At 37.0% G+C, this 213,564-nt stretch overlaps 4 protein-coding genes and 2 long non-coding RNA genes across 18 annotated transcripts; 2 read left to right on the top strand and 4 right to left on the bottom strand.

Annotated features, from left to right (window-relative positions):
• The first annotated feature begins 290 nt into the window (after positions 1-290).
• On the top strand, positions 291-69,311 carry WDR17 (WD repeat domain 17). The gene is made up of 29 exons (XM_025165100.2): positions 291-381; positions 13,017-13,145; positions 13,979-14,162; positions 15,148-15,378; positions 18,199-18,450; positions 19,044-19,166; positions 25,311-25,498; positions 26,666-26,834; positions 28,076-28,167; positions 36,206-36,288; positions 37,520-37,606; positions 40,639-40,803; positions 42,586-42,788; positions 42,881-43,030; positions 44,068-44,198; positions 44,977-45,102; positions 48,937-49,092; positions 50,097-50,161; positions 51,529-51,661; positions 52,292-52,383; positions 52,946-53,045; positions 56,271-56,410; positions 61,627-61,738; positions 62,985-63,126; positions 63,236-63,338; positions 63,960-64,061; positions 64,647-64,745; positions 64,886-65,069; positions 66,584-69,311. Exons 1-29 carry the CDS (start codon positions 364-366, stop codon positions 66,701-66,703), a joined length of 3,879 nt encoding a protein of 1,292 aa, XP_025020868.2. The 5' UTR covers positions 291-363; the 3' UTR covers positions 66,704-69,311.
• LOC148216843 (uncharacterized) lies at positions 18,309-40,617 on the bottom strand. Of its 3 annotated transcripts, XR_015794403.1 has the most exons (4): positions 35,362-40,617; positions 31,856-31,924; positions 19,916-20,249; positions 18,309-18,444 (listed from the first exon to the last, which is right to left on the bottom strand). It is a non-coding gene; the product is annotated as an uncharacterized LOC148216843 (long non-coding RNA). The 3 variants fall into 3 exon arrangements; XR_015794402.1 differs by lacking the exon at positions 31,856-31,924; XR_015794404.1 differs by lacking the exons at positions 31,856-31,924; positions 35,362-40,617 and adding an exon at positions 21,206-23,514.
• Positions 40,864-78,261, bottom strand: SPATA4 (spermatogenesis associated 4). 7 transcript variants are annotated; one of them, XR_456005.4, is made up of 9 exons: positions 77,979-78,261; positions 76,442-76,571; positions 75,947-76,065; positions 73,001-73,221; positions 72,247-72,363; positions 69,296-69,504; positions 57,491-57,510; positions 51,149-51,200; positions 45,172-45,237 (listed from the first exon to the last, which is right to left on the bottom strand). XR_456005.4 is itself a non-coding variant. In XM_088132067.1 (8 exons), the coding sequence occupies exons 1-7, from the start codon at positions 78,077-78,079 to the stop codon at positions 51,180-51,182; spliced, it is 729 nt and encodes a 242-aa protein (XP_087988193.1). In that variant the 5' UTR covers positions 78,080-78,261; the 3' UTR covers positions 40,864-41,025; positions 51,149-51,179. The 7 variants fall into 7 exon arrangements, 4 of the variants coding, with proteins under 4 accessions (XP_087988193.1, XP_087988183.1, XP_087988186.1 ...); XM_088132067.1 differs by lacking the exons at positions 45,172-45,237; positions 69,296-69,504 and adding an exon at positions 40,864-41,025; XM_088132057.1 differs by lacking the exon at positions 69,296-69,504 and having other exon boundaries at positions 45,098-45,237; positions 51,149-51,261.
• Positions 78,262-78,790: 529 nt separating this feature from the next.
• On the bottom strand, positions 78,791-122,114 carry ASB5 (ankyrin repeat and SOCS box containing 5). Of its 3 annotated transcripts, none has more exons than XM_007425722.4 (7): positions 121,789-122,114; positions 100,451-100,530; positions 97,095-97,202; positions 95,550-95,700; positions 94,263-94,397; positions 89,755-89,946; positions 78,791-79,855 (listed from the first exon to the last, which is right to left on the bottom strand). In XM_007425722.4, the coding sequence occupies exons 1-7, from the start codon at positions 121,982-121,984 to the stop codon at positions 79,635-79,637; spliced, it is 1,083 nt and encodes a 360-aa protein (XP_007425784.1). In that variant the 5' UTR covers positions 121,985-122,114; the 3' UTR covers positions 78,791-79,634. The 3 variants fall into 3 exon arrangements, with proteins under 3 accessions (XP_007425784.1, XP_007425785.1, XP_007425786.1); XM_007425723.4 differs by lacking the exon at positions 121,789-122,114 and adding an exon at positions 109,094-109,378; XM_007425724.3 differs by lacking the exon at positions 78,791-79,855 and adding an exon at positions 87,821-89,269 and having other exon boundaries at positions 121,789-122,113.
• Positions 122,115-126,843: 4,729 nt separating this feature from the next.
• SPCS3 (signal peptidase complex subunit 3) lies at positions 126,844-137,099 on the top strand. Of its 2 annotated transcripts, none has more exons than XM_088132035.1 (5): positions 126,844-127,292; positions 130,162-130,237; positions 131,550-131,624; positions 134,210-134,325; positions 136,043-136,677. In XM_088132035.1, the coding sequence occupies exons 1-5, from the start codon at positions 127,150-127,152 to the stop codon at positions 136,068-136,070; spliced, it is 438 nt and encodes a 145-aa protein (XP_087988161.1). In that variant the 5' UTR covers positions 126,844-127,149; the 3' UTR covers positions 136,071-136,677. The 2 variants fall into 2 exon arrangements, with proteins under 2 accessions (XP_087988161.1, XP_087988157.1); XM_088132031.1 differs by lacking the exon at positions 136,043-136,677 and adding an exon at positions 136,684-137,099 and having other exon boundaries at positions 126,853-127,292.
• A 27,336-nt stretch (positions 137,100-164,435) lies between these two features.
• On the bottom strand, positions 164,436-205,861 carry LOC148216842 (uncharacterized). Of its 2 annotated transcripts, none has more exons than XR_015794385.1 (6): positions 205,727-205,861; positions 204,530-204,636; positions 204,159-204,224; positions 195,768-197,058; positions 183,083-183,252; positions 164,436-165,455 (listed from the first exon to the last, which is right to left on the bottom strand). It is a non-coding gene; the product is annotated as an uncharacterized LOC148216842 (long non-coding RNA). The 2 variants fall into 2 exon arrangements; XR_015794386.1 differs by having other exon boundaries at positions 183,083-183,249.
• Between the last annotated feature and the right edge of the window lie 7,703 nt (positions 205,862-213,564).

Raw genomic sequence — 213,564 nt, 5'->3', positions numbered from 1 at the left:
GGAAAGGCAGTGTTAATTAGAACCGCGCAAACCCAAGAACCCAGAGTGCTCCTCGGCGCCCAAACATTAAAATCCAGAACCCACAACGCGGATTGCGCTACCCCTAAGACCATCTTCCCTTCCTTTACTTCTGCAATTCATCCCCGCGCCTCGCCACGCCTCCGACGTCCATCAATATGACGTCACCAGCCGTGGGTCTTTCCTCCTCCCGGTGAGAAGAAGCCTGCGAGCAACGAGGTAGAGGCGGGCTCAGCCTGTTGCCGGGGAAACGAGGTTAGTTCTGCGCGACAGCTGCCTCCCCTTCGCAGGGCCGTCTTTCTTCTTCGGGTGCGGGTTGAATCGGGGGCGCCGGAGCGGCCGCCAATGCCTCACTTCGGGCAGGTAGGACGGGCCGGGAATGGAATCAGAGCCGCGGCGAGAGCGGGGAGGCTACAGGTGCAGGAGCGAAGCGGGGCGCTCAGCAACGCTGGGGAGGGGAGAGCGCGTTTGGCGGCTCTCCCGCCGGTTCCTCCGGCTACAACCCAACTTGGGGGGTGAAATCTTACTGTCAATCAAATTGGAGCTGGGGAGTCCTTCATACATCCCAGAATAAAAAAAAAAAAAAAAGGGGACAAGGAAGAGTGGAACCTGCCGGGACGTTGATGCAACTGTGGGCTTGCCTGACTGAAGGGTAGCACTTCAGTCCTGATTCGTTTTGCATTTTGTTGATAGAGTTGCTTACTTACGGCTTTCCAAGCCTCACTTTCCCCAGGGTTCATCTGGCACGCTTTTGCTTCTTTGGTCTGTGGTTACGATGCAGTGAAAGCGGCATTCCTGGCAATTAATCGACAAGTCGGTTATAACTTTTGCTGGGGTAGAGAGATTAAAATGTGGTATCATGTAATGGTGTTTCTTCGCTTATTTTGGAGCTCATGGGAAATGGTTATGGCAAGTATATGTAATTGGCAAAAGGATAAAAGGTTGAGTTGTGCAAAGATTTCTGTATGAATATTGTCTGGTAGCGTGCCGTTCCTTACTATTCTTGGAGTATGCCAAGTTTGAAGAGAAATGAGTATGCATCTAAGATTTTTGTTGCCTTAGTAGAAAGAGAAGTACAGTATAGTGCTGAAAGGCTCTGGGTATTTTGCATATATGAAACTGTTAGGATATTATGACAAGAATACAATAGTCTCAAAACTAATGAATTTATTGTAGAATACATGTTTGTAGTCTGTCAGATGTAGGCTTTAAGTTTAATCTATGAAATATTATACCACAGTACAACTTTTTTATCTTTAAGATTTCTTAAAATTACTTGTATCCTCTCTTTCTACTCTAGTGAGTACTTGGCTGACAAAACAAGGTGGCTGACAAAACAAGACTATAAAAAGTTAAATCATGGGTTAAAGTTAATAGTAATACTAAATGGATGCTAAGATTACTTAGATGCCACAACTAAAAGGAAATAAGCTAATACTATACAACATTATAAGTTTGTGTACATGTGTGTTTGTGCCTTTGAGTCAGTGTTGATTCCTGGCAACTGCCTGGACTAGTCCCTGCAGTTTTCTTGGCAAGATTTTCGGAAGTGGGTTGCCGTTGCCTTCTTCCTAGGACAGAATGACTGACCCAAGGTCACCCAGATGGCTTCATGCCTAAGGCAGGACTAGATTCACAATCTCTAGCCTGGTGCCTTAACCTCTACACCCAACTGGGTCTCAACGTTATAATTAGATACACTTAAAAATATGTTAAAGGAAATGTACAGAGTACGCCATGTTATAAACCCCCAGCATGTCCAAGAACTTTATTTTTTATTGTTACTACATGATGAAACTCGCTGTGTATCAAACGCAAGGCCTCATTTTGAAATCAAAATTCAAATTCTTGCATCCTTTTTTCTTGCCAATGAAAAGTAATGGACTAGAAGTGCTTTCTTTTGGGAGCGAGTGATGATTTCCACCTGTCTTTTGCTTTGCCTGTGCTGGTCAAGTATCAAGCTGCTTGCTTGTGACATTATGGGAATTTACTGACAAAAGTGTCTGGTTGCACTTCATCTGCAAGCTATAGATAATGTAGAATGTGACAGCCAAATTGCTAAGTGGGATGTCTGACTGGGTGCATATTACATCTGTGTTGAAGCAACTGCACTAACTACCAGTTGTCCACTGAGGCAGGCTCAGTTTTGCTTATGATGTGTAAGGTCTAAACAACTTGGGACCAGTATATATGATGACTGAGATAATTGGATGAATTTGTACTGTATGTGTCAAGAATTGCAGAGCGCCATTTTGCAGTTGCTCATGGTAGGATTTTTGGTGGCTTCTATAATCTGGAATCATAGGCATCTGCAGGCAGAGTGGGGAGGAAGTGGGACATATATGTCACAACATCATGTTGCAAACTCCACCACTGAAGACTTTGTATGAGATATTGCAACTCAAATCTGAAAGGGCAGAACTTACATTACAATATGTATTTCAGCATTTTGGTGTCATTGTGCTCAAAACCAGGCATATATCTAGAATAGTCTGTCCCCTAAAGTTTGTGACGTGCCTACTGATACGTATTTTAGGCACTGTTGTAGACCTATGTCTTCACCCATAGTAATGCCCTGTGTAGCAAAGGTGCCAGAATTATAGTTGTCCATCTTTCTGTATGCTAATCTTAATTGTCATGCTAAATAATATTAGCTTAATTCCAATCTTACAGAATATAAAACATAACTACTTGATGAAGGAAAAGCTACCCAAAATTAGGCTACAGATTATGCTGCCTCATTGTAAAAAAAAAACAAAAAGCCAAACCTTGAGGATAGAAAACTTGGTATGTAAGCAAAATTCACACAAAATACACTAGTCAATTTTGTCAGTTACAGAGGATAAAGAATCATTGGTATTATCTACCCAAAATATCAAATCCCAATCATATCCATTTGTTCTTCATTGCTAGCTTAGTTTCATTCAAGTAAGCTCTGACAGGAATATTTTATAAGGTAGTGCTGCTTTACAGTGGCTTTTGAAGCATTGTCCTTTCTGCATTTTTGGGTTCATTGTTTATGAAAAATTTCCTTAATGTTTACTTACATAAAGTTCTGCATTGAAATAATGTAAATATTCTGAATTAGAGAAATTACATGATTGAAGATACTGATTAATTTAGGAACTTGATTCTGTTGAAAGTGCAAGCCTGTGGATTCCTAAGATTTAATTCAACAAATTTGGGGGGCACTGGTTGGAAAACAAATTACCAGCAATGTACATATTCTGAATTAGAGAAATTACATGATTGAAGATACTGATTAATTTAGGAACTTGATTCTGTTGAAAGTGCAAGCCTGTGGATTCCTAAGATTTAATTCAACAAATTTGGGGGGCACTGGTTGGAAAACAAATTACCAGCATATATCATCTGTTAGTTTTACATGGAGCTAATAGTCTTTAACTTCCTTGTACAGACTGCTAAAATTGTCATGGTGTTAGTAGTTGCTTGGTCTTTATGTTCAAAAGCTGATTACATGTGATTAAGCTCTAAGATAACTTTCCACAGCCTGTCTGCGGAGATGCTGAACTTCAGTTTAAAAAATGAAGGCATAACCTATACACAGATTTGATGGAAATTGGAAATTTAGAAATCTAAAACAAAATTTTATCTGATTGGAAAGTGCTTGTGGTTTGAAGGCTTAATTTTGATATATATGATTCAGCACAAACAAATCAGTTTTTACTACATGTACAAGTTTGATCTGGGAGAATACTTTCCTTTCACATTGCCTATTGGAATCATTGGGAACTTGGCCATGTAGAGCAGAGAGGCAAAACATGGAGTTCTGAATTACAGTGGTACCTCGGGCTACGAACACCTCTGTTAACGAACTTTTCAGGTTACGACCAGTTGCGGCCGCAAAAATTTACCTCGGTTTGTGAACTCCGACTCGGGGTACGAGCAGGATACGCGGCCATTTTCCCTCCCGTGACACGGTCCATGGCCATTTTTCCGCCCCTGAGATGTGGTCCGCGGCCATTTTCTGCCCCTGACACGTGGTCCGCGGCCATTTTTCCGCCCCTGACACGTGGTCCGTGGCCATTTTCCGCCCCTGACACGTGGTCCGCAGCCATTTTCTGCCCCTGACACGTGGTCCGTGGCCATTTTCCGCCCCTGACACGTGGTCCGCAGCCATTTTCCACCCCTGACACGTGGTCCGCGGCCATTTTCCGCCCCTGACACGTGGTCGTAGGGAGGGGGACTCTCCCTCCAAGCAATAGCTGCCTCCCTGTCCTCCACGCCAGAACGGATTAACGGTAATTACATTGAACCTTATGGGGAAATTTGCTTCGGGTTGCGACCAATTCGGGTTGTGGCCAGAGTTACGGAACGAATTAAGTTCGTAAACTGAAGTTCCACTGTATATGTTTGATCTCAGATTCTATCACTATGTTGATACTAGTTACAGAACTAAGCAGCTAGCATTAACAATGGATTGGATTTGTTATGTGTGCCTTACCTGAAGACAATTAGGATTACATTCAGTAATCTACACTATACATACACTATATTGTACTAGGAACAAATAATCCGTTTTTCCATTTATTTGCCCTATGAGTTTGAGCTGTTTGGTCTGATTTTATATATGGGTAAAAAGTTACATTTGCTAAGAGTATGTAGTGACTCTTTAAAAAGAATTAAGCTATTTAGAGCAAGCTAAACAGAAGATGTGGTAGAGTATTATATACATAAAATATCAATACATGTACAGTGTAATTTGCTGACAACTTCAGTTGTTTATGCTCAGGTCCTATGTTTTTTTAGCAAGTAATTTCAAAGTGAGAAGACTAATGCTTTTTCAATGCAGTCTTGTATATAACTACAGGTAGTCTACAGTTTAAGAATGAGTTCCATTCCCAAGGTCTGTCCTTAAGTCAAATTTGTATGTAAGCTGGAACAGTATTGTTGTATAATACTGTATAAGTAGTATTATGTAATGAACTTCAACCACTGTGTATTTAACTCGAATCATTGTGTATTTAACTCAAATAGTTAGGTTCCGTTCTTAACTATGGGTTGTCTGTAACCCAGGTGTTCTTAACCCTGGGACTAGTACTCAAAAGTAAGTTCCATTGATAGGATGACAGTTACCCAGTCCAGTCCTAAGTAGCAGAAAAACTGAGGCTAACTGTCACAACAATAAACTGGCTGCAGCTGTGTTGTATCCTATCAGTAGTCATTTCAGAGTCCTGAGATACAAGGATTAAGAAAATTGGAAGTAGCTTTCATTCAATACAAGTAGTGGAAATTATTTAAGACTGCTCTCAACCTGGTTTAACTCCAAACAGGCACTTTTTCCAGAACACAGATATGCTCAAAGTTTGAATGTGATGTAACGTGACTCTCTTCCCTTTTATCCAGGCCTTATCCAGTTTTGGAGTCTGGCTGGAGGAAATTATGTGGAATATTAGCAGGTGGGGGAAGGACTGAGCATTTTCCTTTTTCAATAGAGGGGAACATGGAATCTGGAAGGCTCAACTTTTTTTTTTTTTTAGAGTATTCAGTATTTAACTGTTTACTTGTATTACTAATGTTTGTAAAATTAAATCTGAGATTTAATCAAGCATAGTATGCACCATTCACATACATGGCAGCAGGCTTCAAATGTCTTGGAGTTCTAGCGTATATTGAGTTGCCTCTTGGCCTAGATAAATTGGCCTATGAGAACTCAATCTGATGTACGGTACAATTTCATTTCTAAATTGACAAACCTGTTCACGTTAAAGAACAGGCAAGCAAATTGTTTAATGACCAACCCCTTATCTATCCTTTTGAGGAATTATATTTTTATTGAGTTAGAATTTCATTCCTGATGCATTCCTAACAGTTATACTCTTTTTCTGACTGCTTTTATGTTTCTTCCATAATGTAAGGAAATTAATGCTATACTAAATCCATTGTTCCATTTTTCTTAGATAATGAAATGACACCTATTTTAACTTAAGTATCTTAATTTACCCGCCAACTTTATCATCTGAGGAATGGTACAAGTCTAATTAAACTAAAATGTTGAATATTCAGTACCTTGTAGATTCTTGATAGAAGATTTTTCACTTTTTTTAACATGAAGTAAAAGACAGTATAAATACATTAAAAGTAAAGGTTGAGCTTGACTCCTGGTTGACTCCACTGACATTTCCATGGAATTTTCTTAGCAAAAATATGGAAGTGGTTTGTTTTCACCTTCTTCTGTGATTATATTGACTTTCTGGTCTAGCCTACAGCAGTTGGATTTATGTGTGAGAGATAGAAAATGGAAGGGGCATAGTAGTTTTGAAAGTGGAAAGAACCACTCCTGTATTTTAAAACCAATTTGCTCAGGAAATGCAGCACAATTAACCATGTTCCACTCTGGAATCTATTTCCTGAATCAGTACAGTTCTGGTTTGGAAATTTCTCACATCTGTAGTTTTGCCTTACTCTACCTATTCTCCTCTGACTGGGAAAGAATCTTTCATGCCATGAGTAGGAAACTGGTGCCAGCTTCCTGTAGTGGGCTTAACTTCACAAAGCCTGATATTATGAAATAGTTTCATGGAATAAGCTAAGCATTTCTGCTGTGTTCTAGGTAACCTCTTATTTGGCTTTAAAGCTTATTGTAGTTGCCAAGAAATTGAGCCCTTGAGGAAATCTTTCTTGTTGTTTGCAGTTCTAATTTTGCAAGCATAATGGAAAAATAGTATTTCAAAGGCCAATTTAAGTGGGAAATTGGAGTTCCTTAGCATTTGTAGTATATTTCCTAAGCTATCATTTTAATAAATTTTATGACTAAAATGTTTTACAAGTAATTCAGGTTTCTGAGTCCTATGGCATTGATTGTACCTTATTGCAAGTAAATAAGCTTTTAGTATAGGGATGTCAGTACAGTAGACACTGTAAACATTAGATAAAAGACCTGCTGCTATTGCAGCTATGGTATTGGCCAATTTTAAATCCAGCTAGCCAGATTCATTGGGAATTGACTGGAATGCACATTCACATTTACTTGGAAGTAGATCCATTGGGGTCATTGGGACAGACTTGGGTGGTATTTTATACAATCCGAAACATGCCTGAAAGTACAATAATAATGTTATTTATAATTTGGTTCTTATATACTCATTTGAATGCAATACCTTGATATTTATTTTATTCACATTTCTTAAAGACTTAGCTTAAGGCTTGCTGTTATAAAGCAGTTGCTTTCACAGAACAGAAGAGTTATTTCGGTGTGGTCTCGCTAAATTTTCACACAGGATCCATATTGCATTAGCGTTACTCAAGAGCTTGGTAACCAAGTCATCACTTTTATTTTGATTATGGCTTGGATGACTTGTATTTCCCATTGGTTTGATGAAGAAGATTGGTATGAAGAACAACAAAGAGTGAGGTGTTTTCTCCTTTTTTTCCCAATTGCTTTGCCTTTTGTCTCACTGCAGCTTTTTTGTTCTACTGTGTGTTTCTGGGCACAATCTGCATTTTGCAATGCAGTCCTGTGATTGGATCAGGAATGTTTATTTGAGAACTGAAACCAGATTGTTGTTTTGTTTTATTTCTCGTTGCAGTGTAGTATACAGAGCTGGGGAAATGGTTCTCTTTTCTGTGGGTGGGTGTTCTTAAGAACGCTGTGTATTTTTAAAATGCCTGTTTTGTGGATGAAATGACGTGCAATCGCTATGAAGCACATAAGAGCAGTTTGGAGCTTAATGGATATTCAGCCGGTTTCAGTAAGCCTTTATGGAATTTTACTCATGGTATTTTGAAGGCTAGGCTAGGCTTTAACAGTATTTTGCTATAAGAAATAACGTTGCTATGGCAATCTTTGTACAGATGAAAAAACATGAAAAGATAATGCACAGCCTTGCATTTTATTAAGTGATATTATTTTTATAACTTTAAAATAAGGTAGATGCTTCCTGATAGTAAAGAGAAATCTGCATTGTGGTGCACTGGAGCATATGTGATCGTGAGTTGCATATAATACTGCACGCATTGCTGGAAAGTGTGTACGGAGATCCTTCTGTTGGTATGATCTACCTCATACCTGTGTGTGTATTTTCAACAAAATAGAAGAAGAAGTAGGAAATAATTTATTAAATAATTGCATTTTGGGAAAAGTACTGAAATTCTGCTCATGTAATATTTTTATCAGTTCTCTTCCCAGTCTTTTCTTTGCAGAGTTGATGGCAGCATACTCAAGATGCTCTTGCTATCTTTCATTTGGATAGCAGTGAGAGAGTTGGTTAGCCACAACAAGGTTGTATCATTACGTGACCTCGGATCACAGTCTGTGCAGCTGAATGAACCAGATCTGATTGGCATGAACAGGCAGAAAATATTCAGATACTTTATCATTATAAACAATGTATATACTGTAATCACCTGCTTCTACATGCCATATTTAGATGGGCTCACCAGGCATTACTCACTAATGAATGCAAGTATAAACATTTTTTATAATAGGCACATAACTAAATACCACAATGCTTTTTAAATTTTGTTTGTCATCTGCTGCTCTTATGTTTAAAAATGTCATTTTAGAAGAGCTATTTATTTTGTGAGAGCATGCAGAAATCTCTGTATGGCAATATTTTTCATATGCCATGTCTTTAGTTACTGAATTAAAATTACTTTTAAATGTGTTATTGACTACAGCTTTTTAGATCAATTCTCTCTCTTCCCTCCTCTCCCCTGTCAGCTCTTTGAGGTAGTCCAGACAGGAAACCAAAACCATGAGTACTAACACTACCTTTATTGTAAGGTTACAGTAACAGAATTTTGTAACTCTGAAGGCACTTCTCTCCTCCTTTGCCTTTACTTTCCAGAGAACTAGGGAGGGTCCCTTCTGAGACACTTTCTCCACCCCCATTCCTTTTGTGGGCTGAGATACCTCTAGTCAGACCATTTTCTAGGCTGCGGCTCTTCCTCCTGATTCCCACGGTTATTCTCACAGCCCATTACACCCCCCCCACCCCAAGTTGTCCCTTTCTGGGCAACTGGGATGATTCCTAGAACCAGCTTGAAGAATATCTACAATTAAGTCTAGTTCACCTTTGTATATAACAGTATTTATCAAATGATGTTAGACATTGATTCACAGTGTTAATAGGGATTGATTGACATCTCCACTGTATCCTTCTGCAGGGGTCTCTACTTACTCACATTGTCTGATCATCACTTTCTGTCCTTGTTGTCTCAATGCCAACTTTTAAGTCTGAAATAAATTTATAGATTTAGAAGGATATGAAGGGGGACATTTTGTTCATCCTTTTTCTAAAAATCTGCAGCAACTATTTGCTTGTTGGTAGGTCTGGATTTGTTTCAGTTTCAGTTTCACTTCTATAAAATAAAATGTTGTTTGGGGGTACAATTCAAGGTGCTGATTATTACTAATAAAATTTAATAGAATGTAAATGGCTTGGATCTTGGATAATTTTCAGAACATCTCCCCCCATATAGAATTTGCCTGTCTATTATGAACCAGGAGAGAAATCATGCTGTAAGTGCCTATTCTTTGGGAGATGAATAGACTGGGTCTGGAAACAAGGTGTCTCTGTGATGGCTCCCACTAACAAATATTCACATAAGAAGTTACAGTAAATATTGGTCTTGCTTCAAATGGCCTGTCCTGGATTTTCCTGCTTGTCTGTTACTGGAACATGCGGCAGATAGAAAGAAAATGGAAAGGATTGGCATGATGAACTGGATTTTGTGACAGTCATTGTAGAGGAAAGGGGGGAAAACAGGGTCCTATGCCACATCACACCCAAAGTAAGAGGATGGCTTATCCACTAGCTGGGTAATTTGTGAACTTCTCCCAAGTGAAGAAGTATAAAGAAGACCAACAGTGCTTGAATTGTTGGAATGAAGCACTGCTTCATTGCTAGGATGCAACATTTTCAGTTTAATTAATCCTAGTTTTCAGGTGGAGGAGTTTGCTATAGTTCTCTTTAAGTTACTTTTGTTTTAATCCTTGTTCAGGGCAAATGTGGTATACTCTGGTCTTAAGACATTTTTCAGTCTTTCATTATGATCATTTTAACAGTAATAGGTTGGCTGCCTTTTACGTTAAAATTATGTCAAAGCTGATAGCTTCAGCCATCTGTTCCATACCACATGTTCAGTTGTTAATCCGTTGTCAAGAATTATGCATGCACTCTTGAGATTATCTTGTCTTATTAAATGCATGGTTCCTATTTCTGGGAAGGTATATACATATAGAAGCCTCTGATATAGTGGGGTGAATTAAACTATAGCAGAGTGAATGTTTTATATGTAAAATGTCCTGTGTTTCATCTTGACATGAGAAATTGAAGAGTCAAAAAAGATCTTCGCCTAAAACCTCCAGAAGCCAGTGCTTGTCAGAGTAAATAATACATTGTTCTGTAGCCTGGTTCGGTATAAAGCAGACATGTGTATATGTTAGTATATGCAATACAGAAATAGTAATTATATTTTGGAAGATTATTCATATTCCAGAAAAAAATTCCAGAGCAGTTCCCTTAATGAACTAACAGCAGTTTTTTAATAGCAAATAAACAGCTAATATGAGACATTGTTCTCTTTGAGATAAAGCTAAATTCTTGGAGAATTCAATAAAAATATTACCTTCATATATTTGTGTACTTCACTGAAAACATGGTAGAACTGTACTGTAAAAGCCAATATTATAAATTATGTGTAACTTTATGATTAGGCATATTCTAACAACCAGTTATAGTTTGCAATGAGGTAGTGCCTATGTTGAATGTTAATGAAGACATAATACTTCTCTAGCCCAGCAGGCATTCTTACTAATGATAATGCAGTGATGGTATTATGAAATTAAAGTGTATCTTGGAAATAAAAAAAAATAAAGCAAAAATTGTTATTTTAAAAAGGCACACTTGTCCATTGAAATGTGTCTTAAAGAACTTGTAGTTGTCAGGCTACTGATATTGCTGTTTTGTATGTACTTTACAATAGTTGGGCTTTTTTTCAGCATCTTCTTTAGTAAGTCAGTATTATTACAATTTACACCAGAATTTAATATCTTCAACCAACAAGTAAAGTGTTTTCACTTTATAGCCAAACTGAGACTGCATATTTGGAATCTGCAGGGTTTGGGAAAGGATGTGGAAATCCTTAAATGGCTTATAGAAAACAACATCTATATTAAGGTAGGAGTGACTTAGCCAATTAGCAATAAAATTTTATCACTCTAATTCATTTTATAAAAACTTAATATCTACATAGGAGATTTGAAATAACCATGTTGCAGCTTTATCACTTTATTTAGAAAGCAAGGAGGGCTTAACATACTCCTACTACTGATGCTAGCTACCCAATTTTTTCTCTTTCCTCTTTCCTCTTTTCCATTTCCATTTTCTTGGTATCAAGATGTCCTTTTATCAGTTTCGTATTTATGTGGTGTATGTGAGTGTAGAAAAATGCTTCCTTATTAGTATATGCAACACTCTAGGTGCACAAATTATTGGCATATAATATTTATCTTGAATTGCTGAGGTCCATTTGACAAGACTGATTCTGGTTGTTTCAAAATGTATGCCTGTTTTATGGTGAGTTATGCTATATTGTGACTGTGACCATAAATAAAACCTAGTTTGAAGTTATAATGTTGAATAGTAATTCTAGTCTTGTGGTCTGTTTGATTTAAATAATGAGCTAGAACCTACTTTTAAAAGAACCACGTGGTAAGTTTGCAAATATTTACAGATCTCTGAAATTTGGTAATAGCAGTATGAGTTTTATTATGTATTTAGTACTTAGCACCAACCACATAGAAAAAAACAACAGTCAATTCAAGAACACATTTATAATAAATTATAATATCAGATTTAGTTCACTTTATCATGATATTCTTCCTAAGCATTGTATTATGCTGGAAAAATAATGAATTGTGTTCTGATGTGTTTGTTTAAATATGTATTTCTCCTGGTTTCCTGTTTAAAAAAACTCCAGTCTTTGTATGAAAAGATCCAGCATATACTATAAACAACAAATAAATATAGTTTGTCTCGTTGCTTTATTCTCCATATTGAGGAGAGGTCAAGATAGCCGAAGAATGGAACAATGGTTCTGACCTTAAATCAAACTTTTTAGTTTTCATGTTGTGGACTGATAAAACTTAATTGGACTCTTTTGTATTTCTTTTTTTAAGAATGTTCTGTCATTAACAAAGAGTTGGCTACTCTGGCATAGGGAATATTTTAATTGCTCAGGATCAGGGGCCATAATGCAGTGCCTCTAAGCTTCTTTCTGTAGTAGAGTATCACAGTCAACTAAGGACCTGTTGTTAATTATCCATACATTCTTCACTTTGAACTTCCTTTCCTTCTGTGAATTGCAAGCATGGGATGTTCTCTATGCTTTATTTTTATCTTTTATCTAGTAATTTTTTTCTTCCAGTGCATCTAGGACAGGATGGATACTTCTCATAGTATTTATATATTTGTTGGTTGTGTGTGTCTGTGTCTATGTCTCTCTCTCTATATGCGTGCGCGCACACACACACACACACACATGGTTTAGGCATTTCAAAAATGGAAAGATTTATAGTATTTCAATCAACCAAATCTGGTCTTAGCATTTTCATTTATTATATTATAATAAAAAAGCTTCATTTTAATGAAATAATTTAAAAAAATTAGACCATGTTTGTCAAAATCAAGAAGTAATGCAGCTTATGTATGAGGTGTTCTTGGTAGAATGCATCTGTACAGTGATTATCAACATTTTTAATTCAAAAGTTGAGCCTTTAATTTGCCATTTCTACATTCTCTTGATCTGAAGGCCTAATAATCATGAGGATATATAGAACTTAATATGATATTGTCTACAAATACAACTTCCTTAGCTCTTAAAACTGATTTATAGAAAATGGATGACTGAATTATTTGTCTTGAATCCATTTACTGAACAGCCTTGTTCAACGCTTTTCAAATGTAAATCCTACGGATATCAGCAGGACTTACTCCAAACTTGCTTATTAGATTTCTGTCTTTAATTTTTAGGCAAAAATGGCACAGGTTAAGCAAGTGGGTCTGTTAGCTGCTGGCTGTCAACCATGGAATAAAGATGTGTGCGCTGCTAGTGGGGATAGATTTGCCTATTGTGCAACACTTGCTATTTATATATATCAGGTGAGAAACATTTTAGATTTTATTTTTCTCTTCTTGCTTGTATATGAGTGCTTACTATGCTGTTTTATATTTTTTTAAAAAGAACTATTACTAGTTTAACTGCCTAGTGCTGTGAAAAAAATGCTTGTATTATTTGCATAGATATAGATGTTCATTTGCTTTGTGCATACTGTAGGTGTGCCTATTGTAGCTGTTGGCAACTCGTTAAATTGTGCCTGTGTACAGATATTGTATCTGTTGGCACCTCCTTAAATAGACTTAAGGATGTGGCGAGAGTTCAGATCTCTCAGACTGCTTTTTAAGCTCCCTTCCTTTGCAATTAGGCACAGAAGCAATTTTAAAATAATAACTATGGATGCAATATTCTCTCCCCCGCCCCCCATGGAAATAGTCAGGTTTTGTTTTAAGCAGTTCTTTTGCATTCTCCTTTGTATCTGATGCATTATTTCAAAATGATCCTTGATAGTTTTAGACATTATTTTTTCAATCCACACTATTTCTGTAGAAAATTTAATAATAACCATCTTATTGCCAGTTTAAGATGCATCAGATTTTAGTAAGGAGACCGTCCTGAACCACGTGAGATGGAGCTGCAGAAGGACCAGAAACCCAGAATAGGTGAACTAAATGGGAGATGTCCCTTTCTGTCTCTCATATCTATATGGTTCAGTGTTAAGGTGCAGGACACTGCAGAGAAAGTAGAGGAAGGAATATTTCCCCAGTGAAATGATATTATACTATTTCATTTTAATAACTAATATAGCAAGATAAACATTTGATTTAAAAGAATTTATTAAAATACATTTTTGGATTTGTACTTTTTAAAATTTTAGTTGGATCATCGATACAATGAATTCAAGTTATGGGCAATTATGTCTGAGCACAAGAAGACAATCACAGCTATTTCTTGGTGTCCCCATAACCATGACCTGTTTGCAAGTGCAAGTGCAGAAAACTTAGTAGTAATTTGGAATGTGGCCGAACAAAAAGTTGCTGCAAAATTTGACAATACAAAAGGTATGATATACATCTAACTCTAACATTTATTTGCAGCAAAAGCAGCCACGTGTAATATACCATGGCTTTAATCCAAAGGTACTTTTCTGTTTTAAAGAAATTTTATCCAGCAAAAGGAAGTAAATGAAGGAGTTTGACTGATTTCTTCTTTTTTTTCCAGTGGGTCGGTGAACAAGAGATATGGAGGGCAGTTAGAAGTCAAGTAACTTTTATCTTTCAGCAAAAGCTGGTATTGATCAGTTTGCATACATGAAAAAAGCCATTCTATAAACAGAATGCATCACTGCATGCAACTTCTATTCTAAATGATATATTCAAGAAACTACCACTGCTCTATTTTTGTATAATAAAGGGAAAGAGTCTCCTTTTTTCCCTGTGATGATAAATTGTCATGATTATTTTTGCCAGGGTGATGCCAAATAAAACAATTACGACCTGTTTTCCATTATATGGTACAATAGAATGTTACTCTGATGTAGACTTATTCAGCTATAATTGATTCCTGACTCTTTTGATGTATTTTCTTCTAATATGATTTGGCAGTAAAGTATAGATCTTTCCTCTGCCAGTTTCCTCACAGCATCTGTTTTGGATCCGGCTCCTATAGAATGGTTACTTGAAGTTTAACAGTCATGAAAACCTCTGTTTTTTTAATCTCTTCAAAATTTATTTTGCTCGGAAAGCTATATCTCAGAATTCATAGCAAAGCAGAAATCACTGTGAACTGGTATTTATTTAAAATCAACCTGATTTTCTCTGGGTTTTGTTTAATGAAACTGGCACGTTTGGACATTATTTCTAAAAGATTCTGTTTCTCAATCTTTAACTTCCTAAGACAGAAGTTACAAACTCTCTTTAGCAGTGTGAAAAAAGAAGGCAGTTGGCTCTGGGAAGGGAATGTATTAAATTGCACTTTTAGTTAAGTTCAGTGGAGATATGGAAGTGTATGTTTTTCTCATTTATTGGATATCTTTTTATATTTCAGGTATTCCTGCGTCTCTTAGTTGGTGCTGGAATGCAGGCGACGCTGTTGCATTTGCTTCCCATAGAGGTCCATTGTATATTTGGACATTTTCAGGGCCAGACAGTGGTGTAACAGTACATAAAGAAGCTCACAGTTTTATGTCAGACATTTGTCTGTTTAGATGGCATCCCAAGCGAAAGGGAAAAGTAGTGTTTGGTCATACTGATGGAAGTCTGTCTCTGTTTCAGCCAGGTAAGATATATTATGGCCAAGGGAGGAGTCAATGCATCTCCTGATTAGGGCAAGGAAAGCTCTTATTCTGAGAGAGCTTAGTACTTGTTATTACGTGTTTTTCCCAAATTCTACTCCCCTCACTCAAAATCCCAATGTTATACAGCCCTGCAGTCATTTTAGATTAAGAAGGTACCAGATTTCAGGAATCTAATAGATTTCACAAAATGTAGAATGTCAGCACTGTATATGCTTACTGTCAACAGTTAAATAAAAAAATGTAATTATGTGGCTGTTGGCATTGACAGTGAAGCAAGAGAACCACTTTAATTAAGGCATCAGGCTAAAAATGGGGAGACCATGAATGCTAGTCTTGCCTTAGGCACAAAGCCAGCTGGGTGAACTTGGGCCAGTCACTTTCTCTCAGCCATAGGAAGGCAGCAGTGGTCAATCACTTCTGAAAATCTTGCTAAAAATATTTCAGGGACTAGTCTAGGAAGTTGCCAGGAGCCAACACTGACTTGAAAGCACACACACACATACACACAAAACCCACTTGACAATGAAACATACCATTCACCTTATATGATCACCTGAGTTGTGTGTTTTCTTACTATGTATTAGAATGATTTAGAAATAATGGATATGATAACCTATATTCCTTAACAATTTAATTTTAGCCAACTATTTTCTGAGGCAACATTTCTTCCTTACTTATTCCCATCCTTCAATACTCTGAAATAGAGTGCTTGCTAAAATAAGCTGAACCTATTAGTTCTTGTTCAGTACAAAATGGGTGCATTTCTATATTTGAGTCCTTACATGTAACCATTTTCTTACAACATGATAGAGATGTGTGATCACATTTTTCTTTATGATTGAAGCTAATCTGCTGATGTCTTTCTAGATACAAACATATGGGAGGAATGACTAGATCTGGTAGAAAAGGTCAGATATCCAGAGTCATGCATAATTTGGAAAACATGTTATGTTAAAGATAGACTTATAACAGATATAAATGTAAATTGCTTTGATATTACTACAGATAGTCCTCACTTAATGACCATTTAATGATGATTCAAAGTTACAACAGCCTTGGAAAAAGTGATTTACGACCTGTACTCACACTTATGACCATCGTAAACCGTTGCACCCCCCTACGGTCACATGGTTGCAATTTGCGACCTTTTTTTTTTTTACTATGACAGTTAAGTGAATCACATGGTTGTTAAGCAAATTCCAGCAAAAAATGTCCATTTGGGAAGCTGAATTCACTTAATGACCTCAATGATTCGCTTAACAGCTGTTGTAAAAATGGTTGTAAAATCGGGCCTGGTCATGTGGTGACTCACTTAATGTCTGCCCTGCTTAGCGACTAATTTTCCAGTCCCTATTGTCATTAAGCGAAGATTACCTGTATTTCAGGGTTCACTTTCTAAATTGCCTATAATCTAGACCACAGAATAGATTTGTAGATAATAAAGCACTTGCTTAAGCATGTTTCTCTATTTAGTTTTCCTAGAGAGACAGTTCCTAGAATAGGAGAGCATTACATATGAAAGTACCTGCTTCTTCCATTAATATACATATGCACATTGTATCGAGGATTAGGAATTCCACACATTCAGCAGGAAGGATACATTGCAGTAATGGATTTGAAAAGTTCAGGGAAATATACAACAAAATTAAATAAATAAATAGGAAAAAAATCATGCAAATGTAACATGCTGCTGCAGAATTGTATCTGTTAATATGAATCTAATTTAAACTCTTAAGTAAGGCATTAGTTGCAAATTAAGTGAATGCACTTTCTCATCATGAACCCAGCATTACCAAGTACTGTTTTGTCTATTCAAAATAAAAAAAGCAAACAAACCCCCCCCCCAAGCCCTTTCAGTGCTGTAATTTAAGACTGAGTCATTACTAAATAACTAACAGATGCAATGATGTCTTTTAATTATTAGTATTTAGCATTTTCTTCAGCATGTTTACTTTATTTTCAACTAATTAGATCTCTATGGCAACTAACAACACAATGGAGACATCCAAGAAAGGAATAAAAGGGCAATAAGATATTTTTGAAATACTATGATTTCTACATTTTCAGCATAGAAGCCCATAATATTGATTTGACTGTTATTCTGTCAGGACATGATTTGGGGGACAAACCAGTTCAATATATAATTCAATATCAGTTTAAATATTTATTTATATATTTATTTATATATCAAATTTGTCACCGCCATCTTGTTGAAATGCGACTCCGGGCAGTTTACAGAAGAGTTAAAATCAAGTAAAATACAATATAAAAACAATCTTAAATAATAAATAAATTCCAAGGAATGCTAAAATTGGCAAATAACTCAGGGAGTGTCATCAGGGCGCCAGCTACCCCCAGGATTGATTACAGCTCTTATCACCCCATGCAAGCTGACAGAGCCAGGTCTTAAGCCCCTTCCAGAAAACTGGGAGGGTAGGAGCCCACCGCACCTCTGGGGGGAGAATATTCTGAAGGGCAGAGGCAACGGCAGAGAAGGCTCTTCTCCTAGGCCCTGCCAGTTGACATTCTCTCCCTGACGGGATCTGCAACGTGCCCTCTCTGCCTGATCGGGTGAGATGGGTTGATGTGATGGGGTCCCTCAGGTAACCTGGACCCATGTCATGTAGGGCTTTAAAGATGATAACCAACACCTTGAATTGGACCTGGAAGCAAACTGGCACCCAATGCAGCTCCCGCAGCAATACTTCAAATGTACGCAAGTATAGAAATTTAGACACAGTTATTCTGTATTGAGAATACTTCTCTGCAAATGAATAAATTATGTATTTTTATTTTTCAAGGTTCTAAATGTCAGAAACATGTTCTGAGGCCAGAATCACTTGAAGGAACAGATGAGGAAGATCCTATTACCGCTCTGGAATGGGACCCTCTGTCAACTGATTATCTTCTTGTTGCAAATTTGCATAATGGAATCCGTCTTGTTGATTCAGAATCTTTCTCCTGTATCACAGCCTTTAATCTTCCTAGTGCAGCAGCATCTGTGCAGTGCTTAGCTTGGGTTCCCAGTGCACCTGGAATATTTATCACTGGAGGTAAAGAAAAAATATGTTTCATTTATATATTATGTGGTAACGTAGACAGTATGCAAGGCACAAGCCAGACTTGTAAATGTCAGTAGGCTAAGTTTGTTATCAAATTATCAAGCTAATTGTATATTTAGTTATGTAAAGGCAAGGATGAATCTAATATTTTAAAATGGTAATGATAGTTTTCTGGCATTATCATCACTTCCTTCAAAATGAAAACTTTGCTGTCTCTTTATCTTATCTTGAAGCCAGTTCTAGAAAAAGCAATCAGATGGGGGGGGGACTTTGGTTCAGGATGCTGGGGGAGAAATTGGCATTAAGTGGACAATATGTATGTTGGGAGAGAAATTGGCATTAACTGGATAATACTAATGACATTGAGAGCAGAATTTTCCTACCCTATTCCAGCCCCTACTCCTGGAATCATGTTAAATGCTACTTAAAAATCCAGTTAGTTTTTGGTTTTTATAATGCGAAATGTTGATAGCTTATATATATATAACTGTGTACTTAATAGATTTGTTTTTAATTACTGCATTATGTATTTTTAAATATTGCATTATGTATAAATAAATGAAGTTAATCTTTTTTTAATATAGATTCTCAAGTTGGTGTGTTGCGTGTCTGGAATGTATCACGAACAACACCAATAGATAATTTTAAGTTAAAGAAAACAGGTTTCCATGGCCTACATGTGCTTAGTACTCCTCCAAAGAAGAAAAGTAAGTATATGTATTTGTTTTCAATTTGGACTCATTCATGGAAAGCTGTGTGCCAGATCAATGAACCTTTGCTCATAAGTGGTTCAGTACCACAATAAAATGTGGACCAATTAACGTCTAACAGTTCTTTTAAGATAGCCAGTACTTGCACGTAAAGCAGTTCCTAGATTCATTTGAAGGCATTAAACATCTTCCTCTTACAAAGTAAAATAAAATATGCATCAATAAGAAGACCATTAAAATCAAATTATTTAATATAATTAATATAAGTCAGCGACCCAGACTAAATAAAACATAATCTAACTTACACAATACAGCTACAAAATAGAATGTGCAAAATAAAATAAGTCATACAAGATAAAAAATGTGCAATCATACTTGTACTATTAGAAATATGTGAGTTTTACAAATTGCAATGGTGAGAGTTACCTTGGGATCCTTATCCGTCAGTAAAAAATTGAACATAAAATTCTTCAGTCTGTCCTGGAAATGGGGTTAGAAGATGTGCCCTTTAGGTGTGTCTCAATGGAAATTGTAATAAAACAGAATATGAGTTTGTGTTTCAGTACTGTATTACCGTCTTAACAATTGCAGAGGCTTTCTGCATATGGAATTTTATGAAATGTTCCATCCAGCTGTGCTGCTCATATAACATTGAACCATAATAATGTTAGAAGGCTACTGAACTTAACATACCAAGATGCCTTAAGATAGTAACAAAATTCCCTGATCTGTGTATGGCGTCGTACCTGTTGTTCCATCTTCTCTCTGAAAGCTGTACCAGACAAAAGAAGAAAAAAAGAAGCAGTGTTGCTTTGTTGTGCTTGTATTGCTGTTTGCAGTCAGATGACAGCTTGTTATAGGGAGCTCTGCAGTTTCCAGAAACAAGTGTGTTTTCCTGCTCCACACCTTTGCAAATGCAGATCTGTATCCTTTTATTTAATGACTGGAGATCCAAAGTATCTGCCATGTTCTTGACTTCCAGCTAGGCTTTTCCCCATGGAGTTACATACATTGCAGCCACAGCATAAGGTCATTATGATTTTTTGCATCCTGGATTGGTTTAAGGACTCTTTGGGACAGCTGGGAAATCAAACAGATAATCACGTAATAGCATTCTGTCCCTCTCATCATTCTCTTTAGTCTTTTCCTTTTATTTTAGCTATTCCAGTAGCCTTTCCAAAGCTCTATCCTGCCAGTTTTAATTAAAGCTGAGAGTATAGATAGTGCAGAGATGACCTTTGAGAAACTATGCAGAAATGGTTATAGACACAAAGGCATGCTTTAACTCTGGGAAATAGAGAGTACTAGAAAGAAGCTCAGGTTGGTGTAATTCACTGGGGTAAGAAGGGAAAAGGAACATGTAGTCAGGCTTTCTGTTACTATAGCCTATCTCAATAAAGTATAGTTCCAGCCAAACTTGTGAATCTTGTTTCCTGACCTGACCTACCTGGAAGGCTTGACATAGAGGTCACTATCATGAGTGACACTTCTAGCTGAATCATTTGTACCTTTCTACAAGCAGCAGCCCTACCTTCTGTTTCTCTTAAGCTAAATTAGCTAGGAGAGGCCTTTACAGTATCAACAAAAAATACCTATAAGAAACTCCCAAGTGTACTTGCAGAAATCGTATTCCTTGTAATCCAGAATAGTAAATTCCCCAGGCACATTCTTTGCTGAACTGTGCTGCTACTTTAGTTTATTGTTGATATCCTCAAATGTACTAATGAGTTTTCCTCTCCTAATTATTCCCAGTGGCCAGACCTTGCATCATTCTTCATATTTCTTTACGTTGTTGGTGTTGCTTTGTCAACATTGTTTAGTAATCTTTGTATTCACAGTTTTGATACGTATCTGACATAATGCAAACATGAGAGCAATGAAAGGACCATTTAGTTCTTTCATTATTGCTAAAAGCAGCCAACCATATGCCAACAAGAATCTTTCAATAGCCTCTTTCTGTGCGTGTTTCTAGCATAAGATGTAGAGTGATTTATTGATAACATAATAACATGATAAAAAAAAAACCCATGGATTACCTTATCAGAATGGCATTAGTTATCTCATGGTTCTCTTCTCTATGTGGTAATTAAGTAGTTTCAATTTTTAATAATGTGTAGGACTTTATCTCTTGTCAATGTTTGCCCTAGTACTTCAGATTCCCTTTCTGAAAATATCAACAGGTGTTTGTTGTACGTCTTCTGAAAGACAGACACATTTGTTTGGTCTTTTTGAAGTGTGTATGATTCTTTAATTTCTGCGTTACTTAATAACCTGGCTTCTTAGATCACAAACCCTAGCTGGTGTTCTGTTTCTGATGTAGCTATGTTATTTGTTGTTAATCCTCGGTGTTGATAGTTCTACATTCATTAAATTCCTTTTCCCCCCTGCAACACTATATTTTCTCACATCTTTTCTCTATGAAAAGTGTGCATTCTTTTTTATTCTTATTTTTATTCTATTTTCTTCATTTGTGCAAGACTTCCATTTTTTTGAAAGCAGCCTTTTTAAAATAGTTTATTTGAGATCACTCATTAACCAGAACGTGGTTGTGGTTTCCTGCACTTACAAACCTTTTCTGACCTACAAAATTTGAGCTAAGCTTCTATTGCTGTGCTTCTAAGTAACCTATTTTGGAAAGATTTGACTCTCTTGACTTACCCTTTTAACAAACCTCTTAATTTTTAAAAGAATCTTCCTAAAATCAAATGTGACTATGCTGAGTTTCTTTGAGTTTCCCACTTACATTTAAATAAAGTTGATGGCACTGTGATTACAGTTACTAATTAATGAAGCAATACTCCCATCTTGCACAGTCTTGCTTATCACTTGTGCTCCTTTACTTGGATTAGTTCTGTGATGGTGAAGTGTTTCAGTGTATAAGAATAATCAAAATCACTTAACATTATATGTAGTCTTTTGGAAATGATTCTCTGTTTCAGGCGTTCACTTTTGTACTTTGGTCAGGGATTGAAAACAGTTTACATGCCATCTTAGAGTCATAATTTTATATTTAACAATTGTATTACCCAGTATGAAGGGACTCTTAGAGATGAAGGCTTGGTGCAGAAGGATAGTTTTTTTCCCCAGTAGTGCTTCAAAGAGATTATTCTCCTTCTTCAGAGTGATGCCATAGTCCCCTGTTATATTTACTCTCTACTACATCTAAGGAACTATCAACATAGAAGGGCATTGTTTTTGGGCTTCTGGATGTTTCATTTAACAACCTCTCTGCCTGTCTTACTTTTTCTAGGTTAACCGTCTTGGAACCCTTCAACACAGTGGCTATTTTTATCCCTGCACACCCTCATAATCACTTGCACTACTGCCTGAGTGTCCTAACTTTGCTGCTGAGTAAACTCCCTGAGTAGGCAGCACTCCCTCCAGCTGATTAATGGCAGAGAACAAAAACCAGTACTCCAGCCAGCGCTCCTTGCCCTCATCTCTTTCTTATGCTTATTTTATAAGCATAATAAGAGATAATTTTAATTAATTAATTAATTAAATCAATTAATTAATAAGAGATAATTTTATCTCTTTCTTATGCTTATTTTAACAGTAATGGGGAAAAATAAAACAGCTTTTTTGTGGCTCATGTCAATTAGGAAGGACTTGGGATGGTGGCAAACACAGCGACACCTTAACTTTAGGAGGGAGAGGGAAGAACTCAGAAGAGCTGGAGAGTGGAACAAGACAGGAGTTCCTGCCAGTGGTAACTGCCTCATAGCACCAAAGAGGTCACTGCAAAATTATATATTTGCAGCATTTCTTTTGGAGAAGCATCTGAGTTATGTCATGTTCATGTTTCTTACATTCCATGTTCCCACTGCAATACCGAATTTGCAGCTTCAGATTTTTTTTTCCTGCATGGCAAGATCAACACCTAGGCATCCCAAAAGCTAGGGATGAAAAGCTTTCAATCTAGCTGAGTCACAAACACCATTAGTATTCTGAAAGATTCTCTGCTTTTTTTCAGTAGCATCTTGAGTGCCATCCAGCCTTTCATCTGGCATTATATCAATATCCATTGTCTATCCATGTGGTTTTCTTGGTAAAATATAGGAAAGGTTTACCATTATCTTCTCCCACTCAATATAAAACGATTGCTTTGCCATTGTAAGTAAAGTGGTAATCCACCTCCGTTATCTATGTTACTGTTGCTTTATATAGGTGCCTACTTGCTTTAGTTGGGCAACTGGGATAACCTTCATGCCTTAGCAAAACTTGCTTGGCATGCAGTCTTCTCCTACTGTCAGGAACACACACACACACACCACATAGAGGCAGTATAGCAGGACTCAATGGGAATTCTATCAAATACACAATTTTCATGCAATAATTAGACTTGTTTATACTTGATACAGCTAGTATGTAACCATCCCTGCCCTGTGTTTATAGTCTTATGGAAGGGAAGAATTATTGACTGCTTTGAACTCTTTCCCTAACTGTATCAGTGTGTGTAATTTATTTTTTAAGCCCACCCCTTTCTTTTATATTCTCTTGCTACACTCTACTCATACTAACACTCTGTATTTGATTTTCTGGATTGTAAGGTCTCCATGACTAACTACTTACAGAAATGGGTAATTGCTAGCCCTATCAGCACTGGTTATGTTAATGAGTCACTGCTAGAATTTAATATCTTGATTATTGTTCCTTTGAAATTGATATAACTTTTGTTACCTTTCCTGCTATTGTTAATATCTTTCAGTAATATGTCATTTTACTCACAAAGCTTTCATCATTACAACATAAATTACAACACTTCTTTTTAATTATATGCAAAAAATTATAAAATTATGCTGGACACCCACAGAATAATTGCTTCCTCTTAATCTGTGCACTGTGTTTTGATAGATCAAGTGTTAATGAGGTGTGAGCTATCTTACGGACTTTAACATTTTAGTAGATTTTACCCATTCCTGCAAAACCTTCTCTAAGCTTCTGATGTATCAGCTGGAAGAATAGAAAATAATTTGTTCTTATTTCAGAGCCCAGTATCTAACTTTAGCAACTGCTGGGGATTTCTGATTTCTGTACTGAGCTAAACCTTATTTTCTGATTGAATGATGATTCATATCCCAGTTCTGATATGTACTCATGGCGTTTGGCAAACTGATATTCAGTTTTCTTTTCTGGCTGAAGTATAGAGATGATTAATAGTGCTATCCTGTTCTTCAAGGTGGTCATAAGAATTAATATGTTGAAAGTGCCTTGATCACTTGGAAAAAGGTTATATAAATACCAAGGGATATTGTTAAAGAAATCTCATACATGGCTTTATCCTTGTATGAATAAGAATCCTTTGGAAGTAAAACACTGAAAAGCAAACATCTTTGAGTATGGAATTTGATGAAATGCTCATCCCAAAATAATATATACCTGTGATATTATACTAATTAGTTTTGTAGAGTTGTTCATGTGTTAGCGTGAACAAAGCAGTTCGCTTCAAAGCATTTAAGCAGCTGTGTCTTCAAAAGATGCCCCAGGTTGTCTGCATGTGTACGCATAGACAGCATTTCCACTGGGACTGCCAGTGAAACAAAATGTGCATGAACACACGTGTGCAGGTACCTGGAGATAGCTTTGATGCACCAGTGAACACCTTTCAAAGAATGTGGCTAAAATTTGAGAAGGGGTGCTTTGCTCATGTGTATATGTTTTGAAAGCTTTTAAAAACCTAATGTTTATATACTTTTGTGTCTAGAAACAGTAAATATAATTTGGAAAATTTATGAAAGTTAATTTTATGTTTTTATTTTTAAATTACTGAAATTATTTTTAAATTACTAAGTATCTTAGGCATAAAATCAAGTTGATTATAATTAGAAGTGTTTAAATGCCAAGTCGATATGCTTAGTAATGCTCTGGATGTCAGAATACCTACACAAATTTTGATCTCTTTAGTAGTTGTTGTTAAATAGCTATTATTTTCTCAGATTCATTAAAGCAGTCAAATACATATTCTGGGACTTATTTTTTTCTGTCTCAGATTTAGCAGTTCTCTCCAATGTAATAAGGTTTTAGTGCAAGTATTGTAATACATTATGAAAGAAGATTTTTATCTATAGTAGGCAAGCAGTCTTTTAATACAATTGGAGAAGGATAGAAGTTATGCTAATAATATTTTACCTTTTGATTCAGCATTTTTTTCCCAGTCTCCTACCAAAAACCATCATACGTCATCTACAAGTGAGGCTGTTCCACCTCCAAGTCTGACCCAGAACCAAGCATTTTCACTTCCCCCTGGACATGCTGTCTGCTGTTTTATGGATGGTGGAGTGGGGCTTTATAACATGGGAGCCAAGAAATGGGAGTTTCTTAGAGATTTGGTATGTTGGATCTCCTTTCTAAACAATAGATTAAGATCAGTTCAGCTATATTTTATATAGTGATGTAACCTAGAGATTATTGTCATGGAGAACATTGTGTGTTGTATGAGTCATGCTTGGATACAGATGCCATCATCAAGGTTCCATTACCACGTTTGCATCTACTACAATCATGTGTATGGGAATGATTCATAGGCAATTCTTGCTAGGTCCCTGCTATAACCATGACATGTTCCCACAGCATCCATTCTTGAAGATATGGATTATCTAATAGAAAATATTTTTGTATATGTGAAATACTTACAAGTTAATTACTATCGCAAATAAAGGGGAAAAAAATGGGAGAAATAAACTCTCAAATATTTTCCCATTCAGATGAATGTAATAAATGGCATCCTAGAAGAATAGTGTCCAATGTGGTATAAAACAATAAGCTATCATAGGTGGATAAAATGATATATAGAAATCTATAAGGATACTGAAAGATCCTGTGTGGTTGCTGTGATGAATTGATAATACTGTAAAACTTAACAGAGCTCCATTTAGACAATGGACCAAATTTCTATCTGGACATCCCCCTGAAATAATGCATGCTTACTGAATCTGCAGTAGACTGGACAAGATAATTTAACTATGTGTCAATTTTATCTTAATTTTACATTTAAATTATTTTTTGTCATTTATGTAATGATAGAAACTGCTGACATAACATTTCCATATTTAATGGATGTTCAGAAGTAACAAAAGTCCTCATCCCCCAAATGGCCCATTATTGCATTGTATGCAATCAAAAAGCATAAAATGCTGTCAGTCAGGATATCTCAGTGCAAATAATAGTCAATATTTATGGAGATTAACAAAACTCTAGGTATCTGCATATTTGCATTTCACAGGAAGATTTGTAGACGACCCAAATGACACAATCCTGGTTCCAAAAGAAGGTCCACAACACCATATTATCGGATCTGACAAAGTACTGCATTTGTGCACACAATTTTATCTGTGTGGAATACTCAATTTTGGATGAAGGACAACCTAGAAATATGAGAATAAATTAATAGATTTTTGCTTTGATGTGTATTTATTAAAAAAAAAACTAGGAGAAACAAAAACAAATATGATACAATGTGTACAAGAGCTGTTTTAATGAGTTTATTTCTGTTTTAGGGTCATGTTGAAACCATCTTTGATTGTAAATTCAAACCTGATAACCCTGACCTTTTAGCTACAGCATCATTTGATGGAACAATAAAAATATGGGATATAACTACTTTATCAGCTATTTATACCTCCCCTGGTAATGAGGGAGTCATATATTCCCTCTCATGGGCTCCAGGTGAGAATATTGCACCTTAAAAATGTTGGTACACAATTGAAAAGAGAATTCTCATTGGTTGTGGGAGTTATATATATATATTTAAGAGGATAGTTAATATTTTGCAGAAAAACAATGCTTGCATGGAGCACTAATTGCTAATTTGGCAATATTGCCCATATTCCCCAGCTGCAGACCTTCAAGAGTATTAGTGGATGGTGTGAGGAAGTTGATATTTAGCAACCGTTGAATCTATGTATGTTATGGGGAGTATATTCCTTGCAATATGTTAGGGTCCCTTTTGTTTCAGTTCAGAATTGAATTCAGGATCTTAAATACAGCTAGTTCAGCTCTTATGTCATTGCTTCCTAATAAATGAACAGAGCTATAATAATAAACTATACATAGTAACACTTTTGGCAGAGCATGCTACAACATAAGAGAAATTACAGTCAACAAGTTTAATTCATAAAGAATGTAGAACTCAGTTTAGCATAGTGTAGAATTTCAGTGTTCTTGTAAGTGTAGGATTTTTTTAATGTAAGAATTTACCATTAAGCATATTTGGAATGTATTATGGGCATTATCCAAAAATAGCTGTTCTTGGGTAATCTGGGTAGTCACAAAATATTCTGGGGATGTGGTAAATTATTCAACTTGATTGCAAAAAAATATCAGTTTTGTAAAATTTTAATAGACAGGTATCTTGAGTAAGAACACAAGTGGGGTCTCTTTTGAACTCTTACAAGTTATTGTTCTAACTAAACACTAAAAGGCAAAACAATACTCCTCCCCTTTCCTGCTTACCAGATGGACTTTTTTGACCTCATCCTTTTAATAGTGTTAAGTGTGCATTTGAAACTGAACATAGTACAACTTCCTAAATCTTGTGACAGCATAATGAGAAATTGAAGACTGATTGATGCGCCATCAAGTCAGTGTCGACTCTTAGCGACCACATGGATAGATTTTCTCCAGGAGGAACTGTCCCTAAACCTGGTCGTTCAGGTATTCTAATGGTGTGCCCGCCACTTCTGTAACTGAGTACATTCAACTTGCTAACAAGCAATTAGAGGAAGCTTTTCATCAGGTAGAAGTTTATGCATGAGTTTGTAAGGTTAGAAGTGCCCTTTAACACTGGACTTTCACTTCAAGAAAGTCTACTTTTCATGGTGTTACTGTTTGAGCCACTGGAATAGGGAAGGAAGGATAGACGTGTGCGCGATTAATCTTCTGTATTTTTATTACTTTTTTCCCTAAAGGAGACTTGAATTGTATAGCTGGTGCAACTTCAAGAAATGGTGGTTTCATCTGGGATGTATCACGAGGCAAAATGATAACTCGTTTCAGTGAGGTAAGATCTTTATTTTGTTTGTTTTTACTAAAACTCATTCAAAGAAATGTTACATCAATTTGTGTATTAATGTACACAGTGTATTAAAAATCTGTTCCATAAGTGTTTATGGGTGTGTTTGTATTTCCCCAAATAAACCTAAATAGTTCATTAGTTTTTTGTGAAAAGCTTTTCCTGCCATGAAATTTAAAGAAATGGAGCTGAAATTGCTTGTAGAGGTGGACAGTGTTTTTGTGATTGAGTCTCTACATTTTTGGAGAACCTGGAACCACAGTTGATGGGTCAGTGATGCAAAGTAGGCCAAACCATATTATCTATGTGGATTTTGCTGAGATTTTTAGAATATTTTTCCTAAGTATTAGGGTTAGAATGGGGTGTGATGTTGTTTAAACTATGTTAAGTCTGTTTTGAGGGATTAGACTGCTGCTTTTTAGTATAGTAAACCTCAAATAGATATGAGGCAGCAATAGCCCACAAAAAGGGTTTGGTACAGAAAAGGAAAGGCAATGGAAGAAGTTAAAGTAGAGTTTTTCATCGTGCAAATGTAAAAAGATACTTTTTTTCCTGAGGACAAGGGAGGTTTCCATAAAAATGGTGCTTTTGAGCTAGAATTGTTGATGTTATGTGCAGCTTCAAATAAGTATAGAGTGAAGACCCTACCCAGTAAAAACATACTAGGAAATTTCTAATATTGAACAAGAAACTTTAACAAGTTCTGTTAAACAAGAACTTTAACAAACAAGATATGGCAGGCTAGGAGTCAATTGAGGAGATATAATATCTATATAGATCTAATAACGTTGGGAGAAGCACTTTTCATTATGGGGATAATGAACAAAATAAAGAGATAAGTGAGGAAGAGAGAGCAGAAGTGGATGAAATAAGTGTCAATTATCATTCTTTACAACATAGGGATATAGAAGGCATGGAGAAAATAGATCTTCTAGAATTTAATAGTTGGAGCAATCCTCATGGAGATAACAGACATAGCCATGACTCCAAAATATTTTAGACAGAGATAATACTGTAAGAGAGAGAGATAAAAAAGATGAACACAATTCTCAGCAGATGACAAGGGAAATAGGTACCAGAAGGTATATGAACTTAATTGAGGATTTGCAGCCAGAAAACACACTTACGGAAGAACAAGAATTTCTACAGGATTGCACAAAACTTCCTTTAATAACCCAGGATAATTGTAATAACCATTTAGATAAATTAAAATGGCAAATGATAAATATAGTGGATAAAGCTATAGCCAATCTTGATGATTTAGTTGAATCACCATTAGAAAAAATTAGAAAGGAAAAAATGGCAGCACAGACAGAGATTGGTTCAAGTTTCTGATTTTACATGAATCTGAACAGGGAAGTCAGTCTGAGAAAACTGTTAATAATAATCACGATGCAGTATGTTCCGCAAAAAATATCAAAGGAAATCTTCAAAAACATTTTACATCTCAAGTGGAAAAATCTGAGATAATTCCAACTTCAGAAGATCAGACATCTCAATCAATAAGAAATTTACAACCTTCTCCTAGCATTTTTTAAAAGAACAGAAAAACAGAGATATTTCGATAATATTGTGACATGGGACACAGTAGAAGGAACATTGATCGAAAACATTTAATGTGGACAAGATTGACAGTACAATAACATCAAAAATAGCTACACTGAGATGTTTAACATGGAATGTGAGAGGACTGGGAAACTCCATTAAACATAAGGGAATATTATGAGAGTTAGAAAAAGTAAAACCAAATGTTTTGTTTTTACAAGAAACTCATCAAGGCCCAGACCAGAAATTTTCCTTAAAAAGTAATTAATATAATCAAATATTTTTCTCAGCTGCATCTAGAAAATCAAAAGGAGTAGCAGTGTTAATCAGCAAGGATACCCCTTTTATAAGTAAAGAAATAAATAAATAGAGATAAAGAAGGACGTTATGTCTTCCTAAAATGTAGATTACATAATACAGAAATCTCCCTAGCATCTATTTATGGCCCTAATACTAAGCAGCTAAGATTCATCCAGTATAGTTCTCTGAGAGCTCTCTGTGACACCGTTCTGTTGAAGTCTTAGGCCAAATATTGGTGCCAAATGAGATTGCTCTTGAAATGTAAATGAAAGCTTTGAACGGTGTTTTTTGTTAGGACAGTGACAAGAAAAGAATTAATCATCCTTTCTGCTCTCCCAGTGCCGAGGCTGTTCAAATTTTTCCATGCCTGCTAATAAAAATATGCATGTGTAGAGAGTAAGGAGGATGACCTTGATGGAAATATGCAGGAACTGTTCCCAGGCATAAGGGGCTGAAGCATTTTTGAAGTCAGGCTTTCATGATTGATGTCAGCCCCACTAGGTAGACCAGACCAGGAAATCAACTCCACAGGAAGGCTAAAACTACTTTTATTGTGATTGCCTATCACAATAGAATCTTGCCCTAAATGTCTCATTTTTCATGACGCCCCTAGGCCAAAACTGTGAACTTCCTTGAGCTAGTGGTTTGCATGGTGTCTGACAGATGTTCAGTATCACGGTGTTTCGCTCAAAAATTTAAAATGTCCCATGGCACCTCTATGAGTTCTCTGTGGTGCTCCAGGGCACTGCAGTGCATGTTTGGGGAACTGTGGCCTTACCTATTACCTGTACTGGTACTTTTAAGATTCCTTTTAAGGAGCTTTAAAGTGTTGGCCTAATTTAATTATTTGCTAGTATTACAGAAAGTTGTTTTGTAGGGAGTAAAGTCAGTTCCTTCAGAAATTCATTACAAAGATCTATTTTATTTTGGCACATCTTTAGGGCTAGTTAAAAGATTCCAGAATAGCTACACTGGATATTATTTGCTATTTAGTTCTACATTACTGTTCTATTTTGTTTTTAGATTGCTGAATGTGAATGGAATATATTTTGATTGGCAGTTTCTCCAAGGGCTCCCTGGTAGGGTAATATAAGGGTTGGTTATTAACATAATTGTTAAAGTGAAATTAAAAGAATTCCACATGGCATCAATGGTATTTTTTCTGTATAAAACTGCTGTCTGGTCTGATTTTCAAATTGCTACAGTATTTGGTAGCTAGAAAACGCTGAGAAGCAGCTTGTAAGTTCAAAGAGGGGAGGGTATCTTCTGAAAGGAAAGATTTGCTGACTCTTTCAGGTCACTGAGCGACCAAACAGGGAGTGCAGTTTGGAAGGGGAATTCAACTAAGTAGAGGGCAAAGAAAATAGTGTAACTCACAAGGATATGGAAAAATGGCTGATTAATTGCTACTGCTGGCTGTTTCCTAAATGCTGCTCATTGCATGTGATTGGAACATGGTTTGTTGTGGATTAGTTCAGTCAGCTTCAGGGAGTATATAAGGAAGCCAATGAGATCACTGAGCAAGCCAAGAGGAGCTTGGTAGGGGAGGCCAAAAAAAAAAAGAGAGGGAGGGGGAGGGGGACGGGGGTGGTGTTTGTTGGTCAGATAAAGTTAATTTCCATTCTGAAAGAGAAAGTAAAGGAGCCAGAAGCAAAACTCTCCATATGTCAGCTTATTAGGGAAGATGGGGCATTCTTAAACAAGGCACAGGGAATGTTTATAGAGAGACAATGGTTCCAAGTCTTACTGAAGATGGAAGAAAGCCATGCAGAAAAAATGGAAGCATGTAACCCAAAGGCCCGTCTGTCAAGAATAGCTTTTAACTCTGTACCTGCAATAGATTTTGGGGTCTCTTTGTTGATGTTTCTAGACCTCAGATGAAAAGAAACTGTCACAGAGACTAAGAAAGATCCATGATGGTCCAGTCAAGAGCATTTGAGTAGAAGTACACAGAAAGGGAGAGAACAAGAATATTATTGTAGAGGAGTGATAGAGGTTAATAAGCTAGGCATACATTCTAAATAATGATCCCTGTCTATCACCCCCCAGACCAGTCATTATAGAATTTTCAAGTAAGAAAGTCAGTACATCTTGGGACACTTCAACTACCTTGTTGGAAAGTCAGCTGAGCCAAGTTTTCAGTGCCCCCCAAATTCCCCAGGGACTATGCTGACCCTTTCATTTTCTAAAAAGGTTGTAGGCAAGACAAAGGGATAAGTCTCATAGTTTGATCCTAATCAGTAGGGGAAACTAAACTAAGACTCTCAGCAGTAAGAAATTTGGGAAGAAGGGACAATATTATCTTGGAATTCAGGCTACTATAGGTTGTGAAATTGGAGTATAGTATACTTGTACCTGTACACTAGATTTCAGGACAGTCAATGTCTTGCTGCAGCTCATGGGCTTTTTGGTGTGCCGCAGCCACCCTAAGAAGCCCCAGCTGCCCCAGCACAGCACAAAGCCCCAGCCCGGCACAGCGGCCCTCACCACCCTACCCTCTGAGGCCCCTGCTGCCCTGTGCTCTGCTGCCCCAGCTAACCTTTGCCATCTTCCTGGTCCTGCTGCTGCTGAAGCATGCCTGGCCTGGCCCGGCCCGGCCCAGCCCTTCTCAAGGCAGCTGCTGGCCATGTGGGGCCTTCTTCCCCAGGTCTCACGAGGAAACTGCCATGTGCAACCTTGGGAAGAAAGCCTTGTGTGGCCAACAGCTGCCTCGTGAAGGGCCAGACCAGGTGTGTTTGGTCAACAGCAAACAAGCAGTAGCAAGAAGATGGAAAAAGTCAGCTGGGGATGGCGGAGTGCAGGGTGGCAGGGGCCACAGAGTGCAGGGGGCCAAAAGGCCACAGATGAGGGGGGGATAGGCAGGTGGGGGGAATTGAAGTGCCTTTGCAGTCGTAAGTGTGGACAGGCTGCCAAGTGCCCGAATTTTGATCACGTCACTCTGAGGGCGCTGCAATAGCTGTAACTTCAGGGACCAGGCATAAGTACCATTTGTTCAGTGCCACCATAACTTCAGTCGCTGAACAAATGGTTGTAACTCGAGGACTACCTGTATTGGCAGAAGATTGGAGAGGCAAATATTGTTCCTGAAGATAGGACAAGAAATAATTACTTTAAACTACAAGGAAACAAATTCCTGTTGAATATCAGGAAAAAAATCTAATAATAAGGCTATTTCTTCCAACCCTTACATTTTATGGATCTATGATACAAAGAAAGCAAAACACCTTCTACAAAGAAAACTAAAAGTAAATAATCAAAGACCATTCTTTAACATATAATTTATCAAAGTAACTTCCTGTAGTCTTACTCTATTACAAACAACAACTTCATATTACAGGTGACTTTCATTATCTGCAATTTTCCATACCCATGGTTTATAAATACACCAGGCTTTGGTTATTTGCAGTATAGGTGTTATGGAAGCTGAAAAGAAGAAACTAGGAGGCTCTCAGCCTGAAGCTGTAGAATCAGCAGGCTGTCAACACCAACACCTGAGAATAATTACTTAGACCCCAGCACAAGTGACTGCTGATTCAGAGAAGAAAGAGTTAGATCCTGAACTTGGGAGAGTGCCAAGCCCTAAAACATACCATCAGCTAAGAAGAGCTGACATCTCCTTGAAATGGCATCAACTGCTCTAAATAGGCAAGATCTCAAACTCCAGTTGTTTGAGCTGGGCTCCTTCCCATTCTTAAAATCAACTTTCCATTACTGAACCTGTATTCTTCTAGCCTTTCTTTCCTGGTCCTCCTGATTCCTCGCTGTGCAAATAAATCTTGGGCTCATGACTGAACATCAGGGACTGGATATCAGGGATGTCTCTGGCTCTAGAATATCACACTGACACATAATTGCCATTCTTTCATGTATTTAAGGCAGAGCAATGAATTATAGGCAAGAGCAGAACTTTTATCCCTTATTTACAGCCTGTAGCTGTTAACTTATTTATGACCAAGCTAATAAAACATGTATCCGTAGTCTGTGTTATGTGATTCTCTTTGGAAGAAGACTTTTGGAATGTTTTGTGCATTTTATATATGTGCAATATGGTGGATGGGCTTTTGTGTATGCATGAAGTATGCTTTTTTTCCAAAGTCCACAATTTTGTTATCTGCAGTTGTTAAACTGGCATGGAACCCCCACAAATAACAAAGGCTGCCTGTAGTTGTATGAATTACAATATTTTTTTGCAAGTAGATGATGATTACTACTGCATACTAGTGATGGTTGGAAAATCCACGTACAGATTTTGTACACATACATGTCTAGTTAAAAGACATGTTGCATCCTTATTCTCATATCAGAATAAAACGTCTACACATGTTATAAAGACATATGTATGTCATTAGTTGCTGCTTGCCCCAATTATCTGCAAAAAGCACTATTAAGCATGCATATTTATATTTAGAATTTTTAAAATTATAGACAGAAGAAAGTAGGCATTTGAATTGTTCACATGTTTACATGTATGCACTTTATACTATGTTAGTAGGAGCATAAAACTTTTATAAGAGGTTACCTCAGTTCAAGCTATCTGAACTGTCATATTAGTATGAATTGCAGAATTCTTCAGCGATGAGCATCTAGTGTGTAATTCTATTTGTAACAACAGTTTATATACCCCAGATTTGATTAGACTCATAGCGTCGGAGAGAGAGAAAATGTAACAGTATAAATTAAATATAATTTAATTCTGTGAATTTCACACCTCCTGTCAGAATCTTGCACCTCTTAAAATACCAGCATATTCCTAAACACCAAGGTCTGCAATTTATATGTAGCTTCATTCAGTATATAGTAAAGTGTCAAATCTTTGCAGTTTAAGCTAGCCACGCTGATTTCTGTGGTCCTAAATGGGTAAAACCTGGATATCTATTCTAAAGCCCACCACTGCAGCACAGAATAAAGTACTAGCATATTTAATGAGAAATTATATTTTAGATATTAATTTAAGAATGTGATAGTATTATATATTAAGTGTTACCTGACACAGAAATGCAGAGTTTTGGTAGGTAATTATATGCTTTAAAAACTATTTTTATTAAGAAATTGGATGCAAAATGAACATATAAGAATATCCCATATTTATAACAGCTCAGGGTTAGGGTTATATTTAAATTTATTCTAATGTAATTTATAAGACTGTGTACATCCTTCAAAAGAGGTGCTTTAGAACAGTGTTCCTCAACCTTGGCAGCTTGAAGATGTGTGGACTTCAACTCCCAAAATTCCCCATGGCTGGCTGGGGAATTCTGGGAATTGAAGTCCACACATCTTCAAGCTGCCAAGGTTGAGGAACACTGTTTTAGAATATATGGGAACACATATGAAGCATACCATTGAAGTAGTTAAAGAAGATAGTTGTTTTTTCCAAGACTGTATGGAAGCTTCAAAAGTTGCTTGTAGCTGTCTTCTCATGCATGCTTATACACAACTGATAGGCTTTATTATTTTTTCCTCCACAAAGTAAAGCAGCTACTCATGTGTTTGCATGCCTGTATAGCTGGAAAGAGCTTCCAAACCAGTTGTGCTTCCCTGGAAAAAGATGCAGCTGCTCCCACATTTTAAATGCTTTGTACATGCTCCTGCATGTTCAGAAATGCTCTTTTTAAGGATTTTCACTCCCCTAGTCAGTCAGTCAATCCTTTATTACACTCAACAATTAGTATTCCGTTTAGAAACATAAAAGTTAAAACATACCTGATAAAAGAAGATACAATATTTTAAAATAAATTTGTTAATAAAATAATAAACAGCAATGTTTAAGTGAGCAATGTAATTGATTTTACAGACAAACAACATTTGGCCACATTCAAAGAAACTGAATCATACTAGTCAGCTAACAATTGTACATCAAATAAATCTGTACAACCTGACTTTTAGATAATAAGGGGGTTACAAAACGTAACTACGCCTCTTTATAGAATGAACAATAAAATAATACATATGTCATTTCTTCCATCACCCCTTCATCCCAAGAATAAAATCTAGATAGGGGACTTTCCTAAGTTTTCCATCAAGCACAGCTTTTGAGAAATGAGAAAGATATATCAGCATATCAAAGTCAGTATGGTAATAAAGATCTTTCTAGGACAAGGGGGGGAGATCATAGACACATTGATAAATAAGAGAAAAAGGGGTGAATTATTTCTTATTGATAGGCATTTTACATTTTTTGAAGCATGGAAAGAATGGAATCTTCTGCATTGCATGGAGTCATAAAGATTCCAAAAGAATAGCAACTTGCAGTGGTGACGGATTCTGGTAAGTCTCATTTAAAACCAGTTTAATTATTTGCCACATAATTCTTGATTATATATTAATTGTATGGCAATTTAGGAAATGATACATTGACAAGGCGTTTCATGTTCCAGAAGTGTCAAGTGATTTTTCTTCCAAAAATGCAGATGATGTTAAAGAGTTTATTTGTTTGCTTGTATGTTTGTTTTATTTATTATACCTGCTGCAATCTTGGTAGTTTACAATGTCAATACAAATACAATAACATCTCTAAAATAATTAGGTTTCTACCTTATGGAAAGGCAGCAGGGAGGGGGCTGATCAAATTTCTGGGGAAAGACTTTTCCAAAAGCAACTGTACCAACAGGAGAAAAGCGCCTGCCTCACCTCGTGGAAGTAGGGTATCACAAGCTCTTTTTTGCACAAGTCAGGTGTGTCAAAACTGTTTGGAGAAGGTAATCCTACAAGTACTGTGGTGCCAAGCTGCATAGGGCTTTAAAGGTCAAAACTAGCACTTTGAAGTGCACTGAGAAACCAAGAAGAGACCAGGCCTAGAGGTCAGGTGTAATGGTCTTATATGAATGTAATTCTGAATTTCAGTTCTAAAAGTCTGAAAAATCATGATATTTTCTCATTTGACAGGCGTGTATTGTGGGGAAAAAAGTGAGGCCCAGAACTCCAGCACTTGCATGCTTTTAGATAGCTTGAGTTGAAAGAAAATGAGTGGCCCAAATTTACCCAGTCACCAGTGAACTTCCTTGGCTGAAGATGAACTTGGGACTCTCTGATTCTAGACCAACATTTTAAATCCTCTGCATATCTTGGTTTATTGTATATATAATTTCATAATCTGGTGCTCACTTATGTCTAATCTAGAGCCCCATTTCTAAAGCTCCTTATCACTCAACAGTCTTAAAGAAGCTAGGCTACATTTTCTGGTGAAATGCAAACTAATAAAAGATCATGATGTTGAATTGTATGTTACTTTGAAAAAGGCAGTGATACAAATTTATCAGTAAATTAAATAATACTCCAGAGGAATTGTTTGTATGTATTCACATAAATAATGCATAATGGGATCGTTCAGTTTGCTTCATGCGATTGATAGTATAGTCATCTTTTGTTCTTATATATTTCTAAGAACTGTTATAATTGAATCATTATTATGGTAATTTAAATGCAGTAACTTCACTTAAATATTCTGATGGAAAACCCCCACTGAATGTGTGATGTATATTTTCATATTGCAATTCAGCATTATTCGGACAATTGATGGCAAAATTCTCCACAAGTACAAACATCCAGCTGCAGTTTTTGGCTGTGATTGGAGTCAAAACAACAAGTGAGTTACTATTACATACAGATCCTTATATATTTATCTCACAGCACCAAAAAGATTTATTACTAAAACCACTGTCACTTATGTAATATATTTGTTGGTTTAGGCTATTTTTTTTTTCTATTAACGTGATAGGATAAGATGAAAATAAAGCTTGCTTTGTATTGCCTTTTTTTCCCAGTGTCACAATTGTTCATTATTGTTTCATTAAGCATGTCAGGTTCCAGTTACTGTATTTAAGAATTATGAAAAGGCATTCCCTACCTTTTAATCCTATTCACACACAGCATCAAGAGTTAGTTACTATTGATGGCTGAATTATGCATAACATAACTATTTCAGTTAATTAAGATGGTGTTTGCTGACCCCCTTAACTAAATTTTATCTTTGCCTCATGATACTGGCAGTTATATAGCTTGCTTAGCATCTCAGATTAAAATAGAAACTTTGGGAACGTTTAGTATAATATTTTTTTTAAAAAAATCCAAGGTAAAAGAAATGGATGCCATGTGCTGTGACACTTGAAATTTGAAACTATGCTTTGTATTCACCACAAGAAAGCAAATTTACGAGCAAATAAAATCAGCTATGCTTACAAAATTGTTCAGATTTCTTTATGTTTAGACTTGGTTCTGCCAGCCTCATCCTTTTTTTGTTTTTGTTTTTGGCATTATTTGATAGTTTCACAGTTTCACAGAGGGTAAAGATGTGAGTAAATTTTCCTCTGACTTTATTTTATTTATAAACATTTCTTACATCTTGCTCTTCATCTGAGGCCAATTATAATATACACAAATCATTATAAACATGCTAAGTGTACACACAGATAGGTACTGCAACAAAATTTTTCCCTAAACTGTTATTTTCAGATGTATAGGACAGAAAGGAGTTGATTTCAACTATTGTTGAAAATTATGGTGGCCAAAGTTTGTGCTAGACTGGCCTACAGAAGAAGGGTATTCCACAATTTGGATAAGTTGTGTTAAACATTTAGAAATGTTAGACTTAATGTGGTTCTAATATAACCAAAAAGCTTTCCAAGGAGATATTGGGATATGTAAGAAAAAACGTAAAAGTGCTTCTTTATGTAACTCGTTTAGGGCTTTATACATCAGAGGTACCAAACTTAATTGGATTTGGTAACAAATAGTGCAGCCTTTTAAGGATCAGTTTTCTTCACATTTCCAACATTATTTTAGAGAAAGAATTCTTCATTTTAGCAATCAAGACAGGAATGATATGCCAATGGTAAAACATTTTGTAACAATTCTTGGATCCTTCTTTCATACATGCTGGCAACGTTGTAAAGCCCAACAATACTGGAAAATGATTTATTATTTGTATCTCATAGTTTATGTATTTGAATACTATTTTTATTGAAAGCAAATAATATTTCATGTGAATCTATATTAAATTCTTTCATTTTTTTTATGAATAGTTATAGTAATTTTTCTTAAAACAATTTAATAGCCTCAAGTGTCTATAGTGTGCTGGGAGCTCAAATCACTGTAAGCAAAATATTTACTAAAAGGTTTATTGGAAATAGTAGGACTTTGCATGCTTCCAAAATGTTTTTGATGAGGTGCTTTGGAATATACAGTTCAGCATCTCTTTAAAATAGGGTTAGGGTTATTTTTCAGGCTTCTCTGCATGCCTAAAAAGAGACAGCTCCTATAATGAATCAATTAATTAAAACCGCTGTGTCTTTACAGGTAGTCCTTGACGTATGACCACAATCGGGACTGGAATTTCAGTCGCTAAGTGATGCAGTTGTAAATCAAGGTGTCATGTGACTGCATCACTTAGTGACCACAATCCCAGCAATCCCTGTTGCCATCATTAAGCAAATTTTACCTTTGGTTAGCCAAGTATCCACCTCAATTGAAGCCATTCTGGGCTTGGTCCCTCCCAGCCCCGAGCTTCAGTAAGGTAAGGGACTGCCTCCAACTCCCCCCACTCGCCTATCTCCTTCCCATCTCTGCGTTTTTGGCCACTCTGCCTCGTGGGGCAACAAGCAATCCCAGAACCACACAGCTCTGGGGTTGCTCGCCATGCCCCTGGAAGCCGCAGCCACCCCAGCCCAGTCCCAGTTGCCCTTGCTACCCTGCACTCCAAGACCCCTGCCACCCTGCGCTCCACTGCTCCAGCTGACCTTCACTGCTGTCTTCTTGCTCCTGCTGCTGATGAAGCGGGCCCGGTCTGGCTGCTGGGCCATATGGAGCTGGCTTTGTGCTGTGAAAAAGCAGGGGGGAGGCTGCTTTTTGATCACGGGGGTGCTGCAATAGCTATAACTTTGGGCATGGGTCAGAAGTGCAATCAGTGCTGTTGTAACTTCGAATGGTCACTGAACGAATAAGTTGAGGACTACCTGTAATGCACTCATTAAAATGGTTCATCTTTTTTCAGTGTTGCATGGAAACCTGAAAGAAGATGTGGCAGCTTTAATTAGATGCTGCAGTTGTGCTCCCATGCATTCCAAAGTATCTCTTCTAAAACATTTTAAAGTACTTACAGCCCCAGAAAATAGTTATTACAAAGGCAATGGGACAAAGGCCACTTAAAATTATTTCTACACCGGTATACCATTCTAGGAAAGATTATCAAAATGTCATAAAATGATTATTATGAAATAAATGCAGTTCCTGTTTGATTTTTGTTATCTTTCTCATCTTTTTTTCTTTTCTTTTTAAAAAGTTTTTACTTGTGAGCCACCCAGAGTCATTGGGTGTCGGATAGCATGCAAATATAATAAAATGAATAAATAAAAAATAAAGTTGAAATTCTGAATTATTATTATTTTATCCCACTTGATATAGGCTATTTTGGTTTTAAGCAGCCATATAATGGGTTGTAACAGCACATGCTGTGAATAAGCAAAATTTATCCCCTTTCCATTTCTTATAGTAAACTTGGATAATTCTATACCCCACATCTCCTTGCATATCTGTTGCTAATACTTAGTAATCTTGATCTTAGCAATTTTAGAAAGTAGGGTTCCAGTGACAGTAATTGATGGCTGTGATTTTTCTTAACAGAGATATGATAGCGACTGGATGTGAAGATAAAAATGTCCGTGTTTATTATCTAGCAACTAGTTCTGATCAGCCACTGAAAGTATTTAGTGGGCATACAGCAAAAGTGTTTCATGTAAGATGGTCTCCCCTTAGGGAAGGAATACTTTGCAGTGGTTCTGATGATGGGTGAGTATGTTTGCTTTAAAATTAAGTCTTAATGTTATAAAAACTATATTTTATTAATAACTATTGAAGTTAGTGGAATAGTTGCCTTGGATTTTGTAAAGGATGGATTATACAGAGTATTCATAAAATGCTAAGTTATTCTGAAAGACCATTGCTCATATTTTAGCTTCTTCGTGTTCCTCAAGGAAACTGATGTCTTTTCTATAGTCTCCACCATGAGGCCTGTGAGAGAATAAAATGTATGATGTAATCCATTAATATTTGTGTTACACAACTTATTAGTAGGATTCTGCTATCTTAATCATTTATTTCACTAACAGAATGGTGAAATACAGTGCATACACACACACACACACACACACACTCAAACGTTTGGCTAACATTCAAACATCAGGATAAATTATGTGGAATGCAAACCCAAACTGTAACCAAATTACTTTGATTGATAAAAGTTGGGATTAGTGATTGGGTGCCTGTTCTTTAGAATCATATTCAAAGAAACATATTAATATTTGCAGTAATGTTTTAATTATTATCTGAAGCCTACACTACACAATATTTATTTGATGGCTAACATAACTGAGCTATGTTATGATAATTCTGATATCTATGATCTATACGTAGCAGAGGCAAACTAGTTTCTGAAGAGGTTGCAAGGAAGCAAATGGCATTGTGATTTTGGCTTTTTTTTTTTTTAATGCAGCCACCATGATTTCAAAGCATGATTCATTTATTTACATGCCATCTGTTCTAGAGACTTAACATGCTGTGCTAACCCAGCCAACTGCTGTTTGGTGCAGTATGACAGAAATCAGTGTGAGGATAGATGTCATGACATGGATGCTTTCATTCAGCATCTTTCAAGGCTACAGGAAACTTGGCAGTGTGCCTCTAATTATGACAAGATAAAGGCTGGGAAAATGTTGGAAGGGTATTGCATTATTTTATGTCAGTTGTGGACTGCCAAGAAGAAGAGTAGACAAATCAAATAGGGCAGATAAGGATCGCATGTAGCCCATCTGCATTAATGATATTTAATGGTTACTTGTCATAGCTTGAACGATGCAGCTGTTATCAATAGTCCTATATCACTTTCATCTGCCAAGTCAGACCTCTCTTCTTATGCAATCATTTGTGCTTTTATCACAGAGAATACCCCAGTCTTCATTGTCTTTCTTTTGAGTTCTAAATATGGTATCTGTTCCATAACCTTAAGGCAGGCTACAGAAGATTTCAGCTGCATTTCTACATACATCTACTAGACAGTAGGTCTCATTTAAAATAAGTAGAGTTTATTTCTGAATAAGCATGTATAGGATTACATGGCAGAAAGAAAAGGCAGAGGAGAAAAACATGTTTGTTTCTCCCCTCGCCCAGTAGGGAAAAGTAAAGGGGGGGGGTGGAGAACATTATAAAGTGGAGGAAGGCTTCACATATAGTTGTGAAATTGAGATTCATATATGTGGGAGTGGGAGTGGGAGTGACTAAACATAAACATTGTGACAGAATGAACGCTATCACAAGTTCCTATTAAAATAAACATTAAATGAGTGTGGATATGGCAATTGCTGTGACTATGAAAAATCACTACTTTGGAACATCAGGTCATAGTTTTTCACTACATTAGAACATGTCCCCTTAATTTTATAGTAAGATAAAGTGCAGGAAACAGAATGCTATGACAAATTCTCATCAAGGTTCTTCCATGTGCAGTAACTAGGTGTGTGGTTTTATCTGGAGATGATCAAAATATTGCAATAAAATGCCATGCTTTTCTTACAGCACTGTTCGGGTATGGGATTACACACAAGATGCTTGTATCAATGTTCTTAATGGGCATACTGCACCAGTACGAGGATTGTTGTGGAATACAGAAATTCCTTATCTATTGATATCAGGCAGTTGGGATTATACAATCAAAGTGTGGGACACAAGAGATGGCGCATGTCTGGACACTGTATATGATCATGGTGCAGATGTTTATGGTAACATGTTTGATTTTGTGTTCTTGTACATTTTATATTCCTGTAAAAATCTCATTATTTTAAAGTAATTTATTGAAATTCTTTTTCTTTAGGATTAACTTGTCATCCTAGCTGCCCCTTCACTATGGCCTCTTGTTCTCGAGATTCCACTGTGAGACTGTGGTCTTTAACACCTCTGATAAATCCTCTCCAAATACGTATCTTGGCAGACAGATCATGGGATGAGATAATTGGAAACATTGGTGGGTAAATGATGACACATGAGCAGATTATATTTAATTGGTCATATTCCCACTTATTTGCTTGTGGCTTTCATGAAAGGCTATGGAATATCTTTAATACATTTATTTTCTTCTGGTCACACATGAGTTATAATATCTCTCACTCTGAACATTACACACAATTCCTATGGAGATTGTGTTTTCCTCATCCCTCTAGTCTTGCAGGTTGCTGCAAGTATGTTGATAATTAAATATGTTGATGGATGCGCTATACATTTTATATCCATATTTGGCCCACAATTTAGAGCCTTCTACCATCTTGCTCCCACTGTTTGAAATTGATTTTGAACTATTTTTAGAGTCAGATTTCCTGAAGTTTAAGGAGTATTCTTATTGGTTGCAGTATCTGATACCTGTAAAAGGTATGGTAGTACTGGGATAAGATAATGCTGTGAAATAATTAAATGAATGTTTGTTTATACATTTATTTATATACAAAATTATATATGTTGTAATTTCTATTGTTTTATTGTTTGTGCTTAAGTATATACATATACCAAATAAAAATACTACTTCTAATACTCCTTAACTTTAATGTACAAATAAATAAGAACAAATAAATTTGACAAATTCCACCTGCAGACAGCTGTTCATATTTCATCTGACATAGTTCATTATGTTCATGAATATATACAACTTTATCACAAATGTACAATCTCATTGAATAACAAACTATACTCAGGTACTCATTCTGATACCCATTAAGAATCCTATTTTCTTGCTTTTTATTTGACTTAAACAAGATGTGCAACATGCAAATCGTAATACTGGAGAGCACACTTAATAGAAGCAGACATAAGTGTTCAGGATAATTGCCCACACCAACAAACAATATAGGTGGCAAATCTCTTGATGTGTTGCTATGGAAACCCTAGACGAAGTTGGAAGGGTCAACAAACCAAGTTTGGCATGCATAGTTATCTTGATCTATGAGATAAAATACATATTGATGGTATATTCAATTCTCTTTTCAAAAATTTATGATTATTGGTTAATAGATCGTGCAGTTGAAGTAGGTGCCCCTCCTTTGTTATGTGGCAAAGCATCCAGGGATATTAAACAAGAAATAGAGAAGCTAAACTGTAATCTTCGAGGGAGAAAGCTAAGGTGGTTTTCAGAATGTTTATCAGTAAGTATTAATTTTTAAAAAATGTATATATGCAATATAGTATTTGCAATAATAGTCTTAATTCATTGTATGTAGATTAATATAATTGAATTTAGATTCCACTGAAATTAATTGGGTTAGTCAAAACATAGGCTTATTGATTTAAATGGGAATTAAATGCAACAGTCTTGAATCTTTCTAAACATTTAAACTCTTTGTATGCAACTTAATATAAGCCCTGATCTAAATCAGGCAAATAATCTACAGTTTTCTTTGTTGTTTGCAACCAAATACATATCTGTTGAAATGTTTTATTATGAAGTTTAGATATATCTAAACATTACAGAAGAAAATTTAAACTAAGCATAGACTTTATTATGGTCTTAGACCAGAAAAACTAAACATGAATAATTCAAAGGCTATATTAAGCAAGGGTCATAAATCAAGGTACAATACCAGGGGATACCTTGCAATTATATTATTTATTTATTGAATTCATATCTTCAATATAAGATTTTTACTGACAGAATCATTAACTAGTCTTTATATTACCAGCTAAAATTAAGCATTCCCAGAAAAATTAGCTCCAACCTAAAATAATAAAATTTTAGTGACAGAAATAGCAAAAGATCACAGACGCTTAGAAATAAAGAGAAATCTATGGAGCCTCTCTAAATTCCATGAACAAGGCAGTACAAATGTTTTCCAAGAGCACCTTGAAAAAGATGGTCATGCTAATTTTAGGCTTTATTCCAATATAGCATAAACAATATTTTCCTTTTGTTTTTAATAATTCCAGCCCCCAGGAGGCAGTAAAAACTTATGGGATCTGGTTGCAGTAATAAAGGGTCAAGATGATAGTTTGCTTCCGCAGAATTATTGCAAAGGAATTATGCACATGAAACACCTGATTAGATTTAGAATGGTAAGTTCAGTATTCAGACTTCGCATCATGTTGGGCTTTGCAGTGCATTTCTATACAACCATGGTTTATCCCATTCAGACTCTCAAAAATGCATTTGCCCTGGCATGTGAGTATCCTCCCCTCTGTTCCTCGGGGCTGGGGAGAGAGAGAAAGGGAAAGGTTATGAACGGCATCCCGCTGAGCAGAAAAAATGGTATTTTAGCCAGTGACCTATTGTTTGTTCTGGTTATTTCCCCTCATTATTTGCTTTTGCAGCAAAGGAGAATAAAACAGCGGCCGTGCAGCACAAATGGCAAAGCTCTTCCTTTGATCACTCCTTACGGATTACGGTGATGCACTCTGGGGACTAGAGTGCTTTGGCTTCAGTTGGGAGTAATCCGAGGAGCTGGGAGCTCTTGCTAATTGGGCATTGTCTGCCCCCACAGCTCTGGAGAAAATGTTGAAAACTGTCTTCTCAATTAAAATGGAGCAGCAGTTTAATTGACAGCTTAATTGGCACTGCCGGGACCCAGAATGGAACACCAATTATAGACTGGTGTAGCTTTGGTGGGAGAAGCCCTCACAGTTACTAAGAATGTCATACTTATCAGATAAGGTGCGATTGCAAAAAATATTTGTAACCAAGTTCCCCAAAACAGCATGAATGGAGGAAACATTTGAAACCCACTCTTGAATATTAATTTGTCTCTGGGTGTTAAACATTTCTTTTTAAAAAAATCTCTTCTTCCACTTACTGAGCCAGTGAATTATTTTTAGGCAGGGATTATAGAGTTAAATGTTTGTTTAGTTTATATTTGGTTTAGCTTACATTTTTCCTCATAAGATTAAGCATGGCAGTTAGAAATGTTAATTGAACCCTTAGCTGTACCAAATGTACAAATGGAAAGTAGAACATCAAAATATACAACAACTCTGTTCTGAATTATTCTGCACATTTTGCTCATTTAGTTATACAGGAATAGAAATAACATGTTTATTTTCCTTTTTCAGAAGGAGTTTTCATTGTAATGAAACTTGTTTTATTACAAAAACTACAGTATTGGGTTGTATTAATGTACAGTTTTGTAAGAAATAGTTTAAAACAGATCAAGGAACACCTTTTGTAATATTACAGGTGAAACTCGAAAAATTAGAATATCGTGCAAATGTTCATTTATGTCAGTATGGCAACTCAAAATGTGAAACCGATATATGAGATAGACGCATTACATGCAAAGCGAGATATGTCAAGCCTTACTTTGGTATAACTGTGATGATTATGGCATACAGCTTATGAAAACCCCAAATTCACAATTTCAGAAAATTAGAATAGTGCGAAAAGGTTCAATATTTTAGGCTCAAAGTGTCCCACTCTAATCAGCCAATGAATCCATAACACCTGCAAAGGGTTCCTGAGCCTTTAAATGGTCGCTCAGGCTGGTTCAGTAGGAATCACAAGCATGGGAAAGACTGCTGACCTGACAGTTGTGCAGAAAACCATCATTGACACCCTCCATAAGGAGGGAAAGTCCCAAAAGGTAATTGCAAAAGAAGTTGGATGTTCCCAAAGTGCTGTATCAAAGCACATCAATAGAAGGTTATGTGGAAGGGAAAAGTGTGGTAGAAAAAGGTGCACAAGCAGCAGGGATGGCCGCAGCCTGGAGAGGATTGTCAGGAAAAGGCCATTCAAAAGTGTTGGGGACTTTCACAAGGAGTGGACTGAGGCTGGAGTTAGTGCATCAAGAGCCACCACACACAGACGGATCCTGGACATGGGCTTCAAATGTCGTATTCCTCTTGTCAAGCCGCTCCTGAACAACAAACAACGTCAGAAGCGTCTTACTGGGCTACAGAAAAAAAGAACTGGTCTGTTGCCCAGTGGTCCAAAGTCCTCTTTTCTGATGAGAGCAACTTTTGCATCTCATTTGGGAACCAAGGACCCAGAGTCTGGAGGAAGAATGAAGAGGCACACAATGCACGATGCTTGAAGTCCAGTGTGACGTTTCCACAGTCTCTGTTGATTTGGGGAGCCATGTCATCTGCTGGTGTTGGTCCACTGTGCTTCATTAAGTCCAGGGTCAACGCAGCCGTCTACCAGGAGATTTTGGAGCACTTCATGCTTCCTTCCGCAGACGAGCTTTATGGGGATGCTGACTTCATTTTCCAGCAGGACTTGGCACCTACCCACACTGCCAAAAGTACCAAAACCTGGTTCAGTGACCATGGGATTACTGTGCTTGATTGGCCAGCAAACTCGCCTGACCTGAACCCCATAGAGAATCTATGGGGCATTGCCAAGAGAAAGATGAGGGACATGAGACCGGACAATGCAGCGGAGCTGAAGGCCACTATTGAAACATCCTGGTCTTCCATAACACCTCAGCAGTGCCACAGGCTGATAGCATCCATGCCACGCCGCATTGCGGCAGTCATTGGTGCAAAAGGGGCCCAAATCAAGTACTGAGTACATATGCATGCTTATACTTTGCAGAGGTCCGATATTGTTCTATTTCCAATCCTTGTATTATTGATGTCATGTAATATTCTAATTTTCTGAGATTGTGAATTTGGGGTTTTCATAAGCTGTACGCCATAATCATCACAATTATACCAAAGTAAGGCTTGACATATCTCGCTTTGCATGTCATGCGTCTATCTCATATATTGGTTTCACCTTTTGAGTTGCCTTCCTGACATAAATGAACATTTGCACGATATTCTAATTTTTCGAGTTTCACCTGTATATATGCCACAGTAATGACAGAAACCTTGTGTTTTTGCAATTAATATTGGATGCCCTTTTTGTACTTCTTAAAGTATCTACTGCTGAAACATTTGGGAAATTTTCCTGTGCAAACTGAGCTGAAAGAAAGAGAGGTACTTTTTTTCAGCATGACTTGTTTCCAATTAATTCCAGTTAGGGTTTGCTGTAAATGTCTACTGGGAAAACATTAAAAGAAGACAGTTCCTGCAAATCAGAAATGTACTGCCTGGAATATACAATAGGAGCTACTGGTCCTAAGGCACAAGTATTATCTTTTGCCAGTTAGCTGCTTTAGTCTAACTAGGTGATCTGTCAGAAAGAATTTTGCTTAGAGGATTTTCAGGAACAAAAATAAGATTTCCCTGAGTCCCAAATAGAAGCAGATTTGTTGGGTATCACCTTATATCAGGCATTCATTCTCTCTTTTCCATCTTTCACATTATCATAGCAGTATTATCTACTATATGTGATGAGAACAATTCTGCTAAATATGAACAGTTCTAGAGATTGGGACAACCTAACTGTCCAACTTTGACAATTGGCCATATTTTTACAAAGCAGGGCTGTGCATGAAATGGAAAACACATTTTCTTTCTAACCTAGGGAAAAAATAAATAATCTTGGAGTTCTACCAAACTGTTTCTTTGACAGAAACAATACTAGAAATGTTTTGGTTGTCTCGAGGATGAGATGAAGCAAAATCTAGAAGGATTCTGGAGTGACTTTACAGGACAGATAGGGCAAGAGCGATGTCTCTGTCCTCTTCGCTTGTCTCCTCTCCTCTCCTCTCCCAGTACCTACCCCCCCTAATCTTCCCAGCTCCTTTTCTTCCCTGTCTGCTCTCATCCACCAACACTGCTGATGTCCTACTTTCTCCTACTTTTTGTCCCCCAAACTACTTCTACACAGAACAGCCATATTTCTATCTGTTCTCAGAGCAAAACAGCTTCCTTTTGTGCTGTATACAGATCAAAGCACATGTGTTTCATTTACGCGTAGACCTCCCAAATATATGGATGTTTAGAACAGTTCATGTGTGAAACATTTTGTACATGCCCTGAAAACAGTTTACTGTGGTTTTTCCCTTTTAGTCCAAAGCACAAGAGCTTACAACAGTAAAGATGTCTAAATTTGGAGGAGGCATTGGTGCACCTAGCAAGGAGAAAAGGCTAAAAGAGGCAGCAGAGATACATCTGAGACTAGGCCAAATTCAGAGATACTGTGAACTTATGGTTGAGCTTGGAGAGGTAAACACCTGAACAATCTTGCATTACATAAATGTATTATATTCAATACTAATCTGGTAAAAATCACTTTAAAGGCAAATATGGGGGAAAGGAGGGAAAAAGATATTGTAACTGTTCTAAGGAGTAAGAGTGATTTTTAAATAAGTGATTGGTGGGCAATCCATTTTTTTTTTATACAAATCTTCTCTTTCTATTTTTGCATTATTCTTAACCAGAAAACATATTGGGGTAAAATCCATCTCTGACAAGGTACTGTGTAGTTATCTTTAATAATCCCTGCAAAAAGGTCAGGTCAGGTCAGGTCAGTTCAATTATACTTTAAGCATATAACTCTTTGATGCTTCCAGAAAAAGCCTTTATTGTTTATTTGGCTTGTCTCAAATACTGTCAGTTTGGTGTAGTGATTAAGGCATCAGGTTAGAAACCAGAAAACCATGAGTTCTAGTCCCACTTTAGGCACAAAGCCATCTGGGTGACCTTGGGCCAGTCACTCTCTCTCCACCCTAGGAAGGAGGCAATGGCAAACCACTTCTGAAATCTTGCCAAGAAAACTGTAGGGACTTAGCCAGGCAGTCGCAGGAGGCACCAAATACTGTATGGACATTCCTAGAGAGTCCAGATATTGGCATCTTTCATTTGAACTACTCTTTCTATTTTTTTTCATTATTAAAAAAGCAAAATTAAATAATTAAACAATGGCATTAATTATTAGAACTAAGAATTATCCAGCAGGAAGTACTCTTTGAAGGAAACAGTATTTTTCCAATTCTGTTTTGGACAGTGACAAATGACATACTGATTTCTTGACTGATTTTTGTTTTCCTATAGTTCCCTTCTAAATAGAAATGGAAAGATTTAATTTTATATCTTATCTGTCCTGTTAGAAATGGAAAACAAAATTAAAAGTAAATGCTATTAAAAAATGTTTAAAAACCCACAATCTGCTGAATGGCTCATATTTCCTGTGGTGGAAATAATATTAGGCATAATTTATTCTGTTTCAGTGGGACAGAGCACTGTCAGTTGCACCAGGAGTATCTATGAAATATTGGAAGAAATTAATGCAAAGGTAAGATTTTTTTTAAAGCATATTGTGTGGTTATATTGATTGTCAATTTTTGCAGCTGGCAGTGAGACTACCTGAAGGTAGTTTCTGGCACAGTGAAATGTATACTTTTTTGTGCATAATAAAACATCTCAGTTTTAACCAGTATATAGAAATTACTTCTTGTCTCTCACTCTTCCCAAGTCCCTCTCTGTAAGTACGTAAGTACGTAAATATATATATATATATATATATATATATATATATATATATATATTAATTACTGTTCATCTTAACTTGATCATAATTAAGAGTTAGATATGAACAAAAACATGAACCCCTAAAACAAAATATATGTTAAAAGGAGCTTTGAAAGAATTTCTTCAGACAAGGATGAAGAAGCTATGAAATCCCAAATGCAACTAAGTGCAATGATGCATTCTGGGATAAAACATCCTAGATTCATATATATGCTATTGGAGTCTGTGCTAGAGATGACTGATCAGAAAAGAAATCTGAAGATGTGGATAAAGTAAATGCTAAGTCTCTATCAGGAAGTGTGAAAAAGCAAATTCCATGCTAGCAATTATTGGGAAAAGGACTGAAAGTGAAAGTACAGATATTATAATGTATATAAAAATGTTTGTGTGATTATACTAGGAATTTTTTACTGTTAAAAAAATATTATACAGCTAGAAAAAGAATAGCAAGGGTAACAAATGATAAAATGATAAAGAGCTTGCAGGAGCTCTCTATGAAGAAATGTTCAAGTTTGGAGCTTTTTAATTTAAAGAAAAGAATTAACCAGGTATAATAAAAGTTTATTTTTTTTAAAGAATGCATGATTTGGAGAAAGTGAGAAACAAGAAATATTCCTTTAATTCAGCTGCTAGTTAAAATATAGAATTCAGTTTCTCAATACTGTATATGTTGTTCACTACCAACTTTTAAATGCCTTCAAAAGAGAAGTAGACAAATCCATGAAGGAGAAAAGGATGAAAGACACCTTACCTCTTAGTACCAATGATTTGTGGATTTCCTTCTATTTATGTTGGGCTTGCCACTGGAAGAATAAAATGCAACAGGAGATAAGTGATGATCTGATCTTGGGAAAACACTGTGATCTGTCATTAAAAAGCAACTTCTAGTAGTCACATAAAATATGTCTCACAAGCATATGTTCTTTAAAACAATATTAGTGAAGATAATTTTTAATTAGAATGTCTGTGTTTTTTCAAATCATGTTTTGAGGAAGAATAGGACACGTTTGAGAAGACAGGAACCTTATACCAATCTGTATACTATCTTCCGACTTCCACAAATGAATAGATCTAATACTAAATGTAACTGAAATGAAAATAAATACGCCATTTACTTTCCATTTTGAATAGGAGAGCTGACCAATTAATTCAGGAAGAAAATGATGATGTTATTCCATACTGCATAGCTACTGGTGATGTGAAGAAGCTTGTTACATTTTTCATTTCAAGAGGTCAACTTAAAGAGGCTCTGTTAATTGCACAGGTACTATATTGCATGTGCTTATCATAATCTGATAAATATTATGCATCTTACCATAAGATAAAACTTCAATTGATATACTATTTACTTATAGTTTCTGGCACTTTTCCTCTAGGAAAGCTCTAGCATACTGTATAAGAAAATATTTGTATACCAATTGTCTAAATAAACTTGTTGAAAAATAAACTGAGCACATAGCACAATTAGAATAAAAAAAAAATTACTTGATCCAGAATGTATTTGGTAATGAAACTAATAATAAAACTGGTTTCTATGATACCAGCTAACCTGGGTTGCAAAAGTTAATTATAGTTATAATTTTCCTGTATTAATCTTAGAAATTGTCAATGTGGAATGGTGCAAGTTTTAGCTATTTTTGTAGAAGCATGGCAAGAGAAGTAATACTGATAAGGTTGGAACAAGTTCTCAAAATGCCAGATATTCAAATTCAGCATGTATTTGAGCTTCTATGTAGGCTATAAACCAAAACTTAGGAATTTGAGTTGACAATATCATTGTATTGTAGCTAATACATCAATGGTACTATTCTTTGACTGGCACTAATCATAAGTTAATTAAGAGTGATATTGACTAATTTTTTAGTTTCAACTCATATTATTTTACTGATTCCAGGCAGCATGTGAAGGTAATATGAAAACATTTCAGAGTTCTGCATCAGATGAATCAGAACGTTTTGAAGGGAATAACATAGAAAATTACAATGAGTAAGTTCATACAGAAGAATGCATTTTTCATATATTTTTTATCCCTAGTCATAGGTTGGGAAACATTGTAGGATAATGGATCAATTAAAGAATAAAATAAATTATTGCTTTCCACAGTCTGAATAGAATGATTATAAAACAATATTTCCAGTGTTAATTCCATGCTAATGGGTCCTTATGTTTCTCTAGTTGAAGTTAAAAAAAAAGGTAAAACTAGCTCATTTTTTAAAATTCTGTAGATTGACAAATGAAGACTTTATTGTCAATTAATCAATCCAAGAATAAAATGAAATCCCTCCAAGCTGGAGCTGGAAAAGGCTTCAGTAGACCATTTCTTTATAAAGATGAGTTGATTTAATCTTTCACAGTTAGCACATTGAAGATACTTTCTGTGACATTCTTTGTCACCAGATCAGTCCTGTTGATTTGGCTAAAAGAGTTGGAGATACATGTCAGAACAATCAGAGAGAGATAAAGAAACCAGGGGATCTAGAAAATTTTAAAGTGGACAAACTTTTTTGGCTATTTTTAGGTTTAATTATTGACATTTTTTTTCTTATAGACTTCTATATAAAGTCAGTGAAGAACTGGCTGAGTGGTATTTTCAGGATGGCTATGCGGTGCTGGCTGCTTGTTGCCATCTAGCTGTTGAGAATATTGAGGTAAATGATTTTCTTTTTGTTCAGAAATAGAAACAGTAGCAAATTGCTTGCTTTTCCCAACATTTGTACACATTCTGCTAAATAAGGCAGTGTTGTTGCTTTTAAATTGGTTTTTACATCCCAGGGGTATTCAGGATGTTGTCCCATGGGCAATATAAAAGTACATATGAAAGATTAAACCCAGTTTGGTAGATACTATTTATTTCCATGTCACCTTTTGTAGGCATAAACACACAGTTATTGTTACTGGAATTAGTGCTTTAAAGGCAGACATCTCTCCTGGATCAGCTGTACATATCATGAAGGACTTTTAAGTGTTGCATATCACTGTACTTCGTGGATCATACTATTTTCAGACAAACATGTCTATGTAGTACAAGAGTATGAAGAACCACAGGCAGAAGCAAGGGGAGCAGAAGCTGAAGTATGGGGCATTTTTTAGGAAAGGTGTGCTCCCACTTTTCAGTGTTGTTAGTTAATTAATTATGCTTGACATACACTTTGAAGATGAAAGTTCCACATTCATTTTTTAAAAAAATTAAAAATACAACCATTCCCTAATGGAAATTGATTGGCTCCTCATTAAAAACAGTTCAGAAATTTAGGTTTTGGGTGAGGCTGATCACCAGTATTATCAGAAGGGGGTAGGATTTATTGTTTTGGACTGTTCTGCATCAAAACATCCTAGATTCAATCCTTGGTCTCTTGAGATAGCATTGGGACAGACTCTAATCTGAAAACCTGAGGATCTACTATGACTTTGCATAGACGACACTGTCCTAAATGGATCTATGGTCAGACTACAGTTTCTCATGATCTTGGTTTAAAATATGGGGTCCTTTTCTTTACATGTGAATCTATTGGCATTGCTAATATGATGGAATAACCAAAACTAGCTAAAGGTCAGGATGGGGGTGAGAGACCCAGAGATGATAAATGTCAGTGATCAACACAGTAACAACTCATACTTCTATCTGGGCCATTATATAAAAATGTTGGAAATACCTACATGTACTCTTTGTCTTGTACCTACTTTAAGGGGAAATAAAGTATTTCCGATTTATACTCAAAACGTTAGTACATTTCAAATCTAATTTGAGCATTCCATGGATTATTAATGTGTAAGTAACAAGTAGGTATTAACCCTTAAAATAGTTAAGACATTCCAGAGCTATACTTCTGCCAAAAATCATGATAACAGAACCTTCCACTTCTATTAAATATTCTTACTTTTTAAAAATTTTCCAGATTGATTCATTATGTTAGAAACTTCAAGAATTTTCTTGAAAGCCTAATGCATCCTGTGTGGAAATCTTTGGTGTTGAAAATTACATTCAGGGGATTATCCATGATTTCACTGTATATCCAGTTAATCTGAAATGAGTGCTCCTGTCTATCATGCCAATAAATCATTTATCACAGTGCTTTCTGGATTGGAAGGCTTGCTAGACTAGAGATTTCTGTACTCCTGAAAGTCAATGTATGTTCAGTATAATGGGTTTATGAAGTGTTGGCTGACATCTAAAGAAAGGAAACTGCTAGTAAAATGAATTGTCTCTCCCCTAGCACTCCCCATATCTTAAGAGCCCTTCTCTAGCAGGAGACTAGATTCCACTTCCATGAAATCTACTCACATACCAATGAATATAGTCCAATATAATGATTCTGTATGTGAAAACTCCCAGTTTGATCACTGTTCTGTCTCTAGTAAACATTGAAGGATTAAAGTTTAGTTGAGGAAAGTGAAAAGCAGGGAGTGTATGGCAGGAAATATACATTCTGTACCATATATAATTATTGTGGTAGCTGTTTATTTATGAGAGCATCTGAAGTTATAAAGTTGTGATTAATATTATTACTGCTGCCAGCAGTAGCCAATGAAGTCACTGGAATAGCAGTTCTTAGAGCCCAGTAATGCCAGTAAAATGTAGTAACCCCATTTTGTGGTATGGAGATACATTTTTATACTTCAGCTCTCTTGAGTTTAAGTCTGACACAGAGGTGCCATAAATGTATGCTGACGTTTCAGGAAATGACAGTGCCCAGAAAATCCATATATACAGACTTTACTGAAATTTCCAGACACACAGATAAAATGTTTAATTATCAGTAGTTTGGGAATATTTATTGCTGTTTAGTGGCAATGTCCAGTCTGCCATCCTTAGTGGTGAACAGGAAGATTTGTTAAGGCCCCTGTGGTGAAGACCCATATTTGGAACTGTCACTAATATTTGTCCTGAACCTCTCCTGGACAAGAAATACAAAGTATAGGTCCTTCCCTTGAGATATCTTTTGTGATTTCACTCTCTTTGGTCACCTTCCTCCCTCCTGAAGAAATATTAATTATATTTGCTGTATAGATGGAGGATATGACTATTAAGGCTAAACATTTGCTAAAACCTTTGACTTCTTTATCCAAACCTTACACTTTCTTGATAAGGTTTGGATACACTTATTATTTATGATAATAAAATAATATTTTGTTAAATGCTCTAGCTTACAATATACAGTTCTGCAAGCCTAGCTCCTTTTGAAAACAAGTTCCTGGTCTGAAAAGGAACTGGTCTGAAAAGATGACACCCATAAAGTAATAATCTAATTACTGTAATAGATCATATGGAACACTTCTTAGCAGACCCTCAAAAAGGGGCATTGAGTGGAGAGACTGCTATTTAGTGGACCAATAGCTACTATTTATCTCAGCTGATAATCTCAAAGTCCTGAGTCAAAACTGAAATTCCTGAATGAAAATTGAGATGTTCAGATCTTCACCACTAATGGACTCATGGGATACATTTTGCAGCAAATCATGCTATATAGATATGTTACCTGCTCTTTATAATGTGCATTTCTTGTCTTGGCTTATGAGAAACCTAACTTAAGGGAAAAGGAGCCAGAATTTTTTTCCCTACTACTGCTGGTCTGGTCTTTCTGGCTGCTTTTCATCTTATAAAGGTCAGATGAATAAAAGAACTTCCTCATTCACTCTAGAATGTCCAGATAATGGCAGTAACTTGGCTCTAGCTATCTCTCCCATTGAAATGGTTTATTCATGGTTTGTTTAGGTTGCTAGGCTATAAAGAAAAGATTTAGTCAAAATGTGTGGATCAGAATCAGTGATGCATGTTTTGTCACCCTGGAATGTAGCCTTGAAAATGAATGCTAATATGATAGTCACAATGAATCCTTGTGAGGCTTAATGATTTTTTTTTTTAATTGAGCAAGCTTGCCATGGCAAACCTGATTCGAGGAAATGAACTGGAGTTGGCGGTCAGTGTGGGCACTGTCTTAGGAGAATGTGCAGCACAGGCAACTCATTATGCACTAGAATTACTGGCAAGAAAATGTATGGCTATCCCAACATGGTAAGAACTGTTTAGTCGAAATAATTTTTTTCTTTAGAAATCGTGGACATTTTACAGAATACAGAAGCCTCATATATTCAGAATTAGCTTTTAAGAAATCTCTGGCATTTTTTTTTTCAAATCCTAGGATTTAAGTTCCAGTATCCTTAGAACAGAGAAACATTCTATAAGGCTAGCGAGGGCGCTGTTAAGAGATTGTCATTCAGCTATTTTCAAGCTCATTGTGTTGTTGAATTAGTAACTAACATATCTGTAGGCCAAGGTAGATTTTACTGGAATTCTAGGACTGTGCTCTGCTTGCATACTTGAAATATATCATAACCACATCTGTGTACTAAGTTTCCTTCCCTGTACTGCCTAGAACTCCTTCATATAAGCATATTTTGAGCTTATTATTCCTGTGGTGCAATCTTACAACACGAACATGATTTTCATGGGGACAGAGACTGCCTGTTCATAAATTGCTCATGCAATTCATTTGCAGTAAGGTCTTTCTATGTTCATTAGGAATATATGAGAAAAATGAAGTCTGCACAAATCTAAATAATCCACAAAAGCGGCCCACAATGAATCTTTTACTTCCCAGAGGATAGAAATATTCACTATTAATCACTTTTTCTTCTAGTGCAAATATAATAAGCATTTTTAATTTCCTTCCTGCACCCCCCCCACCCCTGGTCTTTCACCTTCATCTTATTCTACCAGGGATTGTCATGGGGTAGCTGAGGGCAACAGTTTGGGAAGTGGAGACTGAAAGGGAGGATAAGAAGTTGTAGAAAATAGCCTCCTTCCCATTCTGTTGGATCAAAGAATCTCCTTTTTTTAAAAAATGATGCTTAAAATCATCTGCATCTGGTCCATAATCCTATACATTCAGTAGAACTTTATGAGAAGACCACGTTTGCCTGCTTCACAACTCAGTTTCCTTTCCTGGAGATATAATCTTTTCAGTATTTTGGCTTCGAAGTCGAGAGCTCTGTTAATTTTTCTGCTTATACAAGAGCCATAGAAAGTTAAGGCTGAATTGAAGCCTTAACTGAGTGGATGCTGATTATAATCATTATAATAATGTACACTTACCATTCTTCCTCCTGAAGGATCTGTGTATGAACAGAACAATAAAAACAGTCAACAGTAAAACCGCATATAATAAACAAGGCTGCAAAAGTGCAACAATTAAAGCAAAATTAAAATTGAAAAAGTAACTGGAAGGGAGACTGGTTCTAGAGCAGTGTGTTACTTTGCAAATGCCTGGTGGTTAGGCATATTTTCAGTTCTTTACACAAGTAGAAAGATTCTTGGTTGAGTTCCCGAAATAAGAGAAAATGAAATACAGAGTAGCAGAATGTATGAATGATTAAGATTCCATTATTTAATTCAGGTTTATATTTAGTAGCATTATCAAAAGTAGGATTTCTGATATGAAAATTCAAGGAGTACTTATTATGAAACTTCTGTAAATGGTACAGAAATACAATAAGAAGATACTATGTATGGAAGAGATTTTTGTTACCTTCAAGCAAAGAAGGAAAAAAATAAACCATGTCTGAAGAAAAGAATAAGAGAGGAATGGAAGAAGAACACAGTACAGGTAGTCCTCACTTACTGACTGCTCATTCAGTGAAGTTCAGAGTTATGTTGGCAGTGAAAAAGTAGGCTTACGACCGGTCCTCAAACTTGCAACCATCACAAGCATCCCTATGGTCACATGATCGCAATTCGAGCACTTGGCAACCAGCGTACATTTACAAAAGTTGCAGCATCCTGCAGTCACATGATCACCATTTGCAACCTTTATAGCCAGCTTCCAACAAGCAAAATCAATGGGAAGCCAGCAGAAAGTTAGAAATCAATGTCACAATGTGACATTGTGCTTAATGACCATGGGTGATTTGCTTAACTACTGCAGCCAGAATTGACATCATAAGTCAGGCACGGTCATGTGATGTTTCACTTTATGATCACATTGCTTAGCGGTGAAATTGCCGGTCCCAATTCTGGTCAGTAAGTGAGGACTATCTGTACAAATAACAGGATTGAAAGAAAACCTTCAAGAATCTTAACAGAAGGTAATGATAGGATGGAAGAAATTAAAGCAGATTTAAAGTCAGATATGGAAAATATGAGATCTGATTTAAAAACACAGATTACAAATATTTGAAGAGTGTCCAACCCAATATACAACAAATCCAGAGTTAAAAGAAAAACAAGACATGAAGTGGCTTTGTGTCTCTTTCTGTTTACATTTATCACAGCTTCTTCCCCCTTTGCAATTTGCCCTGTATGTTAATATTTAAGTGCTATTTTGTGTATTACAACTTGATTATCTTTATTATAGCTTTCCATCACCTGGATACAGGTACCTTTTTGTTTCTAGAGATAAATATTCTAATATCTTTTGATTACATTAAAAAATAACATTAAATCCATTAGAAAGACATTGATTATTCAATTAGAATAAAATGTTATTGGTATGAAATGTACAATAAATAGGTTGGGGAAATTTTAGAAGACATCATATAGATTACCAATGAGAGCTTTAATTGTGAGAACAAGACTAAGGACAAACCCCTAAAACATACCATTCCTCATACAGAACATGATTTGTACCCATACAGTTTAATCATTAAAATTATTGTAGGATAAAAATACTGCAACTTTTAAAAATATTCTTGCACTATAAACATGTTAAACCTAGAACTGAAGACTGACATAGTAGAATCTGTTTGGATGTGTGTGCGTATAAATATAGATATTAGTTTCAAACAACTTTTGGGCTTCCAAATTCTCAGTGTTTGTTTCCAGTCAATTGCGTATTTAACACACACATTATAGTGTCACTTTATTTGTACACAATGTAAACAATATAGTATCAAGTACCTCAGAAGACAGACTCAAGGTTCAAAAGAATCATGATAGACTTGAACACTGGGACCTATCTCACAAAATATAGTTCAGTAGTAGTTGCAAAAAGGATCTGGGTGTCCTAGTAGATCACAGATTAAGCATAAGCCAGCAGTACGGAGCTACCAAAAGAGCCAATGCCGTTTTGGGCTGCATCAACAGAGATATAGTGTCAGGATCATGGGAAGTGATAGTACGTCTCTATGCTCCAATGGTCAGACTGCACCTAGAATACCGTGTCCAGTTGTAGTCACCACAGTACAAAAAGTATGCTGAGGAACTGGAAAGAGTGCAGAGAAGAGCCACAAAGATGACAAGGGGCTTTTAGGCTAAATGATATGAAGAATGATCAAAGGAACTTAGTACTGTATGTTTAGCCTAAAGCAGAAGGCTAAGGGGAGACATTATAGCAGTCTTCCAAAATACGAAGGGATATCACAGGGTAGATGCAGTCGATATATTCTCCATAATATTGGGGGGTAAGACAAGAACCAAAGGGTGGAAGCTTTACAGATGGAGATCTAAACTTGAAAGAAGGGGGAATTTCCTGACTGTCAGAGTTTTTAAAGAGTGGAACAGCTTGCTTCCTGAAGTCATGGGTGCTTGATTAAAATCACTGGAGATTTTAAAGAAAGATTGGACATCCATTTGTCCAGGATGGTATGAAGATTCTTGCCCTGGCAAAGCTTAGACTAGAAGACCTTCAACATCCCTTCCAACCCTATGATTCTAGATTGTAGGTTATTTATTTGTGCACAGTACTTACAGTATTTACCAACTATTCCTAGGAACACAGAGAATGGCTTTGTATGCATATATAACAAAAACACTTGCTAGTAACCTTTTTACATTTCTATCTGTATCCCGTCCTGTTTTAGGTTTGTATTGGTTTTTATGTAATTATTTGTGAACTGCTCAGAATCAGTTGGAGTTGGGGAGGTGTCTAAATTGAAATAAATAAATAAGTAAATAATACAGTTCAACAAACTGTCTTTTGTTGAACAAGCCATAATAGGTTGGTTTGTGCCTATTACTATGTTATGATGGGTGGGTTTACATTAAGCCAAAAACATGGCATAATGTTATATGCAAAAGAGGCCATTGGAAATAATTGTTGATAATTCTGATTGGGTTGTAAGGTCTTTTATGGTAACAGTCTGACTGGCTCATGTTTTATTGGTTATATAATGCACAACCATGTATAGCAGATTGCTGGCAACAAAATTTTTGCAGTCATAAAATAAATGGTTCAAAACCATGAATTTATTTTCCAAGAGGTCACAAGAATCTTCATATGTAGGTGTAAAATAATAAAATAATTAGTCTGTTTTCTAACTTTGAATAGAAACCTAATTGAGCTAGATTTTATTATTTATATACTCTATATTGAGGTTTAAGTAAAGCATTCCCAGATGGAAGAATATTCTAACTTAGGATCTGAAAAAGGCATTATGAAAATAGCTCAGTTACAGACATTACCAGAACAAAGATTAAAGTTCATTTTGAATAAACTATAGTTATTCTTGGGCTTGCTTTTCAGTCTCTTCTGTGCAAAAGAGGGAAAACATCTGCTTTCATATTGGAAAACATTTGGGTAAAATGTTTTAGAACATAATTCGATCAAATTATTCCAGGATTGCTGTGGTTTTACATTTTGAACAAATCACAGTTACCTAAGTTTACACGCAAAGTTGTGATTTGCTGTAAATAGAAGCTTCCCCTTTCCGAACTATAGAGAAAATGGAGAGTGCATGATCATAAGTCAATTTGAAGTTAATTCCTGATCTCCTAAATAATTATTTAGATCAGTATTTCTCAACCTTGGCAACTTTAAGATGGGTGGACTTCAACTCCCAGAATTCCCCAGCCAGCCATGCTGGCTGGGGAATTCTGGGAGTTGAAGCCCACCCATCTTAAAGTTGCCAAGATTGAGAAACACTGGTTTAGATGATCATTTGAAGAGCCTGCATGTGTCTTCAGCATGTTACAGCTTAGTTTCATTACCTTCTAAATCAGTGTTTTTCAAACTTGGCAACTTTAAGAGGTTTGGACTTCAACTCCCAGAATTCCCCAGCCCATGCTGGCTGGGAAATTCTGGGAGTTGAGGTCCATACCTCTTAAAGTTGCCAAATTTGAAAAACACTGTTCTAAATTAACTGTGCTCTCTCAGAGCTCTTTAATTCAGAAATGTTCATTCACTTCTAGTTACACTGATAGAGAAACAGAAGGAAAAGAAGTAGTCTTATCTATTTATCTTGCTTCTTCACCTCTGCACGTTATAAAATGACTGACTTGTGCATATTGTTTCATAGGGATTTAGCAGGAGATCTTCTCATGATGATCCCCGATAATGAGCTACAATTAGTAAAACTGTGTGCTTTCTATCCTGGATGCACAGCAGAGATAAATGACCTACATGAAAAGGTACACTTGAGAGGCCAACTGTCTCTTAGCCATTTATGTGAGTAGCAGAAGAGGTTTTATGCTCATTAACTCCTAGTTATGTTTATTATTAGAAGATTCCTTCTGTTACAGAGAACTGTAGTTTCACTTCCACATTATTTATATATCTTACTTCCATTCTTTACATTCGGTATCAGAACTGTTGGAGAATCAGATTAAGAATGTTGGGAAAGAGAATACCTCCATTTAAATTACAGAAACAGTGGGGAAGAATCACACATTATTTGTACATTTGCAGTATATGCCAATGGTATTTTACCTTAGAGATTGATTCTCCACAAATACCAGTATGTGCAGGGACAAATAGTTATTGCCCACTGAATTGGTCAATATTTTTTTCTTGTGGAAGGCAATGGAAAATGTCTATGCAATTGAACTTGATGTGCATATTTATGCTATTGAACTGTGACCTTTAGAGTTTTATATTAGTGTGAAAAGTAGATATACAAGTTTATATCTGTCATTAAACAGATTATTTCTCCGGATACGTAGTATGATATATATTGGGTACATAATAGATTCAGTTAAGCACAGGAATATAAGGACTACCTGAAAAAGAGTGCCTGCGTGTAATAAAACTGTTTTCTAATTCTTCTTCCAAAACAAATACACAAGCAGAGATGCAGTGTAAGGGGGTATTATAGAAAATAAGAAGGTCATTAGGATTGTGCACTGGCCTGAATTCCGAGGATAAAAGGTGATTAAGGGTGCATGTGCACACTGTATTCATCAGTAACCCCTTAAAGAAACTACATCCTTTCCTGGGCTTGAAGAATGATCCTGGGAAAAGATTTGATTTAAGGTGGCACCAGCAGGTATGGAGTGCACGCATGCACACACATACACATACCCACACATCTTTGTATCTGGCCTGCTGCACAGCTCTGAGGGTTATGTTCCCAAGGCCCGATGATTTTTTTTGTTATCATGCAAGTTACACAAGCACAGAGATAGTGGCCAAAGATATGGGAAGTGCAGTCCCATATTGCTTCTCTGCATGGCCCACCCACATGCTCTTGTGCCTCTGTGCTACAGGTTGGAGGAGGAAAGTGGAGTTGCCAGGAAGAACTGAACTACGTTTCAACTGCATCAGGCTCACTTTGTGAACAAGAACCATTTTGCACCCTTCTCTATTGATAATTGCATTAATTTAGTTTGTTTGTATCCACTTCCATTTTGTTTTGTTTTGTTTCTGTCCACTTCATAGTGCAGATTACCAGATGTAGAAGAATGTATGCAATTAGCAGAGAAAGCTCAGACAGATGGAAATATATTTGGGTCAATAAAGTATTATTTGTTAACTGCAGAACCAGAAAAAGCACTTCCTATAGGGATTCAATATGTCAAAGGTAAGCCTTGAAATAATTCTGAACAATCTTTAAAAAAACATAAGAATGTGTTTTGTTCCTCTGACCTTCAACTTTTTCTCAATTTTTCTTTTCTACCTATATTTAACAGAACAAATTAGTAGTTCAGATTGGACGCTGGATGCAGTCTACCCATTTTTGGATCTTCTCAGCTATATACGCACAGAAAAATTGCTGCTGCATAAATGTAGTGAGTAAGTATTTTAATACCAAAATTGTGAAAATAAATCTGAACTGTTCTTATTGATGATTGATTTTGTTTGATAGGATTGACAAACATACATACCATTCTACATCATTTGTGATCTTTATCCAACCATTTTTATTTGTCTCCCAGCCCTTAAAGTGATTATGCCTATTCTCATCACTCCCTTTCTTCCTTCTCCTCCTCTGCGTTAGTCTCCCATAAGAATCTGTTTCATTAATCTGACAAGGTAGACAGAAATTGGGAAACTGATATTATTCCAGAATAACTTCAACAAAATATACTTTTACACATGGAAATATCAAAAGTTCACCCAAAGCTATATTTATGAAGATGCCCTTAAGATAGCATAAAAAGATGTTTGTTTTCATTTGAAGAAAATATATTCTAGATACCTAAGTGGATTGGTTTCTATGTGCTTAACTTTTTCATAGTAGCTTCCTTTTTTATGGCATACTGTATTTGCATTTGTTCATTTTTTATTTTTTTTTTTGCTTTTAAAAGATTTTCTTTTAATGTTTTGTACATCTCTTAAATTTCTAATGTGAATGAGACATATATGTGCATGCAATATTAATTAGGAAAAATAATGAAAATATTTTTTTTCCAGATTTAGAAATGAATTGTTAATATTATGTGGTTACATTGGGGCTTTACTGGCTATTAGAAGACAATATACTAGCATTGTACCAGCTCTTTATGAATATACAAGGTAATGCTTCTGTAATAGCTTCATTGAAAATTCTGTTAGGAATTATGAGAGAGTTATGCATATTTTTCTTTTTTTTTCCCCCCCTCAGGTCTGTCATTTTAAAAATCCTAATTTATTAGGTCTGTATGGACAGTTTGTGATGGTCATTAGTATTTGATCAATGTCTAAATTCCCTTTGAAATAGATCTAGTGTTCTTAATGGAGATGTTCTGTTTAACTCCCAGAATGAGATTTGTTCCAAACCCTCACTTTCACGTTATGGAGAAATTGAAGCAAGAGCACCTTCTCCAACTCTGCACTTTCCAGATATGTTGTATCTGAATTTCTTTATCCCAGCAGCAGCCTGAGGGAACTAGGTTGAGAAAAGTTGGCAAAAATAATCATAGTTTAGGTTCTAAACAGTTCTTCATTTAAACTGAGGTATGTGGACTGAGGTATAGGGATTGATCCATATAGACTGGATGCTGCTGTCCATGGATCAATATCCATATAGAATAGATATCCATATGGAATGGAGTATGATCCATATAGAACTAGCATATGTCATATGCTTTCAATCTTGTGTTACTCTGTATTCTTTTCCAGCCAGCTTTTAAAAAGAAGGGAAGTGTGTGTACCCCTGAAAATTGAGCAACTCTCTGAGGAGCTAGATGCTTGGAGAGCTTGTAGCCAAATACTAAACAAGTAGGTGTATGGTACTTTGACATGGTTTAAATTTATGACATTTTGCTTTGTGTGGAAAAATTGCATGGCATTTTTAGAATATTATTTTTCAGTTGTGAAACTGGGTCTCTTACAAATAACAGTATGCCTACGTTTTATAGGTCTTCTGATGAATTACTACAGATACCGCCATCTGAATTGCAACAACAGATTTATACAACAATGATATCACGAATTAAAGAAGAACCTCTTCAAGTAACAATAGGACCAAATTGTGTTTCTGGATCTAACCTTCCTAGTCACTCTGATGTTCATATCTCTTGTTTGACAGGATTAAGGATACAGGTATTGGCTAATAGAAACGGACTATAGTCTATAAGAACTTGCAAGTATCACGTAATGTGGTTGTATCCAACAGTTAGCACAAATGGCAAGTTTCTTACGCACTGGGGCTTTCCCAGCTTATTCTTCCAGTGGAAGTTTCTTGAATCCCCTGAAAATATAGTATCCAGGTAATATCTTAGTGCCTGGAGGCTGTTGGGATCTGGATAAGGAAGAACAGGCTGAAACTCAACTCTAGCAAAACCTAGTGGCTGTACACGGATGGATCATTCAATTTCAGGGATTTAGCAGCTTGATGGGAGTTATATTTCCTCAGATAGATCTGGTGTGCAATTTGGATTTTTTGAGCAGGTGGCAGCTGTGACCTGGAAACCCGTTGCTCATATTTGTACCTTTTCCTGGGAAGTTGTATTCACACCTTAGTCACCTTGCATATGGACCACTACAATGTGCTGTTCATGGAGGTGCCCTTGGAGACCACTCAGGAGCTATAGCTGGTCCAGAATATGATGGGGTGACCAGTGCAATGTATGCCTTATTACGCCCATGTAACATCTCTGCTGTGTGAGCTGCACTGGTTGCCAGTTGACTTCTGGTTGAAATTCAAGGTGCTGCTGGTTATCATTTATTAAGCTTTACCTGTTTTTTTGCAGGAGTGCTTGTCTCCAATTGTGCCCGCCCCTCTGATAATTTCTGAAGTATAGCATGCTTTAGGTCCCATCTGTTAAAATATGTGGAATCCAAGAAATGTATCTTCTCTGTCATTGCAATTGCCCCCTGGAACAATATTCCCCCTTAAATCTGTATCAGTCCTGTCAATTGCCTACCCACTTCAAACATTAAGAATAGCTGCTGTAAAATTTTCTTGAAAAGATGAAGAATTATCCGAGAAGGAGAATCACATATATGTGAATGTGACTGCTCTTAGGAGAATAAGATATAGCAGTATCTCTTAAATATTTACTTGAGTTCAGGGAACAAATATCTTGTCCCCTTGTTTCACTCCAACAGAATGATGATGAAAATGTTTCATTATGATGATTTTTTTTTAAAAAACAAGTAGCTAAATTGGTACTGCTGAGAAAGGGAAGTGGGATATTCTTGCTTTCTGAATGGTTTGTTTACTTTGTCTTTTGTAATAAATGATTGGTAGGTAATAAGGATATGGGAGCCCACAGATTTTTAATTCCATGAACAAAGGTTCATGAAATGGAATTTGCTCGTCTTTCCTTCCTTCTTCCCTCTTCCTTGTTCACTCTAAAGATCTGCTCATAGGAGCAAGACTCTGAAGAATGGTAAATACAAAAGGAAGCTATAGATGTTAACATAAAATATCATGCCTCCTGGCATAAACAATAAGTAACTTAAAATCTAAACTATTTATTTTTTGCTATCATTATTTTTTCTAAACTTGTAATTCTTTTCACTTACAAAGTTAGACGTGCATATATTTATACCCATTTTAATGCATTTTATTTATTACCAAAGGCGTAATTTGTTTATGTCTTATTGCATAGGGTCCTGTATTTTTCCTTGAGGATGGAAAGTCAACAATTTCTCTCAACGACGCACTGATGTGGGCAAAAGTGAATCCATTCTCTCCACTGGGGACAGGAATACGGCTCAACCCATTCTGATAAAAGAAGTCTTTCCATTAATAACGAGAGTTGCTTTTATTTTATTAGTGGAAAGATTTGAGTTGCCTCTTCCTTGAAGGACAGTTTGATGAACTTTGCGAATTGTAAATTTAATTTTTATATTAAAATTGATAACCCAAAGAGAATTGCATATATCATTGGCAGCCATGGGATTTTAAAAATAGATTGAAATTAGGTATCTGTGAACATTCTTGTGAAGCACATTGCTTGGGTCACAAGGACAGCACAAGTTGTGAAACTTATCTTCAAGCACTTTCATGTGGTAGTAATTTATGCCTTGAATAGTTGCTTTTAAAATTATAAACCTATCATGGAGGATACAGGCATCATATTTTAAATAAAGTTTGTGTATTTGTCTCCTCCTGGTGGAAATTAAGGGCATAGCCTAACAAATGCTGTCTTGGAAAAAGATCCTTTGAAACAAGTGGATTTTTTGCAGCTGTGATGCATGATGGATTGTGTTCTGATATATATAATAAATTATTAATGTGTGTAGATTTAATAGTTGTATAATAAATTGGTTAGCAAGTATTTTGAAATACTTAGCTGAACACTGTCATAAGAATGTTTTTAGAATATATTTTGAATATCTGGATTTGCATTTGACATCCTTCTTTATTTTAAATGATTAAGCATATTTCTAAAATTTATTTTCCAACAGATCTCTTATAAGTAAATTATTGATTGTACCAAAATACATTATGTAAATTTATAAGCAATTAATTCCTTTCATTTCAGTGTTTGTAAACATATGGCATTTAAAGTTCTAGCACCTAAATAAATTAGGTTTGTTTTAAGTAAAGATCTGACTTTTTTTCCCCCCTAAACCAAGTTTCAGGTTATAACCACTACTTCTTCTTTATGTTATAACCACTACATCTCTTGTATGGTCAGGATATTGGGAGGGAGGTCAAACTGCGATCTATGTGTCAAAGCCAATTACATTTCCATAGTGGATGTGTGTGAAGTTCCTTCCTGAAACTGAATACAGCTGCTCACTGGATGTGTTTCTTTTCAGCCTCTGTGCTGAATACACAGGAAGCTTTGACTTTTACATATTGAACAATCTGTAGAAGTCAAAGCTTCCTGTGCGTTCAGCATAGAAGCCGAGAAGGCTGGTTCAAGAAGCAGCAATAACACATTCTAGATGGCAAAATGTTCTATAGTTCTAGTTTTTATTTAGCAAGGCTGGCAGAAGAGATTTGTCATACAAACTTCACCTTCTTTTGTAAGTAAAAAGGATGCCGGTAAGGCAGCCACAAAGATGGCATACTATGTGGTTATGCAACTACTAATGGCTGCATCCTTTGATCTGAATATGGAAGTTAAAGCCTTTAACACCAGTAAACGTAACTTGCACCACCAAAAAACCTCGGATGTGGCCCTTTATACTCTGCAATCATCTTCAACATAATGTAAGGTGAAAAATACTAAATTCTTGGGAACTGACCTTTGATTGTATTAAGCATACATTTTTGATCTTAGCTTTGGCAATTTTTCAAGTGCAACTCTTAGCCTGAAAAAGTATAAATACCTCTGCTTTTTATCAGCATCCTCTAGAAAGATGGATTACGGTAATATCATCTTGATGCTATAGTATATCTGCCCACCAAATTCTGCCACTTTGTATGCAAGGGTTATTTTGCTGTGGTATGTTTTCAGATCATTAAACTTTTCATCCAGCCACATAGGGTTCTCGCTGTCTACATCTTTTTTTCTACTTTTGATTTGTTTGTCCTTGTGTTTCTATAACCTCCTTTTTAAACTTTCTAAACTTAAGTTGCTTTTTCCATTAGATTTTTCTGCCATGGAATCCTACTTAACATTCCTCTGAGTTTACTGAAATCTTTTTTGAAGTCTAAGGTATGTATGCATTTGACTACATCTCACTTTAAATTTTCATAAAATCAAGAACTCCAAAATGATCATTTTCCCCAATGTTTCTGCTAACTTTCAATCATTAAACCTTCCTTATTGGTAAGTATTGAGTAAAAGGTAACTGATTCTCTTACGTCTTCCTCTATCCTCTGAACAGCAGATGAGCATTTTGAAATTAGTGTTAATCAAAGGTTTAGTAAGTGTTATGTTAACATCCAAACCAATATGAAAGTATATTTCCAAGATTATAGACATTAACAGTATCAAGCCACTGAAGTCACACTGGGATCTTCTATTTTATCTACTTAAGACTAAGAGAAAGGGAGCATTTTAAAACAAAAACAATCATATTTTTTAAAAAAATACCTCGTTTGTAATTTCTATCAATTTATAAGTGTACTCAGAAGTATATTTTTAGCTAAATGGAACAATTTACATTGTTTTTAAATTGTTAAAAAACACTTGACAATGAGACTCAAGCTGATCCATTTTATTAAAATTACATTGTCTAAGAGTTCAGGGCTGTGCATTGCTAGTATAATAAAATATCTGCATTACAGCATGACAAAGATGTAAAGTTCCAGTAACAAAATGGATAAAATGATCTGGTTTTAATGCAGTTTCTTATGCCCGAACAAATACCAAGTTAGTAACATGTCTTTGATATCAGAATTAATTCTTTACTGGCTTTACCTATAAGGTTCGTATTCCTCAATGTAGTATTCAAATGTGATTATAAATCTTCTTTTGTGTTCCTGAATTTCTTCTCTATAGTCCTTTAAAATGTGTGCCTGAGGCTTCAGTAGTTATGTTCACATCAAATGGGAATCTCTCAGCTTGTTTCACTTGAATAGTTTTGAAATGCACACCCATTTTGCCTCTGATTTCTGTGGATGCTACATCTAAGAGGAAAAAAAACATCTTTTCAAACAGACAATTGCACTTATAACATACAAATATTGTTTTAGCTTCTGGTAAAAATTTGCAGTGAAGCAATTTTTTTAGAAATGTGAGTTATTGTTAAGATTCCTCTACCTGTGAATACTTGAGAAAATTAAATACTTAGGCACAAATTGTATAAATACAACAGTTGCCAACAGTTACCAACTCAATCCAAGGAAACTCAGTTTTGTCTTACTAAAACAGTGCTGCATATGTGATTGCCCTTAAGACTGTTGTAGAAGCAGCATTTGGTACAAAATGCCATAGTTCTGTTGCTGAAGATGGCTGATGATTTGCTATCAAGTAAAATTCAGGTTCTTCTTATGATATATAAAGTCCTGTACAGCTTAGCAGCTAGGTGTCTGGCAGAATGCTTGCTCCATTTCTACATTTAGATAGGGAATTTCTTTCCTGTATAGTTATCCTTGGTGCTGAGCCACATAATGCTCCAGCATCTACTTAAGATGTATCTGTTATACATATCTTTGGGTAATAGATACTACATCACATTTCTTTCTAAAATTATGGGAAATATAGTAGACTTTTTTACATGGTTTATTATTTTAAATATGTTTTCAATACTTCATTGAATTATTCATTTATAAGCTATAACGATCTTTTTATTTTAATTCAAAAATCCTACTTTGGGACTTAAGAAAATGAAAGTGTAGGATATAATTTTAATAAATAATACATTCAAGTGCGGTTTAAGTACATTAGTAGGAGATAATACAAAATGCAGCAAAATATTAATAAAAAAACTTTCAGCAAACTAAGCTTCCATTATAACCAAGGATTGTTAGTGGTTACTAATCAGTCCTAACAATTAAATGGTTGATAAGACTGGGTAAAACAGTCTGTTCTAAGAAGAAAAAATGGCAGGAGATTGGAGAAATACTGCAACCTAGCTACACATAATGATAAACATGTATTAAGCATTGATTAGGAAGGGATCAGAGAACAAGCAAGTAGGAGTTCTATTTCCCTTGACTTGCAGTAAAGGACACAAGGGAATGATTACTTAGTCAGAGATTCCCTAGGAATCTCTTCTCCAAGGCATCTCCCATGGTGCCATTTCCTATCAATTGCTGGTGTCCAAGAGAAAATAAATCTACAGGCAAGAATAAGCACCGGCTGCTCTTGCCTCTCCATCATCTGAAAACTGGCATAGAGCACTCGCTCCTCGTTGCCTAGTCAGAGTGAACACAAGACCTGCCTGCTAATTTGTAGCCATGCAGAGAAGTCTCATGACGAAGCAATCATCTCATACTCTCACTTGCCTGAAACTACCCTTCAAGGGATATGACCTGACTAACCCTTTTTATGTTCTATAAGAGTCCCCAAGTGGCAACATGAAGGAGAAAGCAGTGACTGCTTCATCTCCTGCTTATATATCTCCTGGCATGAAATAAATAGGCTGAGCCTGTGGTGCTGCCTACAATGATGGTCAGCAGACAATTCTGACATGTCATCCTGCCTCCCTTTCCTTTTCTCCTGGTAATACAAAAGTGTTGTCATGGAAGGTGCAGCTATATTTTTCTCTTTCTTGTGCTACCCAGAGAAGTAAGGGATGAGTGAAAAGAGGTCGCAGGTGCTTCTAGTGGTAACATCCATTGTCTCCGAATAATTGTTGAACTTTTTTCTCAAAAGCAAAATTTGAAAAGTAACTATTACTTTTGCCTCTTCTTGTCCATCTGCCTTCGTAGTCTATGACACTGTAGATATGTCCACATCTTGTCATATGCAACAAGGACTGTACTCGATAAGGCCAGAGGGAAAAAGCGAGCAAGCAAAAAGAGGGCTTATCACTTGTTTCCAGTTGCTTACTTTTACTCTTTCACTGAATGGTTTGAATGTCACTCAGATGAGACCCTGAGAGAATAAAGAATGCTGCTTTTTAAAGGAGTAATTCTTACTAATGGGCCTACTCATCCTGGGTAAGTTGAGACCCATATCTGCCTCCAGACAAATCAGAGACAGCCCTAAGGTACTTTAATGACAGTACTCTATTATGCTCTACCTAAAGTGTATGCATTGATTACAAGTGTGTATGGGCAGTTAAGAAGGCTCACACTTCAGGCAGCATTATGGGCCCAATATCCCCTACTTTGGTGCCTACAGAGGGTGAATAACATAAAGGCAGTAGTAGAACTCACTCCTTTCCTTGGCCTTCAATTTTCTGTCTGTTCCAAGAAGCAGAAAAAGACTCAGAAGAGGCAGTATAGGGAAAGTAAAGGCCTAGACACTTCCTGAATGGCTATCAGAGAAAGGAAAGATGAAAGAAAAGTGACTAATTGAAAATTGAATAAAAATATGAAAGAAGAAATACGGCACAGTTGGTAGGAAAATAAACATTCTAGGAAGAAGAAAAGGGTATGAGTAAGTATAGAATGAAAAAATGTGGATAAATCAGAGACTTGTACAGAGAGAAAGACAGAATTAAGAAATGGGGAGAGATTATACCAGAAAAACCAAATGGAGTATATTCTGCTCAAAGTTTTGTTATATTTTTAATAGAAGTTACAGTTTGGTTATACACTTAAAAAGAAAAAGACACATGACTGATTCAAGCCATGCTTATTCAGTCACAACTATTTCAGTAGAACTTATTCCTAAGCAAGTATTCTTTAAGTTTACCTCCATGCAGCCCATTTGATTAGAATTGTAACCTTTGACTTTCAAATCAGAAAAAGAATGCTTACTATTTGGCACAGGAACAGATTTTTCCTTGTGAAGATTAGTTGTACTCAACGAATAGGCCAAAACAGAAGGGCGACGAATGGCAAGTTCTCCCAGCGTTGGTTTAATACCAAACCGTGCTATAAATCAACAGAGTTGTTTATCTTAAGCAACAAGTATACTATTACACATGCCAACTACATTGTTTCATTAAAGACAAAATTAAAGAGGATACCACTGAAGATTATACAGATGTCGGTATCTTGAGAGCTTTGATCATAATCTAATCAAAGTTAAAGTTAAAGAAAGTCTAGATACATGGTGACAATATTTTTAGTTAAGATTTATATCTGTTCTTTCTACTGTATGGTGTTTAAGACAGAGCACAACATTAATTGCAAAACAATCAAACGGTTAAACATTAAAAAAGAGACAAGAAAAAGCAATCTAACAATGCAGATAAATATTCAACTAATCAGTATTAAATACGTTCCATTACAAAAACGGGCCTTTTTAAAACAATAGCAACAAAATGAAAAGGAAACTGGATCTCCCGCAGCAGTAGCCTTGTAACTCTCTTTGTGAGTTCTTACCAGACAGACTCCGAGTAAAGTGCAAGGTATCGAAAGCCCCTTCCAGATGAGCTTTGGTTTAACTAAAAGTCCAGCTAAGCTTATTGAGATTCTCATTTTTTAAAATATCTATTCCTACTAAGTTATAACAGACTTGTAAGAACTCTGATGTTCTTCAAAAAGATGTTCTGAGAAAGATACTTACCTGGATTTTGTTCCCTCTCCATTAATCTTCGCTGCATATGTATATCAATGATGGCATTTATTTTCTGTTTGTTTTTGTAAATATTAGGCTCTACCATTAATTCTGTCAAATTGAGATTGTTTTTAATAGCCTTTGAAGCAGTTGATCTAGCAACCAGTGGTAACTTATCCTGGTAAATACGATCTGTAAAATCAATCTCTTCATCTTGAATTTGTTTTATACTATAAGAGAAAAGTTGCACTTATTGAATAAATGTGCCTGAATTTTTAAACATAAGGAATTAATCAGAAATTATTAAAATAAAATATGAAAAATTTGATTGTCCCACATAAGGAAACATGTTAAGTAATTACGATCTAACAGGGTCTTTAGATGCAATATTCATAATAATGTAATATATTGCTGACTTCAGCTGATAGTTGACATAGCCTAAGCAGTACAGTTGGCCATTCCAGCTTTACAAAAAGGAAAAAAAAAAAAAGGCAGGAAATACAATAGTCAACCAGTATGTGAAATTGTGCTAAATTAATCAAACATGTTTTTAAAAAGACACTATTTCGATCCCATTTTTTTTCTATTCTCCCTGCAGATCTTTCCAACTTCTGTGTCCACAGAACTGAGCAGGAAGAATTTGTATTGATAACTTTTTGCTGTACAAGTTTAGCTCTTGTTTTCAGTGCCTTAAGAATGAGACGAATATACTGGGAGTCTATTGCTAGCTCCTATAAACTGCTATATTCAATCAGTATCATAAGATTAGATTTGATTGGGGAATTTATAGCTGATCTATCACTTCCATCACTTTTTTTTTTCAAATAATTTTATTAATAATTATAAATGAAAAAAATAAAAGCCAATAAAGGCTACAAAGAATACAAACAGAAAAATACAAAAGAAAAGAAAAAAGTGTGAAAAAGAAAAAAATAGAAAAAAAGAAAAAAGAAAGAAGTAACTTTCCCCTTCATCCCAACAAGTAAAGGCAATCTTAATAGCTTATCACCATCTCTAAATACAACATAATCTCACTTCACCCCATATCTCATCTATTGAATTAAAAAAACAAACAAAATCCAAATGCTTTGTCAGTCGTTCTTTATCAGCAAAAGTCCAGTAAGGGCAACCAGACATAACTATTTTTCTCCTTTAGCCCTGGCCAAATAAGCCAAACTTGTATTCTTTCCCTGAGTTTTTAAAAATATCCTTTAATCCCTTCAAAAAGAATCTTAGAGTTAGTTTTCTGTTCATCTGTTTCAAGCCAAACATCTTTCAGAATTTTAGCAGATTTCTTTTCTATATCCAATAACTAAAGGTCATCCTTTTGTTTGTCTTTTAATAACTTCTAATGAAGTCCTTCAAAATCTTAACAAAGCTCTTTTGTATACCCAGTAAAAAAAATTATCCAAGTCAATTTCTTGATTCAATATTTGTATATCTCCTTTTGGGAATAAGTCATCCATCGGTACCATTAGTGTGCCCATATCTTTCTCATTATTTGTTACATTTAAGGCCCCCCTCAAAGTAATTTCAAAACAATCCATTGCAACTTGTTCTTGTTCTGTAATTTCATTACAACATGCTCTATCAATCTTGTCAAGAAATTCATCTATTTTATCAAGAAGCTTGGCAGACAAATATTCCCAAATTTGTATTATAGATTTCTGTTCCATTTTCTTTATCCTCTGGCTCTCTCTGGTGTCCAACCTTCAAAATCCCCTTATCATGAAAAACATGAAAAAAACTCAAAACAATCGCCATTTGTCCCACAAGAAAATTTCTTCTAGTTAATTCTAAGCTCTTTGTGGGCATTTAAAATTCCAAGTCCATCTGAGCCCTTAATCTGTTGTTAGTCTCTGAAGTCCATATCCTGATCACCCTTTTGCTGTTTAATCCAAAAAGTAATATTTTTCAAAAGGCTACAAAAATCATATATAAAAGTTCTTCCTCTAAGGAGAAGGTGACTCACCTAGCAAATACAATATAACTTGCCTTTAAAAAGGATCTTAATCCCTTTAACACAGAAAAACAAACAAACAAATCCAAACTGATTAAGAAGTGAGTTAACGTCCTTTTAAAAAGCTGTGTTAATGACTGTGAGCAAAGATAGTTCTTCCCTTGACTTCCAGCCGCTTAATCCATAGGTAAACTGCGAAATGACTATTCCTGCGGCTACTCACAAGGAGTGGCTGTGCAAAGTCATGTGGGCTATCTCAGAGATATCAGATAGCATTTAATACAGATAGCATTTCAGTGGCCAGGATCCTGCATTCCGTGCCAGTCTCCATTGCCGTCCCACTGCAAAAAGGGACATTTAGCTCGTCATGGTTCTTAACTGGAAGTCTCACTTCCGTCAGTCTTAATTAGTAAGGCTAATGGTGAGGAATGCTGAGAGTTAGAGTTCAGCAACATACAGAGGGCCACAAGTCACCACTCCTGTTGTAAAGTGTAAGCCAATATGAGAATATACAGTAGGTATAACCATCACAGAGGTTAAGGAAACGTTCTATAATCTATTACTAACATCTGACTTGTAAAAACTGCTTTCTATTATGAAGCCATGAATAATTAGGCATTTCACTGGAATTACTGCTGGTTTGTTTGCCTTTGAAGTTGGTGTTTTGAACACTTGGCATTTGCAGTAAAGAAAGCATAATCCAGTTTCTTTCACTGGCCAAAGGATAAAGAAATGCTGAGCTGCATGTGTGCTTGTATATTTACTTAAGCACACTGAAGCTCATCTCCCCAAATTAACTTGAAGTTCTACAGATTCACAAATCAATGCTTCCATTTGTTTGTTTTCTTCCTCCCATTTAATTTATTTTTTCCTTGGAAAAATTATAGTACTGGATTGTGAGCCTACAGGCAGGAATTGTCTTCTGTGTTACTTAATCCTAACATTTAGGTATTACATACAGCTTTCAAATATAGCACTGAACAAATAAAACATACCGTCTGTTTGTCAGCATTGTGTAAATATCTTGGAGAAATATTTCTGCAGCTCCTGGTTTACAATGAATTGTCCCATCAATTAGCTCTCGTGTAGGCTTCAAGTTTCTTTTTGTAAAAAACTTAAACAAAGAGGAAATGTAACGTATTTCAGATAAGAATTCATTTTCTTGACCTCAGTTCTTTATCAGAAAGAGATGAACAGCTTACTTTACATAATGTAAGAACTGCCATCAACATAGACTATAATATCTGAGTAACACAACTGGAAAGACACGGCGATTAAAAATATAAATGTGTAGTGTTTCCCTCTAGCCACTATAAATACTATTTTTATAGCACAGATAAACAATAGTATAAATTATTTTTCTATGACTATTGATTGCATTTTGATTAACTGCCAATAGTTTAAAGAAGAAATAAGAAGCCTCCATTTTATTGTATATGTTAAAATATATTAAAATTTATATGAGATTCACAATTGCATTTATTATTCACCTTTCCGAGCAGTGACCAGTTACTGAGTTTGACACTTAGGGAGGTTCCATTTACAAAGGAATGCATTTGAATGTCTTCTGGGTAGTACCAAGAGAATATTTCAGCAATAAGGTAACCATTTGAAAAATCCCTATTCAAAATAAAATATAAAATTAAAAAATTGAATGAAAGACTAGCTTCTTTAGGATCTGTCTTAATGTAATTATGTCATTCCCTAAATATAGATCCTTACTTATGAGAGGTCGAGTTTTTGGGGGGTGGCTTATTTTTTAAGCTTAGTTATACTTCCTTTTGGAAAAGGGCTTAATAAAAATTCTTCTCCATTTTTACCCTCATATCTCTGATAAATAAAACAACAGTAAATTCAAATTTCCCCTGCCAGAAAAAGGATTAAAAAGTAAGAATTGAACAATAGTAATCATATGATATAACCAATTCCCTTTTCTATGTCTCCCCAAAGTTTACCCTTTATCTTTAGAGTTTAGGCCTGTATTCATCTGGAATCAATTCTATAAAGCTACAGGTTTAATTTCATGGAAAGAAAATCTACTGTAAGAAAATGGGAAAATGTTTAAACCTACAGATAAAATTGATAAGTACATTCAAGAACATCAACTGGACTTGGCTTGACCTTCCCAGCAGTGATGACTCCAATGAGAACATAAAAAGCAAAAATAGTTACATTGTTCTATAAGGAAAAACAATCTCAAATCAATACTTGGTCAATATCTTTATTGATGATCAACCAAAAATGTTTAAAACAGTGCAAATGTTCAATAACTCCAGGATTCAACATCAGGCAAGGTGATACAAAAAAACAAAAGATGTAGAAAAGCTAAAAAATTAGGCCAAGTATTGTAATAGTTAACCTTATCATTAAGAGTCAATATCAAGATAAAGACTGCCGACTGAATGCATTCACCACTAATAAATATTGGCCAACTTCATCTTTTAGCCTTACTCTTTCAGTATAGTTATATTTAATATATATAGCAATTTTTTCCCCTCTTATAACTGCCACGCCTTAGCTGCCTGAAAACTCATTCTGGAGTCAGTTTTTCAATAAATGTATAATGATTTAGATAAACTGTCTTCTTCAAACACAACAAGCCTCAAATCTTAAGTCACACATTTTAAATAAAACCTGCTTTTTTAATAGGAAGAAAGCCAAATTTCCAAATAAACTAACAACAACTCACTATGGTTCACTCAAAAACACAGTGACATTGAATGCAAGCTATAAGGCAGGTGGGTTTTTTTGTAGAAAAGAGAAAGTGTTTTGGGGTCAAGGCACAATTGGGGGGGCATATGTGTATTTTGGTGAGATTCTCTGGAGATAGATAAACAATTTCTAATAAGCAACCCTGTTAGCCTTTTTGAAATTTAAAAAAAAAAACGCTGGCATTTTAATATATTCTCTTGTTTCTACTGAGCCTGTCAAGTACCAATCAGATTCTTGGCCATCTGATCAAAAACAGGGAAACTCATCAAGAAGGAAGAAGAACAATGCCAATCCTCTTGAATTTATTTGCCTTACCTACGGAAGTGCATTGGTGAGAAAGTGAGGTCAAGGCTCTGCAGCCATCGCAATACAGTCCGGGGCAATCCAGTACGCCTTGAACTTGTGTAGTATGACATGAATACAAGAGAATTCTTCTAAGTTGAGGACTGCTTAAGTTCTTATTTTTTCCACTTTTTCACCTGTCGAATTTTATATTAAAGCAACACAAGAATTAAGATACTATTACTGCCATCTACTGGCTCCGTCATACAATTTTGTCACAGTAGTTTAAAAACTCTTGTAAGCCATAAACTCTCCATACATTGGCCAGCATTATTTCCCAAGGACTTTTATTTAAAAATTGTCCAGTATATGAAACTATTTCTTTCTCAGCAAATTTGTAAAGAAAATACTATCTCTCTACCTGGCATCCTCCACTCACCATAGTTATTCTGCAATTCCAATATAGAGTCGCTCCCTAATGAGATGGGCGGTGATCAAATTTGAAATATAAATAAATAAATATAAAACTGCAATTCCAGTATAGCTGATGATTACTACTTTGGATAGGACCAGGCAGTCATTCCTGGTGTGACTAGAAGCACTTCTTGGTACCCACTAGGCTTCTTTATCCCACTTAATTAGTTTTTTAGAAAATCATAAGAAAACTTGACATGCTGCAAAAACAAGACAAGACAAAACTAGACTTGGGTATCATCTTTCTTCTTTCTTTCTTATACAGATATTTATCTATAGAGTTTGTAATCATTCTCAGAAAATAAAAATGGTGAGTGGCTGCAGCCTAATACTTTGTTTGGATATGTGTCCATTTGCTTAGAGAATGAATGAATGAATGAATGAATGAATGAATGAATGAATGAATGAATGAATGAATGAATGAATGCAAAATGGGATAGTAGAGAATGTTCTGGAGGTTAAAAGGAGATGGGAATAACCTCACAACTTTCCATATGATTAAAGGAGAAAAATGGATAAAAAATAATAGAGGTAACAATGCTTTGAGATGGGAACGGAAGTGGGAAAGAATAAATGTGTATGAGAAACATTATTTACTTAGCAATTATGGATTCATTAATTCTGCCTAACATGGAGAGCTGAGACATTCTATTCCCTAAACCAATGTCTCTATTTAATTTGGGGAACAGTAAGTTATGGATCCCTCCACCACGTGGAAATAGCTGTAGCAATGAATTCAGCAATTTCCAAACGTGGATTAGATCACAATAGAAAAATACCAGGAGCTGCCAGCCAATTCTGCCGAACCCTTCCTTTAACAGCTGCCCTCCCCAGCACCCAGCACCCACCACCCCGATTCGGCCCCTCCTTCCTTTCGGGTTTTTCTTTCTTTCCTTTTCTGAACTACCTGGCTCTCAATCCTAAACTCTCCTTTCCGTCCACTCGCGCGATTCCCGATCTTACTTGAGAAGCGCCTCAGGGCCCACTAAAGCGTCTTCGGTAGCCATAACAACCATCACCAGGGCAACCTCTAGAGCGACAGACCCGCCTAATGCGGAAAAAAAAGCCAGCGCCCCAAATGCGCATGCGTTTCGGCGGCCGGGCCAACGTATACACGCCTTGAACAGTAGAGACTTTTAATCGCTGGCGCCTTGAACGGTAGAGCTTTTAATTACTGGTCTTTTTCGCGGTGGTGGGTTAATTTTCGGTAGCATCCTAAATCAGGAGGTCGATTACCAGAGTGCATAAATTAAACCCAACCAACCACCCATGCCGGTTGACACAAACTTCCCTGTCAGTTGTCTCCCGCTTATCTTCTCTCCGTGCTGCGTGTTTCTTTTCGCCTCCAAATCTCAAAAGCGGGTTTTTGAACTCGGAGTCGGTGGTCGCCTGACTCGCCCCCTTTCCTTGATCTGCTGGTGTTCTTTTCGCCCCTCCTTTTGAATATATAAGAATAAGCTGTTTCCAGTCATTTTGAAAAAGGAGAAATAGCTGTACTGCGTGATCAAACTCCGTGTCTACTTTGTCTTATAGCGTAAAGAGCGAAATAGATACTTCCGATGAAAAGGAAGGACAAAATTGGCTCTGGGATTCCTTTTATAACATTAATTTCAGGAAAGTTGAAAGCAGAATTGTTTTTGTGATGCTTTGCTTTTGTTCAAGTTGGAGGATAAATGCAAGAGAACTAGTTTGATAAGGTACAGTAATGTGGCACAAAAAGATTTATTGCATATTTTTAAATGGTAAAGACTGAAGCCGTTATCTACGAGTTTTACTGCCGTCCCCCCCCCAAACTTTTGCACATTCACGGTCATTCAACCACATATTTGGTCTTGAAAATACCTTCCTAAATCTCATGCTTGTAGAAAGTGATTCTTTCGTTTTCTAGGGGTGTGCATGCATCTGTCTTGGGTGAGGGTGAAAAAGCCTTTCCTTTCCTTCACAACACAAAGGATACAGATTTCTGCCTACTGTTGGAATTTCTTTGCCAGACCATTGCAAAAAAAGAAGCTGCACATTTTCTGTTTTAATTGATGAGATCAAAAAATGTCAAGTTTGAAACCAATCTAAGATGCCTTAAAAACTGCAGGTGGAAAAGTATTGAGAAAATATTACTGGAGTTGGAATAGGTGGTATAAATCACCTGTCCAAAGGTACTGATGTCTTTTGTTCAAACTTGGCCACATTTTGCTTGCACAATGAAAGTTTTAACCAGCTGAGCAGAGGTTACTGAAATATTCCTGTCCTATGGCAGAAGCTGTTGGCAAATTATATCGTGCATGTTATGTTTCATTCTGAAATTAGAGTGCTGCCCTGATGTGGCTAATTTCTGGATTGGAGAGAAAATTATTAGATTTTGTTTGCACTGTTTGTTTCTTCAGTCATGGGATATGATTTCATAGGCATGGGGGTGGGGTGGGTGGGGTGGAGGGCATTAAACTATCAAACCATAGAGCATGATTGAAGCACAACCCTTTTTGGCCTTGAGAAATTCAGAGGAGCAGTTTGAGAATGGGGAAAAACCACAGGCATAGTAAATAAAAAGAGAAAATTGCGGGGGGGGGGGAATTGCAGCCAGATAACTTCCATCATTAATCTAACAATAGCTGTGAGGCTAGAGGGTGGAATTTGAGGTCTACTGCTTCATTCTTCCCTAGGGTTTTATACTGCACATAAGCCTGGGTTGAGAGACATTGAGCTATTATTTGAGATGGAGCCTGAATATCATGTAAATTGTATTTTGTTTTAATGGGATTTATTATCCAATAAGTCAGAGCAGAACTAGAGCCCTGATTTGCAACTCATATCTTACAGTATTAACTGTGGCACTGCTCAAAACCTCATCTTTTTTAAAATGATAATTTGGTACAAAGAAGCCTTCTGGATAGCTGGAAAGCTGATTTTTCAAGATTATGATTATTGGTTCTTCAAAACAAAAATATTTTCCTGCTAATATTCTTTGGATTCATTCTAATCAGAGGGCATATATAGTTGTATTTATTCCTTGTTTGGGGTATACCATTCAAAATTAAGAAAAAAAAAATCATGGCTGCAATTTATTTATTCAGCAAATAGATTGACTTGCAAGCAACATACCCAAATACATTGTGATGAGGGTGAGATTGCCACTGCTACAAGTATGTTTCATTTTTCAAAGGATAAAATGTGTTAAAATTGTTTTTAAAATTTGCTATGGTAATAATATATGCCCAGATGATATGAGATAATGCTTTAATTTCTATCATGTCTCCAATAGCAGGGCCACCAAACTTTATTAAACATACTTTGAGATTGTGTTGATGCCTGTAGTGGCATGGCTGAGCCTTTTGGGACAATAGCTTGGTAGGTATTGCTACTACCAGCTCTCCCAATGGACAGGTCACCTGTCATCCTCCCCCAACCCCAGTGTGTGGGAGAGGTAGGGCCTCCACAGCCTGCACTATTTTACTGATGATTCAAAAGATAAAAAAGGAAACAAGGAAACAATTGTTATAATGAAGGTGGAAGTCATTTCTTTGTATATTTTTCTTTTTCTTAACTATATTCTTATTTTTTCTTTCTTTTCTATTTTTCTTTCTATTTTTTCTTTCTATTTTTTAGTTTGTATTAGTGTTTATTGTTCTAATTGTAATTTTTAATAAAATTACTACAAAAAGGAAATTAAAATGCAAACTATCTCTGTTGAATAGGAGAAATAAAATTCTGTCTTATAAAAATAGCTGCTTACACATGTGATGGAATGGACTTATGAAGGCCATGCTCAGGGAGATAAGCACGTTCTTAGCCCCCAGGAGCGTGGGAAGTTCAACAAGATGAAGCTGGCACCTCCCTAAAGAATTCACGGTGTTGTGGCTGACTGGCTTGGGAACTTGGGTTCAGTCTGGTGAGATTCTGTCATGAGGTGGAAGCTAATAAACGCAACAGAACTGTATTTGCATTGTCTCGTGGAGTTCTTTGGGCTGAGCCTGACACACATGAATTTAAAAAATATTTAATATAAATATTGAACCTGGTCCCTGAAAAACAAGGACCCCAATGCTTGCCAGGATTTAATGCAGTCATATGAAAGCTTTTAAGCTGAGTTCACAGTGGGGCTGAATTCTGAAGCTCCATAGCTAAAGCTAAAGCAAAAGCAAAGTGATACATTTGAAAGTGTGGAACATTAAATCTACCTTTTCCTAAAGATCATTGTTTTTTACACAGTGAAAATATTGAGGAATGCCACTGTCAGAGAAAGTTACCTAAATTCACAAAAATAGTATATAGATGTAATTTATATTAGATTACTGCAACTCGCGGTACGCAGGGCTGCCCTTGAAGACCACCCAAAAACTTCAGCTGGTGCAGAATGCAGTGCCACGCACGCTCAGTAGTCATTTGGAATACTGCCATGTTACACCTATGTTGCAGGAGCCGCACTGGTTATCAGTAGATTTCCGAATGCAATTCAGGATGCTGGTCATTACCTCTAAAGCCCTGTATGGGTCAGGACCTGGGTTTCCTAGGGACTGCCTTTCCCCAGTAGTTACTGCCTGTCCTACCCAAACAACTAGGGAACACTTAGTAAGGATCCCAGGAGAAATGGTGGGAAGGAGCCTGGTGGTGGGCATTCTCTGTAGCATCTCCCCTACATTGGAATAGCTTGCCCCTTGAGGCAAGGATGGTCCTGACCTTCATGGCCTTCTGAAAAGAAGTCTTCTGGAAAGTCTTTGAAGAGTAATTAAAACCTGTAGAGTGGCACAGATAATGGTGAAGGAGACATTAACTAATAAAGAGACTGTACATAAAATCTCTGCCCTGGGAAAGATGTATGTGTTTAGAAAGAGATTGACCCACCTTGATTCTGCATGGTATAAGGAAGGACAGAGGGAAACTCCAGCAGACTTTCAAGATTCTGTTATTATACTCTACAGCAGTGTTTCTCAACCGTGGGAACTTTAAGATGTGAGGACTTCCACTCCCAGAATTCCCCAGCTAGCATGCATTCCCTACAGCAATAATACAGAATTCCAGTAGCCCTTGTGGAGTCTGTTTCCTCACCTAATTTACCTTGAAGGGCTGACATAATCGGCAGCACCATACTCAATACATTTTAGCATATTGCTCTTAATTAGATTTTTATTTACTATTTTAATTATATTAATTTGGTATTGTGTTTTATCTAACTTTTGTAAGCTGCTAGAGTCTCCCTAGGCAATAGATAAATGCCATAAATAAATAGGAATAAAAATATTAGTATCATTTACATATCAAACTTGAACTAAATTCCTCTTGATCATATTAATCTTAAATACTCAAAGGAGAATCTGTTCATATGCTTTAGCTAAGTGCTGTTTCCATAATTATCTGAAAGTATTAATCTCTTACAGAAACTAGTACATCTCTATATAACAAATAAAACAACAAAAAATAATGGTTTACAAGAAGAGCCTTGCATATTGTGTTTTGTCTGGTTGACCCCCCCCCTCACAAAACTTTTAAAGAGGCATGAATTTGTAATAGTAGGACACTTTAATTTTCTTGAAATCTCTTGAGAAACAAATCCGTCAAGTGTGGTCTGCCCAGGAAATTCCTGATTTGTCTCGTTGACAGCTTCTTTAAAAGGTGGAAAAAGGCACAGGAGGATCATATATCCTTGATTTGATATTAATTAGTAGGGAAGACTTAGTTGAAGAACTGAAAGTAAAAGGTACATTGGGACAAAGTATCATGTAATGCTAAAGTTCTTAATTTTAAAAGAAACCTGCATCAATTGAAGTATAATTTCTAAATCATGGAAAGTAACTTTTCCATTCTGTTTTGCATTGGTCAGACCCCATCCTGAATACTGTATCCAGTTCTGGCACTACACTTCAAGAAGAATTCAGAAAAAAACGGAACAAATTTAGAGGTGGATAAATAGAAACTTAAATCTATGAAGAGATATCAATTCAGTTGTATAAAGCTGAGACAGTGACTAGCAACAACACTAATATAAAGTCCCTTGAACATCTCCTTGCCATCAAAAAAACAGTATAAGCATCTGGTGGCTGATAAGAAGCAGCAAGATATGAAAACCACTTGGAAACAACATTGATGCCACAGAATTGAAGAACTCCGCCCTTTTCTGGCAACTACTGTCCTATCAGATGGCTAGATCCTTTGCTAGCTTAGACTCTCACATATCGCCCGAGGTTTGGGAATACCACTTTCAGGAGATGTACAAGGATCCTAATAATGAGATGTCGACACAAATGAACAAAGGCTTAACGGAGTGGCGTCCAGTATCAGCATCTGAAATCAAGTCTCTTATTGGACAACTCAGAAAAGGGAAGGCTCCGGGGATGGACTTTATTCCAGCGGAAGTATTAAAGAATAATGTAGAATGGTGGACCCCAGTTTTAGCATTGCTTTTTACCTATCTTGATAATATGGGGTGAATCCCAGAGGACTGGGGCTTGGCTATTATAGTCCTGATTTTTAAAAAAGGGAAGATAGATGACCCTGCAAATTACAGGCCTGTTAGTCTACTAAACATAATTAGCAAGCTTTACGCTAGACATCTTCACGGAAAACTCAAGGATTGGTTGGATCAGGGAAATTTGATAGCAGATGAGCAGGCTGGCTTCAGAGAGGGTAGGGGAACAATTGAACAATGTTTGGTTCTCCAGCATCTGATTAAAAAATATTGTACCAACAAGATAACTTCATTGTACACTGTCTTTATAGACCTAAAGGCAGCTTTCGACTCTGTATCTAGGACTAAGTTGTGGGAAAAGCTGGAAGTTGCTTCAGTAGACAGTAGGCTCCTCCATTTAATTTGTGCTCTATATTCCAATACGGTCCTTAAAGTCAGATGTAACAGGCACAGATTCCTTTCAAAGCCGATTAAAGTACAAAAGGGGGTGAAACAGGGTTGTATTTTGGCTCCTCTACTTTTCAACTTTTATATTAATGATATGGTGTCTAAATCACCTGGATTTTCACCCCCCCCCCAAATTAGGGGACTGAAGTATTGCCTTACTGCTTTATGCAGACGATGCGGTTATACTCTCCAGGACACCTATAGGCTTTAATAGAGCTTTGAGAACTCTGGCCTGATATTGTATCAACAATCAGCTGGAAATAAATTATCAGAAAACCAAGATCATGGCCTTCACTAAAAGGGCGAAATTCCATCCCTGGGATATAAACGGACAAAGAATAGAGCAAGTGACTAGCTTCAAGTATTTCGGTGTAGTTATGCACGCTATGGGGTTGAGGAAAGCCCACTGTGATTATGCTGCCGATTCTGGACAAAGATCAGCGAATGCTATCCTAAAATTCTTCCGGCACAAAGGAGGGTACTATGTACCAGCAGCTCTTAAACTCTTCCAGGCTAAGCCGTTAGCCCAGCTCCTTTACGGGTCCTTCATTGGCTCTCCCAACTTCAAGTATGACATCCCTGGAAAGAGTCCAATCAAAATTTATCAGAGCAGCACTCCAAATGCCCAGATGTGTGCCAAATGCTTATCTTTGACTGGAAGCAGGTATGATAAAAGTTGAGGCCAGAGTTTGCCTAGCTTCCCTGAACCTTTGGCTAAAGCTCAAGTATTACCCTCAAGGTTTAGTGCTACTTATCTTTCAAGATAATTTCCAATCTTCCTGGAAAAAGGACACTGATCTTAGTCTCTCAAAGCTAGGATTTTCCATGACTCTGATTCTGAGGATGGAATATGAACAGGAAAAATTGGCCTTGAAGCAAAGGACAAAAGATATAGAGCGCCAGGCGGATTTAGGGAAGGCTCCTTACTTCCTATCTCCAGTGTATAGTAGATTTATCATCACTGCTGCTAACTACCTTACTCATCTTGAAATTCCTAGTCATCGGAAAGGTTTTCCTTAGCCCAAAGCCATCCTCTCCCCTCTGCAGTGCTGGATGGCAGATATAAAAAAATTCCATTAGTGGCAAGGCGGTGCTCTTGTGACATTGGAGAGGTAGAAACTACAGACCGTGTTCTTCTTCATTGTCCTCTTTATAAAGAGCTCCGGAGTAAATTAATTTTACCCTTGATCAACAAATATCCTGGGCGTAAAGATACAGACTATATGCAAATGGTACTTATAAATGAACAGCCAATTGCTACAGCGCAGGTAGCCAGGTTCTGCGCAGCTGCAATGAAGATCCATCAGATTGTGATTGGAAAATTGCAGTAATGTGCCCTTTGTAACAACTTTTGCTGTATATACAGTATATCATTATATTTACCTTTGCTCTTATATATGTTTATATCCAACAAAATACTAGTTATTATAATATAAATTAATAAGATTGTATTTAAGTTTGATTAAGGAGCTCATTCAAATTGTGATATAAATGTATTTTAATACTAACTGGAACTTGTAACTTTAAATCTATTCGATTTTAGTTGGTTTATCACTTTTTAGCCTCAAAGTGTATTCTTTTATAGAATTGCCGCTTGTACTGGTTGGTGACCGTAATAAAATGTATTGACTGATATTCCAAGAAAAAAAAATCTATGAAGAGAGACTGAAAGGGCTGTGAACATTTAGTCTTGGAAAAAGATGACTGGGGGGATATGATAGCGCTCTTCAAACACCTGGAAGGATGTCACATTGAAGAAAGTCAAGATCGATTCTCTCTTGTTCCAGAGCACAGAATGATGAGTTTAAGTTACAGGAAGGCAGGTTCCAATTGAATGTTACAAAAGTCAGTAAAAATTGACAGTGGAAGAACTGCTCATAAAAGTGGTGGGGCCCCCTTCACTGGATGTGTTCAAATTGAGGTTAGATAGTCTTCCATTGGCGGTGCTTTAATTTGAATTCCTGCTCTAAGCAAGGGGTGGACTTGACAGTCTAAATGTCCTGTTTCAACTCTATAATTATACCAATTGACAAAGCTTCCTTGGAATTTTCATACAAAGAGAAACAAAGGAGTCATAATACAACTAAAGCCCAAGTCCCAATATATATGAGAATTACTATTACTATTGAGGTCTAGTGCCATCAAATCTGGTTTGTGCTTTTTATTTATTTAATCTTTTATTCATATAAGTGCCCTTTGTAATTTATGTGTATTTTGAAGAAAAATAATCACATATACAAACATTTACGGTACCATTATGTAGGCTAAAGCAGGAGTGGTTAAGTCCCTATTTTGTCCTGAAATTTCTTGGGTGATACCAGGACAGTTAGAGGGTAGGTAAATTCACAATAGTACAGTAGGTCTTCCTAAAGTATATAAGCAGGAGAGGTCTGAAAAAAAAATGACACCTATTTGTTTAACCATCTTTCAAGTTTTATATATGTATATCTATTTTAGAGATAAAGAGAGAGAAAGAATATGTATTTAACATCTTGTGTATTCACACACACACGCACATTCATTCATCTTTACTCAGAATATAACAATCAAACAATAATTAAACTAAACGATGGATTTTATGGAAAACTTAGAAGATCTAGATTTTCAAAACATTCTCCCCTATTCCCACTACCTACATAGTTACTTACATAGCATTTCATAAAATTTTTGAAGACAGAAATACACTGTGGGATCATTCAATTCTAGCTCTTAAAAGACCAATAATACACTAAAAGGCAGTTAATCTCCCATTCTTTCAACTGCAGTAGGAACATATAAGAAAGTAGCTTCTGTGGGAGCACCAGTATTTAAATAGACAAACCTACTACTAAGGGTTATATATTCTTGCCTTACAAATGCAAATGAGCTGAATCTTCTCCAGTTAAGCTAATTCTTGCAGAATAGGAATAATAATCTTTTTTTAGGCCAAATATCATACTGGGGGGGGGCACGTAGCAGAAAATGGGCACTCCTAGGACAAAAACTGAATTAGATTTTATTTAAATTTAAATTTAATTGCAATTAAATTATTAAATGAAATTAGTATGATCATTTCCCAGTCCTATTGTGCTTGATAGCCTCTCTTTTCAGTTGCATTTTGGAAAAAAACTTGGTCTGGAACTGCATCCAAACCTTGGGAAGCTCCTTGTGATCCTGGGATCACAGTTCAGGGAATTTTATACAGAGAACAAATATGGAAAGGATTGGAAGCATTAATTTATGTGAAATCTCAGTTCTCTTTCTCCCCACTACCACCCTAGTAGTTTTAAGAAAATACTGCGCTGGAGAAAAAGAAATCAGAATTCCTGCAAGAATTTACCATTTGCAGCGCAAAGTACAGTCTCCTGGAAAGACTGAACAACAGTAAAATGTAAATGGAGTGATTAATCAGTAGACACTACATTGTCAAATATAACACACTTTCAAAATATTAGGGCTGTATAAGTCCTTCAAAAGACATGCTTTGGAACATGTGGAGGAGTGTACAAAACCTGTCTCTCTTTTTTTAATTGCTAACGTAGCTGCATGAAAAGTTTCTCCTGGCTCTGTCTGCATACATGTGCATGTACAGCCACCTCATAAGCGGACATAGCTGGAAGCAGCTTTTTATTAAATATCTGGTTGCTTTAATAATTCAAAAAGAGGGTCTTTGTACATATTCCCTTGCATTCCACACCTTTTTCAAAGGATTTGTACCGCTCTATAAAATATGAATACATTTTATATTTAATTATAGTAGTGCTTCAAGGAATCCCAAATTGTGTTGCAGCATGATTTTAATGTACAGATGTGTTTTAGGCTGTCCCCTATCCTATCAATTTTTCATGTGAAGCATATTGTAAAATACTTCTTCAAGTTCTGAGAAACTAATCACTATTTTATCGGTACTGTAAGAAGTTTTTCAAGATTTTTGGCAGCTGAAGTTGTGGCACAAGATGCAATCTAGACTTTCCTATATAATTTCGGATTCTTAGTCGGCACAGCTGGCAAAGAGAACACGGAGTAACTGCAAGTGAATAAAAAATGAAATTAGGTGGCAGTTCAGTATCCTCAAGAACTTACATTTTGTTTTTATTATATTATATATATTTTATGATATATCCAAACAGACATTTCAGTTGAATATATTTGATTTCTTGTATGTGTCTGCCGTTTTTACTGATATACATATAATAAATATGTAGTACATATACGTGTTTTCTGTAAGAAAAATTAAGAAATATTTGCAAAGTTCAAAAAGACTTCTTGAAATGACTTGGGGAAGAAAATATAAATTTAGGGTAGAGAAAATAACAGTTTCCCCAGGAGAAACTGAAGTTTGCAACCTACTCTAATCAGACAGGAGGAGGATGGAAAATTCCTCTCCCCTTATTCTAAATATAATCTATGTGCTTCCTCAGCACTGAGAAAGAGGGGGGGAAAAGAAGCTTGATCTTCGTGCAGCCATCCAAAACCCAATAGCAACAGAGAAAGAGGAAATATGAACCTTACCTTCATGTAGTAGCAATATCTTTTCCACCAAGCTGCTTGAAACAGCAACATCTACTGGTCGTTCAAACTCTGTATTTTTGGCATTTATGTCTGCTCCAAACTCAAGAAGCATGTTTATTATTTCTGTATTAGATAGCCTTGCAGCTGCATGCAATGGAGTTTCCAAAAACTTTCCTTTCTGCACATTTGCACCTATAGATTTATAATATGATGCATTTTATATTAACCTAAGGATATTTTAATAAAGGGTCATAGTCAAATCACAGTATCTAATTTTTGTTTCTTAGAAATAAAGATTTGTTAGCAATTTGTTTTACTTATATTCTACCTTTCCACACCAGTGAGTACTAAAGGCAGCTAATATAACTTTGTATATAATAGTAAAACTAATTAAAAAGTAAAAGCCCAGTAAAATAGATGTGTCTTGGATTTTTTTCTCTAAAGCAGAAAGCGTGGACAGCTTTACACAACTCAGGTAGTACATTAAACATCTTGGGAACAGTGCAGGAGAAAACCCTCTCCTGTATGTCGGAGAAATGAGCCTTGGATAGCGAAGGCATCTTTAGTAGTGCCTCTCCTATAGATATTAACAGTCATACAGTTTCATAACAGGAGAAGTAGTCCCTTCAAGGGTGAAGATCAGATCAGATCAGACTAGACTAGACTAATTTAATATATCTAGCATTTTAATATATAAATGTTGTAAATGCTGACTTTCCAAATGATGAGTGTACAGAATGTGTGCATGTGCAGTAGTGAGAGAAGGTTGGAGAAATCTGGTAACTGTTTGGGGGTGAATTCCATATTGATGGAGGTGAGGAACCAATCACAGTAGGCAGGGGACACAGGTTGGTGGCAGCCCCCTCTTCTGGCCCTGTGGTCTTGATGATCCGATCACTGATAACCTTAGCTTCTTGCTGCTGATAGTAACTAACAGGTCTGACTTATTTATCCATGATTTGGTGGATAAAGAAAGTACCTGGTGTGTATTTCCAAAAGCTGGTTGGGTGGAGGTAGCAATGTCACCTCTTGGAGATATGTCCATACCTTGCCTGTGATCAGGGCCTCTGCCCCCTGAGATTTTGGGGTGTGAATGCTTGTGTGGTAAGCTGGATAATAGTAACAAGATCGGGATCCTGCTTGTGTATGAGCTCAGGGTGGGTGGTTTTAGTGTTAAGGGATGTTATCCTCCATGCCATGGGGGCTAGGGCTGGAACAACTTGGATTTTCATGCCAACCGTGGGCTTTCCCAGATAATCTTGGGCCTGTGTGAGCTGAATATGGAGGGCATTTGACTCAGCGCTTTGCTGTAGTTAGATTATGTTGTCCAAATAAGATTGTCAATCTGGACTCCTATGTAGTGAATGGATTGGTTATGATGGTACAAACAAATGCCTTATGGATCCAGATGGATTCCAAGAGATGCTTGGGAAATGTCCCAGAAATCTTATAGGCAGGAAACAATGTTTATGGTTATGGCAGCAACACGGTGGAACGGATCCCTTTTAGATATTAAGGTAGCCCCCACTATGATGGCCTTCCAGAAAGCAGTGAGCTTTTCCAGAAGGCCTTTGATAGTTAAATGCTATTTTGTATATTATTGTGAGACTGCTGCTGTGTTTAATTTTACTGTGGGATTGTTTACAATTGTTTACATCCTTACTGGGCACATTTTATTGTTTTACATTGTTATTGTTATACTACGGACATTTTAATTATTCTATAAGCCATCAGGATTCTAACTAGATTTGGTGTCATATAAATTTACTCAAAATGTTAATATAAGAAATCAGTTTAATTTCTATTGTTATACATGCATACAAGCACACAGACAAACACACATGTGCCTTCAAGTCAGCCACCTTGACTCTTGGCAACTACATGGACAAGTCCATGCAATTTCTTGAGAATGTTTTTGGGAAGTGGTTTACCATCGCCTTCTTTCTATGGCTGAGAGAGTAACTGGCCCAAAGTCACCTAGGTGGTTTCACGCCTAAGGCAGGACTAGAAATAATGTTCTCCCAGTTTATAACCCATTGCCTTTAACCACTACACCAAACTGGCTCTCACTGTTAGCCACTAGGTTTCTTAAAATTTGTCTTTTATTGGATCCATGGTATTTAGCTTCAGGTAATCCAGAATGCAGTGGTGTGGGTAGTTATGGGCACAGCTTGTTATGCCCAGGTACCACTGCTACTCCGTAAACTGCACTTGCTCCCAATAGGCTTCCAGGTGCAATTCGGGATGCTGGTTATCACCTTTAAAGCTCTACATGGTATAGGACTGGGATACTTGGAGGACCACATTCTCTGAAGAACATTTACCTACCCCACATAATTCCATAGAGAGGTTCCCTCTTTTAAACTTTGGCACCTTATGGGACTTAGGAAGCATGCCTTTTCAGTGACTGCCCCTGTGGTGTGGAACAATCTCCTCCCAAAATATGACAGGCCCCAACTCTGCTTGAAAATCAGTTAAGACCTGGCGTTTTCCCCAGACATTTGGGTCCACCTGAACAGAATCCCCTTTTGGTTGCTTTTATTATTGTGTTTGGTCATCATTTGATACTTTGCATTTTACGCTTACATATTGTGTATATTTTAGGTAATTTGGTTCTTTTGGTTTATTGTTTATTTTTCTGTTGTATGCTGCCCAGAGTCACATTGTTTGAGTTGGGTGGCCTTATAAAGATTACTGCAACTGAAAAAACAATACAACAAAGATTGTTCAAAACGTAACAATGAATGATAAATGTATTCTAAATTGGTCATAATTAATTGTTAACAATGCTTTTTCTGATAGATTAGCTTTGTATAAATAATGTTCTGGATCAAAATATTGAATATGGCTGTTTGTATTTCTTCTTAAGATCACATACAGTATGTATTCATATCAGTATGCATGTATGCTTTTCTTTTTCTTTGTTTCTGTCAGGGCCTAGCAGGACCCATAATCTTCCTCAAAAGAGGACCAAGCTGATGAATTTGGTAACTCAGATATTAAGGAACCAAGGCCTAGTATCAACACTGAAACATAAGGTATTCTGGCCTGAAACTGAAGGCAAGGCCCTCCAGTCCCCAAGAACATATGGAGACCCTGAAACCAGAAAGGTGAAGAAATGGCCATTTGCAAGAGGAAACTCTTGATGGGAGTGAAGCGTTGTAGTATCTCACCCTAATAAATCAAGATTGCCTAGCTTCAGCTGCTTCTGGATGGGGGACATAGAGCCCTGAATTTTTAAGGCCCCTCAATAGGGAGATTTCTTGGTAATAATCCTACTTTGAAAATACACAGGCAATTCCTGACTATGTGGATTCTTTGGTTATGAGACTGGATTTGATAACTGGTTATCTTGAACCTAGACTTCTGGATAGATTGACTTAGGTACCGCTGCTGCTGCCTGACTCCTTGCAACTCAAATGCTGGAACCTAATTTTCAGCTTTACAAGCAAATGCAATTGTAAGTGGACTTGATTTATGCCTGTTCTGTTAACCTTTGGTTGGAGCTTTCTTAAGCTATGAAAGCTTCTGCCCCTGATTTATTTTTAACTCTTATGTTTGTTTTGGGTTTTGCCTTGATATTTTATTTATCACAGCACGTGGCAGCATTTATACAACTTGGTTAATCTTGGGGAAAAAAAAAAAACTAACAGGATCAGACCTAATATTTAGATAGGAGATCACCATGAATTCCCAGGAGTGTATACTAAACTGGGAAGTCAAGAAAACATCCTGAAAAAAATCTAATGACAAATCACTTCTAAATTGTTGGTAAGAAAGTTATTGGGCATGTGTTTGAAATCACCAGGAACTGAATTTAAGGAAGTATTTGCTTTTTTGTTGTAGTAATAAAATATAAAGGTAATCAGTCAGTCAACATATAGCCTTAGTTGATCTTTCAGAGATATAACAGTCCCATCCAGAATGAGCAGAACAATCATGCATATTTATTTATTACTTTTGAATATGCCAGAGTTAAAAAGACACTAAGTTAACATGGATTGAGTTATAAAAGAAAGTATGGGTCTTTAAAACAAGGGATGTCACGAACTTTATTTTTTTTAGCTATAATGTGCATAGTGATCTGAGGATTGTTGAGTTTCATATATAAATAAATTGAAAAGTGACATAATTTGAAGTATTGTTGATATAATATGGATTAATTATGATAAATATCATTTGAAACCTATTAAAATAATACTTTCCTGTGTGTTTATTATTAATGGGTTCCAGAATATACATCATCTTCTGATGATGATGGTGATGATGATAATGAGAAGAAGTAAATAATTTATTGTTCAGAAATAAATTACACTTAAAGGTAATGTTCTTGGTTGATCTGAAATCCATGCAGAGCTACTAAAGTGGGCCTAATTAGATGTATTTGTTGGCTTTATTTATAGCAAATATAAAACAGTGTGTGTGTGTGTGTGTATTTCTGTATACTGAAAGACCAGTTCAGTTCAAGGAGAAAGCAGAATAAAAATACATTAAACGATATATATTACCTGAATGCAAAAGTTTGTGAACACACTGTTTCTGCTGTGAAAAGCAAGCCACATATAGAGGTGTTCCTAGGTGAGGAACATCTTGATCAACTTCTATGCCCCAAGAAATCAGCAATTCTAGACAATCACTGTGACCTAAAGAAAACATAATGTAATTATTTCCTAAAATAAGACCTTACATTTTAAAATGGCTGGTTCATTTTGTAATCTTCTTATTCTAAGGCAGTGCTTCCCAAACATTTTCCTTCATTACCCAAAACACAGTGGGGAAGAAGGGCGCTGGTGGGTGCATGCATGTGAGCGAAGGGGGAAGGAGGGCACAGTGTGCACTAGCGAGCAAAGGTGGGAAGGAGGGCGCAGTGCATGTGTGCGAGCGAGTGAAGGGGAATGGAGGGCATGGTGCACATGAGTGAGGGAAGGAGGGTGCAGTGCATGTGTATGTGCAAAGGGGGGAAAGAGGGTGTGATACATGTGAGTGGAGAAAGGCAAGGGTGGGTGGGGGAAGACTTACCCAAGCAACTTGCAACGTCCCCTGCCAGCTTCCCTATTGACTTTGCTTGTGGGAAGCTGGCAGGGAAGGTTTCAAATGGTGATCACATGACCGTGGGATGCTGCAACTGGTCGTAAGTGCAAGCTGGTTGCCAAGCACCCGAATTTTGTTCACATGACTGCAGGGGTGCTTCGAAGACCAGTCATAAGCCCCTTCCTTCAGCACCGTCGTAACTTCGAACGGTTGCTGAATGAATGGTCATAACTCGAGGACTACCTGTATTACAAAAATAATATCATTGAATTATCTTTATGTCATTTCTACAAATTACCATCGGTAATGTATTGTCGAAGGCTTTCACGGCCAGAATACGATGGCTGGTGTGGGTCTTCTGGGCTGTGTGGCCGTGTTCTGGAAGTTTTGTTTCCTAACGTTTCACCAGCACCTGTGACTGGCATCTTCAGAGCACAGAGAGAACTGCTCCTGTCTGTGCTCCTGCACTCTGAAGATGCTGGTCACAGGTGCTGGCGAAACGTTAGGAAACAAAACTTCCAGAACAAGGCCACACAGCCCGGAAGACCCACACCAGCCATACCATCGGTAATTTCATAGATTTTCATCTTAATAGGAATACTTTGGGAGATTTTCGAATCTATTTTAGGACACGTGGCAATCTTTAAGTCAATTTAAATGTGCCTGTTGTGAATGGGTTCATGTGCCGTTACCCAAAGAAAAACCACTTTTACCCAGTTTGGGGTAATTTACCCAGGTTTGGAAAGCACTGTTCTAAGCCTTACCTCTGCTGGCTGCTTCATGAGTTGGCGAAGGGAGACATGTCTCCCATTTAATTTTTGCACCATATTCCAACAAAACTTGTACACAAGATGCACTTCCTCTTGAGCAGGCATTGAATAAAGGTGTTATCCCATCAATTGTTGTGGCATTCACCTAAAATATTGGTTAGATTTATCAGTGGAGATAAAATACATGTTGACAAATCATACTTTATATTTATTGCCTTCTCTTTGTCATTTTTAAGTTAGTGAAAACACTGAATATAGCAAGGGAATCTCTCTACCGGCATGGCTTACAGAGGGAGCAACTAGAGCTATTCTCTTCGGAAATGTATAGTACATGTTACAAACAATGGTGGAAATCTGCCAGATTTGAAGGATAAAAGGATTGAGTATGCATAGAAAATGACAACTGAGGGAAATAAGAAGAGTAAGTGCATGTATATTATTTTGACGTAGTATTAATGAAAGATAAATAGGGAGGTCTCTGTCCATTGTTTTGTTGGTTCATCTTCAGAGACCCTTGTTGTTTTTTTCATTCTTTGCTAATATTGGTTTTTGTTATTTTAATATGTTGTTAGCCTCCCAGAATCATATTTGCAAGATCAGTGGCCATATAAATCTATTTACCGTAAATCAATAAATAAATGCCCTTCACTGAAAATGGAAATTGTGTAGCTATAAGCATCAGGGTCAGTAGGTAAGGGAGGCAAATTATGAAATGTGTATCACTAGCTTATGATGCAAACCACACAACTTACATACTTGTATCCAATGTGGTTTGGAGGTACAAAAGGCCTGGGTTTGCAGCATGACGTTTTGACACACATTGCATAATTGTCTCATCTCATGTGTGTACCAGATACCTATGCACACCTTTTCCCATGCTTAAACCACTCAGAGAATACAGTTAAGTGAGGATTGTTTTGTTGTTTTAATCTGCGCTCAGTCGTTACCGACTCTGCAGTGACTGCTTGGACGAGTCCTTGCAGTTTTCAAGGCAAGGTGTTTCGGAAGTGGTTTGCCAGAGCCTCCTTCCTAGAGCAGAGCCCAGCTGGCGAGCGCAGGAGGCGGAGTTTCCGTTGCTTTGCGCCCTTTTCGGGCGAGCGCGGTTTCGCGCTTACCGGCAACTGCTCCTGACTCCTTTTGCAAGGCGCTGCCAGCATTTTTCCTCCCACCGGAGTGAGAGTACCCATTTATCTACTCACGTGAGTTTTCGAACTGTTGGGTTGACAGGAACTGGGGAGGAAACAGGAGCTCACCCTGTTAACGTGAAGGCTGGACTCGAACCGCTGAAGCGTCGACCATTTCTGGCCGGCAACTGTCAGCGTCATTAAGCCGCTGCGCCACCACATCCCCCAAGTGAGGATTACATACACTGAATTACATACTGCAGGGAAATGTCATTTTGGTAAAAAAAAAAAAAAAAAAAAAGCTAGCCTTCCAATAAAATAGATAATGATACACATTATCTCAATCCTTTGAAGAAGAACTAACTTTTTATATCTTCTAACCACAGTTCAAATTGACATCAGTCTGATCACTTACATTTGCTCCTGCTTCAAGAAGTATCCTAGCACATCCTACGTGATCTCCAAGGCATGCCTCATGCAATGGGGTCACTTGATCAATGGTTAAAGCATCCACATTGTATCCCTAAAAGAAGAAACTAACAATCACAACCAGTCTCCTAACTATTCAGTTTCTTAATGAAAGATAAACTATATAACAAGAAGTCTTTATAGAATATTTGTGTAACATACACTTTTAACATTATTCAAAAGGAATGCGATTATGAAAAAGAATGCTATAGTTCAGAATATTTTTTGGTTTGATTAAGTATTGTAAACCGCAGTATGAAACCATGCTTGTTGTTCACCAACTAATTGCAATCACTGCTTTTTGCAGTTAGCTGGCCCACTCTTGTTTGTTTTTTTGTCCCATCCTAATTTTTAATCCACAGAAGCTCAAGGCAACTCTGTCTTTCAGTATGTGGAAACAAATCAAGAATCAGCCACATAGAGCATGATCGCTTTGCTTGTCAAAAAAAAATCTAGGTTGTGCTACATCCTGGTTTGTTTAACCACAGATTGTTGGAGAAGCCAGTGATTCAGTTCAGGGTTCTCAACCTTTTTTTGCTCATGGCCCTCTTCTGAGCTTCATTTACCTGTGATCCCCCTCATTGTCGCTGTTAGCTGGACACAAGGAACTTTACCACTGCACTGTTTATTCATTTAAACTGTATCATATAAAGACTATGGTCTCCTAGAAATGCCCTCCTGGCCCACATTGAGAACCACTTCTAGTTTCTAGAAATTCTAGAAACGAATTCTAGTTCATATATAACTAGAATCAGGTATGAATCTTACAGGTGAAACTCGAAAAATTAGAATATCGTGCAAATGTTCAGTTATGTCAGGAAGGCAACTCAAAAGGTGAAACCAATATATGAGATACTGTAGATGCATTACATGCAAAGCGAGATATGTCAAGCCTTACTGTGGTATAATTGTGATGATTATGGCGTATAGCTTATGAAAACCCCAAATTCACAATCTCAGAAAATCAGAATATTACATGACATCAATAACACAAGGATTGGAAATAGAACAATATCGGACCTCTGCAAAGTATAAGCATGCATATATACTCAGTACTTGGTCTGGGCCCCTTTTGCAGCAATGACTGCCGCAATGCGGTGTGGCATGGATACTATCAGCCTGTGGCACTGCTGAGGCGTTATGGAAGACCAGGATGCTTCAATAGCGGCCTTCAGCTCCGCTGCATTGTTTGGTCTTATGTCCCTCATCTTTCTCTTGGCAATGCCCCATAGATTCTCTATGGGGTTCAGGTCAGGCGAGTTTGCTGGCCAATCAAGCACAGTAATCCCATGGTCACTGAACCAGGTTTTGGTACTTTTGGCAGTGTGGGCAGGTGCCAAGTCCTGCTGGAAAATGAAGTCAGCATCCCCATAAAGCTCGTCTGCGGAAGGAAGCATGAAGTGCTCCAAAATCTCCTGGTAGACGGCTGCGTTGACCCTGGACTTAATGAAGCACAGTGGGCCAACACCAGCAGATGACATGGCTCCCCAAATCAACACAGACTGTGGAAACTTCACACGACTTCAAGCATCGTGTATTGTGTGCCTCTCCATTCTTCCTCCAGACTCTGGGTCCTTGGTTCCCAAATGAGATGCAAAAGTTGCTCTCATCAGAAAAGAGGACTTTGGACCACTGGGCAACAGACCAGTTCTTTTTTTCTGTAGCCCAGTAAGACGCTTCTGACGTTGTTTGTTGTTCAGGAGCGGCTTGACAAGAGGAATACGACATTTGAAGCCCATGTCCAGGATCCGTCTGTGTGTGGTGGCTCTTGATGCACTAACTCCAGCCTCAGTCCACTCCTTGTGAAAGTCCCCAACACTTTTGAATGGCCTTTTCCTGACAATCCTCTCCAGGCTGCGGTCATCCCTGCTGCTTGTGCACCTTTTTCTACCACACGTTTCCCTTCCACATAACCTTCTATTGATGTGCTTTGATACAGCACTTTGGGAACATCCAACTTCTTTTGCAATTATCTTTTGGGGTTTTCCCTCCTTATGGAGGGTGTCAATGATGGTTTTCTGCACAACTGTCAGGTCAGCAGTCTTTCCCATGCTTGTGATTCCTACTGAACCAGCCTGAGCGACCATTTAAAGGCTCAGGAACCCTTTGCAGGTGTTATGGATTCATTGGCTGATTAGAGTGGGACACTTTGAGCCTAGAATATTGAACCTTTTCGCACTATTCTAATTTTCTGAAATTGTGAATTTGGGGTTTTCATAAGCTGTACGCCATAATCATCACAGTTATACCAAAGTAAGGCTTGACATATCTCGCTTTGCATGTAATGCGTCTATCTCATATATCGGTTTCACCTTTTGAGTTGCCATACTGACATAAATGAACATTTGCACGATATTCTAATTTTTCGAGTTTCACCTGTATGTCTAACTTCCTACTCTGCAACCAAATAATAATTGATCTGATATGACAAGTTAGTATAAAAATGTATTACTCTTGTAGTCTTTTATAAACTTTAGTATTATTTTATACCATTTTATAGTTATTTGTTTTAGTCAATTACAGTATTTAGATTATTTGTTGTAAAATTAACTGTAACTACAAAGGATTTTCTTTGTTTATAATATCTTCACACTGCAATTTTACCTCAATAATTCTATCCACATCCTATTTTATGCTATCAACATGATTTTTGTTTTTATGCTTACTATAGCGTAAGAGCTATGTCATTGGTTATATGCTGGTCTATGACCGAAATAAAATTGATTGATTGATTGATTGATTGATTGATTGATTAGCTTTCTTTTCACTACAGCCTTGTGCTTTTTTTTTTCTTTTGTGTGGAGTTGTTGTTTAGTTGCTAAAAATCATGTTGGATGGCCATGCTCTGCAAATGTAGCTGGCATACTGGTTGCAGCAGAAATGTCCACACAAATCTCTACCACAAACCACAGCTCATATTGCCCAGTTAACACTAGACATTTTAACAGATAATGTGAATTAGGTGAATTTATCATCCGAGCCTGGATAGCAGTTATTTGGTTTGTTTTTTGTATTGTACAATTGCTAGTGTTCAGAACCCTATAACACTATATCTGGATATTTATTACTTCATTGAGAGCTGGAGTTTGGAGGGGATGTATCTAATCCTGATCTGTATGTCACCATCACTGTGATATATACTGTAGTGAAATTCTTTGACCTGTATAAACTGTTGAAGAAACCACAGAAACCCAAACTAGCAATTAATGAACAGTAATGTAATGCCCTTTTCATATTTAACAAAGCAGTAAAAACTATGGCAGAAATGAACCATGATTTCAGTTAAGTTTTTAATATTTTTACCTGTGCAATTAATGTTTTGAGAGAAAGAAGGCGCCCTTGGCTTGCTGCTTCATGCAGTGGTGAGCGATCTGCCCAAGAGCCTATGGAACAATAATGTGGCACAGTTTAAATTTTTCATTAATATAAAAGAACTGATACAAACAGCATACTTAACTATCACTGACTCTGTATTATCCTTACTAAATCTAAATCTAAATCTCATCCCTTAGTATATGTCCAGTGAATCATTCTGGGAATGGAAAAAGACGGTAATGGTAGCATTTTGTTTTTCAATTTATCCAGATGGAAGTGCTTTCTAGTTGTAAACCTAAATATGAATGAAATATTAGAACTGAGCTGCAAGTTCCATTAGCTGCAAGTCAATTAATGGAATTCACTTAATATAGTGCTGTGGCCAGAGGGAACTGGCCCCTGTTTCTTTTTCCATATCAAAATACTGGTGTGCCTTTCATATTGCACAGACTAAGCAATTCTGTGCATCGGTTAAAAACATATTGCTCTATAGCTAAAGAAAGATCTAGAAATAAATATGAAATTTCCAGCAATCATTCACTGCATTAAATAAGACTCTTCTGATGTAAATTAGATGTAGATGGTATACATAATACTTGATTTTAACGCTGCACAAAAATCTGCCACATGTTATGGTAAAAGGAACAGCATGTTATTTATACCAGAAAATGAAATATAAGACAAATATCTTGCAAATTATTGTATGAGCAACAGACCCCAAGATGTATGCTTGCTATTTACAACCTCCTTCATCCATCCTCTGCAGAGAATTCAATACACTTTTGTGCCAATTTGTTCTGCTGCCAAATGAGCTTTAAGAGCTGCAGCATTGGGGAAAGTGTACCAAGCATATAAAGTCCCTGATTAATATCCCTGAGGCATTCTGAGCTTGTACTGGTACTACCAATTTTGTTAAAAACAGAATACTGCAGACAGGATCTTTCTTACCGTTGGTTTTGGTTTTGTCCCTTGCAAAACATATTGATCCATATCCTGCTAACTTTTCTGCTTCCTCCCATCCCCCTTTTAGATCTACATGCTGTGCTTCTTAGAAAAATGTGGCATATGTTATTACTGCAATGCCATGACATTTAATTTCTCTCACAATGTCAGGATAGAGTCCAAAGCTCTGCACTGAACTTAGCCTCCATGTCCAGGGTCCCTATTATAGATGGAATAAGAGCACACACATACTAGCTAACGTCTCAGTTCAAAAGTACTCCCTGTGTGCCTCCTTTCCCTGTTTCTTAGAGCTAAAGGCTCTTCCCCATCTTTTACATTAATATACTTAGCTCTGTTCACGGTTGCATTTGCAAAGAAAAAGTAAAGTAAAAAGCAGTAAGTTGCTGCTGAGAGAAATGGTCCATCCTGCATCCACTCCCCCTCTCCCCCCCCCCCATTTAATTTTTACAGGTTAATGGAAGGAACAAGAATCTAAGGCATTCTTCTGTACTCTAACATTTTTAAAACCCATACAGAAAACTTTAAAACAATCATGATTTCTAAATTTCTAAGCCAAAGTCCAATAACAGACTGAGATTCTTGTCAATTATGTAAATGAATTATTGTAGCTGACATGATTGGTAGCAGAACTATAGGTATCCTAGAAGTAACATTACTGTGATTTTACATACAAAAGCCTTTCAATACTATACTTGTATTGAAGACTTTATCAAGCATTCACAGCATGGCATTCGCTGTATTGTAAAGGAGAGAGAATCAGGTTAAATTTAAGGAGAAAAATATTAAAGGTTAGTTTAGGAAAAAAATGATTTCTAATATTTTTTAGTCTAACTTTTCCTTATGATTCGTTTCTCACTGACTGAAATGTGAAGTACCACTGGCTATATTTAGATTCTGCAATCCAAGTCATATGGTACTGTATCTAATTTACCAGGAACAGGAGCTACAGTTCTGTAAATACTGCAGAGATCAAAGTTAAATGCTACAATAAACAGACAAGAATAACGAAAGTTGTAAACATTGCATACAATACCTAAATCTCCATCTCCCCATGGCATTTCCAGCCAATTGTGAGTATAAATCCTGCTCATTTTAAATAAATAAAAAAAAACCCTGTCCCTTTAGCTGATTCTTGTTAATAACACTTCAGCCATTTTTGGAAAGAGTTCCTTGCACTCAGTATATGAACTTTCGCCTATAAAGACACTGCAGAAAACAAATATCCAAAGACCTGAGTTTAAGAGTAATGCATCTTTCAATGCTCAGTAAAAATGCTATCTGCAATACTGCATACTTTAAAAGATATACAGTATTTCATTTTATAATCAACTATGTGATCTAGACCATGGTGATTTGGACTTGGCTCTGGGTTCAATAACTGCTGTGAATTTTTTATATAGGTTTGCACAAAATAATCTCTTAACCTTATTTACAGTCTTTAAAAGAGGAAGACCAGTAATTTATTTTATAGAACTGTTGTGAAAAGAAATGTAATAAAAACAGCTAGTCATTACAGAAGCTAAATATGTAATTAAAGTTAAACTTTATAATATCATGTTATGAAGTCATAGACTAGATCTTTAAAATATACTATGAAAATGGTCACATGACATTGGACAATAAACTCAGTTAATTTCCCAAAATTCTGTGTTTGTATAAAAGTATTTCTGAAAAATACCTTACCCTTCTATCATTACACAAAACAATCATTTGCAGTGTTATCTTCCAATATTTATGTAAGAAATTAATCAGAGCTAATTTCTGAATATAAGTAATAATGTTTAATGGTTCAGAGACTAATTTATGGCTACGTAGTAACTTACATTATAATATATGCTCAGCAAAGTATATATGAACTATTACTTGTTTAAATAGTCCTTTTTGAGTAAAATATCTGAATCATGGTGTATAACCACTCTAAGACAGCAGAGAGGAAGGCATTTCCCCCTGCCCTGGTCCCTAAAAAAGGGAAGTTTATCTGGAGTTTTAAGTCAACTTAAAATTTAAGGGATGGTAGAGCTCCTCATTTCTTTTGTTATTTTTAAAGTGACCTGACACTTCAGTTGAACAGAGATAACTTCGTTTGCAATAACAAAATAGGCAAACTGCTTACAATCCTTAGTCTGTTTTTTTGCAGTAAAACCTCACTTCTCAACTAACTCTTGCTCCTGTTCCTCAGGTTCTCCTTGGAAAATATTAAAATATTTTAAAATATTAAAAGGAATATTAAAGGCTATTCAGTGATTAGGTGGGTGTACACCTACCTACAGACCTGCAAAATAATAGCCTTGATGTCAGGAACTTTCAACCCCAATAAAATGAAACCTTCTCTGGAACTCAGCAAGTCCAAAAGAAAATCAGTTTATTGAGAGTTAACATACAGTCCATAGTAGAGATTGCTGGAACTGAAAAGCCCATACGCCCCAATGCTTTCTTAACCCCTCATTCCTTGCCCCCCTTCTCCCCTTCAGTCCTTCTGGTGCCTTCTCCTGCTCTCACACCAGCACGACCTTGGCATTCTTGAACACTAGATAACAGGCCATCTGCTCTAACTGCTATTCACCTAGCCCCCCCCCCCCACTACTACTATGGCAGAACTGAGCAAGCTAGCTAGTTGCTCAGAGCAAGCAGAACTGAGCAAGCTAGCTAGTTGCTAAGTTGCTCAATTAACCAAGATGCTGGTTAATTGATTGCGAGGTTCTGACACCTGACTTCTTCGTGTTGCAACAGCATAAAGAAAACATTATGGACGTGATAGAGCTATTGTTTTCCGATGCCCTTTCAGAATGTTAATATGTAATCATCCAATCTCTTTTTTTTATTTTATTGCTTGAATATATGAGAAAAGAGGAAAACGTTACAAAAATACTCAGAAAAAGATCCCCACCCCTACCCAGGTAACATTTTAAACATATAGGAAATCATTCACACTAATGTTTACATACAACTTGACTACATGAAATAATACTGATAAATCTTTCTATTATGCTGTCTGAGGGCCGGGTGAGAATACATATATGTGATTCAAGCTTATACATTTTGGATTGCACTGTGTTTCCAACATTGAAGGATAATCTTTTTTTTTTTTTAATTGCTCCCCATGCTTGATAAATTTGCAATTTTTCATAGCATATTAGGATAGGATGGAGAAAAGTCATTTGCAGAGAAAGTAACAAAGGAACATAGTGTCTACAGGATTCAACTGAACCATCCTCATGAGAACATATAAGTTGGCATAGGGGAGTATTTTTGGATCATCGCAGCAGAACAGCAGAAACCAATGCATCCAGCCTGGCCAAAGTGAAGGCCTGATGAAACTGCAGCTTTCTACCTCTCCACCATCACAGTTCTGCAGTTTCACCAGGCCTTCACTTTGGCCAGGTTGCAGACTAAGACTGGTTTGAAAATCAGTGTGCCAGATATTTTGCTTAAGAACACTTCTGGCATTTTTGAAGCCTAATGGGCAGAGGCTGTCTACCAAGAGTCCTAGTGAGTGAAGCTTAGCAATAACTTTTTAAAACCAGGTTACTTTAAAGTGCTTTCTAAGAACCAGTGGAGCCAGAAGTTAACTTTAGCTAAGGTTAGGAAAGTAGTATAGTATCAAGCTCTAGCTTCCATGGATCCCAAGCCCATCTCTAAACATAGAGCAGTGCTCTTAATATGTCTTGGAATTGTAAGGATAGCTCTAACAGACTTAGGCCAGACAATTTTCAGGATGTCAAGCTTTATAAAACTGCAGACTTGGACACTATAGAGAAACTAAAAAATGACTTAACTGGACCATAACAGTAACATTAAAAAAAAAAAAAAACATGACGGGCTCCATAACACCTTAACCCCAGGTCTGGGAGCAGAGCCAGGCTTTAAGGAACTTTCAGAACACTTGGAGAGTTGAGGCCATACAGAAGATGCTATTCCAGAGGTCAGGGGCTGTGATAGACAAGGCATGCTTCTTTGGTCTCACAAGATGATAACAATTAATTGAGGGGTCCTAGAGTGCAGTCACTCTGCTTGAATGTACTGGGCAGACAGAAACAACTAGAGATAGGCAGTCCCTCAATAACCAAGTCTTTTGCCACAGAGGACTTTATAAGTGACAACCGGCACCTTGAACTGCACCTGGAAGCTGACGGCAACCAATGCAGCTTGCATAGCAGTCATGACACATGGGCATAGCAACAAGTGCCTGTTACTGATCATGCTGCTGCATTTTGAACCAGTATAGCTTCCAGGTGGTCTTTAAGGGAAGCCCCACATAGAGTGCATTGCAGTAATCCAACTGTGAGGTGATCAGGGTGTGAGTAACTGTCTGCAGGGCCTCCCAGTCAAGGAAAGGTTGCAAATGGCACACAAGATGAATCTTTGCAAAGGGCCTTCTGGGCACAGCTGCCACCTACCCTTTGAGCAGTAGCTGCAAGTCCATGAAGACTCCCAAGTTGCATACCAGTCTTGAATGGGGAAGTGTCATCTCATCCAAGACCAATGGTAAAAATGTCCCCAACCAGGGAGGGGCAGAAGGAAAAAGCCATAGCCACTCAGTCTTGTCAGGATTGAGCCAACCCTGAATGGCTTTATCAGGATTGATCCAAACCTGAACAGCCTTGAGACATCAGGTCAGTACTTTGACAACTTCACCGGCACAGTCCAGGGTTGAGATGTACATTTGGGTGTCATCCACGTTCTGATGGATGACCTCATCCGGCAATTTCATATAGAAGTTAAACAGGAGGGGTGAATGTTGAAGCCTAAGTCACCCCACAAGTGAGTGGCTGCAGGTGTGATCTCTCCCTTCTTTCAACACTGACTGGGAGCAACATAGTGACCCCACCCTCGCTCCCAACTCCTGCAGTGGTCCAGATAATCCATTTCATTGAAGGTCCTCTGCAACTGTTACCTGACCACCTTCTTTACAACCTTCCCTACAAAGGGAAGGTTGGATACTGGACAACTGCTCTAGATAAGGGTCCAGTGATGGCCTCTTGAGAAGGGGGTGCACCTTTACCTTCTTCAAAGCCAGAAAAACCATCCTCTCCCTCAAGGTGATACCATCACATGTACCAACCCACTGGTCACCTCCCGGGCCACTTAACCCAGGAGGGGCCAGGATCTAACAAACAGATGACTGAACTTACAGTTGGAAGGACCTTATCCACTTCATCACAAGTCACGGAATCAAACTGAGTCCAGATAACATCACAAGATTGTGCCCAAGGCAACTCATTTAGTTCTGCCTAGTCCAAGTCCAAGTCCAAGTGAATTCAAATGACCTCACCTGCCAAACAGTGTGAATGTTCCTCACCACAGCCCTGTAGAAGGTACTGAGGCCCATCTTCCCCCAGCAGGGAATGGATCACCTTAAACAGGGCCCCTGGGCAGTTATTGAAGGATGCAATAAGGGTGGAGAAATAAAGGCATTTTGCTGCCCTTTTCCCCATGTTGTAGGCCCAAATATGGGCTCTTACTTGTGTTTGGTTGGATTCACTCTGTGTAATGATGCTCCAGGCATCGCTTCCGGTGCTTCATCTCTTGGAGCTCCTCAGAAAACAAGGTGTCCCCCAAGATTGGCATAAAAACAAATACACCCTTAAACAATAATAAACAATATCTCCATATTGACACAGATCTTGCTCAAGCTCCTACAAAAGCCTTCCAGAAAAGCCATCCCTTAGCCATTCTCTGGAAGGCCATACTGTAAGACTGGGGACTATTCTCACTTCAGGATTAGACTATCCCAAAGGAGGAGATAGCCACTAAGAACGCAGCCTCCATGCGCCCTCTTCTGCTGGACTAGGGCAGACCATCTTAGTTATTGCAGCCTCCCAAGGAAGTCCTGGAAGATGACAAATGTAAACTCAGGTTGGAAGTGATCTGATCATGGCAAAGGTCTCAGAATAATGTCCTCCATCTTCAGATCACACATCAACTGCTCTGAGATAATGATGAGGTTTACCATGCATCCATCTGTGTGCATTGGACCAGTGATTACTTTGGACATGCTCATGGTTGCCATGAAAACAATTAACTCCTAAGCTTTCCCAGGTGCTACCCTTGGGGCATGGAGGTTAAAAGCCCCCAACACTAGTAGTAATGGGGACTCCAACATCAGCCCAGAGACAAGATCAGGGAGCTCAGGAAGGGATTCTGCTGGACAGCAGGTTGGACAGTACTGTACATGACCAAGATCCCCAGCTGGGAAACTATGGTTTGAGTAATCCCTCCAAAACAAAGATTGCAGATTGGGATCAAATTGTATTTTGCAATCATGGTTTAATATTGGAAGGAATGGAGGAAGAATCTGTGCATTCAGCTTCTCCCCAACCTTTAAACTCTGGCTGAAGGAAAATTCAGTGTCTTTTTATTACCTTATTATTCAGTTTATTCAACTCCAAATCTCATGATATTCTTGAACAATAGCTTTTATTTCCTCCATCAACTTACTGAAGTGAATAAATAGTTTTAAAATGAAAACATGTTTTTCTACATCCTCTTAATCATGAATACAGTGATAATGTAAAGTATTAAAAACATTTCTTTTATCTAAGACATGAATAAATTACAATGCAATTCTATAAATATCAAGACGTAATACCATTTGAGTTCAGTGAGATTCCAGGTGAATTTGTGCAATTCTAACCTTTGGATGCAAAGAAATATCCATATTAATGCCATTAAGTACAAAATAAATGTGATCTCTAAATTAAATATATTTCTATTCTGGATGGTGAATGGAGTGTTTCTTAGAAATAGTCTTTGCTTTATTGAGAAAAAAGTAGTGCCTTAAATAGCAGATTGATGATTGTAAGGAAGATTTCTATTAAGAAAATGTCATAAGGGAAAGAGTTAAAGCTGTCTCCCTTTGCAGAATAATACTTCTCTGAATCAAAAGCTGCTCTTAAAATAAAATCATTCAGATATGTGGTTAACATCATATCTGGTTTGAATCCAAAATGAAACAAAGTCTATAATAAATGAATCTTTATATCTGGATAATGATTATAGAATTTCAGAATACCACTTGAATCCAATCAGTTGGATTGTCAGATAGAAGCAGGTGGAGCTTATTGATTTATTGCTGTTGGTAAACATATAAGCAATAGGAATGCAAGATGTATTATTTATAAGAGGTTTCAAAGCTCCTTCGTGTTGTAAGAATATTTTACACGTTTTTGAAGACAAATATGTACATTATATATTAACTCACTTCTGCAATTATATTTACCTGTAGTTCTTGTTCATTTGCACATGAATATGTATCTTTATATTATTCACATATAAACATTCTCTACCCTTCCTCCCTGTAAATAATCGTTGATATTTAGCAACATTGGCTTTTGCTTAGCTATATTTATATTTATATTTATTATATTATATTATATTATATTATATTATATTATATTATATTATATTATATTATATTAATACACACACATACATTCATAAACTCACACACATGCATACATACACATTTTGCATATTGCAAAAACATCATACAAAATGTACATAGCTTGTTTTTCAATACTGTCTATTAAAAATACACACACAATATAAATTCATATTTACACTGAGATTTTAGTTTAAGAAACTGTGCCAGTTGAGTCTTACCAAAAAAGTGGGCATGTCAGCAAATGCCAGTGCCCTATGAGCTGCTGAAATAATGAGTTTACTAACCTTGACTGGTGAGAATACCCCAGTTAGCTTTCCGTTTCACAGGACGCTCCTCTGTGCATTCTAGGTTTCTCTTTGAGAGACTCTGTTTAATGCTGCTCCTCTCAACCACAGCATCTGTGGACATTTTTTTAAACTCCTGCCAAGGCCTCTATGTCATCAACGCTTTTCCCTGCAGAACATTCATAATCTGCTAACTAATTTCCTTCTTCCTTGACATTCTGGCTGTTCTTGTTACAGAATAGCTTCCTGTAGAACAGTCACTACAGTTAAACCCATTCAGCAACATTTACTAGCAGAACAGGCAGCTAGAGGGAGGGAAAGAAAAGATTGCATTGGCATGTTCTATTTATAAAGTAAGAAAGAATCAGCTTAGCTATGACTTGGGTCTGTTTACATTATTTCAATGGAAGATACTCTTGGATGTTTATTCAAAGCTGTGCTAGAAACACTGTCCCATGATGACACTAATAAGACCTATCTCATCCCAAATATCCTTTGAAAAAATGGGATTACATCCCCATCTAAGTACATGTTTGTAGAAAGTGTATAGAAGATAGTATGTATATGTACACATTTGCAAGCTGAGAAGGATGGATCCATTATCCTTTCTCCTGAAGTTGTTGCTGCTATTCCTTTAAGTTGCCACTAGAACAGTTGCCAACTAGCTGAAAACTACTGGCATGTAGATTTTCTCGCCATTGTCTGGTTTTCTGCCCATCTCAAATATTACATGTATTTAAAATACATTTTAAAGTACATGTTTATCCAGGATGGCCAGAGGGACTTGAAGGATATATGTATATTTGCAATGCTAACTTTAGAAGAGACTAATTCAAATTAACGGCAATGATTTCTACGCCACAATTCCAAATTCTCCCATTTCTCAATGGAGTACTGGTGAATGGTAAAGTCACTGTCATTGACTCCAGATGAGGGTGAAGGAAGGAATGATCAGCAGGGAAAGCTTCAGAAACTGGGCTGCTTGACAGACATGCCCTACTTGCCCGAGCCAGCCAATCACCAGAGCTATTTGCCTGCTCTCCACCTTGTATGGCTTAGCAATCCACTTCTGTCCTACTTAGCAGAGCCATATGTGTGTTACAAAATACTCTTTGTAAAGGAATTGCTGTTTTGAAAGTAAGTCTAAAAACCCATTTTTCACCATATTGAAAATGAATAAATGTTTTTTAGAATAGGTAGACAGACTTCAAGGTGTTAAATTCAATTTTTTTCTACAATCCATCAGCCAGAGCTGAGGTCAGGATAGTGTTTTAGAAAGAAAAGCTTAAAATTAAGGAATATGGCACCTCTGAAGTGCATCATAGCCTAGGAATTTTCTATATCAGAATATGTCTGTAGCTGTTTCGTATAAACACTCCCTTCTAGTTTTCCTGCACGTACTTTTCATTACAGCATACAGGGTGAAGTTTATTTGCTATATTTAGAACAACCAGGAATCAGTAATAATGGGTAATCTAGTTCAAATAACTCAGAAATCTACTAGTAGATTCCAATCTTCCTTCTGCCCTCCATTCTTCTCAAATATACACTTAATGCTTAGTGTGAATATGTGGCATACAATTGCATTGTTCATAGGGCTTGAGGCGAATTGCTTGTTTATTTAAAGCATTTATACTGTACACTTAGTTCTAAAGCAGTTACAAATTAATAGACAAATATAAGGATTTCATTTACCACCAGGCTAGTCCCATGCAACCAGGACAGCCTGAGGTAATACAGGTAATATTGTTTTCACAAGTTTTTACTGCACCACCTTCTCTGCCTCCACTCAAGCCAGGGAGGTAGCAGGAAGAATAAAATATGGAAAATGCCTTCTGTTATATAAAAAAGGAAAGAAAGAAAAAACTAAATGGCAGTTTAAACTCAGCAACCCAGTTAATCTGGGGAGGCGTACAACATTTGATAGATGTGGCCAGATGATACCCTCCTGGGCACGACCTGGCATAACAATTGTCTGTTTAAAAGTCTTAGCTGTCCTAATCATCTTACCACATTATAAACTCCAAGACACAAACTGGGACCAAAATGGTGCTTTTAAAATAGTATTTGCTTTATTAGAAAACATACAGCAGCAGAGAAAAATACAGATGGGAGCTGGATTTACAGAAAAGGGTTTGGAATTCAACAGCAGGGTAAATAAAGGACTATGGGTAGCTCCCTCAAGAATGGAGACTGAGCTTCTGGAAAAATAGCTGTGAAATGAATCAGAGAAGGCTTTGTGTGTATCCAAAATTACCTAACATGAATTAACACACTTTCTGACTGGTTACTTACTACATATGGAAGCCTGAATAGATTGAATGTATTCAACCACTCCATCTTGGAGTGGCCCCTGTTTTTCTTCCCACTACCTCGTTGCTCCCAGAAAGACTCAAGAGAAGTATCTAGCAAGCTCCTCTTTCCTGACTGTACCTTGGGGTGGGGGGAGGAGGAGCAGGGAGTTGTGTTTTCGCGAGCTATACAACCAACTGTATCTCTTGGGCTTCCTTCCTAGAGGTAGAACATACTAGGATACAGTCATTTGTGCCCATGTTCTGATCTAATAGGAACCTCTAGGGACTTGCCTAGGTAGAGATCGCTATTACAAACAGATTTAAAATCTTAAGAGAGATAACAACAAAAAGGAAAACAGAACTAGGGAGAAAAAAACAAAAACACTCCTGTATGAATTCTCAATGTTGTGGTAAAATTTACAACAGCTGGCTATAATTCTAATGCTGTAATTCCAGTGCTTTCAGTGGTTGGTCTTACCATGATGAGAAAGGAAATAGCTAAGATGGAAGAGGACCTCAAAACTGCAGGTTCCTAGTAGTGCCAATAGAGTGGCGCTCACTTCCTTTTCCTATGTCTGCCTAATGCAGTGTTTCTCAGCCTTGGCAAATTTAAGATGTGTGAACTTCAACTTTCAGAATTCCCTAGCCAGCATGTCCACATATCTTACAGCTGAGAAACACTGGGCTAATGGATTTGTTCTGGGATGAATAATGGGTATCAGTAATGCCTGACAAAGCTGGTTTCCTATCAGATTTAAATATAACCCTCCTATGACATGCATGTTATGTGGATTTCATGCAGTAATTTACTTTGAATTTTTGTTTTATACTTCAGTCTGGATTTTTGAAGAATGATTTGTGTGTCCTAATATTTTGGAAGAATATATTACTTAGTGAAAGGAAAAGACTTGTAAACATATGGAATAGTTCTATGCTGATGAACATACAATCTAAAACAGTTCTGCTTTGCCCTGAGTCGAAGGCTCTACTCCCAAGCGCTGAATGCTACTTTTAATGTTATCAGGCTTCATGAGGGCTTTCTCAGCTTCTAGAACACTGTTTCCCAATCTTAGCAATTTCCAGGTGTGTGGACTTCAAATCCCAGAATTCCACAGCCAGCATGGCCATTGATGAGAATTCTGGGAGATGTAGTCCACACATCTAGAGGTTGCCAAGGTTGGAAAACACTGTTCTAGAATGTCCTTCAGAGGCTGACAGCCCTACACACTGCAGTGTTCAAAGGCCTTGTCTCTGCATGCAATACATGCAGTGGAAGTTGAGCTTACATGAGTAGCAGCAAAGGAAAGACAAGGGCACTCGTATATAACTATTGCAGCTGAGGGAGTATGTATGAAGCCTTTGAAGGTAAAAGGTATTTAATTACTTTGTCCATGGGTTTGAGCTCTTGATATAAAAGAGCATAGTGTAATGTGATAGTTGTACTGGCTTCAAATAAAGTTCACTGGATAATTTGAGCCAATCTGTATCTTGCAACCTAATCCATTTCACAGGATAAAACTGTGAAATGAGGATAAAACTGGAGGGATAGTACAGTATGCACATTTTGGACTTCTTGGGGGAAAGGTGGCATGTAAATGCAACAAATAAATGATACAATAATAAAATCAAGAAAACAAGCCAACAACCAAAGAAAGAGGTGATAATCAAGATATTATAGCAAAACACATTTCTTAGGCACTTGGTTCACATACATCATTTAGCATACCTATAATTTAGTGGCTCAACAGTTCATCACAGTTTGAGAAAAAATAATATGTTGAATCCTTAGTATTACATGTATTGAGTTGAATAGTCTATGTTGCATTCCTTTCAAGCAACCAAGGTTATTGTACCTAGAAAGCTAGGGTGAGTCTCTATTGTTTTTATTAATAGAACCCTGATCCTTCTGGAATGTGAATTGAGAAAACATGTTGTACTATTTTCCTTCTCCAAACAGCTGTTGTTGAGTGACATTATCAGTTGCAATTATTAAACAGTGTACTATGAAAACATTTATTACCCATAACTGTATGAATGCAGCCAAGTTCTTCAGATAACATACCTAAAAATATGGACTGCTACATATTTCTAGAGCTGAAGGGTCAGATAATTGGGAATGACCATAAAGGGGAAAAATGGTAGGGAGGGCAAACCTAATTCTTTAAAAGAACACTTCAATATTTTAATACTTCTAAGCCCCTGTGACAAAAAATCTAGATTTGAGAAAGACTTTTAAGTTTCCTTTCCTCTAAGACATTCACTTTTTTAAAAAATAAAGGAAGAAAGGTAAACATTTTTCCTTCCACATCAGATTCAACAATTAGTCTGAATTTCCCAGTCTTTCTTGGCATATCTCTGTTCATTTACTTTTCCTGATATGAAATTACCATGTTGGGAAAAGCTTGGCCAGAGTTTAGAGCTTACTTTTCCTCCCTGCTGCGTTCCAAAACAATACATGAACAAAAAACGGTAAATAAATTTAAAAAAGGAACAGGAAAAAAATCACACTATAACAATGTTAGGGAAAAATAAAGCTTGTGAATATAGAAGTACATGTGTAATTTTAAAAAATATAGAACACTGTAAACTTCCATATTCAATATTTATGTGTAGAAAGACTAGTATCATGCAATTTAAAGAACTTCTTATAAATTATTGTTATAATCAATTCCTGATAATTTGTTAAAATAGATTTGAGGGAAGTGTTATACCACAAGGAGTTCCATAAGCCCATATCTTCTTCCCATAATTTTTAAATATGTTCAAGAAAGCATGTTGTATGTATGTGTGTGTGTATATATATGAGTTTTGTGTAGATTCATTTTAAATGGCGGAATATTCACCGTTCTTTGATATTTGCTAATGTTCTTGATTGTTAAGAACTCATGATATTATCAATATATTTAAGAGCTTGTGACCAGTTTGTGTATGTGCTATATTAAATTTTCCATCAATAATCAAGTTGGCAAGTCTGTTGTTCACTTTTATTTTTCATATTGTTGTTCAGCCACAACTTTTCACTAGCTAACACAGTAAACTTGGACATGACCGGAATGTCAGACTGCACAAGTGCTGTTGGAACTGCATGTTCTTACACCTGCCATTTTTGAAATAATAAGCAGGATCTGACAATATCAGAGAATTAGCCTATTATTTTTTGTAATCCTGATTCTTGTGCAGCAGGAATACAAGATAGACTTACCTCCAAGAAACTGCTCTAGTTCTATCCTACTTTTTTAGAAGATCACTCTAGGATCCAGACAATATTTTCCCACCCATAACAAAAATCCTCAGGTGTTAAATCCAAGTAAATTCAAGTCCTATAACAGTGCTTGTTATCTGGAGAAAGGAAAACAAACTTATGCTAAAATAAACAGAAGGGTTTGAAAAGCAGGTGATGGCCAGTCATGCACAGGAGAAGAAAGAACATTCTAGCACTGCAGATGTTACCTAGCTGGGTAACGAAATGTTTGCAAGAAAACAACCAAGCTCAGAGAACCCCAAGGACTCCGAAGAAAGAACTTCAACATGACCGGCCTTGCTCTGCTCATCCATACAATCAGTTTGAGATCCCTTTGGATTGTGTTTTGGCTGGAACTAGAGCAACCAGAATGTTTGAAGTTTTGTCTACCAAACTGAAGATAATTTAAAATTATTTGGAAGGGTTCTATGGGGAATGATGAAAATAGTGTTGCAAGCTCCACCCCTTTTTTACATGTGTTGTGATGTCACACACACATATGAAAGCAGAAAAGCTTGCATCATAACACTTTGTTATGATAAATTACATAACACTTGTAATTTTGATGAAATTACTGGGATCTGAGGGCCCCCCTGACAATATATTTTGTTATGTTCAGTCCCATAATTAAGAGATTAGTCAAAGTAATGCAAGTTTAGGATTTTCTTATAGGTCACCAAAGATCTTAGACCTCTTATTTCGATAGAGAAGTCACAGAAGCTCAAACAGCAGCTATAAGCAGATCTCCCTCAAAGGCCTTAATGAGTGGTGGTGATTGTATAGAAGAAGGTACTCTCTGAGGTGATTTGGATGGAGACCTCTAAGGGCTTTCAAGGTAATTATTTATATTTTGCCTCAAAGCAAACTGGCAACCAGTCTAATCATTTTAATAGTGGAGTAATCAGTCTCTCTTTGTCACCCTAGAGATCAACCAGCTCAATTTTTCAGCCTAGCGTTATCACCAGACTAGAATTATTACCAGACTCATTGTAAAAATTGTTGCGAGAAGTACCTCAGCTGAACCGAAATAAATGTAAACCTTATGTAACAGGAATATACTTTTTCAAGATACAAAGAATTCACAGTAAAGTGTGACATTGTTGTGCAAAAGTAGTGATGGTGGACAAGCATTTGTACATTTTTTTTAGCAGATGAGTACATCACAGTGGTATCATAAGGCATTCAGCTGTTTTTAAAATGGCGGGGCGGGGGAGGGAATGGGAGAATTATACCACTAATCACTTGAGATATCACAGGTACTATTCATTATGCTGTTAACACTTATCCAAACTCCTTACGTGTAATTATCATAATTGCACTGAGTATGAAGGGCTACCAGATCTGGGCTGCAAAAATCCAGATGACCACTAGATGGTACCAAAGAATGTGGTTTTTTAGTCTGGATATTTGCCACCTAATTCTGGTAGCTCTACTAGATGGGAGGAAATACCAGGATCATAAACCACAGATTTGAAAGGAGGCCATCTAATCCAACCTACTGCTCAGTACAGATCCACTAAGCATTTCAGACAGATGGTTAACCAACCTCTTTTCAAAGTTCTCAAGTGATGGGGACTATAGCACTTCATGAAGCAACATATTTGATTAACATATTTGATTAAGAGTTAACAACTCTTAACATCAGAAAGTTCTCTAATATCAACCTGAATTTATTTCCCTTTAGTTCTAACATATTGGTTCTGCTCCTTAAGGGCAACACTCCCTCCATATGACAGTCCTTTAGATACCAGAAGACTAAAATGTTTCCTCTGAGTCTTTTGCAGGCTAAACATATCCAGTTTCTCTAACCTTTCCTCATACTACTTAGTTTCCAGCCTCTTCCCATCTTGGTAGACATCCTTTACATTTTGCTACACTGTTCATGTCCTTTTTAGACTGTGTTGCCCAGAATTGGACACAGCATTCCAAGTGGAGCCTAACCAAGGCAGAATAGAGTGGGGCAATTATCTCCTGTGAGATGGAGTCTACGCTGCTGTTAATACATCCCAAAATAGTGTTTACCCTTTTAGCAGCTACATCACTTTGGTGGCTCACATTCAGCTGATAACTACTAGAGTATCCAGATACTTTCCACATGTATTACTGCCAAACCAGGTCTCCCCCATCCTATATTTATTCATTTCTTTTCTCCCCAGGTGCAGAACTTTACATTTCTCCCTGTTAAATTTCATGCTGTTTATTTTGGTGCGCTGTTCAAATTTGCCTAGATATTTTTAAAAATCTTTTATTTCTCTTCTGGAGTGTTAGCTACTCCTTTGAGTTTTATATCTTTTCCAAATTTGATAGTCATCTTCTAAATTCCTTCATTCGGTCATTAATGTTGAAATAAATGTTGAACAGCACAGAGCACAGGATAGAGCCTCGCAGCACTCCACTGAGTACTACTCTCCAAGCTGATGTTGATCCATTTATGAGTACTCTCTGGTTCCAGTCATTCAATCAATTATGAATCCATCTAACACTGGTATGATTTAGGCCATTATTTTTATCATTTTATTAATGAGGATGTGAGAGACTTTGTTGAATGTTTTACTGAGGTCACAATAGAGTATGTTCACAATCTATTAAGCTAGTAACTATCAAAAAAGGAGATAAAGGTAGTCTGGCATGTCCTGTTTGTGACACACATAGTTCTTGTTAACTATTGCATTCCTAACCTAGTGTTCGCAAATGTTTAATGATCTGCTGGAGGATTTTTCTCAGTACAGACATCAAACTGACAAGTCTGTAATTTCCCAAGTCCTCCTTCTTCCCTTTTTTTTTTTTTTTAAAGATAGGGACATTATTTGCTTTCCTCTACTCCTCTAGAGTCATCAAATTTCCAAGAGTTCTTAAAGATTACAGCTAGCAGTTTTGTGATCATCTCTGCTGGTATCCTAGGATATAACTCGCCCTGGAAATTTGAATGAATTTAAATTATCTAAGTGTTCTTTTATCCTTTTCTTGCTTATCCTAAGTTGCAGTTCCCTTCTTCCATTAGTGGCACAACCATGGCCAGCTAAAGCTTCATTTCCCTTCTGAGAGAAAACAGGCACCAAATCTAAGACTTTTTGCATTCTTGTCACCACCTGTCCTCAATTCATCCCTTTCTCCTTGTAGAAAACCTACACCTTGACTTTCCATTTGTTTCTGACATACTCAAAAACCTTGCTGCTGTTGTTATCATTTCTCACAAGCCACAGCTCTTTCTGACACAATCCCTGCCATGTTTAATAACTACCCTATACAATTTCTTGGTTATTCTCCCCTCCTCCTATTTCTTGTATGTTTGTCTTTTTTTTGGGGGGGGGGGTATTTTAGGAAGTTCTGTGTGTATTCACACTGGTCTGTTCAGATGTCTCCCATTTTTCTTTTCTAGTAGAAATTGTCTGTGACTGCAATTTCAGTATCTCATCTCACAGGAGTTCCCATTCTTCCTGGATACTTTTCTCTTTCAGGATTTCAAGTCACTGGATCTCACATACCTTTCCTCTATCAAAATCTCCTCTTCTGAAATCCAGTTTACAATTCTGATTTTTCTCTCTTCCTCTTCCCTTGATATCATAAATTGAAGGATAACATGGTCACTTTCTCTCAAGGTTCCAATCACCTTCACTTTGTCAACCAAAAAATAGCAGACCCTCTTGTTTCTTCTTCTATCTTCTGACAAATTAAGTTGTCGGTAAGGAAGGATAGGAATTATTGAACCTCTGAGTCTTGTAGAGTTAATTTCCAGCAGGAAATTTGAAACCTTCCATTGTCACAATCATATGCCTCTTTGAAAGTTTGATGATCTAACAGATAAAGGCCTCATCCATATTTTCTGCCTGTCCAAGCAGCCTACAATAAACTCATTTAAAAAATTAACTTCTGTTTCTCTAGGGGTATCTAGATTGACTCGGATATAAGTAAGATTTATTCTGTTCAGTTTGATCTAGTTCAAATCTTTTACGGAAGCTGAACCAACTTGATTCAAGGCTTTAGTTTGATAATTTAGTGTGACATTCTGTTTTGCTTCAGAAGTAACATTAAATCAATGCAGTTTCAAACCAAATCTCTGAATCATCATTTTCCATAGCCTTATAAATATTATTTCCTGGTCCATAAATAGTATTTTTGCATGCTATAAATCTGTATTTTTAAACTAGGAGTGTTGATTATAAAATAGACATACAGATTCATTCTTGCAACATTGAGGACAACTATACATCTATTGTATACAAAACAATATTCTGAGAATTAAACGAAGGATTCATTCTATGATGATGTATTACCAGTGGGAGATACAAAGCTTCAGAGTAATCAGTGAGTTAAATCTGGGATGGGTGATATAGAATTTCTCCCTGATTTGATATTGCTATTGGGAATCTTTTCATAAAGATTAAGCGTTCATAAATTCATTATATTCTACCAAAAGAAAATGTTCTCAGCATTTCAGCATTCGCCCACCTCATATAATGTTGCTAATTATTGCTGTATTTTGTATTATCTCTTCCACTATGTTATTACAGTGGTACCTCTACTTACGAACTTAATCCGTTCCGTGACTCTGATCACAAGTCGAGTTGGCCGCAAGTCGAAGTAAATTTTCCCATAAGGTTCAATGTAATTACTGTTAATCCATTCCGGCGTCCGCGGACCACGCGTCAGGGGCGGAAAAACGGCCACTGACCACGCGTCAGGGCAGAAAAATGGCCGCGGACCACGTGTCAGGGGCGGAAAAACGGCCGCGGACCATGTGGAACAGGCAGAAAAATGGCCGCGGACCACGTGGAACGGGCGGAAAATGGCCGCGGACCACGTGGAACGGGCGGAAAATGGCCGCGGACCACGTGGAACGGACGGAAAAATGGCCGTGGACCACGTGGAACGGGCAGAAAATGGCCGTGGACCACGTGGAATGGGCGTAAAAATGGCCGTGGACCACGTGGAATGGGTGGAAAATGGCCGCGGACCATGTGGCACGGGTGGAAAAATGGCTGTGGACCACGTGGCACAGGCGGAAAATGGCTCGTAAGTCGAGGCGAGTTTGTAAGTAGAGGTAAATTTTGGGGGCCAAAGCTGATCATATCTTTCGTAAGTAGGGGCATTCATAAGTAGAGGTACCACTGTATATAGTAACAGGTAGAATTTTTTAGAATTATTCCTATAGAGACAGAGGTTTAAAAATGTTATTTAGAACTGGTAAATTTTAATGACTTGTCTTTGGGCATTCCCATGAACTGACACTAGAAAGACCTTTTCCGGTTCTCATGCAACATTGTTCATAAGAACCTTCAATATGTTTCATTTCAAAGCAGCGCCTTGAAGACAAATATATGGAGAAGAAGTTCACTGTCACACAAATATTAAATAAAATCTTATATATTCCACTCATTTTTAAAACTAATTAGGCTATTTATATATTTATGTTTTGGACTGCTGAGTATTTGGTTTTTTTAGAAATTAGAATCTTGCTACTTTAATCATTATGCTGTACACTTGCCAGATCTGATTTGAACACATAGATTATTAATACATTTGAAACATTATTTCTAATTTCTGTTATATAATTAAATCATAAGAGAATTTTAACACAACAGACAAAAATATATTTATATTTACATTGGTTTATCTAGTAGGCTTGACTCCTCATTTCAAACACGCATCCAGGTAGTTGATAAGGAAGTGGTTTGCCATGGCAGTTTTTCAAGATCTTTAGCTTACAGTCTAGCCTATAGCCCTAAAATTTCCTAGTGGTGCCCCATCCAAATACCTATCAGCTCCAACCTGCTTAGCTTTTCAGGTTCGGGCAAATTGGCTGAATTATTTGACTTGCATTACACATGGCCTTAGTCTTATAAACTGTATGTATGTATGTATGTATGTATGTGTGTGTGTGTGTATGTGTGTGTATATATATATATATATATATATATATATATATATATATATATATACACAATTCATAGTATATATAATCTTTAGACAATAAGTCATAGTGAAATGGATAATATTTCTTTCTGAGGATAAAGTTTTGCATCTCCAAAACCCAACAACCTGTGGCTTGGGTATTCAGGATTCCCACTTGTTATTAAAAAATAACATGTATAGTTTGGAATGGTGGATTGTTGTGATAATTGTGATTTTGAATGGCTCCCACATCAAATTATTTTTAGGGCAGAGATAATCCATAGCTCCATAAACACTACTAGATCCTACTTTGTCATAGAAAAAACTGAAATCTTTAAGCTTCTCTTCAGTGATGATAACATAAAATCAACCTTAACTTAGAATGCTTTCAGAGCAGTTTATGTAGAAACAATGAAAAAAGGAAAGTCCTTGCCCATCTAAAATACATGACCCAGAAGGAAAAAGGGATGAGGAAAACAAAACCAAGCACTTACTATTTCTTACATATTGAGAATCTAGGTACAGTTCTGGGAGAGGAGACTGTCAAAAATGTGTCTATAAATCTAATATAAAACTATATAGCCATTTATTGGAATGAAATAATTGGCTTTTCTACATAAAATTCAGCCTTTACTAATAATTCTGAAAGATTGCAGTATTGCTTACTATACAGAAATCAAACTTGAGCTGGATATTAACTGAAGAGAAGCTGCTTGAATTACAGATGTCTCTGGCTTGAAGTAATTTAGCTTATAACATATGAAATTTTGGAATTGCTATATGTAACAATTGCATATACCTATATATATTGTGAATGTCTGATATTTTAAAAATGGATCAAAATCATGCTTAGATTGTCATCAGAATTACTATGAATTAGATATGTTTCTATCTACTCTTTTGATATAAATAATCAAGGATATTAATGTACTATAAATTGACATTGAGTAGCATATATTTTGGAAACTTGATGAATGCCAATTGTTAATATATGTTACAGAAGGTTAATTAATACATTTTTTACAATTCAGAAATAATAGAAATATTAGATTCCATCAATTTTAATTAATGTTCTTTCCTATTAAATGGTCTGCTATGCATGTCAGGAGCAGGAGAGTGCACGAAAACAACCGATATTGCTTAGTGTAAAAACCAAATGAAAGAATGCAGATAGCAAAAATCAACATAGATAATATGGAAAACAAATGTTTAACAAGGTATTTTTATAAACCTAGCAGTTCAGTAACAAGTAATAGAAAGAAGCATACCTTGTCCTTGAGGAATTCCATAAAACTCAGCAGCTATTCTTGCTGCCTCTTTACGATTCCCCTTTACAATATAGAAATGACTGAGTATTGCAAGGCTGATTTTTACAAAAAGTTTAAAGCAGAAAAGTGAAAGTATGGTAAAGTAGACATTGGATAATTGTTGGGCAAAAGGTCGATTTTCCTCTACAACAGTCATTGCTGCACAAGAGTCTGTCAGTGTTTAGAAACAGCTCTGAAATATGTTGCTAAGATCATATGGCTCCAGCCAGACACTCCTAGGGAACAGCTGGTCCTGAGGAAAGAAAATATCAGCTGGTCATGATGCTTGCAGCTCAAAATATGAGGATTATTTATACTGTAAATAGCATTGAGTTCACTAGCACTCCCACTAGCTTGATAGTATTTAACTGAAGAATACATATGAACAGCTTCAAGCAGCCAATTATAAGGTGCCATTTTAAAAGGATCAGTCTTATAAGTGCAAGCCCATCAGGTTTTGTGCTGTTGAAGAACAGTTCTCAAATGGTATTATTTATTATATGTTCTAGTATATTTCTGGTTTATCTAAGAGTCTATTCCGTAGGAGCAAGAAAAGGGGAAGTGTCCCAATACTTTGGAAATGTTCATATACTTTTGCTGGTGTTCTTATTTATGCTGTTATATTCATTAAACTCTCTAATGTACATATTACAAATATAAAATATACATAACAAAGCCTGGATCTGATATTTCAGCATCTTTCAGATAACGTCTAGAAGGAAGAGCAGCCAAAATGTACCATTCCCAGTCACATTTCAGTTAGCATTCAATTCTCTCTTAAGATATTATAGTACCCATTGTTCTTTTTATTGAGTAACCTGTATCCATGAGAACTTCTGCTTCATTGATCAGCTATACCTCAGTTGAATAGCATAAAGCATAGTAAAATGCCCATTATGAGCTGTTACTGTTTTTCTAGCTTTGGCCAACATGACAATGCTCTGAATTAGATTTACTCATATAGATACAAGTAGACCTATTCTGATACAGAATTTTCTATTCTTATATTGCTGTGCATGGTCATGGTTTTCCTTCATTGTCTTACCTTTATTCAACAGAATTTTGGACAGGATTCCTAAATACCATCAAAAGGTGGTATGGCTGTTCATACTGAATGGATCTTTTTGGCTACACTCTACTGCTTATTTTATTATATTTATTTTTTTAAATGTGTATGGCACCCTTCAAAATAAGCTTTTGCTTGCAACTTAAGCTGCTGAACTCTAAGGAAGTGAGAAATTAGGATTAAGATTAAATAAAAGACGACCAAACTAATGACAACAGGTCCACTAACTAGGCTCAGAATATGACAACAAAGATATTGTGGTGGATAGTTTCTACCTTTGGGACCATCAACAGTAAGTGAACCAGCAGTCAAGAAAAATGCTGCAGACTAGCCCTTGGTATAGTAGCAATTAAAGCCTTGGAAAAGATATTCAGATACCGGGATGTGTCTATGCGTACAAAGATCAGAATCATGCAGGCAATGGCTTTCCCTGTGACACTCTATGGAGACAAAAATTGGACTTTGAAGAAGCAAGACAGAAACAGTCTTGACACTTTTGAACTTAGGTGTTTAATAAGACTCCTGAGGATACCATGAAAGCCAAGAAAACAAATTAATAGATCATAGAACAATCAATTCAGAATTCTCACTCAAGGCACAAATGACCAGGCCTAGTTATCATATTTCAACCACATTGTGCGAAGACTTGGCTCTTTTGAGAAGTTTATAATGTTGGGAAAGGTGAAAACAAAAAGAGGATGACCAGCAGCAAGACAGATGGATGCAGTTACAGCAGTGATGAGTGCACTGTTGGAAAAACTAAAGGACCAGGTTGCAAACAGATCGTCTTGAAGAAAATGTATCTATGTGGTTGCCAAGTGTTAACACCACCTTGATGACGCATGATTAAAATCAATTCATTTGCTGATGGAAGAAAGGAAAGTTGGACTGATTGCCTTTCAGCGTGAGACAGAAGAAGAACCATGTTTTAATGAACATCAAAGAGGAATTTATTTAGAGTATAATTCCAAAATCTTCATGAGTTAAAATGTTTATTTTATTTTAAAATATACATTTAGAAAGTCAGGTATTTCTTTTTACAATTAATTGTACTTAGGTACTATTTTAGTTATATACTTAAATATTGTGCATAAAGCTTTACTTTAAAGAGCTTTTAAAGTGAGAAAAACAATTGTGCAAGGATAGTTTCTACTCCAACTTTAGTATAAAATTTTCTGTAATAATGTTCCATGTGACTGTAAGCAAAGGAATTCACTATTAGTACATTTGGAAAGCAGAGAAAAGGGAAAACATACTGCATTTGCATAATATACAGCTTTTTTGAGGCAGGAAGCATGTCTTGATAGGAGAAATCCACTTCAGTATTTGAGGTGGCAGTTCCAATGCCTTTATGATTTCATTCACCTTTATCCCAAGCTGTCCTTCATTTGACAGCTGTTTGCATAATTCTATCTTGAAGCAATAGCTGCCAAGCATTCCAACAATATCAGATCAAAAGGACTGGCGTACTACCTATGTGTGGTGAAGGAAAGAGGCTTTTAGTGAGATGAAGGTCACAGAGGAAACCAATTTAGGCTCTTAGCTACCTTTTTTTTAAAAAAAAAAAGCATGATACCAAGCCTATTTTGGACATTTCTGCAAAATTCAGTGGAAAAGATTCAAGCTCAACAAAAGCAAAATAGGAACAGCTGCTCAAGCTAAGACTGTAGGGGAAAGGAGGACAATTAATATTCACCAGAATGAAGAGGAAACATTGATCCAAGAAATATAACTGAAATACCGCAGAGAGAATTAGCTACCGATTTCTTCTGAAATCCTAGGGATATGTTTTCTGTAAAGGGATTCTAATATTCATCCCTCTTCCTACAAACTTTGGAAAAATCTGCCTGAAAGATTGGGCCTAATTATTACTTCCAGATACAGGAAAGTTACTATTCGTTGTGTTCTCGGACACTCTGCTGCTGGCCAAGGATGAGCACTTTTTCCTGCAGAATTACCACACAAACGTATTTTCTTCCAGAATCCCACACCCAGATATGTTGTGACTCTGGCCCTAAGAATGTATGAGTCAGCTGTCATCACACTGCTTCTCATTCTCTTAATATCTTATGCCTATTGTTCCACTCAATTTCCATCTGTTGCTGGCTGGGTAGCAAGGAAATTGTTCTATGGTGTATCATGCCCATGGAATGTTGTGAGTGATCTCTGTCCTTTTCCCCTAGCATTAGGTTCTCCTCCACATGTGAAAAATAAGTGAGTGGGAATATTTTCCTTTCTAGTGGACCTCGGTTCTGCTTCCTGCTCTGTACTCCTGCCAGCCAGCTAGTATCAGTGTGCATCTGTAACTGTGTTTGTTGTGTGCTCTGGCTCTACAGTTTGTCTGCTTAGCAAAAGATTCCTTTGAGTTGTTACTGAAACAGGTTTTCCAGAGCTTAGTGGATGTGTAATTATAGTCAAATTATCAAAACAGAGAGCTAAAAACTCTGATTTACTGCTTTAAGATATAAATAAGAGAGCAAAGTCCTGTTTCATTGTTGCCAGCAAAATGCTACTTTTCCTTTGTAGATCAACACTAGATGGTAACAAATCATTTTCTGCTTCTCTTTGCTACCATCTGCCGGTTGTTTGGAGTTTTTCATCTGAAATATGGTTTCTCTACATTAATTCATCAAGGTCTTGGATTTCACCACTGCAGTGTCTTCCAGATGTGCTGGGTTAACTCCTAGCCAGTTTTGTGGGGCTGATAAGAGTTGCATATGAAAGCCATTAGGTTGAAAAAGTCTTAAGAGTTAAATATAAAATCTATTTTAACACAACTATGCTACGTGTTTGTGCAGACAGACACCCCCCCCCATCATTTATCTAACACAGAGGCTTCCCCCCCCCAAAGTAATTGGGATTAAATCCACAGCCTAACACTTACTTTAGCAAGCAGGAAGGTATCACCAATGGTTCCTGGAAAACTATTTGCATACATACTCGATCTCCATGGTTATGTTTGACCCCACGAGTGCTTGTTACTGTACTGAAAAATCTGTTCTTAAGAGGTATCTAGGATTTAATTACTTAGGAAACCTGCAAGCAAACCCTCCACACCGAAGTTCGAGTCCGATTTCTTTTTTAAACGCCTTCTGTTGTGCTGAGAAATATAGTAGCAGCGTCCCCTGTCGAAAGGAGTTAAGGCCAAGACTATTTGTTGTTAACTGGGATATTGCACCAGAGAGCATGACGGATGACTATCAGCGCTTCGCCATAAGCTCCGCCTCGCTATTCTCAAATTGCAAGGCTGAGGCGCGCAATTCTTCGTGTTACCTCCCCCGTATTTCCAACGGCGCCCAATGTTTTTCGAGCAGCACCTCACCATTAAATGAGAGCAAGTCGCGTAAGAGCCTTTTGGGGCGAACGCTACTGCGCAGGTGACGAACCTTCCGCTGCGATGCTTGCACGTGGCAGCGCCCGTTCCCGAGCGCGAGAGACAACAGAATAGCGTAACGTAACTTCGCCTTCTCCAATCAGCGCCCTCCAAATAAGTTAGGCTAAATATAGTCTCCAATCAGAGTTCGCCTTATGGTGACTAATGCGCACGAGAATCTAGTTTTCTTAGCAAGCATTCCGAAATGGTTTCCCACAACTGTCTTCCGGTAACTTTTCCTTCCGCCGGTACGGGCTTGGGGAAGGCTGTTCAGAACTCAGTCGCCCTACATTCGGATAGCAGCGTAGCACGCAATCTCAAAAATAAACTTTGGGCTGTAGCAAGGGCAAATACATTCGGTTTCCCGCTCTCCCAAAACCTTGCTTCCGCAATTCGGGGAGCGCGCAGGTGGCGTCCCGCGGTACTTAACCAAGCTCAACAGCGACGCCTGGGCTAAGGCGGACTTCATGTCACTCTACCCTTCCTATCTCTATGGAGGAAGTAGAGCGAAAGATGGTTGCTGAGGCTCATGGGATTTGTAGGCAGAGGAACGGAGAGGGGCTATTCCGCCTATGGGCGGGCTGAGGCGGACGGATGCTCTTTGGGCCCTCCTCTCGCGGGGTGGTTGGGCGGGTTCGTTTCCAGGCAGGTGGCCGTGTGGGGCCTCCTTTTCTCTCCAGTCACGGATAGCGGCAGTCCCGGCTGCAGCCTTTTCCTTTCGACTTCGGGTCCTCGTGCGGCCCCCTAACTCGAGCGTGCCCGCCCGCCTACCTCTCTCCGTTACCCCGGAGCTGCGGCCTGGCCGGCACGGAGGGCAGGACAAAGCGGGCAGTCGCTCGCTCGTTCGCGTGTGTGTCGTGAGGGCTGGAGGGACGGCGGGGAGATGAACACCGTCCTAACTCGAGCCAACTCGCTCTTCGCCTTCTCGCTGAGCGTGATGGCGGCGCTGACCTTCGGCTGCTTCATCACCACCGCTTTCAAAGAGCGCACGGTGCCCGTCAGCATCGCGGTCTCCCGTGTCATGCTGTGAGTGTGTGAATGAGGGAGGGCGGCGGCGCAGGCGGCCCTTCTCTTTCCCCAGAGACGGGGACCCAGCAGCCCTTTTTCGAAGTGAAGAGTGGTGGAAACGGGGGGGAAACAGAATCGGATGCGCATCTCTGCTTTTCAGCGGCCCCTGGCTGAGAAGGGGCAAATGCGCCGAAGAGTTTGGCGGCACCTTAAAAACTGACGAATTCATTAGGGCGCTTGTTAGTCTTAACGCTTGGCTGCTCTAGCTGTCACAGAGTAGCCTGATTTTTCGGGATGTTGGGGTGCTGAGTTGTACTGTAGCGTAACCCCCCGTGTTTAATCGTTTTGTAAACCTCCATCCTTGCCCCGGTGTTTGCTTTTAATATAAACCCTTGATACAGTCTCACTGGAGTTGCTGTTGATGGAGAATAATTCTTAGATCAGCGTCTCCTCCTGTTTGATTGTGCTAGTCAGTGTCGTGTGTTGTTCCAACCCATCAGTATATACGCTGCTCGGTTCACAATTTAAGGCACTCTTTTTATCGCCCTTGCAAACTTCTCTTGTTCTCTGCTGCCACTTAGGTCTTAATCTAATTTTCCTCTAGATTGTCAGTTTCAGAACGGTAGGCCTTTCCTTCCTGTTCTGTCATTTCCTTTTTCTTTAAGCCAATGAATGAACAACACGAACCCTCCAGTGCTCAAGTCTGCCTTCTGGAAAGCTCCCTTGAGAGTGCATGCACAGAAAGGCAACTCAGTTTAAAAAAACCTCAGTTGCTGTTGACATTGACAGCTTATTTACTAAGCATATTCCAGTTTCTAAGAAGTTAGAAAAATGTAAGAGGTTTAATGTTATTTTGTAACAAAATGTCTTGTTGTATTAGCAAAATAAATCCTGTACGTAGCCTATTTATATATGATTTTCTGAAAATTTCAGTAGACACCCTTCTGTGGGTTTCAGATCTCATATACATAACATGGTTAAAGAGTGGCATGTTGACTGCACTGCATCAATAAAATAATGGAAATACAGAGAAAATGCATTTATGATCTCATAGTGAGCCACTTGGGTGAGAAATTTAAAAAATGTTTCCAGATTCTCATTATATAGTAATTGTATTAGTAAGAACTGTAAATAAGTGCTAAGAAAACTAAATTGTGTACTTGTCTATCACAGATATTGAATTCACATTCACTTGGCATGCTTTTGACCAGTTTCTTACATAGCTCCTTAATTCACCATTGATTCCCAGTTAGCTAGTAATTTACATTTTGTTGATTGTACTGGCAGTTTATGATGGATTCATTGTACATTATGAAAAGTATTTTATCTAAGAGATATCTTACAAAAGTAAATTATTTTTCTAATTACAAGGAAATGTTACAGTGTTTAAGGTTATTTAACTTAGAATAAATGTGACTAAAAGAGAAAATGTTAGAAATGAATAACCATATGTCGTAAGAAGTAAAGTAAAGAGGAATAAATTGTTCCTTATGTAGAAGCTGGGGTTATCTAATATAACTGAAGGATGGCAGATTTAGGACATAAAGGAAGTATTTCTACACAAAGCTAAAACTTAAGCTAATATTTGCTACCATAAGAACTAATTTTGGAACTTTCAGTTTTGAGACATAAGGTAGAAATGCTTTATATAAGTACAGTATATCTATATTGGAAGCTGCATAATTCTGTATACCTGTAACTGGGGATCATAAGTGGGAGTGTGAATTTAGAAAATCACTAAAATAGTTTACACCAATATCACTCACTCTCTTGCTGCCCTTGCAAGCAGTCCTTGTTTCTCTCATGCCCATGCCAATGCATTGCTTCATCTATTTCCTTTAAACACCTCGTGTCTCTTTCTGAGGATCTGATTATCTACGTTTCATCTTTTCTATTCAATCCATTCATTCTTCCTTCATCTATTTCATTTGCAATTTGATCCTATTTTTTCCACATGACAAATTATCTCAAAACATTTATTTCATAATTGTCACTCACTTTTACATTCAGTCAATCCCCATTCATCCTTAACCTATCTCTCCTTGTTTTACCACCTACCCTTCTTAAGTACCCAATTTTCTGTACATTCAACTAATTTTTATATTTCTCTTAATATACCCAACTCTCTCTTCTATATAACAAAGTAGGCAGAAGGACATTCTTTCACAAAGCCATTTCAACTTCTTTTGACAAGTATTTATTCCTCACATACTGCCCACTTCTTTCCCATCAGCATTTGCACTTCTTAAATGTTCTCCATTGATTTCCCCTTCTTTGCTAAACATTCTATGAAGGTAAGCATATTGTTTGCCTACTGTGGGTTGTTATCATTTAGGTTTAGCTTTCAATTGTTCTTTTTTTCTTGGTCTGATAGATTAATTGGTGGTCTCACATTCACTGCAGATCACTAGGGTTGTCAGGCAACAGCATGGCATAATCTGCATATAAAATAATGGACATTCATATCCATAATCAACACACATCTAAAGTTACCATAAGCATTTATTATATATTTATGCTTACGTAAGTCAAGCATCCGAGGAAACTCATACTTGTCTTATTCCTTACTCAGTGTTGAACCTTTCATTAAGCGTTACATTTATTCTCATACATGCTTTACTTCCATCATATACTCCTCTTACTCATCCAACCAATATTCAATTCTATACTGATGCAAAACGATCTAATACAAACCTGTTCACTTTATCCTGTGTGTTCTCTAGAGCAACAGATGTGCAATAAACTCTCTTTTTCTCATAATAAGGGTAAACAAAGATAAACTTGTTTGCTTCCTGTTTGAGTAGTTCTGTCTTTTCCTTGAAAGTAAATATGGTGTCTTATATCAGCTGTGAATAATATTGAATAATATTTTTACTTTATTTCATAGAAAAAATGTAGAAGATTTCACTGGACCAGGTGAAAGAAGTGACCTTGGAATCATTACTTTTGACATTAGTGCAGATATCCTTTATGACAAATGTTAGCATTAAAAGGGTAGAAAGTCTTACTGGCTTCAACAGGACAGATAACTGACATAAACTCCACCTGCCTTTACTCATAGCAAGCAATGGAAGAGACACGCCCTCTAAAATGGACAAATGTGAATATTAATAGTGTGAACTAAACTACATTGTTTCAAATTTCAAACATGACAGTCCATTCATATGCTTATGTAAAAGGTGTTTCAAATTGGTTGTATTTTAATATAAGAAAAATCAGACTATATTGAGTGTTCTGCCATAGATAATAATGGGAACTGAAAATGTGGGTTTTGCTTCCTTATTTATAAGAAAAGGTAGAAGCAATAGTTAAACATAATTATTTGCAGTCATTGGCTGCATAACTATAGAACTGAATACAGCAAAGAAGCAATAGCAGTAGATTCATTTCAGTGCAACTTTAGTGAACAATATAACACCAACATTTATTTCTTTGGTTATTGTTTTGAGGCTTTTTCCTGATGCTCATGCTTATGTTGTGCGTACTTACTGCATTTGGTAACCTGATAACAAAGTTCATTGAATACAATAACACAGTTCTGCATGTGGCAACTTGAAAGTACAGCAACATAATAGCATTGCCTGTTAATCATATCATTGCCCCACTTCTGCATTTGGTAATCTGCCTGGAAAAGAAAACAGCATGAAAAACAGGGGGACAGACATTATAGGCCATTCTTTGTAGCCCATAGCAAAGAACTGAAAAACAGATACATTGAAAAACAGCAGTAGACTTATTTACCAAACAGACAGCAGTTGTTGTTTTTTAAGTACATAATGATTCTCACACTCTCTCCTTTTCCCTTCAACTAGGTCTAACCGGTGGCAGCAAGGGATTTACTTGCTGTTTTATTGGGTAATATAAGTCTCCATGGCACTGAAGTTTTTTTAAAAAAAACTAAGTGCATGATGTTAGACTGTTCAAAACACTATAATGAAATGGTCTTTTTCACCCCCAAATCAGAGTAAAATTTTGGAATGTGGGATATTATGAGTTCATAACACTCAGAATTGTCATTTTGAGTTCAGAATGTTTTGTACATGTCTAGTGAACAGTCCCTCTGTTTTTGTTTCTGCTCTGCCAGCTTGTAACCAGCAGGGCTTTAGGGCTTGTTGGGATGCTTTGAGTTTCAATAATGCTCAGGCTTGCCAATGTCTGTATAAGATCTTTTCTTTCTTTAAATAGAAGCTTGGATTGTTGAGATTTGTACTGAATGTGAATGTTTTGGAAAAAGTCATATTCTGATATGGCATATGTTCCTTATCTTTTTCACATCTGCAAAGTATATTTGACTGGAACGTGAAACAGTTATTTCTATATTTATCAGCAGAATATTCAACAAAGAACAATGTAAGTGTGCATTTAAAAGTGAATAAATGGGAAGTCATACTAGAGTTTATGTTGTTAATATTACTGAGCTGCATAACAATCATATAGGTAGTTATTTTACATTTTACACTCTCGCTTCTCTATCACCAAAATAAACCTTGGGACACATTCTGGCAATAACTGAAAAGCAGCTTTTGGTTATATTTTGGGGTTACTCTTTGACAGTCTATTAGATATGATACATTGTAATATGCACCATTTCACTTTCCCAGATTAACAACCTATAAAATATATACAAAAATTTATCTATATTCTGAAAGTTTTTCATTTACCTGCCACCTCCAGCTTGAATGCTGTTTGAAAAGCTGTCTTTATAGAAAGGGAGCATTTTAGTTTTCATACATTACTTTAATATTACAACAGTATTTAACTTCTGTTTCTAAAATTCAACTCATGGCCATTTTAATCAGAAACAACAGCAACTTTTTGTATTATTAGATAGAGATTAGCCTTTTTAATCCTTCAAGCGCTCTTACAAAAGAAAACATACATACATACATACATATATTCATAATCTTTCTATTCACAATAAGTTATGTCTTAAATCATGATCTTGGCTACAGGATCATTGCAACTATTTCTGTTATTTATCATAATTTTCCCTTGCCGTTGTTTCCTTTCTCTATAACAGTAAAGATAGAATACCTTTCTTTAGTACTGTCTAATATGATACTGCCATACTTTTATACATTTTGCTAGATACAGCTATATCTGCACATGAACAGTGAATGTTTAAATATTTACTTTGTTTTTATTTACTGACTAAACTTATATGCCACCTTGAGAAAGGTACACGTACTGTAATAATGTTTTTCCAGAGTTGTTTGCATTTATACTAATCCCTCAGAAAACAAAATAGGCTTAATACACAATTCTGGGGTAATTAATTTAAACAGCGGTTGCCATTGGTGGTTGGGAAATCTCCAGTTTCAGAAAAGAGATGGGCAAATAATCTGTTCCCTTTTTGTCATTTGCTAAAGCTATCTGTTTATAAACTTCAGCAATCCTATCTCAGAAAGTTCCAGTTTATTCTAGTCTGCCTGTATGTAAATCAGTGGTTGTTACATCAGCATCTTTTAAAACCAAACTACATTTCTCAAACGTGTCATATCCCCATTTTAGTGTTATATTCGGTGCTTTATGGCTCTCTGCTATGCATGAAATATCTTTCTTTATAACAATGCTTAATATAACAGTTCATTTTTCCTTAAATAAAATTCTTACTGTACCATGCCATCTTTTTTCCAGGAAGTTTTTTTTTAATTACTTTGTTTTTCTGATATTCTTTTTTCATATCAAGCCAAACATTATTTTTAATAATTTACCACTGAAAGAACACAATACCTCTCAAAAATAGCAAAGTTGGTTCATACGCTTTACAAAGATTTAGCATTAGGTATTCAGTTTATTTTTCTGTTGATTTTCTATGATGCTCCCAGAAAAAATTATGGCTGCTGTTATTATATGTGAACTCAGCCATCTATTTAATTGTCTTAATAGAGAAATATTAATCCTGCAAGTTGCATGTGGCCTTGTTTGTTTTTTTAAATAACAATTGTATTGATTTTCATTTAGAAAACAGAGAAAAACAGAACTTGTAAATAGCATTAACAATTGAAGCTAAACTATACATTTAAAAAATACAAAATAATGATACAGCAAAGAAAAGCAAGTAAGTGGGAAAACAATACACTACAATATACTAGTAATAAGAGTCTGTAATACCAAAATGATATTTACATCTTTATACAAAATACTAATAGCTGGTTTCTAAAACAAGTTGAATCTAGACTTCCCAGAATCATATTTTTTGATATTTCTTTTCTGATGATATCAGGCTAATTCAAAGCCTGAAAGTTGATGGATTTCATTAAGCCCATCTTTAGAGTGTGGTATACAAACTTTCTTCCAGGAGTACATAATCACCTTTTTGCCACAACCCAGCATGATACATTCAGAGTTACTCATTAATACACAAATGCAAAGTTTGGAGGATATAATTTAGCAATACATTATTAAGACATAATGTTAATGTACTGTTTGTGTAATGGTTTGCGTATTGCCTAGAGATTCAGTATGCTGCTGAAATTTGGGCATCAGTATAATGATTTTTAGCAGTGCTTTTTTGTTCCTTTTAAAGGTTTTATGCACCTATTTTTAATCATCATCATCATCATTTGGAAAATGTCCCTCTCAGCCCTCAGTCGCCACATACACATGCATACATATACGGATAAGTAGCCACTAAAAAAGTTTTCTGCCTCTGTTTAAGTGGTCCCGTGCAGCTTGAAATTATAAATAATGGTTGCTTAATCTACCTCTTAAAACAGTAGTCAAATAACTTGGCAGAAAAGTTCGAAAAATTGCAGATTAATCCTCTTCTGTGTTCCATTTCCAAGTACACTTTTGGATTGTATTTATTAGCTAACTTTATTTCAAATTGTACTTTGAACAAATTCATCAAATATTTCTATATGTGTTCTGCTTTCTTAAGAAATATATTTTGTATTGCTTTTGTTGACATAAATGTATAATTTTAATTGTAGGCATTGAATCAAGTTGTCCTTTGGGACAAAATCATCTTGAGAGGAGATAACCCAAAGCTGCTTTTGAAAGATATGAAATCAAAATACTTTTTCTTCGATGATGGAAATGGCCTCAAGTGAGTAAATCTCCCCCTTACATTATTTAGTAATTGATATATATTTGTGATATACCGTATGTACCACAGGGTAAAAATATCTTATACAGAGAGTATATAGTTTCAACACTACATTTTTGTTGCATCTGTGTCTCTTCAATGGAATACAGGTAGTCCTCGCTTAATGATGGACACGAATTTCCATCACTAAGCAATGTGGTCATAAAGTCTGATGTCACATGACTGCATTGCTTAGTGACAGCAATCCTGGCAGTCCCTGTTGCTGTTGATCACAGGTCATTAGCGAGGACCTCCTTGCGACTTCCTGCTGGCTGCTAACAAGCAAAGTCAGTGGGGAAGCTGGCAGGAAGTCACAGGTCCTAGGCAGCTCGCAAGCAGGCTGGCAGGCAGGTAAATGGCTGCTGCGGTGTGGCACAAGCTCAGCTGGGCCAGGGGGTAGCTGCTTCCGGCTGCAGGAAGGTGTGCAGGTGGCTGCTGTGGTGTCACAGAAGCGCAGCTGGCGGACAGGTGGGAGCCATGGAGTGCAGGATCTCTTATCTGGTGCTGGGCTTCTCAGGAGAAAAAGAGGCGGGAGTGAGAGCAACTTACAGGAGCAACTTGCAACTCTCCCAGCTGGCTTCCGCACTGACTTTGCTTGTGGGAAGCTGGCAGGTAAGGTCGCAAATGGCGATCATGTGACTGTGGGATGCTACAACCGTCATAAGTGTGACCCAGTTGTCAAGTGTCCGGATCATGATCACATGATTGTGGGGGTGCTGGGACAGCTGGAACTTCGAGGACTGGTCATAAGTACCACTTGTTCAGTGCTGTTGTAACTTTGAACAGTTGCTGAATGAGTAGTTGTTAACTGAGGACTACCTGTAAATAGATACTTTTTCTTTTGAGACAATGCGCTGTTCGTTCACCATATATTTATAAATGTTGAAAGTATCTATAGCTAGTATAACTTACGTAAGTTCTCTTTATGTCTTCTGTAGACTTGCGTATAAATATTATGCCAGACTGTAGAAGTCTTGAATGTCAGATATGATATACATTTGTAACTTATGAGTAATCTGTGGATAGAAATGTAAGATTTAAATCATATAAATGAAGTTCCAGAGTCCAGGTGCAGTGAGTTTTCACATTCTCACAAAATGTATTCAGGTGTTGACAGGACAGAAAATAGATCCTCTGTTGAGTATGTTAAAAGCAAGACAATTATACAAGGATATTGTGCTGGTAAATAGTCTGGCTGTAACAGTCTGAACAGACGCGTTTGAAAGGGAGCCTGCAGCACTTCAAAGTGGAGGCAGCTAATACATGCATTAGTAAGAAAGAACCTCTCAATTTTCTGTAGCACTTTGGGAAAGACATACTGAAATTCAGATTAATTCCCATTTAAAAAGGCAGTACTTATCAATTAATAGGTTTAATGTATTCCCTTTCTGCTGAAAATTAAACTACATAGTTTTGAAACTAAACTGAACTAAACTATCATACTTACATGAATTGGTTTGGATATATGGTCCTTCACCACCACAACTGATCTCTGCATTCCGTATAGTTGCATGGAAGAAGAGGGGTAAATGAAACCCTGAGTTTCTGCTCTCCTTTGCATTCTGATGGGGGAAAATAAACTACTTGAAGGTTATTCCAGAAGCTTTCTCATACACCCTGAGTATGCCTGCAGGTGATTGTCGAGTTTCCCCCTGTTATATTGTTTTTTTTCTTTCAGGTTTAAGAATGATACCAGAAATCACTAAGTATGTTCAAATCTTAATGAGAGCAGCACATTTCAAAACTTAACATTAGCTCCTTGGATTTAGGGCACTATAGACTTAAATACAAGCATGCATAAAACTGGCAAGTTTTCATCAGAATAATTTATCACTGTAAAAACTGAACATTACAGTTCATAATGCAGTTCTTATTAAATCAAATTAATGAATTCTTTACAATGACATGCATAACAAGGCTATGCAAAGCATTTGAAGGCATGCTTCATAAATTGTACAGTCACAAGCAAAGTGCTTCTCAAAGGTCTGAGGAAGGCAGAGCTGCTTCAAGGGCATTCCCAGGTATGTGTGTGTGTTTGTATGCACACAGAGGCAGTACTTCCATCAGAAGTCCCAGGAAAGTGAATGTGCATGTACACGCATGAAGAAATTAAGGCCCTTGAATTAGCTACACCAAGTATTCTGGAAAACATTGATGCCTTAACACTTTGAGGAGAGGCACTTACTCACACAAACGCCATTTCATGACGCACCCTTTTGAGTGCTTTGCACAGCGCTAATGCATCATTTTACTTACGGTTACTTTTCTTGCAAGTTAGAATATTCAAATGTTTCTATTAATGCTTTGTTCAAATTGCAGGGGCAACAGGAATGTCACTTTGACTCTCTCCTGGAATGTCGTACCAAATGCAGGCATCCTACCTCTTGTAACAGGAGCAGGACACATATCTGTTCCATTTCCAGATACTTATAAAACGGCAAAAAGCTATTAAATTATTGTGCTGTACCTTGAGTAACATATTTTTATACTTGTACATTATAAATTTTATCACTTTTTAGTCTCTCGCCCGCTGCAATTCAAAGGTACTGTACTTAATTTCTTTAGGCTTAGCTGAGAGGGAGGGAAATTTTGTCAGATTTGTTTTCAGTTAAAAAGGATGAAATTGCAATCTCAAGGAAAGGTGATTGTTTAAATTTGAGCAAATGGTTTTGTGTTTACTATTGGGACAAAATATACCTTTCTTATAAATAAACTTTTTGAAATCAGAAACAGTTTGGTTTGGGTATACTAAGAGTTATTTTTTCTTCATTCTCCTATCTATGTATCCGTTTTTGAAATCTCAGTATCACCACCATGGCATATTGTTATACAGAAACAAATTTTGAGTAACTTTATGTGTGTTTACTGAAACAATTCAATTCCTTTGTAAAAATGTTTTATGCATTTTATGTCTTTACATGAAACCTGAACAAATTTTCCTAAAATGATGCAGCATCCTTTTTTAAAAGAAAAAAAGTAGTTCACAGTTTTTAGAAGTTGCATTCCAGATTAATATTGGTAGAAATAATACAGGCAGTGGATGGCGTCTCTTTGTGGAATCAGTCTTGAATCTGATATTAGGTCAAAGATGAAAGGCGCTTCCACAAATGCTGGAAGTTGAGAAGATATACCATGAGATACACTATTTAATTTATAAATAAAACTACAATTCATAAACAATTAAGAATGAAAAACAATTCAATGCATACAGTATTATCTGTGTAAAATAGTTTAATAGCCTACTTTGTTAAAAAGAAATCTTACTATACTTCCTTTTTCCTCCGAATTTGGTCGGAACCCGAGGCAAATTTCCCCATAGGGTTCATTGTAAATCCGGTTAATCCGTTCCGCCCTCCGCCCGAATTTGGTCGCAACCCGAGGCAATTTTCTCTTCAGAGCCTTACTCCCGCCAAGCCTGCTCTGCATTTTCTTTGGAGCCATGCTAACACGTAACCAAAAACCTTCACAAAACACCACAAAACACACCACAAGCCTCACCGAATGTCTCCTTGCTACCGTGACCTCGCCTACAGGAAGCCGCGACCGCGTGGCAGCAGGGAAAATGGCTGCGGATCCGGTTCGTAAGTCGAGGCGAGTTCGTATCCCGAGGTACATTTTTCCTGCCAAAGCTGGCCGTAACCCGAAATGTTCGTTAGTAGAGGCGTTCGAATCCCGAGGTACCACTGTATGTGTAAATCCTAAAAAGTATATTTTCTGAACTAGTTCATTTCTTTAAGGCTTATACTGTTGCTGATTTTCTTTGAGGAAAATCTTTTGTTGCTTTAAAATCATTACTTTATTTCAATTTAGAGCTCTCCCAAGGGCCTGCTTTCCTTTTATATAGCTTATTTTTTTTATTTTGTTTCTCCTAGAATATGCTATACATTTTTATCATTTCATCCTTATATCACTGTATCTTTACATGACAATGAACATAGATAAAAGCCTTAATGTGGTTAAATTCGGGATACTATGAATGATCTAATTAGGTTTATTGTTTCAGCATAATTAAGGGAGATGAAGGCCATGATAAAAACCTGGATGGAAGGTTACCAAAGGCCCTGTTGAAGGACTGACTTATCCTTTGTCCAGGACCCACAAAGAACCCCTTTTATAAAATCAGTGCATTCAAGTAGTTCTTACTGGTGTCCCATGATTCATAATACTGTGGCCATCAAACACTTAGACTAGCAGTTCTGTTAATAATCCTATATAAGGTCAAGGATGATTCGACCAAAATAATTTCCTGTTGAGCAGATTTACATTTCTGGAAGGATGATTTGGAAGCAACATATCTTCACATGCAGCCCCTTGAACTGTTGAAAGCATTTGTTTTCATGTATCAAGTACATGTGTTTACAAGCATTTGTTTTCTTGCATCAGGTACAATTTACAAGGTAGTAAATATTCTCCCTGTAATCTCTGGAAATGCATTTGCTACTTTTCCTAATAGTCAATGTAGGGGCCAATCCAGACCACTACTTCTTTGAGTCCAATGGCCATTCTGTGTACTTCTCCCTTCTGGGTGTGTTCTCCCATGACACCCTAAATTCAGGTAAGTGTGATGCTGTCAGCCCTTCAGGATAGTCCAGACAAGAAGCACAGTAATGGATACTAGCTCTGTCTTTATTGTAAGATTACATTAGCAGAATCTTGCAAGTCTGAAAGTATTTTTCCCCTCCTTTCATTTTACTCTCCAGGAAACTAGGAAGGCTCCCTTCTGAAATGCTTCCCACACACCCTCTGCTTCTGTGGACTCAGATATCTCTTGCATGACAGTTGTCTAGTTTGTGACTCTTCTTCCCATCTCCCAAGGTCATTCCCATATACCATTACAAATGCAGAGAAGAAAATTAGGTGTATTTTTTTTTTGCAATTGCTTACATAGATTTATCTGACAAATCAATAATATCATTATATCACCATTTGCAACAAGTAAAAATTCTGCTGTCCCATTAATACTTTAATAATGATTTACTAATATATTTGAATATGATGGCAATCGAAACAAGGTAACAGATTTTGCTGCTGGTGCCTAATATTCTGCAGATGGAACTCACTATACTCTCATTCAAATACACAGGACTAGTCCTATTCAGGTACTACCAAAAAAGCACATTTAATTACAGGAGTGGTGGGTGGGGATGCACATGGATCTTTCTTCTGGTGTGCATGCACGCATGTTCTGATATAATGGATAAATGATGTTTGATAACTACAAGAGACTTGAATCTCAAGACTGAAGAGTAAGCAATGAGAAGTCTGAAAATTAAGAGAAAGTATTTGTATTCTCTGTATCTGTGTGTGTAAAGAGAAAAGTATTTGTTTATAGATAAGTGGACTAGAAAATGAATAAATAAAAACTAATAGGCTGTTTATAGAGTAAATGCAAGACAGTTCTGTATAGCTTCTGATTGTGGTTGCTGACTGTGTATATGAATCACTGCTGAACATATTAGTCCCTGGGCGTGTGGACTACATAGCTGAGTAACTTCTTTTGTGCTTTCTAAATGAGGCTACTATGCTAACTGGATCACAGTTACAACAGATATTAATCAAACTGATAGGGTGATAGTTGGCAGAGTTTGTTTTATCCCTTTTCATATACATGGAAATCTCAGTACAGCCATGAGAAATCCATCTTACTGCATTAAAGTAAGAGAACAAGTGATGAAATTCACCAGTATGGGAAAGATTTAAGTACTTATGCTGGAAATGTATCTTCCCTCTATGGTTTTGCCCTGGCTGCTGTTGGTTAATCCTTTTAATTTCTCTGTAGCAACAAGGGGCCATTCTGTTTCTAACGGCTCCTCCCATTTCATTTGTTTCTGGAAATTGTCTTCTACAAAAATGTTTTGAAAGATCAAAATCCATCATGTGGAAATAATCTGTGCCTTGGTTAAGATTCTGGCTTCCCAACATTCATGGGAAACTAACTCCCAAAATCTGTTGATCACTTATGCGCTCCAATTTCTGCCAGAGATAAACTGATATTTCCACTTTTTTTCTTAATTAATTTTTCATTAAAAAAACATGTTTACCCAGTAAATGGCTTGTTGAGTGCCTTTGCTTTTCTTACAGAATAAGCCAGATCTCTCTTGGCATATCTTCATCAAATCAGATAGCCGCCTCTAAATTGATTTTTGAGATTTGGGTTGCACAATTTTCCATCCATCCATCCATCCATCCATCCATCCATCCATCCATCCATCCATCCATTAATTCATTCCACTTGTATATTTCCAAATCAACCACAGACTTGTGGCAGTTTCCAGTAACAATCAGCAATAAAAACAGCCACAGGAGAAAATCAAAATTAAAACACCCATGATAAAATATAAATAAAATTATAAATAACTGACATATTAATCATTTTGTAAAAAAAAACAAGATGATTATACAGATGCTAATAATTGAAAAATAAATGAATAAATAAATGAATAAATAAAATAAAATAATTACAGGTATAATAAAATAAAGATAGAGACAACAGTCTTAAAATGGACCCTGAAGTCATCAAACAATGCAGCACCCTGAGTATGTTCAAATAGTTTTTCAACTCTTCATTCTATTTGTAAATTTTCCTTTTAAGATTTTTTGCCCTTTTTTTAATCATCACAATCATGAACTCTTGGTTATAGAATTCCACTTGTCTTGTTGAACATAGTATTGAAGATAAACTTTGCACAGATACTGGGTGAGTGCAACATCTATGAAGATAACAGGAGGAGTGGAGTATAGTTGGGGGCAAAGGCATAATGAAGGCATCTCACTCCAAAATTCTGGATGACCTTTCCCAGCAGAATTATCAGAAAATAAGCTTCCTCTGCTATCTAATTTTTTCTAACCTTAGTAAGGAGGTGATAAACAACTTTTTTTCATCTGTTCTTCAATGCTTCTATTTGCAACAAAGTCTGGAAAGCATGCAGAACATGGCTTTTGAAGCTCTTTCCAATCCCTTCATTACAGCTCCACCCTGGTTCAGATGACTGCAACAAGGCAAGGGCTTTAAAATGGGGCAATCAGCAGCATTCCAAGGCATTGTCAAACTGTCTTGTTCATTTGGATGCACTGACAATTTTTTTTCCTGGATCTTTTTCCTCTGGTCTTGTTCCATACTTTTTTTGTGGAATTATGCTGCTGGCAGAGTCCCAAGCAATTTACACAATTTGTTTCCAACATTCCAGGCAGGGAAAGCTGGGACAACGTGGTTTCTGGAATTCTTTTCAACCCCTTTACCAGCAGTGACCAGACCATCTGTATTTTCTTCTGTGTAATGAAACAACATAGTGTGGGTGTGTATTTGTGTATGTATGGGCACTGGGAAGCATGGCGTGTGCTGCTCTGGATTATGTGATGAGGAAGTGGGTAGCTTAGAAAAAACAGCCAGCAACATTTGGAATAGCTGCCCAACTGACTCTCCCATAGGGGTGCATCTGATGAATTTTTCCTTATATAAGTGAGATGATTGGTCTGTAAACTCTACTTTACTGGCAGGCAAGTTTACAGATCCTGACACTTTGGTACTTGACCTACTTACAAAAGCTGTGGTGAGGATAACATGAAAAGACCATATGGGCCACTTTGATTTCCTGAAAGTAAGGCAGTTAAATTAACCAACATAATGAATGTTGCAGCCATATATAAATTCCAAAACAAATCTGTGTCACCTCAAGAAGCATAGGCTCATCACAAGGAATTGTGATGGGAAAATACATTTCAAAATACAGTAATGGGCTTCTACAGTGGCTTAAACAGTTTTAAGCTGTTTTTGTGTTGTTTTAATTGGACAAATCAATGATTTTATCCTAAAACCCAAAGTGCCAGTTGATTTATTAAAAGAATTCCAAAATTTAAAATAGAATATTTGTATTGTGGTATCTAGTTACATTGCTAGAACTTTTTAATGCTAGACACTAAACCAGTGTTGTCCAAACTTGGCCACTTTAAGATGAGTGGACTTCAACTCCCAGAATTCCCCATGTCTGGCTGGGGAATTCTGGGAGTTGAAGTCCACTCATCTTAAAGTGGCCAAGTTTGGGCAACACTGCACTAAACAAAATACTAAACACTAAACATAAATAACCATTAGGTGGCATCATTGCATCACATTACATAAGTCAAGTTTATTCTGGACAAATCTAATGTGGCTTCTGGAATTGCTGCACTGTTTTCAGGCTGTTTACAGATGAATCTCCTTATGATCTGCTCTGGCATCTTGCCAGGTATCAATGTCAGACTGACAATTTCTAGTTTGCTGGATCTTCTCCCTCATTTTTTTTTTTAGATAGGAACATTTACTCTTCTCCAATCTTTTGGCAGTTCTCCAGTTTACCTGTTAGTACTGTGCAGTCCTCAATGAGCAGCTTGTAAACCAGTGTTGTCCAAACTTGGCCACTTTAAGATGAGTGGACTTCAACTCCCAGAATTCCCCAGCCAGCCAGCTGTTGTAAACTAATTCTTTTCCTTTTATTTTAAGAAAGGGGACTTTTTTATTTTAAGAGTCTTTGACTCTTTCCAACCCAATGGAATGTTACAAAGGAATTATGTAAAGGTCAGGATAACTCTCCAAAACCTGAACAGAATGGGATCAAATCTGCGAAAACCAACCAATGGAGAAACCAGCAAAAGAGAAAACAGATTTTTTTTTTAAAAAACAGGCTAGATTTGGCCAGGAGCTGCAGGAAAAACAATTTAGAAAGAAAGACCCCATGCAGCCTCTCTCTGAGGCTGCTGAGCAGGGGCTTAGATTGTAGCCAACCCCTCTCTTCTAAGCCTCTTTCTTACTCCCTTGCCAGTCGTGTGACCCAGAGGAGAGCTGTTGGTCAGGATTCCAGAAGCCATGGTCTGCATGTTTTCCCAACACACTTGTTTTTCTGGGCATCCTTTGCTAACCTTACCTCCTTCTGAGTTTTTACTTACATGACGCCAGACTTCTGAGCTGAATATCTGCATTCTTCCTTGTGACCTACCCCAATTTCTTATATCTGTACCTTTTTGCTGTCAGATTTTCTCCAAGTATTTAAAGTAGTCACGTTGGTGGCTTCCACTCCAGTTTTTCCCCTATTGGATGCTTTTTGTATCCAATTAGAATTCTATAATTGGCATTATATTTTTACTATCTCTTCCCCTTATCTTCTATTGCCACACAATCTGACTTAAAATTGCTCTGGGTGTATTAAAATTTGCCTTTTAAGGTAACATTGCCTGTGTTCAATTTATTTTTTATTAAAATCAAGAACTCTAGCATACACAACTACTTGACGTTTGAAATAGATATGTCTGAACTAGTAATTACATAATGGAAAAATGATTTTTTTGTTCACATTCTGTTTTTCTCCTCCTTTGCTCCTTCTATTATTGTCTTTGGGACATATATAGTTTTCTTATACCAGGTGCCTTTAAAAATGGCAGCCATGCAAAATGGTATGACAGATAAAAAACATTAGAGAATTAAGCCTTCATGTTTGATGCACCATTTATTTAAATAGTTCAAAGTAATTAAAAGTGAAAGCAAAATTTTATGTTATTTGCAAACTTGTTTGTTCCATTTCTATAGATTTTACAGTAGATGTCAGCCCATTCCCTTCAAAAGGTGGATTTTATTAGTTGGGTATCTATTTCTGCAGCTGATTCCTGAAGATTTCATTTAAAGTGTAAATACGCAACTGTATTCAGAACAAAATCACACTCTTCAAGAGAATGTGTTCATTAGGAAATGCACAACATTATTTCCTTACCGACTCTAATATCTAAGAGGAGGCAGGGAAACAAAACTTCTTAGTTAAGTAGAAACCACTCAGATTATAATTCCATAGACATGTTGAATAGAAAATATGCTTGGTTAAGAGATCATGAAGGGTGCCAGCATGTAAGTCTAAAACTACTTATTATCTGGCATTTTCCCCACATTTCATGCTCTTTGATATATAGCTTTAAGATTTTTATGATATGGATATCTTCTTGACTCTCTTCTTGAGCAGCCTCCAAATTTTATATTATCTTGAAAAATTGCTATATAAAAGGGAAATGCACATGCTACATACGAAGAAAAGCTTGTGAAAGAACAGAATCATCAGTACAGATACATCATGAAGCCTTTTATTCCAGAAAACAGACACTCACTTAGTTTGAATTTCTCTGTGCCCAGATGGATTGTGCTATCAGACCTTAATCTGAAAATAAATAAATAAATAAATAAGCAAGCAAGCAAGCAGGGTTGGACCTTTGTTAGCACTTGGACTGCAGACCATCAGAATTCTCAGGTTTATAAAGTAGAAATTCTCAGGTAAATTGGGAAAAATGCCAGAAGAAGGCAAGACAAATCACTTCCATACTGTCGCCAAGAAAATTACATGGATGCATACATTAAGTCACTAGGAACTGAGCTCAGCTCAAGAGATTTTATTTTACTCTGGAGGTCATTCCTAAACCTTTGAATAATGCCTGACCTATGGCTGAGTTTTTGCGATTCCTTTTCCAAGGAGAATGTTCAGCTAAGCTACTGGACCTAATTGGACAGCAAGCATCACCTTTGGTATTCTAATTCATAATCCCATGAGTACCAGAGTGACTGAAAGACTGTGCAATGGCTAACAGAATAAGTTGATCCTATGCAAGTAAATGAAAAAATTATTTCTACTTACTTTTGCATAAACCTATTCTCTGCCCCATTTCATGCTCTCTGCCCCATGCTTCCCTCCCCCTTTTTAATTTTTGTTCTGATAATCCAAGAAAGGCCTCTCTTAACTTTCTGGTCTTACCTTTTCTGTTTTTATCAAGTTTTATCCTTTCTGTTATGTGTGTGTGTACTCTTATTCTTACTATTTTCTCCTTCTCTCTCCTTTTTCTCTCTACCCTTATTTATTCTCTGTTTTCTCTTTAGGTTCTTTCCTTATTATTTTATATTCCTTTTCTTTATTATCTCTTATTTCTCACTTTCCCTCATTTTTGTTTTCTTCTCTATTGATTCTTTTCTTTATTCTTCTCTCCGTTTCATTCTTTCCTCTCCTTTAGCACTTATTCCTTTGTTTAATCTTTCTGTTTCTTGTCTTGGACATATGAGGGAAAAGAAAAAAGAATGGGAGAGAGAAAGGGCGGGGGGGGGGATATTTTCTGCTGGAAATTCTGAAAGTTGTGTTCTGTGTCCCGAAGGATACTAGATTGGGGATATTTGCAGTAAGAGGTCTTTGCATTGCTTAATAGTCTAAAACAAAAGTAAGTACCTGTCTATTTGCAATCTAATGGAATTTGGGAGTCAATGGAAATGAGATAATTTCAATCAGACTATATTAATAACATATTTTAAAATACTTATTCTTCTCTGATGTTTTTCATTCACGCAAAGAAGGGAAGTGAGGCAGGATAAGATGCTGAGGAAAAACAGAAGAAAACAATAGTAATGAGTCATATTTAGGAGTCTGTTGAATAGATTCCTATTATACCAGACCTTTTAATGTGAAATAAAACCTCAAGAAAACTGAAGGCAATTATTTTTAATTAGAGTTATATTACCCAAAACAAATCCTTTCTTTTCAAATGGGCAGACTAGAGTTCCTGCCTTTATGCTGTTCACTTGAATTATTATAGTGATAACACTACATTTCCCTGTAGATAGGAGTCATGGTTCTGTTTCCTAAACAGTCATAATTAACTTTTAAAACTTACAGGATAATTTTCTAGGTTCTACCCTTTTCTCCAACTTTGGCCAAGTTTAGAATTATCAAGAGGCTCTCAGCTCTTCCCCAAACTTTTCTTCTTCCAAGATCAGCTTTTTCTGGGCCTGTCTCATCACCATGTCACTTCCAAAATGGCTCCACTAAGAATTCATGCAACATACTTTCAGCTCGGCAATATAACAAGGCAAAAATGTGACTCATTTAGCCTTTTAGTCTAAAATTTAAGGAACTTTTTCCTAACCGTAGGGTTATTGTGAATATTCACACTGTTTTTTGCTTTTCCCCCCCCCCCAGGACAGTATTCTTATTCATTTGGTGGAGAAATTGCTATGACGTTTTTAAGAAAAGAAGAACATTTTGGTAAAATTTGCAGAGTCCAAGTTATGTGAGTGTAAATTCATTCATTGTACAGTCTTTTCTGTCTTGGCTTCTCATGCTTCCATTAGATCTGAAAGGAAGGCCTCATGAAGTGCCTTTCTCCTTCCCTTAGGTAAAACTGCCCACCCACTTTCTCTGTCCTCAAATTTGCTGCTGGATTTTGAAAAGTTCTTTTCAAAATACCCAGTTATTTTATAGATGGATTTCACTATACTATTACAGTTATCTTTCTATCAAAATAAATATTTCCACCATGAGAATATTTGAACGAAAATAAAGTTAATTTGGCTTGAAAGGTGAAAATTCACATTCTTCTGAATAACACAGGGCTAGTAAAATAATATTTTATTTGTTATGCTTTGTGATTGATGGGGATGCTATTACAGTGGGTACCTAAAAGTGTTCAGCCTTCCAACAATTTAAACTGATTGAGAAATGGAGGGTATGTCTCTGTTGCTGAAGCAAGCAAACTGTTATATTATTTATATATATATAAATAGAGTATATATATATATATATATATATATATAGAGAGAGAGAGAGAGAGAGAGAGAGAGAGAGAGAGAGAGAGAGTTAGATTTTCCTTAACAATAGGCAGATTGTCTCCTCTTCCTCCTCTTCTTTCTGGAAGAATTGAAGCAATTGGTTGGGATTCCTGGGGCTGGAGGAGCTTAAAAAGTATAGTTTGACATTCAAAATGAACAGTAAGATCATTCCTTACCAATCAAGCAGCTAAGATAGATCTCAATTAGATGTGTCAGTATTCTGGCTCTTCCCAGTTGTATATTCTTATTTACTGGCCTATTGATTTCAGTGAAAAAAAAATCAGTTGACATAGGAAGGCATGAAAAAAAGGCATGGGTAGGAATGAACATTTTATCCCCATGAATCTCACAAATGTATCCAAAAAAAAAAGTAGCAGAAAAAAGGGTACTGCCCTTCCTGGGGATATACTGTACATTTTTTGGGTGGTTGAGCTTCCAACAATTATCAAAAGGGAATGTTTTTCAGGAATGTGCAGGTTCCAAAATAATCTTCCTTTTCATTTCAGATAAATTGATAGCTCTTATGGAAAAGGTGAAACATTTCAATATCCTGAATGTACTACTGGATAATTTTATTATATGAATGATTATTTAAAGGCTACCATATTAAAAACCTTTGTGAGCCATGTAGGAATTAAGGCATACATTTCACTGACTGGTTAAATCAGTATACATAAAATCAAACTTAGAACATACAGTTTTTAAAGGATATAAAGGTATACATTTATTACAATATGTAATAATTATTATATCTAAACTCCTTTACCTTATACTGATGTTTGTGCCTTCTATTTATACTGGATAATTCTATCTTCCTATATATAATGTAGTAGAAGTCTTAATTTCTCAGCTACATATAAATTATTTGCAATAATTTGGTCTCTCTTTTTTCAAATACAATAATGCTATGGATTAATGGAACTATGTGAAGTTGGTTTACTGATTCCTAAGGATAATATCCTCATAAATGACCCTTTACCCACATGGAGTAATAACTGCCTGTTCTCACAAACCACATTTAGATTCTTGAAATATTTGTTCAGTTCATGGATCTTAGTTACTTTGAATTATGAGTTCCTGAGTCTCCAAAGGGCTAGTTTTCATTGTCATTATTCATGTGATGGTTTTCACACAGAGAAGAATTGAACAGAAATTCTTATGTAGTTATGAGTGCTTGCTTGCATGTATATACATCATAAATCTTTAAGTCATCACTTATCCCTTAAGGGACTTTGGCAGCATGTAGAGGTTTCTATGAGGAATACATTCAAAATGGTGTTTCAATCACATGTTACTGTATTTGTTGTTTCCTATATTTGCCCAATATAGTTTTTGTTCTCTTACCTAGTTAACCTATTGCCTTTCTATGTTTCTTAAATTTAAAGAATTTATTTCCTTTATACCTATTACGATAACCTGGAAAGTATAATTAAAGCACAATTCAGACTAAACATAAAAAGATAACAGCTACTGATAAGGGAACACTTTATATCAGGAAATATGGCATACTCAGAACAGAACAAACAGATGCTGGACACCTATTTGTTAAATATGCTCTAAGTACATCATGCATTGCAAATATGGGGTAAATTCAATCTACCAAATCACCAGAGAAGAGAAGAAGCCATGGTAATAAAGCCACTTTATTAATAATTGTGACAGAAGCACAGACTCTGCATAGGCTAGCATTCCTGTGTCATTAGACATGGAGTATGGGAAGAAGAAGAAAAGGAAGAATAATGGATTTTCAACAAGCCTATGTAGTCAGTTTAAATCTGTTTTCTCCTTGTGTTTCTCTCTATGCATAAGAAAAGATAAAAGATCTCTTACTCATTTAATTTCATGACAATCTACTGCATGCTGATTTTTCTTTAAGGTTCCAAAGAATAATATACAGTAGCAATGATTCCATAACTTCAGGGATGGGCAATCCATGCCTACATATGGACCCCAGATCAATGTGAGACCTCTAAGATTGCACCCCCCCCACACGCACAATTCAATTGCAAATGATGTTTTTAATTTATATGGTTTTTCCTTTTAAATAAATAAATAAAACTCTTTATTGTATTTGGGGTATTTTTATGCCACTGACTGGTGAAGTCCCTTGGTGTAGGTTGAGTTCAATCAAAACAACTCCATCTCCCATGTTGCCAAAAAACAAAACGAGGCTACAGATTTCAGCAACTGCCCTACCAGTGCTATGACTGGATCATATCTCTGTAGTCCTTGGATGCAAATCAAATTTTTGAAAAGTGCAGAAGGAGGAGACCTGACCACCCTGGCCATACGCTGGAATGAGAGGGCACGCAGAGAAGAAGACAAGACTGGGGCAGTGGGCCTGGTTAGCTGATATAGTTATTACTTAGCTTCACTTTTGGTTTACAGTGCACAAGGCCGCGCTCTGCCATTTGTGAAAAGCTGTGAAGGGATGATGATCTGAAGCAAAAGTATATTGTTTTGAAGCATATATATTATTGAAGTTGTCATATATATTATTGAAGGCTTGCTGGGAGTCAGGTGGCCTTTAAGTTTAATAATAATTTTAAAAAGTTTTTAAGAAATTGACTCCAGATTTAGTGTTCTTTATTTACTCCCCCGCCCACCCCTTTTGGTGCCTTTGAGTCAGTTTTTGACTCCTGGCAACTACCTGGACTAGTCCCTGCAGTTTTCCTGGCAAGGTTTTTCAGAAGTGGTTTGCCATTTCCTCCTTCCTAGGGCTGAGAGAGAGTGACTGGCCCAAGGTCACCCAGCTGGCTTTGTGCCTAAGGCAGGACAAGAACTCATAATCTGATGCCTTAACTGCTATACCAAATGGGCTCTCTCTTTATTGACTAGAACATGAAAAATATTGATCCAGTGTGTGGCGACTATGAAAAATTCAATCTTGGAGGTCATTAGAAAATGAGCTGACGTAAAACTGCACATATTATATAACTCTATAGAAATGACCACACCAAGATGTGTTCAGTCCTGATCGCCATATTTCAAAAAGATTATTATAAGGCTATAGAAATGCATAAAAGGATAACCAAATTCATTAAGGGATTGCTCTGAGAAAGTCTTAAACGTCTGGAGCTTTTTAGCCTCTTTGGTTCTTAAGAGGGAAGCTTTTTTTCCCAAAGCTTCTTTAGCTTTGGAAGGCATGACAGCATTACATAAAATGGTGAGGAAAAAAAAAAAAACCAAAAAGGGAATGAATTTTCTTTTCTTATAATATTAGAACCTGGTCATGTAATGAAACTAAATGATGGGAGATTCAGAACAAATAAAGGAAATACTTCTCCCCAAACAGCACAGCTCAGATTTTCAGATATGCATGATGACATCAGCGTAGATGTCTTTAAAATGAGGTTATAATGACTGTTAGTTCTATGCCAGTGTTGGAGGAAATAGGATGCTCAAGAGTTTGGGGGAAACATAAAAAAGAAGATATAATTTTATTTATATGCTGATTGTAGGCTTCTCACAGACATCTAATTGGCCATTGTGAGAACAAAGTGCTTTAAGGTTTTTTAATCTTATCCACCATGGTTGTTTTTTTTTAATGTTGTTAATCTTTATGTAAGCATAATATATTAGATTGTTGAATTTGTTTACTGATTATCAGCACCTTATAATCCCTTGCTTTATGATGCATATTTATGACAAACTATAAAGTATAAAGCAGTTCTTTCCTGGTCTGAAATAGATACATATTGTGGATGAAATTTGGACCAGCATCTGGTTTTGACTGATCAAGTAAACTCATTGGTATTAACGTATCTAAGTTTGCAGTGTGGAATTTTCCTTTAAAGTTAAGCCAGATACATAATAACTCCAATGTACATAAAATAAATACAACAATATTACAGAGTCTTTAGGGTAATGACTGCCAAAGAAGTCTGGGGCAAGGGGACTGAGTTTTGCATCTAGGTTACTTCTTTTTTTCTTTTTTGAGTAAGTTTTCTGACTATAAATGGAACAAATGTTTAGTCTCTACTGATTTATTTCTAATGTCAGTGCCAAAACCCCTGATAATTCATTAAATGCCCGATTTAGAATTATTATTAGTCAATTTTAGTACATTTTGGAAGACCCTCTGTGGTTTTGGAGGCTTTTTATTTGGAATACGTGGACAATATTGCTATATATCATGTAGGAAACAGATGGTGGTGTCCCAGCAGTTAATAACTGAAATAACTTGGACAATTGATATCCAGTTGTTAGAAGCTTGTAGAAAACAGTACAATATTTGTACAAAAGTATCCACCAGATTCCTACTGTACAGACTATTCAATGTTCTTGTAAACTCAAGACCAGAGGTTCAGCTGTTACTTTGCTCTTTAGATTTTTCCAATAAAGACAACTTAATATGTTCATAAACCTAATGTTCTGTGGAGTCCTTGGGGTTCTCTGAGCTTCATTGTTTTCTTGCAGTTGTTTCATTACCCAGCTAGGTAACATCTTGTAGCTGGGTAACAAAAGTGTCCAAGAAAACAACCAAGCTCAGAAAACCCCAAAGACTCCACAGTTCAACCCTGAGCTACGTATATTCTCTTCTATTGGTGCCTAATGTTCTGTTATTCTTTTGTGGATCTTTAACCCATCCAGTCTAAAGTGACTTTCAAGTAGCTTTCAAGAGTATTCTTGATTTTTCTTTGTGGAATGTTTTATTTTGTGTTTCATTTTTATTCCTTAAATTTAGGTAGAGAGAAGGTTGTTAAGATCAACTTTATCAATTTGAAATATTAATTCCTTGTGTGATATGTTAATCTAAAGCACTTAATTGGTTTTACAAGGAGGAGGAGGAGGAGGAAGTGGAGGAGGAGAAGAAGAAGAAGAGGAAGAAGAAGAAGAGGAAGAGGAAGAGGAAGAGGAAGAAGAAGAAGAAGAAGAAGGGGAGGAGGAGGAGGAGGAGGAGGAGGAGGAGGAGGAGGAAGCATATGCATTTAATGGTTTTATATCAATTATCACAAGTGAAATTAATCCTCATAGAGATTTTTCAGGGATCCTGCTCTGGATTCTCTCCAGTCTATTGGATAGTTATCTATGGTATGGCCTCAGCAGCATCAGACCCAGATCTATGGGGAATGCTTTTGGGCTATGGGCCATTAAATGCTATTCCCCCCCCCCCCCAATTGCCTATTGGGATACTATAGTAAAGATTAAGGGCAATTGTTCTGAGGCTTTTTCTTTTTGGTTATTGATTTTTTTTATTGTGTTATTAATGTGTATGCTTAATCAGAGAATGTCTAATCTTGTACTCCAGGTTTTGTACTCCAGGTTCTTGTATGTCTAATGTCTAATCTTGTACTCCAGGTTCTCGTACTTCAGGTTTTTAAAATGGTTTATTCTTTTTACTACTATTATTAAAGGGTAGGATGGATGTTTTTTTAAATCAATATTATGTGTTAGAATTTGAGTTGTTAAAGTTACACTGGCACCTGATCTTGTGAATAATTTGCTCGCAACAATGTAAGTAATTGCTTGCATTTCCACAGTAGGTGTTCACTTGGAGGCCTTGGAGATGAGACCTGGAAAACATCTGCACCTTTCTTCATCAAAGCAAGTAAAAGAATATCTGCTGGTCTATGCAGCCCAAGAGGGATTAATATAGAACTGAAAAGTTCATAACCCTTCTCTAGAAAAGGGAAAAGTGTTGCTTTTTCTATGGAAAGCTTATAGAGGTACTTATGCTGCATTCTGTCACCAGAAAAGGACATTCTTGGTCCAGGAGTAAGACTCATAGAATGTACAATAATAAGCTTTATTTCTTTGCACATACTACATATTCATTAATAATTTACAGATTTGCTGTTGTATGGGATCTATCAGTTAATAACTATTAAGAGTTAACTGGTCCTTTCCAGGAAAAGGTACAGAAGTTTTGGTAACTTTTTTTTCTTTCCTTAACGTTTAACCCTAATGTGCTAGTGGAGTTTTTTAATGGGATGTTTTCCCATGTCCAACAGCTGGGAACCATCTAAAATACATCAGTGCAAAATGAATCTTGGATCAGACCACTTGGGATTAGGAATGGTGCAGTCTTTCCAGATATTTTCAACTACATGTCCCATTTTCCACTTAACTCAAAAGGAAGGCTATGTACTCTTATAACCTAGGACTGATAGTTAGAAATGCACATAATACCACCTGCTTACTGTCTCTACTTTCCAAGAATGCCTCTGTGTGAGACACATGAAACATTCAATGGGATAAATGTAGCAAGTCACACAAGATCAGTCATTCATTTTGAAATGCTCTAAGTCCTAAAAATATGAGGTACTTTACAGGAATGAACACACTGTCAACTCCTAAAAGAGTACTTTATTCAAATTATCATCTGCATTGTCACTTACTTCAATTCCTATCAAGGAACAGGGAAAAACAGGAAATAGTGCTTGGTTAGAGACTCACCCCAGACAAGACAGAGGTACTGTACCTAGTTCTCAGCTATATCAACAACAACAAAATGTATTTATTATCACCATAAGGTGAAAGAGTGAAAGAGCATATGGCTCAAACACTTTACTAAGCCAATTTGTTGGCATAGTTTGCCAAGAATCTTTACTAATTTTTCTTTTGTTACTTACCATATTTCTTTTGACATTCCATCAATTCATATAGCCTTCCAAATTGGTAATGAATAGATTGCTGATCTAACTTCATCTTTTAGTACTAGAGGCTCTTGTAAGTAGGGAACATCTTCTAAGATATCTTGGATGTTAATTCCTACTGTATAGAATTTTAGTATATTTCTTTCATCTTCATTTGGTTTTCCTTGAATTAGTTTCTGTCCATTGGTGTACCTTAGCATACGTCAAGGTTGGAACCACCTTCTGAGCTCAGAGATCCTCTGGAAAACTTTCCTTGGTTTTCCATGTCCATTTCCATCTTCAATGGCTTTACAGATGTTGTTATAATACTGCTTCTTGTCTCTCCCTGAAATTCTTTGTTCCTTCCTGTGATTGTTACCTTTCTTGGCTTTGCTTCTCTTTTTCTTAGCAATTTCCACTTTCTGTTCTGAAATCCATTTTTTTTCCTTCTGTTTCATAGTTTTTGGCAGTCTTTTCTTTCACATTCATCCTTAACAAATTCTTTGATTTCATTCCACAGTTCCTCTGGTTCCCTATCAATGAGGTATAGGACTTCAAAGCAATTCATGATATTCTCCTTCAAAATGGTAGATATATATTCAAAATCGTATCATGGGAACTGGCTTTGTTCTTCCACTTTAGTTTGACTCGGAAGTTTAAAAACTAGAGGGAATAAAATATATCCCTGTCTTATGCCTCTCTGAATAGTGAGAACTCCAAAGCAACGTTCCCAGGAAGACCATCTGACTGTCAAAGTGGTGTTGGGGTGGCAGGATTGAATGAGCAGAAGTAGCCTTAATTTTTCCCACAACCTTTTCCTTGGAATTAAATCAAAGGCTCATTTTAGAATGACAAAGCCTGTGAAAAGGAGGACTATTTCTCAACTAAATGGTGAAGAACCAGATAGTAATCTAGAGCTGATTGATCTCTCTGAAATCAGCCTGCTCCTCAATGAGGATGTTTTCATTTTCAACCCAGTCCAATAGTTTTGAGTAGAGTTATGTAGCATGCTGCTTGCTAATTATGTTAAGCGTGCCGATGAGTCTAAAACTGGCAGGATCTATTCATTGCCTTTGTTATTGATTGGGATAACATTATTGTGGCTCTAGTCAGTAGCTGTCAATGTGGATGAATAGGAAAGCTGGCACTGGAGCCTACCAGTCCTTGTTCTCCCTTAAAAATTCTGGAGGTATAAAATCTCCTCCCAGGGTTTTTCCAGGTTTTAGTTGTGAAATGAAGTCTTTGACCTCAAGTGTGGAAATGGGAAGTTAGTCAGGAAAAACATTTCAAGAGTAAGTCACAACTCAATTGTTTATTGATTCTATTGTGAAAATTCTCTGGAAATACTTTTTCCAGGATTCTGCAGGTATTAGGCAGATTGGACCAAACCCTTTATCATTAAGATTGCTATTAACTAAGTACCCGAACTCAGATGGATTCTTTTGCTTTAAGGATGACTAGAACATACCTTGAGAGTTGTAAACACAAAAAGTATTTCTTGCCATGAGTAAGGACTTTTTTGCTTTGAAACTGTTCAACGAGGCTTCACCTATAATATGAAGGAGGCTATGCTATTCTGAGGGTATTGTTGACAGAGGAGCTTGAACAATAAGGGTAAAAGACAGGTAATATATTAACATCCACTTGGGGTAATCTATTAGGCAGTTCTGAGAGCGAAGCTGAAGGAAGATCTGAATTCAAGAGACCAAGTTGGTCTTTTGCCACTCCGGAAGATCATTTATTCTGAACACACCTTTTTTATAGGGTGCTAAGACAACAGGGGGCTTTTTAAAGAAGTTTGTTACTTGCTTTAGGGTTGAGTAGGGAAACTAAAAGGAAGTGATCACTGTCAAGGTGATTTCCAATACAAAAATTTGTTATTAAGTGAACACAGGTATGTGGATCCAATTTATCACATTGCCCCCTTTGAAGACTGAAAAATACCATATGTTCCCCATTGGAATCTCCTCTGCTGTTTCCATTAAGAATGAAAAGGTCCAACCGTCTGCCAACTGGGCCAAATAAAAACTTGCCATGTTACGAAGTTTGTCTATAGATTGTCAGATGTGAAAATAATAAGTTCTCTCTTTGGGGGAGAAGAGGCCAATAAAAATGAGCTTCTAAGGAGGTGTCATTACCCCAATGTGTGCAGGTTACTGGCAATTAGTACTGTAACATCTGGATATGAATATGCTAAATTAATTAAATAGTTGTCAAGAAGGTCCCATAGATTGTTAATGTCACTATGTTTATGAAGAGGAGGGAGGTAACTGTTAATTGTTCTTGGTGCTGAATGTTAATGCTCCTTTTATATTGATTTTATGCTGCTCTCTGTGTTGGCTGTATGCTGCTGTTTTGGGGCTGATGTTGCTAACAGGATCATTTTACACTGGGTTGATTTTAGAAACTTAAAAGAAATCTTCCTGATTGCACAGTTTTAAAATCATCATCATCATCATCATCATCATCATCATCATCATCATCATCTATCTGGCTCTTGTTTATTTCTGATAAGCTTTTCCTTGCTGCTTTCAGTACTTACTAAATTGTTCATACTTAATTTTATTTTATGAGTTTTAAACTTTATTTATTTTATTGGATTTGAAAGCTGACCAACCCCCAGATGACTACATGACTTATGAGCACTATTTAGTATTTATGGGTAGAAACATTTTAAATAAAATAAAAATGGATAAGTATTCTGATGTTGTCAGTCATACAAGCTTTGAATATATTTACCAAAGGATGGATGGATGGATATTGATATACTATATGTTTTTAATATTAATGTATGCTCTCTTCTTACATTCACTTGAAAACATGTAAAAAACCAAGACATTTTCTTATTCATGTAAAGAAAAACTATCAATTAGGATTGAAGAACCAGGGGAAAGTATGGTACAAGAACATTAAATTGTAAAAGAGCAAATATGGATTAAAATTGATTAAAATTTTTGGTTCATAAGTGAACTTATAATGGCTTAAACTCTAAAGTCAGATGATGATGATGATGATGATGATGATGATGATGATGATGATGATGATGATGATGATGATTTGAAACCTACAATAAATAATGCGATGACATGCATTTAGCCTCATAATGCTAATTTGACTTTTTTTTTTTGCATAAATTCACTCTTGTTGTTCATTATATACATCAAGTATTGAATAAACATGAGATTGTATTTTCTCAAAATGTTTGCATTTAATCTGGGCATAACATGTATGGGAAAGCTGATGTTGTTTAGAGAGCAGTGGAATAGTCTTAAGATTAGCATGGTATTTTTTTTTTTTTTTTTCCTAGAGACCAAGTGGTAAGTCTATTAGATATTTCCTGCTATTCTTTTGACTTGTAAATACTATTATTGTGCTTTGGAAAGGGTAGTGTGGAGAAAGATTTATAATTTTTTCCATTTATTTAAGATTAAGACTTTGCAAGTAACAAACAATAATATATTAATACTCATTGAATGTGCCATGGAGAGATGTTTTGGATTCTATAACCTTTTCTTTTCACTTCTTCCTCCCAATTCCCAATTTCTTCAAATGACAAATAATATACTGGGATTTTCTTAAATACATGTTGCTGGTAGAGAAGTTATTAAATGTCAGTTCATTCTCTGGTATAACAAAAATTGGCATTTGGCTTTGTTGCTATATCTTGCTGTTGAATCTTGTCCAGTATACAAGTGCAGATGTTTTTGTTTTAAAATTCAGCTGTTTCTTTGGCTCCTGGAAATGGATGTCCTGAAATGCAGAGGCTGAAACATAGCGTATGCTGAAATGTGTGATATTTACAGCAGGAAGTCTCTGATTGAAAAACATGAGAAGTCACACAAGCTAACAAATGTTAGCTTTGCAGACCAACCTGATGATAAAGAGGGCCACCCATGCAGAAGACAAGTGTAGTGAATATTTCTTTTAGTTTAGGAATTCATCTGAACTGCAGTATCTCTCCAGAACTTAACAACAAAGCTAGTAACAACTCACATCTTTTTTTTTAAAGTTCTGCTTCAAATGGCAAACTTCTGTGACCTTAATACATTAACGTTATTTGAGAATTGAACAGTATGATTTGGGATATATGGATTTATATGAACCCTGTCCATCTGAGTGTCACAGATATTGATGTGTTATTGCTTTGTGATTTAAAAGAAAGTGACTGGAAAATCTACCTCTATATTCATATGCATCGTTCCATAAAAACTGGAATTTTGTATGCAACTTCCCCTAATTTTATTTATTAAAATCAGTTATCCTACATATTTTTTTGAATGTACTTTTTCTATATATTGACCCTCTCATCCCTATGGTGGTATGTGTCTTCCTCAATCTCAGGTCCTCTACCAGAAGCTTTGGAGTTTGAGGGTTCTGCACAGTATCTTAGCTGTTCCTAGCACTGCTATTTCTAGACAGAGAGCTCTGATGTTGTTCCTGGGATCTGTTGGAGCCACTCTCCCAGCTTAGGAGTCACACCCCCAAGTGCTCCTACCACCACTGAGATCACTTTGGCTTTTACTTTCCACATCCTCTCTAGTTCTTCCTTCAGGCCCTGGTATTTCTCCAGTTTCTCATACTCCTTCTTGATGTTGCTGTCACTTGGCACTGCTACATCTATCACCACTGCTGTCTTCTGGTCCTTGTCTACTACCACAATGTCTGGTTGATTGGCCAGTACCTGCCTGTCTCTCTGGATCTGGAAGTCCCACAGGATCTTAGTCCTGTTATTCTCCACAATCTTCTGTGGAATCTCCCATCTGGACTTGGGAAGGTCTAGCCCATACACTATGCAGATGTTCCTGTACACAATGCCAGCTACTTCGTTGTGCACTTCACTGTATGCTGTTCCTGCCTGCATCTTACACCCTGCAACTATATGTTGGACTGTGTCTGAGACGTCTCTGTATAGTCTTCACCTTGGGTCCTGTCTAGTGTGGGTAGACCCTGCTTCTATGGATCTGCTGCTTAGTGCCTGTTCTTGTGCTGCTATGATCAATGCCTCAGTGCTGTCTTTTAGTCCAGCCCTTTCCAGCCATTCGTTTTTGAATTCCATCCAAGTAGGGCAGATCAATAAGAAGTTTATCTCAAATCCACTTGGTGAATCAACACTTTATAAGTCTGTGATCCAATCCTGTCAATAAAAAACATTCTTGCCCAGGTCTAACAAGAGGCCAAATAAGCAATATATCTTAAAATTTTAGTTTGATAAGGAATGTCAAAACACTAAGAAAGAAACAACCATTTATTTAGTGTTTATGGACAGAACCATCTATATATTCTGTATTCAAGGGTTCTGCTTCAAAAGAAGCACTATACATCTTTGGTTGTCACCAAAAAGGAAAAGCTGTTCATTTAGCCTGGGCTCAGCTGATAGTGGCAGCATGTGGGTGAGATTCTGCCAAATTCTGGAGGACGGTTACGGGTAGTCTGAATAATCAATCATCTTGATTAGATTATCATATTCAAACAGAATTTAGAGCGGACCCTCTGAGTTTGGCCATGGATTGATACTCTCCCACCTGATTGAAAAATATACTCAATCTCCCAAGACAGCTTTGTTTGCTCTTTTTGTGGACCTTAAGTAGGCCTTTGAATCAAACTCCAGACAAATTATTTGGCATTTGTCAGAATGCAGAAGAGATATGTGGCAGGTCCCATCTATTACGGAGTTATATCTGGTGGGACTCAGGAGATGGGCCTTTTCTGCTATGGCGCCTGCTCTGTAGAACATCATTTCCCCTGACTTGAGACTGGTCCCATCCTTGCTAACCTTCTGGAAGTCCCTCAAAATGTGACTATGTTAGCAGGCTTGGGGCTCTCAGGGAAATAGAGGACTGGTGAGATGACTACATTGTATGTAACACTGTAGATGCTTTCTTCTAAATCTTTTTAAATAATATTGATGTTTTTAAATATGGAATCGTTTTTAATGTCTGTCTCTTTTTATGGTTTGTTTTTTATTGTGCACCACCCAGAACCATGTTCATGAGATGGACGGTTATATAAATGTAATAAATAAGTATATAATTAAAATCTTACACAATTGGCAGACAGCATCTCACCATCTTACACAGTTTTCATATAAACACCAAAGTGAGTGTGAGATGTAATATAATAGGCCATCTCTCAGCTGTACTGCCAATTAGCAAAGGAGTTAAGCAAAGGTGTATTCTAGCCCCATTATTATTTAATTATTATATTAATACAATCATCTGGTCCTTAAATAAAGAAGAACATCATCCCCCAAACTGGTAAACAAGCTCATATCTATACTGCTTTATGAGACCATAATTATGATTTGTTAATTCTATCACAATCACCACTTGTATTGAGAAGGGCCATGAAGGTAACACATTTTTGCAAAGAGCATTTATTGAAAATTAACTATGAGAAAACTAAGAGCATGCAACTAAATAACTAAGAGTTTTTTAAAACTGCCCTGGAGATTTGATGGAAAATGTTTTGAACAAGTACCTTGCTTCTCATACTTGGTTTCATAATGCAATATTCAGGGAAGCCAAACACCCATATTGTCTAGATTTTTGCTAATGCCCAGAGTTCAAAAAGATTCCTCTAATTCTTCTGTTGCAAAGTTTGCATTTGTAACTTGTAGAAGCCATGTATTATTAATGGCAAGTTAATTTTGGGCTGATTTTTTTGGTTATATTGTATAGAGAACTGCATAAAGCCCTAGAACATTATATTATTTTTATTCTATTTTATTGAACAGTATTTTTTCCTCTTTTATTTCCTCTTTTATCTATCTTATTGTACTGTATTTAATCTAGATGTTCTGATATGTATGTTGGGTCTGTGGCTTGTAATAAAGTAAGTGAAACTGAAAAGGATTTTTGAGTCTGCATACACACTACTAGGAGACCCTATAGAGAGAATTACTTTCTGCCTGATAAGGAAACAAGATAACTCCAAGGCAGACACAGGTGTCATTCATGTTGTGAAAATGTTACAAATGCATGCTTTGAAATGCAACATGGCAGCTTTGATATACAAGAAGCATCAAGGCTCTCATTATTCTGACCCCGCACTTTATTGTGTAAGGAAGGAGACATAAGCTCTGTACATCCTTGAATCTACTGCCTCGGTTCTAGGCATTAATTCTATAGGCATTTAATAACAAATTGGCATTGTAACAAGAATTCCATACTGAAGAGCCCTCAAAAAAATACAACTGAAAGCATATATGCAAAAGTATGACAAAATCATTATAACATCGTATAATTAATGCAGGCTAAATTCTTATTCCAATTCATCGCAACGTTAACACAAACATTTCCAGTTTGCTGGAAGTGTTTGTGATGTGGTTTGCTGGAACACCACGTCCAAGTGTCCACCCTTTAATAAGAAATTATCTAACGTTCTTGAGAAGCAAGATAGGCTTCATTCTTCCCCAAACTGCTGAATGGGGTTATCTTCAATAAAAGTAGAAACAAAAGTTGTTAACAAGTAAATCTGTGGGCCTCTAGACAGAAATTGCTGCTGAGAGGATTCACACTTCTGCTGAGTTTCAAAGAATAGGGAAAGCGTGAGTTTTATTATAAGCACAGCTAGTGCTATATGTCAAACATAAATATGTGAATAAAGTAAGAAGGTCCTCAAGAAAAGCAGTAATGTATTCTTAGTCAATTTCTATGTTACCATATGTCCCAAGCAGACCTTAACCGGGCAGATTGGCTCCCAAAGTAAAGAGATGGGAGCAAGTAAAGTTTAACCATACAAATATTTCTTTAATGTTTTTTTTAAATGAAATATTGTGGCTTTTTTAAAACTATACCTAAGTCACTTTTTAAAGATACCAACTTGATGTACAGATCCAATGCCAAGTTTTCATCGTGCAATGAAGCAAACATCTTCAGCATAAGTAATATATCGTTTCTGTGAAGGGTAACATGACCTTGAGAAGCAGAAGCAAACAGCATGTTAACAAATCCCTAGAAATTTATCTGATTAATGATTCATAGAAAGGAACAATCCTTCTTCCAAGTCTCACTGGGAAATTTGACTTTATTCTCCTACAAGAAACTTAAAAATGGATAGCTGATAGCTTTGTAGCCCACTTATTTTGAGATACCATCAGGCATAGGAGTAAATCAGAAAGGGTGAAGGTCTAAATAATAATAAAATTTGACCTCTTCACCCTAAATGGATCTATTGAGGAGGACTTTAACGGAAAATTACATATGGGAATAGACAGGGCAATAATATCTTTTTTTTCCCCTTAGTATCTACAAGATTATCCCACAGTATTACTTCTTTTTAAGTTGACCTATTTCAATTGTTTTATATATTGATAATGCAGCAATCCTCTCTACAATGCATGTGGGCTGGAGATAGAGTCTTTGAGCCTTTCCCCCTGACTGCTGAGAAGAGAGACTGGTCATCAATCAAAATGGTCACTTTCTTCAAAACACCTTCATCTGTTGTCCCTCTGGAAAATCAACATCTTTAGTATTGGCCAGTTTAAATGTTTTCACTGGATGTTTCTTTCCCAATCTCTGCAATCTGGAAAGGATAACAAAGGACTGTCACCACCCAGGCCCACTAACTCTTAAATGCTATTTCATGCTGTGCCAATTGCAATGGCAACAATTATGTCACACCTGGAACAAAAATATTTAGAATGATAATCATCAGCTGTTGTCAGCTCCACCAGGTAGACCAATTTCAACACCTTTTGCCTAGGTAACAGTTCTTGCCTATGTTCATCAAGGTCATCTTCCTTACTGCAGAGTAAGGAATATGATCTTGATGAAGATATGCAGACTCTGTTACCAAGGCACAAGGGCTAAAGCATTTTTAAGTCCAGATAACATGCAGAAGCACCTCAGACAGACACCTCCATAATTCACTGAACTATAAGGAGGAGGAGGAATGGCAAAATTGGATTTGCAAGATTCTATTACAGTGGTACCTCGGGTTACAAATTTAATCTGTTTCGTGACTCTGGCCACAACTCGACTTGGTCGCAACTCGAGGTAAAGTTTCCCATAAGGTTCAATGTAAATACGGTTAATCCGTTCCGCCCTCCGAATTTGGTCGCACCCCGAGGTAAATTTCCCCATAAGGTTCAATGTAAATACGGCTAATCCGCCCTCCGAATTTGGTCGCACCCCGAGGTAAATTCCCCCCATAAGGTTCAATGTAAATCCAGCTAAACAGTTCTGAATCATATGCATTTTATTTTTAAACCTCAAAAACATGAAAAAAAAGTACAGTACAGCACAGTATGAAAAGGGAGAATGGGGTGGGAAGGCAGTTATTGTTTGGAGGGAGAGTCCCCCTCCAAAGGGACATCGGGAAGATCTCCTTCAGGGGTTTCCTCTCTTCTTTGCCTCTTAGCTGCAGGCTCAGTTCTGGGGAAAAACCTGTCTAAAGTCAGTTGCCAGCCTGCTCTGCATTTTCTTTGGAGCCATGCTGACAAGCACACCAAAAACTTTCCAAACGCCACAAAACACACCACAAGCCTCACCGAACGTTTCCTTGCTACCGTGATCTCGCCCACAGGAAGCCGCAACTGCGTGGCAGCAGGGAAAATGGCTGCGGATCCGGTTCGTAAGTCGAGGTGGAGTTCACAAGTCAAGGTAAATTTTTGGGGCCGGAGCTGGTCGTATCTCGAAAAATTCGTAAGCAGAGGCGTTCGTATCCTGAGGTACCACTGTATTACAGCCAATCTCAATAAAAGTAGTTGTAGGTATCCTATGGTATTTATTTCATGGTCTGATCTACTTAGTGGAACTGACACTTTCCCTCTACAGTTATACGGTATGCATATTTGCATTATCCTGATGCAAGTTCTATTGAACGTTGAATCAAAAATTATATTGTGAGTTCCCCAATGTATATCTAACTGTCTGTTGAGATATAAATCTGTCCAGATCTTTAAAAATTCTCACATCACTTAGCTACCTGAATTTTAGCTCAAGTTAGTTTTCATTTGCAGCTTCTTGGCTTCCTTGATTTTACAGGATAACTTCATATCTTCATGAAAGGCAGGTACTGAACTAGATTTAAAATCCTAATGGCTTATCAATTCAACATCTGACATCACTTGGCCTGAGAAAGCTTGTGACAGCTGAGGCAATGGGTGCTTGACTGTGATAGTATGATTTAATATATGTTGCAGTTCTTTGAAAGATCCTTTTCCTGTGTCAACTATTCTTTACTTAACCCACAGGAGAGTCCCTACACTCACTCAGTTTAATAGTTTATTGTCTCTGCTGCTGGAAATAAGATTTAACAACATTCCTGCACAAGAATGAATTTTCCCCATCCACAGGGGAAATAAAATTAATTTTATAATACCTCTATATTGTTTTTGACATAGGTATTCAAGCTGATATAAAAATGCTTCTACTAATTCATGGTGATTGTAGCTTAGAGGAAGAGAATCTTCTTTTTTCCTTTGCTGATTGATTATCCAAGAACTCCAGAAGGATCAGCAAATTTTTTATGTCAACATTACTGTTCAACATTTAATTATATAACTTTGGCAATTTTAATTAATGGATTTGTATTTTCAATTTTAGTTCATAGTGTTTGGTTATGTATAATATTTTTTGTTTGGTTTTGGTCCTTGATTATAAATTAATAAATTAATATTGCTCACATGTTTTTAAGCCTGTCGTATAAAGTATGTTTCTTTGGAATGGGCAATAACTTTAAAATAAGGAGGAGTGCCAACAAACTTACTGATGTCCAACTGGTAAAGCCTCAGCAATTGTTCCTCTTCTGGAGTCCTTGGGGTTCTCTGAGCTTTGTTGTTTTCTTGCAAAGATTTCATTACCCAGCTAGGTAACATCTTCAGTTGTTACCTAGCCAGGTAGCAAAACATTTGCAAGAAAGCAACCAAGCTCAGAGAACCCCAAGGACTCCACGGTTCAACCCTGTGCTACACATATTCACTTCTATTGATTGTTCCTCTTTAAAAACCAACAATCACAACAACTTCCTTATAGCTTGGTACCCAATAATGTGATTCAAAAGGACTAAGAAGCAGATTAAAAATAGAACTATCCTCTGGGTTCTACCAGAAACTCACACAAAAAAAAAAAAAAAAAAAAAGACCCTCCAGACTCAAATAAAAAGATAAGTATTAAGGAGTATAGAAAAAAGGAAATAGGAAAATAAGCAGCTATTTTTAAAATAAAATAAGCATTAAACATTTGTTAATCTACACTAAGCAGAGCAGGAAATAGCAGCCTGTGGCACTCCAAATAATACTGAATTTCAGCACTCAGACAACCAGCCAATAGTGAAAAATGCTGGGAGATGTTAAACAACACTTGGTGGATCAGAAATTGTCTTCACTTGACTTACAGGAAGATGCAACTTATGAAACACAATGTCCAGTGCCTATGGTTGTTCAGAGAGTGAGTAAGGTGACAAGACTTAAGGGAATCTAGTTCCTGTTAATTATAACTGGTCTGGGGTTGGGCAGAGGTAGCCACCTGACCTTTATCATGAATCTGAAGAGTCTGAATATGGACAGGAACACATCTTTTGGAGTTGAAATTGCTAATAGAAAGCAAAGTACTAATTAAAAAGAAGGGACTAATTAACCAGGATATAGCTGATTTTCTATTAGGTATAGAAGCACTAAATTGTATAATTTCCTTCTAATTTTCCAAATGATAGATACAAGTTTATCTAGCACAGGCAACTAATCATGTACATCAGTTAGAAGAGGCTATAGGTCTCCAAGGAAGTGACAGGTAGTTGGGTCCAGTCAGTGGTGAATGCTTCTCTGAAGGAGGGAGTGGTTCTATCCACCTTGAAGAAGGTAGTCATCTGCCTCCTCCTTAAGAGATTACCCGGCATAGCTAGACGGTTTTCATCCAGTCTCCAACCTTCCCTTTTTAGGGAAGATAGTTGGCCTATGGCTCCAGAGGACCCTGGAAGAAGCAGATTATAAGGATTCAAGCCTGGTTATAGCACTGAGACAACAATTGATAACACTTGTGGATGACCTCTGGCGGGCTCCAGATGGGGGTAGTGCATCTGTTCTGGCTGTCCTTGACCTCTCAGCAGCCTTTGATACCATTCATCATGGTATCCTTCTGGCCCAGCTTAGGGGATTGGAGGAGGCAGGTACTATGTTTTTCCTCCTTTCTTTGAGGCTGGTTCAAGTCAGTGTTGAAAGGGGGCGAAAGGTTGAGCCTGAAGGGTGCCTCAGGGCTCTACCCTCTTGCCACTTCTACATTTACATGAAGCAGCTGAGCAAGGTCATTTGTTGGCATGGGGTACGGTATCATTAACATGCTGATGATACCCAGTTGTACATCTCCATGCTAGGCCGACCAACTGATGTTGCCAAGATCCTTTCCCAGCACCTAGAGGCTATGAGGGTCTGGACTGAGGCTTTGATTCAATCAAGGCAAGACTGTGTGGCTATGGGTTTCAAGCCCCTTCCCCAAGCTCTGGAAATATTCTACCTCTAACTCTGCCTGGGGGTACACTTCCCCAATCAGAATTGCTACACAACTTGGAGGTCCTTTTGGACTCATGGCTCCTGCTCAAAGAATGTGACAGGGTGGCTAGGGGTGGCCTTTGCACAGGTTCACCAATTGCACCCATTTCTGAACCAGGAGGCTTTGCTCATGGTGATTCATGCCTTAGCTACCTCTTGTTTGGATTACTGTAACACATTGTTCATGGAGCTACCCTTGAAGAGCATTTGGAAGCTGTAGCTGATCCAGAATGCAGCAGTGTGGGAAGTTTGAGGGTCTCTTGCTACACCCATAAAACACGGCTGCTCCACAAGCTGCACTGGCTCCTAGTAGGTTTTGGGTACAATTCAAGGTGCTGGTTGTCCTTATAAAGCCCTGCATAGCATAGGGCCAGGCTACTTCCAGGACTGCCTTTCTTCTCTTGTTTCTGGTCCTTCCACCAGACCTAGCAGAGAGGGCATACCCAGGTCCCCTCTATTAAACAAGATCATCTTGTTGGGCCCGGGAGTCATGCCTTCTCTGTGCTTGTGGAACAGCATCCCCTGGGAGATCTAATGGCCCCAACTCTGTTAGCCTTCCTCAGGGCTCTGAAGGCCTGGCTGTTTCCCCAGGCAGTTGAGCCAGGAGTCCAGGCAAGTTCTGTAATTAATGTGATTTTAGGATTGGAATGTATCATTTATCTCAGGTGTCATAGGTTGTTGTGTTTAACTGTTGGGTTTTTAATCTTTGTACACTGCCCAGAGTCACTATAATGAGAAGGGTAGCCATATAAAGTATTTAAATGAAATAAATTTAAATCAATAAATGGGGGGTGTTCTTAATTTAGCTTTTAAGATGCAAGTAATTATATTTTATTAATATGTTATTCTTAACATCTTATTTTTAATATTGTTTCATTCTCTTTGTAATATCTTAAGGATAGTGCTTAGATTCTTTTTGTGCACTTCACGTATTTATTTTACCTTTTCCTCTGATTCTTTCCAGAGGAATATCCTTGGTATTTTATAATTTTTGATTTGTGTAAAACATTCATCAATGACCATAATAACTTGAACATTCTTTTAATTCAAAAAATTTAAAAGAACTTATGAAAGACGTTGGTTGGTGCCAAGGAATGTGTGGAGAGCACGTTGAGGGCCCACATGATAGAAAGTAAGTTAACCATTCAAATATTAAAGGATTAAATTACACAGGTGTTCTAACCTATTGGTGTTTCAACTACCTTGCTTATGAAATATATAACGCATGCCTTAACTGGTCCCCCGATGTTACATTCCCTCAGAATTATTCCACTGCCCCCAACTGCTTATTTGATTGCTATTTTGAACAATTGCACTTTGGTATGCAGTCAAGCCAAATGTGTTTTACAGTATTATAAATTTCATTATCAGTCCATCAATTTATACAAGCAGAAAAAGCAATCCGGGCAGTTTTCACTAAGCATTATGTGGCTAATTAGCAGGGATTGAAGTTAATTAGAGTGGATTTTTTTTTAGATTTTTATCTCGCCTCTTTTTTCATATACAACTCCAAAGGGCAAACATGCCAGTACGCCTTTCGTCTCCAATTTGGATTGGATTCACTGATAAAATTGGTTTTGTGCAATTGACAGAGTGGTAATTTACCAAATAGAGTTAATGGCTAATTTGGTAAGTTACCAAAATGAGGGTAGGAGGAACATGTCAGCCTTAATATCTATTTCCTGCCAAGGGTTGGTGGTTCAGAAAAGAGGCTATATAAAATGCCCAAGAAAAAAGAAACAGTGGCTTGAATCTGTGTGTATTTGGAAATCAGATGGAAAAAATATACACAACACAAATGAAATGTCCAATTGCAGCACCATTGGTTACCAAAAAGGCCTTTTAAAGTTGTTTCTCCTTCTCCTTCTCCTCCTCCTTCTCCGCCTCCACCTTCTCCTCCTCCTCCTTGCAGTTATAACACATAGTCCTCAAGCATACTTTACAAATAATATATAAACAAAACATCAGGCATAAAAAATAACATAGTGATAAACACACACACCTAAAAAATATTATTATTTTAACCAGCCATATTCAGAGTATTGGCCTTGAAAGACATCTATATCAGCCAAGGTAATCTGTTAGGAACTGCTTTGTTGATATACCTAAAACACAGAGAACAACATTGATCAACACTGTCCTCAGCTGAGGAATTTCTTAAGGCATTATTCTGTTATGCTAATGCTCTTTACAGGGCCATTTCTTATAATTATTTTACCTATTTACTGTACCTATATACATCAATGTAAGTTACGATATTGATTTGTTTCTTTAAAAGAATTAGGATAAAGACAGGGATATATTTGCAAATGATGCCTACAAATAATAAGGATCTCTAATACTTGGAGTTTTTCTAGTTAGTTCTTATTTCTTACCATCAAGAAACCAGCTTATACACTGTACCAACCTGTTAAAGAAAAACAGTAGTAGAATATTGAAAACTTAAATTTAACTAAAATTTACAACTAAAATCTCACTGTGATAAATGTACTCTACTGCTATTGATTGGTGGTGTCTATAAAATATAGACTGACTGAGCTGAAACTGACTACAGATTATTTTTGCTTATGTTGCATATAAGTATTCCATGGTTTTCTGTCCATCCCATGGTTGAAAACAGGACAAACTTTGCTATTTACAGCTTCCTGATTGCATTGTGCCCACTGTCCAGCCCTCTCCAGCTGATTAGCTAAGATCACTAGAATATCTTTATAATAACTGCCCAAAGATCACTTCTGGTGGAGGTATGGCGAACTGAAGACAATGATGGCAAAGACCAAAGAACCAATGAGTAGACTGGTTCCTTGGAACCTTTCCAGATAAGGAGAGGATGGGACATTGCCTACATGTGCCCCAGACAGCTGCTCCTCATGAGGAGACCACAGAACAGTGGTCTTTTGTAGGTTCGAGTGCTGGGAGACGATGGGATTAGCCATCTTGCTTGCAATCACAGAGGAGCCTTTTAAAGGACACTAAGTTTTCGCACCTCACTTTCTAATCAATTTAGAAATTGTCTATTAACCATTTTAAAGCTATTAGAGGCTTTCAGAATGACAAGTTTGAAAAGTCTTCATCGGGTGAAGAGTCTTCATCTTCAACTCTGAACAAAAGAAAAATTAATTATAAGTTTAAGAACTTTAAAGAATCTGAAATAAATAGTAAAAAGCTAAAAAAGATTTTGATCTTAGAAAATTATAAATGGATTAAGGGTCCAGATAAGTTTGCACTATTGAAACTTTTACAATAAGATTTTGGAATTAACTATAAAGAACAGAAAGGTTCTCATGGGAAATAGATTGGTTTTGGTTAAGAGGTAAGTAATTTCATGATTTAAAAACTGGACACTAGAGGAGACTAAAGATTTTAGGTAAAGGAAAAAAAATACAAGCCTACAAAATGCAAAACCTTATAATAATGAAAATACTGAAGAAGACTTTTGAAGAATGGTGTCAAAAATTAGTAGCCACAATATCAACAATGTCACTAATGATGTCTGCTTCTATGGATAGACTATGTCCAAAGCATGTTATTGGGTAAATGACAAATGTAGAAAAATTTTATCTGACAAGATTTACAACTGACAGTAGATTTACAACTGACAGACCAAGAGATTGACTTGGAAAAGGATGTTTCACCAGATCTACAAAAGAAATTGACTGATGTTTTAAAATTCAAAAGGGAAATACAAATGATAAACCAAGAGAGTGACCAGGACAATTTTTTCCTATTGGGTTTACAAAAGAAGCTTGTTAAAGCCTTGAAGAACTCTGCTGTGCAAAGGGACAAAGAAGAAATGAAAAGAAATGAAATCCTATGACAACATTTGAAAGAACTAAAGTATGTTGTTACTTCTGGCAACCCTTTATGGACTTTCTCCTGACACCAGGACTGAAAAGATTGTGCTTTATGTATTTGTCTATAGATAAGAGATGGGATATGGGATGTAGATTTAATTGGTTGTAACCTCAGAGGGGGTGAAGAGTCACTAAATTTGTTTATACTTCTTGTGATGAAGGTTGGAAGTTACCTCTTTATATATTTCTTTTCTCTTTATTATATTCTTACTTTTTTCTTTCTTCTTTCTTTCTTCTCTCCCCTTCCTTCCTTCCTTCCTTCCTTCCTTCCTTCCTTCCTTCCTTCCTCTTCTCTTCTCTTCTCTTCTCTTCTCTTCTCTTCTCTTCTCTTCTCTTCTCTTCTCTTCTCTTCTCTTCTCTTCTCTTCTCTTCTCTTCTCCTCTCCTCTTCTCTTCTCTTCAGTTTGTATTAGATTTTACTATTATAATAAAAATTCTTAATAAAATTATATATCAGAACTGCCCAAAGCTGCTGCTGTTGTTGAAGGTAGATTAGATCTCAAACCCTACAACACCTTAATCCCTGTCAATCCCTGTCAATAATAATATTAAACTAGACCAAACTTTATAAGGCAGTTTCATATACTGTATATACATGTAATGTGTCTGAATCAAGATGTTTATGATTCTCAAATGCCTGTTTCATCTTCAAGGATCTATAGGAAGACCCAGTCTGCTTGCTTAGGCCCCCAAGGTTGACAGGTACAGCTGTGTTTTCCTTGCACTGAATATGGAGTTCTTTTCTTTTTAACTCACAGTGGGTATGCTTTGTTCTTTAAGAGAAATGTTGCCTAGTTTATAGAATAAAACTTTTTTCAGTAGCTAGCTGTGAGGCCTGACATTATACTGCCAAGAGCCAATCTTCAAAAGCTCTCCCACTGCACAATGTGATATGGTGAGGCATCTCCTCTGTTGGAGAAGAGGCTGGAAAAAGGTTATGATCTGCAGGAACAGAGGAAGGCATTGGTTCCTGGATGAAATCATTGAATATATTGTTTTTACTGGAATCTGATACAGCTCAAAATTAGCTGTTCAATTGTTTTCCTGCCAAATAAGGTGGGTTTCCATAATGTTTCTGTAATTCACAACTGATTACCCTGACCCTTATCATGCCTTTCTGCTTTTTAGTGATTTACCATAATAATAGACAGCTTAAAAAAGAAATACAGACAAATTGTTTAAGTTTAAATAATCTATATGTATATTAACAATACAGGAGGTTTTTGCAGGCAAAGCATTTTATGAATTTATTTAGTGAGAGAAAGCTAACAGCTGTGGTTCAGAATAAAAGTAAAAATACTAACAACTGAATGTCAAAATCCAGTATTACTGATATTAATTTATATTGATTTAAATGTAGAGAGTGCCAAGAAGTTGTTTATTTCTTATATACCCAATACACAATTGTAAAATGTATTAATTCCAGTCCCAGAGCTAAGGAGCCTATCATCTGGATTTATGCTTCATTTCTGGGATATAAAAAGTTTCAATCTGGCATTTATTAATGATTACTTGGAAGTAAATTGCAATGTGTTCCATGGAACTTAATAATATTATATGTATCTAAGAATACAGTGTCAATCATATTCAGCTTTACATAAACTCTTTGGAAGGTTTATTTGAATTTTAATACAATCAAGCTATCCCCTGTGAGCAATTAGGATAAAGGAAGATTAAAACCCAAATGAAATGAATTTTTTTAAAAATTAAAAATACTCTATTCTTCAAACCACTGATTTCATGGTAATCTAAAAGTAGTTGGGATGATCAATTTTCCTCCAGAAACAGCCTCATTTATTATATTACATGGCCAAAATGTTGGAGTCAGAAACCCTTTTCTAAATAAGTCAATCAACAGAGACTGGAGAATTTGTAAAGATTTCTCTTACCGCCATGCCTTTCCTCTATCATTAACAAACCTAGTCTTACAGGAACAAGACTGGAGCTTTGTAAAGCTTTCTTTGTCCAAATGAATGGTATTTATAAAATAAAATCAGACAGCAATTTCTCATTTCTGTTATTGTTATAGGCATTGTCCCAGTATTAAATGTATTGTTTATGAAATCAGCAGAGGTCAGGTTCTAAAGCGTGGACCTTTACATTGTTCATATTTAGTACATGAGTTTTCTTTCAGTACTCCTTTTTATTCCTCCCTCAGCAGTGGCAATTTCCTCACCATTAAGCAAACTCAGTCCTTACTGGTCTGTTTGGGGATCCATATCCTATGGTTAGTCTGGTTTGTTTTCATAAAGAAGCTTTGCAACTAGGAATCCCCTGAATAACCACGGGGCCTCCTTGATGCATTTTGTTTTTACAGTACACTTTTGATTGATCAGTGCAAAAATACTCACTCAGCAATGAATAAACAATTATCTACAACATTGTTAGTTACCCACAGAAAAAGTTGACTCTCTGATTATCTACATTACATGCCATATGAAGAACTGGTTCTTGGGTAGTATAATAGCAGTGGAAGTGAATATCTTCCATGCCTAACTTTTGCCAATGACAACAATATCTGTTTAGACAAGAAAGATTTAGAATTATCACTCAGTTCATCATAGAAAGACTAGAATAATGCTTGAAGAAAGAATTCTATTAAATAATGTTATGGGGATACACGCTATTTAATGGGTCAATTTATTATAAATTTTACATGCTTAGCAATATAGGAATGAAACCTGGACATCTTAGAAGCTGATTGATGCTCCTGTAGTTTTTCAATATTTGGATTTTGATAATAATCTAGGTGTTTCATTTAATGATTTGACAGCATATTACACTGACTAGAACAAGCATTTTTGTCTTCCAGTCATAACACAATACATCAACTCTCTTTACATAGTTATTGCAGCCCAGGATTGTATGGAATGGATGAATATAATAATGTTTGCCTCACATTCATTTTTTAAAATTCCAAATTCTTTCCAGCAAGTTTATGGAGCAACTTGTAGATCTTTTAAGTCCTCAAGGAAAAACAAACTAAATACAATTCTTCTCTAATTGCAGCAACCAAATTTCATAGGTGCATCTATTCCCAGTTTGGAGAATATGTTATCCCTACCTGCCGTACGGTTGTTAAAACAAGAGCTGATTTTGATGTGGAAGTTGGCAGTCTGAAGTTAGTACATCAAGAATGGCTGAATCCACACAGTTCATATTCAGTCTTCAAAGAGCTACAGGAATAACTTATAGACTTCTTCTTGGATGGAGAAGTCTGTCACTTTTACTTGCCATTTTTTTAAAGCTTAAGTTCTTTCCAGGTTGTCCAAACAAAATTCTTTTCTACTCTAGTTTTTTTTTTCAGAACTTTTTGTTAATCTTTTTGTCTGTCCACTGCTAATTGTTACAATTCAGATATTTATAAATACACCATTTATTGTCTGTTAACTGATATGATGTGCCTGAAGGCCCAAGTGGAACACATTCCATCACCTTATTACTGCATTTTGTCTCTATGATTCATATGTTTAATGGAATCACGAAAAAAGCAGCTATAAGCAACTGCTCTTCCCTCTCCAAATATCTTCTGTAAAGAAGACAATGAGCTTATAAAGTTACCTTTTGGTACCTTTGGGCACTGGGGAAATGCTCATTTTCCTGAAATAGTTAGGTAGAGGAATCCCAAGTGATCACTCAGCAGCAATTACGCAAGATCTAGGTGACTGATCTACTTTGAGTTACAACCCCTGGAATCTGTACCTTCCAGTGTTATTAAAGGCAAGTTGCAAAGAGTTCTGAAGAGTATTCAGACAATGAGATGGTAATTCTCATAAAGTATTATCATCACCAAATAAATGATTGATAAATACATTCTGTCAACTGAATGGCCAGCTACCTCTGGCAATCCAACTGGTAAAAAGAGAAGAGTTGCTAAATATTAGTATTGTAAGTTACAGTGGCAATGGGTGCACCATTGGAGGACCTGAAAGACCAGGTTAGGGACAGATCATTATGGAGAAAATCTATCTATTGGGTCACTAAGAGATGACACTGACTTGATGGCCCATAATCAGTCAATCAATCAATCAATGTAAGCTTACAAAACGAAAACCTGCAAATTTTGATGATTAATTTGTTGAAGCTTAGAGAAGCAGTGATAGTTCCTCTAGGAGCCTGCTTGCCCTTTCCTCCATCACTCAACCTACCTTTTATCTGTCTATGTGCTACCCTGCCTAGAAATAAATGCATTTACATGCACGTTTTTGATGCCTATGGCTACTAGGTTAGTAGTTCTTTAACATAAGGGTGTGTTATATAAGTGAAAGGAACAGCTGACCTGAGTTTGTTTTTCAGGGACAGATAGGATTGTGTTAAATATAACCAAGAAGAGACAAGCTAATTAAAGCAATACATTTTGGGATGTTAACAGAAGGACAGGAGATATAATATCTCATCCTAATTTTCCATTTAATTCATATCTTTAATTTTTTTCTCATTTTTTTAACCCAGGGCAGAAAAAAACCAAGTATAATAAAGCACTTAAAAAGCCATATGATGCAAATGACTGATATAAATAATTCATGGGGAATTGCTGTTCATCAGCACTTCAGTAACAACTGATTGATCCATCATAGGACCAGCTGCTTCCATAAGAACATAGGAATAGTTCTGCTGTTCTGATGTGCTCATATGCATATAAGAGAAAGAGAGAGAGAGAGAGAGAGACATACCCTTTCCCACTCCTGTTCCCTTATTTGTAGTCATGCTACCACTTCCAACTTGGAGGTGTAACTAAAACTTCAAAACTGGCATCTCTTCATAGATCTGTCCTTCAGGAATTTATTTTGCTTTAAAGCCATTCAGGTAAGCCATTCAGGTAATCACATCTTGTGATTATGATTCCGCAGGCTAATTATTTGCTGTTTGAAAAAAAAATACATACTTTCTTTGGAGTTCTCTGGCCTCAGTAATATCTGTGCCCAAGTGTAGATCAAGACTGCTGCAGACATTTCTCTATATGTTACAGCAAGGTTTCATCAGCACATTGATCCAGAAGTTGTAGATGCCTTGCTGTATTTATGATCTGCATGGGTTTGAATTATATGGGGTTGGTTGGTGATTGAGTGTTTCTTGGGAAGTGTCCATTGATTGGTGATTGAATATGGTGTTAGTTCTGTTCTCATTGGTTTGCCTTTTCAGTCTGTTGTGAATGGTTTGGATCTTGCATCTGCTTGGGTGGTAAATTGTTTCCAGTTCTGTTGTTTTGTTGATAGCTCCTTTATTTGAGTGCTAGTCTTCCAGGAATTCTCTGCCTTTTCTGCTATTTGTTTGGCTGATTATATCTGTACTATCCCAGTCAAATGGATGGTTTATTTGAGGGCATGGGTGGCTGTTAAGTTTTTCTGGTCTTGGTTCTTTGCTGCAGTTATGTGCTCCTTGACTCGTTGCTGTAAATACAGCTTGCCCTATGTAGTGTTGGTGGCAACCTTGGCAGAACAATAAATCACCTCCAATGAACCACAAAGAGTAAGATCAAGAAGCCCCAATGGAGCCAAGTTCTAAGAATGCCCTAAATCCACAAGACAGACAGGCTTTCGTGCATTCTTGCACTATTAACAAAGAGCAACATACCCTGTCCTACACCTTTTTCCAGTTTGATTAACATTCTTTTCAAAAGTCACCAGAACTGTATGTAATATTCTAGACGCAGACAAACATAGATTAGTACTAAGGCATTACAATGCAGCTTTTTCTCTTTTCGAATGATCCCTAATGGTTTCCTAATGAGAAAGGATCTTGCATTTTTCACAACTGATAGAAGCTGAACTGATGTCCTCATCGAGTATCCAGTATGACTCCAACAACGTTTTCTTGATGATGCACACAGGCAGCTCAGGCTGTAGCAGACTGAGGCTTTTTTGCCTCGGTGCCCATTGTTTTACACTGACTTCAACTGAATCACATCTGCCATTGCTTGACAATTCGCCAGCATAAAGAGAGCCTTCTAGAGCTCTTTACAGTCGCTTTTGGTTTTTGTCACCTGAATAGTTTGGTTTTACTGCCAAACCTGGCTAGCTTACTGCTTATCCCTCTCAATATCATTTATGAACAAGTTCAAAACAATCAGTCCCAACACAAGTCCTTGGGAGACTTCACTTCTCTTCCTTGAGAAAATTACTCATTGATTGCTACATCTTCCTTTCTCATTTTTTACCAGTTTGCAGTCCATAAAAGGATGGGTGATCTCATCCCATGGCTACTAAGTTTATTCCTTTGAGGAGGAATTTTGACAAAGGTTTTTTTGAAAGTCCAACTATACAATTCATCTCCGTTGATGTACTTCTTGTCACTCTCAAAGAACTCCAAAGGTTTGGTGAAGTATGATTTATCTTTGCAGAATGCATGCTGATTTTCTTTCAGCAAGGTTTGTTCCTTTATACTTAAGTTTTTAAAAATTACTGTTTCCATCAATTTGCTCAGAGCAGAAGTTAAGCTGGCCAGCCTAGATCCTATTTCCTGAATCTCTTCTGATTTATTACTTAAAAATTGGTGTCACAGTAGCTGTCTTCCAGCCTTTGGGCACTGAACTTAGTATGAGGGATAAGTTACATTTGATGTTTTTTAAATAACTCCTGGGTGACATCAGGAGCCAGTGATATGTTGTTTCATATGAGGTTCTAGAATATACTCTTGTTACCCTAACTCGCTTTAGTTGTGCCAGCCCTTCCCGAAAAAGTCAATACTGGCTCAAGTATTTATTCTAAGTCTTCTGTCCTAAACTCAGATTGAAAGAATTTATTCAGCTTCTTAGCAATCTCCATATCTGTCTCTAGCATCCCTTTTATTCCTTTGTCATCTAAAGGCCCATCTGCTTCCCTGGCTGGTTTTCAGCTTTGAATATATTTAAAGAGGTTTTTACTGTTTCCCTTACTGTTTTTTGCCATACACTCCTCACATTCTTTTCTTGCATCTATAATTGTCACCTTTGTTCTCCTTGTTAGGACAGGCTTTCCATTTCCTGAAGGAAGCCTTCTTTACTTTTACAGTTTCCAAACACTACTAGGCAGCCATGCTGGCCTCTTCCTGGACTTGGTTGACCCTTTCTTACATTTTGGAATATATTCCAGTGAAGCCTCAATTATTCTGGCTTTAAATAACTTCTAGTCATATTGGCCCTCTTGACTTTTCTTTTATGAATCTTCTCCCACCAGTTCCTTCCTTTTTCAGGGGTTTCTCCATTTGTGGACAAAGGAGACTGTGTTGGACCTGCTGGCAATTTCCAACTTGCATTTATGTTAAATGTAATGGTATTATAGCCACTGTTGCCTATTGGTTCCACACTAAATCACTTGCACATAATTTTTACCAGTTTTTAATAAGTTTAAATGAGTTTCAATTACATTTAAAGATCCAGTGTAGTTCTGTCAATATTCGCCATGGTGCAACTTGAACGGTATTCATTAAGTCCTCAGTTTTTCAAGTCATTAGCTCTTGACAAATGAGAGAAAGGCTCTATTTCTTCTTTTCGGAAAAAAAAGAATAAACAAACTTGGAGAGCTAGTGAAGTATAAGCTGTTTTTAATCTGTAAATACTATTGTACCACTGAGCCATGGAGAAGACAGTAGGGTTTCAGTTTCATTTGTGTTGTCATATTGATGGATTAGCAAATATTCTTCATGGGTTGCATGCCAAATGACGTCTTTTGAATTTGATTCCAAGGAAAACAGCAGGAATCCCACCTGATGAAAGCCCTAAAGGAGTTGTTAATTCTGGCTATTTTAGAGAAGTAATAGGTAACTGCAAAATTGAAACATATCAAAACATGCAATCCATTCCTTTCAAAGTAGCTTTCAAAAATTAGATTGAGTGTGATGGAGAAAGTAAAAGATGTCTTTAAAAGGTTTTGGAGGATTTCATTGCACACTGGACATCTCCCCAGAAACGTTTCCATAGATAAACTCTTTGAAAGACTGCTATGTACAAAAGAAAGTGAATAATAATATGGATGGTAATTTACAATACAAGCAAAGAAACCTCCCCTCCCCCCTCCCTTGTCTCGCAATTATTGAAACTTTCTTTTTGTAGTTTGGTAAGATAAATGAGTTCTTGGTAATTTCTATACAGCCTTTAGGATCTTATGATTAAATGCAGACCATGCCAAGCACATTTGCTGGCAAAACTGTAATGATAAAGTGCAGTGTTTTGTTTTTTTTTTTTTATCATTACAGTGTATTTCTACCTATAATCATAAGTATAATCTATTGCCAGTTCTGATTAAAAACAACAAGAAACTATTGCTTTTGTAGACTAGCTTTTGTCTGTGTATCAAAAAGCAGTTGTGGGGCTTTATTTGGACTTGGATGCAAGCATGAGAGAAGGGGATTAACAATTTTCCCTTATGGCATTTTCTTGATCCAGTCCCTTAACCTCCAGCTGCTAATAGCAGCAGGGAAAAAACAATATAGGCACAATATCTCTCTCAGAAATGGAAGAAAAGAGAATAAGAATTCTTTTTGCTAAAAAAACCTAAAGAAGTAAATGGAAAGGAAGTTTCCCAGCCCCTCCTCCTCCCCATACCCTCTCTCACATAATTGAGGACAACCCCCTACACACTGATCGGAATTTTCCTCCACAAAGGAAGAAAGATGGTTACAGGGGGAGAAGCGGATAGAAACTCTCCTCCTACACATGTCAACTGATCCTAGGAACCAATGGGCTGCAACTAAGGTTTCTATCTCATCATTTGTCTTGTTCCCAAGGATGTGTTTTACACCATAGAATTATAGTAATTTTTTCCAAACTATGTCGTTGATTTTGGAACAGCAATAAGCCATTCTTTACAGTGGGAAATGGCTGAGGAAATAGGAGTTTCTTCGCCAATGCCTGCAGCTAGAAGAACCAGGAGAGGAGTAGTGGTGAGAGGTACAGAAGACAGCATAATCACTCCCAGTAACTTTATTTCACTGCCTACCCTTCCTAGACCAGGTGGACAAAGAGGTTATTGAGGTTAAAATGCACACACATACACTGACTCTGTGAATATGAAACAAAGGTTTTCCTTTATAGAGAGGACTGCTGGTCTTCCGAGCGCAACTTGAAACTTTTCAGTTTACGTATAGTAGAGTCAAGAAGAGCAGCTGTTGTGTACAGAGTATAAACATCTATCGAATAGATGCTCGGAATGTTAAAGCACATTCTTTTAAGGCCAGTTTGCAGGTTCAGCATCTGTTGACTGTTAGATATTTACTACAAGCGACATGTTTCCCATGTCAGCTCAAGCAGAATACTGTTTAACAGAGACATAATCACAACTTTAATAGAAAATCATAAAGCTATAAAAGACCAGTTAATAACTTGGTTCCATAAGCCAAACCTTTGGACCAATAAACAACCAATCTTTGACAGCCAATCATTGGATCTTTGACTACTAACCACTGAACATTTATTGAGCAGAAAGCCAAGCGGGCTTTCCTGCAACTCCCTCAGGCTCCCTAAGATGCTCTCTAACACCTCAATCTTTCTTCAGGCCAGTTGGGCGTATTTCCAAACAAAGTACTGAGTGAGAACTAGCCACCTTCTTTATTTTCCAAGAATGTCTATGCAGCTCATGTGAAATTCAGATGCATTCTTAAAAATAAAAGTAATGCTAGAGGCCAACGCTCTTCTTGGCATCATGCTTACTTCCCATTCATGGTTTTGAACTAAAGGAATCTAAAAAACAAAATAAATTCAGGTGGACCATGCAGCCTGACAGGCACCAATGGGCATGTTGCATAGGTGTCTGCAGATTCCACCTTAAGATTCAGAATTATAACCAAACACTTGTGAGGGAGGGAGGGAGGGAGGGAAGGAAGGAAGGAAGGAAGGAAGGAAGGAAGGAAGGAAGGAAGGAAGGAAGGAAGGAAGGAAGGAAGGAAGGAGGCAATCCAAGTATTTAATTGTTATTTATCTTGCTCTATTTGTTCTCTGCCATCTATCTTCTAGGATTTTTTTAAAGTTCCATACAGTATCCAGCATTGCATTTAACATTACCCATTAAATTTTAGATATTAAATAGCAATGCCAATGTACAGAAAACAGCTATGTACCTATTTTACACTGTACAAATATTTTGGATTACGTCATTTCCAGAACAGTGGAACCTTATCGTTGTTGAAGTGGATTGATACACTGAACAGGAGGAAACTAACTAGCGTACACTTTGCATCTCTTTCAAACATTCATACAATCTACCCCTATACATTAAAACAATTCTATAGAAGCAAGGAGTGGCGTTTAAGGATTCACTAACTTATTGCTGTGCCTTGAAGTTACGTAGGAAAGCCATTGTTTCCTTAGCCCGGAATACTGATTCCTTTGTCTTTGTTCCGTCTTTGCTCTGACAGGGATCGTGCTGGGAATATCCTGAATGTATCTTCTTTTATAGATATGCAAGATTTGCCACATCTCTGGAACATTTATTTGCCTTGATGTAAGAGTGATAATTTTTGCCTTTTGAGGTAATGTATGAAATCAATCTTGACTATACAGATTCATAAAGCTTTAGCATGGGATTTCTAGGGGAAGGCAAAGCATCCAAGGAAGACATGGGAACAATGAGTCTGTTTCTGGCCAGCTGCTGAATTTCATGAAAGGTCCCTGGTAATTTATTGCTGAAAATGTTCATCATCTGTCCATTAAGCTACAAGTACTTTGTCTACACCTTAAGACCTGAAATGCAGCTTTCCATTTTTTTAAACTTAGTGCATGAGTAACATTTTTCTCTACCTTTCCATGACTTTCACCAATAAGTAATTAATTAGATGCACACAATTGTACTTTTTTTTTCTAAAAACAAGTATTGATTTTTTTTTAAACTTGTCCTTTAACTATGTACTTTATTAGGTTTGCCTTTTTTGTTGTTGCTGCTGTTCCCTTTTTTGTGGATTAAAAATATTGGAGAAGTACAAAAAGATTTATTGAATCTTACTCTTGTCTACTAAATAAGAACAGTTATTTAGTGATCTAGACATAGACAAGTCTTTTGCTGTAATCAGAACACTCCCTGATCTATATTACATTAATCATCACACAGGATCTCTATGCTCATGCTAATTAAGGTGATCCTTATGGATCTGGATAGATTCTGGTGGGTGCTGGGGATTGGGAAGCAGCAGCCTTTGGGGAAGTTTTTTGGGCTCCTGTTTAGCCACCAGCAACAGGAGGTGACATGAGTGTTTTCATATTTTCCTAAGAAGCAATTTTCTTTGTTTACTGAGGAGCTCTGAGAAATGAAGCTGCAGGAGTGAAGCCTAGATAACCAGTAGAAGAAGATGAAATGTGATTCTGACCAAGTGGGGATATGAGCTCAGGTTTGAGCTTATATCTTGATGGAAAGGCAAGTGAATCACTGTTACTTCTTTTTCCTTACTGTGTCAGCAAACTTTTGGCCAGCAGCCTTGTTCAGAGTGCCAGTTGCCTTCTGGGCAGAGGGCACCAGTTAGATCTCCCACCCAATTGCTATGATTGGTTTACAAAACATTTTGCCAAGAAGTCACTCAAATTTACCAACAATTTGACTTTTCATGGGCAGAGTCATATTTCATGGTCATATTATCTGGAATCCTTTAGGCCTGTAGACCCTGGGAAGTGGATAGGGTGTTCTCTGGGTTGTCCCCAATCATTTATGGATGGGATCCTTCACACACCCATGGTTTGAAGGAGGCTGTGATGCATTCATTACTGAAAAGACCCCTCCAGATTAATCCATACTTGACAACTTTTCCTTCTTGGGAGAAGTTCTGAGACTATGATTAATGTACAGCTACACAGCACCCTACATAAGGAAGCAGATTATTTGGACTCTTTTCAATCAGGGGCCTGGGTACAGATCAGTGATCACATTGGTTGCTTTTGCTTGGACCTAGATAGGGGTAGTGTATCTCTCCTGGTCCTTTTAGATGCCTTGGCAGCCTTGGATACCATGGTAGGTAGTATCCTTCTGGACTGTCTGCAAGGGTTGGGGACCGGAGGTGCTCTTTTACGATGGTTCTCTTCCTCCCTTAGCAGGCAGCTCCAGTCACTTCAGAGATGGAGGAGATGGGGGACAGATTACCCATGTGGTTACTCCCTTGTGATGTAAATCAGGATTCAATCTACTCTCCCCTGACATTTACTGGAAGCCACTGGAAGAAGTCATCTGTTCATTTGGGATACAGCATCTTCAGTATGCTGATGATGTCCAGTTCTATACTGCCATCAATACCTTGTCCTAGGGTCTGGAGATTGTTAGGGTTTGAGATATTGCTTATACCTTAAATAAATAATTCTTTACAATATGCCCCTATCTGCACATAATTTTGATGTCAGCTGAACACATGGAAGAGTGCAGGATTGTATCCCTTATGCTTACTGGCATAAATTGTAACAGAAAAACTGTGGGTCAAGAAGCAATATGTTGTTTTGGCAAACTTGCCAACACAGATCTACATATATAGCATCATTAACAGGTTTAGCAAAATTATCTAAGAGGTAAGGACATTAGACTAGCCCTCTGATATATGGCATCCTCCAGAAGTGTTAGGAAAATTCTAGAATATTAGGCAGCATGGCTGACAAATAAATTATGGGAGTTTTAATCCCAACACATTTAGAGAGCACCAGGTAAGCAAAGGCTTCAGTCAAGAGATCAAGCTCCAGCAATGAGTTCTAGATCAACTCTTCACCAGTATCATTGCTTATTCAGTCTTCTGTAGAGCAGCAAGTATTCCCCAGTGATTGTTTTAAGAAGGGAATGGGAAGGTAGAAATTGTGGGGGAGGCAGAATAAGGGTCTTTGTAATTAAATTAAGTTGCATTCTACTTAATCTTCCACAATTCAGCCACTACTAAGATATTCCTGTGAAGTTAACAGGCTAAGAGACACGGACCTGAAGTGATTGGCAGGATGTGAAACTTGCAGAATTCCTGAAAGATGTAAGCAATTTTTTTTACTTGTTTATGATCAAAGTCTTTCTAAGATTTGTTTTTAATGGTTGATCATCTATCTATCATCTATCTCCATCCCCACCCGCTACGGTGATGTTACACAGTTTCTGGCCATAATCCCTGCAGCTGTCAGGAAGTTACAGCGTAGCTTCTAGCTGAATAATGTTGCTCATCTCTGAGGTAAGGGGTGCAGCCAACATCAGTAGACAAACTGTGGGGGAGAGAGAATCGAGGTCCTTTAGGGTAAGAAGAGATGATACATAGACTGTAAGTGCATGAATAATTCCTACCTGAGGTGGAACAGGTGGAACTGTCTCAATGTTGAGTTAAAATGCGTATCATCTGAAGCCAAGGTATTTATTGCAGGATCTTCAGCAGAAACTCCCACAAGCATTTCTTTTGCAACCGGAAGATTCAATTTGCTAATCAGCTCACTCTCCTGACTGCAAGGCCAGCCCTGCTGGGAAGAATTACAATATCTGATCAACTCTTCTAAGTACAGTATTTTGCCTTATTTTCTATGGATGGGAAGTCTTCAATGGCTATGGAGGCCATGTATACAAAGTATGTGCTGCATACCAACCTTTTGCCTGAAGAACAAACACCCTTTAAATTAAGAGGGTTAGAATGACATGAAGAAAAGTCTCCAGTTTTAAAGCATAAGCTTTTCTACTTAATAGCCTGGGCTGTGCTTTCCTATAGCTATCACAACATGGCATTGCTTTTTCTTTTTCTTTTCAAGTTTGATTTCAAGTTTTTCCTACTAGGAAAAAAATAACTTGGTTTCATGGTATATTTAAGGTGGAATGAAACAACGTTTAGGCAACTGTCCCAATGACTGTATATTTATTCTGCTAACCATTTATTTATTTGTTTATTTATATTTAGGTGACACCCAACTCCAAGCCAACTCTGGGTGCTCACAATATAATAAGCAACAAAAAGAAAAATACAATAAAAATAAAAATACAAAACAAAACCATATGGGATCCACTTGCTGGATACAAAATCATAGACAAAAACACATCCAAGAAGGGACTGTATCCACCCTAACCCAAGGTCTGGGAAAACAACCAGGTCTTCAGGGTCTTACAAAATGTCATTTATAACTTTGGCACTGAAGAGATTTTTTTTCTCTTTCAACTCTGGTGGATGGGATGCAAAGAAGTTTTAAGACTCCACATGCCACACACAGTTGTCTATGCATTACATATGTGCAGACATTAGATAAGTAATATTGGTAAGGTGCAACCAGGTAGGGTCTTCTTAAGGCCTTTGATGATTTTTTGTTGTTGTTGTTGAATGCATTCATATAATCCAGAACATTGTTGCTTATGAGAATATCTGAGCTGAAGTGATAGCCAGGACTCATTACTTGTCAACCAATGTTGGAAGGGGTGCCCTGGACAGGGATAAGCAAACAGTGAAACTGTCAGCCATTCAAGGTAGAACACACTAGGAAACCTATGCCATGTAGGTCAGTACTACTTTAACTGTAAAGCTATAGTAACAGAATCTTGTAAGTCTGAATGGCTTCTCCCTTTATCTTCCCCTTTATCTTCATGGGGAAGAACTATCAGCTAGGGATAGGCCTGAGAGGTTTACTCACATTACTTTCTTGGGCTGACCATTGCCTTGATAGTGGTTCTTCATCCTGTCTTTCAAGGCCATTCCCTCTTCCTTCTACATGAAAACATCAACTGAATTACAATCCCTCAACTGTAGCCAAACGTCCTGGCATTGGTGAACTTCCTACCAACATCTGGATTTGCCCCAATGATCATCAATATGGAATGGAATACTTATCACAAGGACCTGTCTTTGAGTCTGCAAAAATGTTTGTTCATACTTTGACTTGATTCAGAAGAGAATCAAATTCCAAAAAGACATTTCTGACAATATGCTGAAATATATCAGTCTTCCAGATACCTGTGATCTATGAGATAGGATAGGACGCGCAGGTTGCTTCTTGGCCTTCTCTGAAGTGAGCCTGTCATGATCTGTCTTTTGCAGTATGCCAAGCCTTAACACTGGCATATCTTAGGCATTTTAAAAAAGCAAATAAATATCGCTGGACTATATTTCTTGCATTTTTAAAATCAGCATGTATTGCACAGAGAACATTTAGTCACTTCCCCACATTAAACAAACAAACAAAAAAGAAGTTCTACAGTGAATGGCACATTATGTAGTAATTTTGTGGAATAGTCTAGTAATTTTAAGATCCAAGTCAGGAACCTTAAAGGTGCTCAAATGTAATTTACATTTACATACAACCCAAACCTATGCAGTTTCCTCTTATGAACTTTATTTTTCTTTTTAAATGGATGGTCGATGTATGCCTTTCTTGGATTTGTTTAACAAATTGGTCAAGCAGCACATTATTCATTTATGATAAACATGGGATATTGCCATAAGGTATATTAATTATCACCAAATAGCACATTCTCTTGAATCCCTATTCCAGGCCCAGAAATTCAGTGTCAGATCTCTTAGGAACTGTGGAAATTAGAGGGCAAATTTATTTCCTCACATATGTTCTAAGGCCTATAAAGCTGATGCAAAACACTTGCTTTCCGTCTCCCTGCACTTTCAGCATCCATGATTACTCTCCCAACAGATGCCATATCCTGTTCCTTTTCCTGTTTCTGAACAGGAAGTGCCAGCAGAAACTACGAAGCTATGGATTGTGTAGCATTTCATGGATAATACAACTCTGGGCCTTTAACAATATGCTTCTAAACAAGTCTACTCTTTGGCTTGATAGGGTCAGCAGGTACAATGTGGCTTTTTCTGCTCTGACAGTGTTCCAGCAGATCCAGAATGTGGGTAGTAGGGAAGAGTTTTTGGATAAGTAACAGGATGCAAGATGTACAATTTTGCTCCTCACACTAACACCCCAGAATCTATAGTCCATGTCCTGTTATACTTCATTCTTCATAAAGATATAAGGTTCTGCCTTATAACTCCTTATTTAACAAAGTACCCATGCAATTATGATTTATTTTATGTATAACTGCTATTATCAGACTGGTGTGATTCAGTTTTGATGAAAGAAGGTTGGCTTTTTAATTTTTCTCATGCCGAAGGCTAGTTTGCAAAATACATCTGCCATCTGCATAAGCAGTCTGGACTTTGGGGAGTACTTCATTGCATAGGCAAACATGCAAAAATATTTGAATTCTTATGCATATATCACTTTTCTAAATAATGAGACATCATTCTCATTAGCCTACCTTTGGACCCACATCAGTTCTCCAGAGAGGCAGTTCTGGCACCAAAAATGTGCCTTCCAGAGGTCAGAGCAAGCTTCTTTTTCATTGCTTCAGCCTGATTACTATTTATTTGTTCCTTTATACACAGACCTATACATGTCTAGATTCCATCATACTAACTTGGAGCCACTTAGGTTCTACCTCCTTCAAAACCCACAGTGATGTTATAGCTATTTTATGGTTGCTCTGAGTAAACATTGCTGGATCCTATTCACAAGTTTACCTAGCAGGCCCTCTGAGTAGAAAGGGAGGATATCTATTGAAATTATTCATCCAATCTGTCTATCTTTTATATGTGTAAGCTTTTGCAATATGAAATAAGAAAGAAAAAAAAGATAAGGAACAAAAAAAAGGTTTAAAAAGGCAATATTGCAAGACTCAGACTGGACTGGCAGCGACTGGGATGTTTAACCCACATCTAAGCCATGCCCACGTCTGTAACTAAGTGTAAACATGGCTAAAATACTCCCTGCCTGTTTATTTTGATTTTTGTTTTGCTTGTTTTTTAACCATTTTCAGAAAGTTTCTTAAAATTCACTTGACTGTCTATTTTTGGTCACATATTAGTTCAAAACACTGGTGCTTGTGATCCTCCATTTAAAAATTCTTGAACTTAACTAGTGTGTATGGTACCTTACTGAAAGTTACAATGAGAGATTTACTATGCAATCGCCTCAGTAGATGAATTGAATCTGGTGAGAATTAGCATCCGCTTCAGTTAAGTTTATTTTGGCATTGAATTCAACAAAAGATATGTCCATTTAATGACTGTCAGATGTGGAAAAACACAGAATAATCAACACTAATTAAACACTTTCCCAGTGTAACAGTGTTTTTTCCCCCCCTTTTAATAAGATAATTACTAAAACTTAGACATTTGAAGTGAAGCCAATATAACAATTAAAAGTAATGACAACACCAGACCAACATACCTCTCTAGCAGAAGTATTCAATTTCACTGATTTTTTTTCCTCCTTATATTTTGATCTGTTAGTTATGGCTGTAGCTTTTAATATAAGTAGATAATTGAGAAAGTGGATATTAAACAGAACATTCACAGAGAAAATGTGATTTCAGAGAAAAAGTTATTTCCCTCAGATTATTCTGATATGGATTTTTCCTTAATATGGTTTCCCTTAAAAATTGCCCTGAAAGACCACATAAGCAAGGTGATTTGGGATGACACTGGCATAATGAAATTGGGGTAGAGCTATGTTTTCAAAAAGAAGTGTATTACTTCTATCTTTTTATATGGAGCCAACTGTTGGTCAGCAAAGCACTGTTTAAATCATGAAGCCAGTTAAATGGAAATTGTCAAACATATTAAAGATGTGCTGACATTTTCACAGGCTGTTTGCCTCTGAATAACTTCAATGATTGTTTTGAAGGCTGGCCTGAAATATCACTGAAATTTCTCTTTCCTGGTAAAAAGTGGATACTTTCTTGATAATCTCTGCTAACAACTGTTACTAGGTCAATAATGTTCCTCATTGTTAAGAACAATCCTAAGTTTGCTGGACATTTCAAAAGCTGATTCAACTTTCTTTGTTCTTTTTTCAAAATTATACAGTACCTACTCTTACGTCTAAAGCAACATGTGGAGTTTTGTCAGATACAGATATTCCCAGAAAAGGCTACTTTGAAATATAATTAAAAAATCAAACACAAAAGATTTATTCTGTCCCACATCCAATATCCTAAAAGATCAGAAAGCCTGCTTCATTTTTTAATCAATATACCTTTTATTTTAAAAAAAACTTTCATAAAAGGAGATTTGATATTAAGTACCATTTAAAAGAACAGGGTGGAACAGTTTTATGTTAAATTATGCAAATGTAATCTAACAAAAGTAATAGTGTAAACCCCTGCCAGCAGAAATAACTTAATTGCTATTGAAGTTTATGTGCTTTTTCTTTTTTCAGTTTAGCGGCACAGTATTTGCCATCAAAGGCCCTTTACCTACTTGAGCTAACATCCTCAGTAAAAACTGGTCACATGAATTTCACTAGTGTTAAATATTACCGCATTACAGTAATTACAGAATATTACAGCACACTTTAGGCCTGGCTTAATCTTATTCTGCTCAAGCTGCTCCTGTATTGCTGAGCCAATATCTTAGGCCAGCAACAAGGTTACTGAGCAAAGCTGGCTGGCTGTCTCACTCAGATCATCTCTGGGAAAAGGAATCAGATGGAAGAGTGGCCAAGCCAGCCCATCCACTGCAGTCAAGTAGGCCATCTGCCCAACTATGCTCTCACTAAGTCATATGGTAGGTGCTGGTGCTTTTGTCTCATTATGGAATCTTCCCTGAGTGGTCAACAAGCTGGGACAGTTGTTAGAAGGCAGAACTATGTGGGCAAGTTGCATTCATAAAATAGCAGTCATAGTAGACAAATCCAGTTATAAAACTTAGATTTACCAGAATGGTCTCCGCTATTCCTCCTTACTTAACCTTTGCTTAGCTTTATTCTTTTTCTGAGGAGGTGGGCACACTTCAGATAAAGCACTGGGCTGCACCACCCATCAATTTTATGGGGTCCATTAGGGGACCAGAAATATTCTTAGAAATAAAGCTGTTACTGGGGTCTAGGGAAGCATCCACATTTCCTACTTGGCCTATTGCCAGTATGAACTCCTCACTACTTACGGAGTGCAGGAATGGATGGTATTGTCCTTCTCCCACTCCAACCCATGACAAAAATACCTTGTGGCCTTGTTTTATACCATCTGCACATTTCAAGGAGGAATGAGGAGCAAAAGCAGAGGAAGCTGGTTGAACAAATAAATAAGTGAGCAGCAGTTAATCAATTAGCATTGTGCCCAGTGAGATTTTGCCCAAGAGCATGAACTATAAACAAGCTAGAAAAAGAAAGTATAGACCATTTGCTTCTTATCTGGTTGAGGGGAACCTTTTCTTATACTGGTGCTTGGCCAGCTCTAGCAGCAAGAGAGGTGAGTATAAGTGAGAGTGTGCATGAGTGAGTAGATGGGTGCCTTTCTTATTATTATAGGAACTCAGTGTCCTTGCACTTTGTTGCAAGATCCTAGCAGCTTCTTAATTGGAATTCTAGGTTAAGGTTAGGGAAGATCTTTCCTGGAGTAGTGCGTGCATGTTCCCTGAATAAAATCCCTCCATTGACCAAGGTTGTACACCAACCATTTCAGGCTGCTTAATCTCAACTGCTTACAAGCTGCAGATCAAAGCAAGTGGGGAGAGCTGGAAAGCATGTGCCTTAATGTGAAGAGTAAGGAAGAATTATTGAGTATAACTGGGATATATAAAAATGCAAGGGACATGTCACCAGTTACATTTTGAGAACTGGTGATACGTGGCACGCCCCTCTTCTCCAGTGCCTGTTCACTGCCCCATGAAGTCCTGCCAATTGGTTATACTCTCTGATAGTCAGCAGTTGCTGATTTTTTGTTAATAATCAATGAGCCATCCTTAACTCTAGAATCTCATGATCCATCTCCCAGTTTGATTGTAGTACTATTGGAACTATGATGGTACTGGATGGATAGAAGGATGGAAGGATGGAAGTAGTCTGTGTGGGTGTCAAAGGAGATAATGGGAGGGGAGAGGAATATGAAGGCATTCATGTGTGCAAACATCTGTGAAAGCAAAGTAGTGGCATGGAGACTAGTGAGAAGGGAACAGTCACCTAAAAAGAAAAGGCAGGCACAAGGAGACCAATCCACACAGAAGCCAGCAAGTGAGGCTTGCCTTCCCTGCACAGACAGGAAAGGCAAGAAGCAGGGCAATGACCAAATGGGTCTTGCCCTGGCCATGGTCTGGACTGATCACTGGCCCAGGCCCCTTTGCCAGTAAACTCAAACCTGGACTGGACATCCTCAAGGTGGTTTAAGATATGGCAAGGAATAGCACAGGAGACAAGCAGAATTGCCCTGGGACCTTGCAACATGCTTGCTTTCTCTCTGAACTTTCTAAAATGCTGAAAACACAAACAAGAATATATCCAGAAAATGGAAGGAAAGTAACCAAAGAAAAATCAAGGCAGTCACCAGAAATTGTAGGACTGTATCAGAAAGACTAAAGTACAGAATGACCTCAGGTGACAAATGTATTGACAAAACAGTAAAAATGGCTCTTTTGGGTACACGAGAAATAAAAGGAAAGGCTACAAGTCTGTTGGGAGGAGAAATGGATGGCACATGTGATGGTGAAAAGGCAGAATGTGTTAACTCTTATTTTATGTCTCTCAGAAGGGAAATGAAGTCCTAGCTAACCATTATCTTACCATTAGAGGACAGAAGAGCTGCAGCTCAGGATAGACAAGAAGAAGATAAAAGAACATTTAGCTAATTTAAATTAATTGAAGTTTTGAGAGTCAGATGAATTACATTGTAGGGCACTGAACATACTAGTGGAGGTGATTGCAGAACTACTAACTACAATCTTTGAGAATTCCTGGAGTACTGGCAAGGTCCTCGAAGACTGGAGGAGAGCATGTCTTGTTCCTGCCTTCAAAAAAGAAAAGGAGGATCTGAGAAATTGCAGGCCTGTCAGCTTGCTGTTTATGTTGGCATGTTCCTTGAGCAGATTAGGAAACAATAAATTTGCTAGCACTAAGATGGGAATGCAACAATCAACAAGAGCCAGCACAAGTGAAATGTGCTGCAAACAAGTCATGCCAGACTACCCCTACTTCTTTTATTTTTTGACAGATGCTAGCTTAGTAGATCATGGATATAGTGTACCTTGACCTTAGCAAAGCATTTGACAAAGTTTCTCATGATAATGTCATTAGATCATACTATTTAGATGGATTCATAACTGGGTGAATGATGACACCCAGAGAATGTTCATAAAAGGCTCCATATCTGCTTGAAGAATAGCATCAAATGGAGTGACATGAGGTCTATCCTTTGCTATTTAGCATTTACTTCAACATGAATTATCTGGATGAAGAGATTTAGAGGATGACATTTGGAGAAGACATAAAACCAGGAGGACTGCCTTACACGCTAGAGGAAAAACAGAACCATTAAAAAGGATCTAGACAGGTTTGAGGAAACTTAACTGGGATGAAATTTACCAGGGAGAAATATAAAGTCCTGTATCTGTGAATAAAAAACTAAATACACAAATATGGGATGGAAGAGACCAGACGTGACAGTAGTACTTGTGAAAATGATCTGGGTGTTCTAGTAGATTACAAGTGGAACATGAGTCAACAATGTGATGCAGATGCTATAAAGGCAAATGTTATTTGGAGGTATTCAGACAAAGAGTGAATAGCTACCTACCTGAAATGCTTTACCAGAACCTGAAATTATCAGGAGACTGGACTAGATGACCTCTGAGATACTTTCAACTCTAGATAACCAGACTCACACACAGTGTTTGTGTGTGTGTGTGTGTGTGTGTGTGTGTGTGTGCAGACAAGTATATGTATATCAAATGTGGCAGAAAGCCTGGCTGTCAAAACCTGTCAAATGTATTGTCTATGGATGCATTGGTTCCCCCCTTGCATACCTCTTTGGGACACCAAACTTAATATATTGTGTGAAACCAGCCAACTGAAATTGATTCAAAAGCCTATTATCTAAACACACTGAGGCCTAGGAGAATGTGCAAATTCAATTCAACTGAATATAATACTGTTTGACTGTATATTTTGTTTTGTTACAAATATTTCAAAATATCTATACTGACCTTTTGTATCATATTTATTTTTATTGATATTTAACCAAATTACCAGTTTTTGCCTGAAAGTCTAGCTTTGGCTCTCACTAAATCATACTGGTTTTCCTAAATCATACTGGTTTTCCTCGTCATTTTATAAACTACCACTCAGAAGCTTCAAGTTATAAAAGGAATAATTCTTTAAGATAAGTTAAAAAGAAACAAAAGAAGTTCACAACTTAATATTTTTTGGCTCAGTGCACAGTCCTTAGTGATGAGGCTAGCAGGAAACACAGGGAAAATAATACAAGGAAACCTTTTCATCAACACCCATCCCCAAAGCTAGGTCTCACAGGTCTTTGTTTGGCTTTTTGAGGTAGACTCCTAACAACACAGCCAATGTGGGGATCACTGATCAAACACCCAGCCAAATAATATTTTTATCATATTGACATAAGTATGTTAAGAACTGCCAAGCATACTTAAATTAAAATACAATTTTTCTTTTTCAGGAACTGGATGTTTATACTTAAGTTCCCTATCTCAGCATACCACAGGCTTCTTAGCATTATGCCTCCTCCTCCTCCTCCTCCTCCTCCTCCTCCTCCTCCTCTTCTCCTCCTCCTCCCCCTCCCCCCATAAACACTTAACACTAGAACAATTCATTTAATGGCATTCAAGTTTAATATATCATTAACATATTGTTTGTGCAACATAACTATTTATATTGAAAATAACATAGTGAATTAGTTTTAGGAGCTTGAAAAAACTTAAATGGCATAGGTATGCATAAACCAATACAGTTTTGTTAGCAGAATGGCATTTGACAAGGATGCTGATTACTTTTACAATCTTAAAGAGAATACACCTTAACTGTTTCTTTTAAAATATTTATAATGATTCTTCTAATTAGAAAGGAAATATGAAAATGATTCCAATTAACCTTAAGGGGTGTAAATCATATTGTGTTCTTTGTTTAGATAGGAAATTACGTGATAGGGAGGAGGCAGGATATCCTGTTCATCATACTTTCCCCTACAGTTATAAGCCCTGAACCACTTTTCTCACTTGTAAAAAATCCCATTAAAACAGCAGGAGGTTTTTCTCTAAGAAGCACTGAGTTAGGTCCTGAAATACTGGAATGAGGAAATAGTAGACTAGTCTACTAGTGACTGTTTATTTATTCATTTATATATGCATAAATATTATTTATATAGCTACCCGTCTCATGGCAGTGTTTTTGGAATTATAATTGAAAATATTAAATAATTTTAGTCTGCCTAGCATTTTATTCTTTTAATTAATCAACCTTATCATAATAGTAGAGTATTATTCTTTTTATTAGGACTGGATCCACACAGCTCTTCTCATTCACAGTCAGCAGATTCTGTGAGTGGTTCTTCCTCTTCAATAACTAGCACTTATTTTATTACCAATTCAGCCAGTTGATCTTTATAAATACTGCTTGAATATCCTTCTACAATTCTCACAATAATACCTATGTGCATTTCACACTGAATGTGATTCAGTCTATTCTTGGAGACTACTAATCTTTCTCCTTCTGTAACTAACATAATATTTGCTTGATGATGGACCCAAATATATTTTGATCATTGTGTGCTTACACTTATGTTGCATTCAATCCCTAACAATCAGCAACACTGAATTAAGAAAGGGACATCATTATGCACAAACCTATTCTACCTACCTAAAATTTGATATTAGTGTTCCTTACAGACATTACTGTAACACATATTTTATCAAATTCTGTCCCAAGCATCTAAGTTACTCTGTCTGTCTGTCTATGTGTATTGTTTGAAGATATCTACAATAACCTGACTTTGGAAATTTTCATCTTATATTGCCGATAGATTTGAACCAGTCTGCTGGAATATGCATTTCTATGCTAAACAGTGGTATGAATGAAGTTCTATTTTAATCAGTCTTGCTCCAAATATAAGCATCAGAACAGACTGGACAGTCTATGGTCTGGAGTGATTTAGACCAGGCCTGAAGCAACTTATCAGTTTTAATCTTGAGGTTTATGCACACACCATGGATTCGTTGCATGAGAAGAGCCACACTATATCTGCATTAGATAGTCCTAGATTGATTTATGCATTATAATAAAAATAAAATGAGGTCATCCTAGCTATCACAATTATGCAGGTAGCACCCAGAGAATGCTTATGCTAACTCAAATGCTGGCGTTCCTCTCAACTGCTGCACTCTCTGAAGAGTTATTTGAGGTCCCTTAGGCTGCACAGCCTTTGACCTTATCCCCAGTATCCAGGACAACTAGACATCATGACATTTTGAAGAAAATAAAATGGGACTAATGATGAGAGTCCAACTGCCAGGATTTGATTGAAATACCAATTCATCCCAGTCACCATATTTCCCTTCCAAAAATTTGGATGTTCTTCATAACTTCAGTACAGGGATGTAATAGGTTTTGAACATCCCTTAGAGTATTCAACATTTGGCAGTCAAAGCTGTTGTTTTTGTGACTGAAACACAATTTATGTGGAAAAGCTGAGTCTTCATTTTAAAAAAGTCTATGCTGTAGAATATATCACTGCTTGAGAGGTTTTATTTCCAGTTCTTAAGGTCATTCAAGTTTTATTTTTGTAAGGCTTAAGGATCACAATATACACATACACACATATAAAATCAACTGAAAATAGAGTCGCAAATAAATTGTTCAAAGATAAATTTACCATAAAACGACTATCAGGGCACATCAAAGTAAATTAGGTCTATAAGTATATTTTTAAATAAGGGTTTTGCTGAAGCTTTTACTATAGTACAGCGCCTTTGGAAATTCTCAAGATTAGGAAGTGCCAGCCGTTTTGTCCCGGTAGACAAATTTTGAAGCCATGCTACAAGATAACATGCAAAATGAAAATATCCTTTTCTTTCCATTTGTGGATCTGAACACTGAAATATTACAAAAAAGAGTTGAGAGCTGTTATACAGATAATATCTGATTAGATGCATGTTTCACTCCTTATTGACTCATTCCTTCAGTGCTTACGTGTACGTATGATACTTGGAGAAAGTCATATTTGCAGTTCCATTTTATACATGTCTTCTCAGACACAAACTCCAGTGAGTTCCTCACTTAGATAATTGCAGAGTATTTTCAAGGTCTGATGTAAAGTGCTTACATGAATTATTAGATCTATGTGTTGACAGGAAAGTGGCAATAGAAAAGTCGACATATACATATAACTAAATCTAATCAAAAGAATATTTGAGTCTGAAAATGGGCTGGTTCTGGCTGGGGGCTGTTGGGTGTAGAGAAGGTTTCCCTGAGGTATTCCTGTTGGAGATGGAGATGAGGAATTGCTTGGAATGTTGCTGACTCCACATTCTAAGTCTTCCCTTTTCTCCCCATCACAGGACCATAAGCCATGCTTTGCATATTTTCCCTGCCTTGTTTACCCCTTCTTGGGTAAACAGCAGCTGGAAATTAATAGAGATAGAGTGAAATTTGCAAGATTCAATCTTTTAACATGTTTTGGGGTTGCTTTCTTAAATAAGAATGTGATGAAGAGGTCAGGCACATACAGAAAAGTATGACTGGAAATGTAAATGTACTGTAGAATGCTGCAAGAATGAGGCTTTATTCATCTGCTGTTTATTAATGTAAATATCTTTGATTCCTCTTTTCTATTAAAAAATCACTCAAACTAATGAAAATAATTTAAAGTGAGATTTAAGATAAGAAGATTCAATCAAAAGCAAAATTAAATGGTTTTACATTGCAGTTATTCTTACTATTTACAGTCAGGACCAGAAATATTGGAACAAGGATAACTGTTTTGGCATTTGACCTCTGTACACCACCACACTGAAGTTGAAAGGAAACACACCCAGATGGGAGAGAAGTCAGGACTTTCAGCTGTAATTCAAGGGGTTTGACAAAAGTGGGCACTAACCATTCAGGAAGCACAGCCAGTGGCATAACCCCCCCCCCCCCCCCGTTGGTGGATCATAAGTAATGGAACAAACCAACATCATGACAAACATAAGGATCACCTTTAATACCTGGATGAAAATCCTTTGCAGTCAATGAAGTCTGGAACCCATGGACATGACCAAATGCTGAGTTTCCTCCCTCGAGATGCTTTGCCAGGCCTTTACTGCAGCTGCTGCTTGTTTGTAGGTCTTTCTGCCTTCAGTCTTGTCTTCAGTAAGTGAAAAGCATGCTCTATTGGGCTGAGATCAGGTGACTGACTTGGCCATTGAAGAACATCCCACTTCTTTGCCTTGCGAAACTCTTGGGTAGCTTTTGCTGTAAGTTTTGGGTCATTATCCTTCTGCAATATGAAGCGGCGTCCTATCAGTTTGGCAGCATTTGGCTGAATCTGAGCAGAAAGTGTAGCCCTATACACTTCAGAATTCATCCTGCTGCTTTTATCAGCAGTCAGGTCATCAATAAACACCAGTGACCTGGTTCCTTTGGCAGCCATACATGCCCATGCCATAACACTGACTCCACCATGTTTGACAGATGATGTGGTATGCTTTGGATCATGAGCTGTTCCTTTCCTTCTCCATACTTTTCTCTTCCCATCATTCTGGTGCAAGTTAATCTTGGTTTCATCAGTCCAAAGAATCTTATTCCAGAACTTGGCAGGCTTTTTTAGGTGTTTGCTGGCAAAGTCTAATCTGGCCTTTTTGTTCTTGACAAACCAGTGATTTGTTGTGAAGCCTCTGTATTTACATTCATAAAGCCATCTCTTGACTGCAGATGTTGACAATAACATGCCTACCTCCTCAAGAGCATCCTTGACCTGGCTAGATGTTGTGAAAGGATTCCTCTTCACCACGAGCAGAATTCTGTGGTCATCCACTTTAGTTGTCTTCTGTGGTCTTCCAGGCCTTTTGCTGTTGCTGAGCTTGCCAGTTAATTCCTTCTTTTTCAGGATGTTCCAAACTGTTGTACTGACCACTCCCAATGTTCTTGCTATCTCTCTGAGGGGTTTATTTTGTTTTCTCAGCCTAATGATGGCCTCCTTCACTTGCATGGACACCTCTTTGGACCTCAAGTTGAGAGTTCCAGTGAACAGCTACCAGATGCAAATGTAACACTCAGAACCACCTCCAGGCCTTTTATCTGCTTGATTGGTCATGGAGTACTCAGGAAACAGGCCACACCTGGCTATGCAGCTGCTTGTCAGCCATTCCAGGACTCATAGTAGTTCAGCAGATAGGACACTGATTGGATAACCTTTTGGGGAACTTTTCTGTTGGTCAGCTGGATGGAGTACTTACTGGTTCATGGTGTTCTCAAGGCTGTCAGCAGTGAAGAATATTGTTGGTAGGTTTCAAATACCTTTGGAGAATTTGGAGAATTAACATGGCGGTATTCATAGTCAAAGCAATACAAAGCTATATTTACTGTAGCCTTTGGCAACAAAAACTTGGTAGCTTATATTTTATAAGCTCTCAAGAATAAAAATGTTGGATTACAGTGACTGTGTGAGCCTATTGTTTCCTTAGGGCAGACTGTATGGTAGCTAGAATAGTAATTTTTTGGATTATTATTTTATATGTAATAAGAGCAAAGTCAGTATCAAATGGAAAACGAAAAATATTAAAACTAAGAGCAGAGGACAATATAGATCACACTAGGTGGTGCTGCAATCCTAACTGAAGTTTTGTAATCTGCAGTAATGGTGAGGGATACACTGAATTCTTTTAAACGTAGGAGATATTTGGAGGAGGGTTGGCTTTAAATAAAAAATATATTTGACATCCTAATGTATTTAGGATGTCAAAAAGAGTGTTGTACAAGTTATAAACTGGAGGAAAAGAAGTATCCCTGTAATAATACTCATACTACTGTAGTTGTGGTAGTAAGCATTATTACTACTACTAATATTAGCTACGTGTTAATTTGTTTCTTCTTTACTAGTAATGCCTATTAACTAATGTTAATTATTTAAAAGACACACATAATTCAGTAGGACATAATTCTTGTAAACTTTTGAAATGAGGAAAAGATCTCTTCTGTAAACAGTACTGATGCAGTTTAATGCATATGGAATTTTCAGCAAACTAAAATAATTCACAACTTTAACAATTGGGATGGCCCCCTAAATGGCATGAATAGGCATAGATCATTTTATTAGATCTATCAGTGATAGATTAAATGTCCAATTAATATGATAATTATAACTAAATGGAACCTTTGTGATGCCCTTCTGCCTACTAACTGCTGAGAAGACACAGCAACATTATAATTTACAGTATATATAGGCCTTAGAGATCTGGCTGGTTTCTGCTGGAAACTGTTATACTGAGTAACACATTTGTTTTCCAGTGGTCACATTTTCAGTAATTGGCTTAAGTGAATTTGCCTTTTCAGCATATCAACATAAGCAAGATTTTAGAATCTTGTTGGTTTTAGAAACTTGTCATGGTATACTATAAAAAGAAGGAAAATGTTAAAAGTCATGAGATAGTAGGAACCACGGCAAATCTGGACATGAGAGACATGTTGGCTAAATGTCCCTTGGAGGTATTTGTCAAATTTGATTGGTCAAGCATTTTGAAAATTATTCTAGGGAAAGTAGCAATTTTATGTTTCCATGTGCAATAATTTGCAAGCTGGAGGCAAATGGTATCCAGGGACCAGGATTTCTATGCAAAGAATTCAATCAAGGCTGCTTATGCATTATGGTTATTTTGTACTGTGCCTTTGGAGAATTTTCTGCTTATCCCACCTGATATATTTGGCATCTAAAGGAAACATTCCCATTTGAAGTGAAACATTTTCTCAACTTGTGCATTCTGTAATGGGCTCTGTATCACAGACTTCTTTGTCATAGTGAGAACTCTGACATATATGGATTTGTGATCATGTGAATAATGCCTGCTCTATTTTTCCTATTGGCTTTCATTCAGTTTCTTATAGGTGAAAAGTATAATAGAGAATGCAGATAACCTTGTAGTGATGGATGACTATATGGGATGGCATTTTTAAAAAAGCTGGAAACATTCAATTGACATGAGAGACAGATTGTTTCTTCATAATTGTTTGAGGCTTCATTCTAGTCCACTCTGAAAACCCCTATTTTGTTCAGGATGCAAGATTTTATATATTCCCAACCTCATGGTCCACAGATGTATTGTTCTATAACTTCCATCATCCCCAGTCAACATGTTCTCTTCTACAGCTATAGAAAGAGAAACATGCATGCAGAAATGTACATTAGTTATAGTTCCTCCCTCTTGTGGCATAATGTATGAAAGTATAAGTCTGTATAGAGATCTGTGAGCCATACCCAGTTTGAAGCATATACAGATGTCCATTGGAAAGATGAACTATTTCTTCTGTTGCCAATTCATTGGAAATGTTTCTTTTTTTAAAAAAGGAAGTACATCAATCACACTTCCTCTGCTGTATTTCCTTCTTAAATCTTCAGCCTTAAAATAAATTAAACTTGAGTGATCCCTATGGAATAGCTATGTAATTGTTCTATCCTTGCAATCAGTCATGAAAAATGTAATCATTATGATTTTGGGGAGCATCTTCTGAAGTCAGTCTTATTCATTCCGAAAGCACCAAAACAGGCACACTGAAGGGTAGGTCACAGCTACTGAGTCCCAAACCTGCAAGCATTCAGCTATCTCCCAAAACAATGCATTATTTTTGATGGCCTTCAACCTGGAATAAATATCTCTTTGCTTTTAATTAGAGAAGATGAAGGAAGGAAGGAAGGAAGGAAGGAAGGAAGGAAGGAAGGAAGGAAGGGAGGGAGGGAGGGAGGGAGGGAGGGAGGGAGGGAGGAAGGAAGGAAGGAAGGAAGGAAGGAAGGAAGGAAGGAAGGAAGGAAGGAAGGAAGGAAGGAAGGAAGGGCTATTTATTAATTTAGATTTTAACCCAACCCAGCCTATTACCTCATGGGCTCTGGGTGAAAATAACATCAACATTTCAAACATTAAAATAACCTTAAAATATTATTATTAACATATAATAATTCCATTAATTATTTAAGGAAAATTAAAGAGAGCTACTTAGAGGTACAGTTTCAGGGAATGTCAGGATAGGATTTTAGGTTTTTTTCCAAAAATCCCAAAGGAGGGGGCCTGCCTCAGGTCCATTGGAAGTTTATTCTAAAGATCTGATGCTGCAGTGGAGAAGACTCGCTGATGGACAACTTCTCTTATAGGTGGAACAGTCAGCAAGCTTTCTCCAGCACATCTCAGAATATGATATGTTTGCTAATGGTGAGGTGATTTCTCAGGTATCCAAGTCTGGAAGCTCTTATGGCTTTAAGTACTGGCTTTAAGTACTGGCACTATGCTCCTGGCAACTGATGCAGTGATCACAGTACAGAAGTAATGTGTGCCTGTCTTCCAAGCCCAGATGTGTCACTAGCAGAATGTTTGAATCATGTGGGATAGAATTGTCCTTATCTGAATGAGTTGTTCTCAACTAAGAAAACACTGAGAACAAGTAAGGTGCAGTGGTTAAAGTGTAGACTAGGAGGGGGGAAATCCCATCCTCAAGTCCACCTTCACCCATGGAAACTTCCTGGGTGACTTTGAGGAGTCACTTTCCTTCAGCTCAACCTGCTTCACTGGATTTTTATTGTGGAGAAAAATAGGGGGAAGGAGCATTTGATACATTACCTAGACTTATAAATGAAAGGAGGGTTATAAACCTTGTAAGATAATAAATAAAGGAAGTATCTTATGTACCCACATTTCCTATTATCATTGTGCAGGGTTGGGATGAGTGTTTAAACCTCACTTCAGTGCCTGTCAAGACCATCTTTGCATCTTTTACCTCTGCATAATTTAAATGGATGACCAGGGATGAAGGCAATATTTCCATGCATTATCTTTTCCACTTAAGTCAAGTTTCCTACAAACCACCACAGCTGTCAAACCATATACTGGAAAGAGGGTGCTTGAGGAGAGTTGTTTATGAAAGCAGCAGCCACTTGGTGGAGGAGGTCATTTAGGGGTTATGCTAGCAGCCCAGCAGCAAGGTTTCAATAACAGAATATACACGTAGCCCTCAACTTATGACCATTCATTCAGTGACTACTGAAATTATGGTGGTGCTGAATGAAGGGACCTATGACTGGTGCCCGAAGTTACAGCTGTTGCAGCACCTCTGCCATCATGTGATCAGAATTCAGGCCCTTGGCAGCCTGCCTGTACTTACAACCGCAGGGATGCTTCAACCCCCCCCCCCCGCCTATCTACCCCATCTATGCCCTTTTGGCCCCCTGTCACCCTCTGCTCCACTGCCCCAGCTGACCTTTGCCATCTTCTTGCTCCCACTGCTGAGGCGTGCCTGGCCTGGCCCTTTGTGAGGCAGCTGCTGGACACATGAAGCTTTCTTCCCCAGGTTGCACCTGAAGGTTTCCTTGCAAGACCTCAGGAAGATGGCTTCACATGGCCAGCAGCTGCCTCATGAAAAGACAGGCCAGGCATGCCTTGTTAACAGTGGGAGCAAGAAGATGGGGAAGATCAGCTGGGATGGCAGAGCGCAGGGTGGCAGGGGCCTCTGAGTGCAGGAGTGGCAAGGGTGACTGCAGCTGGGACTTTTTTTGTGCCAGGCTCCTGGGGTTCGTACTCTGCTGCTCTGGGTCTGCAAAAAACAGCAAAAATCAACCCCAGAGCCACAGTGCAGTGCAAAGCCCAGCCCCAGCCCAGTCCAGCAGCCAGGCTAGGCATGCTTTGTCAGCAGCAGAAGCAAGAAGACAGAAAAGGTCAGCTGAGGTGGCAGAGTGCAGGGCAGCAGGGGTCTTGGAATGCAGATTGGCAAGCGTAACTGTGGCTGGGTCTGAGTTGGGGTGGCTGGGGTTCCCTGGGGTATGACAAGCAGCCCTACAGCCACACAGTCCTGGGGCTGCTTGCTGCCCTGCAAGGCAGGGTGCAGGGTGGCCAAAAGGGCAAAGATGGGGGGGAGATAGGCAAGTGGGGGAAGCTGGAGATAGTCCCTTTCCTTACTAAGGCTCGGGGGTAGGACCGATCAAGCCCAGAATGGCTTAGACTGGGGTTGGCCCTTGGCTAACAACCAGCAGAATTCACTTAACAACTGCAACGGGGAGTGCCAGGATTTCTGTTGCTAAGTGATACGGTCCCATGACGTCTCACTTTACGACCACATCACTTAGCAATGGAAATTCCGGTCCCAAATTTGGTCATAAGTCAAGGACTACCTGTATAGCTTTGGAAGGCTGGATGCAACCTTTGGCTTTATATGGATAATATGTGCAAATTGGAATTTTGCAATAGATGTGTTTCATGTTTCCTATTCACTTGTGATTTCATTCATTTATTCATTCTGTCAGTATTCAGTTAAAAACAGTTACGTCAATACAAAATAAATATATATGGTTACTGAGTAAGATTATCGCCATTTTGTAACAAACAGATTAAAATCTTCTTTTTGTGCTTTGTGATTTGCGATTTTGAATTTTTCAGAATGTTTAAATGGCACTGAGTGAATTTCAGGCAAACCTCTGAGTCAAGCAAGAAAACTTTCATTTCAAATGAATATTAGTTTCAAGTTGCATTTTTCAGCCACTTATTTTATTATAACTGAAGTATGGGGGAGAGAAATGAAATCTTTTAAGCAACTTACTTGAATAATGTTTGCAAGTTCAAAGTTAGGTTAGTTCAACTGCTTTGGCATATGCCATGTTTGCCTGTAAAGCCAGACGTTTTGTTATTTCAGCAGGCCTTAAGCATGTAATAAATAAATTTCCACTGGGTTGGCATTTCCTTTTTTGCTTCCTTGTTGCAAGACAGATTGTTCTTCAGCACTCTCTGGGGATTCTATGGGTTTTCTCAGAATGACTAAAATGGTCAGAAGATCAGCGTTCTCATGCCATTTTCACACAGAAAATCCAGCAAATGACAGTTCGGTCAAACAATAGAATTACAACACAGCTCTGTGGTCAAATGCATTCTCAGGTGTAGGAAGGCAGAGGTGGAATACATTTTAATTCTCTTAGGAGTAACTTGTGAATTAATGAAAACAAATAATAGCTGCTACTGCTGCTTTTCTGAAAAATTATGAGTATACCACTAGACACTCTCATGAGACTCTTGAGAAAGATATATGCCGGTCATAGATCTTTGTAGGAAACACTAAAATTAAGAAAATAAGAATGTGTAGTACCTCCATGGAAGGGCTGGAATTTATAAAGCCCTCAGTCTCAGATACAGTACCTTGAACCTGATTTTCTCCAGAGAACATCATAAGCAACCCTTTTGTTCTATCCTTCCCATTCCATACAACAGTATTGTATATATATTTCTACACTTTCTGCTCTGTTTTTATTGTTATGTAATTCCTGGCAGCTGGGAATATGATCAGGTTTTTTTTCCTTTGCCATTTTGTATACTAAACTACGGCTGCTTTGTCATACCAAGTCCATTTACTGTAGATTAGGGAAGACGGTGATTTCCAGATGCTGTAAACTCCAGTTACCATAATCCCTAGCTAAGGACCACAGGTTATGACAGATGTAGTTAATGACATTTTGAGGGTGCCAGGTTGCCACCCCTCTCTCGACCAAGTGATAACTATTTGGAATGCCCAAGTATTGGTTTTATTTTTATTTAATTTATGGGCTACCCAACTCCCAAATGACTCTGCATGGCTTACAACTAAGAATCAACATATATATAAAAACATATGAAAGACACAATGGACAAGAATAACAAAATATTCAAAACAAGACCAAAATAAATCAAGTCAATCCAAACAAAACAAGACAGGCAAAAGTTCAAAAGGAGGTTCCACAATCACCTTCTCCCTTGGCCTGAACAATCAGGTCTTCAATAGTTTCCTGAACAACATTAAGAGTGGGAGCCAAACAAATCTCCTGGGGCGGGGGAGATCATCCCATAGTAGGCACTTCCTGGGTCCTGAAAGATGACATTCTGTAATTGATGGCACCAGGAGTGCACTCATCCTGCTGGATCATACTGGACAAGCAAAGATTACTGGAGATAGGCAGTTCCTTGTTGCAGATATCAATAGTTCTCTACGCTAGAATCACTGTTATTTTTGACCTGGTATGCACAGGGCTATGGTATGAACTTTGGGATTAAGTTCAAGGCGTTCCCACAAAATGGCTGCCTTTTGAAGTCACAAGAATCATTAAAGAAAAAGCAAACTAATGATAAAACCCCTTGTAGCATCTTCATTCTCCTCGATGCTTCTTGTAACACTCAGGTTGGCATTTTCTGGTAAGTGGGCACATTTTCAAGCAATGCACTCAGATGCTACATCTACCTTTTCTATTTTATAGATAAAATATGTTTATAGATTCTGGGTGACACTGGAGATTTTATTATTTCTAACCCAAGTGGGGCAGGAGCCTCGCTGGTACCACAGAAGGTATCTTTTAGGCACATTGATGCTGAAAAGGGCCATATTAGAATAATCAAGCTACATACCAAACAGCAGCCAATCTATGTCTTATGGAGATTAGAACAGGGAGGTCCTACCTTGATGTCATATTTCTGTTGGAAAGAGGAGACACAGACACACATTACAATGTCAACTTCTTATGTTTTCAAAAATAAATAAGAAGACAAATGGTGATCAATTACTGGGCACTGAGGATTATATTAAATATTGTACAGTTGTATGTTACCTTTTTTTTCAAATCAGAAAATAAAAATAACATGAATTTGAGTGAAGAAAGTAAGGGGTTGGAGAAAGTGAAAAGAGGGACGGCTTAACCATTTCTGACTCTTTGGTATTCTTGTTCATAATCCCTCTCCAACTGCTTTTGAATTTTGTGGGGAAAGATAAATATACTTACTTTGTTGAGTTGGTAGCTGGGAAAGCAACCCGAAAGATTTTGAGTGGAATGAAGCCAGCAAGACATTGGTTAGGCAACCTTTCTCCTCTGTATGCAGCCTCTTAGAACTGTTATTCAATTATAAAACAAAGGATGATATTCCATATAGGTTTGGTGTAATAAAATTGATTCACTTAGCACTAATTAGATACTGTAATAACTAACAATGGGGTTTACTGTAATACTGTAGCTCCTGGCATTTCTCAGCTCAATTATATACAAAGCTTCTAACACAAGAGATTTTGTTGTAAGGTGAGTTTTGTGACAATCTTGGCGGTGGGTGTGTGTGTCAATGATTAGAGTTTGTTTTTTACCTGTCAGTTTAGAAATATGCTAGGGTTACAAAAAGAAAAGCTGGTTATTTACTTACTAAGGAAAGCTGAAATTAATATTGTGACATCGAGCTCTGAGTATATAAGCTCTACTAAAGTAAATAACCAAACAGCTAGATTGAAATGTATAACTGCATTAGGCAGTGAGAACAATTAGCAGAGTTGCCAGAAAGCATCTTTGCTTAAGAAAGAGTAGTGGCATAAAAATTCTTGAGTGCTGCCTGCAAAAGGTTAATTGATTGTACAAACATATACATTGTTGAAAGAGTTACATAAAATGCATCTGCTTCTTGAGATGATCCAGTTCTTCTAAAACCTGTGGACAAACCCAACTTCTGGTATGTGTGTGTTTCACAGCAAGTAGAATTTGCTCTGCACTGCTCTCTTGCTGTGTGGTGTAACATACAGAATGCTGGGATGGATGTAGAAAACTCAGGAGAGACAATATGTAGCTACTCTGCATGACCCGTTATGAGGCAGTTCCTTGTGTTCTCAACGGACAGATAAAGTAGCAGAATAAATCATTTTAGATGTGCTGTTCTCCTGCCATGTTTCTACACAATGAGCAGAACAGCCAGAAATATGCAGATCCCAGTAAACAACATTTTTTTAAAAAAAAACATTCATTATTTAATGTTCATTACTTAAAAATCAGACTTAAGAATGACTGAAATCCTTATCAGCCAGTCTTGCTTGATCTTCCTGCTTCATGCTCCTGCTTCAGGAAAGGAGATACTCCTGGGGAAGATGGGAAGCTACGGTTTGGGAGCAAATAGAAAGCATTCCTTCAGAAGGAATGGAAGCAAAGCATCGTTTGTCTACTTACCGATTGCTCTGAACCAGATTCATGTAACTGGTGATTGTCCTTCTGACATTTTTGTTGCTGGATTCAAATCCGTTGTATTAGTCATATATTTCTCTTTCATTACTGATACTTGCAGAAATGTGGCATTATATTTCTATAGGTGGGGAGGTAAAATAGGAGCATATGAAGGATGATTTGCAATCAAAGAACAGAAACAACAACAAAAAAATTTCATCCTGAAAATGAGTTGGAATTCAGGCATGAAAACCACTTCAAATGCGAAGAAAAAATGCATAACCACAGTTCTGTATAAAAGGTGCTATGAGAGAAATAAAGCAGCACAAGAAAAAATTGTGCTTAACTAATAGTGTAGAGACAGTGTTTGCAAATATATTGTAATTGTGGTTCAGAAACAAGAGTGATGGTCAGAACTGTCAAGCACTAGCTGAAGAGATTCTGTCTATAGCAATGTTTCTTAAATTGGCAACTTTAAGATGCGTGGACTTCAACTCCCAGAATTCCCCAGCCAACATTCTGGCTGGAAGATTCTGGGAGTTGAAGTCCACACAACTTAAAGTTGCCAAGTGTGAGAAACACTGGTCTATAGTATACAAAAGGTTTGGATTTCTTTCTAAAAGAAAAGGTACCATACTATGAAGCAATCAAAACTTTGTCTTAAATCAAAGTGTTATAAATATTATTTTGACCTCCTTCCAAAAATCTTTTGAGTTGCTCCTTTTAATTTGTGTCTGACAATAACCAGCCATACCATTCCAATTTTAAGTACAGCAATAGTTGAATTCATGTCAAAAAATTATGCGGTGAATAGCGGAAGAGATCTGGAGACCTTGTTTAGTACTGTTTTGACACTCAGCCTTTTTTATTGCTCTGCTTTTGGAATTCAACTCTACAGTCCACACATTGATCTCAGCACTTAAACAAAGCACACTTTAAGAATGTAAGATACCTCTCCATATGGGAAAACATGCATGTTTTCTCATATCTTAAGGCTTAGGATATTTTTTTTTAAAGCAGAGAATGCAGAAGCAAGTGGATGAATCAGTCTTTTCAGAAAAACAATGCAAAAAAATAATAAAAGCTGGCAAATTGTCTGGATGAACTATAAAATGAATGTAAAGTTGGCAAATGCAGTTAGTCTTCATACGGCATCAGAAGGCATGAGAAAATGAAGATATGATGATATCTGCACACATGGACATAATTTTTAACTAAAAATCCATTTTGATCTGGTTTACTGAGATTGGGACTTGGTTTTCTTAATTGAGAGCAGCCAATGAAAGCATCAATGTGGGTTTATAATAGTAAGAATCCAGCTTTTGCTAGTAACTCCCACAAAGGCACGTCTGAGACATCATAATAATTTCCTATCTCTGGGTGTGGATAAGATTTCATGTCTTTTATATAAATAGAGGTAGTGTCCGGTTAAGAACACCTGGTTTAAGGACGAGCCATAGTTAAGAATGGAGCCTATTGTAGCAAAATTTGAGTTAAATACACAATGGTTCGAGTTAATTACACGATAATACTGTTCTGACTTACATACAAATTTAACTTAAGGACAGACCTTGGGAATGGAACTTGTTCTTAAACTGGGGCCTACCTGTATATAGAAAAGCCTGGCACAGTTTATTAAGTTGGCCATTAGTGATACTTAAAAGGGGCAGAGAAGGCTTTCTCATGTTAAATTCTCTGTCAGAAAAAAAGGTGTATATCTTTTGTCATTTACCATCTTAGGACAGCAGATGTGCAACAGTTGAAAACTGATAAGGCTTTTTGTCAGAAACAAATCCCCATCCCACTGGGCATCTTTAAAGACCATGTTTCCATCTTTCCTATTTAGTTCTTCTGCTACCATTGTAGCAACATTGTAGGAATTTCTAGTTTTCTTTGGAGATAGTTCAGCTGTTAGTTCTTTACTTTCACTCTACTTATCAATATTATTTTCTTCAGGTTTTGCATTTGTCTTTAGTTGCTCTTGGCCACAAATGTGCACTGGGAGTCAGGTCTCTATGACCATGGATATCTGTAACGCCCGAGGAAGAGAATCCTTGTTAGCCAGCCAGAAGGAACCTGGGGTGGACATGCACTGAAAATGTATGGATAATTTCAGTACCTGCAAGGAACAAATCAGGTTTTCTTTCAAGATATCATTCAGTCCCTGTTCTGGACTCCTAGCCAGATTTTCTCCATTTTCATTCTTCATCTTCCTTATAGTTTTTCTTATAGTTCTTGAAAGAGTTGCTCTTTTTGGGCAACTGGGGCTTCACATGTCTTATGATAACCATCTCAATCTATCTCAAGCAAGAATTCTAGAAAGCCTCTCAACTGAGATGATATTTTCTTGAATTCTGAGTTTATTCTGTCTTCTCCCCATTTGTCTTTAAATCTCCTGGATTTTCTCCATTGATCAGCTGACTTTGCACCTTATTATTGATTCTACAGCTAAGGATGTTAATTTTCACTTGATGAATACCTACAAAATCTGAAGATTTCTAATTGTTTATATAGATGTATCAATGCCAATGTTGCTTTATAGAAGAAAAGGGTGCATATCCCTATGCTGAGGAATTTAGGGTTGTAAATTAACACAAAAGAAACAACAGAAGAAAGGAACTGAAAAAAAGCAGGTTTCTGATAAACATGTTTAATAGACTTGAGTTTATAGGTGGTATGGCAATTAAGGTACCTCTACCCATTACTTTAGCACTACAAGTCACTCATTATAGAATGGTCCCACAACCATTACCTGTAGTTATATGCTGTAGATATTCAGTGCTGAATGCATGTACAAGCATTATGCTACAGGAGAAGTTGCCCTTGATTTAGAGCTTTATAGGCAATAATCAGCACTTGAACTAAACTGAAAACTAACTGGAGTAATATGGCAAATATCAGAAATTATGAAGATTCCCCTATTTTGTGTTGTCTGAGTTTCAGAATATTCTTCAAAAATACTCTTCAAGAATGCATTGCAATCCATTCAGGAAATAAGAAGGGCAGTGGCCAGATGTATATGATCAGGAATGGCACAGCTATTTTGCAATCCTAACTGAGCAAAAGCAATTCTAATCAGTTTTTCCCAGTCTTCTGAAACAGCAAATATAATAATTCATTAAACATCCAAATCTGTCTCACAGAAGCTATATTTCTTAGACTGGATCATTTTTATTATTGACTGAAATCACTTCTGTCCTGCCTGGATTAAATCTCAATTTGTAAAGCCACTTTCAGTCAATCCTGAATGAACTCAGAGATCAGTACAGCACACCTAAAACTTCTTTATCATTAAAAGATACATAGAGTAAAATCTAGGCATTACTGTCCTTTATGCTGATGACTGAACTCCAGTGTAAAGATAGCTACTCCACTGATTTCATATAGATGCTAAATAGTTGAAATAATTGATTGTATCCCAGAGTGCCACATATGCTTAAGACATTGAGGATGGGCAGAAGCCTTTAACACAACATACTGATATGAAGTAGCTAGGTAAAACTAGAAGAACTATAAAATGGTGTTCCTTTTACTGTCTCTGCAAGATGTCCTTGAAGAATACTATGATTAACTGAACTGATTTCTATAGAATGCAAGGATACAGAACTGGGCACAAGATTGTACTTTTTAAAAACTGCTTTCAAAATATTCACTAGTTGTAACTCCTTTTTAACGGTCTGCATCTTGTCTCTTTTAGAGTTCTCATGGAATGAATTCTTCCATGTGGCATAACTCCAGCTTTGGTTTTCTCATAATTAAAATATGGGTGGAATGTTGTTCATAACCTCAAATGAATAAAAACAGAATGTCTAGCACCAGTTGTTTCCTAAACCTTCCCGTGCCATTCTCCCAATGACTGTTTATTAATTGATTAGTGCTTCATGTTATATAAACACTGAGGAGAGAGAAGAGAGATTGTACATTGAATGACTTCTACCTAGACTATTCCATTTGGTTTTGGTTGATAAGCTGAAAACTGGTCTATGACTTCATATAAGGCAAGTTACACCAGCAACAGTGTAACACACCCACATACACCGACACATTTTTTTTTAAGATTGACAGGCATAATCCCCAAAATCCTCTTCATAGGATTTGAATCAGTGAGCTAACATATATTAATGGATACCACAGTTAATAGTACACCTGTTAAAAAGGTGAATGAAATTTTATGATACATTAAGAGAATCATACAGTCCAATCAGGGACTTGCAACTTTTAGACTGGAGCCATTAGATACAGACCACTGATATCCAAAATTACAATGAAATTGCCAAAATCTTACAAGATAAACCAAACTTCAGGATATCTTTGCGTTCTTGCATGAAATTCTGGGAGATTAGATAGATAGGTAAACCAACAAACTGGCATTGTGTGACTATCCATATTATGAATATAATTTCATCATACCACCTCTTATGTACTCTGTGCAGTGTTCACTACTACATTAAAAAAAAAAATCTTTCCTTTAGAGGAAGGAAACTAGGATGGAAAATAAAAACATCATTCTTTGATGATTAGTTAAAAGAGGTAGATGATTTTTGCTTAATGAAGAGATTAATAAGACCCATAGTAGCAATCTTCAAATACTGTACCTCACAAACAGAAGATGGAGTAAGCTTCTTCTTTGTCTGACAAAAATAAAATATTACATTTCAATTAAATCTTAAGTATTCCCAATGATAAGAGTTGTTCAACATTAAAACATTATCTTAGGAAATGATGGTTTCTCCTCAGTTAGCAGAGTTTGGGATGCCATAGTGACATTCTTTATTGTAGAGTTTCTGAATTGGATTCTGTCAACTCTCTTCCAGTTCTGTTAATATATGTGGCTGTTTGTAACAAAACTGATTTAACTATGGTAAATCCTAATCTATTCCTACACTCCTATTTTCTGGATCCCCTTTAATTCTGCAAGATTAATGTGACCATCAATTCAATTCTTGTTGTTCTACTGTGAAGTACATTTGTCACAAATATACTGTATCTAGTACTGTGGTTTTTCACATGTCTCTCATGCCTTCTTTAAAGTGCAGGCAGATTTATACTACTCTGTTCTCATTGTCTTTCTTCAGTATGTTTTCCTAATCTTTTTTCTTCTTATAACTCTCATACAAATGTCCTTTTTTCCAAGCCTATGTGTTTTTCCTTTCCACCTCTGACAATTTTCTTCCTTCCACATCCAAACATCTCCATCCCTTGTTAAACTGGAATAATTACTGTACAAGACATCTGTATTCTTGTGTGAAAAGAAAACAAATGAAGGAGAGAGAAAGAGAGTGAAAGCCTATATGGGTATACAGAAAAGGATAAAAGTATGTGGTTAAAAAGGGCTGGAGTTACACCCTACATTACAAATTCAGATTGTATCTGATTTGCATCTGATTTGCAATTTTAATTTGTAAAATACTTAGGAAGTTAAAGGGTTAAGAAACTATGTTGTATTTATAAAAGCCTTAGCAAATGCAAGGTGATGATCTTTAATATCATTTTTTCCTCTTTGTGCAATCGACTCAAACCACTATTAATTTCCTTTTGTTAAAACAGGATGAAGTTCATTGGGTCTATATTTTTTATATTGACCCCCAAATCTTGAAACATGTTCAAGCAAGTGATTGCTCAAGTGTAAACCTAAACTTATTTTCAGTTATTTACATTGACAAGGAAAGATTAGGTATTTACATAATATTGGCAGATACTTAACTAAATGGAAATAATTAAAAATAGACAGAATAGATCAGAGAAAATGATATGAATTGTTCATATAATCTGCATTAATCTGGTGCTGTTTCAGTAGCATCCAAACTTTCTGTGATGATTTTTAATCTGAAAACAGGGTTTAGATGAATAAATGAGTATCAAGTGAAAAGAGCTAGATGGAAGTCTGTGACCTTTTATGTAAAGGGCCTATATTCATAAATAGAAGCACTTTTTATTCTATACTTGGCAATATGTAAAATGTTTAGTTATTTGTTATCTTAACTGGATTAGTACAGCTGCTATTTTCTGGAAATGGCGAGACTATTGCTGTCCTTGAATTACACTTATGAGTCTTGATTTGACTGTGTATACAGTATTAGTCACATGGACAGAATTAGCACCATCTGATTGTGCTGAAAGATTCACAACTTTCTAGTCAGAACACAGAAACTAAGGATACTACTCCCATGTACTCCAACTGCATTCACAGATCAGTTTTGTTGTCAGAAAAACTATATTTCACCCACCTCTATAGACCAGAATTAATGACATTGATAATTTTTATGTGAAAAGATCTAGAGATGAGATGAGTCAGGAACTGATTTTATAAGGAACTTTTCCACTCACAAATCTTTAGTTTTCCCCCTAAATGTGTAAACATACATGAAGGCTATTATCCCAGGACAACTTACCATGTAAACAATCAGATATCTCGACATTTTTTGTCCATTAAAGGGAATGGATAGAATTCATAGTCCCTATAATGAAGTATCAAAAATGAAATGAATCTTGCATGTAGAACATCATCTTGAATAACGCTCTGGTGTTCATTTTTATTCACATATACGTTATGGTAAATTGTAACTGGATATAACTTTTTAGTACATGTATATACTATATGCAGTAAAACAATAAAATGCTTGAAATGGATATGCGCTTTGCAGATACTTCTTCCCACTCTCCTCAGGGAAAAACATTACTGGGTGAGGGTCTGCTTTCTGCTTACCATTGGAAATAGCAACCGTGTGCATTTGGTTATCCACAAGGGTAATGTTCCTCTGCACAATCTACACACACACACAAACACACATACACACAGCAGCTGTCCATGAGAAGCTTCTGGTCTCTCTGGCAATCACAGCACAAATGACCATGGAAGTACAGAGCCAAGAGACCATATTGGATGAGAGGTGGTACTGCAGTAGGCCAGCTGGAGCCCAGAAAATTGCTGAACTCTGAACACTTCTCATCTAGGCCCCACATATTGTCCATACGGTAGGCCTAGTGGCAGCATATCATGGAAAACACCTTAGCCCAACTTCAGCTTGCTTTTGCAGCTGGCTAGTCATAAGTCCTTTGTTGTAAGGACATGTCCTCAGCAGATGGCATTTTTGTACTGTGGCAAGCTGGCTGTGAGAAATATATTTAATTCAGATATTCTTAAATAAGAGATAAATGAAATATTAAATGAAATACAATCACTTTAGTAATTTTCAGTCACTTGTTCAATTTAAAGGGTATATTTTTTAAAATATCTGCATCTATTTGTTTGCTTATAAAAATTTCATGACTATTATTGACCTGAGTTGTTGGTTTGTTATAATTGCCATATTATCAGAAAAATTTATTAAAACAAAAATCCATAAAAATTGATGTATTGATTAAAAATTGATTAGGAAAACAAATATGTATCCAGGAAGCTTCAGGCCTCAGGTCTTGAATTCTGGAAGAAGGAATCAGATGCTTAAATTGCTGCTTTCTGACTAGATATAGAATATTTTTCTGAAGTTATGACAAAGGGTAAAAAACAGTGTGTAAGGTCAGATTCTTACATTTTCCAAAATCACATGAAGGCAATACAAAGGAATAGTCCGAGTTATAGTATCAAAGGGCTTCCTACTTTCAAAGATTTGTAAATCCCAATACATGAAATTTCAACTATGGAAGAGGTAAAAATATTTCATGTGACTGTGTTCTAAAATAATAATCCTCATAAAAGTTGGCATTTAGCAAATAAATTATTAGCATAACAAACTGACCTATGCATTTCCCTAGTTCCATTTAATTATTGTTCTATAGATTATTTTGTTCCATATTCAGCTTCATTCTCTTTCTGATTTCATATGGAAAGTGTCATTTTTTTG

This window comes from Python bivittatus, unplaced genomic scaffold, assembly GCF_059951505.1.
Source record: "Python bivittatus isolate LINGU-HERP-01145 unplaced genomic scaffold, Pbiv_v1 ctg000070_np1212, whole genome shotgun sequence".
In the NCBI taxonomy this organism is placed as follows: Eukaryota; Metazoa; Chordata; class Lepidosauria; order Squamata; family Pythonidae; genus Python; species Python bivittatus.
This window is presented reverse-complemented; position numbering and strand designations above follow the sequence as displayed.

Coding starts and splice junctions, on each gene's coding strand:
- WDR17 (XM_025165100.2), top strand. Junction 37,607..40,638: donor GATTGGAGTCAAAACAACAA/GTGAGTTACTAT, acceptor TTTTCTTAACAG/AGATATGATAGCGACTGGAT. Junction 45,103..48,936: donor ACCTGATTAGATTTAGAATG/GTAAGTTCAGTA, acceptor TTTCCCTTTTAG/TCCAAAGCACAAGAGCTTAC.
- SPATA4 (XM_007425721.4), bottom strand. CDS start 78,079: ATGTCATACTACACAAGTTCAAGGCGTACTGGATTGCCCCGGACTGTA. Junction 76,066..76,441: donor ACTGGTCACTGCTCGGAAAG/GTGAATAATAAA, acceptor TCTTTGTTTAAG/TTTTTTACAAAAAGAAACTT. Junction 72,364..73,000: donor GGAGAGGGAACAAAATCCAG/GTAAGTATCTTT, acceptor GTTGATTTATAG/CACGGTTTGGTATTAAACCA.
- ASB5 (XM_007425722.4), bottom strand. CDS start 121,984: ATGACTGTTGTAGAGGAAAATCGACCTTTTGCCCAACAATTATCCAAT. Junction 100,531..121,788: donor TGGAATTCCTCAAGGACAAG/GTATGCTTCTTT, acceptor ATTGTTCCATAG/GCTCTTGGGCAGATCGCTCA. Junction 95,701..97,094: donor TTCTTGAAGCAGGAGCAAAT/GTAAGTGATCAG, acceptor CCAATATTTTAG/GTGAATGCCACAACAATTGA.
- SPCS3 (XM_088132031.1), top strand. CDS start 127,150: ATGAACACCGTCCTAACTCGAGCCAACTCGCTCTTCGCCTTCTCGCTG. Junction 127,293..130,161: donor GCGGTCTCCCGTGTCATGCT/GTGAGTGTGTGA, acceptor TTTATTTCATAG/AAAAAATGTAGAAGATTTCA. Junction 134,326..136,683: donor GATGATGGAAATGGCCTCAA/GTGAGTAAATCT, acceptor TTCAAATTGCAG/GGGCAACAGGAATGTCACTT.